The sequence below is a fragment of the Pinus tabuliformis genome, chromosome 7 (assembly GCF_031772625.1).
Source record: "Pinus tabuliformis cultivar Carrire ecotype Pingquan chromosome 7, CPIR1, whole genome shotgun sequence".
Taxonomy (NCBI): domain Eukaryota; kingdom Viridiplantae; phylum Streptophyta; class Pinopsida; order Pinales; family Pinaceae; genus Pinus; species Pinus tabuliformis.
In genome coordinates, this window is record NC_142293.1 from 2,061,903,805 (window position 1) to 2,062,192,162 (window position 288,358).

The 288,358-nt window shown below is 38.9% G+C and overlaps 1 protein-coding gene across 2 annotated transcripts; it reads left to right on the forward strand.

The window, feature by feature from the left end:
- The first annotated feature begins 119,466 nt into the window (after positions 1-119,466).
- On the forward strand, positions 119,467-237,093 carry LOC149256785 (uncharacterized). 2 transcript variants are annotated; one of them, XM_089457505.1, is made up of 3 exons: positions 119,467-119,881; positions 236,774-236,887; positions 236,999-237,093. In XM_089457505.1, exons 1-3 carry the CDS (start codon positions 119,767-119,769, stop codon positions 237,088-237,090), a joined length of 321 nt encoding a protein of 106 aa, XP_089313631.1. In that variant the 5' UTR covers positions 119,467-119,766; the 3' UTR covers positions 237,091-237,093. The 2 variants fall into 2 exon arrangements, with proteins under 2 accessions (XP_089313631.1, XP_089313632.1); XM_089457506.1 differs by having other exon boundaries at positions 237,044-237,093.
- Positions 237,094-288,358: the final 51,265 nt, after the last annotated feature.

A 288,358-nucleotide genomic window follows, 5' to 3' on the forward strand; every position in this document is an offset into this window, starting at 1 on the left:
CCATTGTATCTCCACCTCGTTGAATGACTCTGCCACTTGTCATTTCCCGATCAACGCACCTGGGTAGTGCATTCAAGTGCATTGCAACGCACCTAGACAGTTTATTTGGTTGCTTTGCAACGAAGGCAGCTAGTGGAGCTTCTGAATTGATCCTGATTTGACTAGTTTTGAGCAGTTTCTGGTGGAGAACTTCTGGGAGAAGCTGTCATTGGTTGACCTTGTTCCTTTAGGAGCTGTAACAACATCTTTAGGAACTTAGGATCCCTTGATTTATGTAAATTTCATGCTTATAGCTGTAAGGCACAAAAATGTCTACAACACCTGCTGGTGGATGTATTGAATGTGCTCAATGAAGTTGTTAGCCCTGTCGTCTTCGGACTGGACATGAGCCGAATGTGCCTGAGTAGCTGCAAATGGTATGGCCACATCAATGTGACATAATGGTTGAAATCCCAGCCCTACCTGAAAGGGGTTGTGGCCCATTGAGCTGTGGAGAGCTCTGTTGTAGCTGTGTTGGACATAGGGTAGGCTTTAATCCATGTGCGTAGATGCTTTGATTTGTACATGCGTAGAATGTGTACGATCATCCTGTTCACAACCTCTATTTGGTCATCAGTCTGGGGAAGGAAAGTCATGGACTTACTAAGTTTTGTATCCAACATCGACCAGAGACTTGACCAAAATGCATTTAGGAATCTGCTGTCCCAATCTGAGGCAATGGATGTGAGATCCCAAAGTGTAGCTACACTCACTCAATGAAGATCTTAGCAATGGCCTCTACTGTGATACTCTTCTTGCATGCCACCATGATGGCCATCTTAGAGAATCTGTTAATGACCATGAAAACACAATCATTGTCGTGCTTAGTAGAAGGAAGGCTTGACATGTAATCCATGGATATAGATTCCCAGGGCTGACTAGGAGTAGGTAGGAGTATACAAGCCTTTCTTCTTGATGGTTGGTTTGGCAATGATGTAAGCGCTGAAAGATCTAATGCACTTCCCAACATCATGACAAAGTTTCGGCCAATAAAAATACTTCTGCAATACCGCCACTATTTTCTCTACTCTGAAATATCTAGCTACCTGACTGTAGTGCGCCTCCCAAATAATTTTGGCACACTTGCTTGAAGGAACACAGATGTGTCCCAGGTTGCATAACACTACATCCTAAAGGTGCAAATTTGGAACTTGCTTCTCTTCCAGGAGTGTCTGGTATGTCTTGCCTAATTCGGGATCATTTGGAACTTGCTTCTCTTCCAGGAGTGTCTGGTATGTCTTGCCTAATTCGGGATCACTCTTGTAAAGATGTGGCCACTCCGACGTCTCGTGCCCACAAGAGTCGAGCACAATGATCAGTACCATGACCAATGGTCGACTCAGGCAATCAACAACATTATTGGTGCTCCCCTTCTTATACTTAATGTTAAAATGGAATTGTTGCAAGTAAGTGGACCATTTCTAATGGCGATCATTCTGCAACTTCCCTTGTGTCTGTATGAACTGTAGAGATCAGTGGTCTGTGTGGATGATGATTTCCTTCCCCATAATTTAATTATTCCATCGACGGCAGGCCTAAACAATGGAATACATTTCTTTGTTGTAAGTGGGGTTCTTTCGGACTATGTATGGAAGTGTCTCACTGTGGTAAGACACTGCATGTCCATTCTGAGTAAGAACCACACCAATAGCATAGTCGGAGGCATCTACCTCAATCTCAAATGGTTGTTGTAGGTGTTAGTGTCAGCCTTTGTAGCCTTCCTCCAGTGATCAAACATGCTCTTACAAAGTGATTTGAAAGTGTCAAGGTCAAATTTTGTCATTTCAGTGAGTCTTCAAGCAAAATTTGGTCACTAGGCATTAGGTCTAGGGTTTGTTTTCACTCTTTTCAAAGTTGTCCAAATGGCAGTCCATGTCATCATTCAGCTGAGTGTATCATCATTCATAGGGTTTTCATCATCATGTCAAGTTCCATAGGGTCATTTTACAGCTTATCCATGCTTCAGTTGTGCCTTGGTAAGGTCCATTTCCCTCTCCTAGGGTTTTGGAGGTAATTTCTCTTGGATGGCCAAATCATCGGAAAAATTTGTATCCTGATGTTTGTACACCTTCCCCTATCCTTAATGTACCTTATTAAACACTTCCCATCACTGAGATCCCCCAAATTCCTCATTTTCGCACAAACCCTAGTTTCTTGCCACAACTTGGCAATTTTCTAGGCTAGGCCTGCGTTTTACCCTTTTGGACCCCTTCCCCTCACTTGATCTCTGAGGTTCCACTTTCCCCTGCTTCCTAACATCCCTCCGTACTTCCAAAAATTTCCCCAAGAATTTAGAAGCCCCTTATCCCCTTCATTTCGCTTCATTTCGACAAAATCCCTTGTTCCACACATCGGGATAAGTTTCACTCAAAAGATGTTTCAGAGCAATCAAAGATGAATTTTGGACAACTGAGAGAGGTTGTTGTCAAAAAAATTCCAAGAAAGAAAAACCTCCTTCACTTTTTACACAGGTGTCATGGTTTTAGAGAAATGTCAAAAATACAATCGCCTCAAGAGAATAGAATGCACCTCCGAAATGACCTTGGGAAAATCAAGTTTTCTCCTAGATTTGTTGGCCAAATTACTTTTTTGATAAGTCAAAAGATAACTAGACACAAATAGATTTCCAATGAGCTATCAAGAACTCAATTTGGAGTTGAGGAAGGCATTCAAAAGTTGAATGCAACAGCACTCTGCTTTGAGGCGGCCTCATTTGGCACATTTTGACCAGTCTTGGGCGATTTGATTTTTGATAGGGAAAATGAACTCCAAATTGAAAAATTTCAGTTGGGTTGGAAAGTATACTCAAATACCTTTCCAACAAGCTATCGTTCGCCTAATTTTGACACTGGGAAGGCATTCAAAAGTCATATGAAGGTCGCACTATGCATCAGGCAGGGCGCGCTACGCATCAGACCACTTCTCTCAGTGCAAATTTGCACGTGCGCTACGCACCAGGGGCGCGCTACGCGTTGGGTGAGGTGCGCTACGCGTTGGAATTTTTGCCCAGAAATTCGCCAGAATGCATTCAAACTCCTCTTCTCAAGCATCAAAACACAGGGGCATTACTTGGGAGGATTTCATTTCTCGCGACTTTTTCACAGTGCCACAGCCACCTCCAGAGATTGTTCATGATGAGGGAGGGCCTTCACATCAGTTTGACATTCCTGAGATAGAGCATGTCAGCGCTCCAGCATGTGTGACATATCAGCAAGGACATAGGGACTTATTTGCATCTACAAGACGAGTACTATCTCCACCCGGGGTGGAAGGGGTCTCGTTGACTTCATCAACACAGCGAGTGTTATCTCCACTTCGTGTGGAAGGGGCCTCGCTTTCGACAGCAGCACCACAGGTACAGGATAAGGCCAAGAAGCCCAAGCATGAGGAGAGGCCTTCAGGTGAGCCATCAGGCTTTGTTACTATTCATGATGAGACAGCTTCATATATCAGGTATCTAGAGCAGCGCAATAAACAGTTAGAGGACGAGCACACACTTTATGAGCTGTGGCAAATCCGGGAAGACCGAAACTTGGCTCGAAAGAGACCCGGTGATTTGACACCAATTGAGCGAGAATTTATGCTCATCCGGGTGAACACTCATTTAGAGAAATTGTTGGCCAAGGCAAACAGAGACAAGGATATGCTCCGTCACATGAAGAATCATTACTGGGCCCGCATGCATGTTTGCAAAGCGAAAATGAAGATCCTTAAAGGGCAATTGAGCAAGGCACTAAAACGGCGAAAAAGGCTCGATCCACTCCAAATTTTGGTCGAAGCCTATTTGAAGGAGCATGGTACTTGATGAGGCACCCCCAGCTCAAATTTCAAAAAATTTGGAGAAGTTTTTGTCAATTTTGAAATTTTTGTATAAAAAACAGGTTTTTGGCCTCAACGCGTAGCGCGCCGCGCGCTACCCTAAAGATCGAGAAGTCCAAATCATGAAAGGTTTCCATTTTTGGATTTTTCATGATTAAATACACCTGTTCAGCCACTTCCAAGGTATTTCATCAAGGTTTGGGTCCCCAAAAGGTCAAAAAACATGCAAAAAATGACCTCACTGCCCCTTTTTGGACACACAGGAAGCAGTCTTGGGAGAATGCACTTTTGGAGGGGGAAATGGACACCCAATTGGCGAATTCCACTTGGGTTGGAAAGTAGACATCTAGAACTTTCCAACGAGCTATTGTGAGCCCAATTTGGATGTCGGGAAGTGCCCCAAAAGTAGGTGGAAAGGCGCGCTACGCGTAGGGTTTTGGCGCGCTACGCATCAGGATATTTTCCAAAATTTTCATCTACAGCTCAGGAAAACGCAGCCAGTTTGACCAGTTTTGACATGTGGTGGGATTTTTCACCCTCCTTGATGTAATTAATGAAATTTTATGTTGACATGACACTTATTTACCTATTCTAGAAGATTCATTCATAAAATAGCAAAAAAATAATGAATGAATCAGTTTCCTAGCATATAGGGGTTAGTTGTTTGACAACCTAGATTTCAGTTCCTTGTTTAGAATTGGTTGAAACTACTCCTAGAAGGAGGATCTCGACCCCTAGACGCTAGGGAATGGGTTGGCATGGTCTATATTATGTATTTTCTAAATCATTTTCATGGTTGGACTCTTGAGGGATAAGCTTAGACTGTATTGTACATTGTATCTCTGCAATTTTGGCAAAGGAAAGACCAGGGTTTTGCAGCACTCTTTGGGATTCCTGTGGTTATCTGTGTTGATGGTGTGTTTCTTTCATGTACTTGTAAGTTTTTTATGTGTATCATCTTCCTACTCTTCTTTTCTGCAAATTAAACAAATGAAGTGTTAAGGTAGAATTCATAATTTTTATGCTCTGCCTTTAAGTTTGTTTGATATCATCATGTTTTCATCTGTTTAAGGAGAATTCTTGAAGTTTCTTGCTCTCCTTAGCTCCTCACCAGTCAAATCTATCCATTCAATTCCTTTAAAAGCATCCGGACGATTGCCTACCTTGCCCCAAGAAGACCTCTGCAAAAATTGTGTCTCATCCCCGCACCCAAAATTGCCTTTCCCGTTTCTCCAACAAAACCATAAAAAAATTAAATCAAACTTCCCTATCTCTTTACTAGCCTAAAACCAGTACTATTTTCGAGTCATCTCAGCCCTTTTGAAAACCTTTTGCCGAGATAGACCCGGAGAGAGCCCTCTCCTGTCCTCGTAGGGCTAGCTACGAGGCTAAGCGTGGTTTGATGTTGCCTTGAGTTTCGCCTATTTCATCTTGAGGCAAATTCAACCTTGGCATACCTTGGCAAGGTTGTAAGAAGAGATGAGCATTGGGTTTTAGACCAATTTTTTTTTTCTTTTGCTCTGCCCTTGGTGACTTGACTTAAAGGCCAAGTGATATGAGAGAACCTCAACACAAACCTACGGCAGAAGTTGGCAAGATCCAAAAATTTGCGGAGCTCTATTAGAGTGGTTGGGGCTGGCCAATATTGAATGACTTTTATATTTGATGGGTCCAGATGTACACCCTTCTCATCAATTATGTACCCCAGATATTGAACTTGGGTCAAGCCAAAGGTGCACTTCTCCAAGTTAGCACATAGCTTGTGTTTTCGCAGGGTTTGAAGGACCTGTTGAATATGATGGAGGTGCTCGTCCAAACTTTGGTTGAAGCTCAAGATGTCATCTAAATACACCACCATGAATGCATTGGTGAAGGGTTGCAAGATGTCGTCCATCAGTCTCATGAAGGTTGCATGGGCATTCGTCAATTCGAATGGCATGACCAACCATTCGAAAAGGCCCTCCTTGGATTTGAAGGCAGTCTTCCACACATCTACGGGATTGGGTACTGTTGGGCATGGAATCCCCGCAAGGCATGTTTTGGGGCTTAAAGCCCAAGTTTTGACCAAGTCCTTTGTAAAAGCTCCACAATTTGTGGGCGCAGAGCGCGAGGTCATAATAGAGTCACAGGGTTATCCGCCCTTGTTTTTGTAATGTAATGTCAGCTTGATAGACCTACCCATGGTTCACGGACCATGGGATTGTATAAATAGAGTGAGGCTCTAAGTGTAGAAGATAGCTAATAGAATAGAAGCATGATGAGTTTAAGGGATTGAGTTGAAGTGTAAAGTGTGTCTTTGGGTCATAGAGTAGGAGAAGGCTCTGCAGTTGAGGACGCAGAGGCCTAGTTGTCTATAGCTCAGTGCGTGGACCCCTGTAGCTGAGTGCATAGGGCAGGTCAAGTCTGTAACCATTGGAAGGATTAATAAAGAGAAGCTTTATTATATTTCCGTGTATCTTTTCTTGTTTAATGTATTATTGGGTATAAATTGCAAGTAACAGTGTTTATTTGCTGCGTGAACTCATATGAATGTGTTGTATAAATAAATATAACGTAAGGAATCCATTTACATGAAGATAACTAACTGGTGAAGGAAGATAAGTAAGATCTTAGGTGTGACTTAAGGAAATAGCTCAGAGTGCTACTCTAGCAACGGGGAAGCACCACAGCCCCTGGGTAGGGATACGTGAAGGCAAGTATATTAGGGCAAGGAAGGACGCGAAGTAACTAATAGTTGGACCAATTCAACCCCTCACACATATTAAGGGTGCAGAAACTTGGTTCCAGCACCCCCCCATACTACTTCGGGTGAGACCTTAGTTTTGCGCTCCGTGGTCTATTGCCAAAAGGGCCAGTAGTACAGGGATTTGTTTAGCTAATTAACTCTGAACCTGGGTTAGGCCCCAACAAGCCAACAAATGGTTTCATTGCCAGAACCGGGATCTGCATAGAGATGTCTAATGTCGTATCACTGGAATCCAATAAAGAAAGGAATTGAAGATTGGTTGGATAGGAAGATTCACGAGTTCACGGCGCAGGAGAATAGGAATCCGTGACTATCAAAAGAAGAGTGGTTAGAATGTTACTTATACATAGAGATCCATGAAATTTTCTTCACATATTTCCCTATCGAGCTATACGAGTGGATCGCGAATCTAGCTGTTAGTTTAGGTGCAAGCTCGATAGACCTATTGTGTGGACTCCAGAATTAGTGTGCAGATTGGAAGCATCGGAGGATAAGATAAAGTGTGCTACTGATCACTGGCTCGATCGAATTATAGGAGGATTCATCACCAAGTTCGCGGTAGATACTTCAGTCAACTATAGCGAGGCAGAATGATGCTTCCTCAAAGGACTGCGAGGTAAGTACGTTAAGTGTTTGAACACTTGGATTAAAATGATACTGTGTGAAAAGCATTTATGCGATTAAATTGATTCTTGGGGCTACACGAAGTGGGAGAATCTACATAAACGAAGGTAGTACAGAACTAGAAACTATCCCCTTGATTTCACCACCGCGAGGAGACGACGAAGAGCTTGCAAAGGTCTCACCAAGAAGTGTGATCAATTTGATAAGGCAAAGGATTCCGCACATACCACCCCCACCCACACCACTACCAGTTTCACCATATTCACCCCCATCTTTGCCCATACCACCTCCACCACCAACGCAAGTCAATATGGTGAGCGCGATAAAGTTTCCAGTATTCAAGGGTGTAGGGAATGAAGATCCAAACCAGTTTTGGTTCATGATAAAAGTTGTATGGGAAGTCTAGGGAGTTACAGATGACAATATAAAGAAAGTAATGTTGGTCAGTGCTCTGCAGGATCGTGCGCTGACCATGATCTGAATTGGATCCATGAAGAATAATCAAAGTACCATGATTGTATCAGACCGGGACAAACCTCGAATTCAAGAGCAGTGAGCAATTAGAAAAACCTCTGAACAGTGGCAGTTGGCAACTAGTGTGGAACGACGAGGACCTCAGTCAAAACGCACTGACCGAAGCTCATGGAGACTGTGCAGGAGGTGAAACTAGCACCTAGGAAGCCCGGATCGGGAAAAGGAGGCAGTTTCTGATGCACGATTAGCGCATCGCTGGGCAAAACCCCTCGAAATGGAAAGGCCCCGAAGTGCTCAGTCGCATGGAAGTCGGGGAAACCGTGGGAAAAAGTGCAAAAGGCTAAAGGCGGGACCCACGCTCCAGAAACCGACGGTATTTATCGAGGGAACCTTTAGGCGGTAAGCAGATTTGGCTAAAACCTAGTGATTTCATTCAGCGCCCGATGTGTGGCAAGCGGAGGAGATAGAAAACTGCAACTCATCGCATGCTAACAGTCGAGCAAGTCAACCGCGCAAAATGTGCAAATGACGTTGGATTTGGGGGCTCTAGATATAATGGCTGAATGGCTGAAAAAACGCCCAATGAAAGAACCGGATTTGACAGGGGATTAAGCTGAGATCTACGAGGATTTGAGATCCGATTTGACTGCCAAGGTGGCAGATGACTCATTCCGCGATGTAACTGAAGAACCGAACCGACAAGGAAGAGCTGGCGTAGTTCGAAAGAGGACAAGTGGCCACTCCCTGTGAGCTGATGACTATGACGTAGAGATAGGGAATTCCAAGTGAATAGCAGCACGCGATCCGACGGAGGAAGAAGGGGAATAAAACACTCGTGAGATCGATTGGCTTTAAAGCCATGAATAGAGAATAGAAAACACACTAAGAGAGCATGCCGAGAGGAAGAATCAGAGAGAAGAAGACAATGACAGAGAAATGAAGAGACAGTGAAACAAAAGAAGAAAGATAGAGGACCGAGCTGACCACAAGTAGCGTCGAGCACCAGAGAGCTTGAGAGGTTCAAACAGTCCCTGAGAGGATCTATCAGGACTGAGCACCACATTGGGCTCCTTCCATTAAATACTAGAAAGGTCAAGAGCTGGTAAGGAAAAGATTTTGTGCACTCTAGTGGCGTGGGGAATCCAAGAACCACCCTACCAAGCAAATTCTATTTCAAGGGACTCATATTGATCTGCTTCATTGTAATTCTCTACTTTAAGACACAATAAAAGAAGGCCACCACAGGAGACTCTTTTGAAGTACATTGGTGGTCTACACAGCTACATGAGGCATACCATCCTCATGTTTAATCCCATTAGTATAGATGAGGTATATGTACAAGATACTCATCTAGAAGCTAGAGGAAAGAATGGAAATCCAAAAGTTGGGGGACCATCCCAACCCACTGCAAGCAAGAGCAAGGAGAAAAGAAAGAAGAAGTGGAAAGCAAGGAAGGCTAACACTGCACAGAAAAGCAAGGTTTCATGCACTCACTGTAAAAAGGATGGGCATGATGATGAGCATTGTTGGAATTTGCATCCAGAGCTGAGACCTAAGAAATTTGAGATTGAGAAGAAGAAGACTGTTGCAGCTATTCAGAAAGATTTGGGGTCAGACTCGAGAGATGAAACAACCATTGCAGCCACAGGTATAAAAGGTTGTCTGCTTTAGAGAATGTTGAAATCAAGAAGCAGGTGCAGGAGTTGCTCAAGAAAGGGTTCATCGGGCCTAGCACACCACCATGTGGGTCACCAATCGTCTTGGTGAGAAAGAAAGATGGCTCGTGGAGAATGTGCATTGACTACCGAGCACTGAATAAGATAACAATCAAAAATTGTTATCCCCTTCCTCGCATAGATGATATTTTAGATCAAATGAAAGAAGCTGTTTATTTCACCAAGCTAGACTTGCATAGTGGATACCATCAGGTCAGAGTTGTAGAACAAGATGCATGGAATACTGCTTTTAAAACATAGCAGGGATTGTATGAGTGGCTGGTTATGCATTTTGGCTTAACTAATGCTCCTGCTACTTTCATGAGATTAATGAATGATGTACTCAAACCTTTTCTTGATGATTTTGTTATTGTGTATCGGGATGACATTTTGATTTTTAGTAAAATGTGGGAAGAACACTTAAAGCATGTTAAGCAGACATTAGATGTTTTGAAAAGATAAAAACTTCATGTTAAACTCTCAAAATGTGAATTTGGCAAAACATCTCTAAATTATTTGGGTCATATAATTGGGGGTGGTGAATTGAAGATAGATCCCTCTAAAGTGGCAGTCATTATGAACTGGCGTAAACCCAGGTCTGCTACAAAAGTGAGAAGCTTCTTAAGGGAAGCACAATATTGGAGGAAGTTCATTTCTAACTTTTCCTCAATTGTAGCTCCCTTACATACTTTAACAGGATTGAACAAGGTATTTCAGTGGGGAGGCAAACATCAAAAAGCCTTCTACACCTTGAAAGAAAAGATTAGTACAACACTTGTACTAGCACTGCCTGATCTGCAAAGACCATTTGAGATCCAAACAGATGCCAGTGACTATGCCATGGGAGTAGTGTTGACACATCACGATAAACCCATATGTTATCATTCTGAGACTATTAATTCTGCAGTAGTTAACTATCCTACATATGATAAAGAATTGTATGCATTAGTTCAAAGTGTGAAAAAGTGGAAACATTACTTAATGGGCAAAGAGACAGTAATACATACTGATCATCAACCACTTCAATATCTACACTCCCAAACTAAGTTGCAACAATCAAGACATTATAGATGGATGGGTTTTCTACAACAGTTTCATTTAGTCATCAGATATAAAAAGGGCATACACAATAAAGTTGCAGATATGTTATCTCAACCCATTATAAATGCATCTACTATACTTAAGCATAATTCTATGCTACATGAAAGCTACATTGAAAAATATGCTCAAGATATATATATCAAATATTTGTATGCAACTTTGAGTCAAGGAAAATGGGTAGAAGAATTGGATTATCATGTAAAGGACCTGTTATCACCCCAAGAAACTCTCCTAGGTTGTATCTCGGAGATGCTTGGAAACATTACAAACTCAACATGATGTTGGAAATGGATGAATGGAAGGAATGATGCTTGTCCAAGCCAGATAACCACTTCTACTATGCTTAACTCCAGACATGGGTGAACAACCCCAGAATACAATGCTTTAGACCACCAATTACTCATAGTTCAAGGATTAAGTGAATATGGAGAATATTGACCACACCAGCAGATGCACAAGACCATGTGATGGTCGGCTGCAACCAGTAAAAGGGTTTGCAAATCTATTTCCTAATGCACAGACAGGATGACAGCTCTCTGGCACTAAGTAAACAGAAACCTGCATAACACATTCAATGATACACACTAGACTTCAACACAGAGGTGGGATGACAGCCCCTCTAATGCTAAATATCAAGAGCACATGAACAAATGCATAACAGGCACAACCTAGAACAGAGTAGAAATGGAAAGTGAGCAATTAACAGCAAAAGAAGCTTGTATTAGCTGAAAATGAAGACCAGACGCTGCAAGTATCAAAGTAGTTACAGTCTCCAGAAGTTGAACCTTACATCAAAACAACAACCATCAACCCCCATTGCATCTGTGTTCTGGGTATATATAGAGTTTGTTTACAAGATGTCCTGTTGTTCCAGGCGTGGAGGGGTCATAATTGACCACCAACCGCTTTAACTCTCTGATGGAGTCTGAGTGCAATTTCTTACTGTAGTGGATGAATTTGATCTTCTCGGGTGCTCTGTTGTACTTCCCGAGAAGGTGGAGTGTAATATGGAAGGAGTTCCATAACTGATAAATGTGTTTATCTACTCGAGGCTGGTCCTTTCCCTACTCGGCCATACTGTCTGTTGAATGCGATTGTTGAGGAGGAAATGTGCAGAGTGTTGAACACTGGCCACCTTCGTCTTTTCGAGAGTATGAAATGGCTATGTTGTGCTATCTATGCTCCTTGATCACTTATGTTGTGGGCTGCATCGTGTTGTGCTATCGCCTTTCCATTTCCAACCTTCTGTCTTTGTCTCTCGGCCTCTTTTAGGTGATGGAATGGCTATTCGGGCCTTCTTGATCTCTTGAAAATGCTTAATTATGATCGTTTTCTGTTGTACACAGAAAATGTTGTAATATTGAGAAATCCCACCCATTCTGCTTCTTTTGGACTTCAAAAGTCCTCAAGTATGGTTTAATTCTCTATTGGGTTCACCCTTGGGTCGCTATCGCATGTCGCACTCGGCCAATTCCCTTGCTTCCCTTTGTATTTGGAAATTCATAAAAAACGCTGGAAAACGTGAAAATTTTCCTTTGACGGACTTCAAAATATATATATTTCACTTCCTGGACCCTTTCGAGTCCGTGCTTCATCGCTATTGGCACTCGCCCAAGGTTCCTTTGTATTTCGTTTCTATAACAAAATACACGAAAAATGCTTTAAACAAGGCTTTGGCACGAACCTGAAATTTTATAAGAAATCATTTATAATGCCATCGTGTCGCATGCATGTATATGTAAAGGCCCTGCCCCTTTGGTTTCCGCCGCTGCGACCCACCGATCCGATCATCGGCAATCGTTGATCGGCAGTGTCCTGTGCCCCTCCGTAAGTCCTCCTCTGTGATAGCGCTGATGTGATTTGGGTCGTTTATCCATGTATACGATCAACGGTTCTCATTTAATCTCCATCACCATCGCCCCATGGTCTGCGCCAATTGCCACTGCCTGCCTGTGCCGATCAGGTCTGCCAATGCGATCCGCTGATTAGATCTGGACCATTGATCGGCCAGATCGAACGATTGTCGTGCAATCATTGTTTAAGCCTGCGCCTGTGGGTTTTTTCATGGTTTTAGAGTGTTTTAGGCCTCCCGATAGTGTATTTCCGACCTTCCAAGGGCTTTCCAGCTGCAACTATTTCGAACAGTGGATGACCTTTGCCAAAAATTGGAGATTTCAACAGCATGAATGGATCCCTTGGCATGATTTTAAGTAGATTTGCAGACTTTGGGCGTGTTTTGGATCCATTTTTTATCCTTTTCAGCACACCCAAGCAGACCAAGCCTGTCTCTGACCATAGAAAATCCTCATTGTATAGCAGAGCTAACAGGACCGACTCTTATACCATTGTGGGAAAATCTGCATTCCACAAACTGAGAGAGAAAATATAATTAGAGAAGCACACACTTCTCTGATATCAGGTCACTTTGGGGTAAGTAAAACAGTCGCACAACTACAAAGATTTTTTTATTGGCCAAAAATGAATGAGACATTTTCTAGATATGTAAGAGGGTGTACTATGTGTGCTAAAAGAAAGCCCAGCAACAGAAAACTAGGCTTGTACACTCCATTACCAGTACCTTCTCACCCTTGGGAAAGTGTTTTCATGGATTTTGTTGAAGGACTGCCTAAATCTAGGAAAGGTCATGATTATCTATATGTTTTTGTGGATAGGTTCAGCAAAATGTGTATCATGATAACTTGTAATAAACAGATTACTGCTGAACAAACTGCAAAACTGTTCTTTGAACATGTATGGGTTCATTTTGGATTACCCACTTCCATTTTATCTGATTGAGACACCCGATTTATGGGGAAGTTTTGGTCAATTCTGTGGGAACTGATGGAAACCAAACTAAAGAAAAGCACCGCTTTTCATCCACAAACTGATGGCCAGATAGAAGTAGTTAACAGGATAGTGATCCAGTTACTCAGAGGATATTGCAACGAACATCCTAAGCTTTGGGATGAATGTTTGTGTTATGTGCAGCATGCTTACAACAGAGCAAAACATTCTTCTACACAGAGATCTCCTTTTGAGACTTGTTTTGGTTTCATCCCAAGGACTCCTTTGGATTTTGTCTTTGGTAAAGATACCATAGTTGAGGGACACAGTGATGTGGAGGCAACTAGGTTCATTGAACAAATCCAAGATATCCACCAGGCAGTACAGGAACAATTGGAAAAGAGCCAAGCCAAATACAAGGCTAGACATGACAAGTATCGTATGGAGCATAGTTTCCAAGTTAGTGACCAAGTCTGGTTGTATATCAGCAAGGACAAGATGCAAGGTGAAGGTAAAAAGATAAAGCCCATCAGGTATGGACCTTTTAAAATACTTGAGAAGATTGGTGAAACTGCTTTTCGCCTTGATCTACCAGCTTACATGCACATCTACTCAGTTGTAAATGCAAATTGCTTGAGATTGTTTGAACCCTCTCTACTTGAGGATCCCGAAGAGAAAATTCAATTGCCTTCTATTGATGACCTACTACCTGAATATCTTAATGAATTGCAGGAAGACATAGTTCTGGACAGGAAGGTGAGGACGACGCGCAGAGGAGATGTTGAGTACCTCATAGTAGGGCTCAATGGTTCAAAGCCGAGCAGTGCAAATAAGATTTAGATTGGACATGTGAGACAACAATACCCTCACTTAGTTGATGCTTGAAAACCAAATTTTGGTAGTCCAAAAGATTTTTTAGTAGGAAGGTCGTGATCCGAATTGGATCCATGAAGAATAATCAAAGTACCATGACTGTATCAGATCGGGACAAACCTCGAATTCAAGAGCACAGAGCGATCAGAAAAACCTTTGAATGGTGGCAGACAGTAGCTAGTATGGAACGACGAGGACCTCGGTCAAAGCGCACTGATCAAGTCCCATGGAGACTACGCAGGAGGCGAAACTAGCACCTGGGAAGCCCGGATTGGGAAAAGGAGGTAGTTTTGGATGTGCGATTAGCGCTTAGCACTAATCGTGCATCGCTAGGCAAAACCCCTCGAAATGGAAAGGCCCCGAAGTGCTCGATCACATGGAAGCTGGGGAAACCGTGGGAAAAAGCGCAAAAGGCTAAAGGCGGGACCCGCACTCCAGAAACTGGCGATATTTATCAGGGGCACCCTTAGGCGGTAAGCGGATTTGGCTAAAACCTAGCGACTCCATTTAGTACCCAACGTGTGGCAAGCAGAGGAGAGAGAAAATCGCCACTCATCGCATGCTAATGGTCGAGCAAGTCAACCACACGAAATGTACGAATGACATTGGATCTGGGGGCTCCAGATCTAACGGCTGAAAACACGCCCGATGAAAGAACCGGATTTGACAGGGGATTAAGCCGAGATCTATGAGGATTTGAGATCTGATTTGACCACCGAGGTGGTGGATGTCTCATTCCGTGATGTAACCAAAGAACTGAACTGACGAGGAAGAGCTAGCACAGTTCGCAAGAGGACAAGTGGCCACTCCCTGTGAGCCAATGACCATGATGCAGAGATAGGGAATTCCAAGTGAATAGCAGCAGGCGATCTGAAGGAGGAAGAAGGGGAATCAAATAGTCATGAGATCGATTGGCTTTAAAGCCATGAACAGAGAAAAAAAAAACACACCAAGAGAGGACACCGAGAGGAAGAATCAAAGAGAAGAAGACAATGACAGAGAAAGGAAGAGACATTGAAGCAAAAGTAGAAAGACAGAGGGCCGAGCCAACCACAGGCAGCGTCAAGCACCAAAGAGCTTGAGAGGTTCAAGCCATCCCTAATAGGATCTATCAGGACTGAGCACCACATTGGGCTCCTTCCATTAAAGACCATAAAGGTCAAGAGCTAGTAAGGAAAAGAGTCTATGCACTCTAGTGGCATGGGGAATCCAAGAACCACCTTGCCAAGCAAATTCTGTTTCAGGAGACTCATATTGAGCTCCTTCGTTGTAATTCTCTGATTTAAGACACAATAAAATAAGGCCACCACTGAAAGCTAGACTGGAGATGTAGCCCTGGAGGATAGGGTGAACTCCTTACTAACTTGTTGTGTTCTTTTATTTTCTTACTGTGTTTCTCTGTTGTTTTCCATTTTCCAGTGTTTGTGTATTTTGCAATCTGATCGATCCGTTGCCTAAAATAACATAGACACACACCAGCACATGAGTCTATAATACCTTCATTCAATAAATCTTTAACTGAGATCACTCAAAGGGTGAATTTCAAATCAGACCTAGTACATTAAGCATTCTAATGACAATCCAAATGTTGGGATCGTGGATATCCAAACTGCGCTAAACAAAGCATTTAGCAGGCCGAAGTCAGAGGCATAGTCAATCATTAGGTTTAAGGAAATCACAATGCTACCAGGCGAGACCCCTTGGGAGTTGGATCAGATACTGAAGTGCATAATTCGCGAAGCTAACATGACGTTTGACATATGGACAACACCGCGAATGGTTTGTAGCATTGTTAACGCCAAATCTAAGGAAAACAGTGTCACAACAAAGGCTAACAACTCAAGCCAAGACCTTGGAGGTCATAATGAGATTGCGCAAGACCCCGATACAGAATCCCAACCTAGGAGTTTAGCAGATTCACGCACAGTTGAAAAACTTGTGCCTTGAGCTGCTAAGTCTGAAGCAAGAAAGGACAACTCACCCAGAAGTGTGCAACAAGGTATGGTGCATAAAGTGCAAGGGTCAGGGACATAACAAGGACCACTGCCCGATGTATGCGAATTACCTCGTGAGAGGAGGACCAATGCCATTGATATCAGAGGCACAAGTCGGACCGAGCACGATGCTTGCATTATGGTGCATGATTTGTCAAATAGGAGGAAAGCGTGCTACAGATAACTGGCATTTATCGCAGAAGTACATGCAAAATTCACAGAAGTTGTTCTGTAATTTCTTTAGATCAATGGGACATGATGAGTGCACATGTAAAATTTATGAGCTGATGACGGATCAAACTCCTACCTATAGAGTTCAGGCCGAAACGTGGCCCCTTGACCAGATAGTAGGGATGGCGTGACCCGGATTTAAGGGGCGCGAATGAGGCCGAGGTGGAGGAGGACCTGGAAGAGGTCGTGGACAACTGATATGTTACAATTGTGGAGGGCCAGGACATTATGCCCGCAATTGTACGAATCCAATGCGGCCATCATGTTTTTATTGTACAATGTTTGATCATGAGATGGAGGATTGTTCCACACTGATAGCAAGGTTGCGTGATAAAGGAGCACTCCAACCTCCCCCAACTCAGAACTTGTAAATGATGAGGTCTGAGCTGCACGAGGAAGACCCTCATGTGAATATTGTGCTACAAAGTGGAATTATGATAGGGGATGACAAAGGCAAACAACCTGAAGTGAGTATTTGGGTTCACAAGGCTCTGACAAAAGAACTAGAGTTCGATTTGGAGCGCACTAAGGAAACCTTCATGGAAGCCAGGAAGAGCTTCACTGATGCTTCCACTTCAGGAAGCAAAGACAGACCAAAGCCAAAAATGGACCCATCAATGCTCACGATGCTCTTAGAAACATGCATGAAGCTACTATGTGACAACAAGGCTGTAAAGGGGCTACAGGAACTCATAAATAGATGTGTTGGGACCATGCGAGGAGAACCATGCGTAGTCCAGAAGCTCAGAAAGAACACAACGAGGATAGCAAGGGAGATGAGATTGACTGCGCAGATTGGAGAATATGAGATGGACCAAGTGATTCTGGACTTGGGATCAGACGTGAACGTTCTGCCGAAGAAAACATGGGAGTGCATGGGAAGGCCTACACTACAATGGTCTCCTATCCAACTGCGAATGGTGAACCAACAAAAGATCCTACCTCTGGGAAGATTGCAGGGAATCATAGTGGATATCGAAGGAGCAAGCACGCTAGCAGATTTCGAAGTGATAGAGATTATTGATGACAACAATCCCTACCCCACGCTATTAGGAATAGATTGGGCCACTCACATGAATGGGGTGATAAATCTAAAGAAGCACAAGATGATCTTTGAGAAAAAGTCTCTACGCATAGTTGTACCTTTAGACCCTATGGGAGGATCGTGCTACACGGAGCCAGTGCGTGACTATGACAACAACAATGATTTGGACTGCATCTACAAGATAACTACATGAGAGCAAGATTGGGTAAACCCAACTATGGATGGACGAATCTCATGGGAGGACGAAAGCTCTTACACATCGGATTCTGATGAGGAGATAGAATGATGGCAGAATCGGTTACATGAGGTAACCACGTTGAACTGTAACATGATGACAAGATCGTTGCGCTACATATCAATGGAGGTAAGGGATCTACCTATGTATGATGGGTTAAGTGAGGTGGATGACTTCCTGAACAGATTTGAAAGAGAAGTGCCAGAACAACAATGTTTCGAAGCTTTGAAATGGGTACTATGCGCTACGCCTGTGAGGTGGTGGGGTATGCACCAAAGAAGCTTTGAGGACTGGTGTGAATGTAGGAGGATGATGCACATGTGGTTTTCGAAGCCGTAGATGTGATTAACATACAATATTGCTAGACGAAATAGTCCTCACACCCACCTGTCCAGATGGATACAGGAATATGGTACGAAACCTGCGTGGATGCACACAGTCTTTGCGTTAGGAGACACGGTCAGTAAGCATGTGCGGGCAAAGAAATGGCGCGAACAGCCCCTCTGGTTGGAACCACGGAGTATGGAAAGACCAAGTGCGTTGAAGATTATTCACATAGAAGCCTTTAACGAAGTATGCGAAGTGCTGGACAATGTACACAGTGCACGACGGACTAATTGGGACTTGCATGTACCAGTGGTTCTATGGTATTATAGGACCACCTGCAAGAAACTGATGGTGCAGGTACCTCTGCAGCTAGAGTATGGAGTGCGTTGTAATCTCCATAGAGCATAAAACACCTAGTCCGTGCATGGAAGGCCCAGTAGATACGACAATTCGCAAAGCCTTAGAAGAATGGATCGTGCAGCTAAATGAAGAATAACACTTGGGACCTGACGAGGAAATTTGACAGGGTGACCTTAGGCTCCAAGAACTTGTGAACAATAGGGTGCATTTAAGGGAGAAAAGCACTCTACTGGAAGAAGAAGCCAAGAAACTGGAGGACGGGATCAAGAAGGATTTTCTCGATAAAGAACCTAGGATGACAAAGGAGGGTGCGAACGATCACATCAACGAATTTGGGGACTATCAAAAAGAATTGATCAGCCTGATGCATTGGATTGGACCACATATTACCAAACGGATCAACCATGGTGGCATGGTACCAATGATAAAGTGCAAGATGCAGCCAATAACAATAAAAGGTGGGTATTTTCCAAGAAAACGGATGAATGACTGGATGAAACCCTATACAGGCAGTGCATCCACCTGACTAACATTGGGAAGTATAGTCTTAGCGATCCAGGTAGTGGAAAGGAGGCGCAGGACTATAAACTACTCTACCTGGGAGCTGTGCAATGTTGGAGCTGCGTGCAGAAGAAAAGAGTCACAAGGTTAGTGACCACGCAAGGGGGGTTGTGCTGCCACACGGGTTGGCTAGAAAGTGACCGTTGGAGTCACTATTCACAATGTGATGCTCGACTTGAGACCAAATGGAGCGGGCCGCAGGCATTTAAGACGTGATTTATGGGAAAGATTTGGGAAAATTTGCTGCCAAGGGAGCATTAATGAACTAGATTTGGGGGGAACAATCGAATTCAAAGTCAAAGGCGCTATAAATTTCAAAGGGCTGCCTAGCAAACAACACTTGGTCATTTTCAAATTGAGTTGTTGTATACCCCACGTATTTTGAGCAGAGCCTTGTTTGACCTGTGCAGAGCGTTGATTGAGCCCCTGATTATGTGAGTGATAGATTTCTGGTCATACACAATGGTATCATCTAAGGAAGTTATGGAAATTGTAGAGATGACCACTGAAGAGGCTGCACGGCCCCTGACTATGAGGGATGCCCCTGCAGGCGCCAAGATTATGCCAAAAATCCCTAAATCACCATGCACGCCAAGGCCAAAGAAATACAAATAGTCGATTGTTCTTGTACGTGTGTCCCAACAAAACTCGTTGCATACTAGGCTAACGATGGAGGAGAAAGGGAAAGTCGTTAATGTGAAAACTGACGAGGAGGAGGAAGATCTTGAGGACCTTATCATCGAAGAAGATGAGGACGAAGGCATGGAGGAAGAAACTAAACCTGCATACCCTCCAACAAAGTTGCCCACCTATATCCCCCTGTGGAAGGGGAAGGCAAAAGTACCCAAGGATCTCGATGAGAGCAAGAGATTTCTCTAGACCCCGCTCCTCCCGGACGACTTCATTTTTTAGGGCATGCACCTAGGATGGGTGCCTAGCTTGAAATTTGAATATTGGGATCTCGCTGACCATGAGAAGTTACCTCACCTAGAGACCGCACATCTCATGAAGCCCAAACAGAACACCGTGGTGGGGGTTACCGAATTGGAGCCGCGAAAGTGGTTATGCATAGTGGAAAAGGTTGGGTTACTAAACCTACTTTGGGTGTCACATTTCCACCGCATCCCAATAACAATTTTCAACATCAAGCAGCTTCTCTGCCTGGTGCATGGTGGGTGTTTGTGGCTGGAGGAGCCCATCCCCATCACAGACCACCTAATCCACCGAATTACCCAACTCCCATGTAAAGGAGAGGACCCCACAGACATATCGGAGGGGAAGAGCAGTGACTTGGCCATCACGGAGGCCATAAAGAAGAAGTACAAGCTGGAGAAGGAGAAATGGGGCTATGCCATATCTAGCATCAACAACAAAGCAGTTAAAGTGGTGACCGAAATATTGGCAAGTAAAGTTATGCGCAAGTGCCACGCGGACGAGGTACCTGCGCCTATGGTGGCACTTGCTGAGCAGTGCATAGAGGGGGTCCAATTTAACTGGTCTGAGTTCCTCTGCAAGGAGTTCCTGGAAAATTTCCATGAGGCTCAGGAACATGGAAAAATGTTCCACTATGCATGGCTTGTGCTGTCCATAGTGCTCATGGCAGGGGAATTGTTGAGGATAGTCAGTTCCCCACACTTGGTAGGGATCTATCGGAGGCCGCGAAGTATGCTTCACTATCGGCCACAAAGGACACAAACTGGATCTGCGACAACAAGATATTCTGGGTGTTCATGGAAATGAACATTGGAATGGGGATTAATGGCACGCCGCGGTTATCACCCACTGTCTAAAATAGCTTGCAAAGATTGTAGAATTGAAGGTATACCTCCACAGTATCTATATCAAAGTGCCCAAGGACCCAACCAAGAAATGGAGAGAGCTACCCTTTGTAGCCACGGACGATGACGTAATATTTGATGTACTGGAGACATGGTCGTTGGAGTGGCATGCCCCAGACATCGAGACAATGGAGAAGTCTGCGGCACGGAAGAAGAAAGAGGAGGCCAAACTGCACATGATGCAGTTGGTAGAGAAGAGAAGGCAAGAGGCAGCAGCAACAAAAACACAGGAGGCACGGTACATTGCATAGACAGCAAAAAAGTAGAAAAAGGCTGCACCAATAGCAGCCACATAGGAGGTAGCCGAGAGGCGCGTGAGGGCTAAAAGTCGCCTTCTCATGGGTAGCAGGTAGAGGAAGAGGAGGGCAGCATGAACCCAAAAACTGTGTCAACACAACTGAAGCACCAACACACAACCGAGCAGACAAGGCCACGCAAGAAGGTAAAGGCATCAAATTTGTCTATTGACCTGATCACCCTTACTAAGGGTGATCTGCACGACATCTACGAGACGGTGCGCGATGTCACCTCCGAGGTCCTCTAGAACTTTGCGTAAGAGAACTAGATTTTGTTGGGGGCCCTCTGAGCACGGCTACAGGAGTTGCAAGTGTGCACTCCTCGGGCTGGTACCCTTTCGATCAGCCTCGTAGTAGGGACAACTGTAGCAGAACAGATGCTATGCGCTCGGACAAAAAATACAATAGTGTTGCCAGAAGGGGCACTGGTGGCAACTAATGAGGCCGACAGGCCTACGATTAGTGCACTGAAGTGTATCAGCATCAACATGGCTGAACTCCCGTGGGAGACGCTATACGTTCTGAAGGATGGGATTACTGTAGAACTACGGGCTAGGGAGAGTCGCGCGCTGCAAGTACTAAGCGAGAAAAAGATCAACATGGAGAAGTTGAGCTTACATCTCGACAAAGTGTTGGCACAGAATAGGCAGATGGTATAGGTACTAGGAGAATCCTGTCAGATGGTCCCTGAGTTGGCCATCCCAACAGACGCACCAGCAAAGGCGTGCATCCATAGACTAGCAGCAAGGGCACGCGAGGTGCAGGAAGAAATGACCAAGGTTCAGCTGGGTTGAATCATTAGATAACAGAGTTGTGGTTGAAGGTGTAGCTGTCCACCCCTTCGGAAGTAAGAGAACAGCGCACCAGCACTATTACATTAGGGCTAGACAAGATTGGTAGTGCAGTAAGGGATTGCACCAGAATGTTGGAGGAGTCATTTAAGGTCCTCACGAATCTGCAAGAGGATCCCAACATCTAGCACTTAGAGATAGAAGCGCGTGAACTCTAGTAGCAGTACGACAATTTCAAAGGGACTGCGCAGACGGTGGCCCTCACTTAGAGGCTTGCATGAATGCAACAGGCCAAAGCGCTGAAAGAGCAGGTGGATACAGCACGACACAAAGTAGCGGTCCTGAAGGCGCACATTCAACCTTGGATTGACGAGGCCTTCACCATCATATCATCAATTGAAGGCAAGCTCACACAAATGCAGGGGACGCAAGAACAAGTCTAGGGAAGCAGCTCTGACACTGCGGTCTCGAAACAACGAGTACAGGAGATCCAACAGGAAGCTGCTAAGTGCGTTGCCAACCTTGTCGCTGTTCGAGCAGAGTTGGAGTGACTCCACACAAAGATCTCTGCACTGATAGAGTGACTCAAGGGCGAGTCATGATGTTTATGTTATGGGCCTATTGGGCATGGAATACCCCCAAGGCATGTTTTGGGCCTTAAAACCCAAGTTTTGACCAAGTCCTTTGTAAATTCTCCGATTTGTGAGCGGGGAGTGCAAAGTCATAATAGAGTCACAGGGTTGTCTGCCCTTGTTTTTATAATGTAATGTTGGCTTGATAGACCTACCCATGGTCTGTGGACCGTGGGATTGTTTAATAGAGCGAGGCTCTAAGTGTAGAAGATAGCTAATAGAATAGAAGCATGATGAGTTTAAGGGATTGATTCGAAGTGTAAAGTGTGTCTTTGGGTTGTAGAGTAGGAGAAGGCTCTGCAGCTGAGTGTGCGGACCCTTGTGATCCAAATGGGATCCATACAAGACTATCAAAGAACCATGACTGTATCAGGTCAGGACAAATCTCTAAAGAATTCAGAACCGTGATCAAAAACACCCCTGAACCAATGGCAATGGTAGCCAGTGTGGAACGATGAGGACCTCGATCAAAGCACGCTAACCGAGGCCCATGGAGACTACGCAAGAGGTCAAAGTAGGCCCTGGGAGCCCCAGATCGGGAAAATAAGGAGGTTTTTGATGCTAATCACGCATCGCTGGGTGAATAGGGCCGAAATGGGAGAAGCCCGAGCACTTGGTCGCATCGGGAGCTGTAGAACCGCGGGCGAAAAGCGAAAAAGAGCTAAAGCACAAGGCGGGACCCGCGCACAGAAAAATCGGTGGCATTGATCAGGGTGCCCTCAAACAATAAGTAGTTCTGGAGAAATTAGAGCAATCCCATACATCGATCGACGCGTGGCAAGTGGAGGTGAGAGAAAACCATCGTTGATTGCGCGTTATCTGTCGAGCAAGTCAACCACGCGAAACGTGCATATGACGTTGGATCTGGGGGACCAAGATCGGACAGCTCAGATTGTGCCCGATGGAGGAAGTGGAATCGATGAAGGAACACGCCACATTTTAGAAGGATTTTGAATCTGTCAGACCGCCACAGTGGAGGAAGAATGCATCCACGATGTAACTGAAGAAACGAATCGACGAAGCAGGCTGGCGCCATTTAGAGGAGGACATGTGGCCACTCCCTGAGCATTCATGATAATGTCGAACAAGGAACTCCAAGCGCAGCTACAAAAGCTGAATCGACAAAGGTGGAAGAGGAACCGAATAGGCATGATTTTGAATGGCTTCAAAGCCATGAACAACGAAAAAAATAGACAGTCAAGTCGAAAAACAGTCCGAAAGACGAAGAAAGAAGACAGAGAGACCAGAATCCTGAGAGGATGGAATACACAGAGAAAGAAGACAGTGAAGCAAGAGCAGAAAGAGGACAGAGGGTCGAGCTGACCAGAGGCAGTGTCGAGCACCAGAGGCTTGACAGATCCGAGCCATCCCATAGAGGATTTGTCCGAGCTGAGAACCATATTGGGCTCTCCACTGTAGACCAGAAGGGCACAGAGCTGGTAGGAAGAAGAAGTCTGTGCACTCAAGTGGCTTGGGGAATCTAAGAACCACCCTGCCAAGCAAAACTGCTTCAGGAGAACTCACATTGAGTCCCTGCATTGTAATTCTCTGCTTAAAGACACAATAAAACAAGGCCACCACTGAGAGTTGGACCGAAGATGTAGCCCTGGAGAATAGGGTGAACTCCTTATTAAAATTCTTGTGTCTTTGTGTTTGCTTACTGTATTTCTCTGTTGTCTTTCCATTTAAATCTCTGTGTGTTGGCAATCTGATCGATCTGTTACTCAAATAACATAGAACACACACCAGCACATGAGTATGTAATACGTTTGTTTAATAAATCTTCAACTGATGTCACACATAGGGTGATTATCAGATCAAGTGATATCAGAGCTTTAGGCTGTAAGGTTAGACAAGCTTGTGTTGGTTTAACTGTGAATGCTCACTAGATCAAAGCTAAAATTACGAGAAGGAGAGTTTTGGTGGAAACTAATCCTAAAATTGGGAGAGTCTATTCTTGGAAGACATTGTCAAAGGAAGGTTCTATGGGGCCAGACCCTCAATTCATAGAGAGTTTCCTCGCTATAAATTCTATGGTAGAAGAAATGTATAGGGACTTTAGAAAGCACAAGGATGAAGATTCATCAGGTTCTAAACAAGATAAAAAAAGAAGATGAGTCTCATTCCCATGACTGCTCTAAAGGAAAAGGGAAAGAGGAAAGCTTTCTCACACCTCCTAATAACCCTATGCATAATAAGAAAGCATACTTGATTAAACTAGATGTTAAATTTGATTTGCCTATATATGATGGAGAGCTAAATGCTAAAAAGTTGGACAATTGGATTAGACAAATTGATGTGTATTGCAGGGTATAGAACATAGACTCAGACAAGAGTAAGATTCAACTGGCAAGCCTATGCCTAGGAGGCACTGCCTTGGTTTGGTGGGAAGGCAGAACCCAAGCTAATATGAAAAGACATGGTAAGACCATCTCTGTCTGGAGTGAATTTGTTGCGGCAATAAAAAAGCAGCTCTATCCATTGGCCTACATGCAACAAGCCATAATGAGTTGGCAAACTCTTCGGTAGTTGAAAGGGAAAAGTGTGCAAGGTATACTCAAGAGTTCAGAAAGAGAGCATTGATGTTGGGTATCTCATTAGACTCACTAGAGACTCTTTTGAAGTACATTGGTGGTCTACATAGCTACATGAGGCATACCATCCTCATGTTTAATCCCACTAGTATAGATGAGGTATATGTACAAGCTACTCATCTAGAAGCTAGAGGAAAGAATGGAAATCCAAAAGTTGGGGGACCATCCCAACCCACTGCAAGCAAGAGCAAGGAGAAAAGAAAGTAGAAGTGGAAAGCAAGGAAGGCTAACACTGCACAAAAAGGCAAAGCTTCATGCACTCACTGTAAAAAGGAGAGGCATGATGATGAGCATTGTTGGATTCTGCATCCAGAGCTGAGACCTAAGAAGTCCGAGGGCAGTAGAAAGATTTGGGGTCAGAGTTAGGAGATGAAACAACTATAGCAGCCACAGGTATAAAAGGTAAGAATTCTGAAGCATCTACTAGTAATTCTGCTCAATTATTATTGATGAAGAAAATGAGAGAAAAAGACATGAGCTTTTCCATATTCAAGTTCTTTCCAAAAATCAAAAGATTGATACTTTGTTTGATAGTGGCTCACAAGTAAATCTAATTTCTGAAACAATTGTAAAGAAATTGGGATTAGCAACTACACCTCATAAGAAACCATACCCATTAGGATGGTTGAATGATAAAGCACAACTACAAGTGACTAGACAATGCAAACTCAAGTTTTCTTTTCGGTCAGGATTTGTAGATGAGGTTGAGTTAGACATAATTCCTTTGGATATATGTGGAATTTTTTTAGGAAGCCCTTACTTGTATGATAGAAAGGCTATTTTCTATAGAGCTGAGAACAAGTATCTACTTGTTAAAGATGGAATCAAATACTTTGTAAGAGGTCATAAGCTCAAGAATAATTATACTCTCATAAACTCAGGACAGATGAAAAGAATGATAAATTCATGCAAATAGTTCTTACTGATGGTTGTAAAGGAAAAGAAACCTGATAAAACCAATGTATTTGAGGGTTGTAATGCTGATCAGCAAGCTGATATAGAAAAGGTTGTTTCAGAGTATGATGTCTTGTTTCAAGAACCTAAAGGTCTGCCACCCAAAAAGGAAATAGTACATGATATTATTTTGCAGCAAGATGTTCCATTGCCTAACATTGGGATGTACAGGTTGTCTACTTTAGAGAATGCCCAAATCAAGAAGCAAGTGCAGGAGTTGCTCAAGAAAGGGTTCATCAGACCTAGCACATCACCATGTGGGTCACCAATCATTTTGGTGAGAAAGAAAGATGGCTCATGGAGAATGTACATTGACTACGAAGAACTGAATATGATAACAACAAAAAATCATTATCCCCTTCCTCGCATAAATGATCTTTTAGATCAATTAAAAGAAGCTGTTTATTTCACCAAGCTAGATTTTCACAGTGGATACCATCAGGTCAGAGTTGCTGAGAAAGATGCATGGAAGACTGCTTTCAAAACAAAGCATGGATTGTATGAATCGCTGGTTATGCCTTTTGGCTTAACTAATGCTCCTACTACTTTCATCAGATTAATGAATGATGTACTCAGACCTTTTCTTGATGATTTTGTTATTGTGTATCTGGATGACATTCTGATTTTTAGTAAAATGTGGGAAGAACATTTAAAGCATGTTAAGCAGACATTAGATGTTTTCAAAAGAGAAAAACTTTATATTAAACTCTCAAAATGTGAATTTAGCAAAACATCTCTAAACTACTTGGGTCATATAGTAGGGGGAGGTGAATTGAAAATAGATCCCTCTAAAGTGGCAGTCATTGTAAACTGGCCTAAACCTAAGTTTGCTACAGAAGTGAGAAGCTTCTTAGGAGCAGCACAATATTGGAGGAAGTTCATTTCTAACTTTTCCTCAATTGTAGCTCCCTTACATGCTTTAACAGGATTGAATAAGGTGTTTCAGTGGGGAGGCAAACATCAGAAAGACTTCGACACCTTGAAAGAAAAGATTAGTACAGCACTTGTATTAGCATTTCCAGATCTATAAAGACCATTTGAGATCCAAACTGATGCCAGTGACTATGCCATGGGAGCAGTGTTGACACAGCATGGTAAACCCATATGTTATCATTCTGAGACTTTTAATCCTGCAATAGTTAACTATCCTACATATGATAAAGAATTGTATGCATTAGTTCAGAGTGTGAAAAAGTGGAAACATTACTTAATGGACAAAGAGACAGTAATACATACTAATCATCAACCGCTTCAATACCTACACTCCCAAACTAAGTTGCAGCAATCAAGACATTACAGATGGATGGGTTTTCTACAACAGTTTCATTTAGTCATCAGATATGAAAAGGTCATACATAACAAGGTTGCAGACATGTTATCTAGACCCATTATAAATGCATCTACCATACTTAAGCATAATTCTGTATTACATGAAAACTACATAGAACAATATGCTTAGGATATGGACTTTAAAGATGTATATGCAACTTTGAGTCAAAGCAAAAGAGTAGAAGAATTGGACTATCATGTGAAGGACCAACTCTTATACCATTGTGGGAAACTCTGCATTCCACAAACTAAGAGGGTAAAGATAATTAGGGAAGCATACACTTCTTTGATATCAGGTCACTTTGGGGTAAGTAAAATAGTTGCACAGATGTAAAGGTTCTGCTATTGGCTGAAAATGAATGAGACAGTTTTTAGATATGTAAGAGGGTGTGCCATGTGTGCCAAAAGCAAGCCTAGCAATAGAAAACTAGGCTTGTACACTCCATTGCCAGTTCCTTCTTACCCTTGGGAAAGTGTTTCCATGGATTTTGTTGGAGGACTGCCTAAATCTAGGAAAGGTCATGATTATCTATCTGTTATTGTGGATAGGTTCAACAAAATGTGTATTTTGATACCTTGTAGTAAACAGATTACAGTTGAACAAACTACAAAATTGTTCTTTGAACATGTATGGGTTCATTTTGGATTACCCATTTCCATTATATCTGATCGAGACACCCGATTTGTGGGGAAGTTTTGGTCGAGTCTATGGAAACTGATGGACACCAAATTAAAGAAAAGCACAGTGTTTCATCCACAAACAGATGGCCAGACAGAAGTAGTTAACAGGACAATGATCTAGTTACTAAGAGGATATTGCTGCAAACATCCTAAGCTTTGGGATGAACACTTGTGTTATGTGCAGCATGCTTACAACAGAGCCGAACACTCTTCTACATTAAAGAGAAAATCTTGTTTCTAGCACAATCATCAACAATTTGATTGATATACGGGGTTGGACAATTATCCTTTGGACAAGCTTTGTTAATTTCTCAGTAATTGACGCATAGTATAATGGTTCATTGTTTATTATTGACTGGTAGAATATTGGATACCCAATCAGTCAAAGGAATGGGGTAAATAAATCCTACTTTTAATAGTTTTTCAACTTCAATTTTTATAGCAGTGACTTCAATGGACACAATCTTTGTCTAACAAGTTTGGCATCCGAATAAGTCTTAATTTCATGCACTACAATACAGGATCGATTCCTGGAATTTGTTCATAAGACCAGGCAAAAATGTCACGAAATTCTTGGAATAGGGTTTTATATGTTTTAATTTCTTCAAAAGAATAAGAAGCACCTTTATGAATATTTTCAGTAATTCCTGGTTTAACTGAGATGTTAATTGGCACAGTTGTTGATATGTTTCCTAAATTCCTTTCAGATTTAGAATGAAGGATATACATCGGGCATTTAGGATCATTCGCAATCTCAGGTGAAAATATAGAAAAAAAAAATGTTTTCGATTTTTTCAAGATAGGGTAAGAAATATGAGCGATGATGCTAATCATCCCATGGCATTTCATTCAAAGTCATTACCTCCATGATGCCTTCATCAGCTATAAACTTTTTTATCAAAAGGATAAGGTATTGATATTGGTTATAAACATGACAAATGAGAATAATCATCAATGACCATATTCACGATCATTTTCAGATGGTGATGGGTTGGAAAAGGATTGAACTGCCTAGTAAGCCAATTAAAAAGGGCTAAGAGGCATCTAACTGTCGTACGACACTAATTCTGACTCTAAAGGCACTTTCCAAGGATTGCAAGATTCAAAAGTGCTTGATGTAATCATATTGACCTGGGAAACATTATGAGGAATATTTGGTGTAGGGAATGTGAAAGTTCCGATAAGAGATGAGTCTTTTAGAAGACCAACACCAACATCCTCATATGAAATAATCAACTTTCCAACAAAAGGAATGCTACCAGTAGAGTTATGGTCCGAAGTATAATAGGATAGTTGGCCTACTTTCATAATTTTTTCTTTATGAGGAAACATGATCATTCAAAAAAATGATTAGACCATTATAGCCATGGCATAAGTCCAACTTCATCCCAGCAATAAGTTATAATCACGCTGAGCGTCAACAACCTCAACTTCAATTGCAATTGTTTTACCTTCTAATTCTATATGCAGGTTGTTCAAAATTCCATAAGGTCAAAAACCTCTTCCATAAAAGCCTTTCAAATTCGTAGGAGACTCATTGATAGTTGGAGAACCTCAAGCTCTCCAACAAGAAATAGACATAATGCATGTAGATGCTCATTCATCAATTATTTTTTGAAAAACTCTTTTTTTCTTGAAAAAAACTCTTATTTTGAGGTCCAATTGATGTGGGAGTCTAGGTAAATGATTTTCGAGATAAAAATGATTAGATTAGAGTCCTAGGGATCAACTACTCCTATGGATGATAACAATAATTTCCTTTGTGTTGGACAAGTCTGCGGCACTTCGAGAGCCAACATCGATGAAGGTGACGTAGCCAGATCTTCAACAATGTTGTAATTCTAAGCATCTCTAGCATGAGGATTAAAAGTTGACTTTTGAAGAACACCCTTACGAGGTGGTCGAATTACCATATCAAGATTAGGCTTTTTTAATTTTTAAAGGTTCAGAAAGAGGAGGACCTGATATGGAAGAATGACAGGTGAACTGAAATCGTTTCCATCTACATTAGGACTTTTACATCTATAGTCTTTAGACATCATAGCCACCATAACTTGTGAAGACATCAGCATGATGTCCGCCGATGTTGAAGAAGAAGATGGGTTATGGGAAACCATCTTACTATCTTGAGAAGGAAATGGATCCTTCAAAACAACGGGAGTAGGTGAACCTTCAACAAATTGAGAAACTTCAGCACGATGAGGGAATTCCTTGGTGTAATTATCATCATCACATATTAAAAAAAGGATAGTGATGTTTCTTCTTTTCTTTAGATGGTTCATTCTTGGGAGAGGTGTTTTTCTTTGTTTTTCCTTTTCCTTTCCTTTTACCTCTGGTTTGCTTGTTCTTTCCAATAGATGAATCTACGGTATTTATTTTAAAAGTAATTTCAAGAGAAGTATTTTCTTCAGGAAAATCTATTAAGGCCAAAATTTGAGTCTTTTTAGAATTTTTCTTTTTAGTCTTAGATTGTTGGCTAACAAAACCAATCACACCATCAACAACGTGTTTGTAAGAGTTGGGTTGCTTTGAACTAGACTAGGCAAATCTGGAATTTTTTCATACAAAGTGCCAAATTGAGCATTAAAAAAATCTAAGTGCTAGGTACAAGCGATAACTTTCTCTTCAATTACAACACCACCTTTGGCAACATCTTCAGCAATGACCAACAAAAGTGATTTTATAAACCATTTGGCTAAAATCTGATCTAGGATATAAAGTTCACCTAAACTACGTCTTCATCTCCATTCATGAATATGATATGAAATATTGGTAGACATCGATTGTTTTAGAGAAGTTAAAAGTTCAATACCATTATCATATCGGATGGGTATCTGAAAATGCGTCAAAAAAGAAGTGGCACTGGCATTGAAAGTACTGCATGAAACTCACGGTAATTCAACATACCACTTGGTTGTCGAACCAATTAAGGTCCACTGGAAAATTCATAACCTAATGGAATCATCGATTAATGAATTCGACGTGCACCAAAGATGATAAGTCATGACGTGATTTTATGGTTCCTCTCGTGATTTACCTTCAAATTTCTGAATGTCACTTAGCAACTTCGTAGGGATTGTCGGCCGAAACGGTAGATAGAAAATGGGATCATTTGTTAACCGAGATAGATCTGGTAAATCCAAAGTTGCAATAAATGGTAACTTACGATTAGGATCATGTTGCGAGTATTGATAATCTTGAGGGACAAGTCCTCTTCCTCGAGGGTGATACCAAGGATATCCTGGATTAGCCTGAGCATTTGGAATTTGCATACCTCCAGAATATCTTGGATGAGCCATACCAAATTGTGCTTGAAGTGGTACTTGAAAATTATGACTGGGGTATGGTTGATTCTGGAAAGGAGGAAGCTGACCCATTTGAACCTAGATATACTTTCCCCGATAGGGTTGACTCTGCAAAGGTTGACCTTGGAAGAATTGACCTTGAAAAGGTTGGCCTTGAAAAAAATGACTTTGGCACTGATCTTGAAAAGCCTGTGCCTGAAACGATGTCTGCATATATGGTATACTAGGTTGTACCACAGGGATTTGGGGTATAGATTGAATCGTACAAATAGTTTGATAAGCAAATGCCTGAGGAATAGCCTGAGTAGTTAGTTGCATCATTACTTGAGGAGTAATTGGAAAAGTTACTTGTGATACTCTTGGGATGGGAGTTTGTGGTGAAATCGGAACTAGATTTTGAACAATCGTTTTCACAACAGATTGAACCGAGGTTTGTGGAGTACTTAGGACAGTCTATTGGAGTGGTTATTGAATAGGTGTTGATGGGTTACTCTAGATAGGATGTTGGACTTGTATAGGAATAACTTCAACATGCATATGTTGAATAGGTTATCTAATAGGTTGAACAGGTTAATAAATTGGCACTTGAGGAGAAACTTGCATTGGTTGCTAATTATATGAAGGATTCCAGATTATGTTCATCCTAAGATACAAAGTACCAATAATGGGTTGAGATACGATAGGTTGACCTAAACCGACTTGAGGTATCTCACCATAACCTAGATAATTTCCGGTAGGAGGTTTCCCTCTGACCATAGGATAAGATCTAGCTAAAGGTTGTCCTCCAGGAGGAGGATATGATGGTTGCCCCCCAGGTGGGTAATAAATTCAAGTTGGGTTAGCTTGAGGATTACCTACATTATAGGAAATCATATTTACATATTGATCAGATGTCAAGCCTTGGACAGTAGAATCATTTAAACTAGTTGACATAGTTGAAGCTTGAATTGAAGGAAAAGTTCTTGAATAAGTCTCAAAAAGAGACTAATATCCAAGAGGGACTAATAGGCCACCATATAAAGATGAATTTAGAGAAGTGAACAACATAGAAGTATCTGATGACATACCTTTAGAAGTCATTCTAGACAAATCAAAGTCTGGTATAGTAGAATAAGGAGTGGTGTATCATGAAATGCCTTGACCTAAAATATTCAAGGGCGTAAAGTACCAAGGATCAGGTCAAAAGGCATAAAAGAAAGTTTCTGGAATATTTGTCTAATCACCAGTAGAAACTGGTGTATGTGTCAATTCTTCCTCTTTGTATAAGATAATTTCTTCAATGCTAATAAGACGAGGATGTAGACAGTCGGTAATAAGAATTTTTACTCATGGTGAACATGGATTAGGAATAGGGGCTAAAGCAGCTGGAGGTGACTGAGGTTCAAAAACATCAGATCCAGGTTCTTTGATATCTGGTTCGGTCAATTGTGAGTCTAAAATCTCTCCAGTATATGATTATGTTCGAATAAGTTCAGTAATCATTGCATCAGTTACTTATAAATCTAATTCTATTGTTTGAGGTTGATCACATTCATATTTTGTTACTTTAGGTCCTAGAATAATAGATGCTTCTGGTTGATTTAATTCAATTCATGTTATATCAGATTCTGAAATAGTAGATGTTTTAGGTTCATTTGTATTCTTGGATCCTTTTGATTTTGATTTTTAATTTTTAATCTTTTCTAGCTCACTTGGCATATATTCATGGTGTTGGCCCAGCATTCTACGTGATTGTCTCAGCAATTCAGGCACGATGAATTCTTAAATTAATAATTCACACAATATCAAAGTCACACCTAAAGTCTCTAAAATGTAAAAAAAGCAAACAAAGTAACATGTGCTAATAAATCTATGGATTCAATCCATGCAAAGTGAATTTCATAGTGAAATCCCTAGTTGGTGATGAAATCCAACATCAGAGAGATCAATGTGAAAAATTTATAAATATGAGTGATTGGAACCAATTACACAAACAACTTTCTTAATGAAACGATATGGTGCAAGTAACTTCAATTATGCCATCTCGAGCGAAGATTACACTCCAAAAATTCCAAGTGAGTCTAGCCAACATCTGTTCCAAGTACAACAAGACCTTCCCTCTGTCGTCACCTTGGGTAATAGCACTAGGATTATGGTCACTAAGGTTACCAACTACAACAATTTTTCCGGGGGGGGCATTCATAAATCGTACGTACACGCAAGGGCAGAGTAACAAATCTCAATCCCCTTGAAAGCTCCTCAACATGGTTAATTGTAGGTTTACTTTCAAGTGACCCCAAGCACCTTTTGGCACCATTGTAATATGTGCAAATAGCTTTATCATAACCAATAAAGTGGATATAATCACTTCACCAAGTCTGACATAATCTCGTGCTTAACTCATGTGTTAGAAAAAAACTGAAATAATTGGATTTATATCCCTATCATAAGATTCTATTTTGTCTATAGCTTTGGAAAGTTTACTCACTTTCCTATTAAAAAGCCCTACAACTTAACATACGATAGGTGGTAAAAGCCCTAAAATATATATAAAATTCTTATTGATTTTAATTAACGTTGTGTGATTAGGAAGTTATTTACTCATTAAATGTCGAGAGTGAAACTTGTGATAATATGAATCGACTTGAAATTGTAATGAAATTGAACATGCAATTTGTAATCTATTGTTCAATGAAACCATAATTAAGGGAAAGTAAGAGTTTCTTGATTTTCTTCAAATAAAATATAAACTTGAAACTTCACTAAAATTCTTTTTCACAAGACAATAATTTCACTTTGATTCAATCCAAATGCAGAAATAAACTAATATTTCAAATTTTCCTAAGAGATCAAACAAACTCAAAATGTATTTTATCATTAATCACTCGAAATTTTAAAACACACAAAAATCAATCAAGAGTTTGGCAAAAATGAAAATTTTCTAATGAATGATTTAGCTTAATAATGTCAAAATTGTAATTATGAAATACTTCAAAACTAAAAAGAAATGATTTCCTTTTTACCATTCAGAAATGAAATCAATTCTTCACAAAACACACCAAGTTCTAAGAAACCCTAATTTGTGATTAAATAAAGAATTTCATCACAAAAAGGAAATATTAATAATGGATCTGGTGTAATTCACCGAAAAAGACAAGAATACAGTGATCTTGAGAACAACCTATCTCTTTTTTACCAATCAGCAAGCAAGCCAGACAAAACCTTAATCAATTTTACAAAAGGGATTGATTCCCAAAAAAAACTTCCCCAAAGCACTAAAAAAAGTTCAGAAAAGGTATTTGACAGTAAAAAAAAATATGATGACACATTCAGAAAACAAAATTTAGGCTCTAGCTAAGAGAAAACCTAAATTTTCAAAAATTTCTAGGAACTGCGCAAGCGAGAAACATAGTCCAGTGCGCATACGCGTAGTTTCTGGGGCAAAACTGTTGATCTAAGGTGATATGAGGTTGTCATTGATGTCAACCCAAGTAGCACCAAGGATGACCCTGAACTTCCATGGCACATTGGGCATCATCATTCATGGTTTCTTGTCTCATAACCATTATAGGAATACTTTACACTTCCATGGCACATTGGGCATCATCATTCATGGTTTCTTGTCTCATGGACATTATAGGAATACTCTACTCAAAAATATATTTCTATCCGTATATAGTTTTCCTCGTAATTCCTCACGGTTTGTAAGTTATTCAAGATTGAAGTTAGTAACCCCAATTAGTGGGCTAAAACCCCATGGGGTCGTGGCATGGAATTTATCATTGATTTCAGTCTTTGAATAATCAATAATGAATAATTTTTTAAGCTGCTAAAATCCCTCCAACATTCTCTATAGAAGCCCCTCTCAACTCTATAAAAAGAAACCTCATATATCCTCCAAAAGTAGCGATCACGGCATTTTTGCTATAACTTTATTTATGCGATGTCTTAGATGCTGGAATTAAAACCAATTTGAGATGAAATCATGATGAACATTGTGACTGAATTTAAGATCTTGGTTCGCTATATGTTCGGAGATATGATCTGTGGAAGTTAGGATTTTTGCAGGCTCCCGAATTTCATCTCAAAGAGGTGACCTTGGGAAAATCGTCATAACTCTCTCTCTGAGAACCAGATTAGAATTATGTAAAAAGTGGCAGATAATGCACGGATTTTAGTTTTTTGTGTAACAATTTCATAGTCGAAGGAGGAAACAGTGACCTGTGGCACGCCGTACAAGTTTGCTCTACTGAACTAGTCCATAATTAGGTCATTATGAGATATTAGGCATAACTTTGCCTTGAAGAATCCAAATCGGGTCAGACCTATGGCATTGGAAAGAAGACTCTTAGGGATACTACAGGACCAAAGATCAAATATTGGGGATCTAAAATCATAGATATACATCAGATTCAATATCATGCTCCTAGAAGGAAAGAAAAACTAGATCAGTGTTGTCAAGGGGTGCAAAGGGCCAAACTTTCTAGGGCAGCAAAGAGAAAGGTACAACAAAATGATGCAGCAAAGGTAAGCTCCATGTAAGTATATTCTGTATATGCATTTTCATCTCTTAATTGCATTAGTTTCTTTGTATTCTAATTTATTGTTTTTGTTTAGCACTGACGTATGCTCTGCAGGATGAGGTAAGTTTTGCTATTATCATGTCATGGGTATTTCCTTGAAGACTTTTTTCATGTATTATATATTCATCAAGAGAAGACTCAATGCATAATCTAATGTTCTAAAGAGTGAGAAAGGGTAGCATGATAAAAGAATCAATCAAGGTGCAGAACTGTAGCAAGAAGTTCACCACATGAAGTCTTCAAGTGGGCAGCATTGCATACAGTCATTGTAAAAGTATCATTGTACAAAGTCATTGTAAAAGTTGTATAAGTGTCTATCTACCAAGAGTTGAAGAGGTAGTGTTGGAAGGTCTAGGATCATCATTAGGTGGTTGTGCCATAGTTTGGGTTATGGTCTAGTGTGTCTTCTTCTTCTACATCATTCTATATCATTATAAAGTGGACCATTTTCCCTGGTATGAGAGTGCATTCTTCTTTTATTCTTCTATAAGGTGTTAGGGTGGTGCTAGGCTAGTTCATGAAGTCACCAACAGGTTCAAGCCTCTGAAAACTTTAGGGTGGTAGGGTGGTTCTAGGGTGAATTGTAGCTCATTGGGTGTTGGGGCATCCATTCAGTTGACTACTGAAGAATCTCAGGAGTTTGAGCGTCCATCCAGTGGCAGCTAGAGAAGAATTATTTTCTAGATTCTAGGAAGTTGGAGCTTTCTTTTCAATTGGAGTTGAAGATTAAAGAATTATTAGAAAAGCGTTCAGGTGGTTTTTGTCCCAGAGGGGGTTTTCACCTTAAAAACTGTGTGCATTTGTGTTCCTTTGGCTTACTGCTATCATTGTAGAAACACTTATAATAATTGAATATTAACTAATGCTCTGAAAGATTAATAATAATACTAATTGAAAGTAATATTGATTCACCTCCCCCCCAGTATTTCCAACAATTGGTATCAGAGCTTGGTTCCTTCAATAGCAGTTTAACAACTGGAAGGAGATCATGGAGCATACCAAGAATGGTGTACCTTTGTTCAATCAAAATAATATGCACTCTGGAAAGGAAGAATGGAGGTCTATCTCTTGGCACAAGGTTACGAAGTATGGGACACTGTTAAAAATGGCTTTACACCAACCGCGGATGAACAAAGTAAGAAGAATTTGGTAAATTATGCAAAAGAAAAGAATATTATTATCAATGGACTTATTGAATCTACTTATCATAAGGTGTTGGGTTGTAAAAATTCCAAAACGGTAAGGGACAAGCTAGAGAATATATATGTAGGTGACTCAAATGTCAAAGAAGAAAAGCTACAAATATACAAAGCAACATTTGAGCAACTCTGAATGAAAGAAGATGACAACATTGCTGCATACTTCCAACATGTTGATGAAATAAACAACACTCTGGAAGGATTGGGAGAGCCTGTTGACAAGAAGACTATTATATGAAATATTCTTAGAACGTTACTAGGAAGATTCAACCCAAAGGTATCAGTCTTAGAATACAGTGAAAATATGGCCAAACTCAACAAAGAGGAATTACATTGAGTTCTCTTAGCATATGAAATGAGAATTGATGAAGAAGAGGGTACTTCGCATCTAGAATCTGTGTTCGCTGCATCTAAGAAAACCAATAAGGATAAACAACCTTCAAAGGCAAAGACCTGCACCTACAAGTGTGAAGAAAAGGAAGATGATGAAGAAGGTTTTTCAAATGGAGAATATGCTTACTTTATGAGAAAAATAAAAATTGGTAAGGGAAAATTCAAAGATAAACTTCCATTGATATGTTTCGGTTGTGGTGAGGTTGGATATTTCACAAGAAAATGTCTAAACAAAAGTGATGGAAACTCAAAAGGAAAGAAAGGCTTTAAGAAATTCAACAAGCAAGGCAAGAAGAAAGGATTCAAAAGGAACTTTCTCTCTAAAGAAGATAGCTCATCATCTGATGAAGATAGTGACAGTGAAGAAGAAGCCAATGAGAGAGTAATGTTTATGGCCAAGCACAATAAATAAGAGGTATCAAACAACGAAGAATAAGGGTTGACCATAGAAGAATTTTCTAGGGAGGAAATCAATCTTATAAAAGAGCTCAAGGCTGAGAAGATCCGTTCAATTACTCTTGAAGGACAAGTTCAAGGTCTCAAAATTGAAGTTGAAGAACACAAATGTATTTAGGAGTCACTTAAAAAGAAGTTGGAAGAAAGCAACTGAGAAAGGGAAGCATTAGAAGTTGAAGTAGTCTCCTTGTGTAAGGATGTGACGAAGGGAAACATTGTCCAAAAATATGCCAACAGCTCAAGGACGTTGGAAGAACTCATCAACAATCAATGATCGTACAACGATAGAACTGGCCTCGATTACAAAGAAGAAGCAGGACCTTCTATAACAAAATACAATGAACTTATGAGATTTGACAGGCATGTAGACTTCATTGGAAAATATTCGCAAGAACATCCTTGGAAGACAATTCCCTGACAAATGTTTCCATCCAGGTACCAACATATTTTTCATGGCTATTGTTATTCATGTGGAAAATTTGGTCATAAAGCTGTAGAATGCCACACGTACCTTAGGAGCCAATACAATTCCAGGAGATTTGTCAAATATGAACCTCCGAGGGCTCAACGAAACATCAATAGATTTGAACATTTAAGAAATAATATTGAATGTTACAAATGTTGAAACTTTAGACACATAGATAGAGACTGTAGACTTGAAAATCCTCCAGAAGAATCTTCGAAGCCACAGAACGAACAAACGTGGAAGAAGAAGAAGATTGATAATTGTGCTCTCGCTCTCAAGGCTCAAAACAACAAATATGTGTGGTATGTTGATAGCGTTGCTCAATGCATGTGACTGGAGATAGAAAGAAATTTGTATCTGTGAAAGCGAAGAAGGATGGAACCGTGTCCTTTGGAAATGATGAATCTTCAAATGTTATAGGATCAGTACCGTTAGTCTCGGAAGCAAAGATGATCTAGCCAAGAATGTTCTATTGGTTGAAAACATGAATCACAATCTACTCAGTGTTGGACAAATGTGTGATCAAGGACACACAATGCTATTCAACTCCACAAAATGTGAAATCAAGAAAGGCATGTATGGTAAAATTATGGCTACAACAAGTCGAGCTCCAAACGACATATATGTTCTGGATGAAGCAACTAAAGCATGCCTACTAGCTAAAGAAGATGAAAGTTGGTTATGGCACAAACGAATGGGTCACATAAACTTTGACAATCTTGTCAGGATAAGAAAAAAGGAAGCAGTACAAGAAATGTTGAAAATCTCAAAACCTTCCAACACACTATTATAGGCATGTCGGCATGACAAGCAGACAAAATTCAGATTTAAAACAAAATAACACTTTGCATCACATCCATTGGAATTCATACATATTTATCTATGTGGTCCTATGATAACAAAAGGCTTAGATGGAGAATTATATTTCATGTTAATGATAACTGACTATACCAGGATGATAGTCGTAAGTTTCCTAAAGAAAAAATCTGAAGCATTTGAGTGCTTTAAGATCTACAAGGAGTTGGTCGAAAATGAAACTGATTTGAAAAATAAAGTGTCTAAGATCAGATAATGGTGGAGAATTCACTTCCAAATTATTTCAGCAACACTATGACGAAAATGGAATAAAAAGACAATTTTCAACAGCATGAACACCTTAGAAAAATGGAGTTGTTGAAAGAAAGAATAGAACCGTACAAGAAATGGGTAGAACAATGTTGAAGGACTCAAAATTGGATTGAAAAATGTTGGGTTCAAGTAATTAATACAGAGGTCTTCATTATCAACAGAAGTCTTCTAAAAAATAATTGCAACAAGACCCAATATGAATTATGGAAAGGAAAGCGACTAATGTAAAATATTTCATGATCTTCGGAAGCAAATGTTATATCAAAAGAGAAGATAAAAATTTGGGTAAGTTTGAATCACGTGTTGACGAAGGTATATTTGTTGGTTACTCATGCAAAAGAAAGGCCTATAAATGTTATAATGTAAGACGAAAATAGATATTGGAGAGAACAAACGTTACATTTGACGAAGATGATGTTCTAATGAATAATAATGAGGATATAGAATCTTTGAAACTTGAGACAGAGGCTGAAAAAGATACAGAGAAAATTCTAGAACAAGAAGCAACTGTCAACTAGGAAGAAGTAAATAATGATCAACAAGATATACACGAAAAACAACAAGAAGCTCCTCCAAAGAGAACAAAAGAATGGATTCAAAAGAACCATCCATCAAGTCAAATCATTGGTGACATAAATGAAGGAATTGGAACAAGAAAAGGTCGACAGCTTCATTCATCACAACAAGCTCACATTGCTTTTATAGCAACCTTTGAGCCTAGTAGTTTTGAGGAAGCCAACTAGAATGAACATTAGGTAGTAGCTATGAATGAAGAATTGGATCAAATCGAGAATAATAACACCTGGAAATTAGTTTCGTGACCAAAAGATAAAAATTTCATTGGGACTAAATGGGTGTTCAAGAACAAATTGAATGAAGATGGACAGGTTAGCAAAAACAAAGCAATATTGGTTTGCAAAGGCTATGCACAAGTGGAAGTAATTGACTTCGACGAAACATTTGCACCAGTTGCTAGAATGGAAGTCATCCAAATGTTTCTCGCCTATGCATGTTCAAGAGAAATAAAATTCTACCAAATGGATGTTAAGTTAGCATTTCTGAATGGAAAATTAGAAAAAGAAGTTTACATCGAACAACCTGAAGGTTTTCTACTATCAAAAAAATAAGACTATGTTTTCAGGTTAAAGAAGGCTCTATATGGTCTCAAGCAGGCTCCCAGAGCATGGTATGCTCATCTCGATGGATATCTACATCAACAAGGGTTCAAGAAAGGTACTATTGATAGCAATCTTTACGTACAAATAGATAAAGATAATTTAACAATCGTTGTGGTATATGTGGATGATATAATCTTTGGTAGCAATGATGATTGACTAAGTAAGAACTTTGCGACAAAGATGCAAAGTGATTTTGAGATGTCTTTACTTTGTGAATTGACATACTTCTTAGGGCTTCAAATATCTCAGCAAGAGAAAGGAATATTTATATGTCAAGCCAAGTACATCAAGGAAATGCTCAAGAAATTCAAAATCAAAGATTGCAAACCCGTCCTTACTCCGATGGTAATAGATTGCAAATTGAGCATAGATGACTCATCTAACGATGTGGATCAAAGGTTGTGCAGATCTATGATTAGTAGTCTTTTATATGTAACAACTTGGTAGTCTTTTATATGTAACAGCCTCCCGACCAGATATTATGCAAGTAGTTGGAAAAGTAGTAAGATTCCAAGCAGCACCAAAAGAATCACATATTATTGTCGTCAAAAGAATTCTTCGATATCTAAAGGGCACAAAAAAATATGGCTTGTGGTATCCCAAGGGCAACAATATCATTATTCAAGCCTTTACAGATGCAGATTGGTCAGGAAGCATTGATGATCATAAGAGTACTAGTGGAGTAGCATTCTATCTAGGTGGTTGTCTCGTATCATGGTTGAGAAAAAAACAAACCTCAATCTCGTTATCTATAGCGGAAGAAGAATACATTACAGTGGCAGCTTGCTGTACTCAAGTCTTTTGGATGAAACAAACTTTGCAAGATCTTCAAGTACAATTCAATGAGCCTATTCCCATATTCTGTGATAACACCAGTGTCATCAGCATCTCCAAGAATCATGTCATGCATTCAAAAACAAAACACATTCCGATCAAATATCATTTTGTTAGAGAAAAAGTCACTAAAAAGAATATCAAACTTGAATATGTTGGTACAAAAGAACAAATCGTTGATATCTTCGCTAAATGTTTACCTCATGAAACATTTGAATATCTTCGCCAGAAGCTTTGGATTCTCCCAAGTTCTCATTATATTTTCCTTATTCAGAAAATAAAGGGGGAGTGGAACTGTGTACAGGTCCGTAGAATGGTTGTGTGTCAGGGGGAGTTACCCTTTTCCATTGATGTCAAAGGGGGAGAGAAGGCAGTAGGAAGAGGTGCCTTGATCGTAGGGGGAGTACTTGTGTTGCCATCAATGCCAAAGGGGGAGATTGTTGATCTAAAGATGATATGAGGTTGTCATTGATGTCAACCTAAGCATCACCAAGGATGACCCTGAACTTCCATGGAACATTGGGCATCATAATTCATGGTTTCTCGTCTCATAACCATTATAGGAATACTTTACACAAAATATCTTTCTATCGGTATGTATCTCTCCTCGTAATTCCTCACGGTTTGTAAGTTATTCAAGATTGAAGTTAGTAACCCTAATTAGTGGGCTAAAACCCCATGGGGTTGTGGCATGGAATTTATCATTGATTTTTGTCATTGAATAGTCAATAATTAATTATATTTGAAGCTCCTCAAATCCCTCCAACATTCTCTATAGAAGCCCCTCTCAACTCTATACAAAGAAATCTCATATATCCTCCAAAAGTAGCGATTATGGAATTTTCGCTATAACTTTATTTCTACAAAGTCTTAGATGATGAAATTAAAACCCATTTGAGAATAAATCCTTATGAACGTTGTGACCGAATGTCAGATCTTGGTTCACTATATTTTCAAAGATATGATCTATGAAAGTTAGGGTTTTTACAGACTCCCGAATTTCATCTCAAAGAGGTGATCTTCGGAAAATCATCATAACTCTCTCTCTGAGAAGCGGATTGGAATGTTGTAAAAAGTGGTGGATAGTGCACAAAATTTAGTTTTATATGTATCAATTTCATATCTGAAGGATTAAACAGTGACACGTGGCACACCGTACAAGTTTGATCTATTGAACTAGTCCATAATTAGGTCATTGTGAGAGATTGGGCATAACTTTGCCTTGAAGAATCCAAATCAGGTCAGACATATGGAATTGGAAAGAAGACTCTGAGGGATACTATAAGACCAAAGATCAAATATTGGGGATCTAAAATAACAGAGATATATCAGATTCAATATCATGCTCCTAGAAGGAAAGAAAAACTAAATCAAGTGTTGTCAAGGGGTGCAAAGGACCAAACTTTCTAGGGCAGCAAAGAGCAAGGTGCAACAAAATGATGCAGCAAAGGTAAGCTCCAGGTAATTATATCTTGTATATGCATTTTCATCTCTTAATTGCATTAGGTTCTTTGTATTCTAATTTATTGTTTTTTTTTAGCACTGACATATGCTCTGCAGGATGAGGTAAGTTTTGCTATTATCATGTCATGGGTATTTCCTTGAAGACTTTTTTCAGGTATTATATATTCATCAAGAGAAGACTCAATGCATAATCTAATGTTCTGAAGAGTGAGAAAGGGTAGCATGACAAGATAAGCAATCAAGGTGCAGAACTGTAGCAAGAAGTTCACCACATGAAGTCTTCAAGTGGGCAGCACTGCATACAATCATTGTAAAAGTATCATTGTACAGAGTCATTTTAAAAGCATCATTGTAAAAGTTGTACAAGTGTCTATCTACCAAGAGTTGAAGAGGAAATGTCCGGAGGTCTAGGATCATCATTAGGTGGTTGTATCATAGTTGGGGTTATGGTCTAGTGTGTCTTATTCTTCTACATCATTCTATGTCATTGTAAAGTGGACCATTTTCCCTCATACGGGACTCCGTTATTATTTTATTCTTCTATAGGGTGGTAGGGTGGTGCTAGGCTAGTGCATGAATTCACCAACAGGTTCAAGCCTATGAAAACTTCAGGGTGGTAGGATGGTGCTAGGGTTAATTGTAGCTCATTGGGTGTTGGGGCATCTGTTCAGTTGACTACTAAAGAATCTCGGGCATTGGAGCGTCCATCCATTGGGAGCTATAGAAGAATGCTTTTCTAGATTCTAGGAAGTTGGAGCTTTATTTTCAACTAGAGTTGAAGATTAAAGAATTATTATAAAAGCGTTCAGGTGGTTTTTGTCCCGGAGGGGGTTTCCACCTTAAAAACTATGTGCATTTGTGTTCCTTTTGTTTACTGCTATCATTGTACAAACACTGATAATAATTCAAGATTAACTAATGCTTTGAAAGATTAAAAATAATACTAATTGAAAGGAATATTGATTCACCCCCCACCCCCCCCAAACAGTATTTCCAACAAAAGCTGCACAGATCTGCACTTCGTTGATGAACAGAAATTATGTAGATATGGGAAATCCAAGAAAAAATAAAAAAATAAAGGAATCAAACTAGAAGATCTGAAAGAGCATAAATTTTCTAACAATCATCTCCAACTAAAAAAAAAGATCTGAAAGAAAAACCAAGGAAGGAGAATAGAACAGTAACATTCCCTAGTGGAGTCGCTAATTTGTTAGGCGGATAAATCCATCTTACTGGCAAGAGTGATCACCCAAGATCCTAAAGGAAACTAGAAATAAATAGACAATTTAATAACTCTCTTCCTAAGGTTACTTCGTTTGAATTGTAAATACGAGAGAAGGAGAATAAGCCTCTTGCCTATTTGTGAAATGCTTCATGGAGATCCCTGCACTGTCCTGATGCAACTTCTTAATGCTCAAAAGGACCTGCAATCACAGACATAAGAAAGATCAAAGGCATATGAAATATAACAATTCAAACAATCTTAATCAAATTATCAAGGAGATTAGAAATTGAAATCATCTTAACGAATATCAAAAGAGACATAAATCATTCATCATTTCAGTAAGACAATACAATGGAAAAATGGATTCATTTGTATTAATTTAAGGATAAAGAAGAGCCTTACAACCTTTTCCTTAATGTCATGAGATTCCTCCCAAATGCATCCAATCCTCTCCTTAGATAATGAGCCTTCCAGTCTAAATCCAACAGCATAAGTCTATCTTTTCTGAATGTCCTCATCTGTATAGCATGTAGTCAATTTATAGGCCAAGAGGAAGAACTTTCATATCCAAAGAGAAGGATGAAATCCTCTAATTGGGGGATTAGGGTTCCTTGATGACAGGGAATTAGCTCCATGATATGAGGGGTATGGCTCGAATAGATATGACCCATAATCTTTTAGTTGGGATATATTCACCCAACAAGGCTTTTGGAATTCACCTTTTATTTTTACTTTTCTTTGAGTTATGTGCGCGGTCAATAGTGGAAGATAGAGTGCAGTTATGCACAAGTTTCAAGGAGATAAACTACAAATGCATGGAACTGACTAGGAAAAGAACACAAGTCATACTTAACAAGTTATAAATCCATTTTACCCAAAATTCACATCTTCTTCAAGGGTTTTTTATTGTTTGAATTATAAGGGAGTGTAATGGAACATGTTTATCGATGGCGAGAGATCCATTTTAACAGTCAAGTGTCATGGTGACAAAATGTTGTATAACAAGTTGTCACATTGATTAGTTCTACATACAAATATTTGATATCTTCTTATTTTATTGTACCACATTAAAGATGATACTTAACTCAATTCCCTCTCATAATTACATAGATCACCACACAAGCCATCAATCAAATCGTTTTTTAGTTTGATAAGTTTGAGTAAAGCGCAAATCCATGCTTCGTTATGAACTTGAGACTTCTTGCCTATGAGACTTTTCGATCCCTTGAAGTAGGCCTAAGGTTATTTCGACCAATCAACTCAGCCTTTTCAACCATCATTGTACCAAAAAACTTGTTCTTATTCAAGATCTCGTACAAGGATTTCATTGTGGAATGGTTCAAATACTTTGAAATAGAAGTACAATCCTTTTGCTTTAGTTTTTTGGATTTCGTATATGTTACTTGGTTGTTCCAGATGGCTCTAGAGAGGCTAAAAAATCGAAGTCTGTGTATTTCATCGAAGCCAAGACGAGAACATAGAGTTCATCATATTGATTCCAAAGGTGCAGACGACACTGTAATGACCAAAAGTCGTATACACAACAAAAATATTTAAAATACTTCAAAGAGAAAGACATCCATCGTAGGATAGTAATTGTAAATTATATGTTTTATAAAATAATTGGCACAGGATGAGTACAAATGAGAATGAGGACCTGCTTATATACCCTAGGCAGGTGTCCTTCAATGAACGATCATGTCTCCAAGACATGCTTTTTCATTACCAAATAACTAACCATTAGTTAATTACTTATTATTTATTATTATATTTATATTTATATTTATTATTATATCTATATGAATTATATTCATAACATTTCCTCTCCCTTCAAGAAGCTTTGTCCTCAAATCTTACTAAGAACATCTTCTCGTTTCCAAACCTTCATCTTCGTTGATACAAGACAATATGACACTCTGAGTGATAGACAAAATTGTCGTACTGAGAATAGAACGGACCATCCTAGATTAATATTCTAGGAAATTCTCTGATCTTTGGAGATATGTGGTGAATAGTTATGACTGGATTCTGCAAACTTTAGTATTGTTTGGAACATACATTTTTTGTTTTTGTTCTGAATGATACTAGTATGTAGATTGATTGGAAAGTCTGCTCTTTTGATTTAGATATCGATAAATAGTTCTTCTGGTTGGACTTTCCTTTATCATTTTGGCAACTTCCTAATTTTCTTCAGGTCCTACCATTGTTGAGTTGTCATCATTTTTGGAATTCCCATTATTTGAACTGCAACATCTGCATAAGTTTTAACTTTCTTTGGTTTCTCATCTTCTTGAGTTATGATATTGATGGAATCTTTATTTGTTCCTTTATTTTCAACTTGAATTATTACATCTGACGACTTCAATACTTCCTTTGTGAGAAATTCTTCTAATTTGTTGTTTAATGATTTCTTATCATTTTTAAGTTTCTTAATTTGAGTGAGTAAACTCTGATTATGATTTTTGAGTCGTAAGAGTTCCACATTTTCTGAGTCAACTTTATTTTAGCATTCAAGCTTCTCATCTTTTAAACACTTGACTTGTTCTAATAAATTTTTATTAAGGTTCTCTAAGTGTAAATTTTCCTCTTCCTTTTCTGATAAACTTTCCTTGAGCTTCTTGTCAAAACTTTATTTTTCTTGTTCAAACTTTTGCTTCTTAGTTTTACGCTTTCTGACTTGTGCAAGTATTTTCTCAATATGATCTTTTAAACGAGAATTTTCATCGGTTTTATTGGATATGGCCTCTTCAAGCTCTTTTTGCTTCTCTGATATTGAGTTTTCATTATTTTGAAGTATTAATTTCGTAACATTTTTTAAGTCTCCTGATGAGGACTTTATTTATTTTGACTTCATTGTCATGTCGCAAAATGTGATCATCTTTCCCTTATAAGGAAACATCAAAATTTGTTTCTCTACGTTTAAGATGAATGCACCCAAATCCTTAAACCAAGGTTGACTGAGAATGATGTCAATCTTTATATTATCCATAGTTACAACACGAAATGTAGATATGTACTTATAATCATCTATTGTCACTTGTAAATCACAAATTTTATACTCTTTTTGGCCAAAAATATTTGTCCTTTCACCAATGTTTGTCTCTAGAATTAATAGTTGATTGACCAAATTAATATTGATATAATTCCCCTCGTTGCTTGTGATGATAGTGATATTAAATTATTTTTCTTAGATACTTCCTGCCAATGTAATTAATTTGTAATCCATAACTGAAAGACCTTTATAGGAAAACCATCCTTCCTTCATCATTTTCAAATTAGGCTCCATTTTTTTTTGACGATAATTTTTCATTAGCGACACTAATATGTTTCTTCCTTCCTTCTCTTTTTTAATTATGAACTTTTTTTAATATACATATATATTTATTTATTTAAATAATAATAATAACAATATTATTTTTTTTATTATTTTTAATATATATATATATATATATAACTTAATTAATTTATATAATCAAAATAATTAAATTAATTAACATATATAAAAATTGATTAATTGTAATTATAAAGTATTGACAACCATGAATCCTTTTCCTTTAAACAGCGTGACGTACAAGACCTGTCAGTAGGGATTTACATGGATTTTTTATGGCAAGTGGTCGATGACTGGACTATGGCGGATGGCAACTAGAACAATGACTGTGGATCCTGTGGTTTCACAGAAATCGTGGCCGGTAGTGTAGCAGACATTGTGGACAACGAATCTCCCACAACGCAAGTGGTCGAGGAACAACGATAGTTTTGCGGATCGAGGATAGAGAACACAAAGGGATAAGATAATAGTGGTATTAGGTTACACAAAATTGTAAAAACAAAGGTTCACCCTTGCCTTCTCCATGCATGTACAGGGAATGCATGCCCAGTCCCACACCTAGCTATGGCTAGAGCAAATTTAAAAAATAATGAGCTTGCCCTAGATCAAAATGGAAACTTGGATTTCAGGTGGGTGGAGCAAACCTAAAATCGTCTGAGATTGATGATGCCTTAATTTGACGTTGAACCGGAAGAGTTGAACACGGGTATGATTGTGTAGCAAGAGGGTTCTCATTGAAACCAGGATGAAACTGTTGTAGATGGTGGGTGCGGTGGAGGTGTTGCATAGGGTTGGGCTGCAATGTGCATTCCATTGCAACATGCAGTAGTGGTTGGTGTCGTCTTTGTGTGGGCTACAAGTAGTGGGAGAATCGTCGACAACTTCAGGTAAGGTTTCTTATTTTTATTTTACTATTGTTTATTTTATTTATGGCCAAAGGCATAATGGCGAAGCGAGTGGAATGGAGAATCTCCAAGACTGGTGTAGCGAAACACCTAAATCACGATGACAACAAGGTTGAAGATAGGTTGATGGCCAAGGGCTGGATCAATCGTTTCTCTGATACCAATGTAACGACCAAAAGTCGTATACGCAGTGGAAATATTTAAAATAATTCGAAGACAAATACATCCATCATAGGATAGTAATTGTAAATTTTATATTATATAAAAGAACTGATATAGGATGAGTACAAACGAGAATGAGGGCCTGCTTATATACCCTAGGCAGGTGCCCTTCCATGAACGGTCATGTCCCAAAGGCGTGCCTTTGCATTACTAACTAATTAACCATTAGATAATTACTTGTTATTTATTATTATATTTATTATTATTTCTATATGAATTATATTCATAACAAACACTCAAATCTAACTTCATATGCTCAAGAAATTCACAGTTAACGTTTTGGTCAACTTGGCCCCATGGGCTAAATTTAGCAGAGCACCAGCCAAAGTTGGAGGTTCGCTAAACCCGAAGGTCCGACTAAATTTGGTAGAAGCTGTTAAATTTGGCGGCCAATAACTAATGTTGAAATTTGATGACAAAAAAAGTTTCCAACAATCCCAATCGAGTTTTAATTTCACCTTATCACTCCCATTTAGTTAAATTCCCTTTCCCATAAACATACATTCAACATATAGAATTCTGGAAATGAAATTTTCATATTAAAATACATGGGACTATCAACACATGCTGAAAATAAATATGGACATAACCAGACCAACAACACACATAAAAATATGCACAGATTTTTGGTCAACTTAGACCCAGGCAAAACCCCTTCAATCTTCTCCAGGGAAGACCTGTTAGAGATTTATTCAAATTTATTTATCTTTCAGGTTCAAGAAAAATACATTTCTAGACAAAACAAAACATCAAAATACAACTTATCTCTTCAGCCCAAAACTCCTTGAAAACCATGCCCACTTTGCCTCAATTTTCATGCCCACTTGAAGCTGAAAACATGTACTGTACAAATACGACTATACAAACTATACGAACTTCCATACCATTGTACAAACTATACGAATTTTTTTCAAAAACTTCTCTTGAACGGAATGCAATTCAAAACATTCAATGATGTTCGTATTGTACCTTCTGCTATCTTCTAAACCTTGATTTCCATGCCTAGACATCACTCGTTCAGCTTGCTGCAACAAATTTCTCCTTCAGAAGTTTTCTCCAACTCTCAGACTCCTTTCCAGAATCTGCTCGTGAAGAATGAATGCAGTCTCTCTTTTATTTTCCCCCTTTTGTTTCCCTAAGTGGCTTTTGGCCAACCCTAAGATCTAATGGCTCGGATTAATTTAGATCAAGAAATGAGAATAAATGTGTGTTTTATTATCAGTTTCTTTTTTTTTAACTCACCTGTTAAATAAAGTACCCACATTGTACTTTATGTCTAAATTCACTTTTCACTTTATAATTTAACATTGACTTTACCACATATAAAGTCACTTTCACTTTATAAAATAACACTTAGGAAAAGTGTAACCTGCCAACCTCACTCCATCTCCCCTACTATAGTCCAGACCATAATCAACAATCCCCTACACGTAGTGAAGAATGTGCTTTGCAGCTACCCAGTGCAACTTCCTGGGCTCAACCATGAACTGGCTAAGTGTGTTCACCGCAAAGCATATATCTGGACTAGTTTTGACCAGATACATCAAGGACCCAATAAGCCACCTATATAGTGTGGGATCCACCAAAGTAGAATATGAAGCATGAAGCTTCTTCCAGTTGCTGATCATAGGTGTAGATATAGGTCTACAGTCTGCCATGTGAAATCTGCTCAACACATCCACAACATACTGCCCCTTCCCCAGAAAGATATGCCCCTCCTCCTGCCACGCCTCAAGCCCCAAAAAGTATTGCATCAGCCCAATGTACTTCATCTCGAAATCCATAGAAAGATCATCCTAGCAACCACTAATGAGTCTCTTTGCCCCAATAATGAACAAGTCATCAACATACAACACAAGAATGAGGATCATCCCCTACAACAATGTAGTATAGGTTCAGATCTAATCACTCTTCGTGAAACCCATCTGTTGCAAGTAAGTATCAATCCTCAAATACCAAGCTCTTAGAGCTTGCATAAGTCTGTAGAGTCCTTTCCTCAATCAACATACATGGGTCTCCCACTCAAGTACCTCAAAGCCCTATGGTTTCTCAACATACACCTCCTCCTATATAACTTCATTGAGAAATGCGGTCTTCACATCCATTTGATGGATCTGCCATCCCATTTCTGTAGCCTTAGAAATAAGGGACCAGATAGAGGTGTACTAATCTACGGGAAAGAAGGTCTCATCATAGTCAACTCCCTTTATCTGTGAAAACCCTCCAGCCACAAACCTCACCTTGAACTTCTCAATGTTTCCATCCACAACATTCTTGATCTTGTAGAGCCACCTGTAAGTCACAACTAACTTGCCCTCAGGCCTAGGCACCACTTCCCAGACATTTTTCTTAATGATAGAGGCATACTCCTCCACCATAGCCTCTCTCTATACCTCCTGGTTGGCAGCCTCCTCATAGCTAGTAGGCTTAGAGTCAACAATGTTGGTAGCCTTGGCTACATAACTGCAAAACTACTCAAGTGGCACACTCTCCCTGTTCACCCTCTTTGGAGGACCAACGAACTTTGCTTCCTTCAAGGTGCTTGAAGCCACTTGGGCCTCCTCTTCCCTGAAGAAGCTTCCCCTTAGGGAACCTCATCCTCTTCCCCCTAGTCTAGTGAACCTGAAGGTCTGCCAACTGACCCTAGTGTGCTTGTACCATCACCTGTTCTCGAAGAACTTGTACTCGCACCTGTACCTCTGTGAGATGAAGTGACATGTGAACTCTGTACCAGTGGACTCCCTAAATAAGTGCTCGGTGAACTCGCCACTGGTGCCCCAAATGTGGCTAACACTGAAGTACCTCCTATACCAGTCGATCTAGAACCATGAGGTCCTACTCATTGTACCTGACCTCCCTCCTGAGGAGAAGTATGTGACTCTCTCTCATCATACTATCGTGATCTCTGATAGGCCCTCTCCTCCTCGAAATTAGTATCCATCCTAATCACCACTCTCCATTTAGAAGGAATGAAGATCTGATAGGCCTTCAAAGTCTTGTTGTAACCCATAAAGATACCCTTCTCTTCCATGGGTTCTAGCTTCGTCCTCTGCTCCTTGGGGATATAAGAATATGTGAGACATCAAAAGATACAAAGATGTTCCACATGAGGCTTCTATCTAGTGAAAGCCTCCTTTAGAGTCATATTCCCCAATACTCTATGAGGACTCCTCTTCTAAAGATAAACGACAGTATTGCAGGCCTCAGCCCACAAAAACAAAGGCAACCCCTAATCATGAATCATCGCTCTACCAGCCCCAACAATAGCTTTGTTCTTCCTTTCAGACACACCATTCTGCTGGGGGTCGCAAGGAACCGTGAACTCTCTCCTAATGCCCACCTATGCACAGAAGTCAAAAAACCCACCATTGGGGTACTCACCACCATTGTCTGACCTAAAGACCTGAATCTTCATATCGGTCTGCTTTTCCACAACAGCTTTGAACTCTTTAAAGCGACTAAAGGCCTCGCCCTTGGTCTTCAAGAAATATATCCAAGTCCTCCTAGAGTAGTCATCAATGAATATAACATAATACTCATAACCACCCAAGGACACATGAGACATACGGCCACTAACATCAGTATGAATCAAGTCTAGTATACCTGTAGCTCTGTTGTCGCTCGCTAGGAACGGTAACTTGGTGTACTTGTCCAAAGCACACCCTCTAGAGACCTCATAATGCTCGACATTGAAATCAGGAACTCCAATAGTGATCTCCCTCCTTACTCTCAAAGACCCATGATGCATATGCACCATCCTCTGGTGCCATAACTCGCACAAGTCTCTAATGTTGGTGGTACTAGTGTGAGTTCTACTAGATGTGTTACTCACCAATGCTCCTGCTCACTAAAAATTGAACCTATATGGTTTCCCAAAGTTGACTCCAATCACTTTGTTAGAAGCGATGGAAGCTCCCCTAGGATACATCAATACCTGCCCTCTTGAGAAAGTGACATCAAACCCCTTCTCCTCCATAGCAGACATTGAAATCAAGTTCTTCTTCATCCCCAGAACATACAAAACTTCCTTGAACTTCAAAGGAGGCAAAGACTCCCTCTCAAAGGTCGCAGTCCCCACACCAACAACTCTCACAGTGCGGTCATATCCTAGTACAATCTCAATATCAAGTGCCCTCTCTACAATATCTGAAAAGAACTCATGTGCACCTGTCATATGGTGGGAAGCCCCAATGTCTATGTACCACACATCGGATGATGTACTGCTACTAGATGTAGAAGTAATAAATGAAAAGTCTTGGTCAAATTGTGAAGCAAATTGCTCCACCTTTTTTGAAGCTGCAGTACCCTTCTTCCCCTTGTTCTTCCTCTTCAGACACATAGCAGCATAGTGTCCCATCTTCTGACATGACCAACATTTGACTTTGGACATACCTCTATCTTTATTCTTCTTCTTATCCTTTACCTAAGCCCCATCTGATGAGGCCCCTTTCTTGGCCTTCCCTTTTTTCTTCCCCCTGGATGTCAAGGCTACATCCTCCTCATCTATTATCTTCACCCCACCATTGCCAGTCTTTCGTATCTCATGCTACACACAATCATCCCAGAATCTGTCCCAATTGGAAATATTCTCCCTAGAGGTAACAACATCTCCAAATACCTCCCAAGTCTTAGGAAGTCCCGCTACAACTATCCTAACTATCTCTATGGGTGTAACTGTCTCACCAATAGAAGTCAAATAACCAAGTACCTGTTTGACCCTGCGAAGATAATGAACTACACTTTCATCCTTTATCATCCTGATGTTCTTCAATTTTTATTTAAATACCGCCTTCCTACTCTCATTGTTACTCTGATAGAGAGTGGTTAGAGTTGTCCACATCGGATATGCACATGTGTTTCCTCTCACGTGAGGAACCACATGATCCTTTGGACTATCCATCATAATCCTTTTTTCCTTTTCATTACTTATTGTGAATTCAGCTAGTTCATCTGCAACAGTAGGAAGTACAACCACTTGCCGCACTATGTCCCAAATTGTTGCCTCGTCAAACATTGTTTGAATTCTGTCCTTCCAAATGACATAGTTGGATTTCTCATCCAGTCTGTCCTCTATCCTTAATAACATGGCCATGACTGCTATCCAAAATGTACAAAACCAAGAAAATGGAGAAATTAACTATGCAGCACACCTTGTTGTCCCAAAAGTTCAGTATGTGTGAAATTTCACCTTGTTGTCCCAAAATATCAGTTTGTTGTCCAAAAATTCAGTTTGTTGTCCAAACCACTATTTGTTGTCCCAAACTACTGTCTGTTGTTAAAACTACAATTTTCAGCCTGTCACTTTGATACCATGTTGAAATTTGATGACAAAAAAAAGTTTCCAACAATCCCAACCCGGTTTTAATTTCACATTATCACTCCCATTCAGTTAAATGCGCTTTCCCATAAACATACATTCAACATATAGAATTCTGGAAATGAAAATTTCAGATTAAAACACATGGGATTGTCAACACATTCTGAAAATAAATATGGACATAACCAGACCAACAACACACATAAAAATACACATAGATTTTTGGTTAACTTAGACCCAGGCAAAACCCCTTCAATCTTCTCTGAGGAAAACATGTTAGAGAGCTCTTCAAATTTATTTATCTTTCAAATTCTGGAAAAATACATTTGTAGAAAAAACAAAATAGTAAAATACAACTTATCACTTCAGCCCAAAACTCCTTGAAAATTGTGCCCACTTTGCCTCGATTTTCGTGCCCACTTGAAGTTGAAAATATGTACTCTACAGATACAATTGTATGGACTGTACGACTTGCACAAATTTTTTTGTTCATTTTTTTTCAAAAACTTCTTTCGAACGACATGCAATTCACATCATTCAATGTTGTTCATCCTGTACCTTCTGTTGTCTTCTAAACCTTGATTTCCATGCCTAGATTTGTCGAGAAATCACACCTTCAACTTGATACAACAATTTTCTCCTTCAAAACTTTTCTCCAGCGCTCAACCTCCTTTCTGCAATCTGCTCATGAAGAATGAATGTAGTCTCTCTTTTCATTTCCCCCTTTGTTTCCCTAAATGACTTTTGGGCAACCTTAGGATCTAATGGCTCATATTCATTTAGATCAAGGGATGAGATTAAATGTGCATTTAATTCTCAGTTTCTATTTTTTAACTCACCCATTTAATAAAGTACCCACATTATACTTTATGTCTAAAGTCACTTTTCACTTTATAATTTAACATTGACTTTACCACTTATAAAGTCACTTTCACTTTATCAAGTCACACTTGGAAAATAATTATTTTTGGACACTTTTCCCTAGGTAGAGGTTAACCCATGGGAAACCACTTGTCCAAGGTACATTCAAAATCAACAACTAAGAGAAATTTTGGCACTGTGCGGTGGTTGGAACTGACCAAATTGTCGCCTACTTAAAATTTTCGGTTACCCTTAAAAATCAATTGACAGATTTTGAAATTATTGTTTTAAATAAATAAAAAATATAAAAAAGATTGGGGTAGTATGCTACCACCGTCGAAGCTGCCGACCCCTCCCTAGCATTATCTATATATATATATATATATATATATATATATTCACGGCCCATAGTCGTTACAACCATGGCCACACCATATTTAAGGTCTGACGAATATTAAACCCGCGTCAGCCGCCCATCGACGACCCTCCAACCAAAACAAAAAATGTTAAGTAACACAGAGAGGAGACCAAGAGAAACCTTGATGGGGTGGAACTTGGACATAGTGTCGGGCACAAATTTTGAGAGGAGAATATTTTAGGGGAATATACGCTAGAATATTCTATAGAATATTCCACATGCAAAATCTATAAAGAACCTTGGAGATTCCCTAGGGGAAGATTTTTTACAGTGTCAAAAACATGTCAATTTTATACTCATTTGAACCGATATTTCGCAAGGAGTTTGATGGTGCAGTCCATTTCTTCTTCTGAGCAGCATATTTTTCACCCATGTCCAGAAGAGAACCTTGTGATGAATCTAAAAGATTCTCGAGGAGCCCAACTCCGACTGTGACATAAAGGGGTCGTGTTTATACTCAGATTTCACAGTTTTCCGTGATGAACACAATGGCACAAGAGGTTTCTTCATTTGAGTAGCCTATTTTCAAGTCATCCTCAAACTTGGAGGTATAAGGTGTATTTTCTATCTGTCCTTTTGATTTTGTTGAGATCATGATTTTAATCTGAGATCCATGTATGTCACTTTGTGAGAGGATAATTGTATACCACGTTATGTGAAATATTGTTCCTTTGTCATGCTGGAGGAGAACTTATTGTGAGTGAGAGTTATACAAGAATGTCTCATGGATACACATACCACTCTAGATAACGGGGATTCATCCTTGTATTGATAAAGATTTCATCATGTACTCATCATCTTCTTGCAACAACTAATGAAGATGCCTCCCCACTTTTAACATCAGGCTCAGAGATGTATTCCACACTTGATGAAATCTGATATCATGTCATTGAGTTATGATTGTTCATGATCATTGCTTCTTATTTGTTCCTTATTTCATGTTGATGGTTTGCTAAAGTATTGTTTAAGCATTCACATTTCTCATGGTTTCACAAAAATATTTAAGTGTGAGTAAAAGGTCTTGTACAATGGGGATTTTTGTTTGAAATCATTCACGAAGATTTCCATTTTTTGTAATAAAATATGAGTATGCTTTAGGTAGTGTTTTTGGTCGTATAACACATGAATACATAATCTTTGCATGTTTTGTGGAAAATAAAAAAGAATCTCCATAGTTTCCAATCACTCTCAGGATTGTTATAGAGTCAAAGCACTGAGCACACCTACAATCTCCCCCTTGTTGAAATCCCATAAAAAGGACACATAAATACCTTTCTAAGCCATCAATGATAGGCCATATAGATACCTTGTTAGACATCATTGACAAGACATATTCAACAAATAACAATCAATGGAAAGTATTCATATTAGATCATTTTCCTCTAGGAGTTTGACTTAGAGTTTGTGACACCAAAAGTAAGGAAGCCTTAGGCCTTGTTGAGTTCAATTTTTATCTCCCAACTGGTGCATCTAACCCACCATTAGCTGATAATATTTGAAATGAACACTTGTCTATTGTATCCATATATGACTCATGGTATGGCAACATTCTAGTCTATATGCATTCCCAAAGTTTCATCCTCACTTGTCTTGTGACAATTGATGGCATATTCACCATTAGACCCCTCGTTACCTCCTCATTGCAAATCATCCTTATCATCAAGGAGTTGATGACTTGTTACATTGTTGTCTCACTTTAATAAGGTGAACATCTTGAATTTTTTTTCCTAGAAATGCTTATGGTGGATATGTTTTCAAGATGCCCATTTCCCAAAAGATCATGTGTGCAAGACACTTTTGTCCTAGTCAATTCACAGATTGTATTAATTTAGTTAAACATTGTACTAATTTCCATCTCAAAACCCTTCAGGCATGCACCCCTCTACCTCATTGCACCTTGCAGTGACCACAAGGTGTCATTTTGCAAATGGGTCATTGATTTCATGGAGTGTAATCCTCCCTGTTCTAGTGTAATAAATATGTAGGAATTTATAGGGTAAGTTCCTCAGATAGAACACCAAAGGACACCGCTCACAAACAAATCACAGATCAATACACCAGTATTCTTGACATGGTTAAAACCCTCAAAGAGGGAAACAGTCCATAGCCTTAGCCAATGCAGCCACTTCAAGCAATTTGTTAATGTAAAAGAAATAAAATTTACATAAGCTTCTCTCATGAACGATCACCTTACAAATGACCCTCCATGCTCTTTAAATAGAGATCATGGACCAATCGGGTGTTAAGCCGGATCAAGTGTCGGCAATACTGAGGAGAGAATAAACTGTCGAATCACTTCATGTCTAGAACCTATTGTGATCGTCATATTGTAAGTTACAAAAGTACATAGTAAAGAAACACACTTTACCTAACTCTACACTAGACCAAGTTATACTTAACTATTTCCTATGTGTCACAATATCCTAACATCCCCCCTTAAGAACAACTTGGAATGGGATTGAAGAATGTATAAATATGACACAATAGGAGAAGAAAGGAGGCATTAGAGCCTATCCCCTCTTAGTGACAACTTCATGAACTCCAACCATAAATAGAAGTTTAGTAAACTTTGCCTCTTGAGAACCTTTGTAAAGATGTCAGCAACTTGATCATCGGTTGAACAATATTGCACTTCAATAACATGGTCACGAATGAGATTTCTGATGAAGTCAATGTGTAGTTCAATGTGTTTGTTGCGCTGATGTTGGACTGGATCTTTTCATAGTTGAATGGCACTTTGATTATCACAAGAAAGTGTAGTCAGATGTTGCTGCTGAAAGCCAAACTCTGACAGGATCTAAGGAAGCCACAGGTCTTCCTTACTAGCTTCTACGATGCCACGATACTCGGCTTCTACTGAAGAAAGAGAAATGACACTTTCTTTCTTGCAAGCCCATGTAATAGATCCAAAACCAAGAGTGAAGACATAACCTGCAATAGACTTTCGATCATCAAGGTCACTAGCCCAATTGGAATCAGTGAAACCAACCAGTAGAGGAGATGCTTCTACACTGTAATGAATCCCAAAATGAATTGTACCTTGAACATAACAAATTATTCTTTTAGTTGCTTTCCAATGACTTTCATGTGTGTTTTGCATAAACCGAGCAATAAGGCCAACAACAAAGGAAGGGTCAGGACAGGTATGGGTCAAATACAAAAATTTTCCTACAAGATGACGGTATAAGGTAGCATCAACTTCAAGGGAAGTGCAAGTGACTGAAAGTTTGGCTCCAAACTGGACGGGAGAAGGGGCTGGCTTACAGTCTTCCATGTGAAAGTGGTGTAGAAGATCACAAGAATACTTGGACTGGGAAAGGGAAATAAATTCCTTGGATTGCAAGACTTGAAGACCAAGAAAATAATGCAAGTGCCCTAAGTCTGTGATTTCAAACTGCTTTTTAAGGGTGGACTTCACATGGTTTATAAGGTTGGGATCACTACTAGTAAGGATAAGATCATCAACATAAAGAACACTAATGATAAGAGACTTACCCACTTTCTTGGTGTAGACAATATTGTCAGAATGACACCTAGAAAAGCTAGTATCTAAAAGCTAGTACCGAGGGGCTTGCTTGAGACCATAAAGGGATTTCTTATGCTGACATACAAGGTTGGAGTCTATTTGTATAAAGCCAAGAGGTTGTTTCATATAGATTTCTCAGTGCAAGTCCCCATGCAAGAACGCAGATTTAACATCCATCTAATGGACTTCCCATTTGAAAGAGGCAACAAAGGAAAGAACAAGGCGGATAGAGTTCATTTTGGCAGCAAGGGAGAAGGTTTCAATATAGGTATAGTTAATGGCTTCAACTTGTTAAAAACCCTTAGCAACAAGACAAGCTTTATGTTTATCAGCTTTTCCATCTGGTCCAAACTTGGTTTTGTAAACCCATTTGCATCTAACGAGTTTTCGTCCCTTTGGAAGAGGAACAAGATCCCATGTATCATTTTAAAATAATGAATGATATTCTTCATTCATAGCTGTGTCCCAATCTAGATGGCTTGAAGCTTCTGCACAGGTGTCAGGATCATAATTCGTTGAAGCTTGAGGAAGTAAAGAAGAGGCTCTATCAAACTGAGAACGTATGTGACACTAATATGTAGGATCACCTGCAAGAGCCTTTGTTGCATCCCAAGTAGCACAAACCCATTTTGGAAGCTAAGGAGATGAAGGAGGATCCCGAGAAGGTCACGGAGGATTTCCATCCTCACTGTCATCATCTGAAGAAGAAATATTTTCATAAGTAGAAGGGATAGAGAGAGGTGGGCATCCCTCGAGCTAGGCTCGTAGGTCGATATATTTTCAGCAAACTTTACATCTCTTCTAATGATAACATTTTTGGATTTAGGTGGAAGAAGTCTATATCCTTTGACATCTTTAGAATATCCAACAAAAATGCATTTTTCACTCTTAGGTTCTAAGGGTTTATGTTTCTCATCTGGAATATGAGCCCATGCTTCACTTCCAAAAACACGAAAGTAACATACATCTAGTTTAATTGAGCTCCATGCTTCTTCTGGAGTGATATTTTTTAAAACCTTAGTAGGAGTGCGATTTACTATGTAATTTTCACAATTAATTGCTTCTACCCAAAAATTAAGACTAAGTCCTTTAGATTGAAGCATACAAATAGCCATTTAAGGTGTGATTCTTCCTTTCAGCTACACCATTTTGTTGTGAAGTATATGGAACATTATGTTGCATTTGAATTCCATGCTCAATGCAAAATTTGATGAACTTGTTGTTAACATATTCTCTGCCATTATCATATCTTGGATTAAGAATTTGATGTCCAGATTGTTTCTCAACAAAGGCCTTAAAGGCCAAGAACATGTTAAATACTTAGCTCTTGAGTTTTAAGAAGTATACCCAAGTGCGTCTGGAGAAATCATCAATGAAAGTTAAGAAATACTTGTAGCCAGAGAATGAAACAACTGGAAGTGGACCACCTAAATCACTATGCACAAGCTGTAAAGGGGTTGAGGCGTCCCAAGAGGCACGTTTTTCAAAACTATCCTAATGATATTTTTTGAGTACACATCTAGAACAAACATCATGTCTGCAAGATACCATAGGAAGACTTGTCGCCATATTTTATTTACATAGATTTTGAAGGCAGTGATAGTTTAAGTGACCATATTGCTCATGCCAAAGTTTGCTCACTTCATCATAATGAGAAACAAATACCGAGGGAAGAGTTGATGACCCAAAGTTGTTAAAATTATATAACCTTGTAGAATCATGAACAATTCCATTAACTAAAATATGTCTAGGATCTCTTAGGTCCTTAATTACAACATCGTGAGGTGAAAATTCAACAATTTACCTTCACCTGAATGAGTTATCTGATATACAGATAGAAGGTTACATGATAAGGTTGGAACACATAATACATCATTAAATTGACCATTGTATAGATGAATAGTTCTAGTCCCTACAACACTAAGAGATCTATCATCACCAACATATATATTTTTGGCATTACAATCATTTAAAGAAGAAAACATGGTTTTGTTTTTGGCCATGTGATAAGAAGATCTAGAATAAATGAGCCACTCATGAGAATGAGAAGAAGAAGATACATTTAGTGCATAACCAAACCGATATGCTTGACAACCACATGCAGAAAGTGTTATTCCTGAAGATGAAGTTGAAGTTGAAGAGTGCTCCAAATGGGTGTTATGCTTCTTCATTGTTGCTTCCAAGGCTCCATATTCTTAAAGCATTGGGATCCTAAGTGGCCATCTAGATTACAAAATTTGCAATGTATATCAGTCTTCTTCCCTTCGTTTTTATTTGCCTTATCATTTTGTTGAATTGAATTTTCATTTTGAGACTGAAAGTGCTTAGGACCCTTAGTTGGTTTAGGACCATTATTTTTAGGATTCTGCTTCTTAGGATTATTTGAACTTGGTTGTTGCTAGGTGGACGAGGCTTTCTTAGAAGAGTTTCCAAGATTAAGAAGACCAATATGTAAGAGTTTTTCTTGTTCTCTTATTAAAGAATCACAAAAGGCATCAAAAGAGGGAGACTTGTAGTCTTTTCCTTGAGAAATAAAGGCTTCTCTAGTAGAATGGAAGGTGGAAACAAACACAGAGTAGGTTGGTCCCAAGTTAACAAGAATGGAATAGTTAAGGCTACCGTCTTCTTTGTTAACCTTAACACCTTCCAAGAGAAGTATAAGGGTCTTGAACTTGGACAAAAAATATTCAATGGAAGAAAAATTATTGGGGTCCAACGTAAGCAACTCATTTTCAAGTTGATGGGCTCTAATTTCATTTTTAATTCCAAAAACTTTATTGATTTGTTTCATTGCTTCATCAGGGGTATCCAGTTCTGCAATATGGAATCTAAGGTTTGGAGAAATAGACATCCCTATCAACCCATGTGCTTGATCTATCCTATTTTCCCATTTGGCTTGCTTATCTTCATCTTTAGGTTTAGACTCTTGGCATGAGGCTATTTTATAAAGGCCTTTACTTCTAAGTAAATCCTCCATGTAGGACACCCATTGGAAGTAGTTGGTACTGTCAAGAATAACTTGGCATGGACTTTCCATTTTAACAGAAGTTGAAGCTGTATATGTTAAAATTAATTGTTCCAATGGAAATATCTTGAAAAATTAGGCCGATTAAAAAAATAGCTCTAAAAACGACTTTCGGATGAAGAAGTTATGGCTTTTCGAAGAAAAGTTGTTGAAGATGCCAACGAAGTATGTGAATGTGCGAAGTGAATGATAATGTTATATTTTAAAAAAAATCCCCCCTCTTTCCAAATTTAATCTAATTAGCTCACTTTAAAAAAAAAATATGTAACCCACTTTTATAAATAAGTAAAAGTCACTTTTACAATGGTACTTTATGAGCTACCCACGAAATTGTAACTTAACTAAAAGAAAAAGAGACTTCAAAATTATAACTGACTTGAGAAAACCCTTTTTGCCAACAAAACAAAAAACCACACAACCCAAAACGGACATGCAAAAAAAACCAAACCTTACGGCTTGAAGTTAGATTTCGCCAGAAACTAAATATTTTCCCCAATGTTTCTGATTTTCCAAGATCACACTAAAGCGCGGCAAAAAAGAGCATACGCATGAGAAAAATTATTATTTTCTGTTTCTGATTTGCCCAGATCACATAGAGTCAGAAATAGTAGATCTAGGAAACAACAATCAAATGCAGTTGTATCAGCTTCGGATTTGGATTACCAATGGACACGACCCTCAAATAGCTCTGATACCATGTAGGAATTTACAGGGTAAGTTCCTCAGATAGAACAAGAAAGGACACCACTCACAAACAGATCACATATCAATACACCAGTATTATTGACATGGTTAAAACCATCAAAGAGGGAGACAGTCCATGACTTGAGCCAACGTGGTGACTTCAAGAAATTTATTAATGTAAAAGAAAGAAAATTTACATAAGCTTCCCTCATGAATGGTCACCTTACAAATGACCCTCCGTGTTCTTTAAATAAATATCATGGACCAATTGTGTGTTAAGCCACAAATCAAGTGTTGGTAATACTGAGGAGAGAATGAATCGTTGGATCACTTCATGTCTAGAACATATCGTGACTGTCTGATTGTAAGTTACAAAAGTACATAGTAAATAAACACACTTTACCTAACTTTATGCAAGCTTCACCCACTCTAACATCAAATTTTGGTAAATAAGCAATGTGAGATTGAGTGAGTCCCGCCCAAAGGACTCTTCCTGGTGGATTTAACCCAAAAGATTCAGAGCAAATTTTTCATAGTGTCAATGCTTTGGAATGGGCTCACGTGGAATAAATTGTGTTTCGATTAAGTGAAGTGTAGGAATTTACAGGGTAAGTTCCTCAGACAGAACACCAAAGGACACTGCTCACAACCAGATCGCAGATCAATACACCAGTATTTTTGACGTGGTTAAAACCCTCAAAGAGGGAAACAGTCCACGGCCTGAGCCAACGCGGCAACTTCAGGCAATTTATTAATAAAAGAATGAAAATTTACATAAGCTTCTCTCATAGACGGATTACCCTACAAATGACCCTCCATGCGCTTTAAATAGAAATCATGGACCAATCGGGTGTCAAGCCACGGATCAAGTGTCGGTAATACCGAGGAGAGAATGAACCGTCGGATCACTACATATCGTGACCGTCGGATTGTAAGTTACAAAATGTACGTAGTAAAGAAACACACTTTACCTAACCCTATACTAGACCAAGTTGTACTTAACTATTTCCTATGTGTCGGAATATCCTAACATCCCCCCTTAAGAACAACTTGGGATAGGATTGAAGGATTTACAAATATGACACAATAGGAGAAGGAAGGAGGCACTAGAGCCTATCCCCCCTTAGTGACAACTTCCTGAACTCCAAGCATAAATCGAAGTTTAGTGAACTTTGCCTCTGTGAGAGCCTTTGTAAAGATGTCTGCAACTTGATCATCTGTTGAACAATATTGCACTTCAAGAACATGGTCATGAATGAGCTTTCTGATGAAGTGCATGTGCAGTTCAATGTGTTTGCTGCGCTGATGTTGGACTGGATCTTTGCATAGTTGAATGGCACTTTTATTATCACACCAAAGTGTAGTAGGATGCTGCTGCTGAAAGCCAAACTCTGACAGGATCTGACGAAGCCACAAGGCTTCCTTACTAGCTTCTACGGCACCACGATATTCTGCTTCTGCTGAAGAAAGAGAAATGGCACCCTGTTTCTTGCAAGCCCATGTAATAGGTCCTGAACCAAGAGTGAACACATAACCGGCAGTAGACTTTCGATCATCAGGGTCACCAGCCCAATCAGAATCAGTGAAACCAACCAATAGAGGAGCTGCTTCGGCACTGTAATGAATCCCAAACTGAACTGTACCTCGAACATAACGAAGTATTCTTTTAGTTGCTTTCCAATGACTTTCATGTGGGTTTTGCATAAACCGAGCAACAAGGCCAACAGCAAAGGAAAGGTCAGGACGAGTATGGGTTAGATACAAAAGTTTTCCTACAAGTTAACGGTATAAGGTAGCATCAAATTTAGGAGAAGTACAAGTGACTGAAAGTTTGACTCCAGACTGAAAGGGAGAAGGGGCTGGCTTACAGTCTTCCATGTGAAAATGACGTAGAATCACAAGCATACTTGGACTGGGAAAGGGAAATACCCTCCTTGGATTGCAAGACTTGAAGACCGAGAAAATAATGTAAGTGTCCTAAGTCTGTCATTTCAAATTTATTTTTAAGGCTAGACTTCACATGGTTTATAAGGTTGGGATCACTACCAGTAAGGATAAGATCATCAACATAAAGAACAAGAATGATAGAAGACTTGCCTACTTTCTTGGTGTAGACAGTATTGTCAGAATGACACCTAGAAAAGCCAGATTCGAAAAGAAAGCTATCCATTTTGGCATACCAAGCTCGAGGAGCTTGCTTGAGACCATAAAGGGATTTCTTAAGTCGACATACAAGGCTGGAGTCTGTTTGTATAAAGCCAATAGGTTGTTCCATATAGATTTCTTCATGCAAGTCCCCATGCAAGAAGGCAGATTTAACATCCATCTGATGGACTTCCCATTTGAAAGAGGCAGCAAGGGAAAGAACAAGGCGGATAGAGTTCATTTTGGAAACAGGGGAGAAGGTTTCAGTGTAGTCAATGCCTTCAACTTGTGAAAAACCCTTAGCAACAAGACGAGCTTTATGTTTATCAACTTTCCCATCTGGTCCATACTTGGTTCTGTAAACCCATTTGCATCTAACAAGTTTTCGTCCCTTTGGTAGAGGAACAAGATCCCATGTATCATTTGCCAATAATGAATGATATTCTTCATTCATAGCTGCTTCCCAATCTGGATGGCCTGAAGCTTCTGCAAAGGTGTCAGGATCATAATTCACTGGAGCTTGAGCCAGTAAAGAAGAGGCTCTGTCAAACTGAGAACGTGTGCGTCGCTGATCTGTAGGATCACCGGCAAGATCACCTGCTGCATCTCGAGTAGCACGGACCCATCTTGGAAGCTGAGGAGCTGAAGGAGGATCCTGAGAAGGTGGGGGAGGATTGTCATCCTCACTTTCATCATCTGAAGAAGAAATATTTTCAAAAGTAGAAGAGATAGGGAGAGGTGGCACATTCGCCGAACTAGGCTCGTAGGCCGATATATTTTCAGCAAATTTTACATCTCTTCTAATGATAACATTTTTGGACTTAAGTGGAATAAGTCTATAGCCTTTGACATCTTCAGAATATCCAACAAAAGTACATTTTTCATTCTTAGGTTCTAAAGCTTTATGCTTTTCATCTGGAATATGGGCCCATGCTTCACTTCCAAAAACACGAAAGTGACTTACATCTGGTTTAATTGAGCTCCATGCTTCTTCTGGAGTGATATTCTTTAAAACCTTAGTAGGAGTGCGATTTATTATGTAATTTGCACAGTTAATTGCTTCTGCCCAAAAACTAAGACCAAGTCCTTTAGATTGTAGCATACAATTAGCCATTTCCTTTAAGGTGCGATTCTTCCTTTCAGCTACACCATTTTGTTGTGGAGTATATGGAACAGTATGTTGCATTTGAATTCCATTCTCAGTGCAAAAGTTGATGAATGTGTTTTTAACATATTCTCCGCTATTATCAGATCTTAGCTTAAGAATTTGATGTCCAGATTGTTTTTCAACAAAGGCCTTGAAGGCCAAAAATGTGTTAAATACTTCACTCTTGAGTTTTAAGAAGTATACCCAAGTGCGTCTGGAGAAATCATCAATGAAAGTTAAGAAATACTTGCAGCCAGAGAATGAAGCAACTGGAAGTGGACCACATAAATCACTATGCACAAGCTGTAAAGGCGTTGAGGCGTGCAAAGAGGCACGTTTTTCAAAATTGTCCTGATGATGTTTTCCGAGTACACATCCGGAACAAACACCATCTCTGCAAGATACCATTGGAAGACCTGTCACCATATTTTCTTTACATAGATGCTGAAGGGAGCGATAGTTTAAGTGACCAAATCGCTCATGCCAAAGTTTGCTCACTTCATCGTTATGAGCAACAAATACTGAGGGAAGATTTGATGACCCAAAGTTGTGAAACTTATACAACCTTGTAGAATCATCAACAATGCCAGTGGCTAAAATCTGTCTAGGATCTCTTAGGTCCTTAATTACAACATCGTGAGGTGAAAATTCAATGATTTTACCTTCACCTGAATGAGTTATCTGATATACAGATAGAAGGTTGCAGGATAAGGTTGGAACACATAATACATCATTAAATTGACCATTGTCTAGATGAACAGTTCCAGTCCCTACAACATTAAGAGATCTATCATCACCAACATATATATTTTTGGTGTTACAATCATTTAAAGAAGAAAACATGGCTTTGTTTTTGGCCATGTGATAAGAAGCTCCAGAATCAATGAGCCACTCATGAGAATGAGAAGAAGAAGATACATTTAGTGCATAACCAGACCGAGATGATTGACAACCACATGCAGAAAGTGCCATTCCCGAAGATGAAGTTGAAGTTGAAGAGTGCTCCAAATGGATGTTATGCTTCTTCATTGCTGCTTCCAAGGCTTCCATTTTCTTAAAGCATTTGGATTCTAAGTGGCCATCTCGATTACAAAAGTTGCAATGTCTATCAGACTTCTTCCCTTTGTTTTTATTTGTCTTATCATTTTGCTGAAATGATTTTTCATTTTGAGGCTGAGATTGCTTAGGACCCTTGTTTGGTTTAGGACCATTCTTTTTAGGATATGACTTCTTAGGATTCTTTGAATTTGGTTGCTGCTGGGCGGCTAACGCTTTCTTGGAGGAGTTTCCAAGATTAAGAAGACCAAGGTGTAAGAGTTTTTCTTGTTCTCTTATTAAAGAATCACAAAAAGAATCAAAGGAAGGGGACTTGTAGTCTTGTCCTTGAGAAATGAAGGCTTCTCTTGTAGAATGGAAGGTGGAAACAAACACAGAATAGGTTGGTCCCAACTTAGTAAGAATGGAATAGATAAGGTTACTATCTTCTTTCTTAACCTTAACACCTTCCAAGAGATGTCTAAGGGTCTTGAATTTGGACAAGAAATCTTCAATGCAAGAAAAATTATTGGGGTCCAATGTAAGCAACTCATTTTCAAGTTGATGAGCTCTAAGTTCATTTTTAATTCCAAAAACTTTGTTGATTTGTTTCATTGCTTCATCAGGAGTATCAAGTTCTGCAATATGGAATCTAAGATATGGAGAAATAGACATCCCTATCAAACCACGTGCTTGATCTTGCCTATTTTCCCATTTAGCAGCCTTATCTTCATCTTTCGGTTTCTTTTCTTGGCCTGAGGCTATTCTGTAGAGACCTTTACTTCTAAGTAAATCCTCCATGTAGGACAACCATTGGAAGTAGTTAGTGCTGTCAAGAATAACTTGGCATGGACTTTCCATTTAAAAAAAAAAATTGAAGCTATAGATGCTGAAACTAAGTGTTCCAATGGAAAGATCTCGAAAAATTAGGTTGGTTTAAAAAAAACGGCTCTGAAAACGGCTTCCGGATGAAGAAGTTATGGCTTTTTGAAGAAAAGTTGTTGAAGATGCCGACGAAGTGCGGGAATGTGCGGAAATGAAAAAAAATGCCCCCACAAAATGGAGATTTGAACTCAAGACCTCTACTCTCATAAACTAGCTTTGAACCAATTGAGCTATACAAAAAATTTGAGAGAGAGAGGGGGGGGGGAGCTTTGGGTTGCGTGCTTGCTTTGAGAAAGCTCTTTTTCCCTACAAAACAAAAAACACAAAACCCAACACGGACATGCAAAGAAAATGAACCTTACGGCTCGAAGTTAGCTTTAGCCGGAAACTAAATATTTTCCTCAATGTTTCTGATTTTCCGAGATCACACTAAGGCACAGGGAAAAGAGCATACGCATGAGAAAAATCCTTCCTTTCTGTTTCTGATTTGCCCAGATCGCACAGAGTCGCAGGGCAAAGAGCATACGCAGAAATGAAAGGTATAGATCCGGTAATAAAAAAAAAAAGCTAAATAAACTGAAACCGAAATAAACAGAGAGAAAATAACTGTAAACTGCAAATAAACACTGTATACCTCCAGATCTTAAAAATGACGCAGCTAGGGCTACCAGAAACCTTTTCGCGTGAAACGAAAGGGGTTCCTCACTGGAACAGATGCTCCCAACACAATAGAGCAGTCCTCTCGGCCCGAAAGTAGTCAGAAACAGTAGATCTGGGAAACGACAGTCGGATGCAGTTCTACCGGCTTCAGATTTGGATCACCAACGGACGCGGCCCTCAAATAGCTCTGATGCCATGTAGGAATTTACAGGGTAAGTTCCTCAGACAGAACACCAAAGGACACCGCTCACAACCAGATCGAAGATCAATACACCAGTATTTTTGACGTGGTTAAAACCCTCAAAGAGGGAAACAGTCCACGGCCTGAGCCAACGCGGCCACTTCAGTCAATTTATTAATAAAAGAATGAAAATTTACATAAGCTTCTCTCATAGACGGATTACCCTACAAATGACCCTCCATGCGCTTTAAATAGAAATCATGGACCAATCGGGTGTCAAGCCACGGATCAAGTGTCTGTAATACCGAGGAGAGAATGAACCGTTGAATCACTACATATCGTGACCGTCGAATTGTAAGTTACAAAATGTACATACTAAAGAAACACACTTTACCTAACCCTATACTAGACCAATTTGTACTTAACTATTTCCTATGTGTCGGAATATCCTAACACGAAGCCACTATCGAAGGTACATAAATGAGCATTTAACAAGTGACCATCAAGAGTTGACATAGAATAGGATGGAGTCACGTAGGCCTATCCTAGGTATAAAAAGGGTTGCGGAGGTCCTGTTATTCCCTGAGGGAATTAAGGAAAGGCACGTTTACACCATTATCCAACCACAACCAAAAATAATCCCCAACTTAAGAGTGCATGGGAACTAAAAGGCAATCATGAAAGTGATTTTTGGAGTGTAGTAGTTACTTTCTCATGAATCTCAATTAACTTTTTGACAAAAGAGGTGGCATTATGGTGCTCCTTTAGTTGGTGGGAAGAGGAGGACTTATGAAATGAGTGAGCCAAAGGCTTCGTTGATGAGCGAGAAGGATTTTTTACATCAAATGAAGACAGAGGAGGTAAATTTTGTTATTATTTGCAAACCTGAAGTAGTTCTTACTTCCACTACTATTTTTGATTTTCCTTTAGAGATTCAAGAATTGTTGGAGGAACACCATGACATTGTTGTGGATGATTTTCCAAGTGAACTACCACCTATAAGGAGTATCAATCATCATATCTAAGTGGTACTAGGAGTAAGTTTTTCCAAAAAAGATGTTTATCACATGACACCTAGGTAGAATGAAGAAGTCAGGAAACAAGTGTAGGAGCTATTGGATAAAATCATAATTCGAGAAAGAATTATTCCATGTGTAGTGCCTATAGTGTCGAGTCCAAAGAAGGATGGTGGATGGTGCATGTGTACAAAGTCTAGAGCTTTCAATAAGATCATAATCAAGTATTGATTTCCCTTGCCACACATTGATGATTTGCTAGATAGTTTAAGTGGTGCCAGTTGGTTTTCACAAATTGATTTGAAAAGTAGATACCATAAGATTAGAATTAGAGAGGGAGATGAGTGGAAAATTTCCTTTAAAACTAATGAAGGATTGTATGAATGAATGGTTATGCCATTTGGACTATCCAATGCACCCAGTACATTCATGAGTTTGATGAATGAGGTACTGAAAGAGATGATAGGGAATTTTGTAGTTATTTACCTAGATGGCATCTTAGCTTACAGTTAGTCAAAGGAGGAACATCTTCGACACTTAAGTTATGTGTTGGAGATATTACAATAGGAAAAGCTACTTATAACTTCAAAGAAATGTTCATTTTTAAAGTTAGAACTTGTATATTTAGGATTTGTCATTTCCAAAGTGGGGATGAAGATGGATCCAGGAAAGTTAAAGGATATTGTTGAATGACCCTCTCCCAGAAATATTTTTTAAGTTAGAAGTTTTCATGGTTTAGCAAGTTTTTATAGGAAATTCATCAGGAATTTCAGCAAAATGAGCACACCAATTGTGGATACAATGAAGAAATCTCAACAGCCATTTCGGTGAACTGTTGAAGCTAAGATGGGGTTCCAGATGTTAAATAAGAAGATTACAGAGCATCTAATCCTTGCACTTCCAGATTTTAATAAGCCTTTCCAAGTGAAAAGCAATGCCAACATTGATGCAATTGGAGCGACACTCATCCAGGAGGACAAACCCATTGCTTATTACAATGAGAAATTAAATGAGGCTAGAAGGAAGTACATATCCTATGATAAGGAATTCCATGCAATGGTTCAAGATCTTAAAAAATGGAAGGGGAGTTTATTTTATATATTGATAATCATGCCCTCCAATATATTATGCACCAGGCTAAACTGAAACAAATACACGTTAAGTGGGTCAAGAAATTGTAAAGTTTTACATTCTTTTTAAAGCACATCAATGGACAATCTAATAAAATCACAGATGCTTTGAGCAGGAGGCAGTTATTGTTGCAGAAAAGTCAAATTCAGGTGTTGGAATTTGATTTTATAAAGGAATTGTATGAAAAGGATGCAAATTTTAAGAAATCTTTTGAAGCTTGTAAGAATCCAACTTCTCAAAATCGAAGCCCGTGGCTTGATTACACGATTCAATATGGACTGTTATTTAAGAACAACTAGTTATGTATTCCCAATTGTTCCACGAGGGAGAATTCAATTAAAGAAAAGCACAATGGAGGTCTTCAAGGACATTTCAAACAAAACAAGACGTGTGATCTACTAAAAAGACATTATTATTGGAAAAAGTTGAGATACGATGTATAAATATTTGTCAATAAGTGCAAAATTTGTCAATATGCCAAAGGAAAAATTCAAAACACTAAACTATATACCCCATTTCCAATTCCATAGAGGCCTTGGAATTCGGTGAGTATGAATTTTGTTTTAGGGCTACCAAGAACTCATAAAAGTAATGATTATATCTTTGTGGTTGTAGATATATTTTCAAAAATGGCTTATTTTATTCCTTGTGCTAAGACTAGTGATGTTAGCCATGTTGCTAATTTGTTTTTTAAAGAAGTAGTAAGACTACATGGAATTCCCAAGAGTATTGTTTCAGATCGAGATACTAGGTTCTTAGGACATTTATGGAGAACATTGTGGAAGAAATTTGGCACATAATTTCAGTCCAGCTTAGCATATCACTTACAGACCGATGGTCAGACTGAAGTGGTGAATAGAAGTTTGGGAAATATTCCATGTAGTTTGACTGGAGAGTATCCCAAACAGTGGGACCACATTTTAACACAAGTTGAATATGCATACAATGACACTCCTAATAGAAGCACTAGACAAAGCCTTTTCCAAATTGTGTATGGAATAAACCCAAGAGGAGTGCATGAGGTCATAAATTTAGGAAGAACATAGCAGATAAGTGCAGCAAGATAAGACTTCGATACAACTATATGATGAATCCATGACCAGGTAAAGTAGAAACTTCATGACAATAGTCTTAAATATAAAAGCAGAGTAGATCTCAGTAGAAGGGAGAAAAATTTTGAAGTGGGAGATTTGGTACTTGCACATTTGAGAAAAGAAAGATTTCCAAAAGGTGAGTACAACAAATTAAAATTTAAAAAGATAGGACCTTATAAGATCTTGAAGAAATTATCTGCTAATGAATTGAATTGCCACATGGAGTTGGAATTTCACAAATATTTAATGTAGAAAATTTAGAAAAATATGAGCCTAAGGCAGAACAACCAGTAAACAATGATCAAAAGCAGTAGCGAGTACAGTGGGAGAAGCAGTTGCCAACAACTAAACGTTTGCAGCCCAAAAGTATTTTGGACAAGAGATTGATCAAGAAAACCAAGGACAAAGAATATTTTGAATACATGGTAAAGTGGAAAAAGCTTCCAGCTTCAAATGCAACTTGGATGAATGGCACACTTATAAAAAAAAGTGTTAAATATGTTGAAGAACTCATGGACAAGAGTCCATGAAATATTTGTTCCTTGGGAGTATGATGTAGAGGCATTCGTAATTTTCATTAACTGAGAGGTCAAAATCATTTACCATAGGATTCGATTCCCCTTTGAGTGGTTTGTTAGGAGAAGATTTATCCTAGATTGTTGCCTAATTTGTTTAATTAGGCATATTGTTGCAAATTTTTTGTAGTTTGTTTAATTTTTCCTAAATTGGTCCTTGGGTCCTATATTCATGGATCTAGTTCGAACTCTTCATGTAATCTTTATATTTCTTGAACTTTAATAAAAATGTACGAGTGTGTTGTGAAATAGTTTTTTTGTTAACCACTCCTTTTGCAATCTTTATGATCGATGCACAGTCTCATTTATGATAACACAAGTATTTTATTAACGGGATCGAGAGGTTATATATATATATATATATATATATAGATATATATATATATATATAGATATATATATATATAGATAAAGACTAGATTACAGGAGGGCCGCAAAGAAATGTCAAGGCATACAAAGGTGAATCTAATAGAGGAGTCGAGCCATTATAGAGAACATATAGAGGACTTAACATTTTTCCATTCCTCGCAGGGATTCGTCACTTAACAGTGCAACAGTTGACAAAGGCCAACGATTGACAGTGGATATGTCTAGTGGTTCTTACTCGGGCAATTTTATTAAGTGATCAACTAAGTACGTCATGTGAGTGGGTGGGTCCCACCTCGAGGTTTCCATCTTGACGGCCCTTGACAACCTCCCTTCCCAATGAACAGGCTTTTTAAAGTAGCCCAAAACTTTAAATGTGGGTCTCACCCTGAGGGCTTACCCCAATGGTGTTTACAAGCGTCCCTTTTCCATTGCACCAAGATATATATAACGCGACCCATAACTTTAACTATGGTTCTGCCTAGAGGGCTTACCCCAACAATCTTTGGAAGTGCCCTTTCCATTGTGCTGGGATATATAAAGTGAGTCGGATAATCCAAGCGGAGGATTGAATCGGTCCTGCCTTGAGGACTCTTATCGATGGAATTAACCTGGAAGATTCACAAACATATTTTTCATAGCATCAACTATTTGGAACGGGCTCACGTGGAATCAATTGTGTTTGGATTAAAGTGAAGCCATTGTTGAAGGTACATAAAAGAGGATTTAACAAGCGACCACCGGGAGTTGACATAGAATAATATGGAGTCGCACAGGCCAATCCTAGGTATAAAGAGGGTTGCAGAGGTCTTGTTATTCCCTATGGAAATTAAGGAAAGGCGTGTTTGCACCATTATCCAACTACAACCAAAAATAGTCCACGGGAACTAAAAGGCAATGATTGAAGTGATTTTTGGATTGTAGTGGTTACTTTCTCATGAATATTATTCAACTTTTTGACAAAAGAGGTGGCATTATGGTGCTCTTTTAGTTGGTGGGAAGAGGAGGGAGGTTGGAGAGTGAAAGGTATGTCATATGGGGTGAGAAGTTAGTGCCCATAACACACCTAAAATGGTGAAAAGCTAGTAGAATGATTAACAAAGTAATTTTGCCATGCCATATGACATGTAGGTAGGTGTCCCACTATTTATTGCAATTATAGTGCATGTAGAGGGCATGGATAAGTCTATGATTCACTAGAGTCAGTCTACCCATCAATACGAGAGTGAAATTTGATAGAGAAATTAAGATTGAAACCTAAAAATTGCCACAAGATTTTCTAAATGTGTTAAAAAATGTTAATAATGATTAAAAGTAATATTAAGTAGTGAAACTATTGTCTACAAGAAACCTATTTGATGTGCAAGGTTCTTTCATCTTAGAATGAGAACTGAGACATATCAATGGATGATGTATATCGCATAAAATAGTCACCTTACCCAAAATATACATATGCAACTACTTCAAGACCTACAATAGCACATAGAATTCTTTATTTTAAATGTTATAATTCATTTTAGCATGTGATATTGTCTTGGAATCATATCTAATATGGCATGACCTCGTTTAAGAACATCGCTAATAACATAATGAGAAGCTACCATCTACACTTCAAAGAGTTGACGCAAATGCAAAACTAGAGTTGAGAATAAGGTAGTGTGTAGCTTTTGAAAGCTCTCTTCAACATTTATGTCCCGTGTGAAAACTTACTTATTAGATAAATGACACAAGGGGCATGTAATGTGGGATAAGTTAGTGGTACATATATACAAATTAAGTCTACCCATTAAAGTCTTCAATTGTTTGCCACAATAGGAGTGGTCCATGTGGCTATAACTTGCAACTTGGTCGGATTCGCATCGATACCCTCTTGATCAATGAGAAACCCAAGGTACTACTTAGACTTTTGGCAAAACCATGTTTCTTCCTTTTGACCTAAATTATATGCTTACACAACAATTCTAGCACAAGAAGAATATGTTGCAAGCGTTCATCCTAGGTGTGACTAAAAGTAAGAATATCATCCTAATATATGCCCACAAAACATCCTAGATGTGGATTAAGAAGTCTTTAAAATGGAGTGGGGGTGATATAAAGGCCAAAAGGCATCACCAATAACTTAAAAAACTTAAATTTGATTTTAAAGGTTGTTTGCACTTGTCTTTGGAGGCCATGAAAACTTGAGCATACTTGAATTTTTTTTCCAAAAATCATATCACTCTATCCTCTTGGTAGTTTTGACTATGCAATTAAATATGGGAAGATGTGAGTGCAACCTTGTCCCTCGACAATTTCAATGAATGACTATTTCACATGATGAGCTAACATGCCTTTGTTGATGGCTCTCTTCTATAGGAGTTCCCTCACCATCACGTCTTATAGCAATTGATGTAACCCCTAAGATGTCCAATGTTGATACATGACACTAAAATAACACCCCCTATCAAACTTGCTTTAATATTGTTAGCTTGCACCATTTTCTATGCATGTATGCTCAACCAACGCAGACTACAAAAATTCCTCATTTATGATTTATTACTAATTCTATATTATTTGATTTGATAATTCTTGACTATTTTGAATTACAATGATTATATTTCCTTTAATGGTGGCAATGGTTTGAACTTCTCAACTTTAGTTTTTACTTTTCAGATTTATGGGAGTAAAGCTTCCTTTCAACAAAATATTTGAACTTTTAAAAATTGACCGAAGGCCTAGTATTGAGAAACTCTTAAAAAAACCAAGTATGGCCAAAAGCCTAAGGTTTGATAAAAGTTTGTGGCTAAAGGTCAAGATCAAAGAACCAAGATTTGATATGAATGAAATTGACAATGTTCCTTTATTGGAAAAAGGTACAACATTAGAAGGACAAACAAGTGAAACCCACAGACCATAAAATAATCTTTGAATAAATAGAAAAACTGATATAATTTTAAATGACATTCACGATGGTATATACATACATTGGTTAGTCATAAGATTGATGGGACATGTCCTTCCATTAGGTCGTATCTTCTAGATAGGATGTGTCCTTTCATTTGCTACAAATTATTATAGTAAATATATCATGTACATTATAACAACCTCCCTAGTTCATAGGCGTATGTGAGTGTTGGGGTGTGAAATCCATACTATGCATATTGCCCCCTTGTAGGAGTTGTTATCCATAAGATTGAAGTAGTTGTAAGACGAGGAAGGAGAGATGAATGTTAAGCAAAAACAAAAGTAGCAATAGTAGTAAAGCAATAATGTAAGGGGAAAATCCTACTAGTGTGTTTTGTTGGAGTTAATGCACATACATGGTGATGGGGTACTCTTAACTTTTTGGCTTTATTATAGCACCAAAATTTTGCACAATGATTCCATGCCTCGATAATCGGTGTGAAGAAAAGATATCACACACTTGTGCATGTAGTATGATATTAAGCACACATAAGAGAAAATGAAAGAATGAGAAGCAATGAAATGGATAACAAGCAAAGAAAGTTGGGAACGGGACACGAAACTCTAACCATTGGGAGCAAATCAATTAAACCATGGATAAGATATACAAAAAATTGACTATTATGCTAGTACAATAATAGCTAGAGTATATAATGAAACATGAACAAGTCCAATTATTATGAATAAAATTATAGCATGAAAGTAACCATGATAAATTAAACTATCATGAAGGGATATGGCAATTATATCACAAGTAAGATATCCTAAAGGAAATATGAGAGCAAGGGTAAGAGGGTGATACATGTGCTTATTTGATGATGGGAGCTAATGATGACGGTGCTATCCATACTATGCATATTGCCCCCTTGTAGGAGTTGTTATCCATAAGATTGAAGTAGTTGTAAGACGAGGAAGGAGAGATGAATGTTAAGCAAAAACAAAAGTAGCAATAGTAGTAAAGCAATAATGTAAGGGGAAAATCCTACTAGTGTGTTTTGTTGGAGTTAATGCACATACATGGTGATGGGGTACTCTTAACTTTTTGGCTTTATTATAGCACCAAAATTTTGCACAATGATTCCATGCCTCGATAATCGGTGTGAAGAAAAGATATCACACACTTGTGCATGTAGTATGATATTAAGCACACATAAGAGAAAATGAAAGAATGAGAAGCAATGAAATGGATAACAAGCAAAGAAAGTTGGGAACGGGACACGAAACTCTAACCATTGGGAGCAAATCAATTAAACCATGGATAAGATATACAAAAAATTGACTATTATGCTAGTACAATAATAGCTAGAGTATATAATGAAACATGAACAAGTCCAATTATTATGAATAAAATTATAGCATGAAAGTAACCATGATAAATTAAACTATCATGAAGGGATATGGCAATTATATCACAAGTAAGATATCCTAAAGGAAATATGAGAGCAAGGGTAAGAGGGTGATACATGTGCTTATTTGATGATGGGAGCTAATGATGACGGTGCTATCCATACTATGCATATTGCCCCCTTGTAGGAGTTGTTATCCATAAGATTGAAGTAGTTGTAAGACGAGGAAGGAGAGATGAATGTTAAGCAAAAACAAAAGTAGCAATAGTAGTAAAGCAATAATGTAAGGGGAAAATCCTACTAGTGTGTTTTGTTGGAGTTAATGCACATACATGGTGATGGGTTACTCTTAACTTTTTGGCTTTATTATAGCACCAAAATTTTGCACAATGATTCCATGCCTCGATAATCGGTGTGAAGAAAAGATATCACACACTTGTGCATGTAGTATGATATTAAGCACACATAAGAGAAAATGAAAGAATGAGAAGCAATGAAATGGATAACAAGCAAAGAAAGTTGGGAACGGGACACGAAACTCTAACCATTGGGAGCAAATCAATTAAACCATGGATAAGATATACAAAAAATTGACTATTATGCTAGTACAATAATAGCTAGAGTATATAATGAAACATGAACAAGTCCAATTATTATGAATAAAATTATAGCATGAAAGTAACCATGATAAATTAAACTATCATGAAGGGATATGGCAATTATATCACAAGTAAGATATCCTAAAGGAAATATGAGAGCAAGGGTAAGAGGGTGATACATGTGCTTATTTGATGATGGGAGCTAATGATGACGGTGCTATCGCTGCGATTAGCACCCTCCAAAAGTTTTCTCACACTTGAATTTTGGAGCCTACTAAGGATCTTACAAATTGTCGCTCTATGGTACCTTCATGGTCGAATGATGTTTTGTAAATCATTTAAGTCTTCTTCCTAGTTTTCAATTGTCAAGTCACTTGCACACACATGCTCAGTCTCCGATGGGTTCATGAACGCACTTCCTTTATGCAAGCTTGGACAGGCATCGCACTGTCCATCAAGATAGTGTTTGTGTGATGTTCAACTCATGTCAACAGTCATTGCACACTTTTATTGACATCTCCCCTCAATTTGTTGCGTTTTTACTTCTATTCTAGGGATTTTTCTCAATTGTCATCTTTTATGCATTTTTTGCTTTCACATTCATGGTTGTCATTTTGACTTGATTTTACTTTAATAAGTGTCATTTTCATGTTATCTTTGCTCTGACATGTGTCACTTTCATAGTCGTCGCATTTTGTACGTGTCATCTTATGTTATCCTCATGTCACAAGTGTTGATTTTGTGTTTTCACTCCCACATGTGTCACACCTTTGCACATCACAAAAAGTTAGCTCTAGCGCACTTTTCATTGGAATAGGTTCTAGACTCAATCCTACAACTTAACACACATTTTGGTCATAGTTGTTGCAGTTGTCGTAACTTGGTTTCTAAGTGTTATAATGTGTCGTTTTAGTTGTCACACTTAGAAATAGGTGTCGCTTTGTTGTGTTTTTAAGGTGTGAACATTGTTCATGAGTCATGTGCATTCCATTGGCTTGTATTGATACCATTTATGTGTGTGACCTATGTTTGAGTCGTGTTAGGATGCATTTATTTCTCCTACTCCGTTGTCCCACACTTAGCCATTGTGAGAGCTCTTCTTGGTCCTTCAGCCCAATGCAAGTTCTAAAGGCATTAATCTTATTACTAGGTGATAAGGTAAACTTATTCATGACCCTCATTGACGTATATTTCCTCCCATACTCGTGAACTAAGTCTTTTCTAAGTCCTCCTCCCTCTCACAATGCATTAGTACTTCCTGAGGATAAGTCACCTAGCCTTGTGTTGCCTCCCCTCGTGAAAAGTGCATTCAAGATGAAAAAGTAGCCACTATTGGAGAGAATTGTGCCTTCCAAGCATAAGCACACTTCAAAACAATGAAGCACACTTCAAAACAACGAAGCACACTTCAAACACTAAGTGAAAATGTAACAACCCTAGTAAAAAATCCATGTAATAAAAGTTAATCAAGGTAAAATAATAACCATGGTCAAGGGACACATATTCCAAGTTGAATGTTGGGCAAAACATCCTAATGTGGGTGTTCATTTGGTTTATTATGGCTATGGAAATTGGCAAAGGCAATGGCTAAGGCTTTGGAAAGGCAAAGTGGCATTTATTTATGAAAATAATTGAAATTTGGAGAAAAGGAAGGTGAAAGGTCACAGGTTGCATGTGAGAAGGAAAATGAAGGGAAATATTGGAAAATGAAGAAAATAGAGGCATCATTAATAAAAAGGCTTCTGAGGATCGGTTCATATACTTTTATCAGTTTAGTTTTGGAGCTCTCATTATATTCTCTCTCTCTCTCTCATACTCTTGGATACTTAGAGTTTTCTTGGAGCACTCTTGGAGGAGTGTGGCATACTTGGTATTTGGAGCAAGAAGGCGAAGAAAGAGCAGGAAATCATAAGAGAACATTGGGATCAACCACTACAACGAGTTTTCCTTACAGTTGCATGTATGATTTCCTTACTAGTTTTGGCATTCATGGCATATGCATGTGATTTCTTGGTCATGATCTGTCATTGGCATGGAGGATTTCCTAGATTGACAATGGTTTTTCCTAGCCTTGCCATTTCCTAGATAGCCATGGTGTTGTGGGAATCTTTCCCTTTTGTTTTCTGGTTGGTTCTCATGTTCCTTTGGTTGTGGGTTGAGTTATTAGTTCTTGGAGCCTTGGTTGGACAAACACTTTGGAGCTTGTAACAACATGGGTTGAGTTATTAATCTTGGAGCCTTGGTTGGACAAACGCTCTGGATCCCTTGGAGGGTTGTGTTACAATTACTGGAGCTTTGGTTGGACAAACACTCTGGATCCCTTAGTGGGTTGAATTACAAGTCCTGGAGCCTTGTTTGGACAAATGCTTTGGAGCCCGACAACAGCTGTGGGTTGAGTTACTAGTCCTGGAGCCTTGGTTGGAACAAACCCTCTAAATCCCTGGATAACTTGGGCAGAGACTAATTTGGTGATGGACAGTGATGTCTGACCGTGAGGTGAAAGCACTAGTTAAGGGTTGAGGCAGTTTGGCCTCTGGAAACCCTGGTTTGATTTTAATGGATTTTTTATTATGAAATCCCACATTCATGCTTGGAATATGGCACGAGAGTGATTGGCTGAAGAGAGAGTTGGTTCAGCCAATCTATGGTCGGGTGGAACGTGGAACTCCCGAACTTGGTTGGCCTTTGCATTCATCAATAAGAGCTATCTTTATCCTTGGTATTTTATGGGTAAATATACTTGTTTATATGTGGCTTATATGATTGTTATATCCTTGCTTTTCTATTGGTTATATGTTGGTTATGAATTAGTTTCATGACAATGAAATTGTATGGCTCTCATCATGTTTTGGCTAATCACTGAATGTACAATGAATATATGGCTTAATAGATGATAATGCAATTATTGTGATGAGGCAACAATGCTTCTTAGTAATTCTCATATAAGTATGAGACCCCTATGCTCAGATATGTTGTTTAAACCTGTAGAATGCATATTTGTGACATGTTTGACGAAATGTATGTCAAGGCTAGTAGGATTCCAGTCAATTCCTTGTTTAAGTATTTGCATTTGTATCATTGTTTTGATGTTACTTTTCATTTCTGGAAGTTTCATGGAGTTCTAGGTAGTGGCCTAAGTCTTGGACCTGAAAAAGTGGCACAAAATCTGGAGTCACTGGCACATAACTACCTAGAAAAGTCCCCAATCGCACACATGCCTTGTTGTGGAAGTGACTAGAGGGTCCCAGTCACATGCATGCCCATGTCAAGGGATAAATTGAGGTTTTAATGCAACAAAATGTGAGTTTGTCTCAGGGGTTGGTCACCTAGATGGGTTGGATGACTCATGGGGGTTTTGTTGCATGTGTAGAATTTCAGGTTGGCTATGTTCCATCGGTTCCACTTCCTTAACTGATACATAGGGATTTTAATCATATCATAGTAACTCTTCATCACATGTTTACCCCGATTGGTCGATTACTTGGGTAGATGTGGGAGGAGGGTGTTACATAAAAAACGCACTTCAAAAGAACAAGGACCTTCTCCCCTCTAAAAAGCGCACTTTGAGAGCCTAAGAGCACTTTAGAACGATGAGCACACTTCGGGACTATGAGCGCACTACTTCAACTTGAAGAAATTCACCCTCCTTGAGCGCATGGTGCACTCATGAAGCACAAATCCTTAAAGTGCATGCCGCAGTCAAGAAGCCTGAAGCTTGAGCGCACTCCTTCGACACGAACAATTGCGCCATCTTTAAGTGCATGAGAGCATCATGAAGGCTTGAGTGTTTCTCCTTCATCTCTTCGGCATGCGCCCTTGTGGCCTCATTGTTCTCTTTGAGTGCATGAGTGCACCTTGAAGGTCTGAAGGTTTGAAGCCTTACTTCTTCATCTCTTCAGAGTGCGACCTTGTGCCCTTTTATTATCTTTAAGCACATGAGCACACCTTGAAGGCCCATTGTGAGCCCTGATGAGTTTGACCACGCCCTCCTAATCAAGCTTTCTTCTTTTAATCCTACAACATGCTTATCATGAGTTAATCATTCCATGAGCTAAGTAGTGATAAAATATATGTTTTAAGACAGATTTTGCCTTGCCACGAATGATATTCATTCGCAGGAGTACTATCTCAACATGACAAGGAGATGCTTAAGCAGATAGCAAGGAGAAAGCATAAACAAACACCTATGGAGAAGAATAATAAAAAAGAACAATCGTGAAGACATGAAGCAGATCATGGATTAAAAAAAAAAATTTGCATGATGACTTAGAGATTCATATATTCATCAAAGACCCTTTGGAGGGTGAAGATGAGCAACAAAGTGGACCTTTCATTAAGACAAAGCATAGATCAAATCTATCATCGAGAATGCAAGACGAAGTAGCAAGGAAGACAACTTGGCATTGCCACCTCATCATGAAGTTCATGTCATCATTGTCAAGTTGTAATTTGTACTAGTGTCATCATAATAGTCAATTTGTGTCCATTTGCATTGCCACATCATGTGGAATGTAATGTTGTATTCTCAAGAAAGGAAAAAATGTTAATGTGTGGAAGTCCAAGAATCATATGTGGAACATGAAGAGTCACATAGTCATATATGGACAAAGATTTTATAAAAGTCCAAAAGTCATTAGAAGTTCAAGAGTTGTTTAGAAGTCCAAAAGACACATTGGGAGTCCAAGAGTCATGGGGGTAATTCAAGAGTCTACTCCAAATGGTGTGAGGTTGTTGACGGTGTTGGATCCGCTAACATTCAGGGGATCTCCCTGGTATGAAGTCCCAACTAGACCTCACACCGTTTGGTGTAGGAGTCCCATCCGATATGATGGCTCGGTTTCCATAATCTTAAATATTTGTCTTAACTCTTGCTTGTCAGCACATGAGAGTGGTTTGCTTTGTCTTTGAACGACGAGGTTCACGTGCCTAGTGAGTGCTTAATTTCACTTGTGTCAAGGTTCTTTCACTGCAGAGGGAGAGGGTGAGAGTGAGCCTCAAGTCAAAAGGGAATAATCCCAACTTTGTTAGAGACACACAACAAAACAAGACATGCGTAACTTCCAGTGGAGTATTCCACACGAATGCGGCAATCACAAACACAAGGTGAGTAGATATCACATACAACACCCAATGGAATAGTCCACACGAGTGTGATGGTCGTTATAACAAGTTTACAAAAATGAATCTGTCGAGTGTCCGGTGGAATAGTCCACACGGGCGAGACAACGTTAACAACTGATACAACACATTTCCAATAGCATATGTACCAAAACAACTGAAATAGTTCATCTCTCTTAATACAGGTTAAAGCAACATGCATTACAAACATCCAAAGACTAGTCTTACAAACGAATACAATACATGTGTGAAAACGTGTTGGCTTGTTAACAAGCTTCTGAATTAAGTGAAAGTTCCAAGATACATCGGTACACCATTACATCATTAACCTCGATAGCGGGGCGTTGGAGCCACTGCTCACTCAAATAAAAGAATATAGACTCTCAAGGCTATGTGGGAGGAGCCAAGGTGAAAAGTCCTTTGCATGTACAAATGAGGGGTATATATAGCCAAGGGTGAAACTAACCCTTGTGACTGTTCGACTTCCCTCATGATTGTTTGACTTACATGACTCTTCAACTTTACATGTGGGTCTCTTGGACTTCCACATTACATTACATTGATTACAACAGTATGGCCCACAATAGTGATGTGGCTGAGATGACTCATGACATGACTCGACACGAAAGTGCTGGTATGTTCATGTTGATGGTGGTGTCCATGTTGAGCTGTAGTGCTGCTGAGTGATGAGTGTGCTCTTGGTGTATCACAGCTTCACCTCCACATGGCAAGGTGTGCAGAGTCTTCAATGGTCTTGGTGTTCGCTTGATGTTGCACGTGCATGTATCCCCTTCGCTGGCACTTGGCATGCTTCATGTGTTCATCCGTTCACGAACAAGTCTCCTAGAATGCGCTCCTTGTTCATCCCGTTCATCGTCGCACCATGTCTCATCCATGTACTTGTATCTGCAATCACTCATGACGAGATGACATCAAATCCATAAATCTCTTAGTCTACCATGATGCATCATCTTTCTTTTTGGGTGCAGGTGACCAGGAGAAAGAGGACAAGGCTCTGAAACTACGCAGAGCACGTTTTAGGGCGGGATGTGGGCTCGGGGGCACTGTCAAGGAAAATTGTGCAAAGGTCACTGGGAGGCTGAGATGAGAAGTCTGGAACAACAGTGACCATATATGGGATCTGGCTCGGCTGGACGGTAGAACTGCACAAATTTTTCAGGGAGCCAGTGCAGACAGCAGAGAGGACATTGGCAGTGAAAACTGTGCAAATTCTTTGGGGAGGCTGGCAATTGGCTGCGGGAGCTTGCTTGCCAAAACTACGCAGAATTGGGAGGCTGGCCTGCAGGATATTTCTACACAGTTTTTGGGCTGAGCGAGGTGTCAGGCAGCTGGAGGAAAGGCCAAGAAAACTGCGGAGTTTTCTGGAGGAGCAATAGGCCAGCTAACAGAAGGACTGGCTGACAGAATTGCACAAATTTCGGGGATAGTTCAGTAAAAAGAAGTGGATGCATGTCCTTTATGTCTATGGAATTCCTTTAGTTAGCAGAGGCGGGAATGTTGGAAACTTCTGCATAATTTTTTGGAGGAGTGAAGCCCAGGGTCATTGCCCAATCACACTCTTCGGTTGACCAGCGGAAAGCTTGATAGATTTGCTTGCGGGAAGCACAGATTGAGATGGCTTGCTGAGAAACTTCTGTGATGTTCTAGGTGACAATCAGTTGGGTCAATTCCAGGATTGTGTAGTGCAGACTACTTGGGAGGCAGCCTCAAGCTCTGCGCAATTCAGGGAAGCAGTACATGATCACTGAGGGCTGAGACTACGTAGTGCAACTCAACATAGGTCCAACTGTTGGAGGGTGGTCCAGTCAACAGAGTGTCAACAAAATGCCTAAGTGTGTGAGCGAGTGAACTTGTGCATGCATGACCTTGCGAACACATGCTCAACATGACTCAATGACAAGACACCTCGAACCAATAAGACAACATGTTCAGTGTGACTGACCAACAAGTGCGAGTGACAAGTGCGACACTTGAGATAGATCATTGAATGACCGCGACGACACTTGCACGACATTGCATACAATTTTGTGTGTGAGTGCGACATATGCTTACATAGTGAACACAACTTTTACACATGAAGACAAACCTTCAACCTAGCCAGAACATGACCGCAAGCATGGCATTGTGACCAACATGCTAAAAGATGTCCGGTGAACGGTTAAGCGAGGAGGGTGCAAAGACTCAACACGAGCTCATGGGATGAGCCTGAGTGCTTGTTAACATCAAAGAAAAAACCAAGGAAGGTTCCAAAATTAGATGCAGGCCAAAATTTTGGAGGGTGTTGTAGTCGCTACAACAAAGGTATAATTGAGACTTCACATCAGGGAGGCCCCCTGTATGTTGGTGATATCCAACACCGTCAACAAGAGGCTAAGGCATGGCATACATGATGAATTTGATATCTAAGCAAGCTATGTTCCTACAAACAAAGGTTTTCAATTTGCTTTAAGCAATGAAGGGATATTAATACCAACTCTCAAGGAAGGACATGAAGCAAATGAAGGAACAAAGGAGTGGAATAGGCGGAAAACAACATTTACTAGTGCAACATGAGAAAAGGCACAAAGTGACAACAATGGAAAGGAGCTAATGAAAGTGTAGAAGTGATAACACTAGACATGAGTTAATGAAGGCATAGAGGGACATACATTGCAATGGGTCTAACACAAGAGAGATGCCATACACTAGCATTGAACCAATAAGAGCAAAATATATGGTGACACTAACCAAACACTAGTGAGGGTATGAGAAGTGATGTTCTTTGGCAAGAAGGCTGTTATGAAACCAGCTCACAAAAAGATAGAAAAGATAGTTGAACGCCTTAGAATTCAGCCTCTTCGAGGGGGCAACCTCCTTTACATTACACAAATGAACAATTCTTGGATGATACAAATGAAAAGACCTCCTTTTTATATATAGGAGTCTAAGGGGTCATAATTTAATCAGAGCCGACATAACAATAATAATGTAAGGGCACAATAATAACAATAGTGGGCTTCTATGGGGCGCAATAGTAACAATATGGGCACTACATGGGTACATCAATATAATAAGGGGGTTGTACTAATAATAGTAAGGGGTTACAGTAGTAGTATAGGGGCCTAACATGCCCCTCTCCTTCAAAAAGTGTTGTCCTCAACGCTTGAGTAGTTCTTGATGCTTATATATAAAATTCTTGTCCTCCCATGTGGAATCTTCAGTGAGTAAGTTCTTCCACTTGATGAGGTACTCTGAATTTGATCGATTTCGCAGCTGCCAGGTGCTTGTTTAAACCAGCTCACAAAAAGATAGAAAATATAGTTGAACGCCTTAGAATTCAACCTCTTCAAGGGGGCAACCTCCTTTACATTACACAAATGAACAATTCTTGGATGATACAAATGAAAATACCTCCTTTTTGTATATAGGAGTCTAAGGGGTCATAATTTAATCAGAGCCGACATAACAATAATAATGCAAGGGCACAATAATAACAATAGTGGGCTTCTATGGGGCGCAATAGTAACAATATGGGCACTACATGGGTACATCAATATAATAAGGGGGTTGTACTAATAACAGTAAGGGGTTACACTAGTAGTATAGGGGCCTAACAAAGGCAATGAGGGGTGTGTGAAGTGATGATCCTCGTGGAGAACCTACAAGGGATAGGTTCGATAGGAAACACCATCAAGGTTCACAACTAGTAAATGTGGGTGGCAACCTACATGAGACGTTGGAGGAATGGAGGTGACCATATAGCTACATGCTAAAAAATGTTACCATCAAAGCTGACATCCTAGGGAAGATTCCAAGTGAAGTAATGGTCTATTCCAACTAGGGAGAACCCATCTTGACTAGGGTTATAATAGAGTTAACTATTATCATGCCAATCTAGTTACCTTGGTCCAAGTTAAACATTTGGCCATTGCTTAGATTTATCTTCATTAAACCAACATCCACAACCATTAATATGACCCTTAAACTATATTGTTCCCTTAAAAAATTTGTTTCACCTCTTAATTGTTAGTTCCTTTCTTTATCCACATAATTACAAAGATGATCACACCTTATGGTCAGAAAGCCATAAGTAGCCCTAAATTTTGGGGAAAATATATAAAATCTCATGATCTTTGGGATTTGAGTGAAGAAAATATGATGAGGCTACTTGTATGGCTCTTGATTAAACCCCTATCAAGAAAATCCTCCTCTAACTAAATCACCTTTCTCCCCTATAAATAGGAGGTGAGGGGGAGAGAGAAAGAAGCTTGATCCCAAGTAAGCTTATGCTATAAAAATTTGTCTTTGAGTATTTTGAGGGTTTCTATCATTATATATCTTTTATGCAGACCTTGGAGGATGCATGCAATCTTATGAGGATTGAGACCAAAGGGAAGTTAGTGGAGAGGAACTCCTTTAGAGGTGTTGTGTTAGTCAACAACCCCCTCATTTGTTAATATAATAGCTAATATTCTATTAATAGATGGGGACCCTTAAAAAATCCTTCCACAAAAAAAAAAAAAACATTTAAGCATTTTCCTGTTAAATTTTTTGAATATAGCAAGATATTAAGACAAAACCCTTTTGAAAGCTAGCAAATACTCGCCTTTTCGCATATCGCATGACCAAGCATGTCAAAATCCTTATTAATGAGCAAAACTCATGAAAAGCGATCAAAAGGGATTACCGCGCTTAACCTAGATGATATTAGGCTTTTTCATTTAAACTAAGTCCTAAGGAATTTCTTATTAGAATAAAGCCTGCATCGCATATTGCCACTTACAAAGGCCGCACCCTCACAAAGTATCTTTAACCATGCGAAATGCGATATTGCGATGATGCGGTCAACCTTATCACATCGCATTAGAAATACTTAAGAAAGGTCTGAAACCTTACCAACCGTGCAATGTTGCAAAATGCGATAGAAGCCCGGACCTGATTGAAAACTATGTTATAAAATAACACTTAAGTCCGTTGTGCAATGAAAAAGGCTTTATAAAGGAAATCATATCAAACAATCTATGCTTTAGAAATAATAAAGAACGTCTCGCATTTCGCATCCCGCAGAAACCAAAGGAACTTTAAAGAAAGCGCACACACACAAATGCGATAATGTGATTTGCTATATTGAATCGCAATCGCAAAATTGACATTCTCGCAGCTAAAGGTCGCCACCCTAAAAATTTTCTTTCCTGACTTACGATGCAAAACATTAATGAGCAATAAAGCTAGAGATAAGGAACCATTAGTGGGTATTTAGTATGGGTTAATGGCATTTACATTTGAAAAGCGGCTTGACGTGATATGATATCTTCTCACCTGCATTTAATTAAAAATCCTTTCTTATCACCTTTTCAAGGTTATATAAATCATTCATTCTTATTTTCATTCTTACTTGTGTCTATCCGATAACTTCTTCTTTGCTCCATTTTCAGGAAAAATCTGCAGCAAGAGTTGGTGGGGGCAATGGCAAAGAGGGGAAAGGCAGCTGCATCTGAAAAGTCAGAAATGATCCCTCTATTTTATGATACTATGTGTAGTAGAGACAAAGGAACCTCAACATGGGAAGCCATGTATGATTTATTAGAAGAAGAGAAACCAAGACCTCTGGTAGCAAAGGCCATAGTCGATGCTCATGTTTCCTCCGATGCCTCCTTCTTCGAGACAACATGCTTGTTTCTACACCACATAGCCGCAAGATCGAAGATAATTCCGTATACAGATATGGTTAAGTGGATGATTGATGTGGTGGACATCTCAGATAGAGAATTCAAGAATAACAGGCAGGAGGTTATGGGATTTTTTTCAGCAGACAACCTACGACTTATGTACCATTTACCAGAGCCACAGAATCTCTACAATAAACAGTTCCTAGAGAAATTTGCTAAGGAGAATGAAGACTCAGCAGACGTTACGTGGGATTGGACAGAAAATGAAAGCAAGATCAAAAGGATAAGACGGATATGTATTCTACAACATCTATCTCTCCCCCTTATAGTTTTGTAGCAGCCATGCTATGTAGATTGTTCGACAAGCCCGATAGTACCAAATTTTCTCCAGAATGGCTGTCATTAATAGATGCATCTGTTAATGTGACAATAATGAATTGGGCCCAAATTTTCTCTAATAATTTGAAGAAAGCCATTATGGAGTATAGGAGAAAGAGGAGTCCCTCTTTAAGGGTTTGCCCCCCATTTTTCATGAGTTCTTATGTAATGGATGCAATCTATTTTAGCTCCAAATTTCCTATCATGGGATGGAAGTGGACTGCACAAGACCTGCTTCCTATCCATGTGTACTATAAGAGTATGTGGGAGTCTCAGTTTCACCCCCATTTTTACAAGATTTGTCAAGGAGTTATGCTACCAAGCCATAAACAAGTCTACAACAAAATCGCCCCTAGGTTTTCCAAAGAAGCTGAAGTGAATATCTTACATGTAGCCAGATGGTTTGGGGAGGAGACATTTACATATATCAGAGTATTTGGGAGAATTTCTTCACCACATGTCCTCCCATACTATGTCCCCAACAAGTTAATGGCTAGGGAGATAGCCTACCAAATGACAGGGGAAGGTGGGTTGAGAAAAGGATTGAAAGAACAGAAAAAGGCCATTTGGCCTACATTTCTGTTGCAATGTGGTGTGTTTGCACTACATTATTTTGGACATGCATGCAAAGAGGTAGATATTATGAAATATCTTAAATTAGCTACATTCCCAGGAAGGAAGTATGACCCAAATTGCACTGCCAAGGACTTCACTACTATGGTGAAAGTGAATCCATTCACCCACGAGGAAGATGCCTTTGACGTCCTCTTCCTACAAAAAGAAACATTTTCAGAAGTGATGCATATGGCATCACTACTTTTTACCCGAGAGGATGTCGAAGATTTTCATGTGTACAAAAAGAGAAGATTATTGAAGGTCCCATTGGACCTACTACAGATTGAACCAATAAGGGAGCCAACTCCCAGTGTAAGTTTAGAGGACAGCTCCAAAGAAAATTATGAAGAAGAGACCCATGAGAGATCTACTCATGAGTCAAAGCACGCAAAGAAAGAATCTAAAAATGGGGGAGGCAATGAAAGAAAAATGTCCAAAAAAGACACGGCCGGAACTACGAAGGAAACAGCCGAGAAAATCTCGACAAAGAAACAGACAGAGCTTCCCTCTACTTCAACTCAGTTATCAAAACCCCTAGTCATTGAGTTGGAAAAGGAATGGGAACACTTCAACAAGAATATTCATATAGAGGAACAAACGTCTAAAGTACAGACTCCACAGCACAAGTCAACTCAAGAAATAACAGTGGAGAAAGCTATAAGCACTCAGGATGTTGAGCTCATTCTTGCCACCCACTCTACATAAATTGTTTTGAGAATTGAGGAAATTCCTCCATTAGATGTGTTTTATAGTCCTACCCACAAAGCCGTCATTAAAAGACAGAGGAAGAAAAGAAAGCTAGATGTTATAGTTTTTACAACTCCTGGCAATGAACCAATGGACATTGTATGGAAGGACTCGCCCATGGACCTATCTGAAAACCTCGCAAAATTGTTGTAATATGTAGGAGCCTATGCTACGGCCACTATTGGTAAAGTGACAGAGGTCCAAATGCTGCTTAGAGAGAAAGAACAAAAGATTCTGATGTTGGAACAACAGTTAGCTCAAGAGAAATCCAACCAACAAGCAGAGTTACTAGTAGCCCAACTCCAACAACAATTTGAACAGATGCAACTACAACATCAGGCCACCCTAGTAGAAAGAGATGCGCGAATACAAGCTATAATAGACAAGTATAAATAAAATTCGCAAATCGATGAATTCATAAAGGAGGCACTTAGTCTTAACTCCGAACTAATGCATCAAAAGGAAATTCTATGACAGAAGATCTCGCAAATAAGTCCTTATTGCGAGATCAGCGATAAGCTAACAAGCCAAGTCGTTGACATGAGACTTGAGTATGACAAAATCCATAAAAGGATTTCTGACTTTATCACCTGGCAAGAAACAGAAGATGGGAGAAAGGTTGATTTTCCAAATTTGGAGGAATCGCATAAAGACATCTTGTTCATAGACTGGGATTCTCAGCTCAAGCAAGCAGAAAGGGAAATAGCGGTCGCAGCAGTAGCAGCAAACAACATCATAGAAGCCATCAATGAAAATCTACATGGTTCCAACCTGGTAGCAGAGTCCATACCAAGATCTCTTCCAGATGTCAAGCGGTTAGAGCAGAAGTGGAGGCAGGCATCAAAGGAGAAAGAGGAGGTGATTAGACAAATGAGAAAGCTAAATTGGGAATCATACTAGCAGTTCTTAGTCAAACCATACAGTGAGTGGATGACCTTGCGATGCTTAACTACCTCCACACAAAAAATGGTGCTAGTACTAACGAACGCTATATTTGTTGGGCAGTTGAAATCTGCGATCGACCAACTGACGGAGATAAAGCCAATGCCAGATATTTCTGATCTCAAAGATCGAATGCAAAGGAGTTAGTTACTTAGTTTTATTTTTATTTTTAATTTTATTTTCGCATAATCTGAGGAAGGTCATTTAAACGTCCTCAACTATTTTTCGTAATAATCTATTTTAGGACCTATAGTTTAGTATTTAAACCCCTCTCATGCATTTAGAGAGGGGTCCAGAATTTTATCAGAATCATTCTTCAAGACATGCACTTTTGTACCTTTGGGGAGGTTCTGATGAAATGAATGGAACATGATCTATTTTCTCTTAAATATCTAGAATTCTCTACTGAAATGCACTTTTGTACTCTTAGAATGTGTTGGATAGATTGGAATTAGGTGAATATTGCTCAAACACATGAGCAGGACTTGTCATAAATGGTACTTTTATCTTATGATCTTGTTTTATTTATGTATCAGGCAATAATTATTCTTTAAATTGTTTTATGTGTGGAAGTTTGAATTACAGTTAGCATTATTGCACTTTTGTATGGTGTTGGCTTTAACTTTACTGTTGAATACATGAACGAATCTATACGCGATATATATTTGACAATCGTTTTGGCTAACTATTTATCCAAAAAGTTTATTGTTAAATGATTTCACTTCTTATTGCAGTTGAATGATCTTTATTACCAACTTTTATAGGACATTATTGTAGATCGCATACTTTATTTTATTCTTGGGTTTATTTATAGTTAAATAGTTCTTAAACTAGGATATATGCATGTGTTTAATAGTTTATATTAAATTACACTTAGCTTAATCATTCCCTCTGTTACATCATATATCACCCCATCAACGCTATCAAAATATCTTTTGGGAAACTAGTCCCATCATCCCGAGTCAGATTCACTACACCAAACAGAAAAGGAGTTGCTAACCAAGGTCTAGACTGAGTGGTTTTACCCCATGTTGTAGCAATGATTTTCGAGGGTTCAACATTTTGGTGTTGGAAGGAGGGCCCAACTATGAATGGAAAGTAAATTCAAACTAATAGATCATTCTAAGAGTAAAAATCCCTCACCCTCTCCTCCAACTTCTTGATCGCATTCCAAATCTTCAATTCTCAAACGAGAAGTTGCAAAGAAACCCTTAGAATCCACTACTGAGATCTCAAAGAATTCAGAACACTCTTCTTCTATAGAGACCCCTCAAGTTCAGTCTTTGATCCATAAGTTACAGGGGATTTCAATATCTCAAAAAGAATTTGAGTTATCCCAAGCTAGTGTTACTTCTCAATTCCTTTCTTCTCAAATGTTAACTAGATCACAGAGTGAAAATTTTGGGATTCCCCCATTTGAATTTCCTCTCCCAAACCGAAGAAAATATAAGAAGACATACTATGAAGCTCATAGTGAGGTTCTCTCATCATCACCTCAAACATATTCATTCATTCCATCCATTTCATCACAAGACTAACCATCCACCTCACAACTCCAAATTGTGATTTACAGAGGTACTGGAGCACAAGCCCCCTCTACCCAACCACCTTCAACCACTGGAACATCTTCCTCTACATAGATACCTACTATGGCTCAAAACCATCCAAGGCCATGGATAAACCCAGGAGCTGTACATATGGTAGGACCCTTACATCCATTGCCAACCCATCCAGAAAAATGGTTACCAAAGTTCAATCTTGATGATGGCCTACCAGCTGAGGAACACATAAACAATTTTATGTTGTCCATAAATCTAAACGAGGTAGTGGAAGAAGATTCAGTTGTAATATTATTCCCTTATACCTTACAAGGATCAGCATGATCATGGTACTTTTCATTACCATCAGGTTCCATTAATAGTTGGGATGCCTTTCAAGAGCAGTTCCTAACCAAGTTTGGAGATGATAGATCAACGACTACTATTATCAATGATCTCTCCAACTTGAAAGCCGAATTTAGAGAACCGATAAAATACTTCAATTCTCATTTCAATAAGTTATTAAATAAAATCCCAACAACATCTAAGCCCAGCGATGAAGTCCAAAATGAATGGTACATTTATGCCCTTCCCTCAAACACAACTATTTTTGTCGATAGAGCTGCCAAACCAACCTTGGCAGAAAACATGAAAGAAGCCATAGCTGTAGAAAAAATGTATTTTGGCCTTAGATAAGAAAAATGCATTAAAAGAACGAAAATCAAAGAAAGTGACTTTTAGGGACAAATCCAAGAAAAAACCACCTAAAGATCCTTTTCATCTTGAAGTTTTACATAAAGTCCTTAAAACCATGTCCAAAGAAATGGTTGATATCAAGAAACAAGTAGCTGAGACTTCCTCAAAGAAACCTTTTAGACCATACAAAAAGAATCCCTCCTATGAACCTAAGCCTCCAAGCACCATATCAAATGTTGAATCGGATGTGGAGGAGTATGAAGTCTCAACAATAGAAGAGCAAACAGATGATGAAGAAGTAGTCGAGTTACAAAGAATGTGGGATTTTATTCCTCCCAATGAAGAAACACAAGAAGCACTACCTGTTGCAACTAGGAGTAGAAGCCTTGTTGATTTGCCACAAACAAATCCAAAGCAGAAGGTATCAAATCCAGCTCCCAAAGACAAAACAATAGGTAATAAATCTTCATCTAAATCCACTTAAACCACTCCTCCTCAATTAAATTATTCACCTCCATCTAAAACCCTGATAGTCTCCGATGAAATGGAATAGAACATTGTAGATGATATGAAAAAGAATAGGGCAAACATTACCTTTCACGAGCTTAGCAAGTTGAAACATCAACAGAAGCTATTGCTCAAAGAACTAAAAGCAATCCCTACTTCTCTTCTTCCTGCTGCTGTAATCTCACAAGCTACCCAAGAAATGGGAAGGCCTCCTAATACCTCATTAGACATCATTGATCCAACCGATATTGCTATAATTGGAGGAAGATCTAAATCCCGTACTCCTCCATTTCTTTTGACTTTCGAAGTTTTCAACAAGAATCTACACAATTGTTTAGTTGACTCGGGAGCTTCATCTAACATTTTACCCCGAACATTTTGTGCAAAGTTGAATGTTGAACCCCAAAAATTTGTTGTGCGCATTGTGTAGTTAGACCAATCCCAAGTCAGAGTTATAAGAGAGTTAAATCAAGTTACTATTAGGATCTCATATAATCCTAAAGTGTGTCAAGTCATTGACATTCTTGCGGCTGATATCCCCGAGTTCTATGGTTTAATCCTTAGTAGAGTCTAATCAGAAAAGCTTCATGGCTATTTTGCAACTTACTGGTCCCACATGTGGCTTCCCTATAATGGCAAGCCAAATCAAAAAGGGTTGACCGTGAAAAACACCAAAAGTATATCATTACAGAACTAGAAGGAAAGAATGAGCCAATCGTGTATAGCAGCAATATCATTGAAAACTATTTAGTTGAAACATTTCTAGGGAATTTTAATGCCAATACTTCACCCTTCTTGGAAAATTCTGTTGTATTGCAAGTTGAATTTTTTTCTCAAACATATACTTCTAAATGTATAAATTTTGTAAATAAACCTATAGTTAGCTCTTTATTTTGGAAATAATTTTTTGATGGATCCAAATCTAACGATGGAGCAGGTGCAGGATGCATATTAGTTAGCCCAGAAGGGGAAAAAACTATGTTAGGATGCAGACTTGAATTTGATTGCACAAACAACACCGTTGAATATGAGGCATTGGTTCAAGGGTTGTATAAAGTCGTTGGCCTTAATATCAAACATCTTCGAGTGTTTGGGGATTCAGAAATTGTGATAAAGTGGGTAAGAAATACTATACACTGTTTGTCTGGACATTTGAAACATTATCAATCATTAGTCTAAGACCTTACTTCTCACTTTACAACGTTTAATATTTCCCCTATTCCAAGACTCCAAAACACAAGTGTCGATCTTTTGGCTAACGTGGCATCCAAGCTCATTCCACCAGCAGATTATAGCCCCGGTCACTTTTCTATTGAAAATTTTAGGCCTTCCATTCCCGACAATATCACCAATTGGTGAGTCTTTAACAATGATCCAGATATCATAAGCTTTCAAACATCTAAAGGCTCTTATGATGACTAGATAGTTGATGAAGATCAACATGACAGCCACTTCAGCAAGAAGCAACTATAAATGCTATACCTAAGTAGCAGAAGCTGAGAAATATCCATTCGAATTTAGAAAATCAGATCAAATTTGAATTGAATAAGTTGCCTAAAGGCAAGATAATTTTCCCTATCAGACATTCAAGGTGGGTCTCCAACCTTGTCCCAATCAGAAAAAAGAGTGGTGATATCCGAATATGTATAGACTTTCGCAATCTCAAGAAAGATTGTCAGAAAGACAACTTTCCATTACCTCCTATGAAACAGATACTACAATCAGTTGCAGGCTGAAAACTAATGTCTTTCCTAGATGGATTTTCAGGGTATAATCAGATTCTTGTACATCCAGATGACCCGCTAAAGACTACATTTAGGACCAAATGGGGCACCTATGCTTATCAAAAGATTCCATTTGGGTTAATCAATGTTGGTGCAACGTTTCAAAGAGCCATGGACATAAGTTTCAAAGGATTGGTAAACAGATCAGTAGTAATCTATTTAGATGATATAATTGTGTACTCAAAAAGGCGCAGTAATCATTTAAAAGATTTAAAACAAATCTTTGAACATTGTCAGAGGTATGGAATTTCTCTCAATCCCAAGAAATATTTCTTTGCTTTAAGAGAAGAAAAACTCCTTGGATTTATTGTATCCAAATAAGGAATTCACATTGATCCTGATAGGATAAGAGAAATTTCTGAAATTCCTTTTCCTCATAACAAAAAATCTATGCAGTCTTTCCTAGGTCAGATAAATTTTGTCAAAAGATTTGTCCCTGACTTTTCACGAATTGTTTTGCCTCTCCAATCCATGATTAATAAAAATTCTATTTTTAAATGGAGACATATAGAGCATGAAGCCTTTAATCTGATTAATCAAGCAATCATAAATGATCCATCTTTAACAACTCCGAATTTTTCTAATCATTTCATTTTATATACCTTTTCTTCCGAGAAATCGTATGCAATTATACTGACACAAGTCAATGATGACAAAGCCGAAGCACCAATTTCTTTCTTTAGCTCCAATTTGCAAGGGGCTGAATTAAACTATTTAGATGTTGAAAAACAAGCTTTCATTGTTTTCAAAGCAATAAAGCATTTCACACCCTTTCTCCTAAAAACCCACACCAAGGTAGTTGTCCCGTTGTCAGCAGTGAGAAATCTATTAATTCAAAGGGATGTAGGTGAGAAAAGGGAAAAGTGGGTAAAAACACTGCAAGAATACAACATTGAGATCAGACTAGCTAAAATCATAAAAGGTCAAGGTTTTCGCAAAATTTTAGCAGGAGCATCCAACTTACCAGCACTACAAGATTCAAATGATGATATACAAGTATACGAGGTAAGCCTTAATGATACTGAATCCGGATATGCTGATATCATCTTTTATTTGAGAAATGGGTATGCCCCTACTCAACTAAGTTACAAAAGAAAAAGGGCTTTAAGGCTAAACTCTAGACAATACCAAATCATCAATAATGTGTTGTTTAGAATAAATTATGATTCTGTTTTGCTTAGATGTCTTGAAAAATATGAGGCAAAAAAGTTTTTGTAGGAACTCCATGATGGACCAGTTGGTGGAAATTTTGGAGGGGACACAACCGCACATAAAATCCTGCACAGTGGCTATTATTGGCCAACCTTATTTAAGGATACACACAATTATGTAAGGAAATGTAAAGTTTTTCAAACAACTGCTGGGAGACAGAGGAAACCCACATTACCATTGCAACCAGTCAACATTGAACAACCATTTGAACAATGGGGACTGGACATAATATGTGACATCGTTCCTCATTCGTCTAAGCAACATAAATATATCCTTACAGCAACTGATTACTTCACAAAGTGGGTGGAAGAAATTCCAATTAAGGTAGCCAATTCTGAAAACATTATTGAATTTATTGATCAGTTTATTATTACTAGATTTGGTCTGTCATCTGCCCTTATGTCTGATAATGCATCTTATTTTTCAGGCAATGCTATGACAAAATTTTCTCTTAAAAGAAGTTTAAAACTTAAATACTCTGCTAACTATTATCCTCAGGGAAATGGCTTGGCCAAATCTACAAACAAAAATCTCATAAGAATTATCAAACGAGCCGTTGATTAAAGTAAGAAAAACTGGCATAAATCTTTAATATTTTCTCTATGGGCAGATCGAATAACACAGAAGGCCTCAATAGGCACTTCTCCTTTTAATTTGGTCTATGGGAAATAAGTTGTCCTCCTTACAAATGTAGCTATTCCCTCTCTAGCCTTAGTTCAATTTATTGAAGAAACCCCTTCCTATTTTATGCAAGTAAGACAATCACAAATCCTTAAGCTCTAAGAAGAAAGGGAAAGGCCAAAATCACACATGCACATCATCCACGGTTAGTCAAATCTTCATTTGATGCAAATTCTATAAGTTCAAAATCCTTTCAGCTCAGAGACCTGGTATTGAAATGGGATAAAGCACATGAGGAAAAAGGTAAGCATACAAAGTTCCAAAGAATGTGGCTTGACCCGTTTCAGATTGTGGAACAAATAGGCCCATCAACCTTTTTATTGCAAGATTTATCAGGCAAGAGAGATTCTCTGCCTATCAATGGGAAAATCCTAACGAAATATTTTTCATAGAAGATAACCTATTCTATTCCTTGCATATTATTGCTTTTACCTTTTCTTTTAGAAAAATAATAGTTAAGTAGCATTTACTTTTGGCCTTTTCAAGTCTCTTTTATATTTTGACTTTTCGCTTCTATAAATAGAGATTGTTAAGAAGATGATTTTTACATTTGAAACATGGGTTAAGTTCTATTACTCTGAAATTGCTTGTCCTCTACCGAAATTATTTGTCCTTTGCTAAACCTCAACTTTGTAAAGAAACCTTTGCTCTACCATCAATCAAGAAAAGTATTTGTAACAAAGCAAAGCCTCTCTACAAAAAAGCATCTTTAACTCTATAATTGTCATCTAAAAACTCTTAAGGAGTCAATAATTCTCCCCATCTAGTAAGCTTTCATTTTTTAGAGTGTAATTCTAAAATATGCTTAAAATTAAAGGATAAGAGGTCTCATCAAGAGCTGACTACCATGATCATAGGGAAATAACTAGCTAACATTACTACAGTGCATATCAAAATAGGGTAATGACTTGAAATTGCATCAATCGAAAGACAAGGGGTCTCATAAAGAGCTAGCTTGTTCAGTTAAGTTATGAGTGAGTGGCATTGTCAATTTTGGTCACCAAACTAAAACAATGGCCTTTAAGGAGTAAAATGAAAATTTTAAAGAAAAGAGAATTGTTTAGAAAAGAATAAAAAGAACGATAAGTATATGAAGCTGAACTTCTCTTTAAAAATTGCATTCTTATCTAGATGGGATACTAAATCTTTGTTGGTTAAAAGGTAACCCTGTCGAGGCTATGGACACCTGCTAGTAGTAGAAGCTCTACTTATCATAACCGAGCACATCTAAACGCTGGTTTGTGAGAGTCCCTTGTTTTTATCTTTAAAACCAAGTAATGACTGATGTAGACAAAACAACTTTCATATTGAAAAGGATGATAGTTAGGTAGGTTTTGTTTTTATTATTCAAAGTAATGTTACTTATCTTATATTTCATGTATTTTTATTTTCTGAACTATCTTTATTTTGGAAGTGTTTAGAAATTTCAAAAAATTGTCAGAGATAACTGGTTCTTCTAGTGAATCGCCAATTGTTGTGCTATTCAACACCCCACCCATTTGTTAATATAATAGCTAGTGTTCTATTAATAAATGGGGACCCTTAAAAAATCCTTCATTTCTTTTTTAGCATTTATGCATTTTCTTGTTAAATTTTTGGAATAAAGCAAGATATCAAGACAAAACCCTTTTGAAAGCTAGCAAATACTCGCATTTTTGCATATCGCATGACCAAGCGTGTCAAAAGCCTTATTAACAAGCAGAACTCGCGAAAAGTGATAAAAAGGGATTACCACGCTTAACGTAGATATTATTAGGCTTTTTAATTTAAACTAAGTCCTAAGGCATTTCTTATTAAAATAAAGCTTGCATCACAGATCACCACTTATAAAGGGCGCACCCTCACAAAGTATCTTTAACCATGCGAAATGCGATATTGCGATGACGTGGTCAGCCTTATCACATCGCATTGGAAATACTTAAGAAAGGTCTGAAACCTTACCAAATGTGCAATATTGCGAAATGTGATAGAAGCTCAAACTCGATTGAAAACTATGTTATAAAATAACACTTAAGTCCGTTGCGCAATGAAAAAGACTTTATAAAGAAAATCCTATCAAACAAGCTATGCTTTAAAAACAATAAAGAGCGTCCCGTATTTCACATCCCATAGAAACCAAAGGAACTTTAAAGAAAGCGCAAACACAAAATGTGATAATGCGATTTCCGATATTGCATCGCAATCGCAAAATCGACATTCTCGCAGCTAAAGCTCGCCACCCTAAAAAGTTTATTTCCTGACTTATGATGCAAAACATTAATGATCAATAAAGCTAGAGATAAGGAACCATTAGTAGGCATTTAGTATGGGTTAATTACATTTACGTTTGAAAAGCAGCTCGACATGATATGATATCTTCTCACCTACATTTAATTAAAACTTATTTCTTGTCACCTTTTCAAGCTTATCTGTATCATTCATTCTTATTTTCATTCTTACTTGTGTCTATCTGATAGCTTCTACTTTGCTCCATTTTCAGGAAAAATCTGCAGCAAGAGTCGGTGGGAGCAATGGCAAAGAGGGGAAAGGCAACCGCGTCTGAAAAGTCATAAATGATCCCTCTATTTTCTGATACTACGTGCAGTAGAGACGAAGGAACCTCAACATGGGAAGCCATGTATGATTTATTAGAAGAAGAGAAACTAAGACCTCTGGTAGCAAAGGCCACAACCGATGCTTATGTTTCCTCTGATGCCTCCTTCTTCGAGACATCATGCTCATTTCTACAGTGCATAGCCACAAGACCAAAGATAATTCCATATAAAGATATGGTTAAGTGGATAATTGATGTGGTGGACATCTCAGACAAAGAATTCAAGAATAACAGGCAGGAGGTTATGGGATATTTTTTAGTAGACAACCTACGACTTATGTACCATTTACTAGAGCCATAGAAGCTCTACAATAAAGAGTCCCTTGAGAAATTTGCTAAGGAGAATGAAGACCCAACAGACATTACGCGAGCCTGGACAAAAAATGAAAGAAAGATCAAAAGGATATGACGGGTATGTATTCTACAACATCTATCTCTCCCCCTTATAGTTTTGCAGCAGCCATGCTATGTAGATTGTTCAGCAAGCCCGATAGTACCAAATTTTCCCTATAATGGCTGTCATTAATAGATGCAGCTGTAAACGCAAAAATAATGAATTGGGCCCAAATTTTCTCTTATAATTTGGCGAAAGCCATTATGGAGTATAGGAAAAAGAGGAGTCCCTCTTTAAGGGTTTACCCTCCATTTTTCATGAGTGCCTATGTAATGGACGCAATCTATTTTAGCTCCAAATTTCCTATCATGGGATGGAAGTGGACTGTGCAAGACCCGCTTCCTATCCATGTGTACCATAAGAGTTTGTGGGAGTCTCAGTTTCACCCCCATTTTTACAATATTTGTCAAGGAGTTATGCTGCCCATCCATAAACAAGTCTACAACAAAACCGCCCCTAGGTTTTCCAAAGAAGTTGAAGTGGATATCTTAGTTGTAGCCAGATAGTTTGGGGAGGAAACATTTACATATATTAAAGTATTTGGGAGCATTGCTTCACTGCATGTCCTCCCATACTATGTCCTTGACAACTTAATGGCCAGGGAGATAGCCTACCAAACGACAGGGGAAGGTGGGTTGAGCAAAGGATTGAAAGAACAAAAAAGGCCATTTGGCCTATGTTTCCGTTGCAATGTGGTGCGTTTGCACTACATTATTTTGGACATGCATGCAAAGAGGCAGAGATTATGAAATATCTGAAATTAGATACATTCCCGGGAAGGCAATATGACCCAAATGGCACTGCCAAGGACTTCACTACTATGGTGAAAGTGAAGTCATTCACCCACGAGGAAGATTCCTTTAATGACCTCTTCCTACAAAAAGAAACATTTTCAAAATCTTTTCATGTGTACAGAAAAGAAGATTATTGAAGGTCCCATTGGACCTACTACAGATTGAACCAATAAAGGATTCAACTCCCAGTGTAAGCTTGGAGGATAACTCCAAAGAGAATTCCAAAGAAGAGACACAGGAGAGCTCTACTCATGAGTCAGAGCACTCAGAGAAAGAATCTCAAAATGGGGGAGGCAATGAAAGCAAAGAGTCTGAAAAGGACATGGCTAGAACTATGGAGGAAACAACCGAGCAAATCTCGGCAAAGAAACAGACAGAGCTTCCCTCTACTTCCACTCGGTTAGCAAAACCCCAATCATTGATTTGGAAAAGGAATGGGAACACTTCAACAAGAAGATTCATATAGAGGAACAAAAATCTAAGGTATAAACTCCATAGCACAAGTCAACTCAAGAAATAACAGTGGAGAAAACTGTAAGCACTCAGGATGTTGTGCTCATTCGTGCCACCCCCTCTACAAAAATTGTTTTGAGAATTGAGGAAATTCCTCCATTAGATGTGTTTTATAGTCCTACCCACAAAGCCGTCATTAAAATACAGAGGAAGAAAATAAATCTAGATGTTATAGCTGTTACGACTCCCGACAATGAATGAATGGACATTGTATGGAAGGACTCACCGAGGACCCATCTAAAAACCTCACAAAATTGTCGCAATATGCAGGATCCTATGCTACGACCACTATTGATAAAGAGACAGAGGTCCAAATGCTACTTAGAGAAAAAGAACAAAAGATTCTGATGTTGGAACAATAGTTAGCTCAAGAGAAATCCAACCAACAAGCAGAGTTATAGGTAGCCCAACTCCAACAACAATTTGAACAGATGCAAATACAACATCAGGCTAGCCTAGCAGAAAGAGATGTGCGGATACAAGCTATAATAGACAAGTATAAAGACAATCCACAAATCAATGAATTCATAAAGGAGGCACTCAGTATTAGCTCTGAACTAATGCATCAAAAGGAAGTTCTGTGCCAAAAGATCTTGCAAATAAGTCCTTATTGCGAGATCAGTGATAAGCTAACAAGCCAAGTCGTCGACATGAGACTTGAGTATGACGAAATCCATAAAAAGGATTTCTGACTTTATCACCTGGAAAGAAACAGAAGATGGGAGAAAGTTTGATCTGCCAAAGCTGGAGGAATCGCATAAAGATATCTTGTTCACAGACTGGGATTCTCGGCTCAAGCAAGCATAAAGGGAAACGACGATCGCGACAGCAGCGACAAACAATAGAAGCCATCAACGAAAATATACATGGTGCCAACCTGGTAGCAGATTCCATACTAGGATCTCCTCCAAATGTCAAGCTATTAGAGCAGTAGTGGAGGCAAGCATCAAAGGAGAAAGAGGAGGTGATTAGACAAATGAGCAAGCTAAACTGGGAAGCATACTGGTAGTTCTTAGTCAAACCATACAGTGAGTGGATGACCTTGCGATGCTTAACTACCTCCACACAAAAAATGGTTCCAGTACTAACGGACACTATAGTTGCTGAGCGGTTGAAATCTGCGATCGACCAACCAACGCAGCTAAAGCCAATGCCAGATATTTGTGATCTCAAAGATCAAATGCAAAGGAGTTAGTCACTTCGTTTTATTTTTATTTTTAGTTTTATTTTCGCATAATTTGAGGAAGGTCGTTTAAAACTCCTCAACTATTTTTTGTAATAATCTATTTTAGGACCTATAGTTTAGTATTTGAACCCTTCTCTGCATTTAGAGAGGGGTCCAGAAATTTTATTAGAATCATTATTCAAAACATGCACTTCTGTACCTTTGGGGAGGTTCTGATGAAATGAATGGAACATGATCTATTTCTCTTAAATATCTAGAATGCTCTACTGAAATGCACTTTTTTACTCTTAGAATGTGTTGGATAGATTGGAATTAGGTGAATATTGCTCAAACACATGAGCAGGATTTGTCATAAATGGTACTTTTATCTTATGATCTTGTTTTATTTATGTATCAGGCAATAATTCTTCTTTGAATTGTTTTATGTGTGAAAGTTTGAATTATGGTTAGCGTTATTGCACTTTTGTATGGTGTTGGCTTTAACTTTACTGCTGAATACATGAACGATTCTATATGCGATATATCTTTCACAGTCATTTTGGCTAACTATTTATCCAAAATGATTATTATTAAATGATTTCACTTCTTATTGCAGTTGAATGATCTTTATTACCAATTGCTATAGGACATTATTGTATATCACATATTTTATTTTATTCTTGGGTTTATTTATAATTAAATAGTGTTTAAACTAGGATATATGCATGTGTTTAATAGTTTAGATTAGATTACACTTAGCTTAATCATTCCCTCCGTTACATCACATATCACCCCATCGACGTTGTCAAATACCTTTTGGGAAACTAGTCCCATCATCCCCAGTCGGAGCCACTACACCAAACGGAAAAAGTTGCTAACCAAGGTCCGGACCAGGTGGTTTTCCCCCGTGTTGTAGCAACGATTTTCGAGGGTTCAACAAGAGGTTGCAGAGGTGATCATCAAATGCATGACATGTATTTTGTGTTGTACTTATTTCTAATATGACATTGCTCATTTGCAGGTTGCCCCCTTGAAGATGAATATATTCTTTTATAAAAGGATTATTGTATGGTGTTACCCTATCTCAAGGATTTTGGATTTAATACGTATTTGAACTTTCTTGGAATATTCAAGAATGTATGATTTGTTATTCATCTTAAACACAATGTTTATAACAATTTATTTGCAAAAATGATAATGTTATTTGCGTAAGACATGAAGATGATAACTAGCCTCAAGAGGTGAATGACTACACATCCTACTTCCTTCAGACAATCTTTTACCTTATATATATGTAAATTTTGAAAAGAGCAAGGAACAAAAGGCGTCCTTACTTGACCCTTATATTGTACCTAATTTCTTTTATCCAACTTTCATTACTCATGACTCTTCCTATAACCTTATCCTTGCAATTCTTAACTAAAACAAGACTCAACATTTCCTAATCTCAATTAATTTAAATAAACATATTAAAATATTTGTAAAAGTCTATATTTTTATCGTAGAAAAATAAAATTTCTAAAATCCATCAAACAAATAAATAAATTTCTAAAATCCACGAGAGAAATAGATAATTGTCTTTACTATTTTCATCTTTTTATTATAATATTAAAAAAAAAAAAATAACCTAAACTCAAATAATAACTTTGAAAACTAATACATATTTCTTATCATAATTTTTTAATTATAAATTAATTTTTTCACGAAAATTATATTATATAGTATTAGTGGAAAAATTATCCCTATGTTACATGAATAGGAATTGCCAAATACCCCCCAAAATGTAAAATTATACTTACAATTTAGTGATAAAATAACCAATCATCTCTTTTTTAAAATAAAGATTATACTAAATTGCGTCTAAGTTGGCTTTTCTAGGCTGTCTAAACTGTTTATGTCGTTGTTCGGGGCTGGTCGTTGTAGTTTCGCACGCTAATTTTAGAGCAGAGTTTCGAGCTAGTGGTTAGAGTTTTTTTTTTTTTCAGGGCGAAAATGAGCGGAGGAGGTAGCGGGGGCAGAACTTCTACAAAAACCCCAACAAATTTTCTCAAATCCATAAGAGGGCGCCCAATGGTCGTCAAACTCAACTCTGGAATATATTACAAAGGTTAAGCTATATACCACTTCCACGTTTAAATTATGCATATACCACCTTAAAGTTTTGTTTACACTATATGAGCAGAGATAGTTCAATTGCTACGATTATTTGTTTTATAACGAACATTTGTGCGGTGACTATGAATATTGTTTTGTAAGGTCAAAACCCTTCAAACCTAATGTATTTGTATTTTATTTCAATAATAAGAGACAAGGGTTAGGGTTTTTGATTGCTCAAGGTTTGAAGGGTTTTAATGAGAAACAAGGGTTAGGGTTTTTTATCGTCAATTAGAAGTCAATTTTTCTCTCTTTAGGGGAAAACCTGGAATGTAAGAAAAACCTCCGCGCATAGGGTTGCTACTTGCTTCTTCTACTAGTTTAACAACTGGATCCACTAAATAAGATGCTAGCCATGCCTTAGATGTTGTTATCGAACCAGTATCGGGGCCATGAACTTCAACTTATAATAGTGGTGGTTGAACCTCATTCGCTCTACCCAGCTCCAACACCTCAACCTCCTTTGCTATTTCAGGATCCTCGACGTTAGCTTCTTGACCCTATGCTCGGGTCTTCGCCAAATAGGATTTCTTTCCCATAGGCCACTAGAGTATAATCCACCCAGGGACTCTTCTGAAAGCTCGTTATCAAGATCGATCCCACTGGAGTGCCCCACAACTGGATAATCAACAAACCACCTCGCATCAGGGTTATGGATCGACAACTCCTATTTTTCACACTTGAGAAGGGATGTGGAGTGAGTCTGTTAATTAGAAGTGGAATTAATAAGTCTGGACTGTTCACGCTGCTTTTCGGGGCTAGTCGTTGTAGTTTCGCGCGCCAATTTTAAAGCGGAGTTTCTGAATCTAAATTCCTACTCTAAACTATCTAATTACTACTTCCTTCTACCAACTAACTAAGATTATGAAAGAAGACCCTAACCTTTATAAGGATAATAAAAGCTATATAATCCCTAATTACTTATACCTTTCTAATCACTTTCTACTTTCTTTCTAGTCTAATGTTACTAATATTAAGAATAGTAAACTTGATGAATTGTCCTTGTATTCCTTGTCTAGTTCTAGGAGTGTACTGGTCAAATACTCGTATCACGGTGGCCCCGACATTACCGCAATCTCATTACCACATATCCATTTAGGACGCATCCAGTTTCCCTGTGAAGTACACATCACCTAGGAAGGCACAATACACTTTTAGGAAGCCTAGTGGTTAGAGCTTTTTTAGAGCGAAAATGAGCAGAGGAGGTAACGGGGGCAGAACTTCCGCAAAAACCCCGACATATTTTCTCAAATCCATAAAAGGGCACCCAGTGGTCGTCAAAATTAACTCTAGCGTAGATTACAGTGTTTAAGCATATATACCACTTCCACCTTTAAATTATGCATACAACACCTTAAAGTTTTGTTTACAATGTATGAGCAAGGATAGTTCAATTGCTACGATTATTTGTTTTATAATGAACATTTGTGCGGTGACCATGAATATTTGTTTTGTAAGGTCAAAACCCTTCAAACCTAATGTATTTGCAGTTTATTTCAATAATGAGAAACAAGGGTTAGGGTTTTTGATCGCTCAAGGTTTGTCGTTAGTGTGCTGGTGGTTACGAGTTCAGTTACATTGAATTTGCAAATTATGGATTTTAGGCGTCAGTGCCTAATAGTGGAGGTCTTTGTTGGATGTGAATTGATGCTTGCAATTTTTATGACACACGTAACCCTAAATAGTCACCAATGCGGTGCCAAAAAATAAATTGTAGGAATTTACAAGGTAAGTTCCTTAGACAGAACACCAAAGGACACTGCTCACAAACAGATCACAGATCAATACACCAGTGTTGTTGACGTGGTTAAAACCCTCAAAGAGGGAAACAGTCCACGGCCTGAGCCAACACAACCACTTCAGGCAATTTATTAATAAAAGAATGAAAAATTTACGTAAGCTTCTCTCATGAACGGTTACCCTACAAATGACCCTCCATGCTCTTTAAATAGAGATCATGGACCAATCGGGTGTTAAGCCACGGATCAAGTGTTGGTAATACCGAGGAGAGAATGAACCATTGGATCACTACATATCGTGACCGTCAGATTGTAAGTTACAAAAGTACATAGTAAAGAAACACACTTTACCTAACTCTACACTAGACCAAGTTATACTTAACTATTTCCTATGTGTCGTAATATCCTAACATCCCCCCTTAAGAACAACTTGGGATAAGATTGAAGGATGTACAAATATGACACAATAGGAGAAGGAAGGAGGCACTAGAGCCTATCCCCCCTTAGTGACAACTTCCTGAACTCCAACCATAAATCGAAGTTTAGTAAACTTCGCCTTTGTGAGAGCCTTTGTAAAGATGTCTGCAACTTGATCATCTGTTGAACAGTATTGCACTTCAAGAACATGGTCGTGAATGAGTTTTCTGATGAAGTGCATTTGCAGTTCAATGTGTTTGTTGTGCTGATGTTGGACTGGATCTTTGCATAGTTGAATGGCACTTTGACTAACACACCAAAGTGTAGTCGGATGTTGCTGTTGAAAGCCAAACTCTGACAGGATCTGACAAAGCCACAGGGCTTCCTTACAAGCTTCTACTGCACCAAGATACTCTTCTTCTACTGAAGAAAGAGAGATGGCACTTTGTTTCTTGCAAGCCCATGTAATAGGTCCTGAACCAAGAGTGAACACATAACCTGCAGTAGACTTCAGATCATCAGGGTCACCAGCCCAATCAGAATCAATGAAACCAACCAATAGAGGAGATGCTTCTGCACTGTAATGAATCCCAAACTGGACTGTAACTTGAACATAACGAAGTATTCTTTTAGCTGCTTTCCAATGACTTTCATGTGGGTTTTGCATAAACCGAGAAATAAGGCCAACAATAAAGGAAAGGTCAGGACGAGTATGGGTCAGATACAAAAGTTTTCCGACAAGTTGACGGTATAAGGTAGCATCAACTTCAGGGGAAGTACAAGTGACTAAAAGTTTGGCTCCAGACTGAAAGGGAGAAGGAGTTGGCTTACAGTCTTCCATGTGAAAATGGCGTAGAAGATCACAAGCATACTTGGACTGGGAAAGGGAAATACCTTCCTTGGATTGCAATACTTGAAGACCAAGAAAATAATGCAAGTGTCCTAAGTTTGTCATTTCAAACTTATTTTTAAGGCTGGACTTCATGATCCAGGTGGATCTTGGTGGCCACCTGCCAAGTCCACCTGGACCCCCACCATTGTTTCTCTCAGCATTTTTAGTTTCCTTAATTGTAGCACAACTTACTATTTTTAGTAGCTTTTCAGGTCCTGAACTTCCGGAGCCATTTTGAGGCCCTAAACGACGTTTTTTGGGAAATCTACCGCCAGCAATTTTTTTGATAAAAATCATCTTTTCCGTCGTAGTCCTCGGAGAGATCTTTCCAACGGGCTATCATGCACGTCAAACGGAGATAATACGACCAATTTGCGACCCTGGGATGTTGGCTGTCCAACTCACCCCAAAACGGGGCCCACAATTTGGCGTTTCATCTTCTAGGGTTAGGTTTTGGAATGTGAAGAGTTTTCTATTGTGTCTCAATAATAAATAGGCCTTCGAGCCTCATTGTAAAGATAGTTCAGAATAGTTCAGAGGCATGTAGCCGACACATCTCTTCTCAGAGATAAGCTACCATCGCCCTAGCTGGGTTATTTCTATTTCTATTTGTAAGCATATTTCAATATTTTCCATTAATGAAATGAAGTATTATTTCCGCTGCATATCTGTCTTTATGGTGATCTCTATATTTTATTGCGTTCCTATTTAAATCTAGATCAGTGGTATCAGAGCGGTCTGCTTTTTCTCTGTTTTTCTTTGCATGTCCCCAACGAGGTCAGGATATAAGGAGTTAGGGCTTGAACTGGTCGAACCTTTGCGAGACCAGCCTTGCAGATCCCGACGGCCTCCTATGGCGGATGAGAAGAAAGATGAATGGGTAGGAGATCCTATCAAAATCTTGCTCGAAGAAGCCCTCGAGCGACAACAGAACGCGATGATGGACAGTTTTGCCCAAATCCTTCAGCGGCTACCCAGAAGCGACGCATCGGCTTCCAACAGCTACTCTGGAAATGCCACGCCCTTTAAGGTACAAGTTAATTTTCAAATCTCCATATTTGAGGGTAAAATAGACACAGATGCTGTAGATAAATGGTTAAATCTGCTGGAGGGTTATTTTTCTATTCATGAATTTTCAAGTCGGGAAAAGATTGTTTTCGCTCTTCTCAAAGCAACCCCCCACGTCAAGGACTGGTGGGAAACCTACTGTGAGCAGAAGGATGAAAATAATGGCTCACTATTTTCAGCTGCACCCACCTGGAATTCATTCCGGGATGCCATCAAGGAGCAGTACTACCCTGTCGGAAGCTATGAGGATGAATACATAAAATGGACCACGTTGCGGCAGGGAAGGGACAAAGATGTGTCGGAGTTCACCAATCTTTTCCATACCCTTCGCACAAAGCTGGGTATCAAGGATATGGAGCAGAATTTGATACTCAAATACCACAGCTGCCTGCACAAGTACATCCAGGAAGAAATACAATTCCTGAACATCTCCTCACTTGGCACAGCGTATCGATATGCCGTCAAGGTCGAGCAGAAGTTTAAACAAAAGAAGTGAGACTTTGGATCTGCGAATCTGAAGCAAGGGAAGGGTGCCCCTAAAATACAAAACAAAGGACAAAGCCAAGGCGGGGCAACCCAAGATAACCCACCAAAGCTGCAGGCAAAGAACAACACTGCGAAGACGAAAAAGGACACAGGAAAATGGTGTTAGTTCCATAAGAGCTCCACTCACAACACCAGTGAGTGTCGAGCCAAGCAGTCACTAGTGGCTGAACTAAAGGTTCCAGAATCAGATGCATGTTCCGACTCTGAGTCAGAACCCGACAAGGGGGATGAAAAAGGGAAGCAGATCATTGACGCGGATCCCAATGCCACTGTTGCTACCGCAAAGATCCAGAAAAATGAACCCGAAGATCCAGAAGAGGAGGAGCGTCTCTTCCACTCCCAGATGTGGGTAAAGGGCTCCCCACTACAGTTCATTGTCGATAGCGGGAGCCAAAAGAACCTCATTTCGGCAGAGGTCATGAAGCGGTTGGGCTTGCTGACCACAACACATCCACAACCATACACCATCGGGTGGCTTCACCAAGGACGGGATCTTCGTGTGAGCCAGCAGTGTCGCCTTCCGTACAACATCAAGCCCTTCACAGATGAGGTATTGTGTGACATTTCTCCCTTGAAGTTTGTGATGTATTATTAGGACAACCATACTTGTGGAAGCGACATGTTGTGTATGAATCAAGGCCCCGTGCTGTTATTGTTACATTGGGAAATAAGTTGTACAGGATACCAGAGGTAGCACCGCCTACCGCCATCTCTTTGATTACTGCAAAACAATGCAGTAAGCTCATTTCCAAGACTGGGAAATTTGTTTTCCTGATGATACGCCCGCAAGGAAAGAATAAGATAGTAGCCATGGCCTCCAGAAAAGACCCCTCCACATGACAACTACAGATGGATAATGTCGTGAAGGAGTACGAGGACATCTTCACCTCCCCCGCAGGGGTTCCTCTACACTGTCAAGTCAAGCACTCCATCGATCTGACCCCAGGTGCGCCGCTACCCAATGGACCAATTTATCGGCGCTCCGTTCTGGAGAACAATGAAATCAAGAGGCAAATTCAGGAGCTGTTGCAGAAAGGTCACATCCGTCCGAGTTCATCACCTTGTGGGAGCCCGATCGTGTTGGTACAGAAGAAGGATGGGACTTGGAGACTCTGTATTGACTATCGGGCGCTGAACAAGATCACTGTCCGTAATAGGTACCCGATCCCGCGAATTGATGACCTCTTGGACCAACTAAAGGGGGAAAAATATTTCAGCAAGATCGATCTGAAGTCAGGATATCACCAGGTACCAATCGAACCCTCTGATGTGTGGAAGATTGCCTTCAAAGCCAAGGAGGGCCTCTTCGAATGGTTGGTTATGCCTTTTGGATTGACGAATGCTCCTGCAACCTTCATGAGGCTAATGGATGACATCTTGTGGCCATTCACCAACTCATTTGTAGTGGTATACTTGGATGACATTCTGATCTTCAGCCAGAGTTGGGAAGAGCACCTCCACCACATTCGACAGGTTCTTCAAACACTGCGGCAACACAAGCTATGTGCCAATTTGGAGAAATGCATTTTTGGCATGACCCAGGTTTAGTATCTGGGATACATTATTGATGAACAGGGGGTGCATGTAGATCCGGCCAAGATCCAAGTCATTCGAGATTGGCCATTCCAACCACTCTAACGGAGCTCCGCAGCTTTCTAGGTCTTGCCAACTTCTACCGCAGGTTCGTGTTGGGGTTTTCTCATATCACTTGGCCCTTGAGTCAAGTCACCAAGGGAGGAGCGAAAGAGAAATTCTTCTAGTCTGCATCTCAACAGAAGGCATTTAGAGAGTTGAAAGATCGCCTCTACACAGCACCGGTGCTCGCGTTACTAGATTTACAACAACCATTTGAGGTCGAGACAGATGCCTCTGACTATGCTATTGGGGCAGTCCTTACTCAACACGGGCATCCAGTGGCATATCACAGTGAAACACTTTCAGACACAGTCCGGAAGTATCCCACTTATGATAAAGAGATGTATTCGATTGTGCAGGACTGCCGACAATGGAAGCATTACATTTTGGGGAAGAAAACGGTCATCCACATAGACCACCGACCCCTGCAGTTCATACAGACCCAAGGGAAATCACAGAATGATCGCCATCAGAAGTGGTCTACATATCTGCAACAGTTCCATTTGAATATCAAGTATAAGAAGGGCAGCACCAATAATGTTGCAGATTTCCTCAGTCGACCACCAATCATGGCTTTAACCACCGTGCTCAACTCTTGTGGGCACGAGACTTCTTATTGGCCACTTCTCTACAAAAGCGACCCAGAATTTGGCCACACATACCAGACACTCTTGGGGGGTCGGCATGTTCCAGATTTTCATCTCCAAGATGCCCTGTTATTCCACCTGGGTCACCTTTGTGTTCCTTCAAGCGAGTGTGCCAAGATGATTTGGGAAGCACACTACAGTCAGGCTGCTGGGCATTTCGGGGTCGAGAAAACGGTGGCAGTACTGCAAAAGTATTTCTATTGGCCAAATCTTCAACAAGATGTCGGGAAATACATCAGATCATGTACTTCTTGTGCCATTGCCAAACCAACCATCAAGAAGCAAGGCCTCTATACCTCGCTGCCTACCCCTAGTCGACCTTGGGAATCCATCTCCATGCATTACATGTCAGGGCTTCCTTCCACTAAGCATGGAAATGATTGTGTTTTTGTGGTCGTCGACAGGTTCTCGAAGATGGCCATTATGGCAGCCTGCAAGAAGAATATCACAGCAGAAGCCACTGCTAAACTCTTCTTTGAACGAGTTTGGGTGCACTTTGGGATCCCACAGTCTATCATCTCAGATCGGGATAGTCGGTTCCTCAGTACATTTTCGTCCAGTCTCTGGTCAATGCTGGACACCAAACTCACTAAGTCCACAGCCTTCCATCCTCAAACTGATGGCCAGACAGAGGTTGTCAATCGGATGATTGTACACATTCTGCGCATGTACAACTCAAAGCATCCACGCACATGGGACGAGAGCCTCCCCTATGTTCAGCACAGCTACAACCGAGCTCTTCATAGCTCGACGGGCCACAGCCCTTTTCAGGTGGGCCTGGGATTCCAGCCACTATGCCCCATTGATGTGGCCATGCCACTTGCAGCTACTCACACAGATTCAGCTCATGTCCAGTCTGAAACAGATAAGGCAACCAGCTTCATTGAGCACATCCAACATATTCGCCAGCAGGTCCATGACATTCTGGAAAAATCAAATGCCAAGTACAAGCAGCGACATGATCAACATCGGGTGCCACACAAGTTTCAAGTGGGCGACAAAGTCTGGTTGCATTTGCAAAAGGAACGCCTTACTGGAGCCTATCGGAAACTGAGACCACTCCGATATGGTCCTTACACCATTATTAAGGCTATGGGAGACAATTCATTTGAGCTCAACATTCCCCCATTCCTTGGCCTACACCTAGTGTTCAATGTGGACCACCTTCGGCCATACTTTCCACCATTGCTAGACACATCCGACATTGCAGAACAGCTCACACCCACAGAATTAAATGCAGATTGCATGGAACAAGCTGCAACTGATAGGATCATGGACACACAGGTCAAGAACACTCGCCAACAGAATATCCAACTGTATCGAGTTGTCAAAGCAGGCCAACTCCTTCACCCGGGCAAGTGGTTCACCAGGGACCAAGTTCAGCAAAAGTTTCCTCATCTCATGGAGGAACTCAACGCAATGGGGACCATTGCTTCCTAAGGGGGGAGGAATGATCCAGGTGGATCTTGGTGGCCACCTGCCAAGTCCACCTGGACCCCCACCATTGTTTCTCTCAGCATTTTCAGTTTTCTTAATTGTAGCACAACTTACTATTTTTAGCAGTTTTTCGGGTCCTGAACTTCTGGAGCCGTTTTGAGGCCCTAAACGACGTTTTTTAGGAAATCTACCGCCAACGATTTTTCTGATAAAAATCGGCTTTTCCGTCATAGTCCTAGGAGAGATCTTTCCAACGGGCTATCATGCACATCAAACGAAGATAATACGACCAATTCACGACCCCGGGAAGTTGGCTGTCCAACTCACCTTAAAACGGGGCCCACAATTTGGCGTTTCATCTTCTAGGGTTAGGTTTTGGAATGTGAAGGGTTTTCCATTGTGTCTCAATAATAAATAGGCCTTCGAGCCTCATTGTAAAGATAGTTCGGAACAGTTCAGAGGCATGTAGCCGACACATCTCTTCTTAGAGATAAGCTACCATCGCCCTAGCTGGGTTATTTCTATTTCTATTTGTAAGCATATTTCAGTATTTTCCATTAATGAAATGAAGTATTATTTCCGCTGCATATCTGTCTTTATGGTGATCTCTATATTTTATTGCGTTCCTATTTAAATCCGGATCACTTCATATGGTTGATAAGGCTAGGATCACTACTAGTGAGGATAAGATCATCAAAATAAAGAACAAGAATGATAAGAGACTTGCCCACTTTCTTGGTGTAGACAATATTGTCAGAATGACACCTAGAAAAGCCAGATTCTAAAAGAAAGCTATCCATTTTGGTACACCAAGCCCGAGGAGCTTGCTTGAGACCATAAAGGGATTTCTTAAGCCGACATACAAGGCCACAGTCTGTTTGTATAAAGCCAATAGGTTGTTCCATATAGATTTCTTCATGCAAGTCCCCATGCAAGAAGGCAGATTTAACATCCATCTTATGGACTTCCCTTTTGAAAGAGGCAACAAGGGAAAGAACAAGGCGGATAGAGTTCATTTTGGCAACAGGGGAGAATGTTTCAGTATAGTCAATGCGTTCAACTTGTGAAAAACCCTTAGCAACGAGACGAGCTTTATGTTTATCAACTTTCCCATCTGGTCCATACTTGGTTTTGTAAACCCATTTGCATCTAACAAGTTTTTTGTCTCTTTGGTAGGGGAAAAAGAACCCATGTATCATTTGCCAATAATGAACGATATTCTTCATTCATAGTTGTGTCCCAATCTAGATGGCCTTAAGCTTCTGCAAAGGTGTCAGGATCATAATTTGCTGAAGCTTGAGCCAGTAAAGAAGAGGCTCTATTGAACTGAGAACATGTACGTCACTGATCTGTAGGATCACTGGCAAGATCACCTGCTACATCCCGAGTAGCACAGACCCATTTTGGAAGCTGAGGAGCTGAAGGATGATCCTAAGAAGGTGGGGGAGGATTGTCATCCTCGATTTCATCATCTGAAGAAGAAATATTTTCAAAAGTAGAAAAGATAGAGAGAGGTGGCACATCTGCCGAACTAGGCTCATAGGCCGATATATTTTCAGCAAACTTTACATCTCTTATAATGATAACATTTTTGGACTTAAGTGGAATAAGTCTATATCCTTTGACATCTTCAGAATATCCAACAAAAATACATTTTTCACTCTTAGGTTCTAAACCTTTATGTTTTTCATCTGGAATATGGGCCCATCCTTCACTTCCAAAAACACGAAAGTGACTTACATTTGGTTTAATTGAGCTCCATGCTTCTTCTGGAGTGATATTCTTTAAAACCTTAGTAGGAGTGTGATTTATTATGTAATTTGCATAGTTAATTGCTTCTACCCAAAAATTAAGACTAAGTCCTTTAGATTGAAGCATACAATTAGCCATTTCCTTTAAGGTGTGATTCTTCCTTTCAGCTACACCATTTTGTTGTGGAGTATATGGAACAGTATGTTGCATTTGAATTCCATTCTCAGTGCAAAAGTTGATGAATTTGTTGTTAACATATTCTCCGCCATTATCAGATCTTAGCTTAAGAATGTGATGTCCAGATTGTTTTGAACAAAGGCCTTAAAGGCCAAGAACATGTTAAATACTTCACTCTTGAGTTTTAAGAAGTATACCCAAGTGCGTCTGGAGAAATCATCAATGAAAGTTAAGAAATACTTGTTGCCAGAGAATGAAACAACTGGAAGTGGACCACATAAATCACTATGCACAAGCTGTAAAGGGGTTGAGGCGTGCCCAGAGGCACGTTTTTCAAAACTATCCCGATGATGTTTTCCGAGTACACATCCGAAATAAACACCATCTCTGCAAGATACCATTGGAAGACCTGTCACCATATTTTCTTTACATAGATTCTGAAGGGAGCAATAGTTTAAGTGACCAAATTGCTCATGCCAAAGTTTTCTCACTTCATCGTTATGAGCAACAAATACCGAGGGAAGATTTGATGACCCAAAGTTGTTAAACTTATACAACCTTGTAGAATCATCAGCAATGCCAGTAGCTGAAATTTGTCTAGGATCTCTTAGGTCCTTAATTACAACATTGTGAGGTGAAAATTCAACGATTTTATCTTCACTTGAATGAGTTATCTGATATACAGATAGAAGGTTGTAGGATAAGGTTGGAACACATAATACATCATCAAATTGACCATTGTCTATATGAATAGTTCCAGTCCCTACAACACTAAGAGATCTGTTATCACCAACATATATATTTTTGGTGTTACAATCATTTAAAGAAGAAAACATGGCTTTGTTTTTTGGCCATGTGATAAGAAGCTCCAGAATCAATGAGCAGCTCATGAGAATGAGAAGAAGAAGATACATTTAGTGCATAGCCAGACCGAGATGCTTGACAACCACATGTAGAAAGTGCTATTCCTGAAGATGAAGTTTAAGTTGAAGAGTGCTCCAAATGGATGTTATGCTTCTTCATTACTGCTTCCAAGGCTTCCATCTTCCTAAATCATTTAGATTCTAAGTGGCCATCTCGAATACAAAAGTGGCAATGTCTATCAGTCTTCTTCTGTTTTTTTTCATTTGCCTTATCATTTTGTTGAAATGATTTTTCATTTTGAGACTGGAATTGCTTAGGACCCTTGTTTGGTTTAGGACCATTCCTTTTAGGATACGACTTCTTAGGATTCTTTGAATTTGGTTGCTGCTAAGTGGCTAAGGGTTTCTTATAAGAGTTTCCAAAATTAAGAAGACCAAGATGTAAGAGTTTTTCTTGTTCTCTTATTAAAGAATCACAAAAGGAATCAAAGGAAGGGGACTTGTAGGCTTGTCCTTGAGAAATGAAGGCTTCTCTTGTAGAATGGAAGGTGGAAACAAACACAGAGTAGGTTGGTCCCAACTTAGTAAGAATGGAATAGATAAGGTTACTATCTTCTTTCTTAACCTTAACACCTTCCAAGAGAAGTCTAAGGGTTCAATGTAAGCAACTCATTTTCGAGTTGATGGGCTCTAAATTCATTTTTAATTCCAAAAACTTTAGTGATCTGTTTCATTGCTTCATCAGGAGTTTCAAGTTCTGCAATATGGAATCTAAGATTTGGAGAAATAGACATCCTTATCAACCCACGTGCTTGATCTTGCCTATTTTCCCATTTAGCTGCCTTATCTTCATCTTTCGGTTTGGTTTCTTGGCCTGAGGCTATTCTGTAAAGACCTTTACTTCTAAGTAAATCCACAATGTAGGACCACCATTGGAAGTAGTTGGTGCTGTTAAGAATAACTTGGCATGGATTTTCCATTCTAACAAAAACTAAAGCTATAGACGCTGAAACTAAGTGTTTCAATGGAAAGATCTCAAAAAATTAGGCTGATTAAAAAAAAACGGCTATGAAAACGGCTTATGGATGAAGAAGTTATGGCTTTTTGAAGAAAAGTTGTTGAAGATGCCGATGAAGTGCGAAAATGTGCGGAAATGAATGATAATGTTATGTTAAAAAAAAATTTGCCCCCTTTCCAAGCTTAATCTAATAAAGTAGCTTTGGACCAAGAAGGATTTGAACTCAAGACCTCTATTTTCATAAAGTAGCTTTGGACCAAGTGAGTTAGATTAAAAGGTTAGTAATTTTTGGAAAAGAGGAAGGCTTTTTTTTTTTTTAGAGTAACTGAAGCTTTGGGCTATGTGCTTACCTGAGAAAACTATTTTCTCCCTACAAAACAAAAAACACAAAACCCAACACGGACATACAAAAAAAAACAACCTTATGGCTTGAAGTTAGCTTTAGCCGGAAACTAAATATTTTCTTCAATGTTTCTGATTTTCCGAGATCACACTAAAGCGCGGCAAAAAAGAGCATGAGAAAAATCTTTCCTCTTTGTTTCTGATTTTCCCAGATCGCACAGAGTTGTGGGGCAAAGATCATACGCAAAAATTAAAGGTATAGATCCAGTAATAAAAAAAACAAAGAGCTAAATAAACCGAAATAAACAGAGAGAAAATAACTAGAAACTGCAAATAAACATTGTATACCTCCAGATCTTAGAAATGACGTAACTAGTGCTACCAGAAACCTTTTCGCTTGAAACGAAAGGGGTTCCTCACTGGAAGAATTGCTCCTAACACAATAGAGCAGTCCTCTCGGCCCAAAAGTAGTCAGAAACAATAGATCTAGGAAACGGCAGTCGGATGCAGTTCTACCGGCTTCAGATTTGGATCACCAACGGATGCGGCCCTCAAATAGCTTTGATACCATGTAGGAATTTACAGGGTAAGTTTCTTAGACAGTATACAGAACACTAAAGGACACCACTCACAAACAGATCACAAATCAATACACTAGTATTGTTGACGTGGTTAAAACCCTCAAAGAGGGAAACAATCCATGGCCTGAGCCAACGCGGCCACTTCAAGCAATTTATTAATAAAAGAATGAAAAATTTACATAAGCTTCTCTCATGAACGATTACCCTACAAATGACCCTCCATGCTCTTTAAATAGAGATCATGGACTAATCGGGTGTTAAACCATGGATCAAGTGTCGGTAATACCGAGGAGAGAATGAACCGTCAGATCACTACATATCGTGACCGTCAGATTGTAAGTTACAAAAGTACATAGTAAAGAAACACACTTTACCTAACTCTACACTAGACCAATTTATACTTAACTATTTCCTACGTGTCGGAATATCCTAACATAAATACATATTTAACCTTGCTCCTAACGGGGTAAATAATTCTAGCTTTTTGAGTGATTGCTTTACACCTCTGCACTTGAGAAGGGATATGAAGTGAGTGTTAATTAGAAGTGGAATTAATTAGTCTGGACTATTTATGCCACTGTCCGAAGCTGGTCGATAGCATACCCCAGGAACACCCATACGTTGAAATTATGACCTGAACCCGAGGGCATTCCTGGCATACCTGTGGTTAGTAGCATACCCTGACCTCCCACACAGACAAAGTGACAACTGCGGCCACCAAGGTAACAAACATAGTTCAAGCAAAGGCCTAGGTATATGATATTGGAAATAAAGGTACTGCTCTATTTGACCCTACCGATATTTACCATACTCAGGACCAGGCCCCTTCGTATTCGCTCAATTCCACCATAGCGGTAGGGAAGATTGCACTGTTCACCTGGCCGACCGCTTTCCTTCAAAGTAGGCGAGTAGAGGATAGCCAAAAAGTCCAGAAAGTCACTCGTACTCAAAGTCCAACCACCCGCACGCCTATTTTAGAGCGGAGTTTTGAGCTAGTGGTTAGAGCTTTTTGTGAGAGTGAAAATGAGCGGAGGTAGCGGGGCCGCTCTCAATGGTGGGAGAGGAAGCACCTAGTTTAGATTATGCCGGTTCTTTTTAGGAATCTTATTAGTTTATTTCTCTACACCCCGCACTCCCGTATTTTCGCAACCCGAGCAACTTGTGTGCTTTCACAATCAACGAACTTCAACTACACAAGTCGATTGATAAAATAAAGGGGGGAGAGGGAGCAGCTCGTTGATTTACGGAATGATCCGTGCTATGGGCAGATTGAAATTGCATAACGCATAGAAAGTTTTCACATACAATACCAGCATATAAGCTACCGCCCGGCATCTTTTCTTTTCCTGCCCGCGCCAACCAGCTCTCGCCAACCAACCAGCCCACCAGAAGCAAGCCGTGTCTAGCCAGCAACTGTGCCTTCCTTCCCAGCATCTCCGTCTGGCCAGCAAGCAGGATCTAGTGGTTAGAGATTTTTCAGAGCGAAAATGAGCGGAGGAGTTAGCGGGGGCGAAACTTCTGCAAAAACGCCGGCAGATTTTCTCAAATCGATAAGAGGGCGCCCAATGGTCGTCAAACTCAACTCTGGCGTAGATTACAGAGGTTAAGCATATATACCACTTCCACCTTTAAATTATGCATATACCACCTTAAAGTTTTGTTTACATTGTTTGAGCAGGGATAGTTCAATTGCTACGGTTATTTGTTTTATAACGAACATTTGTGCTGTGATTATGAATATTTGTTTTGTAAGGTCAAAATCCTTCAAACCTAATGTATTTGCAGTTTATTTCAATAATGAGAATGATTAGGGTTTTTGATCGCTCAAGGTTTGTCGTTAGTCTGCTGGTGGTTACGAGTTCAGTTACATTGAATTTGCAAATTACGGATTTTAGGCGTTGGTGCCTAATAGCAGAGGTCTTTGTTGGACGTGAATTGATGCTTGAAATTTTTATGACACGCGTAACCCTAAATAGTCACCAATGCAGTGCCAAGCAATAAATATATATTTAACCTTGCTGCTAACAAGGTAAATAATTCTAGTTTTTTGGGTGATTGATTTACACCTCTGCACTTGAGAAGGGATATGAAGTGAGTTTGTTAATTAGAAGTGGAATTAATTTTCATAATAATTTTATGGTCGAAATAGCCAGCAACAGATTTTGCTGCGTAAGACATATGGTTCCAATAAATGTGTCAATTATGTAATTTGCATTGTAACATCAATGTTACTAGAATGTGATCAGGTTGAAGGGGGTAATCGATCGATTAGTTATAACTATTGTGGCAGGAAATGGTGCTGTGAGGGAGAATCCAGAAGTGTCGTCAGGATGGAAACCTACCTTATGCTATGTTTGTGGAGTAACATTCTGTAGATTATTCCTTGTCTGTGGTTCTTTATCTTATTATTTCTCATATATGTTCCAAAGTCACAAAATTTGGACTCAAGAACGATTGTAAAACTGAAGAGCAACTGAAGAGCAAGAGTTTCACTTGGACCTGGTAAATAATCAACGAAATTTGACCGAGTAAGGAAGAGTAAGATTTCTATGATGGGTTTTACAGGGCTATATCCAAGTATGGTTGATTGAAACAGGCTTTGTTGAGTTATGGTCAAACTCATAATATTATGGTGAGTTTCAGTTGCAAGTGAGTTAACAATGCACATCTCCTTAAAACCTTTTCGTAACTCCAACACTTGAACACTTTATTTTGGGTTGTCCTCAAGTCGACAAGGCACACTTGCACATTAGCTTGAGTCCTGCTAATGTGCATGGGTTGAAGACATAATCTTACATGGATAATTCAACTTCCATAGTTGATAAAAGAAGGTCGCTTTGGTGGCTGTGAGTTGTGTGTTGTGAGTTTTCTATTCTATGCTGCTGCAATTTTGAGCTTAAGGTTAGATAATTTTGAGTATCCCTGGTTTCAAAGAGACATATGGTCTCCCCTAGTCAGAAAGGCGCGTTTTGATGGAAGAACTTCGGTTTGTGAGACCTTAGCACATCATCTTTCCTGGAATGCAATCAGTCATCAGGCTTAGAGGCCGATTTGGAAATAAATTTAGAGGACAGTTTCAGATTTGTGTTTATTTCAACAAGTAGTGTTCATATTTCTAATTTCTGATTTTTATATCCAAATAAAATTTCATATTCTGTCGTGCCCTTCTTTTGGAAATATTGTTATTTTTCTAGGATCTCTATTTGGGGATATTATAGTGGTATTTGAGTTGCAAGACTTGGCAGCCTGTTTGGGTTAACTGTATGCATGAAGAGGGTGGTCATTGATGAACTATGGTTGTCATTGATGTCAAGCCAAGCAACACGAGAGGATGCCCCACCTTTGTTGACCAATATGACATTGAAAATCATGGTTTCTTGCGTCAAGGCCACCCTTGTTGGATTCTCCTCATCATGCTGATTCTGATGGTATATGGCACATCACAAGGATCCTCATGGTTTGAGAGATATACTTGTTCAAATATGAAAGCCCCATCTCATGGTCAATAGTCCCAATCTAGTTGATGATGTGGCAACTTTCATTTGGCTAAGATAATAAGGCTTTTCACTAAGAATTACATTAATTTTCTTATGTTCATGGAGGGTTTCAAATTTATTTTAAATTAAAAGCACGTGAGGGTTTTTTGGCTCTAAGAATTTGAATTTCAAAATTCAAATAACCCTCCAAGTCAACCTCATCACAAAGGGGTTTTGGCTCCATCATCTTCAAAATTAAAAAAAATTGTTTCCTCCAAACCTCAACTCGACTGCCTCTCATGAAAGCCCATCAAATCTATATAAATGCACTCATTTTCTCTCCAAAGAGCAAATCAAGAAATTCATTTGACTTTGAAATTGTCTGCGGCCGGTGTTGAAAATTGACAGCTCAGGGATGAATTTCCTTAGATAAAATTTTCATTTCTGACAATTCTGGAGTGACTTTCTAAAATTAGAAAGTCATATCTAACATTTCAAACATGACTTTCCAAAAATAGCAAATCACCCTGCATAAATTGGTAATCAAGTATAGATGTTGGAAAATCACTTAACTTATCATTAATCAATCTTAATAGTTCAATTTTTGAGTTAATTATCAATATTATCATTACCTTTATTATTATCCTTATGATACTATGACATTATTATTATTAAAAGGAACTTCAAGTCACCTTACCTTCATCACTTAATCACTTCATACCTCTATGTCTCACATAGCACATCATAACTCTCTCTCTCTCTTAATGGATACGTTTCACTCTCATTAAGTCTTGTCATAAAAGATTCTCTTACACTTTCACTAATGCAAACATTACTCTCTCTTACGCACTCAGTAAGACATGGCATATTCCTCTTACTAACAATAAAAGCATGTCATAAAAGATTCCTCTTACGCCTCCTTAATGGCACGAGTTACAAAGGCATGCATACCTCCTTAATGACATGAGTTACAAAGGCATATTTACCTCCTTAATGGCATGAGTTACAAAGGCATGTATACCTTGCTAAATGGCATATGTAACCCCTACTCAAGGCATGTGTATTGCTCCTTCTTGTTAAGTTTAGGTATGTTCTATGCTTAGAGAAATTTATTTCAATTTTCACAGTTAGCTCAATATCTTTTCCGGATTAGCAATCACATGAGCATTAAAGTAAACTGCAGATAGAACATAAACATAAATCGCAGAAGAAAAACCAAGACAAGAGGACACAAGATGTGGCACTAGCAGGGACAAACGCCAATGTGGGGAAACCCTTGATAAATTTCTTTATATGTTCTTCAATAGTTCAACAGAGAGAGAGAGATAGTACATTTACAACAGAAATCAACAATTTGACTTATCTAGATAAGAGCATAGATCATCTCTAAGAAGATGATACATGAGATCAATTGAAGACATGCTACTTCAACTGATTCTCCAAGGTGACTCCTTCACCTATCATCGTGCTGCATCTCGTCATCATGTTGCACCTCACCGTGTTGCACCATGTTGCACCCATCATCACAATGCTGCATCTTATCATGCTTCATCAATCATGACAGTACCCATCACTGTACTGCATCATGTACCCTCATGTGCCATTGTTGCACCTTGTTTTGCCACGATGTGCTTGCTACACCTTGCTTACCATACTGCTGTCCCAATTGCTATTGCAACACCATGTCTTGCTACTGTCCCAATTGCTATTGCAACACTATGTCTTGCTACTATCCCAATGCTTACTGCTGTCCATGTGCCTTTGCTGCCATGTCACAGCTGTCCCATGTATCTATACAACACTATGTACCTTGTTGTCCCATATATCTTGACAACACTATGTACCTTGCTGTCCCATGTATCTTGACAACACTATGTACCTTGCTATCCCATATATCTTGACAACACTATATACCTTGTTGTCCACAGAAAGAATACCAAAAGGACATCGCTCACAACCAGATCTCAAATCAATACACCAGTATTTTGACGTGGTTAAAACCCTCAGAGTGCAAGGAGGGAAACAGTCCACGGCCTGTCCCAACGTGGGTACTACAGGCAATTTATTAATCAAAGAATGAAAATTTACATAAGCTTCTCTCATGCACGGATTACCCGAACAATGACCCTCCATGCGCTTTAAATAGAACTCATGGACCAATCGGGTGTCAAGCCACGGATCAAGTGTCGGTAATACCGAGGTGAGAGTGAACCGTCGGATCACTACATATCATGACCGTCGGATTGTAAGTTACAAAATGTACAACGGTAAAGAAACACACTTTACCTAACTCTAACCTAACTCTATACTAGACCAAGTTGAACTTAACTATATCCTATGTAAACATAAAGCTCGTCTCGTTGCTAAGGGTTTTTCACAGGTCGAAGGCATTGACTACACTGAAACCTTCTCCCCTGTTGCCAAAATGAACTCTATCCGCCTTGTTCTTTCCCTTGCTGCCTCTTTAAAATGGGAAGTCCATCAGATGGATGTTAAATCTGCCTTCTTGCATGGGGACTTGCAGGAAGAAATCTATATGGAACAACCCATTGGCTTCATACAAACAGACTCCAGCCTTGTTTGTCGACTTAAGAAATTCCTTTATGGCCTCAAGCAAGCTCCTCGGGCTTGGTATGCCAAAATGGATAGCTTTCTTTTAGAATCTGGCTTTTCTAGGTGTCATTCTGACAATACTGTCTATACCAAGAAAGTGGGCAACTCTCTTATCATCCTTGTTCTTTATGTTGATGATCTTATTCTTACTGGTAGTGATCCCAACCTTATAAACCATGTGAAGTCCAGCCTTAAAAGGAAATTTGAAATGACAGACTTAGGACACTTACACTATTTTCTTGGTCTTCAAGTCTTGCAATCCCAAGAGGGTATTTTCCTTTCCCAGTCCAAGTATGCTTGTGATATTCTTCGTCATTTTCACATGGAAGACTGTAAGCCAGCCCCTTCTCCCTTTCAGTCTGGAGTCAAACTTTCAGTCTCTTGTACTTCTCCTGAAGTTGATGCTACCTTATACCGTCAACTTGTCGGAAAACTCTTATATTTAACCCATACTCGTCCTGATCTTTCCTTTGCTGTTGGCCTTGTTGCTCGTTTTATGCAAAACCCCCGTGAAAGTCATTGGAAAGCAGCTAAAAGAATACTTCGTTATGTTCGAGGTACAGTACAGTTTGGGATTCATTACAGTGCCAAAGCAGCTCCTCTGTTAGTTGGTTTCACTGATTCTGATTGGGTTGGTGACCCTGATGATCGGAAGTCTACTGCCGGTTATGTCTTCACTCTTGGTTCAGGACCTATTACATGGGCTTGTAAGAAACAGGCCGCCATTTCTCTTTCGTCAGCAGAAGCAGAGTATCGTGGTGCCGTGGAAGCTAGTAAGGAAGCCTTGTGGCTTCGTCAGATCCTATCAGAGTTTGGCTTTGAGCAGCAGCATCCAACCACACTTTGGTGTGATAATCAAAGTGCCATTCAGCTATGCAAAGATCCAGTCCAGCATCAGCGCAGCAAACACATTGAACTACACATGCACTTCATCAGAAAGCTCATTCATGACCATGTTCTTGAAGTGCAATATTGTCTTCACAAAGTCTCTCACAGAGGCGAAGTTCACTAAACTTTGATATATGCTTGGAGTTCAGGAAGTTGTCACTAAGGGGGGATAGGCTCTAGTGCCTCCTTCCTTCTCCTATTGTGTCATATTTGTAAATCCTTCAATCCTATCCCAAGTTGTTCTTAAGGGGGGATGTTAGGATATTCCGACACATAGGATATAGTTAAGTTCAACTTGGTCTAGTATAGAGTTAGGTAAAGTGTGTTTCTTTACCGTTGTACATTTTGTAACTTACAATCCGACGGTCATGATATGTAGTGATCCGACGGTTCACTCTCACCTCGGTATTACCGACACTTGATCCGTGGCTTGACACCCGATTGGTCCATGAGTTCTATTTAAAGCGCATGGAGGGTCATTGTTCGGGTAATCCGTGCATGAGAGAAGCTTATGTAAATTTTCATTCTTTGATTAATAAATTGCCTGTAGTACCCACGTTGGGACAGGCCATGGACTGTTTCCCTCCTTGCACTCTAAGGGTTTTAACCACGTCAAAATACTGGTGTATTGATTTGAGATCTGGTTGTGAGCGGTGTCCTTTTGGTATTCTTTCTGTGGAACTTACCCTGTAAATTCCTACAATTAGCACTGTTGTACTAGTTGCCTTCTTGTCCCATACATCTAACTATCAGTCCACAAACAACCCTCAATTTGCTGCATGCTACTGCTAATTTTTGCCTAGGGTTCTGTGCATGTACTTGACTGGTTAGGGTACACCAACAAGCCTAACGTACAGGGAGAATACCCCTGTTTGCCTCACTGTCCTTAGAGATGACTGCGGCCTAGTTAGGAGGTCCTTTCTCTCCCAACAGTTGTTGTAATAGTCCCTTACTGCGTCCCTATAAACATAGATATACAACCCAATATCATGCATAAAACAATCATGAAACTCACCACTAGTCTGCGGCCTAATTTGCACGGTAAATTTCAAACTTGAGAGAGAGAGAGTTGGAGAGACTTGAAGAATGTTGTGAGAGAGACTTGGAGAGTAAGAGCAGAACTTGAAGGTTGATTCAGTGTTCGCATCAGCTGCTGCTACCAGTGATCTTCATGCTACAACTTGTTCAAATTTGGGTGAACTTACTCATTCTCTTGATCTCTCATTGTACTTTGTATCTTTGCTAAAAAATTGGTATCTAATATAAAAAGAATTTGGTTGGCTTTTCCCCTTACGGGTTTTGCCCTAGTCATTGGACCTAAATTCTCTGTGTCTTATCTTGTTCTTGTCTCTCTACAATTGTGCATTTGGTTTATGTTCTATTTACAATTGCTTAACTAATATTGTAGTAAAAAGAAGTTTTGGAATAAGTAATTGTTACAACATAGAACATCATAATTTTAACAACCAACATAGTCTTGATCAAATCTTAAGGAGGGTCGAAGAAGGGTTATGGTTTACTATTATCTTGGATAAGGGTTTCATTGTCTTTTGTAGGTGTTATTTTCTGTGTATTCTCAAGGACCAGCGAAGGAACAAGTCAGGGAAAACTTTGAATGTGATCTGAAACATGCTTAATAACATTAAACCTGCGGACTTGTTGACCAATCTTCTGCATCCATGGTTGTTCTTTGGGAGACGTATTATTTAAGCACTCCTAGGCACTTGTCTCTTGTTTAAATACTTGTTGTTTGGCCTTCGTTTGGGAAGCATACTCATGTGTAGTGAAATCTTGAGATTTGGAAGTGATTTATTATAGTTTTGACCCTTGTATTAGGGCAACTCCCGAAGCAATACCTTAATTGTCTAGGGCTCAAATTCAAGGGCTATTTGTTGGCTAAAAGACATGATAAATATGTGTGTTTGAGCAAGTTGATTCTGTTAACACCCAGGTTGTTCCCTATGACTCCCAAGGGAATACGGCCGGGGTAACCACTAACCAATCTTTTAATCACTGTTTCTAGCCAAACAGTGATCAGAGAGGGCTCTCTCTTTATGATTTTGTATCTACAATGATAGTGTTTTAGGCTAGGTTTTGAGCACAGGTTATGTTTATGTTTTGGTTGATGAAACTCCTTTTAGATTTTAGTGATGTAGTTTTCAAAGAGGTTGAATATCATTGGGCAATGGAGTCTGTGGCTATGTGTATTTGAAACTTTGAGATGAAAGATGGAACTTACAGGGCCATTTGAGTGCTTAATAGAACAGATTTTTGATTAAATGACTGGAAACAGGTAACACAAACAGTGAAAGCATTTAAGAATTTTCACTTATTGTTTAAGTATTTCCAACAGACAGGTTTAAGAGAAAAAAGACAGATGTCTCAGGGGAAAAAATTGAATCCCTGGGAATGTCTATCACAGTAAAAGACACAGTTTCGAAATGCAGCAATTAAGAATTACAATTCTATCACTGTATCTGAGGAAAACATGTATAATAGCTCAGTTTGAGTTCAGGGTAATCATGGATTAAGTCCTGGAACTATTCTTTCACCTTGCTATCAAGTGTAAAACATTTAAACAACAAAAGAGAACAAAAGACTCGAAAACACATAACAAAGAGATTTGAGAATACTTATTGTTTTATGCAACACCCTGGAATCCTGTAACATTCATCATTCACCACCATACATCAAAGTATATCAAGCCTTGGAAATTCCATTCTTCCTTTTTATTACTCCTCTGAAAATATTACAGCAAGTGAGAGCTCTCAAAAGGAAATTACAACAACCCCTTCAGCGTCTGTGAAGGGTGTATATATACTTGCGGTGGTTTACAAAATATCTGAGTTCTGAGTTATCTCAGATTTAATATTCTTACCAACTACTTAAGATATTATGACCAAAATTTAATACAGCATTGATTACAGAGTACAGGCATTTTAATGCTCTGTCAGAAGATATTTTAGCCTTTGGGAACAGCTAAGTCGGTTGAGATATTCTGAGTAAATGCTGGAAGACCTGTCTTTACGGCTTGTACGCTGTATCCTGGACTTGTCACCTGTGATTGTGACTGCTGCTTGTGGTGAGTCAATGGTCCTGCTGAGTTGGCTCAGCCTCTGCCTCTTCCTTGTAGATATTGTTCCTCAAAATTGTGCCTGCGCATGTATGCTCATTTGCCTGGAGAATTAGCGCTACTGATTCTGGCCTGACAAAATTGTCTGTGTCAAATTCCTCCAGACATCCTGTGTGGGCAGTTGGTGTGCTAAGATTGCCCCTAGAGTTTCATCTGCTTCTGTGAATTTGAAGAAGTTAGGTGGTGTATCAAACAGATGCTCAATTTCATTCATGATGAAAAATAGGTTCTCCACCCTGTCATACATAGTCTGCCCTGTGGCTGGCCCTGCATCTGCTGAAGTGCTGGGCGGTTTTGCAATCTCTGCTCCTGCATGGGCATCAATTCTCTTATTGTAATTGTCTAGGGTGAGCAGTCTTCCTACACTGCTTAAAATGCTGGGGAGGCCTCTGTTCTGTAGTGCCACGAATTTTTCCAGGAATCTGTTGATCTCTGTCTGCATGTCCTGTGTCCTCCTCTCCAGTGTTCCAACCAGGTTCCTCAGAGTTATGACTCTTTTGGCTACAGCAATTGTTTCAGTTCTGTTGGTGATTCCCATGACAGCTAATTGAGAGCTAGTCTTATAGTTCAGAATATTGATCATCCTGGTAGCAGCTTCTGGCATGTGTCCAAGGCTTGCCCTGGCTCTCTGTATTTCTCTGTTTGCTTTGGTGATGAGCACCATTTGCTCATCCATGGTCTCAATATATTGCCACTGGTTGGAAATGGACCGCCCAATGTTGCTCCATAGCACTGCTTTCATTTGAGCTGTCACCTTTTCTAGTGCAAGCTCTTTCTCTAGTTCAGCAATTCTCCTCTTAAGAGCTCTTACCTCTCTCTCCTTGGCTGCCTCATTCTGTTTGCTCTTGTCAAACTTTTCATTTACCTTAGCCAAGGTTTTCTTAAGTTCATCCAGCTCTTTCATTTGAGATTCCATGGCTTGGATCTCAGCTTGCAGCTTTTGCATGTCTAAACTAGTAGCCTGTTCTGATGTTGTAGTTGGTGCTGTGACTTCTGTTTGCTGAGGAGGAGGAGTAGTTTTTGGAGGGACTTCCTCAAGATTTATTATCATAGGAGGAGGCTGGGAGGGTTGGCCCTCTTCTCTTTGCTTCAGTGCTTCTTGCAGTGCTGCCTTTGTAGCTTCAGTTTGTCCTAGCTGGTCTTGAATCCTAACCAGCTCTTTGTATAGGGATACCAGCAGATCTGTAGTATCCTTTTCTTGCCTTTGTTGGGCAACTTCATCTGTTTGTGGATGGATGGTGGCCGGGAGTTTGATTTTCTTTCTTAGGGCTGCCATGTCTGCATCCCTTATCTTCAGGAGTTCTTGGATGCCTTTGACATCTTTAGGATCATGCCCTATATCTATAATTACCTCTTCCAAGGACTTGATCCTATTGTCCTTGGCTTGTGATGATGCTCTTTCTAATTCCAGCTGAGAGGCTGTGTTGTCCAGGCTGCTCTTTAGTTTGTAGTTCTCCAATGTCTCATCTGCCAGGGAGGCATACACCATTTCACCAGTTTGTTTATGTAATTCAATCTTGTCCATAGGGTGTATGTCTTTGGCAAGAACCTCCATGTTGGTTCTTAGATAGTCTGAGGTGGACTGAGGATGCAGAGTTGTGGGCATGAAGTGGCTCATTATCATTTTGCCTTCGCTCACATCGAAAGCAGACATGAGTCTCTGCTGGTTGCTAGGAGCCAGGTTTAACAAGTGATTATACAACTGCACTTTTATGGGATCACTCCTCCTTTTGATGTCAATGAACTGCTGTTTTATACTTGACTGCCCTTCTCTATGTTGACCGGAGGAGCTGACCTCTCCTCCCATAGTCATGTCATGTCCACGCTGAGATGAGCTGGCCGAAACTTCTCCACTGGGTGGGCCCATGCCCATGGCTTGCCTTACTGCTATGTCCTCCTCTTGGGAGTCATTCAGTCTTTGTCTCTTCTCTCCTCGAATGAAGGATGAGGTCTGGGGGGTCTCTCTCTCCCTTTTCCTGGTCAAGTCCTCCTTCTGTGGTGTTTGGAGGACTGAGGTGTCAACATTGGTTTCTGTCCTGGGAGGCACCACTGTTTGAGGCTGCTGCTCAGTGGAGCTTGGTAGATCAGTCCCCTTTTCTTGCTGCAAGGGCTGCTGTTCACTAGACTGTGCCTCTTCTTGTTGCTGCCCCAGTTCTTGCTGTTCCATCTCCTCTTGCTGCTGCAGCAGTGTATCCACTTCTTCTTCTGTCAATGGAGGTGGCTGTTCCACCTGTTTCCCTTTATCTTTGCTTGCTGTCTGTGGTGTCTTTTCGGCACTTTGTTGCTGTGCTGCTGAGGATGTAGCAGCTGCTCCAATTTGCTTTCTGTAGGAGAGGGGCACCTGTCCATAAGTTTCCAAGTCAGCTTCTTTTTGCACATTCCTAGCTTCTTTCTCAAGTAATTCTTCATTAGTGACTTGTTCTACTAGTGTACCCTCTTCCCAATCTAGTGCATTGGCATACTTTTCAATTTCAGGTTGTCTTTTATGTGCATAGTTGCCCAATTTGTATCTAATCCTCCTGAGGGAAATAGAGTGATTGGGGTCATAGGGAATCCACTCAAAACTGGTCTGCAGTCTGAGGCCCTCCAGGATCCTGTCTGCCTCTGTCCACCCTTCCTTGCTTTTGTTATATAGGAAGGGACCTAGCTGTCTCCTTACCTTCAATTGTGACTTCTTGTTCTTGCTCTGAAAATTAAGGTAGTCTGAATTCCCAAACTGCCTGAAATATTCCAAGGCAAAAAGCCTCATGGGGACATACCTTGGCAACATAAATGGGTTCAATTCACAGCCATATATCCTAATGACTGTGTGATTCTGGTAGAAGTACCAATTGCCAATGTTGTAGACCTTATTCAAGTGGAGAATTCTCCTCATCTCATCGGTTAATCTAGGAGGAGGGGCACCTTGCAGCACTGTTAGGGCTGGATGAACAAACAAATCAATGAACTCGCAGTATGTATAGGGTGATACTGCAGTATGATGAAACAAGGGGGTCCAGAAAATAACTGATCTTGGACTTCCTTGGGCATTGAGCGGCCTCAAAGGAACAGAGAAGGTAGCTGGCTGGTTGAAAAGGAATAAATGGTATATATAGGAGGTATACCTGAAAAGTCTCTCCCTCCTCAAATTCATGAACTGGTCATGGATCTTCTCTGCTATGTAAGTTGCATAGTCATACTGCACAGCTGGAGGCTTACCAGGGGCAAATATAGACATCATTGCCATTATGCTGTCATCTACATCTTCCATCCCCTTGAATCCTAGGACATAGCCAATTAGATCCACCAACATTTTGCCCAACTCATTTAGGTATTGGTACCCAATAGGAGGGGTTCTGACTGTTTCAGAGCCTGGTGTGACAAACAGTTGGTTGATCTTGACAATCTGGTCATTGGACAGTCTGCTCCCTCTGTTTATCAGATTCTACATGGATAGAGGGGTCAATTTCTTGGCTGTATGGAAGTGCAACATCTGGTTTATACTCTCTGGAGTGATCTGGAACAGGACTAGGCCTGTGGGGCTAATGACTGCTCTTTGACTGGGGTCATAGCATTCCTGGCAGCTGTAAATGAGCTCTGGCATAGGATTGACTTGGGGAAGGTTGTATATGGGCAAATTTGACTCCCAAATCCCCAAGATATCTGCCCCACTCAGGTGCTGGGCTCTTAACTCATTCATCATTTGGACATTGTATTTGGTTCCCATGGGGAACCAGTCCATCATCTGGTAGTCCATGTCTCCCAGGGCTTTCCATGCCAATTCTTGGTGAGGAGCATTAAGGGGCTTAATGTTGAGAGCAATAGGGGTCTCCATAGCTTCTTGAAGGTGCAAGGATTGCAGTTTGAACAGGTAAAATGGTAGAAACACAGACTGTAAGTGGTCCTCTGTGGAAAACAGTTGATGTTTTGAGTTATCAAAGGGGAATTCACCAACTAGCAATTGAAATACTACTGGTGTTTTAGTGACAGAGCTTCTTTGTGGCCTAACTGAACTTGCTTGCAGCGGTTGAATGGTGTCTACCAGGAAATCTGCCGGGAAATGCAGAATTGCAATGTTTTTAGGTGAATTGCGGGTTTCTAAAGCTCTGCAGGTACTTGTTGGCCTTCACAATGACAATGGTGGATGAACAACAGGATTTTAACGGTGCAAATATCGTTTTTATGGTTGTACTATACCTCTGAGCAATTTCAAGCTTAATGCAGGTCGTATGGAGGGCGAAACGGTCTAAATACCTGTAATTCGATGAGCAGAGGTTGAAGCAAAGGTGCACAGTTGCTGCTTGAGGAGGTCGCCCGGGTTAATCGACTGGTTGGCGAAAATTAGAGTGCAAACGGTCATGCAGAGCGTCCAATAGCAGAAATAGTAAAAGTGGTAAAAAACACGGTAAATTTGGTTAATATGGGACATTTTACCAACTTGGCGCTTTTTTCTGCTGACGTCAGCATGACGTCATTGGTGGGTCATGGTGAGGTGACGTCAGCTGACGTCATCGGGCGACGTGGCAGTGGGTGACTGGTCCGAGGGGGCGGTGAGGTGGCAACAAAGTCAGCGGTGAGCTGGACGAATCACAGAGGCAGGTACGAGCAGTCAAAGACGTGGCGGCGGGTCAGCGACAGGTAGGTGGCAGTCAAGCCGCAGCGGTCACGGTTAAGGCCTTAACCGCCGCGGTTTCTCGGGGCGGTTTAGGTACGGCGCAGAAGCTGTCAGACTTGGCTCCGAGATGGGTGAGCGCCCGACACGTGGAGGAGGTGTGACATGCCGCAACGTCACCTTCTCGGGACTTAACGTGCGGCCATCGGATGCGCTCCGATATGGATGTGGACCGTCGGATCCGATAAGCTTGATCCGACGGCTGGCGGAGGAGTAAGGTGCACGTTCTATAAGGCGGGCGGAAACATTATAGTTTGTGGGTTTTTGTGGGTTTTTCAAATGTTTTTATTTAACACATTATGCGCTTGCATTTGGGAACGTGCCATAGGCGGGTACTTGGCCTTAGTAACTTTTGCAAAGGTTTTTATAGGCCAACGGGGTTTTGATAGGGGTTTATCCATGCAGAGGTGGTTTAGGGGGTCAATTAACTTGCAGCAAAGGGGAATGGGGTGGAATAGGTTCACCAAAGTGGCCAGATGCCATTATGGTCCCTTTTGAAAAATACACGGCTATTATGCCTAGGGGAGGGAATATACATAAGATTTGGGGTTTTATACACCTTAGTGTTAGTATTATTAGGGGTAGGGGTAAGATAGGGGAGCTTATATAGTAGAATTAGGAGTTAATATGAATGAAGGAGGGGAATTAGAAAGGGGGTGTTAGTGATGGACTAGAGAGGGAAAAAAGAAGTTAGTGATCCTCTTTGCTGTGAGTTCATGGAATTCACCACTTTGTTTGCTGATAGATTTATTGCCTTGGCAAGAGACCTATTGATACCTGTGTAATGGTGATCATATTCTTTCTGCAACCACAACTGCCTACCCAACTATTTTGCCTAGCATTTTTTGTTTCTTCTTGGAGGGGCACTTGGACTTGCAACCCTCAATTGCCTTTTCTTTTTCTTTGGCTTTTTCCTTTTCTCTCTATCTTCTTCTACCCTTATGTCTTCCAAGGTCCCAGATTAAACTTTTGGGAACCTTTGCTTCTCTACCTGAACTACTTGTCTGCCAAGATTAAGCTGTTTGGACAGACATCTTTCTCTATTCTACAACTCAAAATTGAAACATGGCATGATCCAGTTTAGACTGTTGAATCATCCACAAAACTTGAAATAAGGTCCTCAATATTTGGAATATTTCACACACCTCTGATTTCCTGGGAAATATGGGATCTTTGTAGTACCAAAGCAGAGCATATTTGGATTTTCTATAGTCAATCATGAAATATGAAACCTATTACTATAGGTATCCAACAGTGGCTCCACATGGGGATGGTTTTTCTTTTGAAAGACCAAGAACAGCAGGTCAGATTGCCTTATTCCTTGACTGCCCATCTTAATCTTTGAAATTTGCTGCATATAATCTGTCAAAATTGTGTGCCTTTTCTTGGAGAATCTCTGATTCTATTTGCCTGTTGCTGCTAGGTGCAGCACTTGAGAAAACCTCTTTTTACAATCTAAAATAGAAAGCATATGTAGGCCTGCATATATACAATGAACCTTTGGATCTCTGTCATAGTGAACAGTCAAAATAGTGCTTCAACATTCTGCCATTGACAGGACCTTCATCCAGTTCAGTTTCAGTCAAACTTTTTAGGAAGTAGGTGTTATTACCTTGTACTGCTTGTACAGCAAATGGTCCTTTCCACAAAGAGTCAAACTTCCCATGTTTTCCTTTCTCTTCTCTTCTTGCATCCCACTTTAAAACTTTGTCCCCTACATTGAAATCTTCTGCTTTAGTTCTTCTGTCAAAAGCCTTTTTCAGTTTCTCTTGTAGTATCTGCACTCTGCTGAAAACTTGTTCTCTGGTCTGCTGTAAACAGATTATCTGGTTAATCCTTCTTTGCATATCATTTGGCTCTGCTTGACTTTCTTGCAGGAGTTTCATAACCGGCACTCCTAGTGATGAAGGAAATCTAGCCTCTAATCCATAGACTAACTCATATGGGCTGGTCCCAATTGATCTTTTAGTGGTTAATCTGTCTGCCCATAAAGCATTTACTAGTTTCTTATGCCAGTTCTTTTTGTTCTCTTCCAGCACTTTCTTTATGATGTTTATCAAGATTTTGTTTGATGATTCAGCAAGACCATTTCCCTGAGGATAGTAAGCTGTAGAATGGCCTAAGGTAATGTGAAATTTATGGCAGAAGTTTACCATTTTCTTGGATTTGAAGGCAGCAGCATTGTCTGTTATTATCTTGTCCGGGCACCCAAATCTAGCCAGTATATTGTTTTCCAAGAATTGAATGATTACTGAATCATTTGCTTGTCTGCATGGGACAGCTTCAATCCACTTGGTGAAGTAGTCTGTTGCTGTCAAGATCCATCTGTGTTGTCCTGAAGATGAGGGATGAATTTCTCCAATGAAATCCAAGCCCCATTGTTGAAAAGGTCTCTCTGTTGCAATGGGCCTCAACGGAAGTGGCAGCAACTGTCTTTTGCCTTCAAACAGTTGGCACTTGTGGCATGATGTTGTGAATTTCTTCACATCAGAGAACATAGTGGGCCAGTAATAACCAGCCCTTAATATCTTGTCCACGGTGGACTTCCAGTACAAATGTCCACCACAGTCTCCAGCATGGAATTCTTGCATGATATTGTCAGTTTCATTCTCAATAAGACAGTGCAGCAAAATACCTTCATGGTTTTTCCAGAGTAGATTCTCATCCATCACACAAAATTTAGATGTTTTCATTTTTAGGAACCTAGACTTAGTTCTGGACAGTCCTGGGGGAGCACACAGGTTTTGTAACACATAACAGATATCAGAGTACCAAGGAGATTGTTCAAAGGCTACATTGATCTTTGGAGTCGCCAGCTCTGTTTCACTGTCCAGTTGGTTGATATCTAAGGCTTGGAAATTTGCTTCTGTCATTAACTTGGCCAAACCTTGCCCTTTTATCAGCTTTGTAGGCTTTATTTCAATGTCAAATTCAAGTATGTTTGCAATCCATTTTCCTCTTCTACCCTCTAGGTTTTCTTGGGTTAGAATGTCTTTGACAATAGGACTGGGTACATAAGCCACAACATGGGAGTAAAGGATATAAATCCTAAAATCTTTGATAGCTTTGATTAAGGCGTAGGCTTGTTTTTCCATTATTTGGTACTTTAGAGGAGCATCTCTAAGAGCTCTGCTGAAAAAAGCAATGGGCTTTTCATTCCCTTGGTCATATTTCTGTAATAATACAGCAGCAATAGTATGCTGGGAGGCAAAAGAAAAAATAATAAAGTCTCTGTCAAACTGAGGATTAGTTAACACTGGGGTTTGAGTCAAGGCCAATTTTATACTTTCAAAGGCTTGCTTTGCTTCAACAGTCCATTTGACCTTTGAATCCTTCTTTAACATGTTGTTTAGTAATCTAATTAACTCTGCTAAATTTGGGATAAACCTTCTTAAAAAGTTGATTTTTCCTAAGAATCCTTGCAGCTCCTTGACATTCCTTGGGTGAGGCAATTGTAGGATAGCTTGTATCCTATCTGGATCAATTCTTATGCCATCTTTCGAAATGATGTGTCCCAAAAGTTTCCCTTCTTCCAAACCAAATAATGACTTCTTGGGGTTTAAGGAAATGCCATATTTTCTGCATGTTATGAAGATTTGTCTTAAATGTTTCAAGTGTTCTTGGTCCGATTTTGAAAAGGGTGTAAGATCATCTAAGTAAATGACCAAGAAATCATGAATTTCTTTTGCAAAAGCAATGTCCATTGCTCTTTGAAACGTTGCCCCTGCATTTTTCAATCCAAAGGGCATTTTCACGTACTTGAAAGTTCCCCATGGGGTAGTAAATGCAGTTTTGTCTTGATCATCAGGGTGCACTAAAATTTGATTGAAGCCTGAGAATCCATCAAGCAGTGATATCCTTGAAGCCCCTACTACCCTCTGAAGGATGTGATCCATTTTGGGTAAGGGGTAGTTATCTTTGAGTGATACTTGATTCAGATTCCTTAAGTCTACACAAAGCCTGATCTCACCAGTTTTCTTTCTTGTAGGGACCAAATTTGAAATCCATTCAGAGAACCTGATTGGTGCTATAATACCAGCTTTGAACATTTTATGCAACTCTTTTTCAATGGAAGGAAGGAGCACAGGATTGATCCTTCTCAATTTCTGTTTGAATGGTTTTTGATTAGGCTTGAGGGGGATGGTATGCTGGATGACAGACGTGTCATAGGACTTTAGATCTTCATAACCCCAAGCAAAGACATCTTGAAACTCTTTAAAGAGATCAATATATTTGGGCTTTTGATCAGGGGGTAAAGAGGCAGATAGCTTTACTATCTTAGGCTTGTCAATAGTACCAATATTGCATTCTTCAACTCTTGCATCTAATGGCTGCATCTTTGGCTTCCTAGGGATGTCATTTGAGTCAAAAATATCCTCTAATGGGGTAAGGCCTACTGGGAGGAAATTGTCTTTGAGTTGTATGATTTCAGTTTCAACGTTACTCATCTCTTCACAGTCAATTTGGTTAATTTGATGAATGTTTTCATTGTTAAAAATGGTTGGACTGAGTAGTTGTTTTGCTGTCCTAGGTGACATTGGGTGAGCAGATTGTTGAAACTGTATTTGTGATGGACATGCTCCATCAAATATTTGTGATTGACTTGCTGTCTCAAGCATTTGTGATTGACTTGCTGTCTCAAGGTCAATATTTAATCCTGTGAACTCTTGTTGCAAGGTTAAAAAATTGTTTATTTGCATGTCATCCTCAAATACTTGCCATTCTCTGACGTTGTTTGGAATAGAGGGTCTGTATCTGACCTCGGCCATGAAACAATTGTTGGGTTCTAATGGAAATTTGAAGGTGCTGGCAAATGTTGCCAAGCTATGTGCATGGAGATTGTGGCCCCTAGAAATTTTTGTGATAACAAACTCAGGAAAGGTCTCTAATATTTCAATTACAGCAGATCTGTAGGACCTCAGCCTTTTGTCATTGGTGACAAAATTCCCTTTTACCTGTTGAATTACTAGATCAGAGTCCCCCATGATTGAGAGGCTATGTGCTTGTAATGATTTTGCAATCTTGAGGCCTAGTAGCAGAGCTTCGTATTCTGCCATGTTGTTAGTGCATTTAAAGTTCAATCTGTAAGCCCTGCCTCCTGCATAGACTTTCTCTTTGTTATGTATCCATACTCCAGCTCCTGCTCCTAACTTGTTAACTGAGCCATCAAATTCTAAGACCCACCAGATGCCTTGCTGGTCAGGAGATTTCAAATTCTGTTCATGGGATGGCAGTGTGAGCATGAGTTGGGGTTTGTTCTCCCATTTGTTTTCTAGGATAACTTCATCATTTGCTTGACCATCTTTGACCACCAGAGAAGAGCTAAAGTGTCTTGTTGAACTGATTGATGTTTGACAGGTGCTACTTGTTTGATCAAGGTTTTGTTCTTGTATAAGTGTCTCGGTCTTAATGTCACTGCTTGAGAGGCCTGCACTGTCATTAAAGAGGATAAAGGAGTCTATGTCCGAATGAACAGCGTATATTGGGAAATTTTGGGGTTTCTCTTCACTGCTGACCATATATTTCATGAGTGTTTCCCTATAAAGTCTTTTTGGTTGTCCAAAGACAGAGATGGTTGCATATGACATGTCTAATTGCAGGGAGCCTTGGAGCTTGGCTCCCCATGATCTTGATAACAGCATCCCATATTTGGGTGGGATATCAGCAACAACAACATCCATTAAAATGGTTTTGTTGGGAAATTGAACCAAGGACACACATAAATCCTTAATTAGGCCCAAGCATTTGACTTGACTAGAATCAAAAGAAAACAGGTCTTTGTATGGTCTTGTGATATCTAAGTTTAATCTTTCCATGACTGCTTTTGGCATCAGGTTATGAGAGGCACCTGAGTCAAACATTGCATTGTGCAGTATTTTGTCATGTATATGTAAGCTGACATAAAACGGTAAAACCCCCGTGACTACTGCTTTTCCATCTACCTCTGGGCCAAACAGCAATTCTGGAGTGTCATCTAGCACATTTACATCATCTTTGCTATTGGTGAGCTGAAGGGATTTTTTGATCTGTTGTTTGTATATGTCATGCTTGGCTAGCTCTGAAAGGGGAATTGCTACCTTTAACTTGCCAATCTCTACTCCTAGGTCAAAGGGTTTGTCAACTTGGGTTTTGGAGTCACGGGTAGCAGTTCTTTCTTTGTTCACTAGATCTCCTTGGTGGATTTCATCTTGATTTTGGAACCTGCCCCTTATATTGATGTCTTGAGGGTTAATGTTTGGGTTAGGGTGAGAGGACGAGGCTGCCATGGGCTGTTGTGGTGGGGACAGTAGTTCAGTGACCTCCTCAACCACTACTTCCTTTGTGGGTAAGTTTGTTTTGTCATTAGTTTCAGGGACTGAGGTTTCCTTAGTTTGTTGTCTATCTTTTATCTTTTCAGGCTGGTTCACATTTACAGTCCTACTCCTTAGTTTGTATTGTTTATGGACTTCATAGACAGCAGTATCATATCCTTGTTTAAAGTCAAAGGATTCTCCTGATTGAGTTTGGAATGTTTTGCTTTCATCTTCCTCATGGTCCTCCTGAGTTAAGAATACATGACTCTTGCCATCCAGACCTATTAAGTTGATTTCAAGATCTTCATTGAGCTGATTTGCTGAGGAAGTTTCTGCATAGTTTTCTTGAAAAGGGGGTCTGATATCTTGGTCAGCACTTGTCTTTCCTATATTGGGGTTCTGGACTCTCCTAAAATTTGGGTTTCTAGGAGGGTTGTTTTGTGGTGCCTCCCATGATGATTTCCTTTCTACTGATTCCACTCTCTCTCCCAATCTCTTCATGCTATTTAGAATTGCATCTAACTTTTGATCAAAACCCGAGGGTTCTTCTTTGAAGCCAGTCTTCTTTTCCAGATTTGCCCTGTTTCTTTTGGCGATTAGGTTGGCCTCTACGGTGACTGCAACCCTTTGGGTTTCTGCAAGGGTTGGAGGGTCTCTTTCTCTCAACTGATAGGCCATATCAGAATCAAAACCGTCAGGGAAGTTATATAGGGCCAAATCAGGAGGGGGCCTTAAGTTCCGGGGGATAGCATTGTATACGTTGTTAAACCTAGCACAATACTCCAAAACCGTTTCTTGGGGACCTCTTTTAATAGTGTTATATTCAGCAAGTATATGGTGAGGATCTCTCTTTTTCTCCCATCTGTTGGTAAATTCCTGGTATAAAACTTCAGGGGTTGCAATGGAATTTGCATTTAAGGATCTAAACCAAGTTCTGACATCCCCAGTTAAGCTTTGAACAAAGATTCTCATCCTGACACTATCATCATCTATTTCATAGGTCTCAAAGTGGTCTTGCATCTTTTTAGCATGCTGGATGACTTTCAAAGGGCCATGGGAGTCAAAAAATGAGAGTCTGGTTTGGTAGTCTTGGGGTAGAACTGGAGCATTGGCTGGTATCTGCAGGGGTGCATACCTGTTGGCCATGTTTATGGGGTTTATAGGGTTAATAGGAACAAATGGGACAGCTGGGATTACAGGTATAACGGGGTTAATAGGATGGGTAACAAGTGGGGAACTGGTTGAAAGAGTATGTGCAGATGGTGAAGATGGAAGGAGAGGACTTTGAGGGGTTGATGATGAACTAGGGGAATTGGGTGTGGAACGGAAAAGAACTTTGCAAGGAGTGGGAATGAGGATGGGTTGGTCTGACCTTATATCTGAATCAGCAGGCTTGTCCTGCTTTTGCTGTCTCCTTATGTTCTTTGGTATGATGTTTGGGTTATCGACAATGATGGGTTGATTAGGGTCAGGGTTTGCCCTAGTGTGCCTTGGGTTTCTTTTGGGAGCCAGCTTCTAAGTATTCTTTTAGAACTTTATACAGCAGTTTTATATGTACAAGGACTAAACAAGCATTCTGGAATGACTATATAGGTCTCAAAGCTAAGATGAAGTTTCCCTAGTTAGCTCTTCCCTAAAGCTGTCCCTGTATTAGAGAAACAGTCCTAAGGCCTCTTGGCTAGTTTCAGGCTTGATGGTAGTTTTGGAAGATAGATAGTAATTGCAAAATCTTAAGCTCCCCAGCGGAGTCGCCAATTATGTTAACACCCAGGTTGTTCCCTATGACTCCCAAGGGAATACGGCCGGGGTAACCACTAACCAATCTTTTAATCACTGTTTCTAGCCAAACAGTGATCAGAGAGGGCTCTCTCTTTATGATTTTGTATCTACAATGATAGTGTTTTAGGCTAGGTTTTGAGCACAGGTTATGTTTATGTTTTGGTTGATGAAACTCCTTTTAGATTTCAGTGATGTAGTTTTCAAAGAGGTTGAATATCATTGGGCAATGGAGTCTGTGGCTATGTGTATTTGAAACTTTGAGATGAAAGATGGAACTTACAGGGCCATTTGAGTGCTTAATAGAACAGATTTTTGATTAAATGACTGGAAACAGGTAACACAAACAGTGAAAGCATTTAAGAATTTTCACTTATTGTTTAAGTATTTCCAACAGACAGGTTTAAGAGAAAAAAGACAGATGTCTCAGGGGCAAAAATTGAATCCCTGGGAATGTCTATCACAGTAAAAGACACAGTTTCGAAATGCAGCAATTAAGAATTACAATTCTATCACTGTATCTGAGGAAAACATGTATAATAGGTCAGTTTGAGTTCAGGGTAATCATGGATTAAGTCCTGGAACTATTCTTTCACCTTGCTATCAAGTGTAAAACATTTAAACAACAAAAGAGAACAAAAGACTCGAAAACACATAACAAAGAGATTTGAGAATACTTATTGTTTTACGCAACACCCTGGAATCCTGTAACATTCATCATTCACCACCATACATCAAAGTATATCAAGCCTTGGAAATTCCATTCTTCCTTTTTATTACTCCTCTGAAAATATTACAGCAAGTGAGAGTTCTCAAAAGGAAATTATATCAACCCCTTCAGCGTCTGTGAAGGGTGTATATATACTTGCGGTGGTTCACAAAATATCTGAGTTCTGAGTTCTGCGGCCGGTGTTGAAAATTGACAGCTCAGGGATGAATTTCCTTAGATAAAATTTTCATTTCTGACAATTCTGGAGTGACTTTCTAAAATTAGAAAGTCATATCTAACATTTCAAACATGACTTTCCAAAAATAGCAAATCACCCTGCATAAATTGGTAATCAAGTATAGATGTTGGAAAATCACTTAACTTATCATTAATCAATCTTAATAGTTCAATTTTTGAGTTAATTATCAATATTATCATTACCTTTATTATTATCCTTATGATACTATGACATTATTATTATTAAAAGGAACTTCAAGTCACCTTACCTTCATCACTTAATCACTTCATACCTCTATGTCTCACATAGCACATCATAACTCTCTCTCTCTCTTAATGGATACGTTTCACTCTCATTAAGTCTTGTCATAAAAGATTCTCTTACACTTTCATTAATGCAAACATTACTCTCTCTTACGCACTCAGTAAGACATGGCATATTCCTCTTACTAACAATAAAAGCATGTCATAAAAGATTCCTCTTACGCCTCCTTAATGGCACGAGTTACAAAGGCATTCATACCTCCTTAATGACATGAGTTACAAAGGCATATTTACCTCCTTAATGGCATGAGTTACAAAGGCATGTATACCTTGCTAAATGGCATATGTAACCCCTACTCAAGGCATGTGTATTGCTCCTTCTTGTTAAGTTTAGGTATGTTCTATGCTTAGAGAAATTTATTTCAATTTTCACAGTTAGCTCAATATCTTTTCCGGATTAGCAATCACATGAGCATTAAAGTAAACTGCAGATAGAACATAAACATAAATCGCAGAAGAAAAACCAAGACAAGAGGACACAAGATGTGGCACTAGCAGGGACAAACGCCAATGTGGGGAAACCCTTGATAAATTTCTTTATATGTTCTTCAATAGTTCAACAGAGAGAGAGAGATAGTACATTTACAACAGAAATCAACACTTTGACTTATCTAGATAAGAGCATAGATCATCTCTAAGAAGATGATACATGAGATCAATTGAAGACATGCTACTTCAACTGATTCTCCAAGGTGACTCCTTCACCTATCATCGTGCTGCATCTCGTCATCATGTTGCACCTCACCATGTTGCACCATGTTGCACCCATCATCACAATGCTGCATCTTATCATGCTTCATCAATCATGACAGTACCCATCACTGTACTGCATCATGTACCCTCATGTGCCATTGTTGCACCTTGTTTTGCCACCATGTGCTTGCTGCACCTTGCTTACCATACTGCTGTCCCAATTGCTATTGCAACACCATGTCTTGCTGCTGTCCCAATTGCTATTGCAACACTATGTCTTGCTACTATCCCAATGCTTACTGCTGTCCATGTGCCTTTGCTGCCATGTCACAGCTGTCCCATGTATCTATACAACACTATGTACCTTGCTGTCCCATATATCTTGACAACACTATGTACCTTGCTGTCCCATATATCTTGACAACACTATGTACCTTGCTATCCCATATATCTTGACAACACTATATACCTTGTTGTCCACAGAAAGAATACCAAAAGGACATCGCTCACAACCAGATCTCAAATCAATACACCAGTATTTTGACGTGGTTAAAACCCTCAGAGTGCAAGGAGGGAAACAGTCCACGACCTGTCCCAACGTGGGTACTACAGGCAATTTATTAATCAAAGAATGAAAATTTACATAAGCTTCTCTCATGCACGGATTACCCGAACAATGACCCTCCATGCGCTTTAAATAGAACTCATGGACCAATCGGGTGTCAAGCCACGGATCAAGTGTCGGTAATACCGAGGTGAGAGTGAACCGTCGGATCACTACATATCATGACCGTCGGATTGTAAGTTACAAAATGTACAACGGTAAAGAAACACACTTTACCTAACTCTAACCTAACTCTATACTAGACCAAGTTGAACTTAACTATATCCTATGTAAACATAAAGCTCGTCTCGTTGCTAAGGGTTTTTCACAGGTCGAAGGCATTGACTACACTGAAACCTTCTCCCCTGTTGCCAAAATGAACTCTATCCGCCTTGTTCTTTCCCTTGCTGCCTCTTTAAAATGGGAAGTCCATCAGATGGATGTTAAATCTGCCTTCTTGCATGGGGACTTGCAGGAAGAAATCTATATGGAACAACCCATTGGCTTCATACAAACAGACTCCAGCCTTGTTTGTCGACTTAAGAAATTCCTTTATGGCCTCAAGCAAGCTCCTCGGGCTTGGTATGCCAAAATGGATAGCTTTCTTTTAGAATCTGGCTTTTCTAGGTGTCATTCTGACAATACTGTCTATACCAAGAAAGTGGGCAACTCTCTTATCATCCTTGTTCTTTATGTTGATGATCTTATTCTTACTGGTAGTGATCCCAACCTTATAAACCATGTGAAGTCTAGCCTTAAAAGGAAATTTGAAATGACAGACTTAGGACACTTACACTATTTTCTCGGTCTTCAAGTCTTGCAATCCCAAGAGGGTATTTTCCTTTCCCAGTCCAAGTATGCTTGTGATATTCTTCGTCATTTTCACATGGAAGACTGTAAGCCAGCCCCTTCTCCCTTTCAGTCTGGAGTCAAACTTTCAGTCTCTTGTACTTCTCCTAAAGTTGATGCTACCTTATACCGTCAACTTGTCGGAAAACTCTTATATTTAACCCATACTCGTCCTGATCTTTCCTTTGCTGTTGGCCTTGTTGCTCGTTTTATGCAAAACCCCCGTGAAAGTCATTGGAAAGCAGCTAAAAGAATACTTCGTTATGTTCGAGGTACAGTACAGTTTGGGATTCATTACAGTGCCAAAGCAGCTCCTCTGTTAGTTGGTTTCACTGATTCTGATTGGGTTGGTGACCCTGATGATCGGAAGTCTACTGCCGGTTATGTCTTCACTCTTGGTTCAGGACCTATTACATGGGCTTGTAAGAAACAGGCCGCCATTTCTCTTTCGTCAGCAGAAGCAGAGTATCGTGGTGCCGTGGAAGCTAGTAAGGAAGCCTTGTGGCTTCGTCAGATCCTATCAGAGTTTGGCTTTGAGCAGCAGCATCCAACCACACTTTGGTGTGATAATCAAAGTGCCATTCAGCTATGCAAAGATCCAGTCCAGCATCAGCGCAGCAAACACATTTAACTACACATGCACTTCATCAGAAAGCTCATTCATGACCATGTTCTTGAAGTGCAATATTGTCCAACAGATGATCAGGTTGCAGACATCTTCACAAAGTCTCTCACAGAGGCGAAGTTCACTAAACTTCGATATATGCTTGGAGTTCAGGAAGTTGTCACTAAGGGGGGATAGGCTCTAGTGCCTCCTTCCTTCTCCTATTGTGTCATATTTGTAAATCCTTCAATCCTATCCCAAGTTGTTCTTAAGGGGGGATGTTAGGATATTCCGACACATAGGATATAGTTAAGTTCAACTTGGTCTAGTATAGAGTTAGGTTAGAGTTAGGTAAAGTGTGTTTCTTTACCGTTGTACATTTTGTAACTTACAATCCGACGGTCATGATATGTAGTGATCCGACGGTTCACTCTCACCTCGGTATTACCGACACTTGATCCGTGGCTTGACACCCGATTGGTCCATGAGTTCTATTTAAAGCGCATGGAGGGTCATTGTTCGGGTAATCCGTGCATGAGAGAAGCTTATGTAAATTTTCATTCTTTGATTAATAAATTGCCTGTAGTACCCACGTTGGGACAGGCCGTGGACTGTTTCCCTCCTTGCACTCTAAGGGTTTTAACCACGTCAAAATACTGGTGTATTGATTTGAGATCTGGTTGTGAGCGGTGTCCTTTTGGTATTCTTTCTGTGGAACTTACCCTGTAAATTCCTACAATTAGCACTGTTGTACTAGTTGCCTTCTTGTCCCATACATCTAACTATCAGTCCACAAACAACCCTCAATTTGCTGCATGCTACTGCTAATTTTTGCCTAGGGTTCTGTGCATGTACTTGACTGGTTAGGGTACACCAACAAGCCTAACGTACAGGGAGAATACCCCTGTTTGCCTCACTGTCCTTAGAGATGACTGCGGCCTAGTTAGGAGGTCCTTTCTCTCCCAACAGTTGTTGTAATAGTCCCTTACTGCGTCCCTATAAACATAGATATACAACCCAATATCATGCATAAAACAATCATGAAACTCACCACTAGTCTGCGGCCTAATTTGCACAGTAAATTTCAAACTTGAGAGAGAGAGAGTTGGAGAGACTTGAAGAATGTTGTGAGAGAGACTTGGAGAGTAAGAGCAGAACTTGAAGGTTGATTCAGTGTTCGCATCAGCTGCTGCTACCAGTGATCTTCATGCTACAACTTGTTCAAATTTGGGTGAACTTACTCATTCTCTTGATCTCTCATTGTACTTTGTATCTTTGCTAAAAAATTGGTATCTAATATAAAAAGAATTTGGTTGGATTTTCCCCTTACGGGTTTTGCCCTAGTCATTGGACCTAAATTCTCTGTGTCTTATCTTGTTCTTGTCTCTCTACAATTGCGCATTTGGTTTATGTTCTATTTACAATTGCTTAACTAATATTGTAGTAAAAAGAAGTTTTGGAATAAGTAATTGTTACAACATAGAACATCATAATTTTAACAACCAACATAGTCTTGATCAAATCTTAAGGAGGGTCGAAGAAGGGTTATGGTTTACTATTATCTTGGATAAGGGTTTCATTGTCTTTTGTAGGTGTTATTTTCTGTGTATTCTCAAGGACCAGCGAAGGAACAAGTCAGGGAAAACTTTGAATGTGATCTGAAACATGCTTAATAACATTAAACCTGCGGACTTGTTGACCAATCTTCTGCATCCATGGTTGTTCTTTGGGAGACGTATTATTTAAGCACTCCTAGGCACTTGTCTCTTGTTTAAATACTTGTTGTTTGGCCTTCGTTTGGGAAGCATACTCATGTGTAGTGAAATCTTGAGATTTGGAAGTGATTTATTATAGTTTTGACCCTTGTATTAGGGCAACTCCCGAAGCAATACCTTAATTGTCTAGGGCTCAAATTCAAGGGCTATTTGTTGGCTAAAAGACATGATAAATATGTGTGTTTGAGCAAGTTGATTCTGTTAACACCCAGGTTGTTCCCTATGACTCCCAAGGGAATACGGCCGGGGTAACCACTAACCAATCTTTTAATCACTGTTTCTAGCCAAACAGTGATCAGAGAGGGCTCTCTCTTTATGATTTTGTATCTACAATGATAGTGTTTTAGGCTAGGTTTTGAGCACAGGTTATGTTTATGTTTTGGTTGATGAAACTCCTTTTAGATTTTAGTGATGTAGTTTTCAAAGAGGTTGAATATCATTGGGCAATGGAGTCTGTGGCTATGTGTATTTGAAACTTTGAGATGAAAGATGGAACTTACAGGGCCATTTGAGTGCTTAATAGAACAGATTTTTGATTAAATGACTGGAAACAGGTAACACAAACAGTGAAAGCATTTAAGAATTTTCACTTATTGTTTAAGTATTTCCAACAGACAGGTTTAAGAGAAAAAAGACAGATGTCTCAGGGGAAAAAATTGAATCCCTGGGAATGTCTATCACAGTAAAAGACACAGTTTCGAAATGCAGCAATTAAGAATTACAATTCTATCACTGTATCTGAGGAAAACATGTATAATAGCTCAGTTTGAGTTCAGGGTAATCATGGATTAAGTCCTGGAACTATTCTTTCACCTTGCTATCAAGTGTAAAACATTTAAACAACAAAAGAGAACAAAAGACTCGAAAACACATAACAAAGAGATTTGAGAATACTTATTGTTTTATGCAACACCCTGGAATCCTGTAGCATTCATCATTCACCACCATACATCAAAGTATATCAAGCCTTGGAAATTCCATTCTTCCTTTTTATTACTCCTCTGAAAATATTACAGCAAGTGAGAGTTCTCAAAAGGAAATTATATCAACCCCTTCAGCGTCTGTGAAGGGTGTATATATACTTGCGGTGGTTCACAAAATATCTGAGTTCTGAGTTATCTCAGATTTAATATTCTTACCAACTACTTAAGATATTATGGCCAAAATTTAATACAGCATTGATTACAGAGTACAGGCATTTTAATGCTCTGTCAGAAGATATTTTAGCCTTTGGGAACAGCTAAGTCGGTTGAGATATTCTGAGTAAATGCTGGAAGACCTGTCTTTACGGCTTGTACGCTGTATCCTGGACTTGTCACCTGTCATTGTGACTGCTGCTTGTGGTGAGTCAATGGTCCTGCTGAGTTGGCTCAGCCTCTGCCTCTTCCTTGTAGATATTGTTCCTCAAAATTGTGCCTGCGCATGTATGCTCATTTGCCTGGAGAATTAGCGCTACTGATTCTGGCCTGACAAAATTGTCTGTGTCAAATTCCTCCAGACATCCTGTGTGGGCAGTTGGTGTGCTAAGATTGCCCCTAGAGTTCATCTGCTTCTGTGAATTTGAAGAAGTTAGGTGGTGTATCAAACAGATGCTCAATTTCATTCATGAGGAAAAATAGGTTCTCCACCCTGTCATACATAGTCTGCCCGGTGGCTGGCCCTGCATCTGCTGAAGTGCTGGGCGGTTTTGCAATCTCTGCTCCTGCATGGGCATCAATTCTCTTATTGTAATTGTCTAGGGTGAGCAGTCTTCCTACACTGCTTAAAATGCTGGGGAGGCCTCTGTTCTGTAGTGCCACGAATTTTTCCAGGAATCTGTTGATCTCTGTCTGCATGTCCTGTGTCCTCCTCTCCAGTGTTCCAACCAGGTTCCTAAGAGTTAATACTCTTTTGGCTACAGCAATTGTTTCAGTTCTGTTGGTGATTCCCATGACAGCTAATTGAGAGCTAGTCTTATAGTTCAGAATATTGATCATCCTGGTAGCAGCTTCTGGCATGTGTCCAAGGCTTGCCCTGGCTCTCTGTATTTCTCTGTTTGCTTTGGTGATGAGCACCATTTGCTCATCCATGGTCTCGATATATTGCCACTGGTTGGCAATGGACCGCCCAATGTTGCTCCATAGCACTGCTTTCATTTGAGCTGTCACCTTTTCTAGTGCAAGCTCTTTCTCTAGTTCAGCAATTCTCCTCTTAAGAGCTCTTACCTCTCTCTCCTTGGCTGCCTCATTCTGTTTGCTCTTGTCAAACTTTTCATTTACCTTAGCCAAGGTTTTCTTAAGTTCATCCAGCTCTTTCATTTGAGATTCCATGGCTTGGATCTCAGCTTGCAGCTTTTGCATGTCTAAACTAGTAGCCTGTTCCGATGTTGTAGTTGGTGCTGTGGATGGCGCTGTAGTTGGTGCTGTGACTTCTGTTTGCTGAGGAGGAGGAGTAGTTTTTGGAGGGACTTCCTCAAGATTTATTATCATAGGAGGAGGCTGGGAGGGTTGGCCCTCTTCTCTTTGCTTCAGTGCTTCTTGCAGTGCTGCCTTTGCAGCTTCAGTTTGTCCTAGCTGGTCTTGAATCCTAACCAGCTCTTTGTATAGGGATACCAGCAGATCTGTAGTATCCTTTTCTTGCCTTTGCTGGGCAACTTCATCTGTTTGTGGATGGATGGTGGCCGGGAGTTTGATTTTCTTTCTTAGGGCTGCCATGTCTGCATCCCTTATCTTCAGGAGTTCTTGGATGCCTTTGACATCTTTAGGATCATGCCCTATATCTATAATTACCTCTTCCAAGGACTTGATCCTATTGTCCTTGGCTTGTGATGATGCTCTTTCTAATTCCAGCTGAGAGGCTGTGTTATCCAGGCTGCTCTTTAGTTTGTAGTTCTCCAATGTCTCATCTGCCAGGGAGGCATACACCATTTCACCAGTTTGTTTATGTAATTCAATCTTGTCCATAGGGTGTATGTCTTTGGCAAGAACCTCCATGTTGGTTCTTAGATAGTCCGAGGTGGACTGAGGATGCAGAGTTGTGGGCATGAAGTGGCTCATTATCATTTTGCCTTCGCTCACATCGAAAGCAGACATGAGTCTCTGCTGGTTGCTAGGAGCCAGGTTTAACAAGTGATTATACAGCTGCACTTTTATGGGATCACTCCTCCTTTTGATGTCAATGAACTGCTGTTTTATACTTGACTGCCCTTCTCTATGTTGACCGGAGGAGCTGACCTCTCCTCCCATAGTCATGTCATGTCCACGCTGAGATGAGCTGGCCGAAAGTTCTCCACTGGGTGGGCCCATGCCCATGGCTTGCCTTACTGCTATGTCCTCCTCTTGGGAGTCATTCAGTCTTTGTCTCTTCTCTCCTCTGATGAAGGATGAGGTCTGGGGGGTTTCTCTCTCCCTTTTCCTGGTCAAGTCCTCCTTCTATGGTGTTTGGAGGACTGAGGTGTCAACATTGGTTTCTGTCCTGGGAGGCACCACTGTTTGAGGCTGCTGCTCAGTGGAACTAGGTAGATCTGTCCCCTTTTCCTGCTGCAAGGGCTGCTGTTCACTGGACTGTGCTTCTTCTTGTTGCTGCCCCAGTTCTTGCTGTTCCATCTCCTCTTGCTGTTGCAGCAGTGTATCCACTTCTTCTTCTGTTAATGGAGGTGGCTGTTCCACCTGTTTCCCTTTATCTTTGCTTGCTGTCTGTGGTGTCTTTTCGGCACTTTGTTGCTGTGCTGCTGAGGATGTAGCAGCTGCTCCAATTTTCTTTCTGTAGGAGAGGGGCACCTGTCCATAAGTTTCCAAGTCAGCTTCTTTTTGCACATTCCTAGCTTCTTTCTCAAGTAATTCTTCATTAGTGACTTGTTCTACTAGTGTACCCTCTTCCCAATCTAGTGCATTGGCATACTTTTCAATTTCAGGTTGTCTTTTATGTGCATAGTTGCCCAATTTGTATCTAATCCTCCTGAGGGAAATAGAGTGATTGGGGTCATAGGGAATCCACTCAAAACTGGTCTGCAGTCTGAGGCCCTCCAGGATCCTGTCTGCCTTTGTCCACCCTTCCTTGCTTTTGTTATATAGGAAGGGACCTAGCTGGCTCCTTACCTTCAATTGTGACTTCTTGTTCTTGCTCTGAAAATTAAGGTAGTCTGAGTTCCCAAACTGCCTGAAATATTCCAAGGCAAAAAGCCTCATGGGGACATACCTTGGCAACCTAAATGGGTTCAATTCACAGCCATATATCCTAATGACTGTGTGATTCTGGTAGAAGTACCAATTGCCAATGTTGTAGACCTTATTCAAGTGGAGAATTCTCCTCATCTCATCGGTTAATCTAGGAGGAGGGGCACCTTGCAGCACTGTTAGGGCTGGATGAACAAACAAATCAATGAACTCGCAGTATGTATAGGGTGATACTGCAGTATGATGAAACAAGGGGGTCCAGAAGACAACTGATCTTGGATTTCCTTGGGCATTGAGTGGCCTCAAAGGAACAGAGAAGGTAGCTGGCTGGTTGAAGAGGAATAAATGGTATATATAGGAGGTATACCTGAAAAGTCTCTCCCTCCTCAAATTCATGAACTGGTCATGGATTTTCTCTGCTATGTAAGTTGCATAATCATACTGCACAGCTGGAGGCTTACCAGGGGCAAATATAGACAGCATTGCCATTATGCTGTCATCTACATCTTCCATCCCCTTGAATCCTAGGACATAGCCAATTAGATCCACCAACATTCTGCCCAACTCATTTAGATATTGGTACCCAATAGGAGGGGTTCTGACTGTTTCAGAGCCTGGTGTGACAAACAGTTGGTTGATCTTGACGATCTGGTCATTGGACAGTCTGCTCCCTCTGTTTATCAGATTCTGCATGGATAGAGGGGTCAATTTCTTGGCTGTATGGAAGTGCAGCATCTGGTTTATACTCTCTGGAGTGATCTGGAACAGGACTAGGCCTGTGGGGCTAATGACTGCTCTTTGACTGGGGTCATAGCATTCCTGGCAGCTGTAAATGAGCTCTGGCATAGGATTGACTTGGGGAAGGTTGTATATGGGCAAATTTGACTCCCAAATCCCCAAGATATCTGCCCCACTCAGGTGCTGGGCTCTTAACTCATTCATCATTTGGACATTGTATTTGGTTCCCATGGGGAACCAGTCCATCATCTGGTAGTCCATGTCTCCCAGGGCTTTCCATGCCAATTCTTGGTGAGGAGCATTAAGGGGCTTAATGTTGAGAGCAATAGGGGTCTCCATAGCTTCTTGAAGGTGCAAGGATTGCAGTTTGAACAGGTAAAATGGTAGAAACACAGACTGTAAGTGGTCCTCTGTGGAAAACAGTTGATGTTTTGAGTTATCAAAGGGGAATTCACCAACTAGCAATTGAAATACTACTGGTGTTTTAGTGACAGAGCTTCTTTGTGGCCTAACTGAACTTGCTTGCAGCGGTTGAATGGTGTCTACCAGGAAATCTGCCGGGAAACGCATAATTGCAATGTTTTTAGGTGAATTGTGGGTTTCTAAAGCTCTGCAGGTACTTGTTGGCCCTCACAATGACAATGGTGGACGAACAACAGGATTTTAACGGTGCAAATATCGTTTTTATGGTTGTACTATCCCTCTGAGCAATTTCAAGCTTAATGCAGGTCGTATGGAGGGCGAAACGGTCTAAATACTTGTAATTTGATGAGCAGAGGTTGAAGCAAAGGTGCACAGTTGCTGCTTCAGGAGGTCGCCCGGGCTAATCGACTGGTTGGCGAAAATTAGAGTGCAAACGGTCATGCAGAGCGTCCAATAGTAGAAATAGTAAAAGTGGTAAAAAACACGGTAAATTTGGTTAATATGGGACATTTTACCAACTTGGCGCTTTTTTCTGCTGACGTCAGCATGACGTCATTGGTGGGTCATGGTGAGGTGACGTCAGCTGACGTCATCGGGCGACGTGGCAGTGGGTGACTGGTCCGAGGGGGCGGTGAGGTGGCAACAAAGCCAGCAGTGAGCTGGACGAATCACAGAGGCAGGTACAAGCAGTCAAAGACGTGGCGGCGGGTCAGCGACAGGTAGGTGGCAGTCAAGCCGCAGCGGTCACGGTTAAGGCCTTAACCGCCGCGGTTTCTCGGGGCGGTTTAGGTACGGCGCAGAAGCTGTCAGACTTGGCTCCGAGATGGGTGAGCGCCCGACACGTGGAGGAGGCGTGACATGCCGCAACGTCACCTTCTCGGGACTTAACGTGCGGCCATCGGATGCGCTCCGATATGGATGTGGACCGTCGGATCCGATAAGCTTGATCCGACGGCTGGCGGAGGAGTAAGGTGCACGTTCTATAAGGCGGGCGGAAACATTATAGTTTGTGGGTTTTTGTGGGTTTTTCAAATGTTTTTATTTAACACATTATGCGCTTGCATTTGGGAACGTGCCATAGGCGGGTACTTGGCCTTAGTAACTTTTGCAAAGGTTTTTATAGGCCAAAGGGGTTTTGATAGGGGTTTATCCATGCAGAGGTGGTTTAGGGGGTCAATTAACTTGCAGCAAAGGGGAATGGGGTGGAATAGGTTCACCAAAGTGGCCAGATGCCATTATGGTCCCTTTTGAAAAATACACGGCTATTATGCCTAGGGGAGGGAATATACATAAGATTTGGGGTTTTATACACCTTAGTGTTAGTATTATTAGGGGTAGGGGTAAGATAGGGGAGCTTATATAGTAGAATTAGGAGTTAATATGAATAAAGGAGGGGAATTAGAAAGGGGGTGTTAGTGATGGACTAGAGAGGGAAAAAAGAAGTTAGTGATCCTCTTTGCTGTGAGTTCATGGAATTCACCACTTTGTTTGCTGATAGATTTATTGCCTTGGCAAGAGACCTATTGATACCTGTGTAATGGTGATCATATTCTTTCTGCAACCACAACTGCCTACCCAACTATTTTGCCTAGCATTTTTTGTTTCTTCTTGGAGGGGCACTTGGACTTGCAACCCTCAATTGCCTTTTCTTTTTCTTTGGCTTTTTCCTTTTCTCTCTATCTACTTCTACCCTTATGTCTTCCAAGGTCCCAGATTAAACTTTTGGGAACCTTTGCTTCTCTACCTGAACTACTTGTCTGCCAAGATTAAGCTGTTTGGACAGACATCTTTCTCTATTCTACAACTCAAAATTGAAACATGGCATGATCCAGTTTAGACTGTTGAATCATCCACAAAACTTGAAATAAGGTCCTCAATATTTGGAATATTTCACACACCTCTGATTTCCTGGGAAATATGGGATCTTTGTAGTACCAAAGCAGAGCATATTTGGATTTTCTATAGTCAATCATGAAATATGAAACCTATTACTATAGGTATCCAACAGATTCAAAGAACTGGCATGAATAAATTTCTCTCCAAATTTCTGAAGCCGCTGGACACCATCTAAAGGTTCTCGACCCCAAACTCTTTCTTTTCTATGTCAGACAAGAACTGACTTGAGGAACTCGCATGGACAAATCTTGAGATTGATCTTGTAAAACCCCTTGAATTCGCTCATTGTTTTGTCCAGGACTCATTGTTAATGTAGACTTAAGGGAGTTTGTGGCAGTTGTTCATGAGCAAATTCAAAGACTCTAAAAGGCACTTGACATAGGTTTGAACTAATTAAAGATTTGAACAAATTTTTTTACATTGATGACTGTATACTGAAAATGTTCACTTATGCCATAGTTCTGAAGTTTATCTTGGTAAATATTAGCATATATTTGGAACAAAAGAAATTGCCTTGAACAACATTCTAGAACCAATTATAACTATTGCAAAATGATTCAATGAACAAGGATATTTCTTCTAGAACTTGTGTAACCTGTAGGGGTTTCTGAAGCAACTCACCTGGTTCAAAAGAAGTATACAAAGTAAGATGCATAAATAAAGGACTATTGCTCAGATTCATTGCCATACTGTTTGGTATCAAATTGTAAAAGGCTACTGTTTACAACAGTGAACAACTTACAGATCAGAGGTACAATAGTAAGGGTTTTTGTCTTGGTTGAAGAAGTTATTGAGTGATAGTAGATGTTAACAATAGAGACAGTTGATGTCTTGGGTTCATCTTCGAAGGCAATTTTCTTCAGCAGTTGTAATAGGCATCTAATCCTTGGTAGATTCATCACACTAACAAGTGAAAGGTACATAAGTTCAGTATTATGGGTTCATTGTCATTATTATTATTGAAGAAGTCTTGCTTGTTCATAAGTAGAGGTTTTATAGTTAGCCGTTGTAAGGATTTATAGTCAGTAGTCTCATATAATTTTCTAGTAGACTGGTAGTAAAATCTCCATAGTCATACCATTTTTGTAGCATTGAAGATTTGTAGTAAGGGTTTCTCCATATAAGCTATAAGGGTTTCATTGTTTTATTGTAGTAAGGGTTCACTATACATTTGTAGTACATCAACAGTTAGGGTTTTGTGGAAAATAATTGTAAGTGGGTCATTGTCCTTGGTATGGGAGCCCACAATAATTGGTCTATTTCTGGGTGGTTGGGTGGTGCAAGGTAGGTGATTGAAGTCACCTTCAGGTTGTGGCCAAAAAACACTTCAAGGTGGCAGGGTGGTGCTAGGGGCAAGTTGGAGCTTGCAAGGGTGTTGGAGCATCCTATCAGTAGCAGCTGATAAAACCAGGGCATTGGAGCATCCTTCCAATTGGAGTTGGAAAATAGAACGATTTTCTAGAGTATTATGGAGTTTGGGCTTCCCTTTCAGTTGGAGTTGAAGTATAATATGTACTCATATTAGAAGAGTGTTTGGTGGTTTTTCTTTCGGAAGGGTTTCTTCCAAAAATTTCTAGTGCAATGTTCTTTGATGTGTTGATGTTTTATGATTATTGTTAATGCTCTGAGAATTTATAAATACTAATTGTAATAAGAAATACTGATTCACCCCCCTTTCAGTGTTTCCAACAATCATAACTTGGAAAAATGGGAAGAAATAATGGCTAGAAATGATCAACCATTACCATTAAGTGAGGAAGCGACAAAATAAATATTTGCAGAAATGTTAAAACTACTACAAATGAACAACCTTTATTTGAGTCAAATGATTCAAAACATAGCGAATGGAAGAAATTTGGTGCATATGGAAGGAGTGGAAAGTAGCAAGGTTGAAGAAAACATTGAAAATTCTTCCAACAAACCTTCAAGTTTAACACAATCTAGACCTTTTATGCCTACTGTTGATGCCACCTAACATACACACCTAAGTTATTGTGAGAAATGTCCTTAACCCCACACGGTGTGGCTTGGAGGCAAACCTAAGAGATGGGGCTATCACCTGTTCCCAACTCTCTCTATTAAAGCTCTCTCCTAGGTAAGCTAAGGGGGTGGTTCCTAATGAAAAGTTAAATGAAATGATGTAAGTTTCTAGGTGATTCTAAATCAATTGGACTACTTCAAGATTATGAGCAAGTTTAGTGAAAATGATAAGCAATACAAGATATGGATTCAATGAAAGGTATTTTTAATGATTATCAACACATAATTCAAAAGATAAGCACGTAAAACCAGTGCCTTAGTGATTGCTTCAAAAAATAACAAAGACTTGCCCAAATGTAAACAACAAGTTGTCTTGCAACACAAATCAATGTTAGATAAAGAGAACGATTTGCAAGATATAAATTGTACTTTAAAGAAATGCTTTAAGCAAAGATACTATCATTCATGAGCATGTAAAGTAGCAATTTATAGGACAATGACTTGCAAAATGAAATGAAATAAACCAAAGCTTTGCCCAAAAAAAGATATTGCCCTTGCTTCAATAAAAATGATAACTTCAATGGATGTCCACCATAACAAGTACATGATATATATTTGCAAGTAAAATGCTTTAAAAATAAAGTGAAGTTAAAATGATATGCACTTAGCTAAGGTGAGATGCATTATCGTGGTAAGTTTTATACTAAATGCGTACTCTAGGTGAGGGATTCTCTTTTCAACCTCTTACCAAAGGGTAAAGATTAGGGTGACTGCAAGGAAGAGGGCTGAGGAATCTCTGTCTTCGTTAACGATACCTTTCCCCTAATCTTTACAAGCCATGTGTGCCTTCTTTTTTACAAGGGGACAATGCCACCTTCATAACTGCAAGGTCACACTCTTTACCTTACTCCGTACCAGTTGGAACAACTTTCAAAGAAAATCTTGGCCTTATTATTTCTATTCAACCAAAGTTATGCTTAGGTAAATTTAAAAAAATGCAAGCTATGCTAATATGCCTAAATGAGATGCAAGTAATTTCTTTCCCAGAAGAAATGTTGATTGCAATGCTTCAAAATAAGAACACTGAGATAGTGCTCAACACAAAATTGTGATAATGATTTCAATTGGAATAATAACGTTGAAATTAGCTCACATGTGTTGCATGTGCTTCACCAATTGATTGAAAGTAGACAAGCTAAATGAAATGAGGCAAGTAAATTGCTTAAGATAAAATTTATTCAAGTGAAATGTAATGCTCCAATAATTACCAAAACATGTAGCATAAGTTGACACAATAATCAAGCATGTATCCAAATAATTATGGAACAATCAAACAACTTGAGTGCAAATGGAATAGGTCAAAGTTTATCAACAAAAGTAAAGTTCTTGCATATAAATAAAATTCCTCAAGGAGAAAATTGTCAATTTTGGAACTTAAGCATGCAAAAAATAGCAAACTTAATTAGCAAATGAAATGTGATATGAGGTTGTGTTAATTCCCAATTAAGCATGCAAATGAACAAAGTAAGAACACTAAGAAAATGAGATGCAAGTCAATCCACCCACAAAGTCCTCCCTCCAAATGAGGAGGGATGCCATGGGTAAAATCCCAAGCTCCCACAAGAAAATTTTGACCTTTTATTAATTATTACAATGAGTAGGAAGGCCTCTTAGAGGGATGCTCAAAAGATGAAGGATAAACTTTTAGAAAATAAGAACTATATGTTGAAATATGTAACTAGGTTTGGTCTTCATAAATGTATGAGTCACAATGAAATGTACATCAAAAGAATAAAAAAATTATTTTTATTATTATCATTATGACTTATTAAAGCATGGGTTTCATGCTTGGGTCATCATGTTTTAGGTCAAAGTCCCCATTGAGGACTTCTAGGATTTATTCTGAGTCATTAGAGTCATTGTACATTAAAAGAGACCCTTCTTGGGCTTTCAAATCATGTAAGAATAATATTTTCGAGTTAAAATGAATTTAGTCTCCTTCACACCAAGTCGGCCTCAAGAAGGGTACTTCGACCTCATTGGAAGGTTATATATACAAGGTAGTTCGAATTCATTTGGAGCAATTCACTCTCTCACATATAGTCCAATATTTAAAGTTGGAAGTTGGGAAGTGCAAAGTTGGAAGGGCTGGAAGGAGAGTTGGAAAGGAGTGCGAGTTTTTGGAGGAAGATAGAAGACACCAAGATCAAAATTTTGGCCATCTCTCTCTCACTTCTGAGGTTTATCAAGGGAGATCGAAGTTTTCCTAGTCTGGTCGAAACTGCTGCTGCTGCTACTGGGTCGAAGCGACTATTGCATGTTGATGCTACTAGGTTGAAGTTGCTTTTGAAGGGTTATCATCTGCAAGAAGGATTGAGGGCTGAATTGGTGTGGAGTAAGTCTTTGTCTAGGTCAAGAGTCTTGGATTATCTTTAGAAACTATTGAAGGAAGAATTGTTGACAGGGTTTTCCCCTATATAGGGGTTTTGCCCTGGCTGTCCGCTTACATTTGTTGTCCTTGTGTTATTGTTTTGGTAATTGCTTGATGAACTAAAAGATAAAAAGAAGAATATAAAGATAAAAGAATCACAAGTACTTATTGATATAAGAAAACCTTTTTGCCTTTTTGATTTTCTAACATGGTATCAGAGCTAAGGTGAAGGAGGAAAAAGACAATTTTGAGTATCTATTGGAAGGAATCTAAAGGATTGATCAAGGGATCATATAAGGAGTTCTTATAAGAGAAAAAACTCACTATCTTCAAGGACAATGTCTAACACAATAAAGAGTGAGAATAAATTGGAAGGAGCATCAAACTACAAGTCTTGGAAGAAAAGAATTGACCTCATTCTTGAAAAGAATAAGGTCCTGGATTTGGTCAAAGGAAAGGTGAAGAGACCTACCGAAGAATCTAGTGATGCAGACAAGGTGAAGTATAGAGAGTCAGAGATATTGGCTATGACACTGATGGTAGAAAGCATAAAGGACAATCTTGACCCATACTTTTCCAATATAGCTGTCAGGCAACGAGTTTGAAGAATGAGTTAAGGACTACAAAAATGACAAAGGATGATACTATGGCTTCCTTATTTGTGAGGATATCTAGAATTAGAGATGAACTTCAATCCATAGATGAAATTGTACTAGAAAAGGAGCTAGTAATCACTGCATTATTGGGATTACCACCTACTTGGAGTTCTTTTGCTTCAGGTCTCAACAGTTGGAAAGAAGCTCCCACCTTCGAGCAATTATGGAATGCTTGAACCTAAGACGAAATGAGAATCTCATTAGTATCCAACGATGAAGAAGAAAATGTTTCAAATTCATACTCCGTTTCTGACAAGAAAGGAAACTCTAAGAAGTCAAGAGGGCCAAGAAGGAAGGCTGATATGTCCAAGATAGAATGCTACCAATGTCACAAAATGGGTCACTATAGAAGTGTTTGTCCTGACAATTCGAAGAACAAGAAAAGAAGCAAAGACCAAGCCAATGTTGCTGAAGAAGGAACCACAAAGAAGAATAAGCCCGAAGAACTGGATATAATGGACTTACACTACTAAGTCCTTTTATCTAAGATTTAGTTATTTTAGTTTTGATTTTTAGTATTTTTAGGTTTAACATATTTTGGAAAAACATTTCTATTTGTTCTTAAGGTTATATGTATCCCTCAAGCTTGGAGGGAGCCCTCACCAAACTCCAAAGATAAGTATCTTATTACTTTTTTTTCTTTTTTTCTTTTTCATTTTTAGTCTTCCTTACCTTTCTAGTTTTGCTTGCATTAAATACTAATCACATTTTTTTTCATATTTTCCTTGTTTAGGAAAACTTGCTGAAGACTTATGGAAAAAGGCCTCACAAGACAAAGCATTGGAATTACAAGGTATTTTAAGAAACAAGAGGTATGTTTTGAACTACAAATTTTTTCTCTCTTCATATTCATTCTTGATAAACTATTACTAATATCATTGTGTCTAGCTCTCTTGAATCTTAAAGATTCTTGATTGGGTGATTCATCACTAGATAAATCTACTCTCATATCTTTGATTATTCTTGTGGAACCCTATAAAGCTTCTTTGTGAAAAACCCTAACTTAAGGGTATGTCGATGATAATATGTGAAACCCTAGCCTACTTAGGGTTATTGTTGAAGTCTAAAGAAAATGTTTGATGCTTTGATGATGTCATGTTTGGGGTTTTGGTATGGTTATGGAAACCCTAACTTGTTAGGGTTGAATGGTAATGTCTAAAATCCCGAACTTTTGAAGTGTTGGTAATTTAGGGTTTGCTCTGTTTTGTATTGAAACCCTAAATCATTAGGGCTTGGTAGGGTGTATAAGAAAGACTCTTATAATGTCCTAGAAATGAAATCCCTGGCATGTATGTGTTTGTCCGATCAAACCCTAGTCTGACAAAGTTTGTTGTATGTCTAACTTTTATTGATATTTGTGTCTTTGGGTTTTACTAACACATGTTATGATATGCTTGTGCATGATGATCAAATCTTAGATGTATGAGTTGACCTAATTATTGATGGTCATAAGTCTTATAGTTTGGAACTAAGCCCTAGTCAAAGTTCAATTCTCTAGGATGATAATATTTGTGAATTCTAGTGTTTTGTAACTAAACTTTAGTAGAAGATAAAATATCTGATATATGATGGTAGACGATAATCTAGGATTTATGAAAAGTTGATAAAATCTGAGATTGTATTGTGGTTGTTGAGTAGAATCTAGTGTTTACAATAAATCCTAGTAGAAGCTAGTCATGTTGTTGATTGAGCTATGATTGGTTTTTGAATCTCATGTATGAAATCTAGGGTTTGTATGAAATCCTAGTAGGAAGTCTAACATATAAATTCTTAAGTTGTTAGATACATTGGAGATTTATATTTGTTTGAATTGCTTCTAGGGTTTGTAATATGATGCAGTAGGGTATGTCATACCTCTAGAAGAAACATTGAAACCCTAGATGTAATGAAGGTTGTTATGAAATGCTCAAAGTCTTGATGATATAGTCTAGGGTTTATGACAAAAACCCTAGCAAGAAGTTGAAGAGTATGTGTCTCTTGTTTGTAACTAGGTTCGGGTATTTGATGTTTAAAGATGAATGCTTTGATTATTATATAAGGTTAACTTCATGCTTCTGTAGATTTGGTTGTACTTGCTATCTAAGTTGTGCAGGAACATAATCTTCAAGATGGTGAAGTTGTTCGTAAGTAAAATTGATATGATAAGCATGATGAAGAAAGCTATATGGATGATGATGGTCATGATAACTCTGTTGAGGAGGGAAGCCATGAAAGATTCTCTGATGTCGTAGAAAAGAAGTTGATCTCCCTAGGTTAAGAGGGAGCTTGTGTATATTCCTTGTATAGGAATGATTAGATCCTCCTTAGTTAAGAGGGAGTGATGGATATGGTTCTCTACTTCATGTGTCATGTACTAGACCAAGACTAACGACCGTAAGTCTTAGTGAAGGCCATGAGTGAGAGAAGAAAATTGGAGAATGTATTTTGAGGCGCTGCTAAGATGAGAAAAGCCGAATCTATGTAGAATATGTTGCTGCATGTAAAGTAGGAAAAGGAAATGTATGATTTAGGAATCTTCTGTCAAGATTTTCTTGAAAGTCCTACTATGATAAATTGAGAAGCAACATCTAGTTGTCTGGAAGACCCTAGAGGTTTGTGTTTAATTATGTACACTTAAAGTTTGTTGTTGATTGGGGTTGTGTCTGTACAGGTAAATCTCTCTAAGGTTTGATAACATGCAGGTTACATGAGGGAGATTTGTTACTGATCTGTTTGAGCGGGATGTATTTGTTACTGATTGGAATAATCGAGAGTGTTGAGGCTTTGTGTGTAATACACATTATCTGGGAGGACATTTGGTTGGCACTTTGTGTTGATGTCTAGTTCCCGAAGTAGGGAGGGTGGCATTGGTCCTAGATCTTTGACCTCAGATATGCACCTAGATCCATGGGTTGATGTTTAGCAAGTAAGTTTGGTGGTACCTAGAGAGGCTGAAAGCTTTAGTCCATCTTAGTCCCATCTAGATAGATTGCCCTGGTTAGGAATCTAGTCCATGGCATTGAGGTGCCTAAATTTTTCATGGTTCATGTGTTCTGAGATCTTCCTTGTACTTGTACTTGTGAATACCTCCCTAGTTAAGAGGGAGTATTGAAATATGTAAGTAGGTTTGGTCTTCATAAATGTATTTGAGTCACAATGAAATGTACTTATCAAAAGAATGAAGAAAATATTATTATTATTATTATGACTTATTAAAACATGGGTTTCATGCTTGGATCATCATGTTTTAGGTCAAAGTCCCCATTGAGGACTTCTAGGATTTATTATGAGTCATTGTACATTAAAAGAGACCCTTCTTGGGCTTTTGAATCATGTAAAAAGAATTATTTGAGTAAAAAATGAATTTAGTCTCCTCCACACCAAGTCGACTTCAAGAAGGGTAATTCGACCTCACTAGAAGGCTATATATACAAGGCAATTCGAATTCATTTGGAGCAATTCACTCTCACATATAGTTTGATATCTGAAGCTGGAAGCTGGGAAGTTTGAAGTTGGAAAAGGGCTGGAAAGGAGTGCGATTTTTTGGAAGAAGATAGAAGACACCAAGATCAAAATTTTGGGCCATCTCTCTCTCACTTCTGAGGTGTATCAAGGGAGATCGAAGTTTTCCTAGTCTAGTCGAAGTTGTTGTTGCTGCTGCTACTGGGTCAAAGCTACTACTGCATGTTGATGCTGATAGGTCAAAGTTGTTTTTGAAGGGTTATCATCCGCAAGAAGGATTGAGGGTTGACTTGGTGTGGAGGAAGTCTTAGTCTACGTCAAGATTCTTGGATTATCTTGAGAAACTATTTGAAGGAAGAATTGTTGATTGGGTTTTCCCCTAGATAGGGGTTTTTCCTTGGGTGTCCACCTATATCTGTTGTCCTTGTGTTATTGTTTTGGTAATTGCTTGATGAACTAAAAGATAAAAGAAGAACATAAAGATAAAATAATCACAAGTAATTATCTATATAAGAAAATCTTTCTGCGTTTTTGATTTTCTAACACTCTATGGACTAGAGTCTCCTTCCAAAAATTGGCAACCACAATGACCAATGGAAACCTCTCAAAATCTGAAAATTACAAGGACTAATCCAACCCCAAAGGGCCACGACCTAGCTAATTTGCAGCTTTATTCTAATGCTCACGACCTCCTTGAAATTGGTGCTCAAGTGTGTGAGAGGTCCTACAAAAAATAGTTAGAAGTTTCGAAAGTTTCTCCTCAAGACTCTTGTTGCCAAAAGCTCCAACTATGGGTAGCAAAGCAAAAGAGATTATTAGTGGAGAGAGCATGCAAAAGAAACAAAATATAGTACATGCTAATATACAAGAAACCAAACTAAGTAATGAGAGTGAACCCCCACACTTGTTTAGCATAGAAAGTTGCTCTTAAGTAGCTTATGTAATCTTGAAAAGCTCTAGATCAAAGAAGCATATAATTTAAATAAATAGATGATTCAAGTAGATAATGAGAAAGAGGAAATTTGCTCCTCTTTAGATGAAAGACTTGAAGTGAAAATTGATGAGCCTTGAGCCATTTTGAATCCAGGAGTGAGTTGATCTATGTGAGACTTCTCCCACGTCCAAATGGATTCCTACACACAAATCCAAATAGATTTCTCCCTACACACTTGAAACGAATATTAGCCTGCAAAGGATTACAACAACACAATGGGTGATATAGACCAAATATTCCTCCAAAAATAAATTGGCAAGCTCACTCCTAGAATGCTACTCTAAATCAAGGATATGTGCAAGATAGCTTGCACATATCAATCCAAAATATATGGAAAATATAAGCTAACAACATTCAAATATGCAAGAAAATTGAAGCATAATAACAAAATTATGGAAGATATCACCTCAAAATGCCAAAAGAACACCACCAAAATTGCCCCAAAGTCTGATTATATTAGCAAATTGCAAGTACAAAATGACAGAGTTTCCTCAAGCCCAATAGCTCATAACATGAATGAATAGTGAGAACCCAATGCTCACTTATATAGAAGTTTGGGAGCAAATCCCAATGAGAGATCCAAGTGACAAGTGGAGTTGGAGAAGATCCCAAGAAGAGAAGTTGAATTCCAAGTGGAGAGATGAGATGCCATGTGTGGAGCTTCAACCAAATCGAATTCCTTGAGGTGGCCAATCAAATATTCATCAAGCAAATCGAATTTTCATGTGTGAAACCAAGAGATGCCAAATATGCAACAAGGAGTTAACTCACCAACCATCAAGCCATGAAGTCCCACATCGAATTGATGTTCCCAATGTACCATATGTTGAACCTCCATCATGATCCGTGTGGGCCTTCCTTGATATTTGCGTAGGGCTAGAAGTGGAGCTCCTTGCCATGTGTGATAGTTGAGTGAAGTGAGAGTGGAGACGTATCTCCTACAAACTCTCACTCAAGAATCTCGTCAAATATTCCAATATCCTCCATAAAATCAAATTGCCAAGTCAACTAATCGAATTCCTTAATTGTAGCTGGGAAATTGATTTCTTCATGTGATAAATACCTTGATGATGTCAAGTGCCAAATTAACTCCCACTTGTCTTTTGACTTAACTCTTGACTTGAGATGATTTCTAAAGCAACAAAACTTATAGTGTTAAACCTAGTGATTTACAATTGGAATTAGAGCCAGATTATCTACTTGGATGGAAAACCCTCATGCAAGGTCCCTCAACCTAGAAGTTTTCCACCATTATCACAAATGGAACACACTGAATTAAAAAAATCAACCTGGATCTCCCTATCCATAGCCATCTTCTTTGGATATATATGAAATTTTGATTCAGATATTTCAAGCCTCCTACTACATTTTTTTTTGCTTAAGTCCCTTAAAGACTGCTCCTTTACTTTAGCTGGATTTTCCAACTTTAGGGAATGATTTTTCTCCCCTAAAACTTTTGACTCCTTTTGAATTCTGCTACTCGTAGCTATGGGCAATGAACCCCATAATGCTCGTGTTCTAGCTAACTCAACCCCAGAAGGTGATGATGAGACTCCTTTTGAAATATTGTCAGAAGCATTTTAAAAGGCCTTTATATCCTTCCTTCCTTTCTTTTCCTTTGCCATGGATGTAAATTCAGGATTTCCTGTCAGGTCATCCCCGATACTGTCCAATTGGGGAATCATATCTTCATGTGAAGAAACATTATCAGAAAACTCAGAGACAACTTGTCCACTTGAATGATCAACATTCTTTCTTTGCTGTGTACATTGTAATTTTCTAACATCCTCCATTGAGTTAAGGATATCCTCACATTCCTTCTGCGACACATCCACATAATCATAATATACCCTCTCTATGCTGTTAGAATGCAATATCGGAGAAAAAAACTTCTTCTCCTACTTCACCTTGTTTCGTTTCTTCACCGTCGCTATCATCTTCCTTATTATCGATCTCCTTTATATGTGCTTTAACTTCTGCATATGATTCTTCCCATTGCTGAAACTTTTCTTGAATTTTACGAAACTGCTCAATGAATTCAGGGTGAAAACTTAACGACATATTGTGCGGTTTACAACGTTCAAGGACTTGCATGGTTATATTGTGCGCCATGGTTTTGATACCACTGAAGCAACAAAACTTATAGCTTGCTGACTTTAATGTAAAAATACCCAAAGGTATTTGTAATAATAATTTATTAGATATAAAAATGTACAAGTGATGTAGAATGTTACAATGAGGACCCACATATATACTAGGAAGGCGTCCATTCACGATTGGGCATGTCTTTTAGACATGCCTTTTCACTTAACTTGATGATTAATTAACATAATCATTATTTGACTATTTGTCATTTACATTATTTATATTTATTTTATTTTGTTATGAAGTATATTTATAACAATTTCCAAGTCATTTTCTCACATGGAGTTACTTTTTTGTCTTCATTCATTTAATTTCTGGGTTAATTTATTCCCACATTTTCCACTAAACTTAGGAAAAATGGGTTTTGAGTGCCTAGAACTTATTTTACCGCTCAAAGTGTGTCATAGTAGAAAGTTGAGGGCGAAAGGTGTAATTTTGAGCACACATATCGCATACAACTTCTCTAGACATCATTTATTACATTTTACATTCATATATTATTCAAATTTTCGCCCTGCGGGAAATAAAAAAAAATAAAAAAACTGACCCCTAGACCTAATCAAATTCCACAAAACTTTATGAGTGATCTAGTATAGTAATATTCAATGACTCTAGGCACTAGGACTCACCCAAGTCCTCACCATAAGGTGCACTTCGGCTTTGGGGCCATGCTTGGAGGAAAAAAATCAATTAATTATTAAGTCCTCGAAAGCACCTAATAATTAACCAAGTAAAAAAACCTCCCAGAGTAAACTCACTTGATGACAAAGTCCCAAGTTACCTAGGTCTGTTACATACTTCAACTCATCACACTAGCATCACTTTACATCATTCCCTGCAGGGCTTGTGGAATCCGAGTACAATATGAAAAGAAGATGAGAAGAAGAAATAGAGTTAAAAAACTCTGATGATATAGTGAACTCTGATTATACATGAATCCTTTGATACATCTTTGGGCATGGAGTCTTCAAAAAAATATTTAGGTACACTTCAGTGGTCAACACCTAATTTTATAGAAGAGGATGAGACTTCATAAGAGGAACCTATGGAGGACAATGAGAATTTTGAAATATTAGTTAAGGATCAAGCTTTAGGGGCAGATTTTCAATCAACCATATATTTTAAGGACTACTTGGAGGTCACAAAGCGCTGAAAGCCAAAGCAATGGAACCATGGGAAGCATAATTATAGGTTGCAAAAGAGGTTGGGATGTATATTCCCAAGTTTTGATAGATCATCCAAGTGTACAACTAAGGCTTGGATTGAGAAATTGTGTACTTATCTTGCCCTAAATCAGATGACAAAAATTGCGAGCATCAATTTTGTTTCCTTTCACTTTGAAGGAGATGCACATGAATTGTGGTATCATAGTTTAGTCAAGGACATGGTGCAAGGTACAATAGTCTCTTATGATAAATTTTGCACTACATTGATAAAGTAGTTTGACCGCAAGGATTTAGAGGCACACTCTAGAGAGTTGGCTCAATTGATACAAATTTGGTCACTTTTCAGAGTTTCAACAATTGCTAGTAATGGTTTTTGATGTGATTGAGAAGAGACTGATTTTTGGGTTCATAGGGGCTTGTCAGAACCTCTCAGGGTTTGGGTCAAATATTTTGATCCACCAACTTTGTGGGGTGCTATTAAGTGTGTGAGGAATATGGAGTTATCCACACCACATGATAGGTTTCCTAGCAAGTTTCTGCATAAACCCTTGTCGCAAAGTTGGCTCTAGAGGAAGGACATGAAGAAAGAGTATGATAGACCTACGGGTGAGATGTCTACGCTAGTTGGTGGTGCACCTTGTGATTTGAGGGATGAGTTGAGACGAAAAAGGCTTTGCTTTGACTATCGTGAGCCTTGGACACCTGGACATAAGTGTAGAAGTGGAGGCAAGGCCCACTGGATTGAGGTATTTGAGGAGCCTAGTGATGATGAGTTAGAGGAGACATAGGTTCCTGATTAGCCACATGAGCAGATGGATGGAGACACAGGTATAGTTGTGCACCCAGATTATTTGGAACATATAGATGGTTCATTTGCAACCCTCATTACCATTCCTCATTATAAATCTCGCAGAGTAAAGGGTGTTATACAGGGACAATGAGTTGTTGTGTTGATTGATAATGTGACTACCCACAAGTTCATTGACTTGCCCTATGTGAAGAAGTAGTGTTTGCAAGTAGAGGAGCATGGTGGTATTTGGGTGCAGATAACAAGCGGCTTGATGTCGCGTTCTGTTCATTGTGTTCTACAATTAAGTATACCCTTATTGATGACTTTTATGTGGTTGACATTGAGGATACCAATGCTGTGTTGGGTGTTTAGTGGTTGCACTCTATATGCCCATTTTCTATGAACTTTAAGACTATGCAATTGAGTTTCACAACAAATGGTAGGAGGGTGGTATTTTGGGGCTTAACTCTAGATGCTCCTAAAGTCATTTTAGCTAAGACGATGGAGACAGTTTTTCGACATTCAGATGTCAAGTGGGCAATGCAGTGTGTCATTTCATAAAGGTCTATCAATACATGACAATATGGATATCATGTGTACATCTATGTTGCCAAGAAATGTGGGTTCAGGGATGAGGACGGGTACGTCACTTTTTGAAATAAGGCGTGTGGGTTCGTCGGGGGTATATTTTAATCTCTCTCTCTCTCTCTCTCTCTCTCTCTCTCTCTCTCTCTCTTTTTATATATATATATATATATATATATATATATATATATATATATATATATATATATATATATATATATATATATATGTATATATGTATGTATTTTTTTTTATAATTATAATATATATGAATTTGTATATTTTCCAACTTTAAACAAGAAAAATAAAATATTTATGATTTAAACTTTAAAGATTTAAACATGCACATCATTGAACATTCAACATTCACATTGAAATTTCAAAATTTCTAGTTTGATATCAAGTGCAAATTGGAGTTTACATATTAATAAGAATCATGATATATGCCCATTGTCATACTACATTCAAAATTTGCCTCAGGCATCTCCAAACATGAATTAGGAAATTTCAAAATAATGAACAATGGCTTCCTCAAGCCATTTCATCAACATCCATGTCATCACCATCACTTAAATCTTCAGTCAACATGCTCTTCAGCTACATAGCTACAATAGTAATGACATTCGGCCTACACAATGAATCTACAGTGGCCATCTCTAGGTCGAAACTGCAGAAAGAGAAGTAAAAAGGCCGAGCTTGAAAATAATTACAACAAAATCAGTAAAAGGAATTGACTTTAACTGATCCAAATTGGATCATTATATTGTTTGTCATCCATCTCGATGCATTTAGAGTAGAGTGGAAAAAGTGGAGGAATTAACTTACAAGGCTATTTTTACCGGCGGGACCCAGTTTGGCGAAACAGGGTCTGAAACCTTCCTGGAGTGTTTTGAGTAGTGTTGTGAACATCGCGATTGATATTAAATCTGCAAGGGTCCGAAATCAGGAAAAAATCGGGAAATACAAAAATATTCATTTTTTAATATCTAAAGCATCTACAACATAAAATAAATGCATTGCCACATAAATATGATAAAAGAACTAATATATAAGATGCGTAATATCATTTCTAGTGCTACATCACACATAACAGTGAATCGTGTCCTAAATACTAAATCCTGTGTCCCAACTCAACCTCAAAATATCAACAAAAATATAATAATGTATCTCATATCATGAGTCATAATGTCATATACAATGAAATGAACCAAATAACTAATACTATTGATTTCCTTTGCCCCTCTTGCGAGAAATGCAATAACTTTCCCTTTAGATGTAGATGGCGGTGGAGTTGGCAGTGGACTCTGCTATGCTCAAGAAGCTGAAGAACTAGGAGCTATAGAAGGTAGACCGCGTCCTCTACTGGTGACAGGGGTAGCTTGGGTAGGTCGTGTCAGCTTCTCCTCCTTCTCCTCTACCCCCTCCACTACCTTCTGTGCTAACCAATCAACGACCGACTCCATGAGAGGCCTCTCAACCTCAACCCTCCATGCAACAGTGGTGTCAATCCCATCCAATGGTATGGCTTCCACATTAGGTGTCCTCTCAAGTTGTCTCACCCACAATTGAAGATTGTAGTAGATGTAGACCATTTCATTAAGTCGCTGGGACTCCAACCAGTACAAGGGTCATAAATTAATAAATTATAAATAATAAAATAATAATTATAAAAAATATTGTTTAATGAATTCAAAAAATTAATTGGAAATTTGGAATATTTTATGTTTTAACCTGTTGCATTTCTTGGTGTGTATTTTTTCAAATACACTCCATTTGCGCTCGCATCCTGAGGAGCTACATGTTTGGTTGAGCACTCGAATGACAAGCCTTTGAAGATTGTGTACTTTGCCACCATAGCTTCTCCACCATGCATCAACAACAAATAAGATAAACGTAAGAAAAAAATGAAATTTGAAAGTTGAAGCAAAGTATGAAGTTATGAACTTGAAGAGACAATGAAATTTGAAACAAACTAAAACATAACTGGCATTTTAGTCTTCCTGTCAACCACAACCATGTCAAAGCTAAATGTGCCACCTGCCATCCTATATATCTCCATTTCTTTGGAGATTTCTGCACTACGTTCTGCTGGAGATGACACCATCTTCTAAACACAAGTGAAGAATCCATCCATTACCTTAGCATCAAATAAAAAACCACAGGAGTAAGTAAATACAGGGTTCAGGTAGATCCCTATAGCATGAATGGGACGATGGAGTGTATTGTTCCATCGCTCATCAATCACTTCCCATATGAGTTGTTTTTGAAACCCCTCATCCCCCTATCACCATAGTAGGCCTGAATAGGTTCTTTGGCCCTATCCATGGCCTCATACAAGTAGCCCATTGTGGGCTTGTCTCCATCAACTAATCGAAGAACCTTTACCAAAGGTTTAGTAATGTTGCACACCTCCTGCATTCCCGCCCAGAAGCTTTCTTGGTATGATACTAATTTGCATATGGCCTCTCCCTTTAGTTTGTGGCTAAATTCCAAAGCACACCACTCATCTGAAAGAAACCTTCTCATCACATCCCACATAGAATTCAAGAGGGATTGAAGAGATATGAAACTGGTGGAAAACCATGTAATGGCAGGGTGCAACAACTCCTTGTTGTTGGTGAATATTTTCATTAAATGAAGCGCATATGCATGATTATATATAAATTTTGTAATGCTTTTGATGACTCACTAATATCTTTAACAAAAGGATTTTTTCGTATGTCCTCCAACATCAAATCAATGCAGTGTGCAACACAAGGTGTCCAAAATAAGGTAGGATGCCTCTCCATAAGCATCTTGCCAACAACAACATAATTTGTAGCATTGTCCATTATGACTTGAACAACATGTTCTAGACCCACCTCTAGAATGAAAACATCCAACAAATCACATAATAACTGTGCATCTTTGATATGTGTAGATGCATCAAAATATTTCATAAACATTGTTCCCTTGGGACAATTAACCAAGAAGTTTATAAGGCTTCTACCCTTTTGATTGGTCCAACCATCTGACATCACAGTGCATCACGTGTGTGCCCATGATGCCCTAAACTCCACCAGTCTCTTGGTGCAGTCAACTTTTTCATTTTGAAGAATGCACTCTCCAAAGTCATCATAAGAAGAGACTTTGTACCTTGGGCCAACAATAATTACATCAACTGTGGGTTGGAGAAATGGATTGTTCCTTGCAACGCTAAAAGGAATATAACTCCAAAGAAGAAACTTGCCCAACAACTTGTTAGGTTCTTCTTTCTCCCTTTTTTTAATAATTGAAGAGATAGATGGTTGTGAACCAGGTGTGGTTCTAGGAACAAACAATGATGAGGCAACTACAAGGTTGGTTGTAGATATTGATGCTGAAGTAGAACCAATAGCACTCTCATGTTCACTTCCCAATCCTGACACTCTACTCCTAGTCCCTGTTGGTTGACTCTTAAAAGCTGCCTTGGACAATTTGGTTTGCTCTATTTCTTCCAATGATCTGAGGGCTCTTCGGATGATTTCTAGATTTGTATTTGTGCAAGGCCTTACTTCATGTCCAAGAATTTGTGCAAGGTGATACTTCAATTTGTATACCCTCCCTGTCATATGATGCCCACATAACTTGCAAGTCAAGTTTGATCTGTCAAACCCTCCATCAGGTTCACCAAATTCCCACATAGGGTCCAATTTCCTTGCCATGTTTGTGACTTTGTTGAACTCTCGAGTTTTAATGTAAGAGGAAGTTTGAAGTTTGAAGTTGAACGTAGGGCACAAAAAGAATTGCAAGTTAAAAAATTAAAATTAAAATTTACATATGACATATTGAATTTTTGACAAAAAAAACCTCAACTCAATGCAACAATAATGGAAATAATACACATTCAAACACAACCAAAAATGGTGGAAAAACTTAGGGCACAAGAAGAAATTAAACTGATAAATCTATTGATCAAGTTTTTGCATTTTTGACCAAAATAAACCCTCTCCACTATATGCAACAACAATGAAAAAAAAACACAATCAAATCCAATAAAAAATCATTGAAAATAAATGGGTGATAGAAACCCAAGGAAAATCAAGAAAAAAACAAAAAAGGGGCCAAATTTGATGCCCATATTTGAAAACCATGCTTTGCTGAAGAAATTTGGTCCAAAATTCCTTCACTTTTCTCCTTTCTTGCCTTTGTATATGATTTTTCCTCCTCCTTAGCTTTCACTCTTGCCCTCTGTCTGAAAAAAATGACAAGAACAACCTCAAAATTGCATTTGTAAGTCATTGTTTTTGGCGGTCACGGTTTATAATGATTGAATCGCGAAAAAATCGGCGATTATATTGGCGCGACGAAAAAATAACGATGTTCACAACACTGGTTTTGAGGCATCAAACGTTGTTTTTTGGGGGTAAAAATTTTCCACTTTAGCCAACACTTTTTCATGTTATTTACACAAAGACCTTTCCAACAACGCAAGAAGCACGTCAATCAGAGTTTGTATGCAAAAGTTATGCCACTTAGAAGTTGACCTTCTTGTTTTCACACCTATAGTTCGGGAGGATGCCGCGTCAACCCCCATTATTTATGGAAAAGGGGCTAGCCACGTGTTTATGATGTAAAAGACTCTAGAAGAGTCTTTTGTAACTTTAGTTAAGAGTTGATGTGGTCAAACTTAATCACTAGTAGGCTATCAGGTTGTGTTATAACCAGACCATTAGGAGGAAGAGACATTCCATTCTTTCGAGAGCATTTTGTTCCATAGTTGAACAAACATAGCTAGGAGAGATAGGAGGTAGAGCACAAAGAGAAGATCTATGCACTGTAGCAGCCCACGGGCCACATGCATTACTTCTTTGTACCTACAACCATATTTCCAGACACAGAGAGAGCGAAACGAGCTCACCTTCCAACTGGGTTTTCTCTCGAAAGGGTTTCCCAGAGAGCATATCTTGTGTCTTATGTGTGTGTGAGCTTATTTTGTCGTTCTCTACTTTTCTGCATAATTTATATTCACATGCATGCACTAATTATAGTTAAATCCACAAATCTTAAAGTTTAATAAACTATAGTAGTGTAAAATTTCAGTATTTTAATATATTATTATCAGATATGTTGTGACAAATTGTCTAGTGGAATATCCATGACAGTTTATGGATCATTTGGCATCAGAGCCAGGTTTATTTGGGTATTTGCAGGGGATCTAGATCGACAGGGCCAAAAATCATAAAACCCTAATCATGACCGACGAATCTGTAAATGAACCTCGTGATCCTGCAGAGGTGAGGTTTTCACGGCTCGAACAACAAGTTGCGGATATAAACGCAATGTAAACCTCCTCATGGCAACCCTAAGCAATAAGCTGGGGATATAGAAGATGGGGATTCAAATGCAGAGGACAAATCAAAAGGGGGATAGGGAGCTCGAGAAGACACGGAGAACCAGACGAAGAAAGAACCTGGAAAAGATCAACCCAGTTCGAGTGTCGTGAATCAATCCTTGTTAAAATTGGAAGCAAAAGTCATTATCAAGCCGTACCACAATGAGATCGAGACTCGAAAGCTGAACCACTAGTTGCAGCAACTGGAAGTTTATTTCAACGTCCATCAAATCGAGCAAGGGAAAAAGATCTCATTCACGCAACTGAAATTAGAGGGCCATGCATTGACTTGGTGGGAGAGCCACATAGAAACCCTGAGGTTAGAGGGAGAACCTCTAGTGACTAAGTGGGAGGATTTCAAAACCCTCATTAAGTCATATTTTATCCCATTGGGTACGTAGAGGATCAATGGATCTGGTGGCATTACTTCAGGCAAGCGCCGGGCCAAAGCATGCAGGAGTACACCACAAAATTCAAAAAGATGGTTATAATGCTAGTTATCTCTCCAAACAACCCAAATGTACTCAAGTATTTGGGGGGTCTGTACCACCATTTGCGTGAGAAAATGACGCTGTTCAAGCCCAAATCACTAGGCGCGGCTTGTGTATAGGCACAATAATTGGAGAACATAGGCCCAAAACGAGTGCAAACAAGTGGATCGAAGAAGGAGCAATAGGAAGCTTTTAAGGAGGGCAAGAAGCAAAAAGGGGGGAAAATTAAAAGACGACAACCACAACACACCAGTACAAAGATCCTAGCAATCACTGCAATCACTTCAACATTGATGGCCATACAGAGGACAAGTGTTGGAAGTTGCATCTAGAGCTAAACCCAAAGAATAAGAAGAAAGATAATAAGAAGAAGAATCTCAAGAATCTCATGGCCATTGATTCCAACAACCAAGTTGAAAGCAGCTCGGACGTGGATGAGAAGATCGTCTGTACATCAGTGCAAAAGAAGGTGAATTTGAGTAGCCTTCAACAACAAGAAGAGAAAGAAATGACCAAACTCTTCCATATAAAGATATAGGTCAAGAAGACAAAGATTGATGCTTTGTTTGACTCAGGATCACAGGTGAATCTCATTGCAGCAGAGCTGGTCAAGAAGTTGGTGATCATGCAAACCCATATCCACAGGGATGGGTAAATAAGGATGCAGAGTTGAAGGTAACAAAACAATGCAAAATTAGATTTGCTATCAATGTTGATTTTATTGATGAAGCAGATCTGGATGTGGTTCCCCTTGATGTTTGTGGAATCGTGTTTGGGAGTCCATATATATACTTGCATGATGCAATATTCATGAGGAGAGCTAACCAATACTGGATCATCAAGGATGGAAAATCGTCCATCATCAACGTGCACAAAGGCAAGTCGAAAATTTCACTGGTAAGTTCCAACCTTGCCAAGAAATTGATCAGTTCCAACAAGAAGTATGTTTTATTGTTTTTAAGAGAGTCAGTTTGAAGAGGAGTCAATAAAAGGCAAGGCATCCCTGGAGGGGTGTACTAAGAAACAAAAACAACAATTGTAGGAGTTGTTACAGGCATACAAGGATGTGTTCCGAGAGCCTAAAGGGTTACCACCTAAGAGAGAAGTGGAGCATGAGATCCAGCTATTGCCAGACTCCCCATTACCAAATATTGGGCTGTACAAGCAGTCTGTTATAGAAGCAAGTGAGGTGAAGAAACAGTTGCAGGCTTGCAGTAGTTGCTGGAACATTGTGTAATTCGGCCGAGTACATCACCATGTGGGTCACCCATCATCATTGTGCCAAAGAAGGATGGGACTTGGTAGATGTGTATAGATTACAAGGCGTTGAATAAAATCACGCTCAAGAATAGATATCCCCTTCCCAGGATAGACGATTTGCTAGATTAGTTGCAGCAAGCAAAGTATTTCACCAAGCTGGACTTGAAGTCTAGATATCACCAGGTTCGAGTCAAATAAGAAGATATATGGAAGACCGCCTTCAAAACCAGGCAAGGTTTGTATGAGTGGTTAGTTATGCCATTTGGCCTATGTAATGCACCAACTACGTTTATGAGATTAATGAATGATATACTGTGCCATTTTATAGATTCATTTGTTATTGTCTATCAAGATGATATACTAGAATGTAGTGCTACTGGGAGGAGCATATTTCATATTTGATGCAAGTGTTGGAAACATTGAAGAAGCACCAGCTGCTAGCAAACCTCAAGAAGTGTGAGTTTGCGCAACAATATTTGGTGTACCTGGGGTATGTGATTTGTGGAGGAGAGCTGAAAATAGAGCCTTCCAAGATGGAGGCCATCATGAAAAGGTCGGTGCCTACTAATGTTTCAAAGGTCAGGAGTTTCATTGGCGTAGCACAGTACCTAAAGAAATTCATAGCCTCATTTTCAGTGGTAGCAGCAACGCTCCACACCATAACAAGTGGCAAGAGTTTGCAGCGGGGAAAAGGTCAGCAGAATACTTTCAAGGAGCTGGAGAAGAAGATCAGTCAAGCATCAGTTCTGGCATTAACAACTTGCAATGACCCTTTGAAGTGGAGACAAATGCGAGTGGGTATGCTATGGGAGCTATCATGATGCAAGGATGAAGGCCCGTTTGCTACCGTTCTGAAGTATTTCATGGGGTAGTTCTTAACTACCCTACATAAGGAGCTCTACGCCTTAGTGCATCTGTGAAGAAGTGGAAGCAATATCTGATGGGAAAGTAGACAGTAATCTGCATAGATCATCAGCCGTTACAATACTTGCAGGCCCAGAGTAAGCTACAACATACCAAGCATTACAAGTGGATGGGGTTTTTACAGCAGTTCCATTTGGTGATCAAGTATAAAAATGGCAACACAAACAAGTTGGTCGATATGCTTTCAAGGCCATCCACATCAAAGATTACAACTTTGGGGACTCTTATGCACACAGAGCCATTTACCCATGATGCATACAAAGAGGCATATTCAAAAGATGAGGACTTCATGGAGGTATATTAGCAGTTGCAGAGACAGAGTCATGTGCATGATGGCAACAACACCATTGACTACCATCTCTAAGATGGGTTACGCTACAGGCTGGATAAGTTATGTGTTCCTGAATGTGAACGTTGGCATCTGACTAGAGAGGCTCACACCTCCAAGGTTGCAGGGCACTTTGGTATAGGGAATACTATGGCTAACTTGCAGAGGTATGTGTATTGGCCCAAGATGCAAGAGTAGGTAGCTAGGTTCATAAGAGGATGCATGCTTTGTTGTACCAGCAAGCCTAGAAACAAGAAATGAGGTCTATATCATCCCTTACCTATACCTACTCATCCTTGGGAAAGAATTTCCATGGACTTTGTGGGAGGTTTACCGACAACCAGGAAGGGACATGACTACCTGTTCGTGGTAGTTGACAGGTTCAACAAGATGTGTGTTCTGATGCCCTGTAAAAAGACCATCAACGGACAAGAAGCAACAAAATTGTTCTTTTGACAGGTTTGGGTGCACTTTGGGATACCAAGGAGCATCATTTCAGACAGGGACACAAGATTTCTCAGTGCATTCTGGCCTACATTGTGGGAGAAGATGGACACAAAGTTGAATTGATCAACGACATTCCATCCACAGACAGATGGGCATACATGAGTAGTCAACAAGACTTTGGTGTAGCTTCGGAGGGGATGCAACCAGAAGCATCTAAAGACTCGGGATGAAAATTTGGTATATATACAACATTCTTATAACAGAGTAGTCCACACTTCTACAGGAAAGTCCCCATTTGAAATTTGTTTTGGATATTTGCCACCTTCGCCTTTGGATATTGCATATGGGCAACAAGGAGGAGTGAGGGAAGATCTTACATGAGATGCTTCGAGGGCTGAAAAGTTTATAGAGAAAATCAGGCAGATCCATCTACAGGTATAGGAAACACTACAAAAGTCGCAGGAGAAGTATAAGGCCAGGCATGATCAACACAGAACAAAGAAATCATTCAAGGTGGGAGACATAGTATTGCTACAATTGAACAGGGATAGGCTGTAGGGGCCTAGTAAGAAAATCAAGGCTCTAAGGTATGGTCCCTGTGATCATGCCTATCGACTCAGTTTACCACCATATATGCGCATTTACTCAGTTGTGAATGTAGAGAATTTGAAACTCTATGAGCCTTCCATGTTAAATGAGGAAGAGGAACATGTACTACCTTCTGTGGAGAATTGGAACCAGACGCTCAGGTAGAGTTGACAGAAGATACAGTTTTGTAGAAGAGGTCTAGAACTACAAGATAGGGGCAACATGACCTTTGGAAGATTGGGTTGAAGGGGAAACTTCCAGGCAAAGCTAAATGGTACACCAGAGAGAAGGTGGAGGAAAAATTTCCTTACCTCATTCAGTAAAATCTTTTGGGGACCAAAAGCCTCCCAAAATGGGGAGGTGTGATCCAAATTGGATCATTATATTGTTTTTCATCCATCTCGATGCATTTGGAGTGGAAAAAGTGGAGGAATCAGCTCACGTGGCCGTTTTTACCGGTGGGACCCAGTTTGGTCAAAACAGGGTCTGAAACCTTCCGAGAGAGTTTTGAGACATCAAACAACGTTTTTTGGGGGGTAAAACTTTGCCGCTTTAGCGTAAAACCTTTCATGCTATTCTAAACAGAGATCTTTCCAACGACTCAAGGAGTGCGTCAATCAGAGTCCACATGCAAAAGTTGTGCCACTCAGAAGTTGACCTTCCCGTTTTCACTCCTATAGTTCGGGAAGATGCCTTGTCGACCCCCATTATTTATGGAAAAGGGGCTAGCCACGTGTTTGTGATGTAAAAGACTCTAGAAGGGTCTATTTTGTAACTCTAGTTAAGAGTTTATGTAGTCAAACTTAACCACTAGTAGGCTATTGGGCTGTGTTATAACCAACCACTAGGAGAAAGAGGCATTCCATTCTTTCGCGAGATAGGAGGTAGAGCACACAGAGAAGATCTGTGCATTGTAGTAGCACACGGGCCACAAACATTACTTCTTTGTACCTACAACCATATTTCTAGACAAAGAAAGAGAGCGAAGCAACCTGACCTTCCAGCTGGGTTTTTTCTCGAAAGGGTTTCCTATAGAGCATATCTTGTGTCTTATGTGTATGTGAGCTTATTTTTTCGTTCTCTACTTTTCTGCATAATTTATATTCGCATGCATGCACTAATTACAGTTAAATCCACAGATCTTAAAGTTTAATAAACTGTAATAGTGTAAAATTTCAGTGTTTTAATATATTATTATCAGATCTGTTATGACGAACTGTCCAGTGGATTATCCATGACAGGTTACGGATCACTAATGTTCCCAATTTTGGAGTTCCACGCACTCGATGTCGGGGTTCGACGCACCCAATTAGACAAAAGAACCCAAATTTTGGTTCCAAAAAACCTAATGCTTACTTAGAGAACCCGGTTCTTTTGGGTGCATTTTAGAAGAACCTATGCTCGAACTCAGTACTTGGGGATGAGAACCCAGGACGGGTTAGAGAACCCCACCATCGGGTTCGCAAACCCGTGCAACGTAGGTAGACATACACAGTGTGGTGTTTTTAGACCTACCACATGGCCTATCTCCAGATCGTGGTTTTGAGTATGTTATTGAGCTTGTGGACAACAAGCCAATTGTTACGAATCCCTACTGTCATCCTAAACGATTCAAGGATGAGAGAGGACTATTCAGGAGTTGTTGGATGTAGGACATATACGACCTAACTCTAGTCCCTTCGCTTCCTCTGTTGTCCTAGTGAAGCAGAAGGATGGCACTATGAGGATGTGCATTGATTATCGTCCACTAAATAAGAAGACCATCAAGAATAAGTATCCTATTCTGCATATTGATGACTTGATGGATGAGATACAATGAGCGGTTTATTTCTCAAAAAAAGATTTTCGTTTAGGATACCATCCGATTCGAGTCCAAAAGCCGGATGTGCACAAAACAACTTTCAGGTGCCACTTTGGATATTTTGAGTATTTGGTGATGGCCTTTGGGTTATGAAATGCTCCAACTACTTTTTACTCTTGCATAAACCATGTGTTCAACAGGTAATTGCAGAAATTTGTGTCGGTTTTCTTTGATGACATATTAGTATATATCAAGTCATGGGAAGAGCATCTTAGACACCTTGATGAAGTGTTAGGTATATTAGCAGCTAATTCCCTTTTTGTGAAAGCCTCTAAGTGTGATTTTGACATGACTGAGCTTAATTTTTGGGAAATGTCATTGTGTTAGGAAACCAGCTCACAAAAAGATAGAAAAGATAGATCAACGCCTTAGAATTCAGCCTCTTTGAGGGGGCAACCACCTTTACATTACAAAAATGAACAATTCTTGGATGATACAAATGACAAGACCTCCTTTCTATATATAGGAGTAAGGGGTCATAATATAACCAGAGCCGACATAACAATAATAATGTAAGGGCACAATAATGACAATAGTGGGCTTCTATGGGGCAGAATAATAACAAAATGGGGACTACATGGTCCCAACGATATAATAAGGTGGTTGTACTAATAACAGTAAGGGGTTACACTAGTATTATAGGGACCTAACATGCCCCTCTCCTTCAAAAAGTGTTTTCTTCAACGCTTGAGTAGTTTTTGATGCTTCTGTGTAAAATTCTTGCCCTCCCATGTGAAATCTTCAGCGGGTATGTTCTTCCACTTGATGAGATACTCTGAAATTGATCGATTTTGTCGTTGTCGGGTTTTTGTTTCTATGACTGCTCCAGATTCCAATATGATTTTTCCTTCCTCGTCAAGTTCTGGCAATATTGTTTGAACTGAGATCTTCTGCAACTTTTGAATGAGTGGCCACACTTCTTCTCCCTTCTTCCATTCATCCCTTGCTTCGTTTATCCAATCTGGTTGGATAATAGAAATAACACAAAACAATGCTTCCACATCCTCATCCTTTCTTGAGAATGCATCTGCAACAACATTTATCTTCCCTTTCTTGTAGATGATTTCAAAGTCATAATCCAACATATTTGTGACCCATTTTTTCTATTCTTGTAAAGATAATCTTTGTTCTAAAAAGAATTTAAGACTATCATGATCCATTTTTACCTTGAAGTGTCTTCCCATTAGGTAAGGTCGCCATTTCTTAAGTGCATGTAGTATTGCGAAAATTTCCTTCTCATAAATAGCTTGCTTGAGATGTAGCTGTAAAAATACCCAATCGCCTACATCAAAACTTCTTTCACTACGATGTTGATCTACCTGTTGTTTCATTTGATTCTGCACCAAAGTGGCGTTATCCTTTAAAAGTTGGAGAACTTGTCGTTGATGCTCGATGTGATCTTTCACTGCTTGAATTTTTTTCTTCTTGATGTCCTTCTATCTTGAGAGTTTGAGGAGTGGTAATTTCTTCAAACGCATTACAAGATATGGTCGGATTCATTTCTTGATGCTCGATGTGATCTTTCACTTCTTGAACATTTTTATTTTTGATATGTCCTTCTATCTTGATAGTTTGAGGAGTGGTAATTCTGGCCAATGCATTACAAGATATGGTCAGATTCATTTCTTCTTTCTCGATGGGATCTTTCACTTCTTGAACCTTTTTCTTCTTGATATGTCCTTCTATCTTGAGAGTTTGATGAATGGTAATTCTTTCCAATGCTTTACAAGATATGGTTAGATTCATTTCTTCTTTATCTGGGGTTGGTTCCTGGTTTATATCCTCTTCTTTTGATGTTTCTTGATCCTTTTCTTCCTCCTCTTCACAATCAATGTAAAATAATTTTTTCTCAGCACACTTATGACCTTTAACGTATTTCTTATCACAATTGTAACAAAGTCCTTTCGCTCTTTTTTTCTTCAAATTGTTGTGGTGTCAACCTTGTAGGTTGTGGAAGGCTATAAGAAACAACAGTTCCATATTTATAGTTGTGAGGGGTAGTCTTCCTTGTTGCCATAATTTTGCTTTCCACTTTTCTTGCCAACCTGAATGCCTTCTCCAATGAATTAGGTTCCCAAAGACGAACTCATGTTGAATGTTAGCTTTTAAAGTCCCTATGGAGACATCAATCCTCTGGTTTTCTCGAATATCATTTTCCCTTATATTCAATTTTTGAAAGTCCTCAATGTCTGCCATTGAACACTTTTGTTTGAGATTTATCAATTGGCTAAAGAAGATGCTTCTCTTTGCATCTTCATAATGTGCTATCATTTCCTCCGTGAAAATTGACCACGTAACAAATGGTTTACGAGAACAAAGCCCTTTATACCATAAAAATTGATCCAGTTCTAAATATGAAGATGCAATACGTACCTTTTGTATAATTTGCACCTCATGTAGATTAAAATATTGCTCCATCTGTAGTATCCAATTTACCGGATCCTTGCCATCAAACTTCCTCATATCACCTTTTCTTGTTTTTAGGAGATCGATCTTGAAACGACTGTAACTCTGTAATTTCGAATCTTCCAGTTCTGAAATCGCGACCTGTAGTAGCTCTCTGCGTCCTCTTTCCAATGTGACCAGTCTGATCAAAATTGGATTCTCCAAGAAAGATTTATGCACAATCTCCCAAGATGACTTGATTATATACCTTTCCAAAACAACAAACTTGTATGAAGTGCCACCTGTCACTGTTTTGACCTTCGGATCTGAAAAATATATCTAGAAAACTATAGTTCGTCCTCTTTCTATAACTTATGAAATTTCAATCTGATGCTCAGAGAGACAGTTATGATGATTTTTCCCAGTTCACCTGTTTGGGATGTAATTCAGGGGCTTGCAAAAACCCTAAATGTGTTGGACTATGTCTTCGAAAATATAGCGAAACAAGATCTGAAATTCGATGTCAAGCTTCCCCACAATTTTGGCTCAAATGGGTTTTAATTTCTGTTAAAATTGGAAACTAGGGCCAAAATCCATGTGGATCACCTTATTTATGGCTTTTGATATTTTTCCTAGATTTCTCTCATCGAGAGGTGTAGGATTGATCTAAAGATCATCCGATTCTGATAAGTATTTATGGAGATATGAATTTATTTTGATTATGGACAAATTGTCAAGGTCGGCCAACAAACTTATGTAGGCTTAGAAGCCCAACAGTCACGTCTATTCAACCTCAATGTTTGCATATAAATACAAGGACCATTCTCTTCATTTGGACAATTCAATTCACTCATCTTCTTTCTCTCTCTCCTACGCATAAAAGGAGCCTCTCTCTCTCACACGTGTGGCTGAAAGGAAGATGTCCTAGGGCAAGGAAGACGTAGAAAGAAGGACGCTAGGGCAGTAGGTCATCTCTTTGACCAACGTTGACCAAGCGTTGACCTTCCAAAAGTGTGGATTGGGTGTGGTTGCCTCTCCTAGGCAGGTTGCAATTTTCGGCAGGAAAATCGAGGTGATCTAACCTCTGGTTTGATCGGTGTTGACTGCCCTAATTTAGGGCTGCAAGTTTACTTCAGAAATCTGCAAATTGACTGAAATTTTGGGGCTGTTCAAGTGCTCTTTCTTCAGGCTGTTCGAGGAAAATTTGACTGGAAATTGACCAAGTATTTTAGAGGTCAAACTCAGCTAGTTTGACCAAGTTTGACTTTGCTAATCTAGGGTTTGCTGCTGCTAATATAAAATTATAGAATTCAGATTTTGTACTATTTCTTTCTGTTGAACTATTGAAGATAAAAGAAGATTTGATCAAAGGGTTTCCCCGCATTGGGGTTTGTCCCTGGCTAGCCGCCACATCTTGTGTCTCTTGTCTTGGCTTGTTTTCTGTTGATCATTTAATGCTCTATCTGCACTTTACTTAATGTATATGTGGTTGCTAATCTGTGGCTAATAAGAAGAAAAATAAGTAAACTGCTCTAAGCATAGAACATACCATAATTTAACATGGTATCAGAGCGAGGTGAAGACAAAGCCCAGGCAAGAGCAAGAGCAAGAGCAATCACCGAAGAGAAGGTTGGCAAGGCTATCTTAAAAAGAAATCATGGGGTCCTTTGTTGAACTAGGTTGTCATTGATGTCAATATGGCAATATTCTGGATACTAGAGGATGACATGAAGCCAAGGGGATGCAGAGCAGATTCATGAAGAGACAGGAGCAAAGGTCATCAGGATAGCCGAGCCATATATATATATATATATATCATATATATATGCGGAAACAAACATATATGCAAGGAGGTGGTCTTTGAAAGACACTGCCAAGCCAAGAGGAGTAGATGGAGACGAGAGGAGTAGACAGAGCCACCAAGCCATCGGAGAGCCATGTCAAAGCAAGAGGAACGCTGCCTGTAAAACAGGCATATCGGAGCAAATGGAGCTAATGGACCGAGAGGAGTAGATGGAGCAAGAGGAGCCAAGAGGATCAATATATATAAAGACATCGGTATATGCCAAAGAGGAGGTGCACACAGAGCCATCGGAGGAGCTACAGGAGCAAGAGGAGCCATCGGAGGAGCTATCAGAGCCATACTTATAGACCATACATATATGCCAAAGAAGAGGAGCAATGGAGCAGACAAAGTTAGCGGAGCTACAGGAGAAAACAGAGCAAATGGAACAGAGCATATATATATGCCATATATATGCTCCATTAAATGAAACATTGGGCGGACGTGAATTCTTATTATTGTATTTATTTTACTGCACAGTCATATTAATAAAAGAATTTATTCCTGCTGTTCATTTTGTGTTCTGAACATATATGTTTTAACTAGTAAAACAATAGTGAGAAAAAGAAATAATGATTCACCCCCCCTCTCAGTATTTCCAACAATTGGTATCAGAGCCAAGTTCCTTCATTCAAAGCTTAATAGCTTGAAGGTTGAATCTTAGAACACAAATGGCGAGATCAAGGAAGAAAGTCTCCAATCCTCCTAAGGATGTGTCTCCCTCTACTACTAAAATAGAAGACAATGAATTTGAGGAGGCTCCAAGGCTCAATGGGAACTTTAATATATGGGAAGTAAGAATGAGGAATTTCTTACAGACTCAAGGCTTTGAAATCTGGAAATCTGTGATTGATAATAGCAGTATGGATGAAAAATCCAAGGAGTACAATGCAAAAGCAGTAAAGGCAATCTTGAATGGGCTACCTGATTCTGTAAAGAACAATCTAGGAAAATGTTCATTAGCAAAGGGTGTATGGGACAAACTTCATGACCTTCACTCAAAAGGAGCATTGACCATGAACATCAATCAAGAAGATAATGGAAATCTAGAAGGAAATCCAGAACCCATCATAGAAGCTGAAAATAAGAATGATGACATCAAGAATGTAGCAGACCAAAAAGATGAAGAGAATGAAAAAGACTTCGTAGAAGAACTCCTTGCTCAAATTATGACTGTCATGGAAGAGAATAATAATTTGAAAAAAGAAAATGAGGCACTTAAGAAGATAGCTCCAGTTGGTGACCAAGATCAAACAAGGAAGAAAGTTGATCTCATCAAGCTTCAAGTACAAGAAATGGATGAAGAGCTTGCCAAGCTTAAGAAGGAATATCATAAAGCAAAGAAGCGGGGAGATACCTTGTGAAGTCAACTTGAACTAAGGCACAAGAGCGTGAACAAACTTGAAGAAGAGATTGGTCAGTACAAGGTAGAGGTCTCCTCCCTTAAGTCTCAATTACAAGAAGCCAGGAAACAGGCACAAGGAGCTGAGAAGAGAATGGAGTGCAGTCAAGCAAAAAATGAAGAAATCTTCAAAATGAAGTCAGATATCATCTCCCTTAAAATAGTAGCAGCTGAAGCTACTCGTAGCAAGGAAGAAACTGAGGAACAACTCGCAAAGAAGAATAATGAGTGTGAAAGATTGGAAGAAGAGATTGTCCTCCTCAGGAAAAAGGTTGAAGGGATGAACAAAATCATGAAGAGCTCTGAGCTTAATTTTTGGGAAATGTCATTGTGTTAGGAAACCAGCTCACAAAAAGATAGAAAAGATAGATCAACGCCTTAGAATTCAGCCTCTTTGAGGGGGCAACCACCTTTACATTACAAAAATGAACAATTCTTGGATGATACAAATGACAAGACCTCCTTTCTATATATAGGAGTAAGGGGTCATAATATAACCAGAGCCGACATAACAATAATAATGTAAGGGCACAATAATGACAATAGTGGGCTTCTATGGGGCAGAATAATAACAAAATGGGGACTACATGGTCCCAACGATATAATAAGGTGGTTGTACTAATAACAGTAAGGGGTTACACTAGTATTATAGGGACCTAACATGCCCCTCTCCTTCAAAAAGTGTTTTCTTCAACGCTTGAGTAGTTTTTGATGCTTCTGTGTAAAATTCTTGCCCTCCCATGTGAAATCTTCAGCGGGTATGTTCTTCCACTTGATGAGATACTCTGAAATTGATCGATTTTGTCGTTGTCGGGTTTTTGTTTCTATGACTGCTCCAGATTCCAATATGATTTTTCCTTCCTCGTCAAGTTCTGGCAATATTGTTTGAACTGAGATCTTCTGCAACTTTTGAATGAGTGGCCACACTTCTTCTCCCTTCTTCCATTCATCCCTTGCTTCGTTTATCCAATCTGGTTGGATAATAGAAATAACACAAAACAATGCTTCCACATCCTCATCCTTTCTTGAGAATGCATCTGCAACAACATTTATCTTCCCTTTCTTGTAGATGATTTCAAAGTCATAATCCAACATATTTGTGACCCATTTTTTCTATTCTTGTAAAGATAATCTTTGTTCTAAAAAGAATTTAAGACTATCATGATCCATTTTTACCTTGAAGTGTCTTCCCATTAGGTAAGGTCGCCATTTCTTAAGTGCATGTAGTATTGCGAAAATTTCCTTCTCATAAATAGCTTGCTTGAGATGTAGCTGTAAAAATACCCAATCGCCTACATCAAAACTTCTTTCACTACGATGTTGATCTACCTGTTGTTTCATTTGATTCTGCACCAAAGTGGCGTTATCCTTTAAAAGTTGGAGAACTTGTCGTTGATGCTCGATGTGATCTTTCACTGCTTGAATTTTTTTCTTCTTGATGTCCTTCTATCTTGAGAGTTTGAGGAGTGGTAATTTCTTCAAACGCATTACAAGATATGGTCGGATTCATTTCTTGATGCTCGATGTGATCTTTCACTTCTTGAACATTTTTATTTTTGATATGTCCTTCTATCTTGATAGTTTGAGGAGTGGTAATTCTGGCCAATGCATTACAAGATATGGTCAGATTCATTTCTTCTTTCTCGATGGGATCTTTCACTTCTTGAACCTTTTTCTTCTTGATATGTCCTTCTATCTTGAGAGTTTGATGAATGGTAATTCTTTCCAATGCTTTACAAGATATGGTTAGATTCATTTCTTCTTTATCTGGGGTTGGTTCCTGGTTTATATCCTCTTCTTTTGATGTTTCTTGATCCTTTTCTTCCTCCTCTTCACAATCAATGTAAAATAATTTTTTCTCAGCACACTTATGACCTTTAACGTATTTCTTATCACAATTGTAACAAAGTCCTTTCGCTCTTTTTTTCTTCAAATTGTTGTGGTGTCAACCTTGTAGGTTGTGGAAGGCTATAAGAAACAACAGTTCCATATTTATAGTTGTGAGGGGTAGTCTTCCTTGTTGCCATAATTTTGCTTTCCACTTTTCTTGCCAACCTGAATGCCTTCTCCAATGAATTAGGTTCCCAAAGACGAACTCATGTTGAATGTTAGCTTTTAAAGTCCCTATGGAGACATCAATCCTCTGGTTTTCTCGAATATCATTTTCCCTTATATTCAATTTTTGAAAGTCCTCAATGTCTGCCATTGAACACTTTTGTTTGAGATTTATCAATTGGCTAAAGAAGATGCTTCTCTTTGCATCTTCATAATGTGCTATCATTTCCTCCGTGAAAATTGACCACGTAACAAATGGTTTACGAGAACAAAGCCCTTTATACCATAAAAATTGATCCAGTTCTAAATATGAAGATGCAATACGTACCTTTTGTATAATTTGCACCTCATGTAGATTAAAATATTGCTCCATCTGTAGTATCCAATTTACCGGATCCTTGCCATCAAACTTCCTCATATCACCTTTTCTTGTTTTTAGGAGATCGATCTTGAAACGACTGTAACTCTGTAATTTCGAATCTTCCAGTTCTGAAATCGCGACCTGTAGTAGCTCTCTGCGTCCTCTTTCCAATGTGACCAGTCTGATCAAAATTGGATTCTCCAAGAAAGATTTATGCACAATCTCCCAAGATGACTTGATTATATACCTTTCCAAAACAACAAACTTGTATGAAGTGCCACCTGTCACTGTTTTGACCTTCGGATCTGAAAAATATATCTAGAAAACTATAGTTCGTCCTCTTTCTATAACTTATGAAATTTCAATCTGATGCTCAGAGAGACAGTTATGATGATTTTTCCCAGTTCACCTGTTTGGGATGTAATTCAGGGGCTTGCAAAAACCCTAAATGTGTTGGACTATGTCTTCGAAAATATAGCGAAACAAGATCTGAAATTCGATGTCAAGCTTCCCCACAATTTTGGCTCAAATGGGTTTTAATTTCTGTTAAAATTGGAAACTAGGGCCAAAATCCATGTGGATCACCTTATTTATGGCTTTTGATATTTTTCCTAGATTTCTCTCATCGAGAGGTGTAGGATTGATCTAAAGATCATCCGATTCTGATAAGTATTTATGGAGATATGAATTTATTTTGATTATGGACAAATTGTCAAGGTCGGCCAACAAACTTATGTAGGCTTAGAAGCCCAACAGTCACGTCTATTCAACCTCAATGTTTGCATATAAATACAAGGACCATTCTCTTCATTTGGACAATTCAATTCACTCATCTTCTTTCTCTCTCTCCTACGCATAAAAGGAGCCTCTCTCTCTCACACGTGTGGCTGAAAGGAAGATGTCCTAGGGCAAGGAAGACGTAGAAAGAAGAACGCTAGGGCAGTAGGTCATCTCTTTGACCAACGTTGACCAAGCGTTGACCTTCCAAAAGTGTGGATTGGGTGTGGTTGCCTCTCCTAGGCAGGTTGCAATTTTCGGCAGGAAAATCGAGGTGATCTAACCTCTGGTTTGATCGGTGTTGACTGCCCTAATTTAGGGCTGCAAGTTTACTTCAGAAATCTGCAAATTGACTGAAATTTTGGGGCTGTTCAAGTGCTCTTTCTTCAGGCTGTTCGAGGAAAATTTGACTGGAAATTGACCAAGTATTTTAGAGGTCAAACTCAGCTAGTTTGACCAAGTTTGACTTTGCTAATCTAGGGTTTGCTGCTGCTAATATAAAATTATAGAATTCAGATTTTGTACTATTTCTTTCTGTTGAACTATTGAAGATAAAAGAAGATTTGATCAAAGGGTTTCCCCGCATTGGGGTTTGTCCCTGGCTAGCCGCCACATCTTGTGTCTCTTGTCTTGGCTTGTTTTCTGTTGATCATTTAATGCTCTATCTGCACTTTACTTAATGTATATGTGGTTGCTAATCTGTGGCTAATAAGAAGAAAAATAAGTAAACTGCTCTAAGCATAGAACATACCATAATTTAACATGGTATCAGAGCGAGGTGAAGACAAAGCCCAGGCAAGAGCAAGAGCAAGAGCAATCACCGAAGAGAAGGTTGGCAAGGCTATCTTAAAAAGAAATCATGGGGTCCTTTGTTGAACTAGGTTGTCATTGATGTCAATATGGCAATATTCTGGATACTAGAGGATGACATGAAGCCAAGGGGATGCAGAGCAGATTCATGAAGAGACAGGAGCAAAGGTCATCAGGATAGCCGAGCCATATATATATATATATATATCATATATATATGCGGAAACAAACATATATGCAAGGAGGTGGTCTTTGAAAGACACTGCCAAGCCAAGAGGAGTAGATGGAGACGAGAGGAGTAGACAGAGCCACCAAGCCATCGGAGAGCCATGTCAAAGCAAGAGGAACGCTGCCTGTAAAACAGGCATATCGGAGCAAATGGAACTAATGGACCGAGAGGAGTAGATGGAGCAAGAGGAGCCAAGAGGATCAATATATATAAAGACATCGGTATATGCCAAAGAGGAGGTGCACACAGAGCCATCGGAGGAGCTACAGGAGCAAGAGGAGCCATCGGAGGAGCTATCAGAGCCATACTTATAGACCATACATATATGCCAAAGAAGAGGAGCAATGGAGCAGACAAAGTTAGCGGAGCTACAGGAGAAAACAGAGCAAATGGAACAGAGCATATATATATGCCATATATATGCTCCATTAAATGAAACATTGGGCGGACGTGAATTCTTATTATTGTATTTATTTTACTGCACAGTCATATTAATAAAAGAATTTATTCCTGCTGTTCATTTTGTGTTCTGAACATATATGTTTTAACTAGTAAAACAATAGTGAGAAAAAGAAATAATGATTCACCCCCCCTCTCAGTATTTCCAACAATTGGTATCAGAGCCAAGTTCCTTCATTCAAAGCTTAATAGCTTGAAGGTTGACTCTTAGAACACAAATGGCGAGATCAAGGAAGAAAGTCTCCAATCCTCCTAAGGATGTGTCTCCCTCTACTACTAAAATAGAAGACAATGAATTTGAGGAGGCTCCAAGGCTCAATGGGAACTTTAATATATGGGAAGTAAGAATGAGGAATTTCTTACAGACTCAAGGCTTTGAAATCTGGAAATCTGTGATTGATGATAGCAGTATGGATGAAAAATCCAAGGAGTACAATGCAAAAGCAGTAAAGGCAATCTTGAATGGGCTACCTGATTCTGTAAAGAACAATCTAGGAAAATGTTCATTAGCAAAGGGTATATGGGACAAACTTCATGACCTTCACTCAAAAGGAGCATTGACCATGAACATCAATCAAGAAGATAATGGAAATCTAGAAGGAAATCCAGAACCCATCATAGAAGCTGAAAATAAGAATGATGACATCAAGACTGTAGCAGACCAAAAAGATGAAGAGAATGAAAAAGACTTCGTAGAAGAACTCCTTGCTCAAATTATGACTGTCATGGAAGAGAATAATAATTTGAAAAAAGAAAATGAGGCACTTAAGAAGATAGCTCCAGTTGGTGACCAAGATCAAACAAGGAAGAAAGTTGATCTCATCAAGCTTCAAGTACAAGAAATGGATGAAGAGCTTGCCAAGCTTAAGAAGGAATATCATAAAGCAAAGAAGCGGGGAGATACCTTGTGAAGTCAACTTGAACTAAGGCACAAGAGCGTGAACAAACTTGAAGAAGAGATTGGTCAGTACAAGGTAGAGGTCTCCTCCCTTAAGTCTCAATTACAAGAAGCCAGGAAACAGGCACAAGGAGCTGAGAAGAGAATGGAGTGCAGTCAAGCAAAAAATGAAGAAATCTTCAAAATGAAGTCAGATATCATCTCCCTTAAAATAGTAGCAGCTGAAGCTACTCGTAGCAAGGAAGAAACTGAGGAACAACTCGCAAAGAAGAATAATGAGTGTGAAAGATTGGAAGAAGAGATTGTCCTCCTCAGGAAAAAGGTTGAAGGGATGAACAAAATCATGAAGAGCTCTGAGCTTAATTTTTGGGAAATGTCATTGTGTTAGGAAACCAGCTCACAAAAAGATAGAAAAGATAGATCAACGCCTTAGAATTCAGCCTCTTTGAGGGGGCAACCACCTTTACATTACAAAAATGAACAATTCTTGGATGATACAAATGACAAGACCTCCTTTCTATATATAGGAGTAAGGGGTCATAATATAACCAGAGCCGACATAACAATAATAATGTAAGGGCACAATAATGACAATAGTGGGCTTCTATGGGGCAGAATAATAACAAAATGGGGACTACATGGTCCCAACGATATAATAAGGTGGTTGTACTAATAACAGTAAGGGGTTACACTAGTATTATAGGGACCTAACATGCCCCTCTCCTTCAAAAAGTGTTTTCTTCAACGCTTGAGTAGTTTTTGATGCTTCTGTGTAAAATTCTTGCCCTCCCATGTGAAATCTTCAGCGGGTATGTTCTTCCACTTGATGAGATACTCTGAAATTGATCGATTTTGTCGTTGTCGGGTTTTTGTTTCTATGACTGCTCCAGATTCCAATATGATTTTTCCTTCCTCGTCAAGTTCTGGCAATATTGTTTGAACTGAGATCTTCTGCAACTTTTGAATGAGTGGCCACACTTCTTCTCCCTTCTTCCATTCATCCCTTGCTTCGTTTATCCAATCTGGTTGGATAATAGAAATAACACAAAACAATGCTTCCACATCCTCATCCTTTCTTGAGAATGCATCTGCAACAACATTTATCTTCCCTTTCTTGTAGATGATTTCAAAGTCATAATCCAACATATTTGTGACCCATTTTTTCTATTCTTGTAAAGATAATCTTTGTTCTAAAAAGAATTTAAGACTATCATGATCCATTTTTACCTTGAAGTGTCTTCCCATTAGGTAAGGTCGCCATTTCTTAAGTGCATGTAGTATTGCGAAAATTTCCTTCTCATAAATAGCTTGCTTGAGATGTAGCTGTAAAAATACCCAATCGCCTACATCAAAACTTCTTTCACTACGATGTTGATCTACCTGTTGTTTCATTTGATTCTGCACCAAAGTGGCGTTATCCTTTAAAAGTTGGAGAACTTGTCGTTGATGCTCGATGTGATCTTTCACTGCTTGAATTTTTTTCTTCTTGATGTCCTTCTATCTTGAGAGTTTGAGGAGTGGTAATTTCTTCAAACGCATTACAAGATATGGTCGGATTCATTTCTTGATGCTCGATGTGATCTTTCACTTCTTGAACATTTTTATTTTTGATATGTCCTTCTATCTTGATAGTTTGAGGAGTGGTAATTCTGGCCAATGCATTACAAGATATGGTCAGATTCATTTCTTCTTTCTCGATGGGATCTTTCACTTCTTGAACCTTTTTCTTCTTGATATGTCCTTCTATCTTGAGAGTTTGATGAATGGTAATTCTTTCCAATGCTTTACAAGATATGGTTAGATTCATTTCTTCTTTATCTGGGGTTGGTTCCTGGTTTATATCCTCTTCTTTTGATGTTTCTTGATCCTTTTCTTCCTCCTCTTCACAATCAATGTAAAATAATTTTTTCTCAGCACACTTATGACCTTTAACGTATTTCTTATCACAATTGTAACAAAGTCCTTTCGCTCTTTTTTTCTTCAAATTGTTGTGGTGTCAACCTTGTAGGTTGTGGAAGGCTATAAGAAACAACAGTTCCATATTTATAGTTGTGAGGGGTAGTCTTCCTTGTTGCCATAATTTTGCTTTCCACTTTTCTTGCCAACCTGAATGCCTTCTCCAATGAATTAGGTTCCCAAAGACGAACTCATGTTGAATGTTAGCTTTTAAAGTCCCTATGGAGACATCAATCCTCTGGTTTTCTCGAATATCATTTTCCCTTATATTCAATTTTTGAAAGTCCTCAATGTCTGCCATTGAACACTTTTGTTTGAGATTTATAAATTGGCTAAAGAAGATGCTTCTCTTTGCATCTTCATAATGTGCTATCATTTCCTCCGTGAAAATTGACCACGTAACAAATGGTTTACGAGAACAAAGCCCTTTATACCATAAAAATTGATCCAGTTCTAAATATGAAGATGCAATACGTACCTTTTGTATAATTTGCACCTCATGTAGATTAAAATATTGCTCCATCTGTAGTATCCAATTTACCGGATCCTTGCCATCAAACTTCCTCATATCACCTTTTCTTGTTTTTAGGAGATCGATCTTGAAACGACTGTAACTCTGTAATTTCGAATCTTCCAGTTCTGAAATCGCGACCTGTAGTAGCTCTCTGCGTCCTCTTTCCAATGTGACCAGTCTGATCAAAATTGGATTCTCCAAGAAAGATTTATGCACAATCTCCCAAGATGACTTGATTATATACCTTTCCAAAACAACAAACTTGTATGAAGTGCCACCTGTCACTGTTTTGACCTTCGGATCTGAAAAATATATCTAGAAAACTATAGTTCGTCCTCTTTCTATAACTTATGAAATTTCAATCTGATGCTCAGAGAGACAGTTATGATGATTTTTCCCAGTTCACCTGTTTGGGATGTAATTCAGGGGCTTGCAAAAACCCTAAATGTGTTGGACTATGTCTTCGAAAATATAGCGAAACAAGATCTGAAATTCGATGTCAAGCTTCCCCACAATTTTGGCTCAAATGGGTTTTAATTTCTGTTGAAATTGGAAACTAGGGCCAAAATCCATGTGGATCACCTTATTTATGGCTTTTGATATTTTTCCTAGATTTCTCTCATCGAGAGGTGTAGGATTGATCTAAAGATCATCCGATTCTGATAAGTATTTATGGAGATATGAATTTATTTTGATTATGGACAAATTGTCAAGGTCGGCCAACAAACTTATGTAGGCTTAGAAGCCCAACAGTCACGTCTATTCAACCTCAATGTTTGCATATAAATACAAGGACCATTCTCTTCATTTGGACAATTCAATTCACTCATCTTCTTTCTCTCTCTCCTACGCATAAAAGGAGCCTCTCTCTCTCACACGTGTGGCTGAAAGGAAGATGTCCTAGGGCAAGGAAGACGTAGAAAGAAGGACGCTAGGGCAGTAGGTCATCTCTTTGACCAACGTTGACCAAGCGTTGACCTTCCAAAAGTGTGGATTGGGTGTGGTTGCCTCTCCTAGGCAGGTTGCAATTTTCGGCAGGAAAATCGAGGTGATCTAACCTCTGGTTTGATCGGTGTTGACTGCCCTAATTTAGGGCTGCAAGTTTACTTCAGAAATCTGCAAATTGACTGAAATTTTGGGGCTGTTCAAGTGCTCTTTCTTCAGGCTGTTCGAGGAAAATTTGACTGGAAATTGACCAAGTATTTTAGAGGTCAAACTCAGCTAGTTTGACCAAGTTTGACTTTGCTAATCTAGGGTTTGCTGCTGCTAATATAAAATTATAGAATTCAGATTTTGTACTATTTCTTTCTGTTGAACTATTGAAGATAAAAGAAGATTTGATCAAAGGGTTTCCCCGCATTGGGGTTTGTCCCTGGCTAGCCGCCACATCTTGTGTCTCTTGTCTTGGCTTGTTTTCTGTTGATCATTTAATGCTCTATCTGCACTTTACTTAATTTATATGTGGTTGCTAATCTGTGGCTAATAAGAAGAAAAATAAGTAAACTGCTCTAAGCATAGAACATACCATAATTTAACATGGTATCAGAGCGAGGTGAAGACAAAGCCCAGGCAAGAGCAAGAGCAAGAGCAATCACCGAAGAGAAGGATGGCAAGGCTATCTTAAAAAGAAATCATGGGGTCCTTTGTTGAACTAGGTTGTCATTGATGTCAATATGGCAATATTCTGGATACTAGAGGATGACATGAAGCCAAGGGGATGCAGAGCAGATTCATGAAGAGACAGGAGCAAAGGCCATCAGGATAGCCGAGCCATATATATATATATATATCATATATATATGCGGAAACAAACATATATGCAAGGAGGTGGTCTTTGAAAGACACTGCCAAGCCAAGAGGAGTAGATGGAGACGAGAGGAGTAGACAGAGCCACCAAGCCATCGGAGAGCCATGTCAAAGCAAGAGGAACGCTGCCTGTAAAACAGGCATATCGGAGCAAATGGAGCTAATGGACCGAGAGGAGTAGATGGAGCAAGAGGAGCCAAGAGGATCAATATATATAAAGACATCGGTATATGCCAAAGAGGAGGTGCACACAGAGCCATCGGAGGAGCTACAGGAGCAAGAGGAGCCATCGGAGGAGCTATCAGAGCCATACTTATAGACCATACATATATGCCAAAGAAGAGGAGCAATGGAGCAGACAAAGTTAGCGGAGCTACAGGAGAAAACAGAGCAAATGGAACAGAGCATATATATATGCCATATATATGCTCCATTAAATGAAACATTGGGCGGACGTGAATTCTTATTATTGTATTTATTTTACTGCACAGTCATATTAATAAAAGAATTTATTCCTGCTGTTCATTTTGTGTTCTGAACATATATGTTTTAACTAGTAAAACAATAGTGAGAAAAAGAAATAATGATTCACCCCCCCTCTCAGTATTTCCAACAATTGGTATCAGAGCCAAGTTCCTTCATTCAAAGCTTAATAGCTTGAAGGTTGAATCTTAGAACACAAATGGCGAGATCAAGGAAGAAAGTCTCCAATCCTCCTAAGGATGTGTCTCCCTCTACTACTAAAATAGAAGACAATGAATTTGAGGAGGCTCCAAGGCTCAATGGGAACTTTAATATATGGGAAGTAAGAATGAGGAATTTCTTACAGACTCAAGGCTTTGAAATCTGGAAATCTGTGATTGATAATAGCAGTATGGATGAAAAATCCAAGGAGTACAATGCAAAAGCAGTAAAGGCAATCTTGAATGGGCTACCTGATTCTGTAAAGAACAATCTAGGAAAATGTTCATTAGCAAAGGGTGTATGGGACAAACTTCATGACCTTCACTCAAAAGGAGCATTGACCATGAACATCAATCAAGAAGATAATGGAAATCTAGAAGGAAATCCAGAACCCATCATAGAAGCTGAAAATAAGAATGATGACATCAAGAATGTAGCAGACCAAAAAGATGAAGAGAATGAAAAAGACTTCGTAGAAGAACTCCTTGCTCAAATTATGACTGTCATGGAAGAGAATAATAATTTGAAAAAAGAAAATGAGGCACTTAAGAAGATAGCTCCAGTTGGTGACCAAGATCAAACAAGGAAGAAAGTTGATCTCATCAAGCTTCAAGTACAAGAAATGGATGAAGAGCTTGCCAAGCTTAAGAAGGAATATCATAAAGCAAAGAAGCGGGGAGATACCTTGTGAAGTCAACTTGAACTAAGGCACAAGAGCGTGAACAAACTTGAAGAAGAGATTGGTCAGTACAAGGTAGAGGTCTCCTCCCTTAAGTCTCAATTACAAGAAGCCAGGAAACAGGCACAAGGAGCTGAGAAGAGAATGGAGTGCAGTCAAGCAAAAAATGAAGAAATCTTCAAAATGAAGTCAGATATCATCTCCCTTAAAATAGTAGCAGCTGAAGCTACTCGTAGCAAGGAAGAAACTGAGGAACAACTCGCAAAGAAGAATAATGAGTGTGAAAGATTGGAAGAAGAGATTGTCCTCCTCAGGAAAAAGGTTGAAGGGATGAACAAAATCATGAAGAGCTCTGACTATCACGGATGGAAGATGTCTCTCGATCTAACATTAGAAGAGCAGGAGGTGTTAGACCATGTGAGAGGCGGGATTGTTGAGCCTCCATCAAAAGCATCCGCTACTGCTAGGAACAAATGGACCAAGGGAGAATTCAAAGCAAGGAAGATCATCCAGGACTCTATCGACAAGCGCTTGGTGGCCTATGTTTCCGAGCTGAACACCTCCAAAGAAATCCACGATAGACTGATGAGTTTATTTAAAGTTAATGATGCAAATCAAGTCTTGTTTCTTAGAAATAAGCTGAAGGAAATTAAGAAGGGCAAAGATGAGAGTATGCAAGCATATTTCTTAAGGATCACCGAGATGAAGAATGATTTCCTATCTATTGGTGAAGTAATTCCTGACAGGGAAATGACACTCACAACTCTTGGAGGATTGCCATTTGAATGGTATATGTTCAAGACTACTCTTCTCAACAATAACTGTAATTCCCGGATTTGAGGAATTAATGACCAGATGCATTCAAGAAGAAACGAGGATGGAAGAGCAAGAAATTCCCATACTTAAAGGTCATCCCTCTGCCTTTTCTTCTCATACTAAAAGAAGAAACAATTCCGGGGCTAAATTCAAAGGAAAGGCTGGGCCAAAGGGTGGAAGAAAAGGACGATGTTACAATTGTGATAAAACGGGCCACTATGCAAGGGAATGCCCTGATAAAAGGGACTCACACCAGGACAATGATCAAAATACCTCTCAAGGCAATCAAAGGAATGGCAGGTCAAATGCCAGAGGTAAAAGAAGTGCCGGAAATCAAGGAAGAGGACAACCATTCAAGAAGGCAAGAAATTCCAGGTATGAATCTAACACTGTTAACAATAAGCAAGATGAATATTATCTACCAGCAACTCTATCTACTACTGCTGCCCTGAACTTGCTGGGAAATTGGCTTATTGATAGTGGTACCTCAAGACACTTCACTGGTTACAAAGAAGCTCTCTATAATCTGATAGAGAAGGAAACCAACCTGGAAATTGTTCTTGGAGATAATTCAAAATATCCTGTGAAAGGCGTAGGAAATGTCACTCTTCAATTGAATCAAAGTATACCATCCACTTACAAGATGTATTATATGTACCTGATCTCAAAAAGAACCCGGTGTCCATTTTGGCAATGGAAGACAAAGGCTACATGGTGGCCTTCAGCGATGGCAAGGTATGTGTATGGAAAAAGAACATTAAAGATGCTTTTACTCTTGGGTTTCGAGTTGATTCATTATATCAGGGCGATGGAAGTCCGTTGGGTGTCATGTCCTGTGACACATCTCTTCAGTTCGAACTATGGCATCGGAGGTTTGGTCACCTTCATTATAAAACCCTACCCGATGTAAGAAAAATGGTGACCAGGATGCTCGAGTTTAGATTAGAGCAAGAAGGTGTATGTCTAGGATGTGCCGAAGGGAAGCTCAAAAGGGGACCACTCCCCTCATGCAAAATCAAGACCTCTGATATATTGCAGTTGGTTCACTCAGACATATCCGATATGATGCTTGTGAACTCCTTAGGAGGATATTTATATTACATCATTTTTACAGATGATTATTCTCGCAAGACTTGGATATACTTCTTGAAAAAAAAGGATGAAGTGTTCTTTTGGTTTCGACACTTCAAAGCCTTGATCGAGAATCAAACCGAAAAGAAGATCAAGATCTTAAGGACTGATAATGGGACTGAATATGAATCCAATGAGCTTCATGACTTTTGCTAAGAGGCTGACATTAAGAGGTAGACTACTACACGATACACTCCTGAACAGAATGGTGTGGCGGAAAGGAAGAATCATACAATTGTGGAAGTTGTCCATGTTATGCTCCATGATCAAAGACTTTCGAAGTTTCTATGGGCCGAAGTTGCGAATACCACCGTATATTTACAAAACCAATGCCCTCATTAAGCATTGGGTTCGAAGACTCCCGAAGAAATGTTCACCGGTAAAAAACCTAACGAATCTTATTTTAGAATTTTTGGAAGCCTTGTATATTTTCATGTGCCTAAAGAAAAAAGGAATAAATTGGGTGCATCTGGAAAGAAAGGAATCTTCGTGGGCTATAGCGAAAATACTAAGGGATATAGAATCTATGTAGCTGGTCAAAGGGAAGTTGAGATTAGTCATGATGTCACCTTTTATGAAGATATGGCTCTTAGCTAGGTAGACAATCTTCCTACTTTAAGGGGATCTAAAGCTGACACCGGGGAACCAAAGGAAAAAGAAGATGAGACAATGCTCGATGTGGAAGAACCTACGGATCCTATTGATCCTCCTCCGCAAGAGCCTTCCTCTTCTAGGAAGATGCCTTCATGGCTTAGGGGGACACTTGATGATGCTGAAGGACACATTGCACCCCGAGGAACCTTCCGTGAAAGTAAGAAGCCGAACAGGTATCAGGGATACCTGACCGTCATGAGCACGATCATCCAAAATGAGCCTTTGTCATTCACAGATGCTGTCAAGCATCAAGTATGGAAGGATGCTATGACCAAGGAATATGAGTCCATTATGAAAAACGATGTTTCGGATGTGGTCCCTAGACCCCAGGACAAAGCACTTGTCACTTCAAAATGGATTTACAAGATAAAGCATGCAGTTGATGGAAGTGTGGAAAAGTTTAAGGCTTGTTTTGTCGCTCGTGGCTTCTCTCATAAGGAAGGTATAGACTATGACGAGATATTTGCACCTATTGCCCGATATACCACTATCCGCTCAATCATAGCCCTTGCTGCTTTGCAAGGATGGAACCTACATCAGATGGTTGTTAAGACTGCGTTCTTACATGGTTCGATCAAAGAGGAGGTCTATGTGGAGCAACCCGAAGGATTTGAGATTTATGATCGAGAATCTCATGTTTGCAAGTTGAAGAAGGCCCTCTATGGGCTAAAGCAAGCACCCCGAGCATGGTATAAGAGGATCGATAGCTACTTGATGAAGTTGGGATTCACTCGGAGTGAAGCCGACCCTAACCTTTACTTTAATTTTATAGATGATGAGCCTCTCATACTGGTGCTATATGTTGATGATCTCTTTCTAATAGGTGTAGACCCTCTCATTCACGAATGTAAGAGGGAGATGGATTCTGAGTTCGAGATGAAATATCTAGGACTTATGCACTATTTCCTAGGACTATAAATCTGGCAGAAACCAAGGGAGATTTTCCTATCCCAAGGAAAATATGTGGTGAAGATATTGGAGAGATTCGGCATGGTGGACTGCAAGCCCGTAACTACCCCAATGGAGCTTGACTTCAAGAAGTTAAGCGGTAGTGTTGCCGGACTTGTTTTACGAAATGCTACCGAGTATCGTCAACTCGTCGGAGCATTAATGTTCTTGGTGAACTCCCGTCCGGATATATGCTTTGCAGTCAACACATTGAGTCAAGATATGGTTGAGCCTCACCACTCACATTGGATTGGTGCCAAGAATCTATTGAGATATCTTTGTGGCACAATCACTCATGGGTTGAGATACAATGCTGGAGATGTGAGACTACTTGGGTATACTGATGCTGATTGGGTAGGCAGTGTTGTGGACTGAAAGAGCACTTCTTGGTGTTGTTTCTCTTTGGGATCTACCTTGATATCTTGGATGAGCAGGAAGCAGAAGTCGGTGACTTTGAGCACCGCCGAGGCAGAGTACATTGCTGCTAGCATGGTCTCCTGTGAGGCAGTATGGTTGCGAAAGCTCTTCAGTGAGCTGTTTGGATTTACATTGGATTTACCGTGATTATGTGTGACAACCAGAGTGGGATCCGTTTATCAAAAAATTCCATATTTCATGATCACTCCAAGCATATCGATATCAGGTACCACTGTATTCGAGATATGGTGGAGTGAGGAGCAATAAGGCTCCAACATATCGGTATAGATGAACAGGTCGCTGACATTTTGACAAAGCCCCTAGGAATGGTCAAATTCTTGACTTTCTGAGAACGACTTGGTGTCGTTCAGAGACCCTCTTATGAGGGTCAAGTATGATGTATTGAGCTTTGGGAGCTCCAAGCGGGCGCAGGGTACTTCTTAGAGCAACATGTGACTATAGGGCGACTCACCATCCCCTGGTGGTGCACTATGTATAGGGTAAAGGTTCAACCTTCCCCTGTGACACCCCGTGGCGACTATGGAACAGGATGATTAGTTCTCCTGTGGGCTAGGATGATTAGTTCTCTGTGGCATTTATTGGATAAGATGATTCGTTCTCCTGTGGATAGGATGATTAGTTCTCCTATCGAGGCATCCTACCCATGCAGTCCGGGACTCATGGGAAGTACCTCTCATCTGATCAATGAGCAGGGAAATGAGGATAGGGACCATAGTAGTACTATTGATGGACACATCGCTGTATCTACCGTACTCCCTATGTTAGGATGACCTCCATTGATCTGGGATCAGTGAGAGTGGTCCACACTCTAAGACTGACTTCGGGTCAGTGGAGGATGGTATGATACATCATCGATCATTTCTTCTTCTTCATAGTTTGAGCAGAGCAGAGTGGGGTCAAGCTGTACCGAACATTGCATTTGATGGATGGATAGCAGAGACAGTCTGATAGATTGCAGATGAAGTTCTCCCTAGTTGAGAGGGAGTGTTAAAATGCAACTAGGGCCAAACTCCATGTGGATCACCTTATTTATGGCTTCTGATATTTTTCCTAGATTCCTCTCATCTAGAGGTGTAGGATTGATCTAAATATCATCCGATTCCGATAAGTATTTATGGAGATATGGATTTATTTTGATTATGGACAAATTGTCAAGGTCGGCCAACAAACTTATGTAGGCTCAGAAGCCCAACAATCATGTCTATTCAACCTCAACGTTTGCATATAAATATAAGGAGCATTCTCTTCATTTGGACAATTCAATTCACTCATCTTCTCTCTCTCTCTCCTACGCACAAAAGAAGCCTCTCTCTCTCACACGTGTGGCTGAAAGGAAGACATTCTAGGGCAAGGAAGACGCAGAAAGAAGGACGCTAGGGCAGCAGGTCATCTCTTTGACCAGTGTTGACCTTCCAGAAGTGCGGATTGGGTGTGGTTGCCTCTCCTAGGTAGAACACAATTTTTGGCATGAAAATCGAGGTGATCTGACCTCTGGTTTGACCGGTGTTGACTGCCCTGGTTTAGGGCTGCAAGTTGACTTCAGAAATTTTCAAATTGACTGAAATTTTGGGGCTGTTCAAGGGCTATTTCTTCAGGCTGTTTGAGGACAAGTTGACCAGAAATTGACCAAGTATTTTAGAGGTCAAATTCAGCTTGTTTGACCAAGTTTGACTTTACTGATCTAGGGTTTGCTGCTGCTGATATAAAATTACAGAATTCAGATTTTGTACTATTTCTCTTTGCTGAACTATTGAAGATAAAAGAAGATTTGATCAAAGGGTTTCCCCGCATTGGGGTTTGTCCCTGGCTAGCCGCCACATCTTGTGTCTCTTGTCCTGGCTTGTTTTCTGTTGGTCATTTAATGTTTTATCTGCACTTTAATTAATGTATATGATTGCTAACCTGTGGCTAATAAGAAGAAAAATAAGTAAATTGCTCTACGCATAGAACAAACCATAATTTATCAATTTCAGAGTCTGAACCTTCGTAGAAAACAATTTATAGCGAAATTTCCATGATGACTTGTTTGAGATGAAATTTTGGAGCTTGCAAAAACCCTACATTTCTCGGATCATATCTCCGAAAATATAGCAAGACAAGATCTGAAATTTGGACCTGAGGTGCAGACCGATTTCCTCTCAAATGGGTTTTTGTTTTAGCTTCTGAAACTTCGTAGTGAAAAATTTATAGCGAAAATGCCACGATGACCTGCTTGGAGAACCCTAGAATCCAAAGCTCTGATACCAAATGTTAGGAAACCAGCTCAAAAAAAGATAGAAAAGATAGATCAACGCCTTAGAATTCACTCTCTTCGAGGGGGCAACCTCCTTTACATTACACAAATGAACAATTCTTGGATGATACAAATGACAAGACCTCCTTTCTATATATAGGAGTCTAAGGGGTCATAATATAATCAGAGCCAACATAACAATAATAATGTAAAGGCACAATAATAACAATAGTGGGCTTCTATGGGGCACAACAATATAAGAAGGGGGTTGTACTAAAAACAATAAGGGGTTATACTAGTAGTATAGGGACCTAACACATTGGGGGAGGTGGTGTGAAGGCACATCGGGAGAAGATTCAAGCTATACTTGATTGGCCACCGCCCAAGAATGTGTCACAATCGCTTTGACAGATTTGACCAAGAAGGATTCTTTTGTTTAGATGGATGAGACTCAAGGAATTATAGATCATCTTAAGAATGTAATGAGTACTTGTCCTGTTTTGGCTTTACTAGATTTCTCTAAATGCTCCAACTACTTTTTAGTCTTGCATAAACCATGTGTTCAACAAGTAATTTCAGAAATTGGTGTTGGTTTTCTTTGATGACATATTAGTATATAGCAAGTCGTGGGAAGAGCGTCTTGGACACCTTGATGAAGTGTTAGGTATATCAGCAATGAATTCCCTTTTTGTGAAAGCCTCTAAGTGTGATTTTGACATGACTGAGCTATTATTTTTGGGAAATGTCATTGGGGGAGGTGGTGTGAAGGCACATCGAGAGAAGATTCAAGCTATACCTGATTGGCCACCACCCAAGAATGTGTCACAATCGCTTTGACAGATTTGACCAAGAAGGATGCTTTTGTTTAGATGGATGAGACTCAAGGAATTATGGATCATCTTAAGAATGTAATGAGTACTTGTCCTATTTTGGCTTTACCAGATTTCTCTAAACCTTTTGTGCTTGAGTGTGATGCATTGGGTGTTGGTATTGGGGCTGTTTTTATGTAAGACAAGCATCCCATTGCTTATGAAAACCGACAATTGAATGAAGTTGAAAGGAGATTCTCCACATATGATAAGGAGACGTTGGCCATCATGCACACTTGAAGAGTTTTATCAATATCTTGTAGGCAACAAGTTTACTGTGAGGATTGGTCATAACAACCTCAAGTATTTCATGGAGTAAAAAGGATTAAATGAGAGACAACAAGGATTGTTTTTCAAGAGGAAGAACAATGTTGTTGTCGATGCATTATCTAGAAATCCTTCGTTTTGCTCACTTTCAAAAATTTCAGCGTCTTGGAAGGATCACATACTTAGCAGAATATGCAAAAAATCAGCATGCTTGTGATATTTTAGATGGTAAAATTGATGATCGAAGATATCAAGTGATGAGTGACATCATCTATTACAAGAGTGGAATCTACTGAGTGCCTGAAAGTAAGTTTAAGCACAAAATTCTAATTGTTGTTCATAACAATTAACTTACTGGTCAACTTGGTTATTTGAAGACATATAGGTCTATTCGTTAAAGGTTCCATGGAAGGGTATGAAGGATGATGTTCTCAATCATGTAAGGGAATGTATAGAATTCTAAAGAACAAGGTGCAAGTTTCCTTCCCTGTAGGGCTACTACAACCACTTCCTATTCCCAACCAAAAGTGGGAACAAATATTGATGGATTTTATCACAGGACCGCCCAAGGTAAATGTTAAGTACTGTACTTTTGTTGTAGTGGACTGACTTACTAAATATGCTCATTTCATGCCAATGCCTTTTGAATCTAAACCTCCACAAGTTGTCGGTATACTTTTTGAACATGTATTCAGAGCAACGTTGTGAAAATCTCGATAACATCCCGATTTTATCTTGAAATCACTATTTTTTTGGCCTAGCCGATGTTTGCCAATTTTTTACTAATATTTTCCTGATTTTTTGTTTTTCCGGACCCTTGCCAATTTTATCCCGATGTCAATATTCACAACATTGATTCAGATTTCATGGTGTGTCTAAGAGGATTGTAAATGACAGGGACCGCATATTGATTAGCACTTTTTGGCAAGAATTTGTGAAGTTGGCAGTAATAATTTTTTATCATAACACTAGTTATCATTCTCAAATGGATGGTCAAACTGAAATTGGTAATAGATGGCTCAAGGGCAACTTCAGGAAGTATGTGTTGGGATAGCAAAAAGCAGGGGTAAGATGGTTACATTTGGCAGAATTTTGTTACAACATTACATATCACATGAGCGTCGACATGACTCCTTTCAAAGTCTTGTATGGTTATGAAGATTATACATTTGTGGATTTGGTCTTTTCTAATTCTAGAGTTTCAAAAGTTCTTGAGTGCGCTAAAGAGAAACAAGATATCCTCAAGGCACTCAAGAAGAATATTCAGATTGCACAGGAACAACAGAAGAAATGTGTTGATCATCATTGAATCGAGAGGTCTTTTGAGGTGGGAGACATGGTATTTTTGCACCTTCAACCTTATATACGATCTTTATTGAAGGTAAGCAGAGCTAAAAAGCTTAAACCTTAGTTTTATGGGCCTTTCAAGGCGATTAGGAGAATTGGTGAAGTAGCATATGAGTTGGCATTGCCTTCTACAAGCAAGATCCACAATGTATTTCATGTATCATGCCACAAAACGACTCTTGGGCAGCATGTGACTCCTTCAATGAAATTACCTCCCATGGATGGAGAAGGTAATTGATACTTATACAAGAGACTATTCTGTAGGTAAGGGAGAAACAATTGAGGAATAAAGTAATCCCGAATATCCCATCAAATGGAAAAGATTGCCCCAGAGGATGCAACGTGGGAAGGGGAGGAGATTCTTAAACATCCCAATCGACAAATGCTTGAGGACAAGCATTCTTTGGGTGGGGAGGATTGTAATGTCCCCAACTAAAACCATGAAAACTAACAACAAATTGGTTGTCCTTTCCTTGGCTTAGCTAGGAGGAAAAGGACACAACCACATTGGGTTTGGCGCATGTATGTGGATTAGTGCACATAGTCTATAAATAAGATCGAGCGTGGCTGGGAGTTATTTGTAGCGCATCCATGAGTGAACTAAAGACCATTGGGATTCATGCACTAATTTGGGAATGAGTTGACACTTTTCTTGGAGTTAACTATAGTGCATGCATGCATGAGGAGATAACTAAGAGTGTAGTGCAATTAAGTAGGCCCCTGGCTGAGATTTTAGTCCAATTAACTAGGTGCATGGCTTTTTCTCTCCCACTTCACAGAAGTTTGACATGATTTAGATCTAGACTCTAGGATATCTCCACTAGATTGAGCGGATGATTCTTCTCTCCACTTCTACTTTAGTTGAACTCAAGCATACTTCCTTAGCGCTGCGCATGGCCATCTCATCCTAGTTCACCATCAGTTAATTGAAATGCATGGAAGAGAACTCCAAGAAGACCAGTGAGTTAACAATGCACATCTCCTTGAAGTCTTCTCTTAACTCCAGCACTTTTAAGTTTTAACACTTTACTTTGGGTCATCCTCAAGTTGACAAGGCACACCTACACATCAGCTTGAGTCTCACTAATGTGCATGGGTTGAAGACAAAATCTTGCATGGATAATTTGACTTCCATAGTTGATAAAAGGAGAAGGTCGCTTTGGTAGCTGTGAGCTGTATGTTGTGAGTTTTCTATTCTATGTTGCTACAATTTTGGGCTTAAGGTCTGACAACCTTGAATATCCCTAGTTTCAGAGAGACATATGGGTTCCCCTTAGCCAGAAGGGTGTGTTTCAGTGGAAGAGCTTCAGTTTGTGAGACCCTAGCACATCATCTTTTCTGGGCTGCAATCATTCATCAAACTTGGAGGTTGATTTGGAGAAAAAATTCAGAGGGCAATTTTAGATTTGTGTTTATCTCTACAAGTAATTTTCATATTTCTAATTTTTTATTTTTATATGCAAATAAAATCTCATATTCTTCTGTGCCCTCATTTTGGAAATATTCTTATTTTTCTAGTATTTCTATTTGGGGGTATTACAGTGCACCTTGATGCGGGTTGGACTGGTCCATACTCTGGTTATCACCCTTACAAAATGCAGGCTCTCATAAAACCTTGAGTTCTCAAGAGAAGTCCACCAAAAGCTATCCAATATGACTAGGGATGAGAGTGCTTAAGTGGAACTTTCAAGGGACGGGGCATGGTCTGACCAAAACAACTGAATACAGACACAAACTGACAAGACACACATCTAGCATGTCTAATACAGGGCCTCACATCACAATGGTGATGAATGCTACACTGAAAAAATGTATGTATACTTGTTGACAAGAGGAATAACAAGTCCCATTAAGAAGTTATTTTTCATTAACCCTTGTGCCCTTCTAGGGTCTTCCTCATTGAGTTCCTGTTGAGATGTCGTCATTGTTGTCATTGATGGTCCAAGCAAAAGGTGTCTACTACCATTAATTGTACTACATACCATTACACTAATTAGGGTTTGTTTTAAAATGTATCTGATGGAATAACAATCCTAAGGACTGTTGCAATAATATTACAAGGATTGTTGCTATACTGTTAAAAGGCCTCAGGTCTTTATGCTTACATAACTCTGTAATCTTTGAAGAAGAGTTCCCTCATTTGTTGGTTGTTTATAGTGCTAAAACAATCTTGAAGTATCCTCATACCTAGGCTGCAAAACACTTCTAACAATGGAGAGCAGAAATTATATTTTCCCGTCATCTTTAGTTATAGTGCATATAAAATTGTTGACCTTCATTCACTCATGAGAAGAAATTTATCAAATGCAAATATAGGTTCAGATGCACAAGCACTACCTTTGTAAGTCTACTATTTATCCCTTCTAAGTTCAAAATGATACCAGCTGAGATGGAAAACCAGGATTGTAAAGTTGGATGTGTATACTCCTCCATGTACCGGCCAATTGCAAAAACGTTGGAAGCCTAAAAGCCTAAAATGGCTCTAATCACCCCCACGTGCGAAGTTGTAACTAACTGTAGGAGGCCTGAAGTTGCAGGACTGCAGTGAAGGTCGAAGTTTGTTGCTAGAAGTCGAAGTTGAGCATTTGGAAGAGATTTGACTTGGTTTGACTTGGTGAAGAGAAGCACATCCTCAAGAAGTTTGATTTGGTCTTGAAGGGTCTTGGTCATGGGTCTAAGGGTCTTGGAATTCGTCATTTGAAGATTCTATAAAAAGAGGAGATTTTTGTGGGTTTTCCTCTCTAGGAGAAGTTTTGGCCTTGGTTAGCAACCTACATCTTGTGTCCATTTTTTCTATTGATCTTCATGTTTTGGTAGCTGTTTGATGATAAGAACATTATAATAATAACAGAAGAAGAAACTAATCAAAAAGAAAAATAAAAGAATATCACAACCAGTTATCAAGTTTAAGAGAAATCACTTCAATTTTAGCCCTATTGATTTCTCAACATGGTATCAAAGCTAAGGTTGAAAAAGGGCATAATGAAGATCACTACCTCCTTGGAGAAGTTATTGAAGTTCTCATTGAAGCAATTCTCTATCATATCAAAAATCTCAAGCAAAATGTCAAAGCATTTGGGGATCTCTTATTATTTATCAAGAACTATATGACCAAGACCTCCTTTACAAAGAATTTGAATGAAGGACTATTCTCAACTCTTATAGGTACTTTTGAAGATAATAACATATGGCTAATTGACAGTGGAGTGTTTAGACATATCACAAGGGAACATGGACAACTAAAGACCCTATCAAAAGAAATATCTTCTCATTCAATTGAACTTGGAGATAAAAAGAGCTATGCAGTAAAAGGAATTGGATCAACCACGCTGGAGCTAGAAGATGGAGGAAACATACACGTCAACAACATCCTATATGTCTTAGGTTTGAAGAAAAATTTACTTTCCATTTCTTGTCTAGAAGATAAAGGAGATAGAATTGCTTTTTTTGGTGGAAAAGTTATGGTATGGGGTAAAAGCTCTAACATTGATAATGCAAAAATCATTGGGATTCGTGAGGGAAGGCTCTATAGATTACTCCCACCTCTCTCTCAAGCCTTGGTTCACCTTGAAATCAGCCCATGTGAACTTTGGCAAAGAAGCTAAAGATGGATTGGACATCTTCATGATCTCATTCACTCTGATATTTGTGGTCCAATGGCTACAAAATCTCTTGGAGGTCAACTTTTTGTAGTATGTAACTTTCATTGAGAACCACTCAAGAAAGACTTGGATTTATCTTCTCAAGTCCAAGGACGAAGTATTTAGTAGATTTCAAAAATTCAAGGCCGAAGTGGAGAATCTTGTAGAAAGAAAGATAAAAGTGTTAAGATATGACAATGGAGGGGAATACACATCAAAGAACTCGTAGCTTTTTGTAAGGAGGCTAAAATTAAGAGGGAGCTGATAGTTACATACAACCCTGAAAAAAAAGGAGTAGGAGAAAGAAAGAATCGTACAATTGAAGAATGTGTTAGAGCTATGTTACATGATCAAGACTTACCTCAATTTCTGTGGGGTGAAGCATCCAAAACAACAGTCTATATTCAAAACCGAAGTCCCCATAGGATACTTGACAACATGACTCCTGAAGAAGCATTTACCAGAAGAAAACCATGTGTAGATCATCTCCGAATATTTGGTTGCCCTGTCTACATTCACATTCCAAAAGATAAGAGGAAGAAATTGGATCCTACTAGCATGAAGGGCACATTTGTTGGTTATACTGCCTTATCAGAGGCATATAGAATCTACATCAAGGAAGGACATCGAATTGAAGTAAGTAGAGATGTGATTTTTGATGAAAACATTGCCTTCAAGAAGTCTAAAGATATCCCTATTGATTCTGATGATGAAGATCTACCAATATTTGAAGAAAGTCCAAGGGAAGAAGATACTATACCCAATTATGAAGAAGGTCCCAGTGAACCTGTGCAACAAGTCATAATCCTTGAAACTTGTAAGAGACCCACTTGGTTAACATCAACTCTTCAAGAAGCAGAAGGACATGTTGCAGCTAAAGGAACATTCAGGGAAAGTAAAAAGTCTAGAAGATATCCAGGGTATGCAGCCTATATGAAAAAATTAATTGAAGCAAAACCATCCACTTTTGAAGAAGATGTCAAACATCAAGAATGGAAAGATGCCATGAAAGAAGAATATCACTCTATAATGAAATATGGAGTTTGGGAAATTGTTCCTAGGCCGAATGACAAATCTGTTGTAACTTCCAAATGGCTCTACAAGATTAAGCATGCAGTAGATGAAAGCATTGACAAGACAAAAAAAGGTTTTTGGCTAGGGGTTTCTCACAACAAGAAGGCATTGACTATGAAGAAACTTTTGCTCCTACAACAAGATACACAACAATAAGATCGTTACTCTCTGTGGCAACAACTATGGGATGGAACATCCATCAAATGGATGTCAAACCAACTTTCCTAAATGATACCATTGATGAAGAAGTATATATTGAGCAACCCTTGGGATTTGAAGTACATAGTAAGGAAACTCATGTCTGCAAGCTGAACTAGGCACTTTATGGCCTTAAACAATCTCCAAGGGCTTGGTATGCTAGGATGGATTCATATCTACTAAGGATTGGTTTTACAAGAAGTTCTGTAGATACAAATTTTTATATCAAAGTAGTGAGGGATGGACTAGTGATCATTCTTCCATATGTGGATGACTTACTCATAAAAGGTGCGGAAAGTTGTATTCAAGAATGCATGAAACAGTTGGTAGTAGAATTCGATATGAAGGATCTAAGGCTTATGCATTATTACTTGGGGTTGGAGGTTTTGTAGAAACTTGACAAAATATATCTCGGTCAAGGAAAATATGTGATTAAAATGCTACAAAAGTTTGGCATGATGGATAGAAAAATGATGACAACTCCCATGATCACCAATCTGAAGAGGTTGAGAAGTTTAGAATCAAGCCTTGTAGATCCCATAAGTTATAGATAATTGGTTGGCTCTCTGATGTATCTTGTAAACACATGTCCAAATATTTGTTTTACAGTGAATATTCTCCGCCAATTTTTGATGGAGCCTAGACATGACAACTATATAGCAGGCAAACATATATTGAGAGATTTGTGAGGGACAATAATACATCACTGCATGAAGTATGATAGAAAGAACAATATCCAACTAATAGGATATACAAATTCAGATTGGGGAGGCAGTGAGACAGATGTAAGAAGCACTACTGGAGGATGTTTTAGCTTTGGGATCCTTTATGATCCCATGGATGAGTAGAAAGCAAGAATCGATTGCTCTAAGTAATTTTGAAGCGGAATATATTGCAGCATGTGAAGTTGGTAGAGAAGTTGTTTGGTTGAGGAAGCTGCTATTTGATTTGTTTAAAGGACAGATGGACCCTACAATTATACATTGTGACAACATAGTTGCATAAGGTTGTCTGAAGACCCCATATTCAATGCAAGATCAAAGCATATAAACAACAAGTATCATTACATAGAAAAATTGGTGCAAGATGGGGTGGTACAACTACAATATATCTCCACTGATGAGCAAGTAGTTGATATTTTTGCACAATCTCTTCCTAATAAGAAGCTTGAGTTTCTAAGAAACAATCTTGGACTGGTTGATATCTCCTCCCGAGTTGAGCGGGAGAGATAGACACATCATTCTTGTCTTCGCATTATGAAGAAAGAACAGAGGATTGGGTAAGCTTTTGAGAGCGATACTTCTTGAGGATAGAAGTAGTCTCGGGAACCAATACCTTTTTGAGGATGAGGTAGGGCATCCAATAGGAAAGAGTAGTCGAAGAGGAGATTCCTTGAGGATGTGTAATTCCAAGAGGGGAGTGGTCCTAAAAGGACATACCTTGTGAACATTCGGATGGGATATGTGCCTTGAGAGAGAATGACGAGGGTGTCTATAAATCATTGTCTCCCCAATATTGTGCTCTATTCTAGTGGAGAGATAGAGTTGTTAGTCAAGGCCTTGCTATATGACAATGTTGGTTAATATGATGAATCCTGAGATGCAATGATATAAGTTGGAAAGATAGCTTATGGGATGGCTTACCAATCCAACTCTTATGAGAATTCTTCAGTATGAGAATGTCTATGTACCATCAATGTATTATGAATACCTCCCTAGTTAAGAGGGAATGTTGAATTATGTAACTGGGTTCGATCTTCATAATACTCTTGATTTTATATATTTGATGTAAAAGAGAAAAAAAAATTATTGTTATTTGATAGCATGGGTTTCGTGCTTAAAGTCAATTTGTTTTAGGTCAAAGCACCAATTGTTTGCTTCTAGGGTTTGTCATTTGTACAAAGTCAAAAGAGTCATTGTCACATGTAATAGATTGTATTGGGCATCTTGTAACAAGTCAAAATAATTTATTTGAGTCAAAAGTGTCAAAATACCCCTCCAAGACCAAGTCGCTGTTGATTTTGGGTAGACGGATGTGCTCTAGCTCCGAAATTTTGTGGAGGGGCTAGAACACATGAGATCTCCAGATGAGGAGAAATTCCACCCAGATGAGGAGTTATTAAAATAATTAATATTTTTAATGGGTTCCTAAGTATAAACTTAGGAAAATAAAAATATTAATGGGTATTAATAAGAATATGGGTGAGAAACTTCTAAGTGATGAGGATCAAGTCTGTTTTAATCTTAGCTGTTGATTAGGGACTTAATCTCGACCGTTGATTCATCAATAGGAAAAGTATAAAGACGAGGCTTGAGGGTCAGTTGGATATACACTTGGGAGATCAGTTAGTTTGATTTTTCTGGGGTGATGTTTGTTGAGAAAATTGAACAAGTGATCTGTTGCAGTCATAGTATTAAAAACTGGCCTAGCTAATCGGTTACCGGTCTAACCGGTCGGTTAGCAGGCCCATCGGTTGGAACCGGTGAAAACACTGGGTTTAATAGGCTGTGGGGCAAAAAATTTGACCTAACCGGTCCTAAACCGGCTGGTTACCTGCCATGCCCACCGAGGACCCATAGTGATGCTTTTCCAAGGTATTTTAGGGGTTTTAGAGGGAAATTAAGGGTGCTTTCCCTCCAAAAACGCCCTCTCCAAGCCTCTAAGGAACAAAAATGGTTAAATGATCTTGTTATCGACATTCGTGCAATACAACCTTCGACTGAGGAGGAACCAAATGATGAGCAAAGCACCTGTTCTAGATCCCATTGTGTTGGACGATATTGATCCAACATTAGAATGGTGGAGGAGACTGAAGATCTTGTGTTTAAGGTTGATTTTGATATCGACATGGCTTTAGCAGGGGATGAAGTAGATTTTGTGGCAGCATCAGAACTAGGATCAGTAGCAGCATCACCGAAAGGCAAAGAACCAATGGAAGGCACTAGTCGTGCAGGTCGACAAACTCGTGCTTCCATTAGGTCCACTTCTATTGTTATTGGTGGCATTGCTACTGAGGTTGCAGATCAGGCTGAGGCATCCTCAAACTTTGAACCAGATGATGTCTATGTAGCTCCTGATGATGATCCCGTGGCTAGTAGTGGTGATGAACTTTATGATTGATCATGTGTACACTATAGACTTGTAGTAGGCCAATGACCTCATAACTTCCAACATTTGTTTTGGACTTTATGGGCCATTTAGAGCCACATTTCTTATGTATTTTCCTATTTTGTCGATGATATGTATAGCCCTCGGTGCCATTTCGATATATTCACCTTTACATGGTATATAAATGAGCAAACTTTGCATATTTTGTCTCTATTGGCTTGGAATCATGGTTTTAAATCTTAAAAATAGTTTTGTTTCATTAAAAATTAATTATTTAATGTATTTTTCTAAAACCTGTTTGTTTAGACCAAACCAGTCTCGGTTAGACTGGTTCCAGTCAGTAAACTGGTTCATTAGGTGGACCGGTCCAGTCACCGGTTCCGGTTTTAAAAACACGTTGGAGTAGAGGGGTAGGGATAGTTTAGGTCAGAGGATCTTCTCCAGGATCTCGAATACATAGCAGTGAGAGGTAGAGAGATGCTAGAGGAGGCAGGGAAAACCCAGGGAGACTGATGTTGGGCCAAGAAGGGCCCACGCATTTCCAGCGTTGGGGTAGAGCCACCCTCCAACAAAAATCCGAATTCAGCGGGGGAGCAACACGATCAACCGAGAAGGCTAACGTCATAGCTCCATGAGGCAGAGGAGGTAGCGCAGTACTGACACAGTGTCCTAGTATGCTCCATGCAGGCCCACGCAACTACTGCGAAGGGGAAAAGCAGTTGTACTTGGGGACAACCAATCCTACTGCCGAAATGAGAGATTTTTCCAAGTGAAGTCAGGTAATCTCACTTAGGTTTTTGCCAGTGTATTTTTATCTCTATAACTGGATTGCTGAGAGGGAATCCAAAGTTGTATTCATAACTATTGATTAATAATAGAAAACCCTTAGAGTTGCTACACTAGTTTTCTTGCATTGGGTTTTTTCGGGGATGTTTGTCCAAAAATAACGGTGTCCCTTGTGTATTTGTCTCATTCTATTTTCAGTTCATGATCTGTATGTATGTGTAGTCTGCAATAATGTTTTCATCATTGTTTAATAATTAAATAACTTGTTGAATGTAAAAACAAGTAGGAGATGATAAACTAGTGTTTGCAGTAGGATTTGTGATGTGTAGATTTAGAAATTTTCACTTGGTATCAGAGCGTTGTAGATCATAGGCGATTGAAGACACCAACAAGGAGATCCAGATAATTTGTTGCAGAGAGGCAGCTGTCTCGAGTGACAACGCTGTTCCAGAGACGTCGAGGGAGAGTGACGCAGTGCAGAAGAGGTGATATAGAGGCTCACGCAGTGCCTGCATCAACATTCTGAGCCAAGTGAGGGTGACCCAATTGTTGGGAGGAGCCCACACAATTACTGTGTCAATTGTCTAGGCTAGCGCAGAAGCAGAGGGGGGCAGATCAGGCTCATGTAGAGCCACGTCATCTTTCTGGACCACGAAGGAGTGAAGCAGTGGCCAGGAGGAGCTGATCTAGCTCACACAGTGATTGCATAGAGCCAAAGGAGCTCAGATTCTTCAATTGCTCAGGTTGGGGGAGCAGAGAAGGTTCGATTTGAGGATCTAGTGGGATGTTGTTGCTGTTGGTGCAGAACAGTGCTTGTGGAGATAGAGCCGAGGTAGAGGGAGTCACTGCCTTGATAGATTTCTAGCCAAAGAAATTTAGATGCGGGTTGTAGTAGCAAAGGAGGATTGGAGAGGAATCCTTCAACATTTGGTCGAAGGATTTCCATGAAGGAAATCAGGACCCAGAGGGAGTCTAGAGGAGTTTATTCCTTAGAGGGTTTCTTGCGCCAAAGAAATCCAGAATCCCAGATCCAAGTCTTGCTGGATTAGCAGCAGGAGAGGGAGAAGGAAACTTGTCCTATATTTGTTGAGCAAAGATGACAGTCAATGGACTGAGGGGTCAAGACAGATTGGATGGAGTTTCCAATTTTGTCATCTGGAAGGCCAAGATCCTGGCAATCCTAGACAAGCATATTATACGTTGATCCACTGCAGAAGTCCGAGGAGGCCCAGATGAAGGTTAAATGCATGATTCTAGACGAGGTCAAAGATCATGTGGTCCCACACATTGCTGAGAAGGACACAACAAGGGAGATGTGGGAAACGCTGACCACCTTGTACCATCGCACTTCCATCCAGCGGAAGATGCTATTAGAAAAACAATTGAGACAATATTAGATGCAGAAGGGAGAAGAGATCGATCCCTTCCTCCTTAGGTTGCAAGGGATTAGAGACTAGTTGACTTTTGTGGGGTCTACACCAGATCCTGAGTTCATGGTCAGGACTGCCCTGAATGCAGTCATCGAGGGCTGGGAGATATTTGTCCAAAGTATCTTGGGTAGAGTAGCTCTCCCCAATTGGGAGGATATGTGGGCAGCTCTTCAACAAGAAGAGATCAGGAGGTTGACCAAGGCGGGGGGTAGCAGCAAAGGAGCCTGGGTCAAGAAGGAGGAGGAGGAGGATGCAACTCTCGCATCATCAGACAACAAGGGAAGAAAAAGCGGAAGAAGAAGGATATTTACAAGGTTAGATGGTTCAAATGTGGGGAACTTGGACATTATGCCACTCAATGCCATCGAAAGAAGGGCAAGGAGGAATCTTCTGAATCGAAGGCTGCTCCAGTGAAATCTGAGGAAGGCGAGGATGACTATTGTGCCATGAGTGCTTATGCACCTTTGGAGAAGAGGTGGGACGACATGGAGTTGTAGTCGAGAGGACTACATGAACTCGGGGCAGGATCCTTGAGGTGCTCAAACTCTTGGATTACATATGGCTACAAGAGCCCTTAACGACAGTAGAAAAATGACAGGTGTCGGTTGGAGCAAGGCGTGATGGAGTGACAATGGCAGAGCTAGAGTCCCAAAGTCCGAGGCAGTGCGGTAGATGTTCTAGCAGTGCGAGAGGCACAGAGCAGTTTGCAACAACATTGTAGTAGTAGAGGGTCAACACAGATTAGCAGCAGAGGTAGTTTCAACATCACGAGGCATCTAGACTAACCAACATGTCAATTTTTGGGTGAAGTTTCAGTTGCTTACTTCTTAGCAACTGAGTTGCAGTTCAGCAGTTAGCAGTGGCAATGCTATGGGCAACACGAGGCAACATTTCAAGAGGGAGTTGTAGTACAACTGTAGTAGTGTTAGTGGCAGAGTCATGGGAAGCAGTATAGGAAACAATAGTGCAGTGCATGAAGGGCATCAGACCAAGCATCAACAACACAGAGGACCGATGCAGTAGATCAGTGTAGTACTTCTGTTGAGAAGTGTTACTAGAGCACATTCCTCGCTAAGAGGGAGTGTTGATTTTGGGTAGCATCGAATGTGCTCTAGCTCCAAAATTTTGTGGAGGGGCTATAACATATGAGATCTCCAAGACCGAGAAATCGTTTGGAGAAATTTTACCCGGATGAGGAGTTATTAAAATAATTAATATTTTTGTTGGGTTGCTAAGTTAAAATAAAAATATTAATGTGTATTAATAAGAATATGGGTGAGAAACTTCTAAGTGACGAGGATCAAGTCTGTTTTAATCTTAGCCGTTGATTAGGGACTTAATCTCAACTTTTGATTCATCAACATGAAAAGTATAAAGAGGAGGCTTGAGGTTCAGTTGGAGATACACTTGAGAGATCAGTTAGTTCAATTTTTTTGAGGCAAGGTTTGGTGAGAAAATCGAACAAGGGATTTGTTGCAGCAAAGGGGTTGTTGGAATTTCTAAGTCTAATCGTTAGAAATTCTTCTTGTACTCTCTAATTTATTTCTTCCTACTTGTTCTGTTAATTAACAAGCTATTTACAATGTAAATACTGAAAATATATACAAGTACAATCTCAACACATACAAATCATCAACTGAATGAAACAAGTGCACAAGTGACACCATTATTTTTGGACTAATGTCCTCGGAAAAACCAAATGCAGGAAAACCCAATGCGGGAAAACGGTGCAACTATCGGAGGGTTTTATTATTAAGCAGTTTCAGAATACAATCTGGGTGCCAGAAATGGCTCACCCAACAGAGAATGTCCTCGGCAGTAGTACCCCTCAGTCAGAGACAGATATTCCGGCTAAATCACTAGATGAATAATCCCACAGTAACACTGCAACACTTCTGCTTCTCTTTTTCACCCTGATAGGGACTGCATTACCCTATCCAGCTCTCTAGCGTGAATTTGCCCCATGAAATCTCCCAACGTCAACCTCTAGGGTTTGCTTCAGCCTCTCTAGTCAACCGAGAAGGTTGACTTTAGAGCACTAGGAGGTAGAAGAGGCAGCGCAGTGCTGATGCAGTGTCCCAGTATGCTCCACATAGGCCCATGCAGCTACTGCGAAGAGGCAACACAGTTGTAGCCGGGGGCAGCCAGTCCAGCTGCAGGAAAGGAGAGATTTTGTCGGGTGAAGTCATGTAATCTCACATAGGTTTTTGCCAGTATATTTTTATCTTTGTAACTGGATTGCTGAGAGGGCATCCAGAGTTTTATTCAGAACTACTGCTTAATAATAGAAAACCCTTAGAGTTGCTGCACTAATTTTCCCGCATTGGGTTTTTCCGGGGACGTTTGTCCAAAAATAACAGTGTCCCTTATGTATTTGTCTCATTCTATTTCCAGTTCATGATCTGTATGTATGTGTAGTCTGCAATAGTGTTTTCATCGTTGTTTAATAATTAAATAACTTGTTGAATGTAAAAACAAGTAGGAGACGATAAACTAGGCTTTCTGCAACTACAAGGATGAAATTTATGAACTATAAGAGAAGGGGCGAAATCTGAAGTAAAGAAGTCAAGTTGTTCATATACAACCATTTGAAGAAGAAGCAGCCCAAGCGAAGGAATGAGGATGCCTAAAAGAGCTTTAATCACCCACACGTGCGAAGTTGCAACTAATTTTAGGAGAGCCGAAGTTGCAGAACTGTAGTGAGGGTTGAAGCTTGTTGTTGGAAGTCTAAGTTGAGCATTTGGAAGGGATTTGACTTGGTGAAGAGAAGCACATCCTCAAGAAGGTTGACTTGGTCTTGGGTCTAAGGGTCTTGGAATTCATCATTAGAAGATTCTATTAGAAGAGATGAGATTTTTGTGGGTTTTCCTCTCTAGGAGAGGTTTTAGCCCTGGCTAGATGCCTACATATTTTGTCTATTTGTTGTATTGATGTTCATGTTTTAGTAGTTGTTTGATGATAATAACACTATAATAATAAGAGAAGAATAAACTAATCGTAAAGAAGAAAAAAAGAATTTCACAAGCAGTTATCAAGTTAAAGAGAAATCACTTCAATTTCAGTCCTATTGATTTCTCAACAGGGGGCACCTTTGCCTGAGGTGTCATTGTAGAAAAAGGATTGGAATTAGAAAATTAATTTTGATGACATAGAAGGATCCCCAAAGAGAACCCCAACCATCCTTGTGAACTCGGTGTTGAAGAATCTAGGGCATAGTAGTGCAGTGTGATTCTGTGTTACTTGATAACAATTTGTGGAGTCTTTTTACTTATCTTGTTAGCTTATGCTTCTTCTTCTTATTATTAGTGCATATGTGTGTGCTTCATCAAACTGCTACCAAAACATAAAAACAAGAACATAGGATGTTGGCTCTTTGCCAAGGCCAAAACCTATCTTCCCTTGAGAGGAAAACCATTTGATGAATTTCCCTTATTGAAGCTTCTATTGATCAATGCCAAACCCTAGACCCCTGACAAGGAGACACTTCTTCTGGCACTTTGTCCTTCTTCCTCTAGCACTTCGTTCTTCTTTCAACTTGTTAGTAACCTTGATGCTCTTGCTCTAGAGAAGATTCTATTGATGAGACCCTTCTTCTTATTATGGTTCCTTTCTTCTATCCACAAATCAACTAACTTGAATGACTGTAATGTAGGGTTGTTATGACTGCATAAAGGGATCTAATTCTGGCACGTGTGACTGTTTTCTACCCTAGAAAACAGTCCCTTCAACTTCAATCTTGTCCCTTCGTCCTTCGTTTGTGAGGGCTTCTCCTTTACTATTAGAGGGAGGCCTTGTAGACCTCAACTTTTAAACCAAATAGTGATAATGATTGAACTGAAGTATTACTGTTGTTGTAGCCACAGATATACCTTCTTCCTTCGCACGTGTGGCTGTATATGACCCTAAGAACAGCCTTCCAATCTTCGATTTTGTCCTCCCTTCCTCGCTACAGCCCTTACCTTCTTTCTTGGCTTGTCTTCTTCGCTTATTTCAGAGCTTGCGTTATCTTCTGTATGAGGGAGTGGACAGCCTCTATATATAGAGGACTGTCCCTGCTCTAGGCCGAAATGTAGGCCGACTAATTGACTGTTTTGCAGGCTGACTGGAAGACTAGATTTCAGATAGTTTCATGGTGGTGCAGCATGCTTGAAAGAGCTTCTTGATGGTGCCATGATGATGCCTTAGCTTAGGAGGAGACTTGACTTTTCTTGGAGGTATTCTATGGACTTTAATACATATTTATACAAGGTGTAACATGCCTTTAAGGTCTTCAACCTTTTTCTTTTGACTATTTGACTTTTGTATAGCACTTTAAATAGTGCTAGACCTATTTCAATGAGCAAAAAACTCATTGACCAAACCTAGTTACAAATATCAAAAATACATTTATGAAGACCAAACCTAGTTACATTTCCTTCAACACTTGGCACCCATTCCCAATTTTTCATCATCACTGTAGTGAAAGGCTAGTCCATCCTGTCATAAGCTTTTTAATTTTGATAAAATGCTTCCTTTAGCTATTAGAATAAACAAAGCTTTTTATAAAGAAAAAGTGGGTTGTGTTTACAGTCTACACAAATGCCACAAATGTAGAGTGCAAAAATTCTATGAGCCTAGGAATTTCATTCTGACATACATATGACAAAATTGTCTTAAACGCTAGATACCAAAATCTTCAAGGGGCTACCAAAGGCAGAATCCAAAAGCAACTCCAGCTGGCTGAAGCGTGACAACAAAGCGTAATGTAGCAGCAGTTGCCAGCTCAGGCCCATATAAGATTTTTCAAAGTAAATAAGGCCCATGAGCACTTTTTACCCAATTCCTTAACCCAATACACATACCCTCCCAATAAATTGTCCAAGATGTGGTTTCCACACACAAAACCAGTCCAGTTGTCAGAATTAAATGCTTGAATATTATTCATTTCTTCAGGAAGTAAATTATCTAGAGCTTACTGGTTTTGAAGTTACCTAACCATACAACGAACCAAGTCACTTGGTTGTGGTAACACACTTGATTTTAGGATTCCCAGAAATGAGTGCAGTGGTTGATGTAGACTTGAATTGGCATGCCTTATTATCTTTATGTAATTTATAGTTTTTGTTGTAGCCATCCTAGATGGCTTGTCAATCCCGCTGATAGGCCATACTAGGTAAGAAAATTTTAACTATTTATTGCTGTAACATCACTTACTACAATGTCAATGAATGGGTCCAGTATAAGTTGTGCTGCAAATTGTCTGCCTTTGTTGGTTGTCCACCCTTCCTGATCCAAGCAAGGTTATAAGGTCTACGTGTAGTTGGGTAGGTAGGTTTAGGATGTAATCAAATTATGAGAAAATGCAATTTTCCTTCTGCCTGTTATCGATAATACATTAGACTAGATGGTTTTGGAATTGATAGTTCTGTGTAAACAAAACCTCTCTATCTGTTTGTTACAGTCCTTGGCCATCAAATCCAGCTGGAGGTTAGTAATTTCTGGATTATTTACTAGTAATATTGATGGTTAGGTTATGCTACTTTTTCAATATTTTGAGTTGTAAGTGGTTGAGCGTCGACTATTTTTTGCTCGCAACATTTTTCATTCAAATGTCCATGTTTTGAGATAATTATGATATTTTCAATATTCCACCAAGTTTATAGGATGCAGGGACAATGGAGCCGAGAAACACAAACACATTTGGGGGGAGTCTGGAAGCACCCCTCAAATTCTAGGGAACATCATAGGGTACATTGTGTAGAAAAATTATGATCTGCACCGTTAACCCAGTTTACAAGTTCGCATGTGTTGTTTAGGCCCAACCCACATGTCTTGTCATGCTGATATAAATTTCAGTATGCATTAATTGTAAACATTCAAAGAGCACTTTTACAATTTTTCACTTTCCTATCAGCTGAAAATTAACACATTTTTTTTTGCAAGCATTTACACATGTAAGACACTAGTTTTTGGTGAAGGTGACACCGGAAAATCCCCACAGCCTCTTGGGAAAAACTGTTCTTCAAAGGAGGATTTTATTGCTTGAGAAATATAGTCGAAGTACATAAAATAATCAAAGTACTTATCTCTCTTATCAGTTGAAGCATTAAATGCAAATCTGGAAATTTGTGCCCACTGATATTTTTCAAATTTTCACAAAATTTTTGCCTAGAAATTTTCTGCACTTTATCATAGCTCAGCTCCTTTGTGCCAAATCTACCTCAAATTCTGAACTGATGGGTGATTGCAGTGCCTCGAAATTCATGCGAGGTGACAGTTGGAATCCTCCTCGAAAATCATGCTGCCTGTAGCAGCAATCCCGAAAATTCTGCCTCGAATTTCAGGTTAGGACAGCGCATCAACCTCCTTTGAATTTCGTGCCCAGGTAGTTTGAAATTCATGCCGCAATTTGGATGTTGTGTTCGTTTATTTTTGTGCCCCTCTCTCCTAGAAATCCGAGCTTCTCTTCCTCCATTTCTGTGCTGCTTCCTTCCCCTCGAAATTCGTGCCTTAACACTTCTCTCAGAATTTGAGCCTTCCTCTTGTTGCAAATTCTCGTTGAAGTTTTTCTTCTCCTCTTCTCCTCATGCTCTCTCAAATGTGAAGTGAAGAATGAACCTCCCTTTTCACTTTTTGTCTCTTAGAAAAGATTGAATCTCTAAACCTAGGATTCAATGGATGAGATTTAATCTCCAAATCTCAAGATGTGTGGTTGAGATTAACTCTCTCAATTGACCCCCCTCACACATTGGCCCCATTACTTAAAAGCCTCCTAGTACCTATTTCAAGTTGTGTACCTTTTTCTATATTTCTCATAAAGTGATTTTTCACCTCACTTTAATATTACAAAAGTACACTATGTACTTTACACATAAAGTCATTTTATAAAGGACAAGTGACTTCAATATTAGAAAAAGTACATGGTACAATACTTTTAAGTACCTTTTCCACCCATGACATTAATTTAACTCATAAAGATCATTAAGAAAAATGTTATGTGTCTACTAGGCTAAAAGGGATAAATGCCTACTAGTAACACCTCTCCTTGGTGCTATTTCCAACACTCCTCCTTACTGAGAAAGGTGTTGCTGATGACTCTCGTCTTGTCTCTGAAGAAAACATGCTTACCTCTTGGCAAAGATTTGGTGAGAATGTTTGCTGCCTACTCATCAGTGGATATATACTCAAGCTTCACTGCTCTTCTCTGAACCTAGTCTCTGATGAAGTGGTATATGATCTCTATTTGCTTTCACTGATCGTGAAATATTGGATTCTCAAAGAGTTTAATACAACTTTGATTGTCACAGTAAATTGTAGTTGGTCTTAGCATCTCTGACCAAATAATCCATGAAACATCTTGCGAAGCCATAATGCCTCATACCTTGCCTGACTAGCTGGCATATACTCTTCTCGTGCTCTGCTCAATGCCACTGACTTCTGTTTCCTTCTATACCATGACACAACTGCCGAGCCCAATGAGAAACAACATCCATAATTGCTCTTTTGGTCACCGACACTGCCAGCCCAATCTGAGTCTGTGAAACTAATCAATCTGACTCCATCACATCTGGCATAGTCCAAACCATATAGTCCACTTAGCCTTGTAAGTACCTCAACATATGTTTTGCAACCACCCAGTTTACTCTCCTGGGCTCCATCATAAACTGACTCAATGTGTTGATTGCAAAACAAATATTCGGTCTAGTGTTGACCAGATACATCAATGAACCAATTAGCTGACGATACAAAGTGGGATCCACCAACTCAAAATCAACATCATGAAGCTTCTTCTAGTTGGTGATCATAGTAGTAGCCATAGCCCTGCAACCATCCATCCAGAATCTCCTCAAGGTATATCTTGCATACCTGCCCTGGCCCACAAAGATGTGCCCGTCCTCCTGCCAAACCTCCAACCACAAGAAGTAATGCATCATCCCCATATCAGTCATGTCAAACTCTGAAGCAAGATCTCTCTTGTAGTGCCGGATATAGTTACCAAGTTCGGCTGTACCAGGAAAAAAAATTCATAAATTCGTTGAAAGTTTGGCTGTATCGGGAAATTTTTTTTCGTAAATTCGTTGATTCGGTTCGGCGCCGTGAATAATTCGTTCGATTCGAAATCCATACATTGGGCTCAAAGCTTTCGGCCACTTCGGCTGGAGTGCGCTGTCACTTCCGATATTCATAGGTCATTTCTGATATTCACGGGCCTCTGAAAAAGATGATGGTAACTTTTTCATAAATTTTCATTAAAGTTTGAAATATAATTATTGTTTATATAAATTAAAAAATATATATAATGGTATGGGAAAAAATATATAAAATCAAATATAAGGTCAAATATTTTCTCTATCTAATCAAATTTGAATTCGAATTTATATATTTTCTCTATCTAGTCGAATTCGAATTTAAGTTCGAGTTTGGTAACTATAGTGCTGGATGAGATTGTCCTCCCCTGTAATAAACAAGTCATCCACATATAGTACCAGAATGAGTGGATTGTCACCTACTAGAATAAAGTATAGGTTTGGATCTGCATCACTCTTCTGGAAACCCATCTGCTGCAAGTAGTCATCTATCCTCTTGTAACATGCTCTCAATGCTTGCTTCAGTCAATACTAAGCTTTCTTCAACCTACAAACATGAGACTCCCTCCCATTCAACTCAAAGCCCTCAGCCTATTCAATGTACACCTCCTCTTGTATAACACCATTGAGAAAGGTGGTCTTCACATCCATCTGGTGAATCTTCCATCCCATCTCAACTGCTATAGATATCACTGCTCTAATGGAAGTATAACGAGCTTTCGATGGAAATGTCTCCTCATAGTCAACTCTCTCTACTTGTGAGAACCCTCACGCCACAAACTGAGATTTTGAACTTTTCAACGCTGCCATCCGTAACATGTTTGACCTTTTAGAGCCACTTGGAAGTCACAACTGACTTCCCATCAAGACGTGGCACTACCTCCCAGACATCATTCTTCATGATAGAGGCATACTCCTCCACCATGGTATCTCTCCAGATCTGTTGTCTAGCAGCCTCCTCAAAACTAGTTGCCTCTGTCTTGACTCTCCACAACCTCTACCACAAAGCTACCCAACCTCTCTGGCGATCTACTCTCCCTCATTGACCACTTGGGTCTCCCCACTGCCTCATAAGCCTCCTTCAAGATCTCCCGAAGCTATTTTGGCTTCCTCTTCCCTACAGTAGTCTCCTGTGGTGGTACGGGAAAATCCTCAACTGGCGTCTCTCCTCCTAGCGAGGAAGGTTCTGAAATAACCAAAGGAGATCCTGAACTTTGAGATACTGTGCTTGATGAACCCGCACCAGGGGAGTTGATACCAGGCGAAATTGTGCCCTGTGAACTTGTCACCCCTGAAGAAGGTGAACCTATTGATCTTGATGTACCACCTAATGCCCCTGAAACCTGTGGTGTGGCCCCTCACTAAGGCGTCTGTTGCTCTACCTGATCAACCTCCCTAGACCTCCTAAAATCCCTCATCTCCTCAAATGTCACATCCCTCCTTAGGACTATCTTCCTCTATGCATGAAGATATATACAATAGGCTCTGTTGGTCTCACTGCAGCCCACTAGGATACCCCTCTTTGTAGTGGGTTCCAACTTCGTCCTCTTCTCCTCGGGGATGTGTGAATATGTAAGGCACCCAAATATCTTGATGTGTCCAACTTCAGACTTCTTGCCGGTATACACCTTCTCATGAGTCTTTCTCCCCAAGACTCCGTGTGGGCTCCTGTTCTGCAAATAAACAACAATGTTACATGCCTCGACCCACAAGAAGAAAGGTAAACGCTAATCATGTAACATAGCTCTAGCTGCACCCACAATGGTCCCGTTCTTCCTCTCTGCCACCCCATTTTGCCGAGGGTTGTAAGGCACAATGGGCTCCCTCTTGATGCCAACACTAACACAAAAATCCCTCATCTCCGCAAAAGTGTACTCACCCCCATTTTCTGATCTCAACACCCTGATTTGCCTCCATGTTTGGTTCTCCACAAGAGCCTTAAACTCTTGGAATCGCCAGAAGACCTCATCCTTAGTCTTCAAGAAATAAAGTCAGGTCCTCTTGTATTGGTCATCAATGAATGTCACATACTCATATCCACTCAATGAAACATGGGACATAGGACCACATACATAAGAATGAATCAAATCAAGGATACCTACAACTTTGCTGTCACTGCTCTGGAAAGGTGTCTTGGTGTACTTTCCCAAAGCCCAACCCCTGCACACATCATGATGCTCTGTGTTGAAGTCAGACAACCCTGTAACCATCTTCCTCAACATCTTGAAAGCTCCATGGTGCAAGTGGGCCATACTCCTCTGCCACAACTCACATAAATCACTACTACTGGTGTGCGCTACCACAACTCTAAGAGGCTGAAATATAACTCTGTATAGTCTCCCATTACGAGCTCCAATCACACGAGCGGACTCAATACTAGATCCTCTAGGATATATCAACACTTGTCCCTTTTGGAACAGTACTTCATACTCCTCGTCCTCCAAGCAAGAGATTGATATCAAACTCTTCTTCAACCCTAGAACATAAAGAACATATTTCACCTTCAGAGGATGTGATGACTCCCTTTGAAATGAAATTGTCCCCATACTTGCTGTTGTGGCTTTGGTGTTGTCGCCAAGCACAACTTCCAAGTCAATATCATTCTCTAAAAGGCTCGTGAAGTGCTCTCTAACTTCGGTCATATGGCAGGATGCTCCATTGCCTATGAACTATGCACAGGAAAATGTGACATGAGTGGCTAAACTCACCACCAAAGCACACTCTGAATCAAACATAGCCGCAAAATCATCCACATCTGCTAAAACAACAACTCCCTGTTTCTTCTTACCCTTTTTGTTGGGACACAGAACAACATAGTGACCCATCTTCCCACAAGCAAAGCATTTCACTTTGCTCATGTCCTTCTCCTTAGCCTTTTGCTTCCCTTATCCTACTTTTCTCCACTAGAGGATCCCTTGATCTTCTTGCCCTTTGGTGCAAGAGAAACATTCTCCTCTTCACCTCCCCCACTACTTTTGCTACCACTTCTCACACTCCTCCCGATCTCCTCTTGGATGAAATCGTCCCACATCCTCCTCCAACCATGAAAGTGCTCTCTGGCCACCAACTCATGGATAATGCCATCCCACTTCTCGGTGAATCCATCTTAGGCAATCATGAACAATTTTGTTATGAAACCAGCTCAAGAAAAGATAGAAAAGATAGATCAACGCCTTAGAATTCAACCTCTTCGAGGGGGCAACCTCTTTTACATTACATAAATGAACAATTCTTGGATGATTCAAATGACAAAACCTCCTTTCTATATATAGGAGTCTAAGGAGTCACAATATAACCCAGCCGACCTAACAATAATAATATAAAGCCACAAAAATAACAATAGAGGGATTCTATGGGGCACAGTAATAACAATATGTGGATAATAGGGGCACAACAATATTAATAAGGGATGCAACTACAATAGTAATGGGGTAATCACTAGTATTATAGGGACCCAACATGCCCCTCTCCTTCAAAAAAGTGTTGTCCTCAACGCTTGAGTAGTTCTGGATGCTTCTGTATAAAATTCTCATCCTCCCATGTGGAATCTTCAGCGGATAAGTTCTTCCACTTGATAAGATACTCCGAAATTGATCGATTTCGTAGCTGTCGAGTTCTTGTTTCTGTGACTGCTTTCGGTTCCAATATAATTTTTCCTTCCTCGTCAAGTTCTGGCAATATTGTTTGAACTGGGAGCTTGTCGCCTATAACCTTCTTTAAACATGAAACATGGAAAACTGGGTGCAATCGAGAAGCTGCAGGAAGCTCCAATTTGTATGCCATAGTACCAATCTTTTGCAACACCTTGTATGGACCATAATACTTTGGTGATAATTTATTATCCTTCTTAGCTTGCTTGAGGGACATTTGCTTATATGGTTGTAGCCGTAGGAATACCCAATCACCTACATCAAAACTTCTTTCGCTGCGATGTTGATCTGCTTGTTGTTTCATTCTATTCTGTGCCAACACGAGGTTATCCTTTAAGAGTTGGAGGACTTGTTGTTGATGTTCCACTGCTTGAACCTTAGAATTTTCTCTTAAATATGATGTGATGGATGGTGGTTGATATCCATAAAGTGCCATAAATGGGGTCATTTTTGTTGCTGTATGGAAGGAAGTGTTATACCACCATTCAGCCAGAGGCAACCATTTGACCCATTGTGTCTGTTTATCAGATACAAAGCAACGAAGATATCCTTCCAAACATTTGTTTACTATCTCAGTTTTCCCATCAGATTGAGGATGATAAGATGAGCTATGAGCTAACTGAGTACCAAGACAAGAAAATAATTCTGTCCAAAAATTTCCAGTGAAAATGGGATCTCTGTCACTTACAATAATCTTTGGGTTTCCATGTAGCTTTTGAATTGTTTCCATAAATGCAGTAGAAACTGTACTGGCTTTAAATGGATGTGATAATGCACAAAAGTGTGCATACTTGGTAAGTCTGTCAACTACCACCATGATGACACTCTTTCCCTCAGACTTGGGTAAACCTGTGATAAAATCCATTGAAACCTCCTCCCAACGTTGGCTTGGAATGGATAAAGGTTGTAATAGACCCGGTGTCTTAATTGTTTCAACTTTATTTTGTTGGCAAACCAAACATTCCGCCACAAACTTTTGAATATCCGATTTAAGGCCATCCCAAAAAAATTCCTTCTTAACCCTGTGGTAAGTTTTTAAAAATCCTGAGTGCCCTCCTAAGGGAGAAGTGTGCAATTCCATAAGAATCTTTTGTTTTAGTTGGGAATTCTTACAGAGGTATAAGCGATCTTTGTACCATAAAGAATCATTTTGTCAGCTAAATGTATCAGACGTACTGGAATCTTGTTGTAACTTTTGAATAAGTGCCCACACTTCTTCGTCATTCTTCCATTCCTCCCTTGCTTCATTTATCCAATCTGGTTGGATAATAGAAATGGCGCACAACAATGCTTCCACATCCTCATCCTTTCTTGAGAGTGCATCTGCCACCACATTTTGCTTCCCTTTTTTGTAGATGATTTCAAAGTCATAACCCAACATCTTTGTGACCCACTTTTGTTGCTCTTCAGAGGATAATCTTTGTTCTAAAAAGTATTTAAGGCTATCATGATCCGTTTTTACCTTGAAGTGTCTTCCCATTAGGTAGGGTCGCCATTTCTTAAGTGCATGGAGTATTGCCAACATTTCCTTCTCATAAATAGCTTTGTGTAAAAACTTTCCCTTGATTGGACGACTTTCAAAAGCAATGGGTCTTTCATCTTGCATTAAAACAACACCAATTCCATTTCCTGAAGCATCACATTCCACAATAAAGGTTTTTGTGAAGTCTGGTGTAGCTAAGACCGGTGCTTGGCACATTGCCTCTTTAAGATGTTCGAAGGCCTTTGTTGCTTCTGGAGTCCATGAAAATGCATCTTTCTTCAATAATGTTGTTAGAGGTGCTGCTATTCTCCCATAATTCTTAACAAACTTGCGATAATACCCTGTCAACCCGAGAAATCCTCGCAGATGCTTTATGGATGTGGGGATTTTCCATTCCTTAATGGCTTTAATTTTGCTAGGGTCTACCTTAACTCCTTCATGAGATACAATATGACCCAGATATTCCACCTCTTGTACTCCAAAGAAACATTTGGATCTTTTTGCATATAATTGTTTCTCCTCCAATAGTTGTAGCACCCTCTCAACATGATCCTTCCAAGACTTGCTGTAGATTAGTATATCATCAAAAAATACTAACACAAATTTTCTAAGGAATGGTTTGAAAATGGAATTCATCAAACTTTGAAATGTTGAAGGTGCATTGGTAAGGCCAAAAGGCATGACCAAAAATTCATAATGACCCTCATGAGTTCTAAATGCTGTTTTCGGAATGTCTTCAGTCTTCATTCTGATTTGATGATATCCTGAACGAAGATCCAACTTGGTGAAGTAAATTGATCCATGCAATTCATCCAGTAATTCATCAATGACAGGAATGGGAAACTTATCTTTAATAGTGAGCTTGTTGAGCTCCCTATAATCCGGACACATGCGCCATGATCCATCCTTCTTGTGCACCAATACTACTGGAGCAGAGAAAGAACTTTGACTCGGTTGAATTATACCAGCCTCTAGCATTTCTGCAACCATACGTTCAATTTCACTCTTTTTGGCATAGGGATATCTGTACGGCCTGATGTTTGGAGGAACACTTCCTGGAATCAAATGAATAGCATGATCATGATCACGAATAGGTGGGAGACCTTTGGGAGTCTCAAATACCTTGGAATGATTGTCCAAGACTTTTTGGAGATCTGGAGAAATAGATGATTGCAATGTGGAAACATCTAGCGAACATAATTGTGCAATTACACCCCTTTGTTCCTTTTTTAGAAGCTTTGTCATACCATTAGAGCTAATTATCTTTCTCGGTTTCCCTGCAATACCCCTTAATTCAACTTCCTTTCCTTCCATGGAAAATTTCATGAAAAGTTCTTGAAAATTAAAAGCTATTGTACCCAAGGATTGTAGCCATTGGACTCCTAGTACAACATCAACACCTCCCATTGGAATGGAAAGCATTGGGCTAGTCAATACATATTCTCCCATCGATAGCTTGATATTATGGCACTTTCCAGAGCAATTTATTGTTCCTCCATTTGCAACCATCACTTGACACTCTGGTGCTGGATATAAGAAGCAATTCAATTCTTTTGCTACCTTACAATGAATAAAATTGTGGGTACTTCCTGAATCAATCAACACTATTACCTTTTTCTTCTTGATTTGTCCTTCTATCTTGATGGTTTGAGGAGTGGTAATTCCCTCCAATGCATTACAAGATATGGTCGGATTCATTTCTTCTTTATCTAGGCTTTGTTCCTGGAGTATATCCTCTTCTTTTGACCTTTCTTGCTCCTTTTCTTCTTCCTCTTCACAATCTATGTAGAATAATTTCTTCTCAGCACACTTATGACCTTTAGTGTATTTGCTATCACAACTGTAACAAAGCCCTTTTGCTCTTTTTTCTTCCAATTGTTGTGGTGTCAACCTTATAGGTTGTGGAAGACTAGGGGCAACAACACTTCCATCTTTATAGTTGTGAGTGGTATGCTTCCTAGTTGCCATAATTTTGCTTTCCATTTTTCTTGCTAACCTGAATGCCTTCTCTAATGAATCAGGTTCCCAAAGGCGAACATCATGTTGGATATTATCCTTTAAAGTCCCTATGAACACATCAATCCTATGCTCCTCTGGAATATTTTTTACCCTTATGTTCAATTTTTGGAACTCCTCAATGTGCTCCATTATTGAACCCTTTTGTTTGAGACTTATCAATTGGCTAAAAAAAGTGTTGCTTTTTGTATCCTCATAATGTGCTATCAATTCTTCCGTAAAAATTGCCCAAGTGATAATTTGTTTACGAGAGCAAAGCCATTGATACCATACAAACTGATTTGGTTCCAAATATAAAGTTGCAATACGTACCTTTTGTGTGTTTTGCACATTATTGAGATCGAAAATTGCTCCATTTGTAATATCCATGTTGCGGGATCCTTGCCATCAAACTTCCTCATATCGATTTTTGGAATATGGTGGGTCTTCGATCCCACATTAGAGTCTAAGAAATCATGATTAACATTTCTTTTGTTTGCATCATGAGTTTCCTTTACTACCTTTTCACCATTAGTAAGTATTTCTTGTAGAAAGTTTGTCAAATTTGTCTTCAAATCTGCCATGCCTGTCTTCAAATTTGTGTTCAAATCTATCTTGAAGTTGTCCATCTTAGCTTCCATGCCATTCATCTTAGCTTCCACCCCATTTATCTTAGCTTTTGTTAGCTTTTGTGAGAGTGACATTTGTTGCACTTGTTCTTGTAATTTTGATATATCATGTAGCATTTCTTCCTCTTCTTCATGAGTCATGCTAGAGCTTTCAGGTTGCTTACTAGGTGTTTGCATTTTCTTTCCTCGGGGCATCAGTTACCGATAATAATTCTCTACTATGCCCTTTGAATTCCTTCAAAATAAATTTTCAAACCAAGCTAAAGCAAAAATTTTTAAAAATCTACACACCTTTTTTCACTTTGTAGGAGCTTGATATTGCCTCTGATGTATCACTGTACTTTCTGATCATCCAGTTCTGAAATTGCGACCTACAGTATCCCTCTGAGTCCTCTTTCCAATGCCACCAGTCTTACCCAAATTGGATTCTCCAAGGAAGAGTTATGCGAAATCTCCCACAATGACTTGATTATAGACTAGTTCAGTAGAGCGAACTTGTACGACGTGCCACGAGTCACTGTTTCGACCTTTGGCTCTAAAAAATATCTACAAGAAACTACAGTCCGTCCTCTTTCTGTAACTTCTTACAAAATTTCAATCCGATGCTCAGAGAGAAAGTTATGACGATTTTTCCCAGGTCACCTGTTTGGAATGTAATTCAGGAGTCTACAAAAATACCAACTTCCTCAGATCATATCTCCGCAAATATAGCACGAAAAGCTCTGAAATTCCGACCCGACGTTCAGCACGACGTCTTCCCAAATGGGTTTTTTTTTAGCTTTTGAAACGTCGCAGAAAAAAAGTTATAGTGAAAATGCCACGATGACCTATTTGGAGCAGCGAAACCCTAGAATCCAAAGCTCTGATACCAAATGTTATGAAACCAGCTCAAGAAAAGATAGAAAAGATAGATCAACACCTTAGAATTCAGCCTCTTCGAGGGGGCAACCTCCTTTACATTACATAAATGGACAATTCTTGGATGATTCAAATGACAAAACCTCTTTTCTATATATAGGAGTCTAAGGAGTCACAATATAACCCAGTCGACCTAACAATAATAATATAAAGCCACAAAAATAACAATAAAGGGATTCTATGGGGCACAGTAATAACAATATGGGGATAATAGGGGCACAACAATATTAATAAGGGATGCAACTACAATAGTAATGGGGTAATCACTAGTATTATAGGGACCCAACAAATTGCTCCTTTGGAACAACCTCGCTAACGACAACTAACTCATCCTTCACTTGTGAGACTCTAGTGGAGAAAGATGTCACACTAACAAAGTTTCAAAGGTATGGTTCACTGTTTGAAGACTTTAGTAACTTGCTGCCCTCTTTATCAGCTCACTGAAAATGAAGATTTAAGTTTCAAGATGGCTCAATTTTGCTCTGATACCATCTAGAAAAATTATGATCTGCACCCTTAACCCAGTTTACAAGTTTGCATGTGTTGTTTAGGCCCAACCCACATGTTTTGTCATGCTGATATAAATTTCAGTATGTATTTATTGTAAACATTCAAAGAGCACTTCTACAATTTTTCACTTTCCTATCAGTTGAAAATTAACATATTATATTTGCAAGCATTTACACGTGAGACACTAGTTTTTGGTCAAGGTGACCCTGGAAAAACTCCAAAGCCTCTTGGGGAAACCGGTTTTCAAAGGAGGATTCTATTGCTTGGGACACTAGTTTTTGGTCAAGGTGATCCCGGAAAAACCCCACAGCCTCTTGGGGAAACTGGTTTTCAAAGAAAGATTTTATTGCTTGAGAAAATTAGTCTAAGTACATAAAATAATCACAGTACTTATCTCCCTTAGCAGCTGAAGCATTAAATGCAAATCTGGAAATTTGTGCCCACTGATATTTTTCAGATTTTCACAAAATTTTTGCCCAGAAATTTTCTGCTCTTGATCACAGCTCAGCTCCTCGATTTCTGTGCCCAAAATTCTGCCTCGATTTCTGTGCCAATTCTGTCTCGAATTCTGCACTGATGGGTGATTGCAGCACCTCAAAATTCATGTCAGGCAACCGCTGGAACGCTCCTCGAAAATCACGCTGCCTGTAGCAGCAATCCTGAAAATTCTTCCTCTAATTTTGGGCTAGGATAGCATATCAACCTCCCTTGAATTTCATGCTCAGGTACCTCGAAATTTGTGCTATAATTTGGATGTTGTGTTCCTCGATTTCATGCCTCTCTTTCTCTCTCCCCTAGAAATCCGAGTTGCTCTTCCTTGATTTTTGTGCTGCCTCCTTCCCGTCGAAATTTGTGCCCTAGCACCTCTCCCCTCCTTGGAATTCGAGCCTTCCTCTTGCTGCAAATTCTTCTTGAAGTTTTTCTTCTCCTCTTCTCCTCATGCTCTCTCAATTGTGAAGTGAAGAATGAGCCTCCCTTTTCTGCTTTTGTCTCTTAGAAAATATTGAATCTGTAAACCTAAGATTCAATGTATGAGATTTAATCTCCAAATTTCAAGGTGATGTTGAGATTAACTCTCTCAATTGACCCCCCGTCACACATTGGCCCCATTACTTAAATGTCTCCTAGTACCTATTTCAAGTTGTGTACCTTTTTTTACTTTTTTCATAAAGCGATTTTTCACCTCAAGTTAATATTAGAAAATACATTATGTACTTCACTAGAAAAGTACATTATGTACTTCACACATAAAGTCACTTTATAAAGTACAAGGTCACTTTAATATTAGAAAAAATACATGGTACAATACTTTCAAGTACTTTTTCCACCCATGACATTAATTTAACTCATAAATGCCACCAAGATAAAAGTTATTAATGTGTCTACTAGGTTAAAAGGGATAAATGCCTAGTAATACCTCTCCTTGGTACTATTTCCAACACATTGGTGTTTTTGACATAGGGGACCCTTCCTGAAATATAAAGAAATATAAATTGAATATATGAAAACTAAAACATAATTCATTGAAATCTTATACATAACAATGTGGCAATATCATTCATCATTACATGTAACCAAAGTTATTAGATTCAATGTATATCCAAACCATTAGGCACTGAATATGCGAGTTTGCTCTTGTGTATAGCATATAAGTACTAATATAGCAAAATAGAACTAAGTGCGAATCATGATAAATATCTGAAATGAAATACATAGGCATTGAGGTTCAAAATGGCCTCTGTAATTGAATAGAACTTTGTGCTACAATGCATGACTACATATCATCAATTTCATTTCTTATATTGGGTCCTCATCATTAGCATCACCCATTGCCTCCCTGTTTAGCCTTTGCCTCTACCTTGATCTTCTAGAGATGTCAATCAACACACTTCATTTTGGATAAAACTGTTTGTTACCACATGGCACCTGTAATGTCCCTATCCCCATAGGAAGCTTATGATGGAGTCCGCTAGCCTAAAGTGGTTCCCATAGGCTAAAGCGGTGAAATAATTAATAAGGGGACTTAAATTTGCCTAAGGAGACTTTATTAAAGAAGGAGAAAGGATGAAATTTCCTAGGCAAGTTGGATGTCACTTTAACTTAATAGAGTGGAGTATTATAAATTGACTTTATAAAAGAGAATTCAATAAAAAGAAAACAAAATTAATAAAGAGAAAAAAAGGGAAGGTGAAGATGAAAAGACAAGAGGGAAGGCGAAGATGAAAAGACAGTCCTAAACTCATTAAAGAAGGGAATTGAGGAGACTCTAAATCATTTGTGCATTCGGACATTGTGTGAGTTTGAAGAGAGACTCTAAATCAAGAGCTTGGTGCTCTTGATTAAATGCCAATCCTATACCTTCTTACATGATAGAATTCAATGGAAATGCTGCAATCCTGAAATCCTGAAAACTGTGAAGTCAGCTGAATTAGGAATGGAATATGAAATTCTACTTTTTCAAACATCTTGGAACAATTAATGGTAGTGTTAAAACTTTTAGAAGTTGATATTCTCCTCTATCCTTCATTTTCTATCTTTTTACTTTAAGAAAATTAATATTACTAGTAATTACAAAAAAAAGTGAGGGGTGTTCAAACCAGCAGACTTTTGTAAAAAGTGTTAGGCTGCAAACCACAGATGAAAGAATAGGCATGAATGCTTTTTCATTAATATGATACACATTTAATTACAATGTTCTGACTGCGTTGGATTCATCTTCCAAAATCTTTTAGACTTCTTGTGATGCTTCTTATTCCACATCATAACCCTTATGGATTAGGTGTCTAACAAAAAGTAGCATGTGATCTCCTTTTATGAAGGGGATGTTCCCTCTTGCATTTTCTTGCATCCCCCAAAAAGAGGATGTGGGGAACCCCCTTTGGAGTATCCACGTCTTTGGAGCGTGTCCGGTACCCTTGGGGAACACGTCTCTGTGTAACACTGCATATTTTGCAGGGTCCTTGTTTTTAACCTTGGGTTTTACATATGAGACTGATGAAGAGGAATTTGGAAGTGCTGATAACAAGGAAGTTTTTGACTGTTTGAAACTTTTAAAATAGCAATATCAATAAGGTGAGAAGAGAATGATTCTTCTAGTTGCAAATATGGAAGAAGTCTCTGAAAAGTGCCCAACTTGCCTGTACAAGGATGTAGGGTGGTGGCCGTTATATACTGTAGGCTGGAGTTTAGAATGTGATGACATTGACATTGTTTGGTTCTTATAATGGGGCATTAAAAACCATACATCTAAGTGAAGTTCTTTTAATGCGACTTGAAACATATATGGGCAGAATTTCTGAGATGTCTCTTACTATTGATGAGCTCTTAGGAATATTCTTAATCAGTTAGTAAATTCAGTAATGTATATTTAAGGATTAGGGTGCCAACCACTAGTTCTCTCACCCATTAGTAGAAAAAGTGAGAATTTACTGAATATGATTGAATTTATGTTTTACAGAATTCCTGACTGATTTCCTTATAATCCTTAGGGAAGATGAGTCTGCTTATCATGATTTATCTACCAGTCAGAAGTGGATCTGATTTTATTTTGTCTTGACATCTTGTTTAATTTTAATAAAGAATGTATCAATTGGTACAATATAACACTTAAAAGGGAAGAATTTAGTCAACATATCTGGATTTTTTATCAATAAAATCCTGGAAATGACTCGTTGTCTTGATTTATCTACCATTATGGCACAGACCATTTATTTTGTTTATGATCAATTGCATCAGCCGGTGCAATACGATGTTTTTGAGAACGTATCAGTTATGGTCTGGACACATGCGTATTTTATCTCAGTACACTTTCCACTGGGGCATATTAGGGGAGGTTCAGTTGTCTGTCAACCAATCAATTTGTAGCTTAGTTTATGCCGTTGTAGTGGAAAATAGCCAGTTAGCCATAGTTTTCCAAACAAAATGATTAAGGACGGGCATATTGACAAAAACAATGGTGAGGTGGAACTCAAAACCTATCCAACGTTGACTTGTTTGAGAGGACTTAGAATGTTCAACGGGGATAGATGTGGGTCGAATAAGCATTGATTTAGAAATAGATGCCTTGAAAAACTTAGTTTTTCAAGACAACTAAGTTTTATTACGCTTTTTTATTAAATGATTTCAAAGCTATTACTTTGATAACTGAAAAACTTTTCTTCTGCCTGCAGGCATACTGGCTTGTTTAGATGGGTATATGAATATAGCAATGGAGCAGACAGAAGAATATGTCAATGGCCAACTAAAGAACAAGTACGGCGATGCTTTTATTAGAGGAAATAACGGTAATATGCCATCTTTTTATACCTTTTTGTTGGTTCATGAACTTCATAGACGTTTTCTGAGTTCTCATACCCCATATGTTGTTTCTTAAAGCCCATCTGGTATTTTCTCAGATTCTTTGGACAGTTGCTCTCTTAATTTGTTATGTTTGTCGGCAGTTCTATACATTAGTACTTCCAAACGGACCCTTGGAGAAGGAGCATAGCTATGGGGACTTGGGGATTTTGAAACCTCTTTTGAAAGTAACATCTGAAGAACAAGATTCTCGATACATATGTACCTACTATGATAAGTTTGTGTAACCTGGCACTGTTTGTAACTTTGTACATCCCTCCAAGTCTTGTTTTAGATTTTGGGTGGCAATCTGGCAACAGCACCTCTTGATGCATCTCACTCGAACTTCCAAATAAATAAGTATATTTAGTGTGGACCCAAAACACAAAACTAAACTTTAGATCGATCCCACCATTACCTTACAAAACATACTCATATCACATACAAATATTTACATAAAGCATTACACGAGGTTTTTACGTACAGGTGTATCCTCAACTTCTATTATGCACTGTGTCCAATTGACTCCAACTTGGAGGTACGCATTCAAATTCAAATTCAAATGCACATTGTGTTTCTACTATGCGCTTGAACCATCACGATTTTGTGATTATACATAGATCCAGACAAAATACAAATTATAAAAATTGATTACACAATTTTCTCGATTTTGTGATTATACATAGATCCAGACAATACAAATTATAAAATTTGATTACACAATTTTCTCAGTAATTGTTGATCAATCACAACATTGCATCTCAATGACACGGTGACCCCAGTGTAAATTTCTGGGTGAAATAGAATCTAAGGAAACGTTCAGCATAAATATTTTCAATAATTAGAAATTGAGATGAATATCAAATAAAAAGTCTATTTCATCTTATGAATTAGAGTCATTTATAAATAATTTATATTATTATTAGAATTAAATAATTTCGTGTTTAAATTTTCATTTATAAACAGCTTGACTTTAATTTATAATATAAATTTTCATTTATAAATAGCTTGATTTTTTATGCATTGGATAGTTAAATTTGCGCAAATCTCATCAAGAGAATTAAATCTCTGTAAATTAGTTTATTGATTTGGGTTGCATTTAGCTAATCAAATTGTTGAATTATGTGTAAATTTTAAAAAATACTGTAAAGAAAATTAAAAATGATTTCAAAATTGTTTTGTAAAACGTTCAAGCTTACAAAGCCTCACACAATCTTGCCCCTGGACTCAGCGTAGCATCATCATTTCTAGCGAGAAGCAGCCATTGTTGTAATGTCGCGAAGCAACTGCCTAACATGAGTACTGTATTTCTTCGCTGTATCACTTTGAAGAAAATCTGCAAAAACATCAATCTCTTTTTGTGTCAGCTTTCTACGACCGCTTTTCAGAAGTTCCACCGTAATAATTAAACCGAATCGAACGTGAGATGGTTTGAATTTGACTATATCCACCATTCCAACAATATCTTTCTTTGACTATGTCCAATTGTTGAAGCCTTTTTTTCTGAGATGGTTTGAATTTGACTATATCCACCATTCCAACAATATTTTTATTTGATTATGTCCAATTGTTGAAGCCTTTTTTCCTGGTTGCCATACCTATAAACTTCAGATTCTTCTACCTTCACTAAGGCTTCTTTTTGTTTGTGCTTGCCTAGTTGATCTCTCCCTTCACTTAGTGTTCCTTTCGTGTGTTTGCTTAGTTGATCTCCCTTAGTTTGTATATTTGTTAGTTATGGAGCATGCTATCTAATTTATGATGTTTTTTTTGGTATAAACGTTTATGACTTTTGAGTTACATCTTGTTTTTATATGGTGGTTATATCCCCACAAGTAATTAGATGATGGTATTTTCAAGTAGATGTTTAATGTTTTGTGGGGTTTTCTAGTGACATGCCCATAATGATGATGTATTACTTTTGTTACTAGGAGGGGTGTTTTACATGTTCCTCTTATGTTAGATGTGGTGGGATATACTTTATGATTGGATGGGTTATCATTTTTACCACCTCCTTCTCCTATGACCTTGATGTGGTTAGATGATGTGTGTTGTTGTAGTGCACTTTCAATTGGTTGGACTTCCATAGTTGACATGACTTGATATTCTAACATTGAGTGGCACCACCTAGGCGCAAATGTGTTTGATGATGAAGTTAGAGTAGGGGGATACTACATACATATTTGATGGAGAAACTCCCTCCTATGGTTTGAATAGTTTTTACCATGTTATAGTCCATTCTTGGTGTGTTGTAATTTTAAATCTAGGTGCAACTTCTAGTTTTTCATTATGTTCTTATCAAGATGGGTTTTGATAGGAGATCTAACTTATTTCCATGGTACAACACTTACTGGAGACACCACCCACCTCCCTGTGCAACTCATTAGCACATGTGTTCATGTTGATTTAATTAGTTGGTGATAATTGGGAGGTTTGGTTATGGTTTTGCTGAGCATTAAACTTTGTGCTCACATGTTGAGGTTTATTTAACCATTCAATGGTTAAATTAATTCATTTTATTGCCTTGGAGGTTAATAGCTTGAACATCCTACCTCACTTGGAAGTTGTTCACACTTGAAGGGGTTATTTAGAGGTTATTTGAGTTTTTATTTGGAGTAATCCTCTCTTGGGAATAGTCTCCATGGATTACATGATTTTTTATTGTTGGAGAGGTTGGAAGATGTTGTATCCCCAACACTTAACTCCCACTAATATTTTAATTGTGAATAATTATATTATTGATCCTTCTATGGGTGTAAATGTAAATGGGAAAATGTGTTGGATTGATTGCAATTATAATTTAATTATGCTTGATGAAGAGGTGAAACCTTGTTACGAACCATGAGATGGCATGAGGAGGAAGGGAAGCCAAAAAAACGAAATTTGGAGAATTAATATCATCAATGAATTATTGGTTGTGCCAAAGGATCATGATATTTGAGATTGTCAAACTCCCTTCACTAGAATATCAAATCTGAAGGTGTAGTAATAAGTACTGGTAGTTATGAGAAGACTGGGACAATAGTACCATCTTTGTTGAGAGGTGTGGGTGACATACCATTAGAATACTTTTAAGGTCTAAATAGGAGTTTCTGAAACCTTGGTAGGAAATGTATCAAAGAATTTGACCATGAATGAGAAAACTAGAGAAGTGTGGAGGAAGCATAAATAAAAAATTTAAGGAGCAATCATGGGTTATGCTTGAGTAATGCGAAATTAGGAAGATACATTTAGAGAGACGGGCATTCAAAGAGAAAAGCATGAGGAATCAAGGAGACAATCAAAGAAGACTAACTAGAAGACTAACTAGATGTGTAGAGAAAAGAAAATACTAGCACTTGTTGGAGCGCATGAATATAGAAGAAAGAAATAAACTAATGAGATAATGGGATGGAGGAGAATAGCCTTCATGACTCTACCCTATGTGGTGACCAACTGTTAGAGAGTTTGTAGTGCAATTGAGCCTATGGTGGGGTGGAACATGCTTCACTCTTTCATGAGTTATAGGTAGTAGAAGCAAAAGGAATCAAAGGTCACAGAAAAAAAAAGCAGAGGAAGAGAGAAGTCAAAGCTTGTAGGTAGTGAACTGAGATCACAACAAGAAGAGAAAGAACCGAAGGAAGGATGGGAGCTAAAGAGGAAAGCACAAGAGAGAAGTAGAAGCAGGAAGAAGAACAAAGGCAAGGCACAATGATAGAGAAAACAACGCTAATACAGGTTGATGAGTCGAAATAGCCAACAACTGAGGAAGAAAGTGAATAGATGCAGGTTCCCTCACCAATGCTAAACACAAGAACCAAGTTCGGCTAAAGATCGATGAGTACGTGGAGTAGCGAAGACGAGAGGCCATGAGAGAAGACTTGGAACTGAATGCATACAACATGATGCTCATGCTTCAAAATGAGTTGGATAAAGGTTCCATGACCATACACTTGGATGCCATGGAGACAAGAGTCCGCCTTCAGGAAGACAACATAAGGCAGTTCGGGGACCATCATGTAGTATCAAGCTTGGCATGTGACTGAGAAGAACCAAGTGGAGGTTTCCGAGTTGGTCTTTCCCCAAACTTTAGAGTCATAGTGTTTTGTCTTGTTAGGTTGTCTCTAACCTATTTTGTCTTACATGGGTACATGTGGAACATGTGGAAAATGTAATATTTTTTGTAAATATGTTGTAAGTGAAATTCCAAGCGTCATTAGTGGAAAATGAAAGGTCATCATGTTATGTAATGAGTTATTTGTAAAGAAGTAGAAGAGTCATGAGGGTAGTCAAAGAGTCACAAAGGGGAATATCAAAGGTCACCCCACCCTTTGTTATAAATAGAACCTCATAACTCATAGAACGAGATTTTGGGAGCCAACCTTTTGGCTAGGACTAAGCTTAGAAAAGGCTTGGGAGTATTGTGACGAGCCTTGGCTTCTCAACAACATAGAGTGAGTATATTTCTTTGGAGGAGCAAGTGTTCTTGACTGTAATGTCCACTATTGGGGCTAGTGGCTGTCAGTGGTGTATGTATGGATGAAACTTTCACTTATAATAATAATAACAGAGCTAACACACTTTCATGCATATGTTTTATTTTAGTTTCTTTAGCAATGTATGTTGTTTGACTTACACATTTTCTTATGAACTAATTTGTATGCAATTGTATGAATCTTGTTGAATGCATGTTGTTGGATTAACTGGTCACTTTGGTCTGTGGACTATTCTGTATTTCATCTTGTGATGTTATTCTACTCGCGTTCTTTTTAGGTTGTGTACTATTATAGGCTTCTAAGGGGCACACTTCATTTTCCCCTCCATGTGTTAGAATCCCCATGCATCTCATTTAACTCGCTGCAAGGTCACACACTTGCTTCAGCCCAAAGTCATACACCAAAATTGTGGGAGTCCTACTCCAAACTATTTGAGGTCTAGTTGGGACTTCTTACCGGGGAGATCCCCTGAATGTTGGTGGGTGCAGCACCATCAACATTTTTGGCACTAGAAGGAGGGCCAGATGATAAACTTACCCCTTCAAGTCTATTTTGAAAATATGCACATCATTCATGACTTATATCACAATCACAACCTCACCATGTTTTTATCATGCTACTGATTTCAACGTGTTGGTGGATGTTATAGATGACTTGTCACAACTCAAATTTGATGGCGAAAGAAAAACATCCTTGTTAATTCATGCAGTTTCCTTTCTAGGTTTCTACGACAAGAATGTGGTCCCCTCAGACCACATTGCTTGTGGGTTGTTCGCTTTCATGTTTGAAGGACACATCAAGCAATGATGTCACACATTGCCCACAACCTCTATACACTCTTTCAAGCACATGATCAGAGAATTAGGCCATGGTTTCATCTTTTATGAGCGGAAAGCATTTCATCACAAAATTTTAAAATTGTGTAAAGCACTTTATGAATCAATTGTGCACTTTTATGATTATTTCCATCATTACTGTTTTGAATTTCTAGAAGATGAAGTTGACTGGAAATTTCTGAATGAAAGATTTCAGTATCTTGTTCACATGAGTTAGAATCTTTCGAACCCCTCCCAACATACCTTAGTGTTAGAGCTTCGAAATCTAAGACGGACAAGGTTGTTGTCCTAAGTGACCTTACGTCCCCTTCTCATCAAACAACTCTAACTCAGTGGGATGAGGTGGGAGAAGTTGTGAACCTACCTGTTGAGCTATCACCATATCCTCCTATCTCACCTTCTCTGGATTTTTGCGCAATTTTGGACTGCAAGCTTGATGGTTGTCACGTGCTTTCATATGCTCAGCCTCCGTTTACTGGTTCCTTTGATCCTCTAGATTTTGGTGTGTTGTGTTCATCCGTTCTGTATTCCACATGTGATGTTCACGAGGATCAAGTTGTGGACGATGTTGGTGTTGAATAGTCAATTTGTGCTATCATTTTTTATGACTATGTGTGGGAATATGAACAAGAATTTGCGGTGAAGGATGGCCTCCTTCTGTCTGCAGTCATCCGTTTTATCCCGACATCTTCTGTGATTCGACCATTTCTATTTCCTCTTCTGAAAATCCATCTTCAGATGTTTCCACTTTCGATCTTCCATAGAACACGCGAGATGTCAGTTTATCATTTGATTCCGGAGAGGAAAATCATTCTTCTTGGACCCACTTGACCTCTCATCTTTCATTTCTAGAAACTCAGAGGGTGAAATTTTTTGTTTCTCATCGACCCCTCTATGATTCGTTAGATCACGAGGATTCTGTTGTCCATCTTGAATTTTTTGATCATTATCGTCATGATTTTTTCACTCATTCATGTGATCAAGATTCTGATTCACCTATTGTTGATCTTTCTAAGCCACCGGTTTTTGATGATCCATATTTTGATGAAGTGGAAACTCCTCAAGTTGTCGAGGCACTTCAACCCGAGCTAATGGTTATGTCAAGTTCTCATAGCCTTGAGGTCAGTCCCACTTTCGATCAGAAATATGTTGAGGCTACCCAGGCTCCTCATCACTCTCCTGTTCACATTGAAAATCAATACAATTCACAGTTTTTGCATCCTCCACCAGAATGACATGATCCTATTGCTCATGCATTGGAGGAGTCATACGTGGAAATCACTGTTGCGAAACAAAAATTTTCTTCTTTCCTCATGTTTTCTCGTTTGTCAAGTTCAAAGGTGTGTACATGGTTGTCGTCCATACGTAATGTGACAGAACACCATGATACGTCTGCAGAGTGCTTTTCATTTGCTTTTAATATTTTCTTTTCTGTGGATGCATTCAAACTTCGAACGATTTTGTTTGCATTGTTTCATCTTTCTTGCCTGTTGGTATGCTTGAATATCTTTCTTGTCAATCATACTATCACCTACATGGATCAACCAATACATTGGCAGTTGCATTGGAAATCACTTCATGTGAGTTGGCCCATGCTCTGCTTAGATCAGGAGTAGGAGTAGTGTTTGCCTTCTTGTTTTTTTTTTCTTACTTTGTTTTGCTTTCTCTTACTTCTTTCCTTTTCTTCTTTGCTTGTGCACACATAGGATTAGTTTTCGCATGAAACCATGTTTGGCTTCTTGAGACAAGTAGGGTGAAATACAAGAGGACTTATACAACTATCAACACTTGGTTATCTATCTATTCCCTCTCTTTATGAAGATCTTGCATTTCTTCTAGTTGATGATACCCTGATGGAAAATACATTCCTTTCAGAGTGAGTCTTGCTGAAATCACAACACTTTCACTTTTAACTAGTACCACCTATTCTAATTGGTTTTCTATATTCAATTAACCCTTTTAAACTCACTCAAGTATTATTAAGGAGAGGGCGAAAACCTTAAAAAGTATGTCAGAGGTATATATAAACATCCTTCTCTGAAGGGACAACCTCTTTTTCTCTCAATAAGTCAGGATCCCTCTTCTGCCTCATGAAATAAATAAGTGCCAATGCAGAGTTCTATGAAAATGAAATGAAATGAAAAATAAAATAAAGGTGAAACAAGAGAAAGGCTTCCTGCGTAGAGAGGTGAAGCAAGTAACTCCACCGGGGTACTATCCAAGCTCACTAATAGCGGAGAAATGCTTGTGTTCCTGAAGTGACTCCGCCTCGGGGTACTGTCCAGTCCTGTTGGAAGCGAAGCAATACCATAGATGAAACCAAAACTCTGACAATCTATATTACTTGTGCATTTGTATAGCCCTCATCTCAAATCGAAACAACTCAGTTGACTTGGCTTGGCATGTGTGCTGCCAATAAAAAAAATGATAGGAACTACATCTTGAACTCAAGCTAGTGAAGAAGATGTGATAATTGAAGGATCAAACAATACTTCTAGAAGATTTAGGCTAAGTTTATATGAGACAAGGTCCATACAGAGAGCTGGATTTCTTCTAGTGTGTCTCCAATGTTGTAGCAACGACAACCACCTTCCAAATTTTTTCTTTTGCTTCATTTTGGAGCCTCCCTTCTAAACTACAACCGCTCATCTCGCACTGACCTAGGTACTTATGCTTTGATTGAACTTCATCCTTTGCATTATGACTTGTGTTTTATTACTTGGTTTATTGTCTAACCCACAATACGATCTCTTAACTTGGTTTCCACCTAGTTCCGGGCTTACCTTAGAGAATTGCGTAATCCTTGAGGGCAACCAACCTTGCTCTTGGGAATTGCAGTTCGAGCCAACAGCGAGCCTTCAACTCCAAAATAGTATAGAGCTAGTGGATAGCTAGCCTTCAACTGGGAAATTGCACAGAACATGAGGCATCGCAGAGCCATTCAACCCAGCAATTGCGCAGGACCTCACTGTGCTAAAAAATTGCACAAGACCTCACTGTGCTCAGAAACTACAGTGCATGAGCCAGAGAGTTGCCTAGTCTATCCCAGAATTGTGCAATCTTTCCGAGTAATGTATGGCAGGTTCCCCACGCCCTCGGAAAATAAAGAAAACTAAAGGGAAAGAACAATCCCTAGGAAGAAGGGATTGAATATTAGGTGGCACATTTCTATCTTTAGAAGTTCCCGCTAAGTGTCACTTTTGTCCTTGATATCAGGCATACGCGTCATAAATTCCAATTGGCTCAATTCTATGTAATGGATGCCTATATAGCTCATTTGTACATTCGATCATTAAGCTCTAGCATTCCCGAGGAGATCAAGAAACCTTCAGAGCATTGTCATCACTTTTCAGGGTGAGTTTTGCTTTTATTGTCTTTGCCACTTTATTCGTCGCTTTTTGTTGTTTAGCTTGTGAGAGTGTTGTTTCACTTGTTTCTTTGAACGACTGTTGGCGTTTTAACTACTTTTAGCTTGTAGAAGTGTTCTTTCAAGTTATAGATTTCTTTTCCCAAGTTTCGCATGAGTTTTTCTGGTTTTCACCAACGATCGTTGTTGTGGTGACTCTCTTCACATGCTTTGTTGTCTTTCAGTTTTATCAATTGTTGCACTTGTTTCACATTCATGCATCAACACTTAGTCAGATCTACACCCATCATGACATCATCCTTCAGATCTACTTTATTTTCACACTTCCCATGGGAAGATCTGGGTCCCCTTGCCCGAATATCACATTTCACTGCATGCACTACACAATTTGGGAGCTCAAGGCCTCTGCCTTGGCTTTTGGAATTGCGCAGAGCCTGTCTTGGGCTGGTTCCAACTGTGCACTGCATAATTCTAGGAGCTAGTCTCCCAGCTTGGCCATATTGCATAGCCTCTCCCAAGCCTTGGCCCTGGCCTAGACTGAACTGCGCATTGTGCAGTTCTAGTGATCAAGCTTCCACACTGACTGCTGGGATTGTGAAGTTCCCATAGTCAGTCAGTGATCCGTTTTAGTCAAAATTGTGCAATCCCTCTCATCAAATGCCTTGATTGATGCTTGATCATGCTGTGAAGTTAGATTTGTAAGAGCTAATGTTTTGTTCCATGAGTATCCTTTCTGTTCCATAGGTACCACACTCGTGAAGAAATTCTCTCCAACATTCATTGTACCATGGCGCCAAAAGAGAACTGCTTCAAGAGAGAGCACTGAAAGCAGTACTGCGGAAGCAGTTGAGCAAGAGCCAGTTAACTTGCCAATATATGTAGACACTCAAATATTCATAGAAAAGGAGTCAACACTATCATGGTAGAAAGACCAACAATAGTAGTAGAAGACACCAATTTAGTAGAAGATCAGGGAAAGAGGAAGTCGCTGACATAATAGTGGGAGAACGAAGTTGTAGAGTGGAAGCAAATTCAATATTCATGCAGGCAGCTTTGGAAACAAAAGCAAAAGGAAGCAGAGGACACAAACAATAGAGGAGAGGAAGAGAGAAAAGAAGAGCTTGCAAGTAGCAGCATTGAGATCACAACAAGCAGAGAAAGAACCGAGAGAAGTATAGGAGCGGAGGAGGAAAGAACAAGAGAAGTAGAAGCATGAATAAGAACAAAGGCAAGGTGCAATGATAGAGAAAACAATGGCAACACAGGTTGATGAGCCGAAACAACCAACACCTGAGGAACATAGTGAATAGATGCAGCTTCCCTCACCAATGCTAAACAAAAGAAATAAGTCTGGCTAGAGATCGATGAGTACGTGGAGTAGCTAAGAAGAGAAGCTACCAGAGAAGACTTGGAGCTAAATGCACACAACATGCAGAAGTACGTCGGTGGTCTTGTTAAGGTCAACATCACGCTGCTCATGCTTCTGAATGAGTTGGATACAGGTTCCAAGAACATACACCCAGATGCCATGGAGAAAAGAGTTTTCCTTCAGGAAGACAACATCAGGCAATTTGGGGACACCATCATGCAATACCAAGATTGGCATGTGACCAAGAAGAACCAAGTGGAGGTTACTGAGTTGGTCTTTGCCCAAACTTCAGAGTCATAGTGTTTTGTCTTGTTAGGCTGTCTCTAGCCTATTTTGTCTTACATAGGTACATGTGGAAAATGTAATATTATTTGTAAATATGTTGTAAATGAATTTCCAAGTTTCATTAGTGGAATGTGAAAGGTCATCATGTTATGTAATGAGTTATTTGTAAAGAAGTTGAAAAGTCATGAGGTATTCAAAGAGTCACAAAGGGGAATATCAAGGGTCACCCCACTTTTTGTTATAAATAGAATCTCATAAATCATAGAATGAGCTTTTGGGAGTCAATATTTTGGCTAGGCTTAGGCTTAGAAAAGGCTTGGGAGTATTGTGATGAGCCTTGGCTTCTCCACAACGTAGAGCAAATATATTTCTTTGGAGGAGCAGGTGTTCTTGACTGTAATGTTCCACTATTGGGGCCAGTGGTTGTCAATGGTGTATGTATGGATGGAAGTCTCACTTATAATAATAATAACAGAGCAATCACGCTTTCATGCATATGTTTTTATTGTAATTGGACGATTATGGTTGCTTTAGCAATGTATGTTGTTTCACTTACGCAATTTCTTATGAACTAATTTATATGAAATTGTATGAATCTTGTTGAATGTGTGTTGTTGGATTAACCCGTCACTTTGGTTTGTGGACTATTCCTCATTTTAGCTTGTGATGTCATTATGATCGTGTGTTCCTTTCAGGCTGCGTACTATTACAGGCTTCTAAGGGGCACACTTCCTTTTACCCTTTGTGTGTTAGAACCCCCATGCATCTCACTTGACTGTTTGCAAGGTCACACGCTTCAACCCAAAGTCATCATACTTATCTTTGTGTGCTACTACGGTCAAAGCATTACACTACCACCCACTGCTAGGACTCCTACTCCAAACTGTCTCAGCTCTAGTTAGGACTTCGTACTGGGGAGATCCCTTCAATGTTGGTGGGTCTAGCACCATGAAAAATACACCATTTTAATTACTTAATGGATGCCTCTATTATTGCTCTATAACTTTTGTTATTTCATTCTGAACGAATGTTTGATTATTTTGTTAAACATTTCTTGTGACATGTTATAGTGTACATATTTTATCATTAAGAGTTAAAAAATTGTTATCTTTTTCATTACTGCTTGATCATTGAAATCGAATGTTCAAAGATAGATTATATTTTCTCTTAGTTGTGAGATAGAAGTATCATTTAGTTCCTTTAGATAATGCATGCGTATATATTTTAGAAAATATAAAAAAATAGCTTGAATATGATGAAAACCTGAAAACATATTTTTTGAAGTTTTTACATAAAGCTTCTTTCAAAACTTATTTGTTTAGTTTTTTGGATTCAAGTTCAAGTTAAGATTTTAAATCACATGATATTTCACATGGTATTATGTTCAATTAAATCCTTTAATTTAAGTTGTTTAAATTGATCTTATCATATTAGCAAACTGTATTTATATTCTGTAAATTATTAGAATATATCATATATTTCCCTTATATTAATTATAGTGTTTGTTAGTTTAATTTTAGTTTTAGATAACACACACAAATACTTTGTTGCAGGAGGAATATTTCCACCTGTCAACATGTTGGTATATGAGTTTTCTATTGATAAAGAGTATATTGTGGAGAGGATGTATTTGATGTTATTGTTTCATAGTTGGTTGGATATATGTTGTTGTTGCTGCGAAGTTGATCAGAGTTATTGTTGCTAGTTGATGATATTATGTTGCTATTTTTATGTGTTGGTGATTTGATCTGCTGCTACATTATGACATGGATTATGTTGTTGTTGCTTCAGGAGAGAGAGCATGTGTTTTAGTTTTCGCTGTTGCCGAATGAGAAAGTTTTTTGTTGCTGCTAGTAGGAGATGTATATTGTTGCACTAGTGTGTTGTTGATTGGACATAGCTTGTGTTTAGGGGAGTTTATTGCACATAATTTTCAGTTATGTGGGGGAGTGTTGTTGTCTTTCAGTGCTGCTCTCCATTTTTCATCCCCTGCATATGATTTTGAGTGAAGTTTATGTTTTTGTTGATGGAGCCCCTTGCATGTAGAGGGGTTTATAACATCCTTCCTTGACATGTTTAACCCTTCACCATTGATGTCAAAGGTTGAGAATGTGATGATGTTGATCAATTTTAAAAGGATAGTTTCAGATGATTAGTTCAGTAGGGTTTGACATCAATACCAAAGGGGGAGATTGTTGGCATTGATGTGTGTTGCAATGTTGTAGATGTGTTTTTGGTTGGCATTGATGTGAACTTGGTTGCTTGGGTTAGAGAGGAGTTAGTTGTGCATGTGTATGTGTTGCTACAGGCGGCTTGTGTGTGGATGACGTGTAGATGGTACTTGGCATGTCTACTATCTTGGACTAGTTTGGAGATGTGATGATCCTCTTGATCACGTTTCTGCATACAGGTATTGGTGGCCGCTACAGGAGTTGGAGTTGAGGAGCCTTTTGATTAGGTCTCAATGTTCCAGTTAGCCCTCTCATGTTGATGATGTTTAAGATGGTTGATGGCGTGAATGCTTGAGATAGTTGTACAACTGTTGGAAGATGTTTGATACAATTTTGGAGCTTAATTCTGATGGAAGAGATGTTGTGGAGCAGTTTGATGGCCTAGGTGCTAGTATGGTTGTTGGTTGGAATCCAAGTCAACCTAGTTTGTTTCATGATGATTATAGTGATGTGGCAGTGATTTGGTGAAGTGTTGCAGAGGTGTCAGTAACTTCCAGAGGGTCCTATAGAGGCTTATCAAGCTCTGGAAGAAAGTTTGGAAGATTTTGAGCTGACTTGGTTGAGTTTTCCTTCATACTTTTCCATAGTTGCATAGATTATGGGTCATGGAAGTGACTGAAAAGATCCAATCACTTGGAGGCAGGCCCATGCATGCGACCGTAAGCTCTAGTCGATTTTAGATATGCGTGCGACTGGAAGATTTCATGGGCTTTTCTTCGCATTCCCTGCGTTGCTAAGCTAATTTGGTCGGAAAAGTTTTTTTTTTTTTTAAATCTAGGATAATCAGTAACTGGTGAGAGTTATCCTGAATAGATCCAGGATCAAATCTAACTGGCAATTTGGTCGGAAAAGTTGTAAGGGCCTCTAGAAGCTGATTAAGGTTGAAAATATCAAAAATATAGTGGAGTAAGTGGATTGTTTTGGTCAAGAAGTCTATCTCAATCAAATTTGAAGTGTGTGAAAAAAATTGTCGAGTGGTCCATAACTTGTAGCATTTACTAAGTTACTCAACATAGAAAAATGATAAATAGAGGAAGGCTTTGAGTCTATTTGGTTGGATGTTTTGAGAGTGTGAGAGTTTTTCATTGTGGGGACATTGTGAGTGAGTAGATATTGCTGCAACTACTCACATTGTATTGCAAAGAGATTTCAAAATTGTGTATGCAAATTTCAGAGATGATTTTGGTTGCAGAATGGAGAAGAATTGGTATTAGAGAAAAGAGTTTGTTGTGAGTAGAAGAGAAGTAATAGCCCTCTCTGGGAGAAGTTTTTTATTTAGGTTTGATGAGTAGAATGATGAAGTTGTTGGGTTTCTCAACTTGAGTGAATTGAGAACCCATTATGAAACATTTATGAAATGATGTTCACATGGAGGAAGTGAAGGAACATATGCTTCAACGTATACAGTAACTAGGCATATTCAGTAGATGGAACAAATTTATCCATCCAATCGGAGTTGGATAGTCTAATGGTAGTTGGGTGAGGATCATTGGTTGTGGGAGCTTCCAACAGAGAGATTTTCGTAAATTCTTGAGAGAAACAAATTTCCTGCTTGATAGGTGCCAACATACTTTGTAGAAATTTGAGTCTTTCGTCTTATGGGTGTACGCTAATCCATGTACAAATTGTTCAACATATTAAAAAAAATGAGCAACAAATCAACAGTAGGGTGGTTTTCTCCCTAAAGGGTTTCCACTAGAAATACTTGTGTTCTCATGTGTCCATGCTTGTGTTGATATTTCTCATGATTATTTTGTTTTAATTTATTGCTTCTTACATGTTTGGATAAGTTATTCATGGATGTGTGTTGAAATTGATAATTCAACAAAAAGTTTAAAATTGGTGTAAAGGTCGTCGCTACTAATTCACTCCCCCCTTAGTAGTGATCTAGTTTCCAAGAACCTAAAGGATCACTTTGAGGAAGAACTTTCAACAACTTGCTTCTTTACCTCGACCATTTCATTTGACAAAGTTTTAAGGACCTTTTTCAAGCCTTCTATGTCATAAGGATCTTTGGTAGTTTTCTTCTTAGGCTCCTCTTTAAATGTTACTTTCTTTGTAGGCTTCCTTTATTCAACAACAATCTTCTTCGCTAGGGCTAACAATATTTTTTGAACAACCAAGGGTTCTTTCATATTATCAGTGAGTGCTTGTTTTTGTGCTCTATTAACAAACATAGCTATATTTTAAGGAAGAGCACTAATGTACCAATCGACCCGTACTTCTTCACCTGGCCTAGATCCATTTGAGATCTTGTTTAAAAGTTTATTAAATATGGAGATAAAACCTTTAATTTTTTCATTAGGGACGACTTTGAGATTAAAGGCCATCACTACTAATTCACTCCCCTCTTAGTAGTGATCTAGTTTCCAAGAACCTAAAGGATCACTTTGAGGAAGAACTTTAAGCAACTTGCTTCTTTACCTCGACCATTTCATTTGACAAAGTTTTAAGGACCTTTTTAAAGCCTTCCATGTCATAAGGATCTTTGGTAGCTTTCTTCTTAGGCTCCTCTTTAAATGTCACTTTCTTTGTAGGCTTCCTTTATTCAACAACAACCTTCTTCTCTAGGGCTAACAATATTTTTTGAACAACCAAGGATTCTTTCATATTATCAGCGAGTGCTTGTTTCTGTGCCCTATTAACAAACATAGCTATATTTTAAGGAAGAGCACTAATGTACCAATCGACCCGTACTTCTTCACCTGGCCTAGATCCCTTTGAGATCTTGTTTAACAGTTTATTACATATGGAGTTACAACCTTTAATTTTTTCATTAGGGGCGACTTTGAGATTATATAAATCATTTATTAATGTTGCTCGTGTTTTGTCTTCTCCAAATTTCTTAAGAATTTGTTCTTCAAATGTATCCCATTTATTTATTGATCCCATGGGTAGAGAGAAATGCCAAGACCCTGCTGATCCTTTGAACATGTAAGGGAAAAGCCCAGAGACGACATCCTCCTCAGAGACACCATTAAGATTGATAGTCAACATGAAACTAGTGAGATGTTCTTCTGTCGGAAGACCATTATCTGAGTTGTACTTTAGTAGTCATATCTCTGGATGCTTAGGGAGAGGATGTAAAGGAAATACCACAACTACAACTCTTGGGTTGTTCCAAGGTTCTGTTTTCCATTCTGGGGCTAATAATAGGACCTGTGATGGAGGAAATAGTAGCAGATGTGGAAGAAATAAGAGTATATAAAGGTGAGGGAATAAAAGAGGATGAGCATGGAGAGCTAGAAGTTGTAATCAATGGAGAAAAAGGAGGAGGTGGGATTAAGAGATATTTTAACAGTTGCACAGAGATCAATGGAATAAAAGGAGTAAGAGGTGGAGATGATGATCTATTCTCACTAGCTGTAGAATTAGTGCCAAAGGTGAGTTTTTTCTTATGATGTGCTTGCAAGGGAATTCAAATGCCTTGATTCTTATTTTTTCTCTCTATGCTCTCATCAAAACTATAGAATAATTTAAAGAATATGTGATACTACCATCAAAAGGTCTAGGTTCAACAGTCTACTCTCCAAAAAATGAGAACCCTGAGTCAAGTATTTCAATGATATTTTGAATTTCGGGGGCTCAACTAGTTGATTAGGAAGAGGAGTATTTACTGAAGGCCCACTGCAAGATATTCTTACAGGGCTAGGAGATTTATGGGAAGGTTTCACAACTTCATATCTAGGAGGTGGGGATTTGGAATGTGATCTAGAAACTGAAGGAGAACTTTGTGGAGGAGACAACTCTTGTGATGGTTGCTTGATTTAATATGTGACCTTTTTTCCATTCATAGTTTGATGGCCCTCCTAGAACCAAAAATGTTGATGGACAAAACTGAATGCATCAACATTTTGGAATCCACCTAGTTAGGATCCCAAATTAGACTCTTTTTCGTTGAAGTTGGTGATTCTGACTAGTATTTTGGGTCCAATTACCCGTGAAAACTAATTTTATATGGGGATGGAAAGGGTGGTGATAATGACTAATAAAATAATTGATAAGCTAATATAACAATTACTATAAACTTAAACTAATCTAATCTATGTTCTTTACTCAGGTATGTCAAATCATATGTGGTTGAAAGATCACATTGTTTCAAGAGTCATAATAAAGATTCTTACGAATTAATGTTTTAAAAATCAATTAAATAATTAATTTGATTAAAGAATAAATCAAATTAATTATAAGCTCATAACATATGAAATAAAAAAGTGATTTCATTGTTCATTGTATGTTATACAATCTAATTCACACACAACACAAGTGATTATGCTAGAACTAATAAAAAACACATACATGAATGGTATTTAAATATTTGGAAATTTTCCTTTAAAAATAGAAAGCACACAAAGCTGATAAAAGTACTCATAATGTTGGGAATCTATTTATACTGGAAGTGAAATTGGTTTAGATAATATTAAAGTAAAATTTGAGTAGATAATTGCTACAAAACCTTTGTTTTTTCTCCAAAATACAAAACCCCTTACAATGAGTTTGAGAGGGAGATCTATAGATTTATTTACAATAAAAGAATGAAACTAATCTCCCTAAAAATGCTCACCTAGAGCATAACAACATTATTATAAAAATTAAATGGTTGTAACAACTATCAACCATTTGAAGAACCAATAGTTTGCTACCATTAAATATACTAAAGAATTTGATGTTGAGTTTATGTTGTTCTGATTCAGATTGGGCAGAAAATTATTATTACAAAGAATCAACCATAAGATATGCATTTAGCCTTGGATCCAGGATCATGTCATGGACAACAAAAAAGAACCAAATATTTCTTTCCCATCAACTAAAATTGAGTGTAAAGCCTTGCGCAGTGCCACTTGTAAAGAAATTTAGATTATATGTCTTAATTATGTTTTAGATCATATTCCTTCAGAGTTTGTTTAAACTCCTAAACTATATTTGAGATTTATAAATGTATTAGATTGTGACTTGATGAATGTGAGAATGAGGATCAACGTCTCAATGCTCACATATGAGTTGGATCATTGTTTCGTTACTTTGTCTTTCATTAATGTCTAACCAACCTAGATCCATCTTAACTCCAGATCTACCAAGTGCCAAGAGGGATCAAATATCTTGAAATGCAAACCTATTTTAGAGTGAAAATAGTTTTTATCCCTCTCGGCACTTGGTAGATCCAAAAAATAGTTTTAAATTTTATTTTGATTGAGTCAAAATGTTAAACAAGAAATTACAACATTTCCACCATAGTAGACTTGAGAGTGCCTCTAAGCACAATTATTATTAAACATTTTTTAAAAATAGAACGAGTATTTAGACTTTGTATTAAAAGGTTGTAAAAACATATCCAACACCGTTTATAGTCACAATTTGCATCATCCATTCCCAAAAACCAGACTAGCCTCTCTTTAAGATTCCTAGTGCCACGGGCTTGCTTTTTTATCCTGTACTTTTGAGATTGAGGATATGCTCTGCAAAATTGGCCCTGTAGTAATATAATTTACAATACATCATGAAAACATTTTTTAATTTTCCCCACAGGGGTCAGGGTCCAAGTCTGGATTTCCTTTCAGGGGTAACTTCTTGACTTCCATGTTGACGGTCTCACCATCCTCCTTGTTATGTGTTACTACCTGCAATTTCAATCTCGACTCCTTTGCACCTTGCTCCAACTCCTCCTTAGTGTACCACTTAACCAATTTACCCCCAACGACACTCTTTTCGAGCACTCATCCACTCCACCTTATACTTTGTTGCCATTGCCCTATCATTCTTCTCATGCTCGAGTAGAGCCATCCTTCTGGTCATCATCTCATACATCCATAATAGATTTTTGAATATTTTCTCTAAAGCCTTCCTCCAACACTAAAATTCATCCAGTGCCTCATTGCCTGCAATTTCTACTAGTTCCCACCTTTGTAGCAAGAATCTCTAGTTTTCAAGTAGTTCATCCAAGTCTATTACTACTAGGTGTCTTGAATTTATAGCCTCCCCGCTCTCACTGGAGGGGATTCCTTTCTCTAACAACATTAATCTTAGGAGTTTGAGTGCTACCATTTCTATTTTCCCTTACTTCAAATTTTGACTAGCATTAATATGTAGTGATTATGTGATATTTTTCTCCCATAACTGATGTACTTGTAAGGGCTGGCGATATTTTATTCCCCACCACCTTATATGCCTTTGCTCCAGATGTGCGTTAATCCTTGCATGCATTTACCAAAGTGGAGGACAAATGGGATCTACACTATCCTCTTGGGATTGCTTCGCATTGGTTATTTGTTTTGTTTCCCAATAATTCCTTTATCAGTGAATCTTGCTTGATCGAGTTCCCAAGAATTTTCATTTATTGCTTTGGATTATGGAATAGGCATCCATCTCCTTTCTCCATTATGTAGCATTAAATCCCCTTGCTCTAGGTTCGTGCCTTGGTTTTCTAGAGTGTTTGCCATTTGTTTGTGTTATCTGCAAACATGGACAAGTTGAATATCCTTAAAGTGGTCCGCCAGTGTGGTTATTCTCCAAAATATGGGTTGAAAGTTGAGTTGTGGTCCTAGGATGGCCTTCGAAACCTGCTGAATATCCAACAACGAGTCTACCAGAACTAACAATATTTTGAAATCGTGCTCCCTTGCTAATTCTAAGGCTTTACATAATGCCCAAAACTCTTCTTGGTTATGGGTTTCTTGTCCGAGACCCCATGCAAAAGTATATTCCAAGTGTTCATCGGGGTTGAATAAATCCCCTCCTTCTCTTGAAAACCTAGGATTTACATTAGAGGCTCTGTCAAAACTGAGGATTGGAGTGCATTCTCTGGTCTTCCATGACCAAAATTCATCCTCCCCCATTCTTAATCAGATGGAGTTGATGGAAGGTCTCAGAACAAAGTTTTAAGCATGATTGTAAGGCTTTGGGTAAATTATCCATTCTCCCTCTTCAACCGTCCTATCCTATCGCCCCCATGTGTTCCGTTAGTAAGAATTCTGCTTTAATAGTGACTCTATGTGTAGATGACATCTGGTCTTTGAAGATCACCTTGTTCCTTTTTAGCGATATCATCAAACATAAAAACTTTGGAAATGCACACTAGACTCTTTTCCTTGCCACACATTTTATTGTATCTTTGGGAATTTTATTCCTCCACTGCTCAAACATCTCTGTCCAATTCCTTGAAATGTTTTCTAGTGCACACAATTTTCCAAAGGCCTTTCTCCATACTTTCCCAAAGAAGATACATTGTTGAAATAAATGGGGGATCGTCTCCTCTTTTACCTTGCAAAGGGCACACCTAGATGGACCTTGAATATTCCTCATTCGTAAATTCTCAACTATGAGGATCTTTTGGTGTGTTAGGATGCAATAAAATGCATTATTTTTGCTATAACATCTCCTTTCCAAATCATTTTCCATATTCTCCTTTTTGATGGGTGAGGAAGCAAATTAAGTAACATATTATAGCCCTCTTTGACCATGTACTGCTGAGTTTTTATTATTACCCATTATCTCGAGTTAGAGTCTCCATGAGAGAGAGGTGCTAAGCCTTTCAGTGAGGAAATGAACCACGTCCAGTGTCCTACCAAATGGGTGGGGAGATATGGGCACTGCCACCCCAAAAAAACCCTGATTGAGTCCCAATGAGAGATATCTTTTATTTGAACTAAGCCTTTGCCCCTCATCCAATCTACAAGAGGCTTATCGTCTTCCTATTCCAATTTGGCTAATGTTGTTGAAATCCTATCCTTCCAAAGGTTAATACGTGCTTCATTTCCTACAATCTAGCCCAATTTATTTAAAATAATAGGTGTAGCTACTTTGCATAGGCACCATATTTTGGAACCCTTTCCTTCCCATCGTAGATTCTCTTTCCTTAATACCCTTTTCTTCTTAAAATACTTCACGAGGAATGCTTCCTTCCACCAGCTATTATTATTTGAGATTAAATTCCACACTAATTTAGCTCTCAAGGTAAGATTAATATACAAAAGTTCCTTGATTCCTAATCCTCTACGTTCTTGTAGAAGTCAGACTACATTCCAATTTAACAAGTGAAATTTCTTTTCGCTGTCTTTCCCTCCCTTCCACAATTTTTTTCTAATCAATGCACTCATTTGAAGAATGATATTCTTTCATGCTAGAAATCTAGAACCTAGGTATATGGGAAGTGTCGACAATACTGCTTTTACCAGTACAAATTTTCTAGCCAAATTAAGCCACCTCACTCCCTATCCTTGAATCTTCTTATAGAATTTTTGTGCGTCTTCCAACTCTTCCTTAGAAGTGGAACCTAAGGATATGGGAATTCCAAGAAATTTAAAGGACGTCCAATTGGTTTGGACTGATAATGTTAGGTCCCTATAATACTAATGATGCCCCATTACTATTGTAGTTGTATCCCTTATTAATATTGTTGTGCCCCTATTGTCCCCATATTGTTATTACTGTGCCCCATAGAATCCCTCTATTGTTATTTTTGTGCTTTTATATTATTATTGTTAGGTCGGTTTGGTTATATTGTGACCCCTTAGACTCCTATATATAGAAAGGAGGTTTTGTCATTTGTATCATCCAAGAATTGTTCATTTGTGTAATGTAAAGGAGGTTTCCCCTTTGAAGAGGCTGAATTCTAAGGCGTCTAACTATTTTTTATATCTTTTCGTGAGCTGGTTTCATAACATTTGGTATCAGAGTCTTAAATTCTAGGGTTTCGCTGCTCCAAACAGGTCATTGTGGCATTTGCACTATAACATTTTTTCTGCGACGTTTCAGACGCTAAAAAAAACCCATTTGGGTCAAAATAATTATGAACCTCGAGTTCAAATTTTAGAGCTTTTCGCGCTATATTTGCGGAGATATGATCTCAGGGAGTTTTCCTTTTTGCAAACTCGCGAATTTCATTCCAAACAAGTGATCTAGGGAAAATCGTCATAACTTTTGTTTCGAGCATCAGATTGAAATTTCGTAAGAAGTTACAGAAAGAGGACAGACTGTAGTTTCCTGTATCTATTTTTCAGATACTAAGGTAAAAACAGTGACACGTGGCACTTCATACAAGTTCGCTCTTCTGGAAAGGTCTATAATCAAGTCATCTTGGGAGATTGTGCATAACTCTGCCTTGGAGAATCTAAATTCGATCAGATTGGTGGCATTGGAAAGAGGACACAAAGTGCTACTGCAGGTTGCAATTTCAAAACTAGATGATCCGAAATTACAGAGATACATCAGATTTATTATCGAGCTCCTACAAAGTGAATAAAGGTGTGTAGTTTTTTTATTAAATTTTGCATAAGCTTGGATTGAAAAATTAGTTTGAAGGAATACAAAGGGCATAGTAAAGCATTATTATCGGTAATTGATGCTTTGAGGAAAGAAAATGCAAACACCTAGTAAGAAACTTGAAAGCTCTAGCATGATTCATGAAGAAGAGGAAGAAATGCAACATGATATATCAAAACTACGAGACCAAGTGCAACAAATGTCACTCGCACAAAAAGTAACAGAATCTAAGATGGATGATTTAAAAAAAGATGTAGAAGCTAAGATGTATGGCGTGAAAGCTAAGATGGATGGTTTAAAGAAAGGCGTAGAAGCTAAGATCGATGGTATGGAAGCTAAGATGAATGACATGGACGCTAAGATGGATGACATGGATGATAAGATGGAAGAATTGAAGATAAATTTGAATAAGCTGCTATAAGAAATGATCACTAATGGTGAAAGGGTAGTAAAGGAAACTCATGATGAGAACAAAAGAAATGTTAATCATGATTTCATAGACTCTAATATTGGATCGAAGACCCACCATATTCAAAAAATTGATATGAAGAAGTTTGATGGCAAGGATCCCACAACATGGATACTACAGATGGAGCAATTTTTCGATCTCAATAATGTGCAAAACACACAAAAGGTACGTATTGCAACTTTATATTTGGAACCAAATCAGTTTGTATGGTATCAATGGCTTTGCTCTCGTAAACAAATTGTCACTTAGGCAATTTTAATGGAAGAAATGACAACACACTATGATGATACAAAAATCAACATCATTTTTAGCCAATTGATAATTCTCAAACAAAAGGGTTCAATGATGGAGCACATTGAGGAGTTCCAAAAATTGAACATAAGAGTAAAAAATATTCCAGAGGAGCATAGGATTGATGTGTTCATAGGGACTTTAAAGAATAATATCCAACATGATGTTCGCCTTTGGGAACTAGATTCATTAGAGAAGGCATTCAGGTCAGCAAGAAAAATGGAAAGCAAAATTATGGCAACCAGGAAGCCTACCACTCACAACTATAAAGATGGGAGTGTTGTTGGCCCTAGCCTTCCACAACCTATAAGGTTGACACCACAACAATTGGAAGAAAAAAGAGCAAAAGGACTTTGTTACAGTTGTGATAACAAATACACTAAAGGTCATAAGTGTGCTGAGAAGAAATTATTCTACATAGATTGTGAAGAGGAAGAAGAAAAGGAACAAGAAAGGTCAAAAGAAGAGGATATACTCCAGGAACAAAGCCTAGATAAGGAAGAAATGAATTCGACCATATCTTGTAATGCATTGGCTGGAATTACCATTCCTCAAACCATCAAGATAGGACATATCAAGAAGAAAAAGGTAATAGTGTTGATTGATTTAGGAAGTACCCACAATTTTATTCATTGTAAGATAGCAAAAGAATTAAATTGCTTCCTATATCCAGCACCAGAGTGTCAAGTGATGGTTGCAAATGAAGGAACGATAAATTGCTATGGAAAGTGCCATAATATCAAGCTATCCATGGGAGAATATGTACTTGAATAGCCCAATGCTTTCCATTCCAATGGGAGGTGCTGATGTTGTACTAGGAGTCCAATGGCTACAATCCTTGGGTACAATAGCTTTTAACTTTCAAGAAATTTTCATGAAATTTTATGCGGAAGGAAAAGAAGTTGAATTAAGGGGTATTGGAAGGAAACCAGGAAAGATAATTAGCTCTAACGGTATGACAAAGCTTCTAAAAAAGGAACAACGAGGTGTAATTGCACAATTATGTTCGCTAGATGTTTCCACATCGAAATCATCTATTTCTCCGAATCTCCAAAAAGTCTTGGACAATCATTCCAAGGTATTTGAGACTCCCAAAGGTCTCCCACCTATTTGTGATCATGATCATGTTATTCATTTGATTGCAGGAAGTTTTCCTCCAAACATCAGGCCGTACAGATATCCCTATACCCAAAAGAGTGAAATTGAACACATGGTTGCAGAAATGCTTGAGGTTAGTATAATTCAACCTAGCCAAAGTTATTTCTCTGCTCCGGTAGTATTGGTGCACAAGAAGGATGGATCCTGGCGCATGTGTGAGGATTATAGGGAGCTCAACAAGCTCACTATTAAAGATAAGGCGCATGTGTGAGGATTATAGGGAGCTCAACAAGCTCACTATTAAAGATAAGTTTCCCATCCCTATCATTGATGAATTATTGGATGACTTGCATGGATCAATTTACTTCACCAAGTTAGATGTTCGTTTAGGATATCATCAAATCAGAATGAAGACTCAAGACATTCTGAAAACAACATTTAGAACTCATGAGGGTCACTATGAATTTTTGGTCATGCCTTTTGGCCTTACCAACGCACCTTCTACATTTCAAGGTTTGATGAATTCCATTTTCAAATCCTTCCTTAGAAAATTTGTGTTAGTATTTTTTGATTGTATACTAATCTACAAGAAGTCTTGGAAGGATCATGTTGAACATGTTGACAGGGTGCTACAACTATTGGAGGAGAAACAATTATATGCAAAAAGATCCAGATGTTCCTTTGGAGTGCAAGAGGTGGAATATCTAGGTCATATTGTATCTCATGAGGGAGTTAAGGTAGACCCTAGCAAAATTAAAGCCATTAAGGAATGGAAAATCCCCACATCCATAAAGCATTTGTGAGGATTTCTTGGGTTGACAGGGTATTATCGCAAGTTTGTTAAGAATTATGGAAAAATAGTAGCACCTCTAACAACATTGTTGAAGAGAGATGCATTTTCATGGACTCCAGAAGCAACAAAGGCCTTCGAACATCTTAAAGAGGCAATTTGCCAAGCACCGGTCTTAGCTACACCAGACTTCACAAAAACCTTTATTGTGGAATGTGATGCTTCAGGAAATGGAATTGGTGCTGTTTTAATGCAAGATGAAAGACCCATTGCTTTCGAAAGTCGTCCAATCAAGGGAAAGTATTTACACAAATCTATTTATGAGAAGGAAATGTTGGCAGTACTACATGCACTTAAGAAATGACGACCCTACCTAATGGGAAGACACTTCAAGGTAAAAACGGATCATGATAGACTTAAATACTTTTTAGAACAAAGATTATCCTCTAAAGAACAACAAAAATGGGTCACAAAGATGTTGGGTTATGACTTTGAAATCATATACAAAAAAGGGAAGCAAAATGTTGTGGCAGATGCACTCTCAAGAAAGGATGAGGATGTGGAAGCATTGTTGTGCGCCATTTCTATTATCCAACCAGATTGGATAAACGAAGCAAGGGAGGAATGGAAGAATGACGAAGAAGTGTGGGAACTTATTCGAAAGTTACAACAAGATTCCAGTACATCTAATACATTTAGCTGGAAAAATGATTCGTTATGGTACAAAGATCGCTTATACCTCTGTAAGAATTCCCAACTCAAACAAAAGATTCTTCTGGAATTGCACGCTTCTCCCTTAGGAGGGCACTCAGGATTTTTAAAAACTTACCACAGGGTTAAGAAGGAATTTTTTTGGGATGGCCTTAAATTGGATATTCAAAATTTTGTGGTGGAATGTTTGGTTTGCCAACAAAATAAATCTGAAACAATTAATACACCAGGTTTATTACAACCTTTATCCATTCCAAGCTTGGGAGGAAGTTTCAATGGATTTTATCACAGGTTTACCCAAGTCTGAGGGAAAGAGTGTCATCATGGTGGTAGTTGACAGACTTATCAAGTATGTGCACTTTTGTGCTTTATCACATCCATTTAAAGCTAGTACAGTTTCTACGGCATTTATGGAAACAATTCAAAAGCTACATGGAAACCCAAAGATTATTGTAAGTGATAGAGATCCCATTTTTATTGGAAATTTTCGGACTGAATTATTTTCTTGTCTTGGTACTCAGTTAGCTCATAGCTCATCTTATCATCCTCAATGTGATGGGCAAACTGAGATAGTAAACAAATGTTTGGAAGGATATCTTCGTTGCTTTGTATATGATAAACAGACACAATGAGTCAAATGGTTGCCTCTGGCTGAATGGTGGTATAACACTTCCTTCCATACTGCAACAAAAATGACCCCATTTATGGCACTTTATGGATATCAGCCACCATCCATCACATCATATTTAAGAGAAAATTCTAAGGTTCAAACAGTGTAACATCACATCGAGCATCAACAACAAGTTCTCCAACTCTTAAAGGATAACCTCGTGTTGGCGTAGAATAGAATGAAACAACAAGCAGATCAACATTGCAGCGAAATAAGTTTTGATGTAGGTGACTGGGTATTCCTACGACTACAACATATAAACAAATGTCCCTAAAGAAAGCTAAGAAGGATAATAAATTGTCACCAAAGTATTATGGTCCGTATAAGGTGTTGCAAAAGATTGGTACTATGGCATACAAATTGGAGCTTCCTGCAGCTTCTCAAGTGCACCCAATTTTCCATGTTTCATGTTTAAAGAAGGTTATAGGCGACAAGCTCCCAGTTCAAACAATATTTCCAGAACTTGATGAGGAAGGAAAAATTATATTGGAACCGGAAGCAGTCATAGAAACAAGAACTCGACATCTACGAAATCGATCCATTTCAGAGTATCTCATCAAGTGGAAGAACTTATCCACTGAAGATTCCACATGGGAGGATGAGAATTTTATACAAAAGCATCCCGAACTACTCAAGCGTTGAGGGCAACACTTTTTTGAAGGAGAGGGGCATGTTAGGTCCCTATAATACTAGTGATGCCCATTACTATTGTAGTTGTATCCGTTATTAATATTGTTGTGCCCCTATTGTCCCCATATTGTTATTACTGTGCCCCGTAGAATCTCTCTATTGTTATTTTTGTGCTTTTATATTATTATTGTTAGGTCGGCTTGGTTATATTGTGACCCCTTAGACTCCTATATATAGAAAGGAGGTTTTGTCATTTGTATCATCCAAGAATTGTTCATTTGTGTAATGTAAAGGAGGTTGCCCCCTCGAAGAGGCTGAATTCTAAGGCGTTCAACTATCTTTTCTATCTTTTTGTGAGCTGGTTTCATAACATATAACTCCATAATAGCGACTAGCTCTTGCAATGTGTAATCTAAGCAGTTCCAACCAAAGAGTTGACTTTTCTGTTTATTGACCTGTCCCCCTGACAACTCCACATACATATCCAATATGACTTTGAATATTTTTTCTATGATTTTGGAGGCTCCTCTGAGCAAGATTATATCATCTTCAAACTAGGAATGGTTGATACTTTTGACATTTTTTGCAATATTGATTCTTGGCAGGAAGCCGAGTCTTCTTTCCTTTTTGAGCTACCTACTGAGGCTTTCGGCCACCAAAATATACAAGAAGCGTGAAAAAGGTCTTCCTTATCTGGGTCCCCTCAAGGATTTGAAAAATGGAGTTAGTATTCCATTTATTAAGAGAGCAATCCAGAGAGAGTTTATGCAAGATTTTATCCATGAAATAAATTGAGTACAGAACCCCAAATTTTTAAGAATGAGAAAGAGGAAAGAGTGGCTCACCCTATCAAATGCATTTGCCATATCTAGTTTGATGGAAAAGCCTGGTTCTCATGCTTCCTTTCTAGAGTGCATTTCGTCTTGGACTAGAATTGTATTATCTAATATATATCTTTGTCTGAGAAAACCTCCCTAATTCTCTGAAAGAGTCTTGGAAGAATCCGCTTAACACTGCTAGCTATTACCTTAGTCATAATTTTGTATGAGGCATTTCATAGCAATATTGGCGGAATTGCAAAAAATTAATGGATTCGTCTCTTTTAGAATGATTGTAAGGAAGGAGGATCTTGTGCTCCCACCTATCTTACTTTTTCCCAATGATCAATTTAGCATATTGAGGAGGCCTCTCCTTATTTCATTCCAACATATCCTGTAGAAAATGATGGGGAAACCATTTGGGTTGGATGCCTTATCTGGGTCCATACTCCATATGATCTCTATCACTTCATGTTTGTCTATCATCCTTAATAGTCTTTGGTTCTCTTCATCTGATATTTATGGAGCAAATGTGCTGAGGAAACTCTCTACCCTCTCCAGAGCTAACTCACCACCTGCATTGTAAAGAGATTTGATATGATTAAATTCTTCCTGCTTCATTTCTGAAAAGGAAGTGATCCTTCCTCATCCTTCCACTACTATTTCCCTTACTCTATTCCTCACTTCCTAGACCTTGGATTGCTTGTGAAAATAAGTTGTGCTTCTATCCCCTACCTTTAGCCATGTGCTTCTTGATTTTAGATGCCAATACTCCTCTTTCCTACAGTCCTGGTAATATTGCACATTGTGTTCTTTCTCCCTTTCAAGATCATTACTGACTATCTCACAATTCTCCATTACTATGACCCGTTGTTCCATTTCTTGTAATATGCTTTCCTTCTTTTTTTCCGAGAGGAAAAAAGGCGTATCTAGCCCATTATCATAGCACTCTTTTGACCTACTCTAACTTTGAGTCCCACATGGATGCATGTGATCTTGTTATCTTTTGATTCTAGGCTTGATTTATAATCTCCCTCACCCATTCTTCTCTCATCTAGACTGGGTTGAACCAAAATGTGATTGGACCCAAATATTCTCCTTTCTCCATTGACAACTTGATTGGGCGATGATCTGATTCCCCATGAGGAAAAACCTTTGAGAAGGCATCTCGACCCAATAATATCCGTGAGCTGTGTATTAGGAACTGATCTATCCTTGTAGCTATATGAGCTCCCCCACACATCCTATTCATCCATGTGAATCTCCCTCTCTACAACTTGACATCAATCAAATTCCACTCTAGTATTAGATCCTCTAGTCTTTCACCAAATGGATCACAGACTAATGAGACCCCTATATTTTGCTGTGCAAACATTGTAGTGTTAAATTCCCCTCCTAGTATTGAGTTTTGTTGACATTGTGACTATTTTAATAATACAAGATTATTCCATAATTCTGCCTTTTTTTCCATATATGATCGGAGCATATATATTCACCATTCGAATTCTCTCCCCCATGCTTATTTCTTCTGGTTCCACTACTATCTACTTTGTTTTCGTCTGTGACATTGTGGATGGGAGTACCTTTGGATCCCAAAAGATGCCGAGTCCCTCAAATGCTTCCCATGAGCTTTGGGTGATTCCTCCACTATCTTTCCAAAAGATCTTGGAGGATGTCGTGAGTTATTCATTCTATAACATCATTTCTTGTAAAAAAAACAATTGTGGGTTTGTGCATCTTAATCAAATCCTTCATTGCAAGGGTTTTCTTGGGGTCCCCCGTTACCCTTGCATTCCATGATAATAAATTCATCACTTTTTATTTGGACAATGGGGTTTCATTCCTCCATCTACAGTTATGCTTCCTCCTTTGTCTATGAACACTTAAACACGTCCGAGATTTGGGGTTGAATTCCCAATATTTTTTTGATTTCTACTGTGTTCTCTTGCTGCTCCTTCTGAGAGTGTTGACTCCATTTCTTCTGAGAGTGTTGACCCCGTTTCTTGGTTGTGCCTTCAATTTCATGACTATTTACATCTTTGTTGCCCTATCCTTTATTCACTAAATTCCTGGTCAAGGTTTTCCTTGGACCTCCTGAGGCCTATGCTATTTCTATGGTAGAGGCTTCCATAGATCTGATTTGGCATAGGACGAATCATCCTTCAATGACTGCCTCTTTTCCTAACTCGCAGGACTGAGCTGTTCTGGTGAAGTTGAAATTACCTGATTCTACCTATCGTTACTTTATTTAGTGGAGTTTGGTATGTCTCCTTCATCTTCACTATCCTCATCTTCCTCTTCCTCATCTGATGTCTCTACTAGTTCATTCTCTTCTTCTCCTTGTTGTCCCTTAGAACTCTGAAACACCCAAAAGGATTGTTGGATGAGCTGGGGGTGTCCTGTTTTTGGGTTGTATGATTCTTTGTCTTCCTTCCTTGATTCATATTTATTCTCTGTGTTTTCCACTGTTCTTCCTTTTGTCCTTGCTTAGACTTCTCACAGTCCCTTGAAAAGTGCCCATACTCATGAAAATATCAACACTTGAAGGGATGTTGGTCATAGTACAAGATTTGGCTGTGCTTCTATTCTCCCATTGTTAACAGGATCTTCGATAGGAGGCCCTTTTCAAAATCAGCCTCAAAACACATTATTGTGCATGCAAATTTCCCTCATTTAGGTTCCAGTCTTAATATATATTCTGAACCCATTTCCTATAGCTCTAAGGAAGTCCTCTCCCCAGCATAAGAGATGGAGCCACTGTAGCTTTACCCATATCGACATAGTTGTGGGGATGTCCTCTATTGGGTCAAAATTGATAATCCACCTATTCAAGTACATCCCTTTGGCCTTGAAGAAATAAGGCTTGTTTCGAAAAATGATCTCCTTTCCTCCCTAAGCTCGAAAAGGAAGGCATAATACCAATTTTTGACTGAGTAAATTCCCATTCCTCATTTCATCTTATTTTTCCAGTTCTTCACATTCCATTGTTCAATAGACTTCGGGGATGACCACTAATCAGTGAACTTTCCTTTCAAGGTCTGATCTACATTTATAATTAAAAAAATTAGTTTTAATATGCATTTACAAAAAATACTTAATGAAATATGTTTTGTTATATTATCATGCTTCCAAAATGGTAAATGGATTCAATAAACACATAATTATAGTTGTTTACTTGAGTTACTTATTCAAAAAAGTGTAAATTACGTGGTGAGTTAAAATCTAAGGAAATGTTCAATATACATTTATGGAATATGAAATTATGATGGATATACAATTAATTTTGTAAAACATTCAAGCACCACACAATCTTGGCCCTAGACTCAACCTAACATCATCATTTCTAGTGAGAAGTAGCCGTTGCTGTGATGTCGCAAAGCTACTGCCTAATATATGTACTATATTTGTTTGCAGCATCGCTTTGAACAAAATATGCAAAATCATTAATTTTTTTTTTTTTAATTCTCTTCTTTTCAGTTTTCTACGACCAGTTTTCAGAAGTTCTGCTGTAATAGTTAAACTGAATCGAAGGTGAGATGTTTCGAATCTGACCCCTGCCACAACAAGTTCCACCATTCCAACAATATCTTTGACTATGTCCAATTCTTGAAGCCTTTTCTTGTGGTTCACATATTTATAAACTTCAGAATCTTCAGCCTTTACTAATGCTTCAATTAATTCCAACGCTCGGTTAAGTGCTTTACCAATACAATGTTCCCCTTTCACAACGAGAAATGAAAAATATTACAACTTTCACTAGAATGTTCACGTAATTGTCAAAATGGAGCAAAGTAAGCCACCTCCACAACCACACCACTTTCAGGATGACCGTCCCATTGTAGAGTTCTTCATTTATGATTTTATCCTTTGAATTGTGGCACCCTAACAATTTTAGAGTAATTATTCCCTTGTTAAGAAGTACTAGGAAATCGATATTGTGATGAAACATTTCATAGTAAATTTTTAGGACCATACTCTAGATTTTCAAATACTTTGGTTTTCCAAGATAAGCCATAATATGTACAAACGCAAGTACTGAGTTTTCATGTATTGTCTCCAAATCCCTCAGTCTGAAGCCGTTGATATCGACTATCTTGGCCACTTCGCTGCACACTTCCTTCGTTTCTTCACTTAAAGAGTATGAACATTGCAGCTGTGTATCGACCACCATGAACAAGAATTGGTATCCCTGGATCGACGAAAACAAATCCCTATTCGATTCCCCGTACTTGAAATAAAGATGGATGAGGTTGAGCTTCTGCCATAACACCCTTCAATCAGTGTCTTCCTTGTTTTCGTTCTCCTTCTGAGAAATATAACGATAATGATACACCAAATCCTTTAGCAGACGTGTAATTTCACTCTGCCACAAGACTTTCCAATCATCATGGGGATATACTAAGTCTATAGGAATTCTCTTCAACCTTTTCAAGTATCTCAAAGGGACCATATCGTCGAGGCTTGATTTCCTTAACAGGACACTTTAGTGGTTCCTTGTTCAATTGTAACCATACTGTTTCCCCCATCTTGATTGACTTATTTGTTTTATGGTGATCATTTATGGCCTATGACTTCAACAATTTCTTGTGTACTTGTATATGGATTTTCCATCTTCTAAAAAAAAAGCTTCCCTTTAGGCATCCCTTATAAGATCCTTCCTCACTCCTTCAAGCCAGCCATATGTAATATCCAATATCCAAAGGTGAAGGAGGAAAATATATAGAAAAAGTTTCAAATTGGGACTTTCCATTGTTCTATTATAAGAGTGTTGTATATACTCCAAATTTTCATCCCAAGTGTTCGAATGTTTATGATTTTAACCCCTAAAAATTTGCACCAAGTCCTATGGACTACTATTTTCCCATCTGTCCATGGATGTAATGTCATATACCTATTCAACTTTGTTTCCATATTCTCCCACAATGTAGTCCAAAATTCACTGATAAATATTGTTCCTTATCTAAAATGATGCTCTTTGGTATCCCATAGTGCAGCGAGACTTGTCGAAAGAATAAGTTCATTCCTTCTTACCTGCTGATGGTCCTTTTATAGGGCATTACAACACACATCTTGCTGAAAATATCAACTACCATGAACATGTTGTCATGTCCCTTCCTAGTTGTTGGTAGAATCCCACAAAGTCCATGTAATTGATTCCCTAAGGATCAATGAAAATATGTATGAGATGTTATATAACTCGTTTTCTATTTCTAGGATTTCTATTACAATAAAACACGCACCCTCTTATGAACCTAGCTTCCACTTCTTGCATCTTAGGCCAGTAAACATATCTCTGCAAGTTGGTCATTGTCTTCTAATGTAGGAGCATCCCTCGTTATCTTTTTTCCTTTTAATATGATAAAATACTTCATATAGAATATATTTCTAGTTTTGGGAATCTGTTAGTTAGATGAAGTATCCCCAGAGGATAAATGTAATTAATTAATAGTATAAGGCAACACTAGTCTTCTAGAATGAGGACACTTGCAAGAATCCCCAAGAACTGTTTGTTACAACTCCATATTTCCTCGTGGATATATTTTTGTCTAGAAAGGAGAGTCATAAAAGGAGGGGAGACCCGATGTTTGGAAGCTCGCAAGCCTCTATAATGCTACTTGCTATATGCATTCTTGAAAACTGAATATAATAGAAAACCCACGTGTTTTTGTTGGTTAATAATGTGATTAATCTATGTGTGTTAACGACTATGAAAAGGAACAAGGGTTAGAATTTGTTGTACGTTTACATTCACATAAGTTGATAGAGTGAACTAAGTGGCTATAATCCCTAGCAAGGGTCATAGTCAGAAGACGAGGGACTCTTGTAGCTAAAAGTTGATGTCTTAGGAATTGAATAAACCAGGTTGAGTTGATAGGATGGAGTGAGAGAAAAGGAAGTGCTACGTTAGGTGCATTATAATTTTGGCATGAATTCATAGGCATTCAAATAAGAACAAAGAACACAGAGTTAGCACAAGGTTCGAGCGCGACTGAAACCTTGATTGCATACACACCCCCCTGCCTACCCCTTGTTGACATCATAAACCACTCCCCCAAAATCAACGAGAGTTGTCAATCCTCCTATGCCTAATGCTCGTCGTTTGATTGATAAGGTGGGACCTTGAGCTGGAAATGCAAGTGTAAAACCCCACCTCAAATGACTAATGTGAGATGTATCATGAGGTGAATTTTTTAATGCTTATCGATGTCTAAGAGCCATTTAGTTTATATGGATGCACTAGTTATTAGGTAGATGGTAGGGATTAAACTCCATGGCATATTCTAAAACATGTGATATTATAAAACGTTCTTAGTAGTAGTCACAAATAAAAGGTTGAGGTTATCTTTAAAATAGTTATGCCATTTTATTAAATTCATTAGTTAAGAAAATGTCATCATCTTTTGGACATGCGCTATTAGTAAGCCATGATATTGTAACAATATATATTTAATGATTGTGATATTCATGGTTAAGAATAATTTTATATGTTTTTTTAAATGTATATATGTTCTCATATTTATTATTTTTATGATTAAAATTAATAATAGTAATTTAAAATAAAATTATATTTTATGTAATTTTTATGTCTTTTTTTTAATCATAACAATCTAAGGCTTATTTTTTATTTTTTCTAACGAGAATGAGAATTTGATATTTATATGCAAGTCTATGTGTGGATAACAAAAAATCCATTAGATAGTGCATATGTATATCCTCAAAAAATTCACGAGCCCTCTTATCCAATAAAAATACATGTTTTTCGAGAGGAACTCCAAACTGAACAACAAAAAATAGGGTTTTGTATGTATATACCGTACAAAAATAAACCAATAAAAAACAAAATTTACATGTCATACTATAAGTGATTGATAGTGCAGTCCTTCATAAATGTGTAATTTCAATCCATTTAGCTCTAAGGAATAGGGGAAGGCTTGATTTGGCCATTGATTTTTAAATCTTCCATTCATACTTTATGACGGGCTTCAAAATTAGAAATAAATTAAGGCCCATCTGACCATCCTTCAACACATTCAACCTCTTTTTTTGCATTATATAACATATTTTTAACTTTAATATGTTCATTAGGAAGGTTTAGAGATAATTGCATATTTGTGCTTAATATTATTTATTTTTGTAGAATATTGTGAAAATATTGGGAAGATGATGAAGATTTAGAGGAGGTGATAAAATAGGGACTTACTCCATGCTACAGGAAGGCCAAGATTGGATAATAAATGAACAAGATATTATTAAATTATTGCACAAATTATGGAGCTCTAGTGATTGAGAAAATCTAGGAATACGTTCCCTGTCAATTAATTCAGATTCTTAGTGTTGGGAACCAGATCCACTATTTGAGGGATTTTGGAAGGGGAAAATTCCTCCTTTCAAGGAGAATTCTTCCCCATCAATTTGTATAAGTAACAATTCAAATTTTCCTCTAGGGGCATGTACTTCTTAGTCTTCTTGTGGCGAAAACTTGTTATTTAGTAGCCCCACATTCATTTCTAGTAGGGATGTACTTGGATTGATTCAAATAATGAAATTAGGTGCAATTTTTAGATTCTAAAGCTTAGTTTCCTTCGTAGGAATATGCATTTCCTTGGGCTTAGCCATCCCAGGAGCCTCATAGCCCTCTTGTATAATTTATTTATTTCCACTGAAGGCCTTTTTCACTTGCATCTCTTATTTCTGCATTTACTACTCATGATTCTTTTATTATCGGTTACATTGGTTAAATGATTGAAGTGATTTTTTTTTGAGGTTATTTACACATTCACGAGAATGATGCACATTTAGAACAACTTTGAAAAGTCTTATTCATCATTGAGCTACTTGGATTAGTCTACTAATTCAAAAATTTAGAATTTATGGAAATGCCTTGTAACAAAATAGTAGTAAATTTCTGTTATTTTTTAGAACATGATAATGAGATTCATTTGAGTTGATTCCACTTGTATTGGGTCAAAAAAACATTAAATTTAATAACCAAATTTACCCCATATCATTTTCACTTGATTAATTTAGGCATTTTGTAGGTTAACTAGCTCACTAGTTCTTGAATTTTCAGTTTTTAGAGTTTAACAAGGGTATTTTGGAATGATTCCACTTGGAATGGAGTCCTAAGACAACCTACTTAATAAAATATTTTTTTCCATTCCATTCACATTTGATTTTCTTGGGTATTCAACATGTTATCTCGTCTTGTAACAAAACAGGGCCTCATGTAGTACCTCATATAACACTCGTGTAACACATGTAAACTTGACCACATTTGCTCCAAAACTTAGTTTTTGTCTCTTAGGATTGCATAATGATCCCTAGGCTCTAAATCCAATATTGGGGAATAATAAACACCACTTAGGACTTGCGTTTTTACAAAGTAAATTAGGCATGTTTCTTTGAATTTGTTATCACTTAGGCCTGTAGATTAGTTGCAGAAAAACTCTAATTCAACCTCAAACTGCTTTGAGGTTGAAAGCTATCCCTTCAACTTGCAGAGGGATCTCTCCTAAAACTCAGCTACCCAAGATCACAATGGTAGAAGGTTTGCAATATGTCTTATGGCCAAATTTATTTAAGAAAATTTGAGGTTGGTTGGATTGTAGGAATTTTCACCATTGGGCATGGTGTCTAACCCAATTAACTTTATATAATCACAGATTCAGTGAGAAAACATAAAAAAAGTGAGATAGTGACAATTCATTTGACTATTTTTGGGAAGATAGTAAAGGAAATTAGTGTGATATTTATGTGAAAAAACAAGTATTTAAATATTTGAATATAAAGAAAATGTTGCATAGAAATATGAATTCCAATTTTAAAACACTTAGCATTCACACATTGAAGAAAATATTAAAATCCAAGAGACAAATAGGGAATTGTGACACATGAATTCATGCGCACTGCTTACATAGACTACTTTATTATAATTTGATCACACACTACATAAAACATCTATCTTTCAAAAGTTCCAACCCTTTCTCATTCTTCAAGAACCGTCTTTAGGAAATATTATAACTTACAACATGTTTCTAGTATCTACTTAATTACATCCTTCTAAGAATAAAAACGTATGTGTCAAATACATGCATATAAAACATCTTCCAAGCCTATCTGTATATGAAGATAATGTTGTTGTTGAAGCTAAAGATTCCCAACTTGAACTTGATGAGGTGACATCAAAGTCAAAGTTGATTACGATTTTTTTTCTAAAAATAGAAAAGATTAATTCTGGCGAATTCCTAAAATATAGGCTTCAAGGATCAATTTGAATCTCTCAAATTGTGGCACATGTGTAAACACTGCGATTGTTTTTTTTAATGGGTCCATTTTCGACAAAATCCCCTTTCATATTTGGAAAATTTGTTTCCAGCTGCTTGGAAACCGTGCCCGAAGTTACTACCTTTTACAGGAAAAAACAGAGTAAAACCGAGTTTTTTGCTAACATCTGCTTAGTCAGCGCTTGTTTGATAGATGATTGTTCAACTATTGATGTGTGTTTTATCAACGTATTATTTGGACGTAAAAAAAAATTTGAATTTTTCCTTTTGGCGCTTATACCCTGGACGTCAGCGCATTTTTAAAATTTTCAAAACTAAAATAATGCTGACACTTCCGTTGTCAGCGCTTTAATCCTTTTTATTACAAATTTATGTTGACACTCCCATTGTCAGCGCTTTAAAAATTATCAACTACAATTGTCATAACAACTAGCTTCACGGGGATGTTGTTGATCCTAAATGGCAGCGAGAACACCTATAGACTAGAGGCCTGATTCATTGTGTTGATTCGAATTCAAAACAAATGAAATCAAACTGCAACTGTAAACTGAAACTAGAAATGTACACGCTGTAAATTGAAATTTAAAATTGCCAAAAACTGAAACTGAAAGCTATTGCAAAACATGCTTAGAGTCCTGAGCTTATTGGCACATCGACCTATCCTAAGTTGCTTGAATTTTTTTGAATCAAATGAAACTAAAATTCCAATGCAACCAGTTAAGTAGCTTCTCAAATAATGTAGCTTCTTATATGTGTTTCAACAAAACAAAATCTGGAAAATATAGCAACAATGACAATTGATAATGGAACTGGTTTTCACAGTGAAAACATGATTGAGATTGTAGTCTGAAAAAAGCCTCCATATAAACAACTAGAGTATCTCTAAAATCATAAAAACCAAATCTTGTTTGATGATCTAATTGTCCCTTTTGCTTCACCTATAAACTATCAAGCTCATGATTAAAGTCATAATATTTTCCATTCTCAAAACCAAGGGGCAATAATATATCTTTTTTCTTTTGCTGAAATGAAACTTCAAAAGAAGTAAATTATGATCTTCTAAAGCTTCAATCTTGATTTCAATGCCATTGGCCAACTCTTCTAAAAAATAAATTTTATCTTTCGAGCTACATTTGCATGACTTGAAATAAGAAGAAAAAAATGAAGAAATTTTTTCACCCACTTCATCATCAGTGTACATATCATTCCATTATTTGAAACCATGAATGGAAATATGGTTTGCCACAAATTTTGTTTTCTCCATCCATGTTTCCACAAAGATGAGCCAAAATGCTGAAAAATATCTTATAGATTCTACAATTAAACCTTCAATCCAATTTCTACACATTCCTTGGAATAAATCATAAAATAGCCTCAAAACGACATCTTCATATTTGACTCTAGGAAGATCAGTAAAGTCATGAAAATTTGAATATGCTTCAAAGTCAAGCTCAAATCCTCTCCACATAATTTTGGACCATTCCTCAAAAAACATTCATCCTTGGGTAAAGGTTTAAGGAAGCCTTGAGTTTTTGAAAGGTCCAAACATGCATACCTTGAAATGATCGTAGCAACATCTAAGTTCTCCATTAGTGTAGTGGAGTCACCAATGAATTCTTTGAGCTACAGATCCTTTTAACAGTGGAGTCACCATGAATTTTCTGAACCTCTGGATTCCTTTGAAAATGGAGTCGCTAAAGCAAAATTTTGCAGCCAAAACTGATGTCCAAATCTTTGTTTTCCTTTAGATATTTTATCTAAACAATAAAATCATTCGGGGTTAATGTATCTTTTGTTCTGCGATAATGATGCAAAAATGTTATCTCTTATAGAAAACCCTGGCTGCGGGAAAAAATCAAAGGTAACCTCAAACCACTTTGAGTTTGAAAGTTGGCCCTTCAACCTGAAGAGGGATCTCTCCCTAAAACTGAACTACCCAAGGTCATAGTGGTAGAATGTTTGCAATATGTTCTATGACCAGATTTATTTAAGAAAACTTGATGTTGGTTGGACTGTATGAAAATTTCACCATTGGACATGGAGTCTGACCCAATTAGCTTTATATAATCATAGGTTTAGTGAGAAAACATTACAAAAGCAAGATAGTGACAATTCCTTTGGAAATTTTTAGGAAGATAATAAAGGAAATCAATGTGATATTTATGTGAAAAAAAAAAGTATTTAAATATCTAAATATAAAGGAAATGGAGCACAGAAATATGAATTACAATTTCAAAACACTTAACATTCAAACATTGAAGGAAATATTAAAAACCAACGTACAAACAAGAAATTGTGACAGGAATTTCTGAAAACTGCTCACATATATTGCTTTATTATAATATGATCACACAATACATAAAAATGTTATCTTTCAAAAGTTCCAACTCTTTTTCATTCTTAAAAAATTGTCCTTATAGTAAAGGCTATAACTTACAACCTGCTTCTAGTATCTACTTCATTATAGTCTTCTAAAAATAAAAGTGTATGTGTCAAATACATGCATTTAAATGATCTTCCAAGCTTATCTGTATCTGAATATCATGTTGTTTCTGAAGCTAAGGATTCCCAAGTTGAATTTGATGAGGTGGCATTGAATTCAAAGTTGATTACACGTTTTTTCTAAAAATAGAAAAGATTAATTTTAGCGAATTCCTGAAAAATAGGCTTCAAGGATCAATTTTAATCTCTCAAACTGTGACACCTGTGTAAAATTATTGGACATATATCTTGATATCCAACAATAGTTTTAGCAAGCCAGTTGGAGTGATTTTTTCCACCGCTGCACCAATTACCACGGTATAGTGGCTTGATGTTTTGTTAAGGGTTTTGATGGGAATCACGTGGATGTTGGAGGTCTATCTTTTACAGTTACAAAGTAGTCAATTGCTAAGGCCACAACCTTACCAACAGATGGAGAAAGCATTTTTCGCACTCACGTGTTGGTAGGGATTGGTGTCCTTTTATTTTTGAAAGAGGATTTCAAGGGTCAGAACTAGAGGGCTGAATGTTAGATGGAATAGTTACAAGACAAATGAGATGCCCTTATTTTCCTCTGTTAGCGATAATTCACCTGTGAAGGGAGATTCAATCAGGTAAACCTTTATCACTTCTACTTCCTTGCACATCTAGTTGGTCAAGTTAGAATCAATCCATGTTTTTATCTTCTAGAAAGTCTTAGGCATATGGAAGTTAGGTTTAAGGCTCAATCATACCCATCCTCCCATTTCATATCACTTGGCCCTGTTCAATCTTCTAATTGAAAACCAGCTAGCCAGGGCAGGGAGGACTTGGAAATACTTCTTATTTTGGGGAGGTTTTCAACCTCAACCACTTAAAAAACAATGAGGCAGGCCAAATACGCTAAAAAGGGGGAAAATACCAAAGAAGAATCCCCCTATTGAGATAGCTCCTAGCCAAAAGGACTCCAAGGTCCCTTCTACATCATCTGGCCCTAAAATCCCTAAAATCTACCAAAGGAGGAGTGTCAGGCTTGGTAATCTAGAACCTGCATCCCATGTAAGCTTACCTCTCATTATTATTTCTCCCCAAGCCATGAGTTCACCTGTTACAACATACCCTACAGACAAGAAAATACAAAGAAATATCAAAGACAAAGAAATTGAAGTGGAAAGTCAAGTTGAAGACAAAGTCCAAGCAAGAGTGAAAGAGCTATCACCGAAGACAGTTGGGAAAGGACAAAAGGATCAATGGGTTTTTCATCCCTATTGAAATTCACCAAGGGTGAAGTCGAAGTAGAGAATATTATCCAAGCGGTGCAGCAAAAGCTTCTGATGGCCTACCTAAAGATCACTTCAATGAGAAGTTTAGGTCTAAGGGTGGAAGGAAAGGCAGATGCCTTGTTTGTAATAAGTTCGACCATTATACGAAGGAGTGTTCGAATGGTAGGGACACATCACTTGATGATGATAACAATCATTCCAGGGACATCTTCAATGATTAGAGGAATGACAAGTAATGTAGGTCATCAAGGAAATAACCGACTCTTCAAAGAAAGCAAGGAATCCTAGGTATGGAGAATCAAATGTTATTTCTGATAAGATAAAGAAGCATTATATTATACTGGCCCTCTTCTCCAGACTTTTTGGGAATCTGGCTTATTGATTGTAGTGCATAAAGACACTTCGTCGGATAGAAGGGTGCTCTCTCTAATTTGGTAGAGATGGAAGCAATCGTGGGATTATACTTGGAGTCAATGCCACCTATCCCAGAAAGCTTGTAGGGAATGTTACCCCTCAATTGAATGAGGATAACTCGATTCATTTACAAGAATCTCTTTTATGTACCTGATCACAAGAAGAACCTGGTGTCAATTTCGGCAAAGGATTAATGGATTTTTCATCCCTCTTGAAATTTACCAAGGGTGAAGTCGAAGCAGAGAATATTATCCAAGTGGCGTAGCAAAAGCTTCTGATGGCCTACCTAAAGATCACTTCAATGGGAAGTCTATGTCTAAGGGTGGAAGGAAAGGCAGATGTCTTGTTTGTAATAATTTTGGCCATTATACGAAGGAGTGTCCGAATGGTAGGGACACATCACTTGATGATGATAACAATCATTCCAGGCACATCTTCAATGATCAGAGGAATGGCAAGTAATGCAGGTCATCAAGGAAATAACCGACTCTTCAAAGAAAGCAAGGAACCCCAGGTATGGAGAATCAAATGTTGTTTCTGATAAGAAAAAGAAGCATTATCTTATACTGGCCCTCTCCTCTAGACTCTTTGGGAATATGGCTTATTGATTGTAGTGCATAAAGACACTTCATCGGATAGAAGGGTGCTCTCTCTAATTTGGTAGAGATGGAAGCAATCGTGCAATTATACTTGGATTCAATGCCACCTATCCCGGAAAGCTTGTAGGGAATGTTACCCCTCAACTGAATGAGGATAACTCGATTCATTTACAAGAATCTCTTTTATGTACCTGATCGTAAGAAGAACCTAGTGTCAATTTCGGCAATGGAAGTCAAAGGTTTCAGGGCGGAATTCATTGATGGAAAGGTACGTGTTTGAAAATGGAATTTTCAAAGATGCTTTTATTCAGGGTTGGAAATTTGTATCAAGTTGTAGGAAGTCCATTGGGGACCATGTCTGTTAACACATCTCATCTATAGCACTGATGGTATGCTTATTATGGGGCCCTACTCGATGTGAGTCAAATGGTGTGAGGGATGCCTAAATTCAAGAAGAGAATGAAGGTACATGTTCGAGATGTACCAAAGGAAAATATTACAAGGGGACCATTCCCCTCATGTATCAGGTCCACAAATTTGGAACAACCCGAGGGGTTTGAGATTCATGTTTGGGAATTTCATGTATGCAGGTGGAAAAAATCTCTCTATGGCTTGAAGCAAAACACCCTGGGCATAGTTTGAGAGGATTGATAACTATTTGATGAAGCTGAGATTCACTAGGAGTGAAGCCAATCCAAACCATTGCTTGAAGGTTGTAGATGATAGACCTCTCATACCGGAACCTTCTGAGGACAACCTCTTTCAGACAGGTGCATAGCCTCTCATTTGCAAAAGTAAGAGGGAGTTGGATTCTGGATTTGGAATGATAAGCCACAAGCCCGTGACTACCTCAATGGAGCCTAACTTTCAGAAGTTGTGTTGTAGTAATGCCAGACCAGATTTGGGAAATGCCTCTGAGTTTCATAAACTCATTAGCATTGATGTTCTTGGTGAAGTTTTGTTTGAACATATGTTTTCCAGTTAGCATGGTGAGCTCATATATGGTTGAGCCTCACTAGATTGGTGCCAAGGATCTTCTAAGATATGTTCGAGGCACAATCACTCATAGATTGAGATACACTGCCAGAAATATGAAGTTGCATGATTATTTGAATGCTAACTGAGTAGGCAGTGTGGAGGATCAGAAGAGCACTTCTGAGTGTTGTTTCTCTTTGGGTTTTGCTACGATATCCGGAAAGAGTAGGAACTAGAAGTCGGTTGCTTTAAGCACCGCTGAGACCGAATACATAGCTACGAGTATGATCTCACGTGAAGCTTCCTGGTTGAGGAAGCTTTTAAGTGAGTTGTTTGACACATGATGGATACCACCGGGATCTTCTGTGTCAACCAAGGGAGGATTCGATTGTTGAAAAAATCCCTAATTCTATGATTGCTCCAGCATATAGACATCAGATAATACCTTATCTGGGATATGGTACGTTGATGAGCAAGGAGGCTCCATCACATTGAGACGATGTACAGGTCACAGACATTTTGTCAAAGCCTCGAGGAAAGGTCAAATTTGTGACTTTTCGAAAACGACTTGGAGTTGTTGAGAGACCCTCTTATGAGGGTCCTGCATGTTGCATGCATTGAGCTCTAGGAACTCTGGGGGGCTTGGGGTACTTCTTGAAGCAACAAGCGACCATAGGGCAACTCACCCTCCCCTAATGGTTCGCAGTGTACATGGTGAATGGTTCAGCCTCCCCCTGTGATACCCCATGGCGACTTATGGACATGATGAGTGGTTCTCCTATCGAGGCATCCTACCCATGCAGTCTGGGACTCATGGGAAGTACCTCTCATCTGGCCAATGAGTAGGGAAATGGAGTTAGGGACCATAGTAGTACTATCGATGGACGCATCGTTGTATCTACCGTACTCCCTATGCTAGGATGACCTCCATTGATCTAGGATCAATGAAGCTGGTCTAGGATCAGTATGAGTGGTTTGAGACACTCTCTTTTAATATTGATCTAGGATCAATGAAACTAAGTTTGGGTCAGTAAGAGTGACATAAATCACTCTCTTTTGGAACTGATCTGGGATCAGTAAGAGTGGTATTACACACTCTCTTCATATGGAACTGACCTCAGGCCAGTAGAAAATGATATGAGACATTCTCTATCAATTCTTCTTCTTCATGGTTCAACAGAGCAGTGTAGTGTAGGGCACTGATGGAAGAGATAGCACACTCTGGAAGATGGATCAGCGGATGGAGTTCTCCCACATAATTGAAAAAAAGCAAGTATTTAAATATATAAATATAAAGAAAATGTTGCATAGAAATATGAATTCCAATTTTAAAACACTTAGCATTCAGACATTGAAGAAAATATTAAAAACCAAGAGACAAATAGGGAATTGTGACACAGGAATTTATGCGAACTGCTCACATAGACTGCTTTATTATAAACTGATCACGCACTACATAAAATGTATATCTTTCAGAAGTTCCAACCCTTTCTCATTCTTCAAAAACTTTCTTTAGGAAATATTATAACTTACAACATGTTTCTAGTATCTACTTAATTACAACCTTCTAAAAATAAAATCGTATGTGTCAACTACATGCATATAAAACACCTTCCAAGCCTATCTGTATTTAAAGATATTGTTGTTGCTGAAGCTGACGATTCCCAAGTTGAATTTGATGAGGTGACATCCAAGTCAAAATTGATTAGGATTTTTTCTAAAAATAGAAAAGATTAATTTTGGCAAATTCTTGAAAAATAGGCTTCAAGGATCAAATTGAACCTCTCAAATTGTGGCACATGTGTAAACATTGAGAATTTTTTTTGTTAATGGGTCCATTTTCAACAAAAGCCTCTTTTATATTTGGAAAATTTGTTTCCGATGTGCCCGAAGTTACTACCTTTTACAGGAAAAAACAGAGTAAAACCAAGTTTTTTGCTGACATCTGCTTAGTCAGTGTTCGTTTGACAGATGATTGTTCAACTATTGACGTGTGTTTTATCAACATATTATTTGGACATAAAACAAAATTTGAATTTTTCCTTTTCGCGCTTATACCCTGGATGTCAGCGCATTTTTAAAAATTTCAAAACTAAAATAACTCTAACACTCCCGTTTTTAGCGATTTAATCCTTTTTATTACAAATTTACGCTGACACTCCCATTGTCAGCGCTTCAAAAATTATGAACTAAAATTGTCATAACAAATAGCTTCGCGGGGATGTTGTTGATCCTAAATGGTAGCAAGAACCCCTATAGACCAGAAGCCTGATTTATTGGGTTGATCCCAACTCAACAATTACAACTTACAATTGAAATCAAATTGCAACTGTAAACTGAAACTAGAAATGTACATGCTGCAAATTGAAATTTAAAATTGCCAAAAAATGAAACTGAAAGCTGTTACAAAACATGCTTAGAGTCCTGAGCTTATTGGCACATCAACCTATCCTAAGTTGCTAGAATTTTTTGAATCAAATGAAACTAAAATTTTGATGCAACCAGTCAAGTAGCTGTTCAAATAATGTATCTTCTTGTATGTGTTTCAACAAAATGAAAACTAGAAAATATAGCAACAATGACAATTGATAATGGGACTGGTTTTCATAGTGAAAATATGATTGAGATTGTAGTCAGAAAAAATCCTCCATATAAACAACTACAATATCTCTAAAATCATAAAAACCAAATCTTATCTGATGATCTAATTGTCCCTTTTGCTTCACCTATAAAATATCAAGCTCATGATTAAAGTCATAACATTTTCCATTCTCAAAACCAAGGGGCAACAATATATCTTTTTTCTTTTGCTGAAATGAAACTTCAAAAGAAAGATCCCAAAATGGAAATTTTGGGGTTTATAAAGCTTCAATATTGATATCAATGCCATTGGCCAACTCTTCTAAAAAATAAATTTTATCTTTCGAGCTACATTTGCATGAATTTAAATAAGAAGAAAAAAATGAAGAAAAATTTTCATCCACTTCATCATTAGTGTACATATCATTCCATTCTTTAAAACCTTGAATGGAAATATGGTTTGCACAAATTTTGTTTTCTCCATCCATGTTTCCAAAAAGATGAGCCAAAAAGATAAAAAAATATCTTATAGATTCTGCAGGTAAACCTTCAATCCAAGTTCTGCACATTCCTTGGAATAAATCATAAAAAAGTCTCATAAAGACATCTCCATATTTGACTCTAGGAAGATCAATAAAGTCACAAAAATTTGAAATATGCTTCAAAGTCAAGCTCAAATCCTCTCCCCAAAATTTTGGACCATTCGTCAAAAAATATTCATCCTTGGGTAAAGGTTTAAGGAAACTTTGAGTTTTTGAAAGGTCCAAACATGCATACCTTGAAATGATCGTAGCAACATCTAAGTCTTTCATTAGTGTAGTGGAGTCACCAATGAATTTTTTGAGCTACATATCCTTTTAACAGCGGAGTCACCATGAATTTTTTGAACCTCTGGATTCCTTTGAAATTGGAGTCACCAAAGCAAAATCTTGCAGCCAAAACTGATGTCCAAATCTTTGTTTTCCCTTAAATATTTTATCTAAACAAAAAAAGCGTTCGGGGTTAATGTATCTCGTGTTCCCCGACAATGATGCCAAAATGTTCTCTTAGAGGAAACCATGGATGCGGGAAAAAATCAATGGTAACCTCAAACCACTTTGAGGTTGAAAGTTGGCCCTTCAACCTCGAGAGGGATCTCTCCCTAAAACTAAACTACCTAAGGTCACATTGGTAGAATGTTTGCAATATGTCCTATGACCAGATTTATTTAAGAAAACTTGAGTTTGGTTGGATTGTATGAAAATTTCACCATTGGACATGGAGTCTGACCCAATTAGCTTTATATAATCACAGGTTCAGTGAGAAAACATCACAAAAGAGAGACAGTGACAATTCTTTTGGCAATTTTTAGGAAGATAGTAAAGGAAACCAATGTGATATTTATGTGAAAAAAACAAGTATTTAAATATCTGAATATAAATAAAATGGAGCACAGAAATATGAATTACAATTTCAAAACACCTAACATTCAGACATTGAAGGAAATATTAAAAACCAACGTACAAACAAGGAATTGTGACACAGGAATTTCTGCAAACTGCTCACATATATTGCTTTATTATAATATGATCACACAGTACATAAAAAGGTTCTTTCAAAAGTTCCAACTCTTTCTCATTCTTCAAAAATTGTCCTTATAGGAAAGACTATAACTTACAACCTGCTTCTAGTATCTACTTAATTATAGTCTTCTAAAAATAAAGTGTATGTGTCAAATTCATGCATATAAATAATATTCCAAGCCTATCTGTATCTGAATATCAAGTTCTTTATGAAGCTAAGGATTCCCAAGTTTAATTTGATGAGGTGGCATGAAAGTTAAAGTTGATTACGATTTTTTTTCTAAAAATAGAAAAGATTAACTCTAGTGAATTTTGAAAAATAGGCTTCAAGGATCAATTTGAATCTCTCAAACTGTGAAACCTGTGTAGAACGTGAGAAATAATTTGTTAATGGGTTTGTTTTAGATAAAATCCTCTTTCATATTTGGATTTTTCTTTTCCAGCTTCTTAGAAACCACGTTCGATATTAATACCTTTTATAGGAATAAAACATAGTAAGTTGAGTTTTTGGCTGACATCTCCTTAGTCAGAGCTCGTTTGGTAAATGATTGTTCAGCTGTTGATGTTTGATTTATCAACGCATTATTTGGACATAGAAAAAAATTTGAATTTTTCCTTTTGGCACTGATACCCTGAATGTCAACGCATTTTTTAAAGTTTCAAAATTAAAATAACGCTAATACTCCCGTTGTCAATGCTTTAAAATTACATCATTTAAGAGGGAAAAATTACATCATTTAAGAGTTGACACACTAAAAACCCTCTTACTTAGAACAATTATGGATGAGTGGATTGATCTCTTTGATCTCATGAGTAGAGGTGATGTATATCAATAATCATTTGAAGAATTTTGTGAAACATGCAAGCGCATATCAAGAGAAAGGACAAGAGTAAGTAAATCAACATCAAGATTGGTAAGTCAAGTTGAACTTGGAAATTTGTTTGATAACTTTAAAACAAAATTTATTGGTAATCTTAGCGAAAAAGTAGAAATGTTAAGAATCCAATATGAGCAACAAGAAGATGCAAATATTTGTGTTGTCCATGAATAATCACATGCTATTAAATATTTTTCATCATTACCGAGGTTGAAGGAATTTTACCAAGATGACAATGGAGCAAGTAAATCACCAAAGCAATTATGTTATGTAGATCCAAGAAGACCATGTCAATCTATTTAACTTGGTATGATGCAAGAAACTAATTCACAGTTTCAAGTTTTTGCATATCCATCTCAAAGTAATTGGAACACAACCTTTTATTGGCAACATTTTCCATCTCAAAGTAATTAGAACACACCCTTTCCTTTGTAACCTTGGCCATCTCAACCCAAAAACCAATCTTGGCAACAAGCTTAGCAAGAACGTTATGGGAGAAATCCACAATATCTTCAATATTTTGCTTAATATCCTCTATACTCAACTCCATGCTATCCCTACCATCCACCTCCACCATAACCCCAACCACATCCATCTCAAAGATCCATTAGTGTTGTATAATTTTCCAATTTTCCATTAAATTAAATGCTTGTCCTTGCAAATTTTCACATGTCATATGAGGTATGTGATGGGCCTCCAAATTAGATACAATTTAAGGCCCATTAGACCATCCTTCAATACATTAAACCTCTCTTTTCACATTAGATGGCAGATTTTGAGCTATAATATGTTCATTGGGAAGGCTTAGAGATAATTGATTATTTGTGCTTAATATTATTTATTTTTGTATAATATTATGAGAATATTGGGCAGATTATGAAGATTTGGAGGATGATTTAACTTAGGGACTTTCTCCCTCCGACAGGAGGACCAAGATTGGATAATAAATGAATAAGATATTATGAGATTATTGCACAAATTCTGGAGCTTCAGTGATTGATAAAATCTAGGAATGTGCTCCATGGCATTTAATGCAGGTTCTTAGTGTTGAGAACCAGATCCACTATTTGAGGGATTTTGGAGGGGAAAACTTCCTCCTTTTAAGAAGAACGTTTCCTCATCGCTTTGTATAATTACCAAGTCCAATTGGCCTCTAAAGGCATGCATTACTTAGCCTTCTTGCGGAGAAAACTTGTTATTTAGAAACTCCACTTTCATTTCTAGTAGGGATGTACTTGGATTGATTCAAATAATGAATTTTGGTGCCATTTTTAGCTTCTAAAACATTGTTTCCTTCATAAGACTCTGATTTTCCTTGGGCTTGGCCATCTCAGGAGCCTCAAAGCCCTCTTGTATATATTTTTTTTTTATTTCCTTTGAATGTCTTTTTCACTTGCGTATCTTATTTCTGCATTTACAATTCATGCTTCATTTGTTGTAGGTTACATTGGATAAATGATTGAAGTGAGTTTTTTGTAGGTTATTTATAGATTCAAAAACATCATGCATCATTATAACAACTTTGAAAAGTCATATTCATCATTGAACTACTTGAATTGGCTTACTACTTCACAAATCTAGAAATTCTGGAAATGCCTTGTGTTAGGGTCCCACCCTAACCCCCTTATTTATGTAGTGGGATCGAGTCATAGTAAAGAGTCAATAAATCCCATATTAATAATTGTAAGTGGTTAACCCGCAATTAATGACAGGACCACAGTTAGTTGCAAATGGGCCATGGTATTAGATAGATGGTATTAATAAAACCCATGGTATTGCATGTATGAGTCATATATAAAGGATAGAGACTCCCTGCGAGGAGCATCATGTCTTATTTTTGTATCGAGATCTGCTCTATTGGAGGTTGCCCCCTCGAAGAGGCCAGTGAACACTGCTTTCTGAATAATAAAATATTTGCTGTTGTCTCTCACTATTCTATGTTCTGGGTATCTTTCTTCGCATATTCTGTATTTGGGTATCTTTTTGCAGGTGAAGAGCATAACAAGTGGTATTAGAGCACTTTCCAGGGCTGATGGGATCTCCATTTCTTAGCAATTTTTTTTTTGGCTAGAGACGTGTTATGGCGTCTTTAAACCACAGGATCTGTCGTTGAGCGCATAAACCTGCGGATTTGGGGAGGCATGCACGCAGGAAATACAAGAGGTGGTCACGCTTGTTGGACTCCCATGTAACCCCTGTGGGTACCGCTTCGAGTAGTAGCGCATTAGACAGAACCACGTACAGACTATCTTCTAAGTACCTTCTGGGTATATCGGAAGCCCCTTAGCTCCTCTGAAACCTTGCCATAGATAAACCGTCAGCTGTCTTGCTGTTATAGTACACTGAGAACAACACTCGGAGAGATTACTCGCCCGTACGATAGGGTAGTCGGGTTGTATGGCTAAGGGTATGGTTGATCCTCCTTAGTTAGAGCCCTGAAATATTGGGCCGAGTACTATTGTCAGACCCTTATGTATATTGCGATCTGTAGCACCTTACACTTCTCGAGACCATAGTTCCCTTTTCTATCTTGGGATCACGCATCATCTCTGCCAGATCCGCTAGCGCAAAGGGGTGCAACAGCAGCAGACATCAGTCCCGCAGTTCCGAACAGCCATTCCAATCTATTAGATCCATTAGATCCGCAGCAACAATCTGTTCCGTCGCTCAGAGCTATTCGATCCACCATTCAAATCTCTTAGATCCACCGAATCTGAGTAGTTTTGTGGGGTTCCTATACCGGGGCATGATTTTCGCAGGACTTTTGGCAGCATTGACATTTTTAGGATTCGGTTATTGCAGTATTCCTAAGGAAGGAGTAAAAATCCGTTAGGAGTTTTCAGAGAAAAAAAGTCTGAGATCTCCCGGGGCACTTATTGGTGATCTAGCCCATCAGAATTAGGATGACGAGTTGAGCACGGTGGTACCATTCAATTCTTTGCGAATTTTTTTTTTTGGGCGTTCCTAAATTTCAAGAACATTAGGTCGGTGCATGGTTGAAACTAGAGCTCAAGCTATGGCCAATGAGAGGATGGACAAACTTGAACAAACCTTGCAATCCCTCCAAATTCAGCTTGACAGACTAACTAGGATAATCCCGAAGGCAAGGAGGAAGCCCACGAGGAGGCGTATATTGGCAATGGACATAGTGAGGGTGAGTCTAGCCACTCTATTCACGTCTGGGGCCCCCACCAATAATCCCGTCCGCGACCTCCCAAGTTGGATATGCATAAATTTGATGGTTCTCACCCGGCAGCATGGATAGCACAATGGAGCAGTATTTCAATCTGAATAACATCTTAGATAATGAGACTCAGCTTATCGTGGGGAGCATGTACTTGGACAATGAAAGGTGGCAATGGTGGGAATGGAATCAACATTGCAATGGACCTTTTGTGACTTGGACCACCTTCAAAAAAGCTCTTACAGAACGCTTTGACCAGGAATCTTCTTTTTTGGGTCGTCTTACTAAGCTCCGACAGACTGGCACAATGGATGAATATGTTAGAGCCTTTGGAGCCTTAGCCTTCCGCACTAGGGGTCTCTCAGATGTGTTCTACATGGAATGTTTTATCAGCGGTCTTAAAGAAGCCATAAAAGCCCACGTCCTACTGCACCACCCTCCCACATGGATGGAGGCTTGCAAGGTAGCTCGTAACGTGGAACGTGCGTTAGCAGCCCAGTACAGTCGCCCAAATTTCACGCTAAGGGTCGCCCCCCACAGGCTCACAGCACGAGTCAAACACTTAAGGTTCAAAAGGTGTCACCTGCAGAAATGGCCGAAAGAAGAAAGCAAGGATTATGTTACTACTGTGATGAAAAATACTCCCCATGTCATAAATGCAAGGAGCTCAAATTTTTTCAAATTGATGCCACTGATTATAGCTCATCGGAGGAAGATCCACCACTGGAGGAACATGAGGCGGTAGAAGAGGACAACCAAAAGGACAATGTCCCTGACGAACCAGTTATTTCGCTGCATGCTTTGGCAGGGATTTCTTCACCTCAAACTCTCAAAATCAGAGGTTTTATTAAACATCGCCCAGTAGTAGTCTTGATTGATAGTGGAAGTACACATAATTTCATCCA

Excerpts from the sequence above, each read along its gene's own strand:
- LOC149256785 (XM_089457505.1), top strand. The coding sequence starts at position 119,767 with ATGAGCGGAGGAGTTAGCGGGGGCGAAACTTCTGCAAAAACGCCGGCA. Across the intron at positions 119,882-236,773 it reads CTCTGGCGTAGATTACAGAG|GCATACTGGCTTGTTTAGAT; the intron begins GTTAAGCATATA and ends TTCTGCCTGCAG. Across the intron at positions 236,888-236,998 it reads TTTTATTAGAGGAAATAACG|ATTCTTTGGACAGTTGCTCT; the intron begins GTAATATGCCAT and ends GTATTTTCTCAG.